The sequence below is a fragment of the Lonchura striata genome, chromosome 5, assembly GCF_046129695.1.
Source record: "Lonchura striata isolate bLonStr1 chromosome 5, bLonStr1.mat, whole genome shotgun sequence".
Taxonomy (NCBI): Eukaryota; Metazoa; Chordata; class Aves; order Passeriformes; family Estrildidae; genus Lonchura; species Lonchura striata.
The window spans coordinates 38,085,066-38,316,972 of record NC_134607.1 but is presented as its reverse complement, the minus strand read 5'-3'; the positions used below and the strand labels follow the sequence as shown (position 1 = coordinate 38,316,972).

General features: G+C 37.2%; 1 protein-coding gene across 1 annotated transcript; it reads right to left on the bottom strand.

Moving 5' to 3' along the window:
- Positions 1–2,411: 2,411 nt before the first annotated feature.
- CNTN1 (contactin 1) lies at positions 2,412–208,851 on the bottom strand. The gene is made up of 25 exons (XM_021545291.3): positions 208,734–208,851; positions 151,355–151,398; positions 80,079–80,222; positions 75,961–76,093; positions 67,760–67,889; positions 64,965–65,137; positions 62,908–63,003; positions 61,859–62,065; positions 60,527–60,623; positions 60,190–60,371; positions 58,896–59,020; positions 56,755–56,872; positions 54,993–55,143; positions 54,393–54,520; positions 52,957–53,132; positions 42,283–42,403; positions 39,010–39,168; positions 35,665–35,814; positions 32,229–32,299; positions 28,716–28,950; positions 24,990–25,093; positions 18,903–19,089; positions 17,360–17,472; positions 16,072–16,228; positions 2,412–4,976 (listed from the first exon to the last, which is right to left on the bottom strand). Exons 4-25 carry the CDS (start codon positions 76,073–76,075, stop codon positions 4,897–4,899), a joined length of 3,075 nt encoding a protein of 1,024 aa, XP_021400966.1. The 5' UTR covers positions 76,076–76,093; positions 80,079–80,222; positions 151,355–151,398; positions 208,734–208,851; the 3' UTR covers positions 2,412–4,896.
- Positions 208,852–231,907: the final 23,056 nt, after the last annotated feature.

Below are 231,907 nucleotides of genomic sequence, written 5' to 3'. Positions count from 1 at the left end.
GAGATTTGACAGATGCTTATTTCTCAAGATCTACCTTCTGGGCAGAGAAAACAATATATGACTTAATGAATATTATTGGCTTATCATAGACTCACAAGACAAATAGTAGCAGTTTAATGTTGAAGCATAAAAGATGGCTCTGCAAAAGCCTCACCAGAGAACCTTTCCCTAAAGCCCTGTGGCATGTCTCCACTCCCTTTTAAATTGCAGATAGAGATAAATTAGTAAGGACTAAGCTTTTGAGGAATCTACAGTAACCCTGAAGATTTTAAACTGAAATAACAAACCCAACATGCAACTGGTAGTGCCAGTCCTGGGACACAGACTCCTCCACTGCTAAGTGGTTGCCAGGGGCTCTGGCATGGCTCAGGGCTGTGCTATCTGAAAATCAGTCCTGGGAGGAGCTCTGGCCATGAGCAGTGTCTCATGAATGGTGTGGGTAGTACAAGATTTGAGCAGCTTGGAAACACCATTTGATTCCACCAGTCCAATTCACCTATCATGTCCCATGAGTGCTACCACACTGCAGGGCAGCCCTTCATAGAGACCTATCTGGATGGGAGGAATTCCCTGAGTTTAGTGCCTCAGGGAATTTGGTATTTTTTTAATGTGTTTCTCCCCGTGAGAATAAGAAATGAATGTCAATATGCAGCTAGCACAGTTCTTGGCATGTGGGTCCAAGTTGCTGTGCACTCCCAAAGGCTTTCACTTCAGGTCTCACTGGATGTTGAAATCCTCCCTGTTCACATAATATGGACCTTTATGCTGGAAGATATTTGCTTCTCTCCTCCCATTGAGAATTCAGTGGTTTGTGCTGGCTGTATATTTTCTGAGGCCAGGGTGCTATTTCCATGTCTGGAGAGAGGCTTTCTGCTCTGAGGACAACAGCTCTTGCCTGTGTGCTCTCCACTGCCCTGGGTCACACCATCTGGGTATTTCTTGAAGGATTTAAGATCAACCCACAGTCAGGCAATAGCTGCTGGTGCCATTCACCCCTACAGTGTGTGCCCACTTGGAACTGCGTGCCACAAAAAAAGATCTAAATTTGGCTGGAGCTGGACCATCTCAGTGCAGTGGAAACACTTCTCTATGTGCTGCTTTCTGCAGGCATCAAATAACTGAAGGACAGAGGTGACACAGGTAAATAGCTGTACAATGACAGCCACGAGGAGGGGATGATGCCCAGTCAGTATCTTTGTATTCTCTGTTTGGATTTGTCTTTTTGCCAGCAGATGATATTACATACTGTCACGTCTGCTGCCTGCTGTGAGAGAAATAAATTACGTCATACCTTTTTGTGAAGCAGACGGTGGCTGTGACAACACAGTAAAAGACCAAAAGCATCAGGTGTTAAAGATACTATTAGATTATTTAAATGTAGACCAGAAGAATCCAATCATCAGGGCCCAGCAGAGGTTTCCTGTTGAAGTCACCACCTAAATCATAAGCTTTTAAAGCATTCTGGAGAATAAAAATTGGCATAACTTCCAGTGTCATTCATGAATCAAGAGAATAAATCAGAGTTAAGGCCAACTAAGATGAAGGAGGTACATTTCAAGTGTCTTTTCATTATGTTCTTTAGACTTGGTTAATTGGCATGAAAGTAAATTTTGAAAACAAGAAGAATTTTTAAATGGCCAAACAAAAGGAATTGGTGGTAGAAAAAATAAAAAAAAAAAAAAGTGGATCATCTCTGGAAGAAATGGAGAAGGGTGCAGAAGGAGTTGGGAAGGCACAGCTGTGACAGCTAACCCCAAAGGGATATCTCAGACCATATGATACCACCCTCAGCATATAGAGCTGGGGGAAGATGAAGGGAGTGGGGAACATTAGAAGTGATGGCATTTGTCTCCCCAGTCACTTACCCATGCTGTATCCCTGTTTTCCTGGAGATGGCTGAACACCTGACTGCCCATGGAAAGTGGTGAATGAATCCTTCGTTTTGCTTTGCATCTGTGCATGGCTTTTGTTTTTCCTACTAAACTGTCTTTATCTCAATCCATGAGCTTTCTCACTTTTACTCTTCTGATTTTCTCTCCCCTCATGATCAGATAGTGAATGAATAGTGACAGCTTTGTGGGGCACAGTTGGTGGCTGGGGTTAAATCATGACATATATCTACTAGAATAGAAAATGTTACCTGAAAAAATACTCTCTTTAGTTATCTCTTGCTTCCAAAAGTGCTGAAAAGCCCTCAGAATGCTCTCTCTTACTGATTTTAGGAAAGTCTTTCTACCTGTATCACCTATAATCAAAGCAAATAATGCAGAAAAGCTCTTAAAATCCAGCAATAGTCACAGGAAGGCAGGGCAGGGATACACAGGACTTCATTCTATCCACATCTTTACTATCACAAATGACCACAATTCTGTTATGAAATTAGAAAGCTCCAATTCAAAAGACAATTATAATACTTTGAGTAACATTAATACATTTATTTAATTGTCATTTACTTTTCATTCATAAAAAGGACAAAGCACAGTCCTGTTCTACTCATTTGAAAAGAAAAGATAAAAAGTAACTAAAAAACCAGTTCAATATTCATCAGTATCAAATAATAGCAATATCAATTTTCCTGAAATATAAGGAAACAACAAATATGTCTATCTATATAAACTTTAATTAAGAACCTTGCATTTTAAAGCAGATGATACATTAGTTAGTTTTTCTTGACAACAATTTGAAGCTAAAGGTCCCAGTCAAATTTACACAATTATGTGAAACAGAAAAGTCTCCAACTATCAGATCAGTGTGTGACACCTACCTCATCCATGTTGCTGATTTAAAAAAAGAGAAGTGGCTTTCCTTCCCAGATAGTTTCCATGCAAAAATGAGAGTTTTGCTTACACCATGTATTAGAAAAGTAAAAGGCAATCATGCATTTGGCAAAAGATGTACTTGTGGTTGTATATTATATAAAAATGAGTCATACTGCAAAAGAACAAAACCAAATGAAGCACAATAAAACACATTTTTTTGTACAGAAGGCTTACAGCATATAAGTCTCTTATGTATGAAGACAGCTCATTGCTCTTTCAAATAATTATACAATTTATGAAACTCAGTTGTGTTTGACACTTTGACATTCCTCTATAGGGGAGTATCACTTTTGCCTATTTAAAAAATTTTAATCTCGTAACAAATAGTTAAAATTAAACTAAAACCATATTATTGATATTTATTAATGAAGACTCTACACTTTTACATGTAAATATATAGTACAAAATTATACAAATAAAAGAAAGGGGTGTAAATTATTAATAGACCTAACCTTGCTTCATGTAAATATTATTATGGAATTCTACAGTATCAGTTCTAAAAAGATAAAATCTATTTCTAAGTAGCTAGCAAGGTTGTGCTAATAAAATATGATTCAAAGCTTATAATTCTTGAAGCATCAGACATTGCACTATTACTTAAGCCAGCTGATTCAACATCACTGTGTTTCTTCATCATTCACACTCAAACTATTCCCAGCATACCATGGAAAATGAAAGGAATGTGCATTTCCTTAACAACTTAAAAAACCCCAAACAAACCAACAAAGAAACCCAGCACTGAAACACTCTAGACACAGTCAGAACAAAAACATTCTCTATCTCTAATAGATTCCCATTTTGAAAAGGCCATAGTAAACATGTAGCTTTGACTAACAGTTGGGATCTGACTTTCACGTACTAACACACAGTTGGATCACCCAGTACTCTGTCAAATAGAGAAATGGTGTCATAACTTTAAAACTCTTATTTACAACACTATGAACATTAGAATAATATCAAGTTCTTGAAAAAGCATATAGTTCGCCCAAATGTACGCCTTCAATACAGGAAGGTAACACCTGGTGTCTGCAGCATAAAAATGTAAATATAATAATTTTTTTACTGTGCTACTCTGCTTTTGCCATTTATTGTATATCTTTTTTTTATATTTTAAATCTTTTCACTTTAAAAAATAACATACGTTTCCTACCATTTCATGGTCCACTTGGCTGATCTTAGCATGGACTTCATCTCCAAACTCGTAAGTGTTATATTGCTACCTTAATAACAACAATAGGAATAAGACTAACTCAAAACCAATACATTACGCTGCTTCCCTGAAAGCTGACATTTGACTCCCAAAACCAGCAACAAGTACCATAACAAAATTTTTAACAGAATTCTTTTAAGAAAAGAGAATAATAATCTTGGGTCAGTGAAACACAGGTAAATTCCTTTAAGCTGAGCATGATATCCATGTCTCAGGTGTTCTGAACATATTTAAAACAAAAAAATCTTTATCACTGACTTTTATATCAATTCCTTCAAATTCTATCCAATAACGTCAAGAAATCTAGCTCTAAATAATTAAATGTTTTTGCTTTGACTGTCTCCCTAAAAACCAGTAATCCCAATAAATGGTGATGGGGCTATTCAAAAATATGCAGTACACAAAACATATAGGATAGTACAGACAGACGTAGTACTCTTACATTTATCACATACAATCAACATTTCAATCTCTATTATTAATTTCACAATTTGTTATTCAAGTTAAAGCACCTACGTATGGTGATTTTACTTTCACTGTACAGCCTATGTTATTGGGTTTTAACACTGTAACTTGCCCCATTGGACCGAATCATGCAACTGTCACAGATCAGCATAAGTGTTTTATAAGGCATATTGGAACAAGTTAAAAATATTTCTTAGCCATTCAAAAGTTGATTTACTTTATGAAGGAGTTCCTGGATGCCTCAGTCCTCTCAAAGTTCATAGGAAATTGGTAGGGTAATTCTTTTTAAAGTGTAATTTATTTGGCTTAGGATGGTGACACAGGAATCAAAAAGAATCGTGGTCCTCATCATCAAAGGGAGTCCTTTGTGTTATGTGGAGGACAAGGTGAATCCAGCTACATTCAGAATCCCGCACAGGCAAGGACACCCAGGGCAGGCACCACCAGGACCAGGAGCAGAGTTGGTACTCCAACAGCGGCACCTGTGCATCAAACAGAAACAACACAGCATTGGTCTTACTCAGTCTTACTTCAGCACTACTTGCAATGGGGGAAAGATCCTGAAGTCCAGAGTATGGAGGCTGGAAGCCAGCTTGTATAGCTCAACATGGCCCCTACCTATATGAATAATCTGAAATGGACAAAGTGACTTGTTACAGTAGGGTGGAGGACTCACTCTTTTGTTCTGCAATAGTTGCATGTTTATGCAGCATGTTTATACAAGAAACAAGGCCATTTAGGACACATCAGTGTATTTGGATTTGGCCAGTCTGACAAGCCAGGAGGTTATTATACCAGGAGGCAATAGGTCAAAATAAATATTTAAGTATGTAAAAACAAAATTAATGGAGTCTTTGAAATGTGACAAAGCAAAGAGACACCTTTGGAAATGTTAATGTTCATATGAACAGCAATAATCTGAGAGATGTCAAAGAGCCTGGTCCGTTTGTTTACCTGCCAGACTACAAAGTCCAGATGGCCAACTTCTAGCAGTGTGGCATTTATGTCTGTTAAAAGTCACAAGGGTATTTCTTAAACAAATATTTTGAGACATAAAATATTAATCTTGCAAACTTTACATGACTCGCCCTGGCAAACAGAAAAAGGAATTGCTATTGTTTTGTGTTGTGATGGTCCAGCTCCCTGTTAAGAAGCAACTATATGAGAAAACAACTCAGCCAAACTGTGCCTGGCTGCCAGTCCTGGAGATGGGCCAATGGAGCCTGAGAACTGGCTATTCTTTTATCCCAGGGAGGGCTTGCCTATATCAGGATGGTAGATGGGCAGTGCAGAACCCAGTTTACTGCTGTTGAACACTTAGCAGAGAATGCTTGCAGCTGGTGCTGACGGTCCTGAGGCACTGCTGGAACAGGCCCACTGGACAGCTCTTCAGAAATTGTTAAATGAAGAAACACCATACTCAGAAGGTAAAGCACAAACTGAGCAGCAGAGATTTCAGCAGGCATAAAACCAAGCTCAGCATGACAAACTGTGAAAGTACAAGGGTATATTTATCTTATTTTTAGTGATTTATGAGGCATATTAAAATTTAAATTTTATTCTTAAATATCAGAGTAGAAGTTCTTAATGAATGAAGCCTTAGGGGGGAAAAAAACCAGGTTTTGTGTTTAAGAATATCCACAGAAAATGTATTCTGCTTTTGTCAGACCAGGATAGTGCAGTTAGAAGACAAATAAATATTTTGAATGCTTCAAATGGAGAAAAATAAGACAAAAAGTTTGCTGAGTAAAGTTGAATGATGTGTAAGTATGAGGAAACATCTGTTTGCATGTTGTTATTCTACAAAGAAAAAGGAGTAATAAATCTTCCTCTGAGATGTGCTTACTGGCTCCAGAATAATTAGCAATTCATCTATAATAGTGGTTCCTTACAAGGTTTAGGCACTGTTGCAGAGCTATATTTACCAGTTTTCTTAAATAAAGAAGTCTTATCCTTGGACAGCACATTAACAGAACATTAGCAGGATAAATGCACATTGAACAGATAATCTTTTTCTTTCTTGTTAGATTACTAACGTACATGTAAGGATCCATACTTTACTGGAAACACTATTTGCCATGGCATGACATCTAGTACACTTCTGCGGCTCATCAATGAAAGTTAAGAAAAGTTTTGCCTAAGAACAGACTACAGGATTTAATTCTGTGCAGTAATGCAATTGTGATTTGTCAGTTTCAGCAACCTCTAAAAGCTAGAGAAATGCCAGATAAAGACTTAATGGATGTGGACAAATAAACACATAGATGTAAATTAAAAGAGAAGGATTATTAAGCTCCCTCTGAAGTCTGGCCAGGTCTGAGCTGGATGTATGTAGTGCCTAATGATTCTTTCTCTCCTCTGTGTTAAAATGTGTGATCTCTCCTTTCAACCAGCATTTTATGGGTCCAGTGTGCAAGCAATTGCAAACTAAAGCCATCAAAATCAGTGTCAAAACCAAATCAGCATTACATGACCCAACTACCATTCTAATGCACCATGTGTGAACTTAATATCAAGAGTCCTCATTTATTTTAAGTAAACAAAACATCTGCCCTTAAATTTGGCTGGTTTTGTTTTGTTTGTTTTTTTTAATGATTTTGGTTTGGGTTTTTTTGGTTTTGTTTTTGGTTTTGTTTTGTTTTGGGTACTTTTGGTTTTTTTGATTGGTCTGGTTTAGTTTTTGGGGTTGTTTTTTGGTGGAGGGTTTTCTTTTTTTTTTTGTTCTTTTTTTTTTTCCCCAACAGTCCCAAGCAAAATAGTAAAATCTTGCACAGGCTTTACTACTGTCTGGTACAGAATTACTGTAGTAGATATTTTTAAGTTTAGGACTAATCTATCTATAGAAATGCATAGCCACAATGTAGCTTAACATCAAATAAATCTCTATGGGATGCATGCAGTTAACCTAACTTTTTTTCTGTCTCCTATTCTCAGGAGCCTTTCTCACACAAGTGGTTGTTCATCTGTCTGAGTAAATGAAAAGAAGAACTGCTGGATGGCTTTACCTTCAGCAAGATCTTTATGTATCACAGGAACTCCTTCTAAAGTCCCAGTAATCCACAGCTTTCTATTAGTATTATAAATTCCCTGTTGCCATTTCAATCACATAACTTTCAGGATGAAACTTTCACACCTCTGAAAGGAGATCCTAAATATTACTGCCATCTTGAACAGTATGCAACAGTCTTCCAAACATACCCAAAAGAAATAAAATCAATGCCTAAATGATTAAACCAGTTCAGATTTTGATGTATTTCTTAAGGCTTTGTGACAATTTGTTACATCATTATTTTCTTTAAATAAAAAACGTTACTTGTATTTATATATGATATTTTTGGCCCTCTTCCCAACATCAGTGTCTTTTCATTGTGGAAAAAAAGGACCTTTTTGATCTCTCCCAGACCACAGCAAGTTGCAACCTCCCTCTGAATGGGGCCCCTCAGAGCCAGCAAACTCTCAATTTTGCTATGCTCAGAGGACTGCAGATAAATGCCAAGGATACAACCTGGGCTGATAATTCCACACTCCTTGAGGCTCAACCCTTTGCCTGTGGAGAAGATGCAAATTCATTCAACATGAGCTCTTCACTGAACTCAAGGGAATTATTCACATACTCCTTTAGGTCTGTGTGCACGTGAGTGTGAATATGCCACAACAAATGTACTGTGAACGTTGCTTGCAGATTTGCAAGTATGTTACATTCATAAGTCAGGCCTATAAGAGAGTTACTGATGTGCATACAGTAAATTCTACAGAATCATTTCTTAAATTGTTAGAGTTAGGCCATTGATTAAGTGCTGTTAAGTTTAAGTGCTGCTAAAACCTCTAGGCCTAAACCATTGGTCAAGCTGAAGACAAAGTTTGGTAAAGGGGGTCCCCTTGAAACATTTTGACACAACTGGACAGTCTCCCTTATTCCTTTTTATCTTTACCCTTCCCCTTCCATATCTTTTTCCATTCCCCGCCTCCATGTAGATAATTTTAGGTTGATTTTAGTTTCAGACTGATTGATTTTAGATTTTATTCTGATTTTTCTCTGTGTGTTTTGTCCACCTAGTAAGTAGAAGAGTGAACCTTGCCAACAGACTTTGTTGTACTTTCATTTTTACATTAAATCTGCTGTTCCTTTGCTGCTGATTCTTCAAACAACCTAGAAACTTATTTGTGACAGTCTGCCTTTGTGACTGTTTTGCAGAACAGATTCCTTTTTTTCTGAAAGAATGACCAAACTCCTACTCATTTTCCTGTAAATAATACTCTCCTTTTGGTCCAGGATCCAAGGACCATTAGGGCTATCTGGTTTTTAACTCTCTTTTTTGCTATAAGAAGGTTAATTGCAAAGCCTTCTCATATTCTGTTTCTCCTTGAGTCTAAGGTTTGTCCATTTCTGTATGAAAAAAATAGGTCATCTGACAAAAATGAAGGGATTTTTGCCTGTTCCAGTCATTAGTTTCTTTATCAACTATTAGGCTTCATTTGTATCTGTTTTCTCAAGTATTTTCATATTTGCTCAGGTAGAACAGAAAAACAGAAATGGGGTGAAATATAATTTCTTTGAACTGCATAAAAGTAAAAGATGGGTTTATTGTTCTTTCAACTGGCTATTGAGAAGAAATTGCTCTTGTCCTAGATGGAAACACTGTCTCCATGGAAGACTGCTGCAAAAGAAATAGGTAGTATCAGCTGACATGATTTAAATTCTGTTATCACTACTCATGGAAAATGGAAAATAACAGAACTAATTATAATATACCTATCTTGCATCACTGGCATCATTATTAAATCACGTGTCCAACTTTCCCTTGTCTAGGAAACCTTTGTTTGTGCACAAGGAAATTTTCCTCTTGCCTGTGCCACAAACCTTTCAAGAAAGGCACTATGGAGTGATTCACAACTCTGTGATTTACTGTTTTTGCAGCAGAGTAGATGCATGGGATGGAAACAAAGCTGTCTGTCCATCTGCCCATGCTTTGTGCTGTGCTGAGGTTTGATGTGCATCTGGGGAACAGCTTCAACAGTTCTAAGAAAAACATATTTGAACTGCTGCTGATGGTCTCTGTGTTTTTTCCACCCCATGATGTTAGTCTCCTACTTGAAAATTCTGTCAAGGAAACATTTTGTTTTGTTCTGGCAATAGCACCTGGAACCTTGGCATTGTCAGCAGCTGGGATTTCTTTTTCATTGACTCTAGCACTGCCACAGACCTGGGCTGCCAACATGAAAAGATGACCTGGACTTCAAGAAAAAACAGAAAATTTTCAGTCATTGGATTATTAATAGCTGTCAATAAACATAGGTTATTTCTCAAATACCTCTTCCCCCTCACATATAGTAATATTCATTACGTATTCTTTTGCATGGAGAGTAAAGTAGAAAAGAGCTGGTAATATTTTTTTATAAAATATACTCTTAAAGTTGTGCACACAACAAATAATAGCATGAGCAGATTCTTCTGTGATCTAGGCAGAGGATCTTTGGCCAGCTGGCATGTCTGAGGATTTGTGAATTTTTCTTACAAATAAATTCAGCCCAACTATATACCAGCTGTGTCACTCTTTTTGACTTGCAAATAGTCCACATTTAAAAAGCCACAGGGTGCAATGGGTAAAAAGCAGAAACTCTTCAGGTGCAAAATGGTGGCACAGCCTCCCTCCCTCTGCTCCCTGAGTACTGCAGCACCACAAGGAATGATCAATGGGAACAAGCAGCACCCAGGGCTGGAGTGCCTGGAAAAATATGCAACCAACGAAAATGATGGACTGAGAAGCAGCAAAGAAAATAAATTTGTCCAACAGGACAGATAAGCTTCAACTTGGCCTTGGTCTTCAGCAAGGCAGAAAAAAAATCTTAAATCAGGCATTAAAGTCACTGCAGAAGGAAAGAAAGGAAACAATTATCAGAGGATAATGTAGACTACGAAAACATAACTATTATGAAATAAAAATATGATATTAATAAAATATGATATGAAATGAAAATATATGATATGATATGATATTAAAATATTTCCACTATCTGTCTAATCTTTGAGTTTGAATAGAATCATAAGAGGAAAAATGAAATTAATGAAAATATGGCTTTTCAAGAAAACACTTGTTCTATCACTGAGTATGTTGTAATGCAAGGAATTGTCACCTTATTCAATCAAATTAAATCTTGGAAGGAGGCAAAACCAATAAATTAGAATTGTGATGAAACAAAATGTGATGATGAAGAAAAATCAAGAAAAAAAACCAGAGAACAAAATATGTTGATTTAAGTATACATATGTTCCAGGTTAGAGGGCATTCTGAGTATTTTCTACTTAATTTTTAGTCATGAGACAACAGTAAATGCATTTTGGAAATTACTTTTCTTTTAGAGGAGAGCTCTTTTGGAAATTTACTTTCAGTTTAGTAGAAGCTTTCAGATACATAAGAAGTTTGAAGGCAAGGAACAAAGAACTTTCATGCCCCAGCTAGGCTGAGTCTGTTTTCTTCAGTATTGCTTAAGATTTTTACCCGTGTTCACCTCCTCTTATTACTACAACAATCTTTGCAACAGATGGGCATTTTCAAATCACAATGAAAAACTTGATTATAACACATGAGAAGTGATTGATCACCTGATTTACTTGATAATAATGTATACAATAAACATTTGTCCCCTTTCAAACAGTAATTGAAAAAATTAAAAGATAAATAATTAAAAAGATTTTGTAAACTAGTACAGGCAAAATGTATGGATTTTCCTTTAAAAGATCTGTACTTCAAAGTAAATACTATTTCAGGATCCTAAAATATGCCTCTGGCAAATAGAATTCATATGTGTATATTGATGTGTGTGTGCACTGAACACAGAGAAACAGTAATTTTGTTCTATTGCTATAAACATATACAATACATAAATTATTCTTTGTCCATGACACTATTAAAACTGAGACATCAACCTGATTTCACATGTGAAGCTGAAGGTGTATGGTATTTCCCTTTCTTCCCCAATATTTATCAAAATAAGAAGAGTAACCCTCCCCTTTTTCCCACCCTGGATGAAATTTTAAAACTTGAAAATTTTAAAACTATTTTTCCATACTCTGGCATAAAGCAACTGCACTGAGTCCAGTGCAGTTACACAAGTGAAGTGAAAAAAGAACCAAGCACCATATGGTTGTAGTTCCTACTGATTGCAAGATTGTTTTGATTACGCTAATATTAGTAATATGACAAAACATTGCAGTCCAAAAATCATGAAAGAGACAAAAAAAATTCTCCGCCTTTACTATATTTCAAAGGAAACAGATAAGCCTATTATTAACTCTTGAAAAAGACTCCATTGGTTAAACAAGTCATTCCAGTCTTCATCTGGTTGTGGTAACTCAAGAATGAATTTTAAATTGTGTAGCTCATTAATTTACTATAATGGGCTTAAAAAACATCTCCAAACTCCTTACTCTACAACAGGCACTGGCCAATAAAATACAAAATATCATGGCTGTATTTTACTGATTATAGCTATATGCTGGAATGCACATATACAAAGAGTTATTTTATTATAAGAAATTTTATTTCAAGAGGTTCACTAAAAAGAAAGGCATGCAAGATAGCTTTAGATAGTGATTGGTAAATTTAATTTGTCTCATTCTCAACTAAAACAGTGTAACCTGTTGGAAGCTGACCAGTTACATGAGAGCAAAGTAGCTGCCGGATATTTGCCTCCCTTTTCGCAGGTGACTGGGTTTTGTGTGGCATAGAAGAGGATGAGGAAAACAAAAAGGAGGTTTTTCCCTTGAACAAGGAATTGAGACAGAAATGAAATAAAATCTAGTTTGTTTTTCATTTGACTTTCAAATGTAACTATCTTAGTTAAAACATGTTATAATTTTAATTCCTATGTTAGGACCTCAGGGCCAGTTAGTGCTCCTGAACCCAAAATATAGGATGAAAGATGTGTCCTGGTGTCCTGTCTGGCCTCCACCTCTGTTCTGGGATGACTTTATGATGCTGAATTGTATTCCTATTCATCTGTTTAGCCCAGAAAGAAGTTTTGTGCCCTTTAAAATAGATATGAGAGAGAAGTGGGGGGAGATGGAAAAGCGGTGGAATTTTTTCACAGCTGTATTCAAAACCAAAGAGACAAGAGCTGCAGCTCTCTCTCAGTGAGCATCGTCTGCAGCACAGACAGGGAGCAAGACAGAGCTCTCCTTTGCTTTTAGTTAGTTTTTAGATAGGTGAGGCAGAGAATTTCCCCAGACTGTGGCTTTTTTTTTTCCTTGGAACTGTGCAAACTTGCTCTGGATCAAAAACCCAGAAAAAACTCTGAAAAAAACTCTTCAAAACAGCAAAAGATTTTAATGTTTAACATTCTTCATTTTTTTTATGCTTATAAATATTTTGCTTGTTAGAGAAACAGTTTTTTCCACTTTTCTTGAAGGAATTTTATCACCTGAACAGGTGGAAGAATGGACCATTGAATTTTGCCCTTTAAGGAATCATCCCTTTGGAAGTTCCCTTCCAAATTTGTCCCAAACCAAGACAACCTGCCTACCTAGAAGGCCTCGGGTCCCCTGTATTTCATATCATTCCTGTCAGAATTGTGTCCCTGGATGTGACATTTGAGATGCCCCAGTTTAGCAGGAACATCCTGGGGCAGGTTTTGTTTAACAATCTGAATTACACCCTACATGAGAACTGTTTGTAACGGGAGCTTAGATACCTAACTCAGCCATATTATATAGATTACTTTGGATTTGATACCCAGTGAACAGCAGGAAAAAAAACTCATCTGGATGACACACTGGTGTTATAGACATCCCTTGTTTAACATCCTGCCATTCCTATGCTTTGCTTTAGCTATTGTTTACATCTCTGTGTAAATATGTAACTTCCATTTTGGTCAGTCAAGCACCAAAACATGCATTCCTATCAAGCTACATCTTCTCTTTGCAATTCTCTGAGAAAAACTGTAATTTAAAAGAAATTTCATTACTCTATCCTTCTTTTGGGATAATTATTCTAAACCCTAATGCATTACTGGAAGATTTCCTTAAGAATAAAAATTAGCAGACATAATTTGCTATGTGTAGGCATTAAAGATATACTTTGTTCTGCTTTTTGAAAAAGCAGCCTAGAAATAACCTGCAATTTTTTCCTGATTGGCTGTATATTATATGTTCCAAAGAGATTACCTTGCCTTTTGTCTCTCAAATTTTCTTTAAGTCCAGGGAATGCTGCCTCTGTCTAGGTCACTAGAGGCACAGTCCCTGTCTGTCTAGCTGGTGTATGGTAGAATTTATGGATGAGAACTTGTCTGCAGCGTGGAAAGCAGTTTAATACAAAACTCTGCAAACCAGCATTTGCAGGGTGCTAACTCTCCCAGTGGTGCTCATTCTGTACAGGCACATTTGGGAGAGGTCATAGTGATCAGCAAGAGTGATCAGCTTGTGCTTGATATTGCATTGACATGATGCTTTTGGACTGGGAAGTAATCTGCGAGCTGTGATTACTTAAAGGCTCTTTGCACCACACCAGTGGCAGGTTGCAATGCATGTTTGATACAAAGATACTTAGGACATGTCCTGAAGACAGCAGTTGCCTCAACTTTTTTGCAGCTTATAAAATACATTAAAAGTGATTGTCCTGGTGTATGATAATACAACAATACATTTCAGATTTTTTTTAAGTGGTTGACTTACTATCCCCAAATAACTCTCACAGAATATGGTACACACAATTAACACATATGCTAAATGGATTAAGAATTCAGTCACCAGCAGATTTCAAACCACAATTATTGAAGAATGGGCACTGAATTTCTAGTGCAATTCCACACTGAACAGCTGTAGACTGAATGCAATCCATATATTTATATCAAAAGCAGCAGAAGTAAGCATCTATGAAACCAAAATGGCAAATAGAGACAACATATTAATATAAAAATTCAGGCAGCATAGGGACTTGAACCATTCAAAACAACTGTGCTTTGTCATAGTCACAGGCAAAATAAAACTTATAGTTAAAAAGAGACCTGATACTGTAGTGATACTCTGAAAATAATGAGATACTGTATCCTGGAAAGCAAGGATTCCAGGAAGGATTTAGAGATGGTGTTGGATAAACAAGATGAACATAATTTCATAGCCCCATGAAAGGTAATAAATGTCTAATGAAAGCCTTTTATGAATAATGCTGGAAGTAGCTAAGTGTAGGGAGGCAAGAATATCTCTGCAGACAGCTGAGTTGAACACAGTGCATATATAGTATCTAGAGTCTTAAAGGAAGTATCAGAAGCTGGAGAGGTGAAGAAAAGAGTTGATGAAATTATTTAAGACCTGATGGCAATGTAACTGAGGAGAAATTCAAGGCACACAGTGTTTTAAACATTTGATTAGTCACTTTGCTAGTATAGATACATTTCCTAATGGAAACAATGTATTAGACACAAAAAGACTCTTTAACAACAGCTACCAAAGGAAACAATGCTCAGACACTAAAGCCAGAAAAACATAGATTAAAAAAAATGCAAATAATATCAACTGTGCAGGTGTTCATTAGAACAAAGTAGACAAAAAATACGAACTTCATACAAACAAAAATGGCAATACTCATGAGCTCAGATGATATAAGCCATATATATTATTAAAAACCTGCAGATGGGACGTCCACTCCTTCAGGCATGGGCAGCTTCCCTCACAGTACAGATAATATGCACAAGCATTGTTCTTTTTAAAAAGCCATAATAATGATTGCATTGCTTCTGTGACAAGAGTATTGTTGACATTTAATCCTTTCTAAAACCCAAGTTAATTTTTAAAATTAAAAAGTCAAGAATACAATGAAAGTGATTGAATTATAACCTTGCAAAGACACTATCCAATTATTTGATGTCTATTCATATGTTCTCTTTCAAACCGAATAGTGCCAAGGAACTACTTAAGATAAAAAACTAACAGGAAGGAGATGCACAGACCATGTCTGGACTTGTAATTAGAGAAAACATTGAGCCCAATTTGAACTATCCTAAGCCATGATCCCTCCTTTATCAATCATCCAGACCACTCTGAATTAGGGTATGTGGAGTTTCTTATTACTTATTTATCACTTTTATGCCACAGATCCCCTTTTCACTGAGTAGTGGAACTTCCCTGGCAAGTGGTCTGGGGATCACTGTGGACCACTCCGTTTCTCTATTATTTTCCTTTTAGTGACAGTTGACAGAGGAATGAGATAGAGGCAAAAGGTGCTAGAAACTATGGGGTTATTGCAAGCTGATACCTAGATCCTGAGGTCTCCACAATGTGGTTATGCTTGTAGGACACTAATCGAAGCAGCAGCCTAACTGGAGACACCAGTAAAAGCACTCTGGTATTTGGAAGATTGGCAGTGCTTCCAGGACTGAGCTACACTGCTACAGAAGTGTCCTGTGTGTACTATGAGCCCTCAAAAATGTTTTAAGATATACTCTTATTCTCAGTGCAGTCACTCCTGAAGGGCTACCTTTCCCATTTTGGACGTGCCCATCTCTCAATAGCATGTAAGAGGAAAACACTCAGTAAAAATTTCCAAGAAGTGTGGTGAAGAAAAAGGGAAGTTATCTGCTCACCTGAAATTTTTATTTGGGCTACTTCTCCATCTCCTCCTTCACTGTGTGCTCGCACTTCAACAACATATTCACCATCGCTGGGGACGGGGACCTCTATCGTGTGCTTTCCAGTGGAAAACAACTTGCCTTCATGCTGTCCATCTGGCCTATAAAGTACCTAGGAAAGTCATGGTAAATATAGTTATCAAAATGTTACATTTCCATGAAGATCTATTTCTGTATGTACAGTGTGTCAATAAAAATGTATTAGGTTTTTATTCATATGAAACATTATATATACAGACATACACACACATACATTACAACTTTTTTCCATATTTACGCAAGGTGAATTTAGACAGGATGTCTTCTCATTTTCTGTTACAAAATTTTGCCACCTTTTGAAAAATAATCTTAGCACTTACATTCAAAATAAATAATTAAGTGATGGAGAATAACAATACAGAATGGCATTGTTATTGAGAATAAAAATCTGAGAGCTCAGCTGGGTTTTCTGACATAAAATTTACAAACATTTTCATAAATACGACAATTATAAATTTTATTATTAACTATCAATGCTAAACTATTGCAAATGGGATAGTACATGTCTTGTGGGACCTTTAGAAAAAAATCCCATTTCTTTCTGAAATAACCTCTGTGAAATACTATTAGCAATTCCCAGGAAGGAATTCACTCCTCATTCAAATTTGCAAATGAAGAATATGATACTAATTTTCTTACTGCCAAGCAAGCAGCAACATTAGACAGGAATTGATAGCTGAAGTTTTCTATATGCCCTATAGTCGGTATATACACTCGCTGTGGTTACAGAGTAACTGCATCTAATGATGGTAGAGGTCCCTTCCCTTCATCTACATTCCCAGACTTGAAAAACTCATGGTTCAGGAACTGTAACCCCCATGGAGATGGGAAAGGAAAACTGGAACAATGTATAGAGATAAAAGAAAAAACTATGAAGTTTTTATAACTTTTCTATGCATTATTTTAAGCCAACAGAGTATAATTGTGATCATGTGGGAAATGAGGTTGTTGCAGTCACTGCTATGAACTTTTTTATATGGTTTACCACCCAAATGAATTTCAGTGCCCAAATATTTTCTCATCATATTGACTAAGCCTACTGGCTTTGCCCTACGCCTGGATGGTTGCAATTGCTGAGCATGATACCATTCTCTTCAACATTCAAGTATGTGTAAGTCTGATTATGTACAAATATTCAACACTGTCTATAAAATGCACTACCCAAACCATACATAAAGATAAAAAATATTTTCAGAGATTATACTTTATATCCTTCGACGGCAGACTCGTTTGACATTGCCTTCACGTGATCCCAGGTAATGATGTACCTTGAACCAGATCTTACAGAACTGATAATTCTTGGGCGTTGGCTTGGAGCTGAAAAGCAACATATGTATAATGTACACATAAATGAGATTTCATTAATGGTCAATGATGCTTTTATTAAGACACGGAAAAATTTAAAGATGTGAATATGGAAATTAGGCTGCCATACATATAAGCAAGAGAGAGTCTCCTTCCTGGAATGAACTGCTACAGCTCCAGCCAGGCAATTTTGGATGGCTTTGTGCAGTGGCTGCATTGTGGGTCTGCCTTTCTGTGTTGCCAGAAGGGAAGTGGCCAACATCACTCTTCACTGTCTTGCTGACCACCAGTGTTTGCTGGCATGCAACTACCTTCAGAACCTCCCAGAAATGTGGTGTAAATCATATTTATTCATTGAGATCAAATATTCAATCAACTATTTACAGCTGTTTCTACATCATTTAACTCAGATCAGCAGAAATAACAGTACCCCACTGCAGAAATTCATTATAACTTACACAGTAAGTTTATGAAATGGACTCTTATTAATGAATCCTGCAGGTGCAAGTTGCAGAATACACTACTTTACTGACAGAAATCCTCAAATTAGCCCAGAATTTCTTAAATACACAAGATGTTTTTCTTACATTGCTCAGTCAATGTTAGTGCTAGGTATCGTCATTGAGTCAGGAGCAATATTCAAAAATCTGTTATGGTATGTTAATTCTAGGGTCAGATTCATATCACCCACTTCTCAAGGCTGCCTGAATGTGCTGCTTTGCTGCTGATGAAAATGGCAGCTGGTCACATTTCAGTCACCATTGACTAAACAAAAAAGCAATGCCTAAGTAATAGCTGGTCTCAGCTGCTCATCATTTAGAATATTATGTCCTGCTTTGGGATTCCCAATGCTTGAAAGACACTAGTAATCTGGAGTGAGTTCAACAGAGCAATACCAACCTGATGGGGATCTGGAACACTTGATTTGTGAAGGGTGAAAGAGCTGCACTTGCTCACCCTGGAGGTGAGACAGTTTTGGAGGGGACCCAAGAATGCCCTGTCCTAGTAGGGGGTTTATCAAAAACGATCCAAGCTCTTGGATGGCATGGCAGGAGGATGAGTAACAAAAACGCACAATATTGATTAAGAGTCTCAGACTAGATGTTCAGAATAAGTCAGGGACTGGAACAGGTTTCTCAGAGAGGTCGTGCAGTCTCTATCCCTTTAGGTTTTCAAGATCCAGCTGGACAAAGCCCTAAGAAACCTGATGTGTGCTTTCAGGTGACCCTCTTTTGAGCCTATCAGCATAGCCTCTTTACTGCCTTTTGTAAGATATCCACATTATACATGGCAACAAAACAGAGGAAGGAGAATTTTAGCAGAAATTTTCAGACTAAGAAGCAATATCACATGAGGAGAGAACATTTGGTATATGAATGAGAAGCCATGTTTGAAAACATGATGGACATGATTATACTTGTCCCAATGTTCCATTTACTTACGTGCTTTCCTTGTAACAACATCAAGGGTGCTGCTGGGAGGTCCATAGCCTGCACTATTGAAGGCAGACACATCCACATGGTAGCGGGTGTTAGGCTTCAGGTTTTCCAGTTTGGTCGAATACTCTTGATTACTCACCTGTACCCGCTGTGCAGCTGCTTCTTTATCATGAGCAGCCCAGTAACGAATCTGTAAGCATGGCAATTGGAGGGTTAAACTTAAGATATTTAATCATAAATAAATGTTAAAAAAAATGGATGTATTTCTATACTGTATATTCAGATACAAGCCAGCTAAAAGAAATCTAATAGCAGTAGCATAGAATTCGTTCTACAGGTTGTAATTTTAACCAAGTTGTGTATAGGCATAAAAAAGCAGAAATAAATGTAGAATGTATTATTAAACTTTTCACACAGTGGTTTTACTTGTTCCCAGCTAAGTCACCAGAAGCCTGTGAGCTGGATAATGCCTTCAAAGAACAAGACTCTTTTCTTCTTGCTCTTTTGTTTTTGCATTCTACTCTGAATTTTAGTATTATTTTCTTACAGTAGTAGAGACTAAACTCTGAGAATGTTTTTGGTGTGTTTTGTTTTGAATGTCTTACAAATTTAGGCCTTTTGTAATTCTATCTATGGAAAGCAAAGTATTCAATCATGTTAGCTGCATGTGTAGGTCTGGATAGGTGTACATAACAATTTTCTAATGTTTTTCAGTTAAACCCAATCAGGTTTCATAGCACAATATGGCATTTGTCAAAGTAGATGAAGAAGTACATGAAAATATTTAAAATATGTGAAAAACATGACTGTAAGCTTGTAACACCTTAAAAACCAAAGCCAATTAAGAGTACACAGAAATTCCATTAGGTTTTTTTTTTTTTTTTCCCGAAGAACTTGTTCCATCCTACTTTTGTTCATTATGCATTACAAAGCACCAGGTGAAAACAGTGTAATTCCTATGGAGTGATGCCATCCCATAGGGTCCTATTCTGCATGGCCTTGTGAGATGCAAATGAGAGTGAAACACTGTCAGGCTCTGGGTTTTGTCTGGTGCATAACCATTTGCATAAAACTAAATTACTGCACAAACCTGAAAGAGCAGAAAGCCATGCTCATTGCATTTTGGTTCTGAATGTTTTCACCCTCAGCTTCTGCCTGATTTCATAATGAATTTTGTGTATGCTACATGAACACATTTTAAATTTTTTAGGAAGAAGTTAATACTGTTTGGTAAATTTGGGCTCAAGGAAAAATCTTACTTTGTAAGACATTATTGGTATCCTATCATCTTGTCTTTTAAATAGTAACTGCTTTAACCTTCTGTTCTTCTGACATTAATTGTCTATGAAGTCAAAGTGTTAATATTACAAGTTCTCTTCTTTACAAGTTGTGGGTTCAACTCTTGTTTGGTAAGGCTTTATTTTCTCCCATTTAAATTTAAATTACAATATTTAATTTAGCAGGGGATTTCTCTTTACTTACTTCAAATGTCTTTGGACATGAGAACAGTATCACTACACAGAGATTACTGTCAACTAAATAATTCTTGGAGCTTGTCTCTTTTCAATGTTTTTTTTTGCCACAGTCCTTCCCACCAGTGTTACAGGTTACTCACACTGATTACTATAAATCTGAAATCTTAGTGGTCTTCATCATGCTTCCTGCTGCAGGGAAAATCACACTGTCCCTGCAGACCAAACTGGATTTGCTTTTTAAGTTCAGCATGCATACCTGATTTCCAACAGGCAAGAAAAGATAATCTTCAGTTCTATAAATATATGTTCTGCATTTTATTCAGAAAGTATCATCCACTAGCATCCTAAACATCAGTTTGCTGTAATTTAGGCAATCACACTCATAAAATTCATACTACAAAGGTGCCTATTTTCCCAAGTAAACAGCCTTTACCCTAAAATGAGGACTCTGCACCCAGTCCATTCTGCAGGCTTCAGCAATAGTGTGGCAATCCACCAGATTAATGGTTTCAAACTGGCATGGATCTGAAACTGTGACAGCCATTTCATCTGAAGGTCTGATAGTGATCTTCAAGTCAGAGTTTCTTTTATATGATTATAGTTAACCTACTGTTGTAGATAAGCAGGTCTTGTTGAATGCAACCAGCTGTACACCATAAGGTGTTAACTGCAAGTGGCTGACTCAGGTGAGAGAAGGCATGTACATCAAGAGCTAGAGAACATCATGTCTATCTCGAAGTTCAAACAAGTTTCTAGCCTAAAGCAAAAGAGTGTCTGTAAAGTTCTAGGTGGCCAAAAGTTTATTAACTGCGATAGGACCAGTAGTAGCTTTGTTGGTTTTAGCTGGCCATTGGAAAATAATTAATTTCTTTTTAGTATGCTCTATTATGTTAATTAACAGCTTTACCTAAAGATCGAAAAGGTACAGGAAGGCTAATGGTGTAATACAGGAGTAACACAGAGCATCAATCAAGACAAGCGAGAACAATGAATAAAAATGCAAATTTCTTCACAGAGAACATATTACATTTCAGACAGAAGTAATACAATTTAAAAATTAAATAAAATGTACATCCCAAATACAATAGTTCTTGGCTGCAATGCTGTGGATTTTACTCCTATACTGCACAAGCTATATGTCATGAACACAGAAAGTTCTTCTCTAATACACAGCCATAATTATATATTTGGAACATTGTAACAACTCCTGAAAAAGAAAAAAAAAATTACTTCCCTGAGAGCTAAGAAAATTACTGTCTTCTTTATACTATTTCTACATTTCTCATTTTGTTTTTAAATAATTTCAAACTTTCTTGAATAATTTGGAAATTTCTTTCTTGCATTTGGAATTAAATGCCACATTGCTTCACATTTCTGCACTCTACTGAGTAGCCTCTCTCTCTCTTTTTTTTAAAGAGCTTATATAGTAGCCCCAGACAGCCTTCTTATTCCTGGTGCTCTGCATTTACCTTGTTAGGGTAATCCATAGGCAATGAATCCCCAGAGGACATAGAAGGGGATTTCAACCAAGCTCTGGAGTTTTTGTAGGAAATCAGCCAATTGTGCAAAGGAATGCCTTAGCCATCATGAATTAGTGCTGACCTGTGTGCTAAAATCAGGGAAAAACCTGTCTTTCATGGTCTTCTCCTCTATTCAAACTTTAATATATTGAAACTCTTTCTATAGGTGTTGTGAAACAAAAGCTTCCATATTCTTGAAAGTTCTACACAAAAATACACTCATATTGAGAAAGAATGCTAATAGCATATTTCAGTCTAGAAGAGACAATGATGGTGAGTAGTAATAAATTTGTTTAATAGAATAAACCTACATCTATTGCATAGAAGCAGCGTGAAATACAGATAGCGTCACTGGTGCTGCATGCACTGCAGAGATGTGGCTGTTAGCAGTCTATTGTAAGAATCATCAATCTTAAATTCTCTGTATGGATGGTGATAGTTTTCATACCTTATCTCTTTAAGTGTGAGCTGAGAATACTCCTCTGTAATGGCAAAATGTATCAGCTCACACTCATCACCATGGGGGCAGTCATCCTGACAGTATGCATTAGTGTCAGGAAAATCTGACTCCTCCTGGTGCGAGAAGCATTGTGTCACAGGTGAAATACCTCAGGTTCTCTGCTCAGGGCACTCCCACCTCTTAAACTCTAGCATTCAAAAGCCAATTCTGCAATTTTCAAGTAATAATACAGACCAAAAGGAAACTGAGAAGGTGCTCTGGTGTATAATGTTTTCTATTAACCTGTGTTACACCTGAGCAGTAATTTAAAGGTAACTATTTATCAGTGCAAATAGCCTTCCAGAGATAGTCACTAGAATTTCATAATGCACTTTGAATACTCCTTCCACCACAACTTTTATTGCAACTTCACAAATGCTATCTGTGGCCTTAACCTTCCAGAACAGCCCTCCCTATTTTTGCCGTCCTATGGCTCCTTCAGGACTCATAGGGGTTCTCTGATCTTCAGGAACACAAGTTTTTCTTTTTATTCTCAGTGAAGAAGCAAGGGGTTTCCTTTTGCTGCCTATCCCTCTACTAGTCTGAGACTGGTGATTGCCCTGTGGAAAAATATCTCAGAATTAACACCTTATTGAGCATTTTGGGACAGTAGTTTGGGACTACCGGTCTGTTTATCATCTAGCCAGATGGAATTTTTTACATAGTCCTGATAATCAGAAGAATGTCTTAGAAAAAGAGAAGTAAAAAAGAAGAAATTTATATTCTAATGTAGCTCCTCACTGTGTATCTACAAGCCAGTCAGTTCATGCTGAATTTCTGAAACTGTATTTCTCCACAAATAGGTGGATAAAATTACACTACAGCTAGCAAAACCAGGCCACACCCCAAACATCCATAGTCTACGTAGCAGATGGTCCATTCCCAGGATATCTCACCTTTCTAACAGTTATTCTCTTTTCAGCCCAAAGATCCCCTAAATTTCTTTCTTTTTTTTTTTTTTTTCCTATTGACTGTTCCATTCATCCTGAGCTTTCCTGCCAAATCCTCTCTCCTTCTTTCTTCCCCTGATGATCCCTGATACAACTCAGATGTCTTTATGTCAAATACGGTATAATTTTAAAAAATGGCCAAACATGGGTTGCCTATAGGCATGTCCTCCTGCCATGTTATTTCCACATTTATCTTTGCCCCTCCTGCTTTACTACCCTATTCCCTACTACAACTCTGAACATCCATCTTCATGATCTATCAGAATTGTAATCTCAGCTTCTATCAGCACTCCTTGTTGCTGTTCTATCCACCAGAGAGAGCAGCTGCCACTCTTGACGAGCTGTCACGCTCCACATTCCCAGAAGTCCCCTGGTGTGTGCCTGCCAAGTGTGTGTCCTGCATGGGAAGACTTCTGAAGTTTCTGGGCAGACTGTCCAGCCTGGGAGTGCAATGCTGCTACAGCACTGTCCACGCTCAGCTCACAGATCTCATCTATGACCATCAATTTGTCCATCCTATTCTAACTTATGAGACACCAAACCAATGGACTGCCTTAGTAAATTAGGAGTTGCCACTGATATTAGTGTCTTAATTTCAAACTCCTGTTTGAAATTAAGTGCCCTCTGTAACTTTAATACTTTATATTGGTACTGTCAACCTTTACACGGGACACTATTCTCATTAGGGTATTACAAAAGTTTTACATAAATCTCATGGAGACAGAAACAGAGATCAGGAAATTTAAAAAACCCAAGTATTACTTATTTATTCATAGATTTAATTTAAAAAACACATTCAATGAGATTACTATTCATTTGTATGTCCTTATTTTGTAACATAGAGGAAATTTTCAAGTAGTTGAAAACTTAAATCCCAAGGTAAGTCACTAACAAAATAAAGACCCAAACCCCTATTTTGGGTTGCAGCCGAAGTAAGCAGACTGTACACTGCCGTTTGCCAGCATATACTGTGCAGGGATGATGTTAAGACTTCCCCTGCTAGAGTACTACATGGCCACTTCTCCTTGCACCCAGCCTGTGGCTGTTGTCACCTCTGCAGAAGGACAATAACAATTTTCACCAGTAATACCATTGAGATGGATGAGATGGAACATGCCTCAAGGCTCTTTTTCATGTAGAGAATAGAATCCATCAAGAAAACATCACTGTGTTGCACAATAGCAGTGTCTCTGTTAGACTGGATTTAACATTTTGTCAAGTAGTCCCACTTACTACAGGGTTTGTGGGTGAAATATAGTAATAACTGCTGGTAAATTAGGTGGGCCAGAGTTAGTTACAATTTTGCATATGTATTGGAATTTTAAAATTTAATTTCAAAATTTAATTTCAATATGTTTTAAGCTATAGATTGGCATTCAATTACATAAAAGACACAATATTCTTTCATGAAATAATGGTGCCTTTTGTTAGTTGAAAAGTGCAAAATACATTTCTTAATCTATTTTAGTAATGAAGTACATAACACCAAAAATAATCTATTTCTCAAGATGCAAAATCTGCACAGAACATGCTAACTAAAGAGAAGTGAACTCTAACAGATGGAAAGCCAGAGTAGGAATTATTGTGGGCTATAACTACTAACAGTAAATTAATAAATGGATTGACATTGTCACTACTAAACTCACCTGATATCCCTCCACAGATTTATCAGAAACATGGTGCCAAGAAACAGACATTTCAGAAGATGACAAAACCTTTACGCTCACATCTGTAGGTATTTCAGTTGGTGCTGGAAGATGAAACATATGTTAAACATTTAGTATGATCCTGTATTATATTTGTTTACAGGGATTCTCTCACTTCAGTATTTTATATTATCTTCAGTATTTTATATCGTTTTCCTGACATCACTGAGCTAAGTATTACTGTTTAATCTGGTTCCCCTTGAGTAAACTTCAAGTCCAGTTATGATCTTAAGGAAAATGACTCTGTAAAAACAAAGCAATGATCCTGTTACTTGGCTCAGACTATATATTTTTACACTTTAACAGATTTAAAGTTGAAATTTATGTAAACTGAAAAAACCTTTGATAAAGCCTTTGAAGCATCCAGTGATCTTTTACTAAATGGGACAGCAGCCCATATATTATATACATGACATTTTTAAAGTTAGTTACACACAAATACTCGTGTATGTCGCTTAGCCCTAATAATACAATTTTTCTGTGAGAGCAGATATTATATACACAGCTGTCCAGTGGCACATACAAACTTAAATATAGGTGTGAAATAATCTAAAGCACCTTTCAGGAAGGCATACATCATAAGCTTGATTTTGTTTGCATTCTTAGTTCTGAACAGCAGACAACATAGAGTACAGACCATCATAATATGCTGACTTTTATCCAGGGCTTAGAATATTACAGTCTACTTTCATTTCACTGCTGCTTGAATTTTAAATGAGGTAAGGAATAAAGAAAGGCATAAACTTAGCAATGTCTGTAAAAGATAAAGTTTTCCAAGTTAACAACAGTTCTCTGTCTTGAACCTTTTGAAACAAGTTGCAACAGACAGGGATGGCAGCCCTAGCTGAGGAAAGCTTTCATATACCTAATCTTCCAACTGGGCATCCAGTCAACTATGCATCAAAACAGCCACTGTTAAGAAAAAAAATCACTAACATCTCTCATGAAAAGTATCCTAGGTAACAAAATAATCTTATATGCAAAGTTACCTTTTGTAATTGTCTTTCAATGGCTGTTAATAATGCAAATGTCTAATTAAAAATTATACATTATTGCAAAATTGTTTTCACAATGACAGGAATTTAGATAAGCAAGAGGCCTGTGCACTCATTACTAGCAATCATTAGTCACTACTAGCAATGGCAGATATGACTAGCAGTTGTCAGACATGGAACTTGGCTTATTCTGTGGGAACACAGAAATTCCCTAGTCACTGAAGGGAATAACAATGCCCACAGTTACAACTAGAGAAACAGATCTATTATAGAATACACAACTTGGTGGAAAAGATGCCACTATATTTATGTATATATGCATATTTATACCTATCTGTATGGAATATTGCATGACCATATTGCTTTAAGATTTCCCTAATACCTTTGAGAAGTTGTGTTGTTTAACAGTAATAACATCACTTGCTGACTCAAAGGTACAGAAGTACAGGTGGAATAGTTGTGAGCATCTAATCTATTCCCAAATCACTACCAGATTCTACTGTATCCATTACAGAACTTCCCAAAAAATGTCATTCTGAAATGTTTCAGCTGGCAGGGCTTTTTCTGATACAATACTCTAACAATACTTCATCTGCTCATGCTTGTTTATGAGCTGTGAATAATTTACATGCCTATTTGTCATTTATGTTCTATAAATATTTTGCAGCCTGTCCTGAGCCAGAAAGATGGCATCAGTTGCTATCCTCCAGCCTGCTAATTCACTATTTCTACCAATAAAAGGAGAAATCATGTGATCATCACAATATATTCTCTTCACTAAAAATCTAGTGGTCATCACACAATTACCTTCTAAGAAAAACTATACAAAGTTCAGGCTGGCAGCCAGTAAGCATACTACAAGGTATGGAAGTGATTTTGTTCATGTTCTGATGCCAGGACACAACTCTCTCCTCAAGTTACTCCTTCAGAGTAACTTCCATTACATCTGGAAAAATTCCTTCTAACCTGCCCTGAAGTTCCTGAATTGGATATAGCAGTAGAAAGGGTCACACCTCTGCTGTAGTAGTGATATAGGATATGGGCATAGGATATGGACATAGGCAGTAGTAACGGTCACAGGAACTGTGAGCCCTACTGGTAAGGTTTGTAGTCTTGTGCTTGAAATCAAAAAAGTATGTTCACTGAGCTTCTATTTCTTTTGCAGTCTGTATCTGGGATAATTTATCCACAAATGTTTTTTATCGGGTATCTGGACTTCACTAAAGTCTGTGTCAGAAATTCAGCAGCCACTCAAGTGACCCCTTTATCTGGAAGCTGGAACTACTGCACATTTGCTTTTCCTCTGTCTTTTTGAGCTACTAGGCTCTACCATGTCCCTGAACTTGGAGACCATACAAACACTTGCCACTCCTGGCATGGTCTGGATAATCTTAACATAAACACGTGGGAGCTTATCAGTCAGTTGTCGATAAAGTCTCTGAGGAAGGATGGATACTAAGTTTAATTTGACTGATACTGCTTTCATTACACCATAACTATTTACTAATGCATTTATACAATTGCACAAAAGCCCCCTCTGTGTTGTTGCAGTGGCTGTTGAAGATGATTTGCTAAGGTGTGCTTTCCTGAGAAAAAAGATTAGTATTCTCCTCATCAGCCAGCTTGGTATTGAGGGCTCTTCAGTCTTTTCTCTGTGTGTGGCCGATTTGTGAGCAAAGTTCCCATTAGTGCTAATGGGAACCATGAACATAAATCTTCCATAAAGTACACAGAGTACAGAACAGAATCGGAAGTGTGAGAATGTGGCCCTGTTATCATATTCCTCCTCCTGGCTCTTTGGTCTACATCTGTTGACTTTGTGGAGATTTTACTCTATGGAAAGAAAAATACTAGCAGTTCTTAGGGTTTCTGGCAGAAATTAATAAACTGCATATTTAAGAAAAGGCTTGAGTGATGATAATGCAATTAAAGAAGTTGTATATATTTCTTGTGATTTAAGGTAAACTTTCTTCCAGTACTTTCTCTCTTCTGCTAAGTTTATGTCATTTAAACTTCAATCCTAAAGATCACAGCATGTGAAACAATTACAGTAAGAATTAAGAAAAAATATTTTAATAGAATGTGAAGGATGTTTCTATTAAATTACTCACTTAATAGCTCTAACATGCAAACCAGAATAAAGAATGCATCAGGGATAATTTAAATGAAACTCTAAACATGCTGGAAATGTAACTAGATACAATTGAACTATCATTCCTTCACAATTTTGGGCTTAATTCTGATACTGATTTACTAAAATACTAGGCTTTAGTGTGGTCTGTAAAGAAGAAAAAAATTAAGCCTATGTCAAATACATGTATTAAGATCACAGAGACATTGCTGAATAAAGATCTAAATGTTTGAGGCAACTGCTGTGTAGGGAAGATTTTTTTTAATATATTTTAAAATCTTTTAACAGGCTGTATGAAGAACCTTGCATTTTGCTGTGTATTGCTTATCACCAGCAAGCACAGCCAAGTGCTCTGCATCACACAGAAGGCAGAAAGTGGAAGTTGTTTGTTCAGAACAAGAGTTTTGTGCAATAAATACACGCCCTTCCTGCTGAAGATGTATCCTGCTATACAAATCAGTGTCAAGGACCAAGTTCTACTGCTGTTGGTAGTGCTGATCTGGACCCACAGTGTAAAACTCATTTGGAACATTTACTCACCATCTTGTGCTGAATAAATGACAGCAGTGAGACTGAATGGCCCATCCCCTTTGTTGTTAAAAGCTTTCACTTTTACTTGATACTGAGTTGAAGGTGGCATTGATTCATCCTTGTGGACATATCGGCCAATCTCAGGATTAGTAACTGTAACTCTTCTCCATTCTTTCTCACCAAATGGCTTGAATGCCACTATATAACCAAAGTTATTGCCATAGTGGTATTCTCTTGACAAAGGCTGTAGAAAAAAAACACATTAATTTTTTTGGTAAACAGCTAGGTCTAGAATGAAATACAAATAATGCAGAAAGCATCGATACGTATATTGTAAAAACACTGAACTCCATTTCATCCTGGTTTCCTTCAAAGGCTTGCTTCCACCCCCTTTAAAATAGGCCCTCTTAGATCTGCAGTATTAGTATATTTGCTAGGAAAACATTTTAAGAACTTTTTCCCTCATTTGAACTCAGTGCAACACACAGCATGTTACCTCCCACAGCAAGAAACCAAGAATAATTGTGTAATAAAATAGCTGTAGTTAGCAAAAAAAGACCTAAGGAATGAGGCACAGCAGATATGTAATACAGACATATTATACCAGTATGTATATGTGTAGATAGATATTCTTGCAAAAGAACCACAGTGAAGAGAAATACTATATGGTTGGCCCAAACTGCATTCATTAACTGAAAGTTTGTCACCTAGGAAGCTGGCAGAGCTGATAACAAAAAATGGACACATTCAAAGAATGACTCATCCTACCAATTTCCACTGATGATGGAAGGGATTAAGATGCTGCTTTAGACTACCTAGCTTCTAACAAGTAAATCTTTTAATGAAATGACTCCCACTTTGAGTACAGGCATTTAAGGTACCTATCCAAAGTATTTCTTAAAACTATAGCTAATCTCCTATACCTAGGAATACTGGAAAATACAAAATTAAGGAAGACAATCTTCCATAATGGACTTTTCTTCTTTTACCAATGCTCTACATTCAGTGATTCCCTTCTCTGTCCGTGGAGCTTTTACCACAACTATTAGATGCTGCACCCAACCAGCCAAAATCACACCATTCATCTGTGCATCACGAAGTTGACCAGAAGCGTCCTTTGAAAATAAGCTTTTTGCATTACCTTTTTCCCTAATGGAAACCTCAGAGAGATGAAATAGCTTATCTTGAGGCAAAGGTCTTGGAGCAGTGACACAGAGAGTAATTATTTTCTTTAGGTGTTTGCCCACTACTACAGCACTTCAACCAACATGTGTGGAGATATTCTGAGCAAGGTTTTCTGAAACTTCTGTGTAGCTGGTCTTCTGAATCTATCACTGTAACTAGCTGCTTAAAATAAACTAGAATTTGATCTCATATGCCAAAGTAAGCAGACTGGATGAGGCCCTAGCCTCAGAATGATTTTCAGCCAGAGCAAACTTTAGAAAGCCAGGAATGGCACATAAAAATTATATTCTGAAAGGTTTTATATGAAATGTGAAAGCAGCTTTCCCTCCAATGGCTGCACATAATAAGTAGGTATAAGTAGCTGAATAGTTTGTAGAATCCACCGAAAACTTTAAAGAAGAAAATTGGAGAGGGAAACACAAATGGGGAAAAATGAGGAAGAATGGGCATGCCACTCCTAGCTCTCCTTCTCAGTCCCTCTTTCAAAACAAGTCTTAGAAGAGCTTTGATTGCATCTCTGGCTGGCTCATTCAACCTGGGCTTATGAATCATAGAATAAGCTGAAAAGGGGTTGGCAGCAACATGTGAACCTGCCATACATTTTGTTCTTCTCTTCTTAATTAAGGACTATTTAGAGTAGCATATGCAAATGTCAGCACATTTGGGGGAATCAATATATATTTTTATCTTAGCCTTACAGATAGATATATTGTTGTCTGTCAGACTCCGTGAACCTACAGTCTCTACTTAAGAACTCTTGCTAGACATAGCATAGAAGATTATTGGGAAATAAATACTTGAAGGCATACTTAATTTATCTTACTAAAGGAGTTACTCAAAACAGCTGTGAAAAGCATAACATTAGGTAAGAGAAATAATGAGAATATAAATCTGCCTTGGTGCATAGGAAATACTAAAGCAGTCTTGTACTTCTGGTCTTGCATTAGTCACTATTCTCCTGATTATATTTTCTTTGTTTAGTTTGGTCACAGCTAAGTCATCACTGTATTGGAAATGCCATGAGTACCAGTCTTTACATACAATGCGAGAAGCATTCAGTAGTTTGTTAGAGCTTTTAGAAGAAAAGCTTGTGAAGTAAAATAATCTAAGTCTTCTGCAGCTGTTCATTCCATGTGTTCTTTTGCTCTTAAAAAATAAACAGACCAGAATTAAGCCAATAAGGACATATTTACTTCCTAACCTATTATTAGGGGAACTAAGATATAGCCTTTCCAATATATTGTAGAAAAACTGTGGACCTGCTTTTTCAGAAACTTATCTTCACTTAACAGTTAAAATCCTTAAGAAAACGGAATAAATATTTTGTACTCAGTTAAGAAACAAAAAAATCTGAAAACCCCAAAACAAAATCCAGACAGGAAAGCACAAATCTGATAACTCAAAGATATGGCTGGCTACTTCTATCATACTTGAGAACATCCACAGATATATGATCAGTCCTAAGTACAAAAAGAAGGAAATATGTATATGGATTAAAATCTGTGTATTCATAAGGAGACTCCCTATACAATAGTAAATGCAATTGGAATTATGACATCTTTTCATTACTTCTCTCAAGAAAAAGCACTCTCCCCAGGGGCAATTCAGCTGCTACATATGAAACAGCTATTTCGCAAAAGACACAAATGGCATAATGTGCCTTATATATCTCATAGCCCTACAACAGTGAACAGAGAGGTCAACAGAAAACAAACTTGGTAATTTTTTCAAGCATAACACAACCATCTTTCTTTGCCACAGGTAATGCTTCTGTAACTCTTTTTCCAGGATACTGATAGGCTCTGACATGAATACAACAATCTTTTTTTTTTTTAATTTCTTCTCGCTAGCTTCCCCAAATACCCTGCAGTAGATTTCAGTTCTCTCTTTCATGCTACTTTTCTCTGTGCAACTTTGTTTATAAATCCTTATTCTCTCCTGTGTTGTGATTTGCTTTCCTCTTACTTTGGTGTATCTTTTCACTTCTTGCTTTACCTATATCCACAGTTTAGACAAGTTTTCAAAACCATTGCTTCAATAGAAGAATGAAGACTGCTTTTAACAATGCATTATCATAGTCAGTATGCGTTTCAATCTCTTTGTTTCAGAATGTTTTAGATGATATTTTAGAAACATCCAACACATAAACCTCTAAGTTACACTCATCCTCATTCCTTTTCAAGTACTTCTTCATGAGAAAAGTCTGAAAAAATATATATTATATACAAATCCTGTTCTCACAAGACCCAGAGACAAACCATTCACAGGTCTCAAGAGGAGCAAGATCAGATACAAAATAGTACAGGTTTCATGTCACCTTGCATGCACAATATTTACCATCCATGTTATTGTCAGCTCTCGATTGCTTCCACCCCCTCCTCCAACATCAGAAGGAGCCACATTAGGAGCTAGAGAAACAGAAGAGACAAGAAAAATTACTACAAAGCATGCAGCAGAAAGCTGCAAGGCCAATGAGTACACGTGGCACGCACAATTAAAGTAATGATGGTGTGCAATCTGCCAAGACTAATGTACAGCTACTGCTTCAGGAAATGTGCCAGCTGTACCCATAGCCAGCAATCATTCTTCCTTCTCCCTGTATTATCTACAAATATTTAATTGAATATTCAGGAATGGAAAATTTCTTCTAAGTCTTAAGAGACATACATTGTGTATTGCTCTTGTGCTTTCTCAGGTGCTGGTATGCCAAGGACTCAAGCACCATGGACTTGGCACGTGTAATTACCTCAACACACTGTGATCAGTTACTCCTGCTTCAATGGATTTACTTGCCATGTGTAAGGTTAAATCTATAGGTCTATCTTTGAAGCCCTGGCAGCCTAATTGTGTTCTAGATTAGTGGCACATGTCTTCTTGATAGTCCTGACCAGGATGGGTAGATGCACCTAAGCAAAACTGGCATAGCATTATCATTTACTAATTGCATTTTACACTGATATTCTCTGTAATTGAAATATGATCTGTTGATCTGTCATTAGTGCACAGCTGGGTGGTAAAGCAGGATACTTTCAAGGACTCCATTATAAATCATTCCTATATTGTCACTTCTCTCAGGCTCTTTGCACTGAGTGCAATGATTCTGTTGTTATCCTCTATGGTGTTTGTGTATTTATCTGCTGTCACTCAATATGGACATACAATGTACCACTGAAAATTTAGGATATGATAGCTTTCCTACAGGGCATTAATTATGCCTCAGATGTGCATGCATGAGCTACATGCTCTACCTAAATTAATGTGATCTTTGTGTAAAAAAATTCTGATAGGATCAGGCATTTTCTCCACTACTCAGTGAAAGCCATAAGTCATAGTGCTCAAGCACAATATAAGTAAGATGTTTGCTGAGGCCTTCTCTGAGGGTCAGCTGAAAAGGAACACAAAGCAGAGCAGAACTAATGTTTTCAGACAGGATAAAAATATGTAAAAAAAAATTTGAAATTGAAATCAGCATTCAGTGCATAGTTTGCATTATTTATTTCTGTCCTTTCTGAAAACAAATTAATGGAGATCAAAACTAAACATACATATGACAATTTGAGAGAAGGCTAGAGTTTGTTACTTGACCTTGTAGTCACACTATCTATTATATATAGCTTTAGAGCTATGTTAGAAGCAGAGGTTTGCTAGAATGTTTAAGTAGTCAAAGAAAATAGATAGACGGGCTGCCAAAGAACTGAAGAAACTTGAACGTTTAAAGTCTAACAAGTCATTATTTTCAAAAGTATCTTCCTCATTCTCTCAACCACTAAACCCAGGCTTCTCTCTTTGTTAAGACCAGGTAACTAACTTAGACAACTATACTTAGACAATTACTCTAATGCACCCAGAAGCTAAAATATATCAAACCAGACCTTGATCTATTGAATTTCAAGAAATCGCTGTGAAATATTATCGATGAAGCAAACTGTTTCATTAAAAATAAAATTAAAAAAAATGCACACAGTCTTAGCATGCTAATAAGTTACTGAAATTAGTTATCTACCTGAAGAGACACTTTAAAATTGAAAAATATGCTGACAACTTCTAAATGTAACAGACATTATTTGTCACTCACATAGTACAACAAAGAGACAGCACTGTTTGTTGCTGTTTAACACAGAAAATGTTAATAACTACAATATGTGAACATATATAGCTTCTATAGTACCCTTGACATTGACAGTGCAACCTAAATCCTACTGTTTCTTATAAAAAATTCCAGCTCCTGGCAGAAAACACACTTGGTTGCAGAAGTTAATCTGTAAACTGTAAATTATTTATACCCTATTTTGCCATGACAAGAAGTTCTGACTGATACCTAAAAGACTATACTACCATTTTGCACAATTTGCCAAAAACTGTTGCACGGTCTGCCAGAGCATGGGGCTGTGCCTGGGGAATCAGACAACAGACTAAATAGACCACTTCTTGCAAAAGAGGCACATCCAACTACAAAACTGGAAAGTATGGCATTTTTGGGGAGGCTACAAAATGCCATGAACGTGGCCCACTGCAAACTGCAGGACACTACCCCTATTCCCCATTCCCTACTATGCCTATTCCATGATTTCTCTCCTTATCTGTGTCTTTTCTAACATTTTTAAAATGTCTATTGCACACCAGATTTCTCCTGTACATTCTTGGTCCTTCAAAGTCATAAAACATATGATGCTAGTAGTCAACTTTTTGGGCTGGGATTATCTTTTACTTTAGTATTAAAGTTCTGTGGCTTTTCCTTCCCTATCCAAAATAATTTAACCTATTTCTTTTCTTTCTCCCCAAGCAACAAAATTTTAATGGACCAAATTTGTCTTTAATGAATGTTTTGAAATTTACAATGCAAATACATTTTAGTTTTAAAATATTATCTAATGAAAATTATGACCTAGCAGGTGTAATTGCAGAAGTTGTTTTCCACAATTCGGTTTTTTATTTTTAGTTTCAAAACTCAAGATATGGGAAACAATTGTAAAGAAATTGTAAAAAAGACTGCAAGTGGATACTACTCAGTGGTATACAGGCTTTGTTGGACACAGTCTTTGTGCAGTGATCCATTACCCCCTAGAACACTGATGTTATCTCCTCTGTACAGTCAAACTAGAATGTATTCTCTGAAACAGTAGCACCTAAGTCCTCATTTTGAAGAATTCATTATAAAAAGAATGTGCCTGAGCCTGAAGAATATCCTTAAATAAGTTCTGAGCTATTAACACTGAGCAACCAGACTGATTAGAGAGTAATTTGTGTTGGAAAATGTCACATATGTGACATGACATAAGAAGACACCAAACCAAACTTGCAGTCACAGAAAACTGGCATTATCCAGTAGAACACATACCCTTGTCATGCATGTTTTAGTTAGAATACAAACCAAATAGTAAATGGCCATTTTCCTTGTTAAATACATGCATGTTTTTTCCAAAGTCCTGAACCACAGTCCCAAACGTGCATGCACTCATACACAGCCTGGCTGACAGATACAGTGGGAGATCTCTGAAAGATGCAGTATGATTCTGTTTCAGCAATGCAGACAGATTTGCCATATTGCTAAGTTTTTTTTTTTCGGTCTACTTTGATGCTATCACATCTTTGTAGTTTGGTACTTGCTTACTACAATCTGTAGTAGTGGGTGCCTGAAAATTTATTCTCTGCATACTGGATCTTATAAATTGCATTTTTTTAAAGTAAAACCTAAAATTACCAAACAGGTGAACAAAAATGCAAAAATTAAGAAACACATTTTAAAAAACCCTGACATGTTCAGTTTACGTACGAGCGCCTTCGGTTCTAATCCTTGGTGATGGCATACTGGGCTCTCCTGTCCCCAGAGTGTTTGTTGCTATTATCCGAAATTCATATTCCATCCATGGAATTAAATCGATCACTGTAGCAGATTCCATATTTCCTTCAATATCTGATGGGTCTAAAAAAAAAAGATTAAATGCTTTAGAAAACAGCATTTTACACTTAGGTCAGCAACAGTTTTGTTGATTGTGACAAAACTTGCACTATTCTGCAACCACACATAGAAAACTAAAGCAAATTTGACACTGTACATTGGGAATATCACGTTTTACAAGGAGTACCCACAGCAGTGACTGGGAATTTGGAAACTATGACACTATATTGAATAAACCCATACTGACATGCAAGTTTTAACTGGGTGTGAACCAGTACATGTAGTTATGATATTTCCTTACTAATTACATATTGTAGCTGAGGAATTTCATTTTACCTACAGACAAATGATAAATTCATAATTCATAAACAGTAAAATAAAAATGCATCACATGGACAGACAAGGGCTAGACATGTAGGGTTCAATCAATTGATGAAGAGTGGTTTATAAAATGTGGTCCTAATTTGGGGCACCTAATTAGTGAGCATGTTATAATTTACTATGTGGTTCCAATCAAGAAATGTAAATATTATTGCAATTCATGCAAAAAGACTTGCAGTTGTCTTAAGGATGAGCTTCTTTATCATAAATAAAATGAGTAACTCATGACTGTCTACAATTCACAGACAATAGGTGTTGCTTCTATAGCTGTCTGCAGCTATGTAAAGACAGAGGATTTTCATTCATATATAAACAAGAGTTGTTTGTCAAATTAGAGTCTTGTGTTCAGAGGAAGATGAGAACTGAGATATTCTGCACTGGAAAGGCAGCTGATTTGGAATTGAAATATAAATGCAATGCCTACAAAAACACAGGCAACAACAGTGTAAGCACTAGCTGGTGACACCACTTCCCTCTTCCTAATGATCATTATATGTCATTCCAAAGTGAGGTCTTGAAGGAGAAAGGAACACACTTTCCATTTTTCTTTCCACCTCACCACCACCCTCCCTCATCCTTACTCAAATTATTTTTCTATCTTGTCAGGAAAGCTAATGCAAACCTCTCATGTCATCCAAGTTTTGGTATAAATTTAACATTCTCTCAATGTCTTTCCTGGGCTATCTGATCTCTTAATTTAATTTTACTGTCCCACAGATTCCCAGAACTATTATGAACACTTGGCACAACGAGAAACTGATCCCCTTAACTGGAAAGAGCAACATAAATGTAAACAACTTATTACATAATCCATTCAGACATATTTCCATTCTGTGAAGTAGAATACACTTTCACAAAACACACTCAGTATTATGAATGATTTGGTTGGGGAAATAATGTTAGTAGTAATAATAACAGTATTTCCAAAAGGCAATGCCAAAGTTTCTTGTTTCACACTTTGAAAATTAGCAGCATTAACTGATGGTGACAGATCAATTTGGACTGTTCATTATGCTTCATTAATCTGAAAGTTAATGCTGAATCAAAATGGGAGCAGCTGAGCAATTAGGTAAAAGCTTGCAGTGATGCCAGTGATGGTTACTAGGATGATTTTACCTATTTTGAGGGAATTATCTATTTAACAAAATTCCTAAGTGTGGTTCAAATGGAAAAGTAATGATTTTGAAAACACCAGAATAATTGCTTTCAACTTTTCAGAAATTAATAATGTATATCTTTTGTGTTAGCATCTTTAAAAAGGAATTCAACAATCTAGATTTCTCCCTATTCCACCCAAGATGTAAATCCCACTTACTATTCTTTAGGGTAAGATTCAAAAGTCTGACTGCATGTCTCAAAGACTATCTCAGTAATTCTGAGAAGCAGAGAACTTCAGAGGTGCAGAGAAGTTCATCCCACCATGCCTATAACACTGCAAGTATGGAATCTTCCCGAGAAGTGAGAAGAGTGGTTTCAAGGCCCTGCTCTCAGTCAGACAGAATGAAACTCTGAAACCAACACTTATGTTAACTCTTACACCTCTATTTCCAGTTCCAGTAATGCACAGCACAAACAAAACAGGATCAATTGCCACCTGAAATTGTTCACATTTCCTTATTTTCTTTAATTGAAAAGTACAGAATGAATAAGAAATAAAATTTACTTATCCAGAGAAAAGCAGAGGCTAGTCTAAAAGGATACTCCCTCCTGCATGTATTTTTACTGAAACAAATAATCAGTTATTTGAACATCTCTAACTTCTACATTAATTTTTTTTTTTAAAGTTCAAAGAAATCTATTCTACAGAAGCCATTAAGCAAGATAAAAGAGATAAGAAGAGGCTGGGGAAAATTCTGGGTTTATTTTCCAAGCTCTTTGACATAAAAAATATCAGTGCTGGCTGATGGAGGCAATCATATTCAAGTGAACTTCATATACCATATAGTCTGAAAGAAAAATATGATCTAAGGCAGAAGGTCTATTATATCTAACTTTTTACTCTAAAAAAGTAATAAATTTTCAGTTCAATATGTCAGTCTGTTTCTTACATGTCTGTAGTTTCAAGTGGAAATTTAAATGGAAGACAATCACAGAAACTATTACTATTCTTAGTATTTAGAAATGCTGAGTATGGAATAACTTAATTCCTCAGGAAAGCACTTAAGTTATAATTTATAAGGTTGGGATAATGAAACATTGATAGGAAAATTCTGTATAGCTTGTGACAATGCTATCCTTCATAAAGCATTCAGATATACTAGTAGCTTAAAAATATTTTAAAATGTATGCTTTTTATGTTAAATCCTGCAAAAAAAAAAATACATTAGTATGTCTTGTGCTCAGGTAGGTTCTTCTATAACTCAAATTTTGTGGCACTATGATGACATCCAGTGGTTAGGAGGATAATTTTAGCTATGTTTTCTCTAGGGGTGCCAGTTTTAATGCAACTGGAATTTAGTCTGCTCCCAGGGAAAAGCAAACAATTTTAACCAGCTTTCTCCATAACAAATACAGAAACAATGACATCCACTTTTCATCTAAATTAACCTATAAATACATTTTTATGACTCCAGTAGTTGATGTTGAATGTTTTAGGCAACAAGGAAAGAGGCAAAAAAGCAGGTATCAACTCTGGCTGGTTCTTTTCTGTATTTCTTGAGATTCAGTTCAGGCTCTCTAAATGCTGGGAACAGAACTGCTGACAGGACAGTAAACCTGCAGCCATCATCAATAGCATCCCTGGTTTCCTTCTACTGTGATGACTTTCTGATTAGTCAAACTTTCTAACAATCATACTTTAAAACTTACTGTCTTTATTTCTTCTGGCATTACTCTTACCTGTTTTGGCATCTTTCCACTCTTCAGATAGAAAGGTTTTTGACTGGATAGTGTATTTGGAAATAGGACTATGATTGTCTGTTCCACGACTCCAGGTAAGTGCTACAGCGGTGTCTCTGATTTCTTCTACTCTTATACCTCCAGGGGGGCCTGGAGGACCTGGGAAAAGAGAAAAAAAAAAAAAAAAAAAAAAAAAAAAAAAAAAAAAAAAGATAGTACAATTAACAAATTAAATAGGCTGAAAATATTAAAGTTCATCAACTTTTAATACTCTATGGAATGATTCAGAGGACAGAGGCTCTTGCATTTTATAAATACAAAAACTTCCATGATTCCTGCCTAATCAATATTGAGATAATTTTAAGTGAAAAGATAATACTTTGAAAATGTTGCTGCTCTTTTTACCAAACAAACTGAACTCAGGAAAAATCCGAAAATCTTCTCCTTCTCAAATTCCACCTAACACTGACCTTATTGGGGGCCCACCTTTAACCTACACTTCTGCTTGTGCTGTATAGGCCCTGGCTGCAAGTTATGTGGAAAACCCTGTGACTTATTTTGGAGAAAAATCATACCGTAAGAGATTTCTATAGATCTCTTCCCATTTTTGTTGGCCTTCATATTACCCCAATGTGGTAAGCCCCTCATCAGGTTCCAAGCTCACAAAATTCTGGTTTTGTTATTGTGCTTCTCTTTTATATGATACACAGTTATCTGATACATATTAACTGTTGTGTAAAAACAGATACATTAGGACTACTGAGATGTATTTTCTGCTTCAACATTCAGAGATAATAAAATGCCAACATGATTCAGATAATTATCCAACAACCTGATTGAACAAGTCCCAGAGAATATTAAAAACCCCAACAATACCATAATATATTTCTCTGTACTATTTACAGAGAAACCACAGAGAATCAAAACAAAACAACATAAAAGAATGGAAGGAGATTTCTACATCAAATCTAAACACACATGCCAAATGCATTTTCAGCTTCTCTTAAGCCCTTTACTTTCTCCATACAGTTGAGCCAAAAGACTCAAATGAAATTAACTGAAACAAAAACATATATTAACATACGTTGTTGTTCCTTGGTTTCAATGAATATAACCTTCAAGCAAGCAATTTCATTCCTTGGATCTCCCTTTCAAGGTAAGGACTAAATACCTCACTGCACATGGAAACAGCTTCTTAGTCTTCACAAGGATGCAGGAAGTAGAAATTGTTAAGAGCTGACTTTTAAGATGAGGGTTGTTGGTTAACTTCCCACCTTGGTAACATGGGTATTTCCTATCCCAGCTCAAAGGAAACACACAGGTAAGGTCTGATGAGAGACCCCTTCTCCTGCAAGACTGTTTACTTCAGAAGCACTCAGGCTGAAAGGTATAGAAAGGTTCATCAGTCCCAACAACTTTCCTTCTTTCTTCAAAAGATACCTCTTACAGCTTCTCACCTCACCATCAGCTTCTGAAAATGGCATGTCTCAGGAAACACCAAGGGCCACAGGAAAAAGAAAAGGCTCCATAGGAAAGCTGATACTGGACCCACAACTAACCCCAAGGTTGGTAGTTGCTTTAGCAATGGGGCACGGTTCCACTGGGTCCAAGTATAGTGGGCAGAGCCAGGTGCTGATATGGTAGTACCAGGGACAGTCAGCTGGGTGCATCCAGGTGACAAACTGCTGCATATATCCAAGCAGTCCATCCAGGAGGCAGCTACCCACAGCAAAGGCCTGAAGCACATCCAGGAGGCATCCCACATTCCAGAGCTGGAAGCCGGCACGTCGGTAATACCGCCCCAGTGGGGCCGACACAGGGCCACTAAGGTCTGTGGGTGCACGCAGGGGCTGCAGTCTTCAGTGGGCTAACATCACTAGCAATTTAAACAAGATCACATAGAACAATCCATATGAACTGTTAAATTGTTGTGTGGACTGACAAAACATCTTTGTGTGCCAGCAGTGACAGTGGCTATCCTTTACCACTCCACTGATGAGATGCTCTGGAACAGAGCTCTTTGTTTTCATACTCTGCTTTTGCCTCTTCCTTACCAAAGCAGTGAAACTACCATCCCACATTTGTTATATTTCATACTCTTGGCCTGGTAAGATGCTGAGTCTCATACTCACAAAAAAGGCAGTCATAAGTAGAACTGTGTTAATTATATTTAAACCTGAATTTTGAGAACAAAATGAGTGCTAATTTCTTCTACAAAATAGTCTCTGAGAAACACTAATTACTGGGTTGGAAGGGGAATCAAAAGTTTGATAAAGCACCTTGTAGTTTAATTTTTAAAAGGAATTGCTTACATAATACTAAGGCATTGAAAAGATCCTTTGCAGATCTATTCTGTAGTTTTATCACTTACCATATTTGCTTTGACATATTATCCAAAATTGATGATATTTCATGGGCTGCTAATACCCAGCTAAAAATTAAATGCAGAAATATTCAGCTGCACAACAACATGAGATAACAGAAGTACATAACCACGACACTAGCTATACTTCAGCTGCTACACACATCTGTGGTGTGACTCAAATCTGGGGCAAAACACAACAGCAAGGCAACTGAATGTTCAAGCTGTATCAGTTCTGAATTGTCAGCAAAACAGAGCATTAGCACCGAAGAACGTGTTATGCCCACAGGCATAAAAGAGAGCAAAATGCCCAAAGGACATTAACTCATGCTATTAGAACTTCACATTGCAACAGATCTTGTAGGATGCATACTGTATGAGCAAGAACAGCATTTTGAGACTGGAGTAACACTTAACAGACACAAATCAGATAAAAACTGAGTGACAAACATAACCTCAGATGTTTTGGTTTCTGTAATTTGACAGAATCCTTTTAATGTAGGCCTAATATTATATACAATAATTTAATCCATACAGCTTTATGAAAAATGAGAAGTGACTTAGAAATGCATGCAGGAGATACATTGAAATGATCCTGGAAATCTATTTTTAAAAATGAACACTAAATTAAACTACCCAAAATTTCTTTCACATAAGGAAAACACCCATAATCAAAAAATCCTTATTTCTTTTCAGGAAAACACATACTCAGTTAGATCTCTAAATGTCTGCAACCAAATCAGTACCCTGAGTAGACTTTTATGACTTTGCTTATTTATGCACTTCTCATTTTAATTTCTGCCATCTGTTGACGAGAAATTACATATCCTAAACAATCACAAACACTCCTATCTTGGTGTCTTGTCTAGGTGAAAACTAGCCACATTTCTGTATTACCTGGAGCAGCTTACCTCTTACCACAAGGTCAGCTGAAGCTGAGGAGTTGTCCACAATTGTCTGAGCAGTGCACATGTACCTCCCTGCATGCCGCAGCTGAACATTTTTAATCAGCAGCTCACCATTGGATTTAATCTGTCACAAAAACAACACTTAGTGAAACGGGTAAACATCCCTGTGCAGCTATGTGATGCTTGTCTACACATCCCTCCCAACTGACTTACAGAGGTTGTTATTTCGAAAAGGAAACTTCTTACTTAGAGGATGGGTCACCCTCAAACCTAGATCTGATTTATAGAACAGCTGATCAAAGTATCCCGTTTCCTGAGGAGCTGCTGCTCTTTACTGGACATGAAACAATTAGACACCTTAGTGAATTGTTATTAACTAGTCAACATTTCCCTCTTTGAGGCCCATGTCTGAAAACTAAATTGAGCCAAGAATTTGTCCATAAACCACAGTTATATGATTTTTCTGCACCATTAGTTGCTTTTTTTAAACACATTGGCAGGATAGCATGTCATGGAGTCCTACTAACAGAACAGGAATGCTGTTTGGCTCTTCCTGTTTAATCCTATGGCAGTACCTGAGCTTTTACCTCAGAAAGGCTACAAGCACAGCCTAAACAAAGGTGCACCGAGACCTGTCCTGTACTCCTCTATCATCCCTTGCTACTGAGGCCCGTGTCAGGCTGGACATGCTCAACTCTCACTGCTCCTTGGCAAACAGCAGGACCCCAGGGAAGCAATTGACCTTTCAACAAGGCTCATACACTCATCATCCCAGACCCTAATCCTTCCTTAACACTCTTTACCAATGTCAGACTACTGGGAAATACACAGCCATGTTTTCAGATGGGTATGTGGGCCACTGGCTCCCTTTGCCTGTACAGAGAGACAAACAGAATATAGTATTTTCATCCTATGACACTTCTGAGCAACCAGATGTGCACCTGTGAAACAACGAGTGGAACAGAGACCACTATGTGCACCACAGCTATTTCTTAATGAAAAACACGTTTTATGTGAAGATTGTAACTTAAGTGTTAAAAAATAACTCACTTGAGATATTTTGCTTATACATCCTGCATTTTATTACAGAAAAAGATTACTAGGCTAAATCAATGTGCTAATCTTAAAGGGATTTCACTAAAAACCCAAATGTTCTCACCAAAAAACATCTGAACTTCCATGGGAGTAAAAGGGCTACAAAAAATTAATACATGGATTTATAGCACACTGTATCAACAGGGGCAACATTCAGATTTCCTAATTCACTGAGAATTGTTCAAAAATATAACTGAAACACACTCTCCCCCCCCCCAAAAAAAAATCAAATATTGAGATAATTCACTGCAATCCATAGACTTTTACATGCAGGAATGCAAGCAATACAGAAGCAAAAATGGTATGTACAAAAAGAAACTGCAAAAATATTTAGGTAAGAACTAGTGCTATCACCATCATAGATGCTGGGTAACAAAAAAGACCTTTGAGACAATCTTGAATACTATGGGCTGCTTCTCTGAATTCAGAAGAAATGAAATAAAGCTAATGCCATCCAGTTTATGTTTCCTGATTGAAAAGGATGAGAGGAGAAAGTAAGGGTAAATATTTTCCAAATGCTCTGAAACTAGAATGAGAGCTTACATAGTCTATATTTAGGGGAGATTAAAATACCCAGATAACACTACCCTTTTCCCTTCCAGACTCCAGTGAGGATTTTGGTTGCCAGCTTCAATTTCTTTTGGCATAAAATTTCAGCACAAACTGAAATCTGTTAGCAACAATTTTTTTAGGTCCAACATAAGAATTCACATATTTAAGAACTTACTGTGGTAAATAATTGGATGAAAGAAGAATCAAGCACACATGAAAGAAAGAGTGCTTGACTCTGGCTAGCAATACTTCAGCTGACTGCCTTACAGGGTTAGCAAGAATGGCAGGTTACACTGTCTTCTCTCTTTTTGAGTGAAAAAATGCTGCTAGCAAGGATCAAACAGATCTGCTGGAGCAGTGAACAATCCAGTATTGCTGATATATTCCAGATAATTTTTCTCTTAGTTATTATTAAACTATTTCCATGTGGATATATATATTTTCACACTTTTCACTCAAGACAAACATGGCTTTTAATTTGATTTTTCAAAATGCATGCATCCTACAGAGATGAGGAGAGTCTGGGATAGTGTCATTCCCGTGCTCATGCCTCCTCAGTTTACTCATGAGAACTCCAAGAAGACTGCTGTCACAGACAACATCCTTTGAAAATCTGCTGGAATTACTGCATAAGTGAACATTGTCTGGCTGAACACCTGACTAATCACATGTGAGCCCTACAGCAGGCTGAGCAATTCTGGCAACAGCTTCCAGGGAGAAAAATCAGTCAGAGTGTCAGTAGCTCTATGGGAACACAGAAAGCAGCTAGTTGCTCCTCTGTCCTCCAAAAAATTACAATAGGAAGCTGTAAAAAAATCACACACTTTGATATTTCAGCTCCTGTTTTTCATTTGGTTGTTGGTTTTTTGGTGTGTGTTTGTTTGCTTGTTTGTTTGTTTTTAAAATTCTGCTCTTATTTGTTTTGGTTTTAATAAAAAAGACAAACAGTTCCCTATTTGACTGCTGTGTATTGGTTCATTAACACTAAATATCATCCTAGAAAGAACCACAGTGCCTGTGATTCTCTGATAATTACTTGCATTTTTATCTGCAAATAAAATTAAGCAAATGCTGAGCAAAGCAATAAGGTTTAGAAGCAGACTAGAATTCTCATAATCATATTATTACTTCAATAGCAAATTGCAAATTCGTACTGGGGCTAGTATTCATTTCTGTGTTAGCACTTTAATTAAAATAATTTATTGTATTTAATAATGATGTGCCCATATACTTGCTCTAACAATAATTTCCTTTATGGGAACTTGGGTCGTACAGCCTAAATGATGAAAAACAGATGGGAAAATGTAACATAATTTTAAGAATAATAAAAAAATCATAGATATGGTGATGTATCTTGTTTCTTCAGAAGCTGTACTGGAGCAAGGCTTTATGCAGTTGATAATGAAGCTTTCCATACCTCAGAAGAAGCCTAAGTTCTTGGTGGTAAAAGAAGAGCTTACCAAGCAAATTAAGAGCACAGGCATCAGCGAATTCTGTCCACAAATTAGATATGAATGTACTGAATGTTTTCATCCAAAAACCTCAGCTTGGCTATGTTTAAAAATGCCTTCCTTAACTCAGAGAAGACTGAATCATAGACTGGAAATAGTGATAGCAATACTCACAGATATTCCAAGGGTATCTGTGGTTCACCACTCAGTATTTACCAAGTTTCAAGTAAATACTTGCATCATATAAGCCCTATATTTATGATTTAATAGTGATGTCAAAAATAGCATTCTATGACCTATTTCTGATAGTCACTGGTTTTTTTGACCATCACCTTTGCCAGGGCACTAAATTGCTGAAAGCCATCAGAATGTGCCCCTGTACAATTAAGTATCATTTATAGAAATCTAGGGTTTTGACTGAAGACAGTGTCTATCTACTTTTGTTGGGCCCTCGGAGACAATAATGGAACTTCTGTTAATATAAAACTTACATGCACTTTGTAATACAAAAGTTAACTTGGCAGAAATAGAAGAACCTGGTAAGCAGAGACAGTATTTTTTTTTAAATTCAGGTCCTAAAATTAGACATCTGAGCTTCAGCATTGTTTAATACACAGTAGATGTAAAATGGTAAGAGAATCAATAAGAAGTAATCCAGAAGAGATAGGATTCTTGGTGATGAGATCAGTTTGTCCAAAGCTAGAAATAACATTAAAAGTCTTTCTCTACTACCTGTATCTAGAATTATTAACTCTAAATGAGCTCGTGTGAATTGGTTTGATCCTGCCAGAATTAGCAGAGTGGTTGCTAAAACCAGAACAGATAATACAACAGCTGTTGAGGTATGCTAATGTAAATTGATTATAGATATTTTCTTGCTATTGACATCAGAGACATAGGGACAGCACCACCAGTGCAACACTACTGTCTTAATCCTATTCACCTGAGACTTTATTTTGTCTTACAAGCCATAGTTACAGACAAATAAAAAACTCAGCAGGATAATGATGACAGTCATTGCCACTAAAGAATCTTTTCCTTCCGTGAGCTACATTTATATGTAAAGAATATACAGGGTTAATTCTATGCTTCAGATGTGGACCAGGAAGTATTTCCAACAAATGTATTATTATTCTTCTCTGTTCAGCATACCACTGAAAATTCCTGAGGACGCTGTGCTTTGTACCAGCATCCCTTTGGTAATGGCCTTGTTATTTCACTTATAACAGCATAAAAAGCCTAGGCACTTGCTCACTTATGCTCATGGCTTACAGCTTTATGGCTGATGACAAAAATTCACAACACACTACAAACTACATTTCTCTGAGTAGTGTTCACACCTGGCTTTCCTAGCTTCTGCTATCTAACTACAGATGGTACATGAATTTTGGTAGCTTGGTAAGCCTTACAAGCACATAAATGGTAGAGTCAACTGCTTTTATGGAGTATATATTGTGGAGAAGTTGGAAGATCTTCTAAACTATTCTTTGTGCTGTAAGTAGAATAAATTTCCTCAAAGGCTTCTGCCAGAGCAAACTGCTTGTTGGTTTCACCCTCAGCATTATATCTCCTGCTTTCCTTCCCCTCCTTGCTCTTAACCACTGACTCCATCCATCACATTCCATGCTCAGTAGGTTTTTATTAGGCCATTGCCTCTAAATATTACTCCAAACCTACCCAAAATTGGGTAGCTTTGGAATAATATTTAGAGTGACTTTCAGGTCACTCATGTCTAAAACAATATCAAGGCACTGAAAGCAGTGTATTGAGACAGTACATTGAGAGAGACCTGGCACTCTCTTCTATAAAAAAACAGTAAGCAGTTGATTTGGTTGGTCATGCTTCATTAACAATCAGATGCCACCTTAGTATGTTCAAACACTGTACTAAATGAGCTCACTACAACTCTGGCTCTGTTCTAGTCCAAAAATAACCACTTCTTCCTAATCAGTGCATAACTGAGCTTCCCTATTTTGATTTCAACAATAAAGTGACTTGTTATTGGGTGAGGGAAAGGCTGTGGATGTTGTCTGCTGGATTTTAGGAAAGCCTTTGACACCATTTTCCACAGCATTATCCTGGAGAAATTAGTATCCTACGACTTGGATGGGTGGACTGTTTGCTAGGAAAAAAACTAGCTGGATGGCCAGGCCCAGAAAGTAGTGGTGAATGAAACTGCATCCAGCTGGCAGCTGGGCATCAGTGGGGTTCTCCAGGGCTCAGTACTGGAGACAGTTCTGTTTAATGTCTTTACTCACAATCTGAATGAGGGGATCAAGTGCATGCTCAGTGAGTTTGCAGATGACATCAAGTTGGGCAGGAGTGTTGATCTGCTGGAGGGCAGGAAGGCTCTACAGGCTGGATCAATAAGCCAAGGGCAGGTCAATGCCTTGTATGAAGTTAGGACCAGGTGCGGGTCCTACACTTTGGTCACAAGAACCCCAGGCATTGCTACAGGATGTGGGAAGAGTGGCAGGAAAGTGGTCTGGTGGAAAAGAACCTGGAGGTGCTGGTTCACAGCAGATGAAGATGAGCCAGTGTGTGCCCAGGTGACCAAGAAGGCCAATGGCATCCTGGCTGGTATCTGAAAAACTGTGGCCAGCAGGACCAGGGCAGTAATTGTCACTCTGGTGACACTCTGGTGAGAAGGCACTTCAAGTACTGTGTTCAGTTTTGGGTTCCTCACAGCAAGAAAGCCACTGAGGTGCTGGAGCAAGTCCAGAGAAGGGCAATGAGGCTGGTGAAGGGGCAGGAGCATATGCATCATGAGGAGCAGCTGAAGGAACTGGGGCTGCTCAGCCTGGAACAGAGGCAGAGGTGGGACCTTATCACTCTTTACAACTACCTAAAGTAGTGAGGTGGGGATTGGTCTCTTCTCCCAAATAACAAGGAAAAAAATTCTCCATTGAAAAGGTTTTAGGTGTTGGAACAGGCTAGGCTGGGAAGTGGTTGAATTATCAACCCTGGAGGTATTTAGATGTGTAGATGTGGCACTTAGAGATATGGTTTAGAGGTGGACTTCACAGTGCTGGGTTAATAGTTAGACTTGATGTTCTTAAAGGTCTTTTTCATCCTAAACTGTTCTATGATTCTATAATTTTACCTAAATATTTTACTTCAATTCTTCAGTTCTTTTGAACTTTTTATTAATTTTCTGGTCTACACCTGGAGCTAATCTAAACACTCTGCAAGGAGGATTACCAGAGAAAGCAATGAAGAAAAATGGAAATTAAAATCCTTGGACATTTTCTGCTGCAGGTAACAGTGGAATCATGGACTCATAGAATAGTTTGGGTTGGAATACAGATTTAATAGCAATTTATGGAAGTAGGAGCATGCAGTAGAAAAACTTTGTCTATCCATGTTAGCCAACAAATGGCAATTTAAAATAATGTACAAAAACCAGGAAGCTGTAAATCTGTACTCCTCTAATATGACTTTTATAATTCAATTTGTTCTTTGTTTATAAAACCATCAGTTTTGAAGAAACAAAGTGCTTTGATAAACACTTTCTCCAATCTATAATTCATCTCACCACTTTCAGAAATCTGAAGTGTGAATTTTGGTATCTGGACTTTTAAAAATAAATAAAGAAACAGGTTCTTCCATTTGTGTTGCACTTAAATGAAAAATACCCGTCTGGCTGTGTATGTCCAGAATATTATAAGTATCATCCTAGAACACTGTAAAGCTTTCTGTACTTCAAAGAGAGATAAAGTCAGAGAAATAATATTTACATAAGAAAAAAGCAAGCTTTTCAGTATTCAGAGCTACACTACTACAGGTTAACCACAAGAGACCTGCAGAGATAGAGAGATGGTTATGCACAGACACCTTGGATTCAGAAGCTTCTTCAAAGCTGAATAGAGCCCAAGCTATGGGTCCTGCAAGATCTATGCTGAATGTGTTTTTCTGCCTTTGTGCAATGTCCCTGCACATATGAACACTAGGGAGAACGCTTCAAACTCAGAATTCACACTTCAGAGTCAATGTGGATTCAGCAGGTTTTGCTTCCTGCTCTGTAGTACTCATGACACTGAGGTGTGTCAGCATCATCTTGAGAAATGCCCCTTCATATGAGCAAATGTGAGGAGGTAGCAAGTCAGTTGTCTCTGTGACAAAATTAATCACCTGGCTTTCCATAACTTACTCTTTCTTTGAATACTTAAAGAAAATAGCTATTAGCAAGCAGGTCAACTTCCTGAACACTTGTACAGCAATTCAATTTAACTTATTAAAGATAAAATGGTGATAAAAATATCAGCGTTTCAGGGTCACTGATTTGAAGATTCCATTTGACTCTTTGGAAGCTAACCAATTCTTTTTTTTTTCTTTCTCCCCACCCTGCCCTTTACATACTGCTGTCATAGGAAATGAAAACAGAACTGAGAAATGTCCTTTTGAGAAATTAATTTTAGAATTAATGTAATGCAAATTAGCTTTGCCTTCAGCAATGATGGAGAGACCAAAGCTTGCATTTATAAGAATTATGCAGGTGTTTGCCTGTATTTAATTAGCATTTCACTATGTCTATATGACAATAATAATAGTATTATTTTGATAACTCAAATAATGTGGATCTATCAAGTTTCAGCAACTTGATCTGCAGTTTCATAAATGAATAGCAATATTATCAGAGGGACAGATGAGGATCCTTCATCAACAGGAAATTATACACACGCTTCATATACCCAGAAATCTTAATATTCACAGTGGAATATATTTTTCTTTTGTGTTTGTGAAGTGCTGGTGAGCATGTTTCAAGCTCAGCAGCTCGGGCTGCTGCTGTCATGTGTCAACCAGCTCACCCTTTACATCCAAGAGAGCCTGAGCAAACCTGCCACCCAGTGACTTCAGCTCAGAATTGCCAGGGAGAGGAATCTGGCAGGAGAAAAGAGAAAATCCCTTTACTTGCCCAGGAAGGAGAAAAACCCTTAATGCAACAATGCAATAACAAATGAATGGATGAGAAATATAAAAACTGCATATTGGTCTTCACTGCATCCTACATAAACCATTGGATTTTCTGAATTTGTTAAACATTTCTGCATTTGTTATTGCTTATGCACTGAACCACCTAATACCCACAAATGAAGACTTCAAATTCAATCCTACTGTCTCCTCTGCCCCAGATAAAGACCAAGGTATCTGTGGAAGAGTAAAAAAGACTATTTGCACTTGCTTTGCATTTGAAAGCCCAGAATTAAGGCTTTAAGGAATGCAAAACAAGAAGATGCCTCTGCTAAAAGAATGTCTATCAGTTTTGACAGATCAAATGCAAAACAAACTAAGAAATATTCTTCAGGAGGAAGGATATCCTTCAGGGTATCCTGAAGTAAATTTATTGATATTTAGATCTAAACTACTTAAAGGTCTAACTGAATTAAGAGTTCTTCATCTTCTTTTGAATCCTGTCAAGTAGCCATCCCTATAGCTATTGAAAAAGGAAACATTCCAGCACAAGATTCAACACACACCTGAAGAGAAGCACCTCTTTCTCTCCCTCTGCAGACCACAGAAAGTTTGCAGAGAGCAAGGTAATCTAGGAAAGTTAGGGCAATTTGGTTTTGGAATTAAGCACTTCAATAAAGGGTCTAAAATACTGCGGAGATAATCTGAAATTGAGATCAGGAGTCCAGGACCACTGGCTCTCTTGAAGATGAAACAGGTAGCTGGGAACTAAATAGTGTCAATCTTCTAAGAGAATTACACATTTTCTGAGGGCCTTATTTTGTCCCATATTTGTCAACTTGAAATGCTTTGCTAGAAAGTGCCCTAAAAGCAGGAGTAAATTTCAGAATTAATTTCCCCTAAAAGAAAAAAAAAAAAAATCCAGTTTACTTCTATTTATTTAGTGGAAAGCCCAAATGTATCAGTGAAATAAAACTTTTTGTTTAACATGTTCAACACACAACCTACAGATGGAGAAAGCTCAGATTCTTTTCTCTTGCACAGCAAACTGTTCTGATAAAGCCATTTTTACTGTCCTTCCACATCAAAGTAACAGATTCATCAACACTTTCAGTCTGCATTTCTGTTCTATGGAACAAATTTCTTTGTGTGACATCTGTCAGGTAGCTAAAGGCAATCAATTAAATAAAATATAACACAGAGTGATTTTATTTGGTCTTTTACAAGAAGTAACTTTACTGGGGCTCTACTCTTTAAGCTCTTATTTTGCCTGACACTCAGACTCATTCCAGTCTTTATCTAAGGACAAACTAATGCAATTTCGAGGCAATTCAAGCTTTTTCAAGGTATTCCTATGTATTAATTATTCTACCAGAGTGTAAATATAGACCTATCAAAATTGTGACTTAATAGCCACCTGCAGGAAATGTTTTGAAAGATGCCAGTGTACTGGAAAATAACTACATACTTATTAGTTCCTGAGGCAACACAAAATATGCTGCAGGCTACTTGCTACCCTGCTACTGAGTGTAGCCATAGCCTTTCAGGAGATTTATTGCAGAAAGGAGTGTACGACTTTGGTTTGAACATTTATCAGCTATCTTCTACTGGCCTGTTGGACAAGGACATGTTCTCTCACTGAAAGAGAGCAGTGTGGCTTCTTAACTATGTCCTACAACTCAGCAAATGAGCAGGCTGAGGCAACTCTTGACTCCTCAAAGGGCTGTTTTGTTCCAAATCAGACTAAAATAGTGACACTTTAAACATTTTTCACATGGAAATAAACAGATACTGAAAGCAAAAAAAGAAATCTCTTGGTCCATGGAAAATCAGATAATATTGCCAGCCTAGGAGAAGTACTCTTCAAGGGGCACTGGTACATCATTTTGAACACAGAGCTAAAACTAAATGTGGTCTCTGGTGTTCTCAGACACTACAATTACCATTAGCAACCTTTTATCTTCACACTTGCCACAAAAAAAAAAAGGTATCTAAATATGAGGATTTTTGTATAATTCAAATTTAAAGAATAAGTATTTACACAAGTAGGCAACCACTTGGAGGTTGCTGAATATTGGGCAAATCAGCATGTGATTAGACATAACAAGAAGGGATTTCTAATAGAGATATTAATTTTAAATAAACCTGATAGAAGACTCTAAAAATATAACCATACATGTTAATACAAAGGAACTATGATTGTTCTATATGCCAAAATGAGTGTCTTTGTATTAACTTGTTTAGCCTTCTCATAAACTGTTCTTCCTCAGTGTTTACAGACTGTTTGACTCCTACCCACCATCTGGCCCAGTTTTGTGCCAAATTCCAGAAATTTTGATGATAAAAACATGGGTAAGTAAAAATGAATGCATATGCAAACTTTTTTGAGGTAATTTGCACCCTGTTTACAATCAGGCTGTCTAGTTACCAGCTATTTTCACTAATAATCAGAGTGGGATTTACCTGAGGTATCAAAATACTTACATCAATTTAGATATCTGTTTTTAGGTATCTGTCTGCAAGTGTCTTTGTGTCTGTAAGGTGTCTGAATTGTAATTCTGTTTTATGTTTTTGGCCTATTGGACCTGAACTGACACAGAAAAGACAACTATTCACAAAAAAGAAAACTTGGCTTTCACATATTAAATAAGGATCTACAGCATCTTACCATAACATTCCGTTCATAATGTTCATGTTCTTTCTCAAAATCTATTACAAAGCCATTTAGAGACCAAATAAATGTCAGGTCTAATGTGGGATCATGAGATGCAATGCATTGCATGGTAGCATTCTCTCCAACGGTGACATCAACGTTCAACGGAGCTAAAGTAATCCTTGTAGCTTCTGTAAAGTTAATGGCAAACATGGAAAATTCCAATAAATTAATATTTATTCAAATATAAATAACTCAGCTCCATAACTGTTTAATCATACATTAAACCACTCCCTCAAAGTCTAATTTACATGTTATTCATACAACTACATTTCAAAGGACCAAACTTCTGTTTAGTTGTTTAAATCTCTGAATCACAATATAACTATTCTTATTCATTGACTATATCTCAAGTAGAAAAAAGACATATGATGAATCTTACGTGACTTGTGTTGCATTTCTTGTTTCAATTATAATATTTCCTATGTTTTAAAACTTGTCCATTTAATGAATTAGAAGTTCTACTTGGTTAGGCTAACTCAGATTTTCATTAGAGCATTGTAAGGATTGTGATCTTAATTTATCTATTGAGAAACAATATAATGCATAACAAATTGTGTAGATTCCCTCTCTTTGTGAAAAAGAAGAGAAAACAATACAAGAAAAGGACGAAAGCACATCAGCATTGAGCTGTCACATCCAGCATGACTTCTGGAACAGAGATTAAAAACTTATTTGACAAATGACTCTTCCACTGTCAGCGGTACTTGATAGACACAGGTCTTACAGAATGCTGTCCTTCCTGTCTGTAGTCTACAGTTATTTAGTTATTACAGTTATTATTTGACATCAGATTTAAAATACACAATTGCAGATATTAGTATTCAATCAGTAAATAAATATACTGATAAGGGAAGGTAATTTAGGAGTGCAATCATATGAATATATGCCTTTATCTCAAAAATTTCATATGCATTTCTGTAACAGCAATGCTCTCTCTAACATGCTTATACCACCACAACACCAAAACAATCACCAAAACAAACAAATAAACACACCAACAAAACAAAACAAACTCCCTACAAAACAAAAAGCCACCACATTAAGGTAGGTCATCAGGAGTTCCATTTTTCTGAGTCATGGCCCCAGAATCACACCTTACCATGAGTACTAGGCTACCAAATAAAGGGAATGCATTAAAATATGTCAATTTAATGTATCTCTTATGGAATAATCAACCCTGAAAACAGAGATGCAGTGTAAGAACTGATGCAAACATACCAAATTTCAACTGAGCAATGTGCTTTAAAAGCATCAATTCAGTGTTAATGAGCAACTAAATTAGAAAGATGTGGAGCAGCTTGAAAAAGTAGTGCAAAGCTGAACAAAAATTAGTCATTTGGAACTAAGGGATTGTGCCCAAAACAAATAAATGCAATTCTGAGGTTTACCTGTCATTTCTAGAACACCAGTGCTATTGGCTTTTCCTCGGTTATTTTCTGCAAAACAGGTATAGCGACCTTCATCCAGCTTTGTGACATTGATAATTTCCAGGCTCCCATCATCCCAGATACGTATGCTATGGAAAGTGCAAAAAATAACTAAGAGAAATTAAGTTCTATATTAGAAAGCACTGCTTCCTGTAGAACTGCAGTAAATAAAAGAACAAACCACAAACATTTGAAAGCTCACATCTAACTACTGGATTTATAAACATGCCTACAGCAAAAAATATTTTAAAAGACTGTGGTATGGTTAGATGTCTCAGATTGCTGGAGCAAGAGAATGTACTTCTTTTCACTTGTTCAAGTATTTTTCTTAGAGTTATATGGTGCAATTCAATTCTTAAACCAGACTGGGTAAAGTTGGATACCCTGATAACTCTTTGAATCCATACTGGCAGCAACATTTTGGCATACTCTTTTCATGAAGTTACACATTCTCCCATCCCTGAAATCTGCAAAATGGAGAATCATCCCATGCAATAGGCAGACAGATACAAAAGGTTACATTTTTAAGGTTCAAAGTGTTTACTGACAGTCAATACTAACCGGCTCCCATTTACAAGCAATTCTGTTCCTTTGCTCCAGGAGAATTTTGGCTTAGGAGCAGCTTTAGGCTTGCATTCAATGATTACACGCCCTCCTTTAGCTGCTAAGATTTTCTTCTTCATAGGGTTCAGTTCAAAAGTAGGAGGTGAAGCTGAAAGCAAAAATTAACACAAATTCTGCTGTTAGTGATTTTACTGCAAAATAGAATTTGTTTCCAACATAAATTAAATTACAGAACTATTGAATTGTTTACAAATGTTCATTATTCAGATGAGTGAGAAAAATATTAATGATACAGAGATGCACTTGAAGTTTGTAGTGATCTACAAAAAACAGGAAAAATCATTATGCAGTTCTGTGCTGTGCTACACTAGTCGTTTCTCTCTATTGATTTCTGAACTTTCATCTGAGTTTAATCTAACAAGATCAAAGTCCACTGAAAGTTCCTCCCTTTCAAAAGGCCTTTTGATCAGTCCTAATAAAATTCAGATTCCTGGAGATAAATTTCTTTAACAAGTTGCTCAATCAATCATAATTCCAGAGAATAGTTAGGTCTACTTTTCAGTGGTTTTAACCCTCTCTACAAATTAAAACTGTGTCCTTCTTATTCTCTATAGTTTTCTGTTTGGCCAGCTGGCTGTAGGTGTATTCTCAGATGTACAAGAGTATTGAGACGTGACAGTCCTAAGCACCACATTTATGTCTCTGAGGTCAGATCTTTGCTTACTAGTTTTTTCTTTATTTTAAACTAAAGAAAAGAAAGAAAGCTTTTAATTATTTTGCATCTTGGCATACCAGAAAGTTAATCATGCCAGCAAGTGTGTGCACAGCCTGAGGAAATAAGGCTATTATTTAATTAGAGAAGTACAGAGCAAAACTCTGACCAATATCCACATATTACCAACACTGACTTTTGAAAATGCACATATAAAAGGTGTTTATTTTGTGTTAACCAAGCTGGTAGTGAGTACATAGTAATGGAAGAACAGTGTAGAATGAAGCATTGTTGTGCATTGGGTTGGGAAAACCAAGAATAATTTAGTTCTTAGGAAAGTCTGAAGGCAAGTGTGAAATGAAAAGAAGAGCAATTACCACAGGGAAATCTAGAAAAATATGTCATACAGCCAGTGTGTCTGCTCTAATGAAATCAGTAAAAACATCAGAAATTGTTTTAAGGCTGAGAACTTTGGATCTGAGAGTCAAACTTTCAACAGGATGCTCCTTGGGAAAACACAATGGATTCATAACTACATCAAATGGCACAGCTATATTGCATACAGACATTGTGACTTCCATGTAAGGGGTTGCAGAAAGCAAAACCAAAGGGAAGAGCAAAGATAAAGAGCTTCAAAGGCCAAGCAAGTGACAATATGGTTTCTTAAAAAGCACTCAAAGAGGAGTGAGTGATCATATGTGAGCAAAAGTTAAAATACTTCTTAACCAGTTTTGCAAGCTTAAATGTTTAGGCTGCAATTCTATGTGTTTCATATAACTTCAGCACTATCAGTTCCTCTGAGGGGGATCAGCAGGAAACAAGCATCATAAATACAAACAGAAAACATGCCCCACAAGTTGGTAAATTTATTCCTCAAGTTGTTGTAAAAAAACCAGCTAGAGAGCTCAAATAAACCCCATCTCACCTAGACTGAGTGAGAGTTCTTAGCTTCATCCTCACAGGAATCTGCTACCAAACAGTACTTGCAAATATAACTGCTATCTTACTCAAGCCTGAAATAGTAAATAGAGAAATAATCCCACTGACCCACAATCTTCAGTTCAGCATTTGCATAAATAATTCCGTGCATGTTTTCTGCTATACACTGGTACATGCCGGCATCGTCAAAGGTCAGACTTTGCATTCTTAGTTCACCTTTCCGGAACTAAAACACAGAATCAATAAAATAACAACAAATTAACATAAATTACATAAACTGAATAATCCACACCCATCCACATTCTTTCTTTTTTTTTTTTTTTTTTTTTAATCTTTTTCAGTAACATAGGGTTCACCCTTTTCTAAAGAAAGAGTCATTGTCATTAAGTATTTAAGTTTCTTGGAAAGTTCTGGTTGAATGTCAGTAGAGGAATTTACTGTCCAGTCCCCTACTATCATGTCAGTGCAAACACTACTGATTCAGAAATAAGAAACAAAAAATTAAATTAATTTTATGCATTGTTATGCCATGCTCAGTGGTCAGTGCTTTCTGTTGTTACATAATTTTACAACAAGAAAAAGTCAAAGCAAGTCCCAGTGAGGTAGGAGTTTTTCAGACGATTACTCTGGGAGATAGTACAAACTATTTTCTATTACTTTTTTTTTTTAATGTAAAAAGGAAAATAACAGCAAATCAAAATAAGGTAGCTAAGGCGGGGTATTTTGTAAATGTAGATGTCAATCAGTTTTTGAAAGATTATGTTAATGTATTCTGTTATCATGTGAAAATCAAGCTGAAAGCTTCAACTCTTGTATCTAAGTACATTGGAGTGCATGGAGCAGTGGAAGATTAAGAGAATAGTACTTAGCTGAAAAGAGAACAGATTAAAGGAAACATATTTTCTGACTACTTTATGTGAAAATGTTTTAATCAGATTTTCTACACGGAATCTTTGTTGTGCTCTAAATTAAAGGCCTAATTACAAGTTATCTGATTTAGAAACAAATTATATTTTCAAGGCAATTAACATATTTCTGCTATCTGCCATTTGGAAATCATCTTATCATCACAGTAACACACAGCATAATCTTCTGGTGTACTACTGGAGAATTGCACACTGTGTTCTGCAATCCAGTATGTGGATTTTGTTCATGAAAGCCAAATTCAGTGGGGACCAGCAAGTAACTCACTTGTTAAATTATTTGTTTGCAATAATTACCAAAGCTAGACAACAGCATTATTTTTCCTGGTTTACGCCACCTCCATATAGCAGATGGTGATATCCCTGTTCTCCCTCCAACACCATACATTTTTTTAAGATACACAGTAAGAAACCAAGCTGTCTCATTGTCTTTTTTGTTTGTTTGCCAAGAGTCACTACAGCTCAACAGATGCAGAGCTTCATTGTGCCCTTGTATTCTCTTGTTTTTTTAAATGGCTTTTCATGTAGTTTAAGCACTAGACTTTGAATACACTGTTGAAATGCCTGAACAGGCTTTTCCCAGAGAAGCTGTGGATGTCCCATGCCTGGAATTGTTCAAGGGCAGACTGGATGGAGTTCTGAGCAACCAGGGCTAGTGAAAGGTGCCCCTGCCCATGACTAGGGGGTTGGAACTAAACAATCTTTAAGGCACCCTCCAACACAAACCATTCTGTGATTCCAGGATATTAGGAGAGAAAATCTACTTTGTTTAAACCAAATATCCAATGTAATAGAATTAAATTATCAAACAGTACTTCTTTAAACTCTTTTAAACATCACCTAAACATTTGCAACACTCTGTGTCTAGAAAAAAAAGGAAAAAATACAGGACATAGAAAGACGACTGATTCTTTAAAGAATAATCTTTATTGCCATAGCTCCACTGACTATTTTGTCTTATATTTTTAAAGATATATTCATGTTTAATGTGGCAAAATGGATTAATTTTAAAGAAAAGCTGACATTTTTTATCCAGAGTGAAGAGCATTTACTCAAACAGACCTGGAGAAAAAGGAGCATCTACCTCCTAAACATATGGTCAAATTTAAGTTCATAATTCAAAGCTGAATACTAAATAGCCTGAAGAAATAAAAGATTGAGATGAAACTTTTAAAAATAGATTTTAATGCCTCATGCAAGTGACATCAGCAAATATTTGGATCGTTATAATTAACTTTCCTTTAACCTTTTAATAATGCATGCTTCAAAAAACTGTTTTCATGAGGTAACCATTCAAGCCTGTGTTACCTACAGCAATACACTCACCGAGGCACCATTCTTCAGCCACCTAATTGTTGGAATAGGCTTGCCCGTAGCTACACAAGGCCAGTACAGGTCACTGCCTATATCTCTTTCTGTGTCATTGATATGTTCTACCCACTCAGGAGCAGCTGCAGAATAAAATACATGATGCATTGTAAATATAGCACATACATATTTAATTAGCATTATATTGTATTAATTCCACTGCTTTTTCCATTATACTTAAACAGGCCACTCAAAGTAAAGATAACTCAGCAATGCACCAGCACAAAAACGTTTTTTGTCTTACAACAGAGATTCATAAAAGCTTCCAACTATTTTTTATGAGAAGAAAACATGGAATTTAAATAATAGTTCCTGAAAGACAGAAGACAAGATATCACCACTTAAATTGATCTGTAGATTATTCTGTGTGGAAATTACTCAGAAGTGAAAATGATCGTTAAATGACATGAAATTGTGCAAAACTATGGATGTACTAAAACTATCTCCAAGAAATTAGCTCTTGGTCTAAACAGTATATGTAAGAAATTAATATTGAAAACAGTCCAGCATATTTGCTTTTGCTAAGCAAACAAACCAATTTATTAGCTTTAGTTATTATAAGCAGTAATAACCTTCCCACACTAATTCTGAGTTTGACATAATGAAGTTCTAGCACCTAACTGAAGATCTTAACTCAGAAAGTCTTCTGTACAGACAGTGAAAGAAACATAAATCTTCTGAGGGTGGTTCAGATGTTACATGTGACATTGTCATGTCATGGTCTTGTGGCATAAATCTCAGACAAGAAACCAAGTTACTTTGGATTATTTCACTATGAGCAGTAAGATACAATTTTTGGTTATCTAATTTAAGCAAATGCATCAATAGAAGTAACAGAGGGTGGAGAAAAAAAGAACTGTGCATAGCTAATAAGACAGAGAGCTAAGACAGAAAATACAAACAATAGGAGGAAACAAAAAATCCTAACAAACCTAATGGTCTCTTTTTCTTAGAAATTCTTTCACTTTGAGTACTATAAATTGATTTAATTTACATTATGCATATATATATAAACACAGAACTGTTAAAGTGTATATACCAGCTATCTAACCAGACAAATTGAGTAGTCTTTTAATTTATACATAAATATCATGTCTGGCATTTAAGGCAAGATTTTGATGCTGTTCTATTAACTTGAACAGCAGTGTGTGAGGATAATGGTACAAAACAACATGACAACTGTGAAAACACAGACACTTCCAACCTAAGTAAAAGCAACACAGATCATCAAGAATAAAATTGTTCTTCCTACCTTGTACATAAACTCTTGCTTGGTGTTTATCTTTTCCTTTATAGTTTTCAGCTTCACACTCATAAAGTCCTTCATCTTCATATTGAATATTGAAGATCTTAAGAACTGCACCAGACATGCTTATCTCAGCAGAGGCTGGCAAGGGTTCAAGGTATTTACTCCATCTGAGTTCAGGAACGGGACTTGAAAAGGTACAGCAAAGTACAAATGAGCATGTTCAAGAACTGGCGGTTAAATTGCAGACTACAAAAAGAGCATTTGATCATGAAATATGTATTTTCATTCCATGAAATATGAAAGCAATTTGTGCTGTACAATAACTTTAAAACACACTTACTTTCCAAGCGCAAAACACTCCAGTGTCACATTTTGTCCCAGGAGAGCATAGGTGTCCTTGAACTTCACCTTGATATCAGCAGGATATACTTTTGCTCCTAATATGAAAAAAAATATTCTAAGAAAATGCATGTCAGAAAGTTATACAGCTATTAAAATTTTCACAGTTGATTAAAACTTTTCTTAAAATTCCAGAAAAAAATATTCTTTACACTAAATAAACAGCCTGTCAATTTGTAAAGTCTGATGAAGCACTGAACTTTTACTAGTAAGGCATAATGGTTTTACTCAGCGACTAGTTATCTTTCTCTGGATGATAAATCCTAAGACTTTTTACAGAATTTGAAGCATGATTACATACTCTGTTTGTGAGTAGACAAAAACCTGAGTCTGTTTTCCACAAGTTTTTTACTGGATAGAATATTTTGAATTATTTTGAATTTAAGCTCAATTTTACCTCAGTAAGGGTATGAAGGAAGCAAGTACATCTACAGTTTAATGAGCTTACAGAGATGTAAATGTAATCAAATCTCTCTGCTAGCAATCCCTGTAGAAAGCCTCTTGCAGTTCTAGATGAAGATGGCAGTGTGAATACTGGAATATTTGGTCAAAGATCGTTAATTTGAAATTATATTAATTAAATCAGTAATATGGAAAATAGTAGAGAGAAAAGGGTCACTGAAAATTTGATGATCAGTTTATGATGATCTAGTGATGGAAAATCTGAAGTGTCAAAAGGGACTTTGGTTCCTATTTGGAAAACATGCAGTTCTCCTGAAGAAATGGTGGCAAATAATCCAATAACACAAAGCCACAGAGGTGTTTTAGGAGATTGACTGTGAGACACAAAGCACTCAGGCCACCACTGGATAGGAAATTTCATCAGGGGAAAAGGATTTTCCTCTTTCATAGGGGATTTTCTGAGGGAAAAAAAGTAAATCCTGAAGCTGTTCATCAACATTTACATGAAGTTTCTACTTTACAATCATATTCCTTTGAACCAATGCCAAGATACTGAAGATTTTAGGATCAGGGGCTTATCACATAAAAGAAATGGGGATTCTAGGGATAAGAACTCTTTTCTCAATTATTTGAAAGGAAATTTGTGAATTAATCAATGGAGATTTCTTTCACAAAGATTTCACGGTGGATGGGAATGATTTGTACCTCTGCATCTGAAACACCAAGTAACATTGAGCAGTAGCCATTATAACTTGCCATATAATTCTCCTTACAGAAATGAAAGTAGTTATGAATTAACAAAATTATAATACAAATATATATAATTAATATAATTAAAATGCTGTGCATAATATTTCCAATAAATACTTACGATCAGATTGCGGAATAAGTGGAATAAATTTACTGAATACACTCTTTGTTATTGAAGGGCTGGACACAAAACATGAATAATTGCCCTTATCTGATGCTTCCACATTTGCAATGTAAAGATTGCCATTTGTCTGTGACACAAATCGTCGTTTGTCCAAAGCAATGAACACTGGGAACTCATTTAGAAGCCAGCGATAACTGAGGTCATCTGAAGGAAAATATTTTAGTCAATATTAAACCCCAACACTATCAGCTATTTAAACCACAGAATACTGTCTGCATACAAATGACTTGAATCTAATTTCTAGGTTACAGATATTTTTTTTTGGAGAGGCAGCTATGTGAGAGAGATTTATACCTGTCTCAGCAGCCACTGGGCACTGCTGCTGTCAGTGCAGGTGACTGGGGACCTGGGTACACTGTGCACACCTTGCCCTGGGTACAACCATCCCAACAGGAACTGAGTGGGATGGGATGAGATGGGATGAGAGAGGCAGCTGGGTCTTGACCTTATGCAACAGAGAAGCTGGGAACTTCTCACCAGTCTTGTGATTTGGACAAAACCTTAGACTTTTAACTAGTAACATGTATCCATTCTTCAGTTCTTTACAATGCTTGAACTGAGCAAGAAAACTAAATCATTATTCCATTTTACAAGGTAAAAGAGATGCTAACAGCCAATTTCGTTCCTCATGATGGAACTCCAGATGCTTGAGATTATGGGTATAATCTCTGCAGGGCTCTTCAGCAGTTAATGATGAGAAAAAGTCCCTTCCAGAGAATAAATAACCTCACCTCTGACCTTCTGGGGCTCTTCTGCTGTTCCATGATTTTAACAGAAGCCCATTTGAGGTGACTTTACTACATAGAATGAACAGTCAACATATGGTCAACAACAAACATTCAAAACAGAAACCTAACCTAAATGGTGATTCTCAAGCTGCACAAAAGTTACTGTTTAAGTGAATATAAAGGAAACTTGCAAAAATAAATATTACTTCATCTTTTACTCTTAAGACACTGAAAATGAAGCACTTTTAGCTGAATTACCTGGGTAGTGGTAAGGGGGTTCACAAAGAAGCACTGCTCCAACACCTTCTCGCACTTTAACCTCATAACGTTCCTCAGGTGGAAAGGGATCCAGATCTAGTTTTTAAAAAGGCAAGGGGAGGAGAATAGTGATTTTAACTAGAGTAACTTTTTACTATAATCATTATTTTCTGTCCTGTAGGAATTAGTATAGAAATACATCAATACATGGCAGCTAGAAACTTGTTGACCCCTAATGCATGTTTTGCTTATTTGTCACTATCAAATGAATTTTTGCTTTGTTATTTTTATCATCATGATTGTAAATGCCAGGGGAAAGAAAAAAGCAATGCAGACTTTATTTCTAAAAGTAGTTTGGTTTAAAATATTTTAATGAGTGTTAAGGCACTGGATCTAAAAAGCATGTACAGTATTCTCAGATGGACTAATTGATGAAGTATATGAGAGAATGTGGGTTTTGTTCCACAGTTTGAGTAAATTCAACAGCAAAACAAAATTAAAGCTGGTCAAGACTTCTGAACTCTTCTAAATGGTTGTTGACATTTTTCAATCAGTTTATGCATAAGCAAAAGAGAAAAAGCTTACACTAAAGAAAAAGCTTACACTATATCAGGCATTTTCTATATTAATTTTAGCAACTCTATTCAGTTCTTTAGAAACAGTGATTGTAGAAATAATTTTTTTTATGGGTGATCACTAAAAAGGAGAAAGAAAGAAATACAACAGTATAATAAAGAATAAAAGCAGGCTTTTTTAAACAGATATTTATCAGTTTCCAGCTATATTTTCACTATTCCTTACTTCTTTATCCTATTTTAGTTTACATATTAAAACACTGTATATTAGGGTTCTGTTCAGCATAATTTTTCAGTATACTATCAACATTCAGCTCATGCAGCCAGTGACCTGGTAGGCAGAAAACATGCCTTATACTGTTTTGGTTCCATTTTTTTTTTTTTTTAATCTATTAGGTTTATTGGTTTATTTTCTTTATCCTATTGAATATCAGAACTGACTGGTTGCTTCATGTATAAATAAATATTTCATAAATGGAATGTCGATGTTTTCTCCATTAAAAGGAAGTAAGAACCTGACCTTCAAATTTTTTTTTTCTAGAAGATACACTGGGTAAATACAGACTGTGTAACGATGATATGATTCATCAGCTCATATAGCGCCTAACTTTCCCTAATATTTGTAGTCCCACAGTCTCACAAATACTATCCGAAAACTGATGTCTGATCGTCTACAGGAAGGAGTGAATTCTACTTACAGAACCTGTTTAAAGACAAGAGGGGCACCAAACCCTTAGTGTCAGGGCACCTAGAGCTTTGTGAAATTAGAATGGATTCCTTTTTTCTAGGATTCCTTTCTTTGCCCTCTGATGATAAAATATATCTGGCAACCTAAGCAAAAAAAAACCCCAAATCCCAAACACTGTCTTAAGTCCATAAAGTTTTACATTAGTTTTCATTTAGTACTCCAATTTTTTCAATTCATTTGGTGATATGCAGGTCCGTACATGTACATGTCTTCACAAGCCTAGCTCACGGCTGTTGACAGAAATTGACATGAAGCTGAGAGAAATTTCCCCCAGAAGGGTTTTTTCACTGTAGCCTAGAGTCGGGGCATACTTTACTAGCAAGTGCTGTGCCTTCCTCCTGCACATCTTGCTTGCACTGCACCTCATTACCATGTGCCCTCACTCGAGTCTTTCTTCTGTGACTATTTCCCCTCAAGTCCTACCATGTTTCTAAAAGAGTCTGGACATTATTATCTCCAGATCTGGCTCCATGAGTCTCTTCAATTAATAATTTAACAATAACTCACCAGGAAGGCTGTTACATCAGCTGAATTAGCATTCAGCATTAGCATTCAGAATATAAAATGCTTACAAACTTATTTTGTGTTGATCTCTGCAGACTACAGCACTTAAGATACTGTTTTTACAGTAGTACAGATACAGCACATGTTAGCAGAATACACCTCAGTGTAAAATATTGAGCATTCACAGCTAACCAAAATTTTTCTATATTCTGACATAACCAACAGCTTACATCCAAAACTCAGAGTGGCTTCACTGCTTCTGACAGTTCCAAAGATATTCGACACTACACAGACATATTTTCCAGCATCCCTTGATTTCTCTGGATTGTTGATAACAAGTCTGCCTCCCACCATACTGTAGCGCTCCTTTGTTAAATCAATATCCCAGTTGTTGAGTTTCCATCTATTAAAAAAGAAAAGCAAGATGTAAGATTGGTCCCAAAAAGCAAACCTGATAAGAAAAATGATGTGAAAAATAACTCATAAATTCTGACAAACTCTGCAGGAAGTCATTAATATACTTCTATACAAGTTTTAAGTTATCCTTCAAAAAGAGGCACAGATTTGAACTCCGGAAGTCTTTTAAACATAACAGTGTCAGTTCTTCCTTCTTAGAGACATGACATAGTTTGTTAAAATATAGTTGCTGGCCAAGCAGTAAGAGATGTTTGAGCTGGCTGTGAATGAGCTAGCCAGTCACCAAACACATGTATTTTAAACATATCTCAAATAAATATCTAAGGCCAGACTGGATAACAATATACTCCCTCTGCACTTTTAAAGTTTGGGGTAATGAGAAATTTTTTTAAACCTGCTGCAGTTAATGAAAACACTTCATAAAACATAACGTGCCAGTAAAGTCAGTGCAAAAATTGTTGCATCCTTCATAAAAGACCTACTTACTATTGCTTTAGTAAATTGCTGGACGCTCTTCCCTTAGTTATGGTTAAACCCCAGAGCCAATTCACTGAATTACCACAATTTTCACTTGAGGGATTAAGACAGAAGCCAGCAGCCCTGTTCTGACCAACTTCTACTTATTTTAAGAAATGTTAAAAAACACAGAGTGGGTATCAGAACTCATGATTAATGTTTGTGTCTATCACTGGGTCCACAAGAGGGAGCCTGTTACCTTAGAAAGGAACTGCCTGGTTCCTTTGCACAAATAGCAGAGATGCAACTTAATTACGTTTAAATATCATAAAATTATTCCTGCATAAATATTTTCTCTTTTTCCTAAGGTAAGGTTAGCCATTAGTATTTGACAATGATAATACACACAACCACCTTTTCAATCACTATTGAAGTACCAAAATATGCAGAGTTCTCATCTGGAAGTAGAACTCGCTATTGTCATAGAATGATAAAAAAAAAAAAAAAAAAAAAAAAAAAAAAAAAAAAAAAGAACTAATGAAATAGAAGAATTTTAAAGATGCAGCAAATACCATTTTGATCTAATGGAGTTCTAGAGATATAACTTCAGTCCTGTGAGACATACTATATGTCAGTGTTAGAAAAAATAAATATATCCTCTGTTCAGAAATATCTAGGTACAAATGTTCTGAGGACAACTCATTCTGCAATGAAAACGGCAGGAAGGACTTATTTACCTCTGAGATAGAAGAATTTTGACTCAACTGGTAGAGGGCTGAGATGAAGATAACATATTGAGGTATACTAAAACTAACATGTCAGGAAATAAGAAAAGTGGACTTATTCTGTACTGCAATTATCATCTCATCACCTATCCGTGCTAATTGTAAGATCTCCCATAGACAGAGAAGTTCTGGAGGTGCAATGCAATTCTTTGACAGTGTTTTTACTAGTTCAGATTTTGCTGAGCCCAAAATAGATAAAGAAGAATGCCAAAATTTATTCAAAACCTGTAATCATCTATAAATGGTGAGTTTACAGTCTTGCAGACAGTGTTGGGGGAGTCTCTGGACCATCTGGAAGGGATGGGGAAGTACAGCAAAGGGTATAAAATCTTAGCATACGTAATCTCTCCACACCTGCCAAGCATGGCAAGAAGAAGTAAGTGCAACAAAATGTCATATTCAAATGGTGGTTCTGTACAGGTAGATAACCTGCAAATTTTTAAAACTGGCAATGATGATGAAGTAAGATGGAGGAATACCATAGTTCACCACAACACTGTAATAGATTTAAAATAATAGCTAGCAGACTTGATTGGTTTTTCCATTCTAGAAACCAGTCTGGGAACACACATACGTGAGTACTGGGGCCAGGTCATAGGGTAATTTACTGAAATTAATCTCTTTTGCTGGCAAGATATTGTGTCTGTCTTTAGTACAATGACAGCAGTTTTCTGCCTGATCAGGTTGTAATTTAGTCGCAGTCTTAATACCGACAATCTTAAGTACATTTCCTTTCACACTATGAGCAGATAATGACTGACAAACTTATATGAATGCACAACAAAACATTGCTTTCTACAATCATATAATTATTGTGAAAGAAGTAATGTGGGACTCTGTATTAAAACTAGCTGAAATGTTTTCTCAGAATGAAGTTCTTCATGTCTTCAGTAGTATAGCTGACACATTCTTGATCACTGCCCTGGTACACAGAGGATGCAAAACCAACACAGGTTGTAGAACATCCAGGTTCAACAATTAGTACTTCTCCTTTCAAAGCAAAATAGAATAAAAAAAGCCATTCTGAATCAAAAAAAACCTGAAGATTCAAATGTCCGCCAACCTCAGCCTAAGTTGGAAAGATAGCCTCTCAAGATTTTTTAAAGGTCATTTTTTTTCTTTTCTAAATTTACATATGGATCAGTATTTCAAAATCTGAAAACACAATATATTGGTTTTAATGCTGATTAGACATTTTGGCAAATTGAATCAAGTTCGGGTCTTACCCAAAAATTGCGTACCTCCACATTTTTCCCCACATTGAAAACCTCGCTCCAACCTTTTAAGACAGTCAATCATTTAATAAAACAATGTGAAATAGCTGCTGCATAAAATATGCAAGATTTGAAAATCAAAATAGATGTTACCTGTAAGTTGGAAAAGGAACTGCTCGAGCTCTGCAGTTCATTGAAACTTGTCCATCTGAAGATTCTTCTGGATAGATAGTATCAATAGGTTGCTCCTCAAAAACAGGTCCATAGCCTTTGTTTCCTTCCTCTGAAAACAGAATAGAGTTTCAAATTAATCACTTTTTAACTAGCAGTCAAACTGAAGACGAATTCACATCACACATTCAAGAATCAAAGTGTGAAGGTAAAATAATGAGTAATCTAAAGTTAAATTCTATGTTCTTCAGCAGAACTGGAACAGTACAGGTAACAGAAGTGCTGTCTGTCATTCACTGACTCCTGCCTTCTGAGAACAAAAGTAACTCACACTTTGTGAGTGTTATTATATAGTATTATTTCTTCTAATACTACCTTGTGCCTTCTCTGATGAAATTAATTATTTGTCACTGTTTAGGCCAGATGTGGAGATAATTAGGAACTGAAGATGTGTCCCTTAGAAATACAGTGAGACCAACATACTTCACAGACACCAACAAATTCTGATTAAAAGGGTCTACATCCAAAACAACTACCCATAATTATTTCTATCTTATAGCCTAATCATCTACAATGATTTTATGTATTTAGAAACCATCTTTACTATATCAGACAAAAAACCCCTTATGTTTGGTATCAAAGCCAAAAACTACATTGTTTCCAGATCACACCTGTCCCTCCTTTGAAACTGAGGTAAGTATTAGTTTCTACACTCCAATACACATTTTTAAAAAGGTCCTACACTGAAAATAATTTCAGTTTGGAAAGTCAAGCATTTAAAAGTAAATAAATGTAAAACAGGTTTGAACACAAATTGTATTTTTTAATCTTCATCCTTCATTTGTGGATGCTGTTTTAAAGTTGGTAGGGTCTGCCCACTTCTACTGCACTCCCTTCTCCTTTATCTCCTCCAAGCACACAAGGTTGCTCTTTGGGGTCTAAGAAGCAAGACTAAGAGTAAAGGTGCAATGTATTGGGAAAATTCTTCTCAGTAAATCCAGGATGTAACAGCATTTTTTTTTTCATGTGAAAATGTCAAATATGCATTCTAGGTACAGAATGACTCTGTGAGGAGGCTGTGGATGCTCCATATAGATAAAATTTTGAGACAACACAGTTGTGTAATTCTTACAGGTCTGTACTGAGACTGAAATAATAGTATGGGCACTTGTAACCAAATTCACAGAACAAAGGAATACATGATTGCTAACAGGTTCACTTGCCATTCAAGTTCAGAACCTTGCTTCAAATCCTAGAGATGCCAGATACTTGTAAAATGACTCCAAGAACCTTGTAATACAAGGGAAACACAACAAAGAAAACAAACATAGCTTTAACTAAGATCTTCAGAGACGGATGGATAATTTTTAATAACTCAAAAGCAATGGTTAAGGATAGAAATGACTTTCAAAAGCAATGGTTAATGATAGAAAAATCCTAACATTTTTCAGTAGTATCTGTGCTGTCTGTGAAAATTTGCTACATCTTGTAATTTAAAAAATCTGAGATTAGTAAATAAACTGGCAATGCAAAAGATGAATGTTCTTAAATCATTTGATGTACTCATACAAAAAGTCCTGTGTTTGGTCCTAAAACATTTTAGACTAAATTAGACAATTTTTAGGAATGGTGTAAAAGAAGAGTCTCTCTATATACCTAAGGAATGTGAACTATACCAGTGTAAAAATACCACATATACATAAAACACTCTTTCTACAGGTATCTTTTTTATTGTTTCTAAATTCCCTAATCAGAGATGAACACTGAATTTCAGCACTAGAAGAAGACTGTTTGCAGATAAAAAAGCAAGTTCCCTTTGAACTTCAAATCTAGGGTTAAAAATTCACCATTTCCCTTGAGGACTGGAGCAGGTACAGAAGACACTTTTACAATGTGAAATACATGGTCAGGCAACTTAATTTTTAAAACTAATTAATGTAATGAGAATTCCTTCAAAGAAGCAAAGAAGAACAGCTAGAAAGGCAGAGCTTTTGAACTACAGTCTGCTTTTGTTCATATTTTAAAGCACAACACATTATAAAAATCTACATATTGCTAGACCAAAAGAAGAACTAATTTCAGACTGAAAAGGCAAGATTCACGTACATGCTCAGAGACTGGAATGACTAAGCCAGAACCCTGATGGCATGTTCTGTGCAGTTCTTAAATAGGAGTACAGAATAACAACAGTCTCCAGCAGCAAATAGCCATATCACATGCAGCTGACTCTTCACTTTAGGACTCAAATGATGTTACAGAAGACTAAGGCATTTCACGACATGCATTTTTAATGCTGCAAGCCTATTAATTATACTGATTGAATGCCTGCTTCTCACACCTATCAAATGTACTTTAGAAAGGCACTTCTGCTGCAATCTATTATGAATCTGGTTTCAGGTGTCTGTCTGCACAGAATAAAATGTGCACACTGAATTTCAGGTATGGCAAACAATAAACCTTTCATTCTCAGCCACAAGACCATGTGTGGACCAGTAATATGAAACAGCACATGGGAGAAAAGAGAAAGGGATTGTGAAAAGATCTGCAAGAAATGTTCCAACTTTAAGTGAAGTACCATGACTGTGTGACAAAGTTTGCAGAGTGACAAAGGGAAGACTAAGAGTACAAGTAAAGCATCAGCTCACTGAAGTTGTGCCTACATGAAAAAGAGAAGTAGAGAAAGAAGAAGAAAATGGATATATTAGGAAAACTGAAGATGTCATGAAGAGCACATTTCCTATTTTTGAGTCCTGCTTTAGACAAGAGGATGGATTATCTGACCTCTCAAACAGTGTTTTGGGTAAATTTCTTGTGATTTTTATTTTAAATTGGAGCAGGAGCTATCACCTGACTATTAGAGGCATTCTTCAGTGAATTCTGAAAACAAGACTCAGGCCTTCCAATATTACTAAAATGTATTAGGAAGTCTGTGCAAAGGCCAAGAAAATCTTTCCTCAATGGATGAGATTACGGATCCTGTACTACAATCTTTCCCTCTGGGAGGTGGTCATATCATTCATTCTCCAAGTGACATTTTCTAATGAGTCGCCTCCTTCTCTTTCTGTTTCCTGTACACCTATCTATTTCCCTGGTGCTTAACATTGCCAAAAGCAGCTGCCTGAGACAGTCGTTGGGTGTGAGCATTGATCTACCTGAAAGTGTTGTATTCAGTTACATATTTTAACATGAGAGAGGGACAAAGATCTGCTGACATGGCGCATGGCTAGATTAACCTTGAGTGCTAAAGGATGCTGCAGTAAGAGCCTTGGAGTCATTCATTATCAGTTTAACTAAGTTCTCAGGCTCTGCATTAGCCTTGCAAGACCAGAAACCATTAGATATTTAGAAGCAGATCCTCTACTGTTTTCAGTATGTCAGAGAAATGAGGACCCACCCATGTCTGAGAAGCTCATGCTCAAAAACAAGATAGTCTGGGAATGAGCTGAAGTATCTCTACCAGGCATGCAGGACCATAAAATGGCACTTCCACATTTCTGAGCACTGTGATCACCAAACATATTATGATTATTTATTTACAAATGTCAGACATTCAGCAGTAGCATGAAATGGCCTTCTAAGATCCAAGCAGGGACAAGACAGACAAAGTAAACAGGCATTAAGCAAATTCATCCACTCCTTTTTTTGGAAGAAAATTATTATCTCTCTTTAGAAAATGTGAATAGTTCTGTATGTTGTGATAAAAAGCTTTAAATAATGTAGATTCTAACTCCCAGTTCAGAAATGCCTTTTTGAAACTACTGTTCTGGAAAATGTCCAAGCATGAATAATTTAAGGTTTGGTGGCTTGATTGGCTTTTTACTTCTCTAAATCATGTGGGAAAAGTTGCACTTGGCATTCCTGGGACGCTTATTTGCTGGAGCAGTAATGTGTTCATGTTGAAAAAATTCACAACATAGCATCACCGTGATGGAGAAGAGTGGGTTACATCATCAGTGTAAGTCATCAAGATGCTAAAGGCAAATAATTTTCCAAGAGCCAGACAGCACTCAAACAGAAATGGTAACCACTCCAGGACTCCCACTTCATATTATATGAAATAATAAGATTATCTTTGGGAAGGCTGCCTCTATTTTTCTGGACCCAAAGGAGCAGGAGAATTAATTCTATTTCCTATGTACCAGTGAGGACATTGAAGAGCCCCATAGTTAATGACATAGTTTCTCCTTTACAATAAGTTTAAAGTATGAAAACCTCCAGCCCCTGACAGAGCAAGTTTCTCCACTGGTATATAGCAGGGTACAGTTTTCTTGTCTTTTTATGCTGCCAAGAGGAATGTCAGCCAATACCAATTATTGTATATTCCACTTGCCTATTCAATATTTAAATTTTTAGGTGATTCTTCCTTAAAAATCTAAGTGTTAGTTCAGAAGTGACTGAGTTGATCCCATGGGAAAGCCAGTGACCAGCAAATTAGGGATGAAGCTAAAGTGTAGTAGTTATTCTGCACAATCTCCCCCCACAAGCCTTCCTGGTACATATGAAATATCAGCGACGCACTCAGAAATTCAGCATGCTGTCTAACAGCACCCCCATGTACTCCTCAAAACAACTGTCTTGCACTGAGAGGCTCTGCATCTTACTGGCTTTCTTGCTTTCCCTGCCTTCTCTGAAGTTTCAGTTCCTAGTGATTTTTGGAAATTTGGTTGCCAAAAAAGCATTAGAGTTTTAACATTTTTACCCCTGGACTATTGCCTCATTTTGCACAATTCAGAATAATTCACTAGAGTGACAAGCTGCCTTCTAAGGCATGATCTGGCCCAAACTCAGATAATGTCTAGCTCTGCACTGTCAAATCCCAACGTAAAAAGTAAAACATTTTATGAGAAACATATTATCAGAGGGACATTTTTCACCACTGATTCCTTCAATAGCCAAATATAATTTACTATTCATTAAGCACAATAAAATACAGGGTCTTTGCAGATTTTCATTAGTCTTTTGGAAGAACAAAACAAGCTGTAGCTGAAGAACAGTCTTAATTATTTTGGTGATAGATTAGTATCCCAACTGAAGACATACTTTAGTTCACTGATTTACATGGGAAGTAGAGGATGACAGAAGAGTTTGAAATTCAGACTCAGCAACAGGACATGAATCTAAAGGGGAGTCAAAGTCAACTTGGAAGCGCATTGGAGAAATGTCAGGGAGAAGTGGAGAAGAGTCAAATATTATCAGTAATAGGCATGAAATAACTTTTTTGGCAGTGAACTGACAATCACATGTTCCCTGAGGAGTGATTTGCTGCTCTCATTTGCCTTGCACTACTTAAAATGAACTCTGAAAAGCAACTCTTGTAACAACTGTCTGTTCTATCAGTAAGTGGAAGACCAAATTATTTATGGCTTTTTCACCAGTTTATATCTGCAAGACTGCATTTCAAGCCCTAATTTACCTGGAAAATAAATACTGCTCCTGTCTCATTGCAGAAGATGATCTCTGTCTATATCTCTGATGCACTAATTCACAAAAATCTTTGCTTCCCTTCAGTTAAGTAAGTGCACATTCACATTCACCACTGATGAGAAATGGCCAGTCAATGCAACAGTTCTCAATTTCTGCCTTTAATTACCATAAAACAGAAGTGGCTAAAAAAATCAAGGTGTTTGCTCCAAAGCAAACACTAAAATTCTAAAAACATGTATTTCACTTTGGGAATTTGCTTTTAGAATTTCCTGCAGTGAGAAAAAGTTACCTTGCCTCTTCACTCTGGAAATTGGTCTGTATTGCTATCTTAACGAGAACTCATGATCTTTCTCAAAAACTGTCCCCAGTTTACACTTCCTCCATTACTGTTGACACTGCCAGCATTCCCCTTGATAACATCCTGTGTGGAAGAACACCTCCTAGAACTTTATCACTCTACTTGTGTTCCTTCTTTCTCTTCAGTAGGTTTCAATTTTTAACCACACTGAGAACAGTTCCAAGCAACCCATTATATTTTATCTTGGTTACTGCAGGTACATATTTTCTGTATACAATGGCATTTTCATTGCCAATAAACACATTCAAGACAATTAAGACTAACTGCCAGCAGCTCTCAAACCCATTTGAAATGAGAAACCCTCCAGCAAGATTCAAACGCTAGGGCTAAGCAAAGACTGCAACACCAGATTTATATAATCTAGATGGATGCCATAAATCCTAGATGATAGAAGTAGATTTTCTCTTCACTCAAAAGGTTATTTAATGATTTATGCAAATTAGAGCAGGTCCAGTAGCAGAGAGTATGTGCACTGCTCAGCCTCGCAGCAGTACACTGGCAGAAACAAACACCCTCTGATAATGTAAAACTAGAAATCTTCCACTTTGGAAGGTGGTGCCATGCCTTTAGAGATGGTCACATATCTTACCTTTGACTTTTGATGCAAAATGCAATCAAGTACTTATTCCATAGCAGGAGGTAAGTTAGGAAATGTGTTTGTATGGTAACAGCACTATGAGAACCTGCCCTGAATTCACAATCCCTCACACCAATGGCTCCTATCTAGTTTGTGGGAATCCAAGAGTGCCAAGAACAACAGTCCAGTGAGAGATCAAACAAGCCTTGTTATGACAGTGTCAGTGTGTACTCATGCTGCACACAGTGTCATGATAGCCCACTCTGTTCTTCCTATGTCACTCAGTTGTTACCCTCACAGCACACCATCTTCCAATGCCATTCTTGGAACTTGCCAGCACCTACATTCTGCTGCCAAGGTTTTTTTTGCCAATGGGCACAATTGTGATGTGCAGAATACACAATAACATTAATGCTTTGATCCTGTCTGTCAAGAAATTACCTGAACATTTGTTCTCCTTGATTGACTCACCTCTTTTACCAGTGTCCAGCACTTGTTTGGCTACTGCAGCTGCTTGTTTTGTTTGATGTCAACAGGTCCATAACAAAATCATGTGTGTAACATTACTGACAACACTTCAAAGTCTTTTTTGAATTATTATTTTTATTCTTTCAGGAAAAGCCCAGTATTGAATTAAGGTGGTGAGTTTAAAGTTTTAATTTTGGTGCTATCAGCAAGCCTCATATCTTAACAAAGGGAAAAACTCTTGAAACACACAGCAAATATATTGAACATATGGATTTTTATTAGGCACCAGTAAATCCTCCATCAAACTCAGACATGGACTAAAGACATGGACTAAAGAACACCATTCAAAACCATAGAATAATATAATGTTCTTGCTAAACCAGAAATAATTCCTGTGAGCTCTGGACTAATTTCTTAAAGGCAATGAGCTTACATCACAGTACAAGTCAGATTTTTTTACTCGGTAATGAGGAATATGGACTCATGGTAGTGAAATTGAGGCAATGCCTGAAATGATATCCCAGATTAAGCAAGTTTGTGGTGCTCAAAGTTGAGAAGGATCTAAAGCCTACCTTGAAAATAACCATAACATTACTACACAATGTAGTGTGTAGTTTGCACTTTTCAAATATTGGTCAATATTTTGTGCATGCTGTGTTTATGCTAACAGAAAAATTCATCCCAGCAACTACAACCCAGAATTCATTTAAATTAGCATGGAAATCTGAAACAAGCTTTACAAATCTCAAAGTTGTTTGGAACAATTGGAATTTTGCCTTTTCACAGACCTCCCTCTATCTCTTAAAATGGAACTAAAATTTCAATTGCGAACATTTCTCTAAATGCAGATGCTAGAAGTATGATTCCATGATGTTTTATTATTTATGGTGCCACCTCTATTCATGAAAAAACCTTGTAATTTTTAATAAAAAACTGAAATCAGATTATGCAGAACTACCCCACTGTCTTAAGAAAAAACTACCACTACAGTGGGCTTCTGAAAAATTATGAATTTTAGATGGTATCAATAATACAGAATTTTGGTTGTCATTATTCTAAACATGTTGATTATCTGTGCACAATAGACAACTGATATAATTTTATAATCTAGAGAAAGATTTCACTCTGTGTATCAAATTAGACACTGCCAAATTTAAAGTCCAGATCTGTCTTTTTTCAAACTTTTTATTATGGCAGCCATTCTAATAAATATGCTTCCTGCCAGTTTCATTGTTCACATGTAGTAATTTGTTGTATCAGCACAAATAAATTAAAGCCATACACACATTCTAAGTATCCTTCAAACACTTAAAACTAGCAATCACTTTAAGGAATTAACACAGGAGATCATCTTACCTGCTGCCAGGGAGTAGACAAAACAAGGTGTAATAAGATGACAGATGAAAAACCAAATGGTTATCTTCTGTTCAGCCATTATCTCAAAAGGAATTGTGCACTGCAATACCATCATTCAGAGAACTAAAAATGCCTGTAACAGAGAAAGAAGAGAGAGTCAATAACTCTGACATAAGGCTTTATCTCATATCACATTTGGCCTGGCAGATGATGTGACTAAATCTTAAATTACTTAAGAGTTAATATAAGAGTGAATCTTTTGAATAATAAATGCATCATCAGAATTTCTGGATCAAATTAATTATATCTATTATTCAGAGAGCACTCTGTTTCAGAGTACTCAGATGTTCTGGTGATAGTATAATATGGTAAATGTTAAAAGCGAATATCCTTTTTTACACTTCTCTTCTGGATTCTATCCTCCATCTCAGTAAATACTACATTTCAATTCATGACTTCAAAGTCTGTAAAAAGAAGACTACTGTGAAACTAAAATACATGCATCTCTTTCAGATCTATTTTGTCTAGTATATAACTATTTTAAACTTTTAATATAGAATTACTGGTCCTTCATAAAGGTGGTTATACTTTTTATGATTTTCCTTAGAAACTCTGTCTGTATATATACTAAAATTAAGCTAAAAAAGCATGCAGCTTCTTTTGAATATTCTAAGATTTTATAAATGATTTTTCAGACGCTTCTGTAAGATTTGTTACTACTTCCAATCAGAATATTTTGCTAGCTTTTTTCTTCCTGCTGGAGACTATTATCTATCTCTTCAGGGAAATGTGTCATCATGTTTGCAGTGTGCAATTCTCTAGGTTTTTTTGATGGATTTCTTCATGAATACATAAATACATCCTTTCCATCCATCACACCTTGTTCTTGCTTCTTGATCGGTTCTGCTCTAGCACTCATTAAGAACGTCACACAAAGCAAGGCTTCCAGCTTATCACTGGCAGAATGCTGCAGGCACATGCTGGTATCATCCAGTCCCCTCAGTATGTTAATTTTATTACTATTTCATTATAAAGTATGCTTATACATACTTAAACACCCTTCAGTAATATGCATCCCAGGACATGGTGCATGCTAAAAAAAGACCTGTAGATGAGGGACATTATTTAGTGGTAGACTTGAGCAGTTCTGGGTTAGAAGCTGGACTCAATGATCTCAAGAGATCTTTTCTAACTGAAATGATTCTATGATTCTAATATTGCACTGTCATTATTTGCAAAGTGTAGTCTCAATGCTTCTGCTTTCCAGCCTCTCATGCCAGGAATTGATGACTCTGACAGTTACATCCACCTTTTACCATGATAGTGTCCTTTCCACATCAAAATTTTTACTAAATTGTTCATTTCCAAAATGCACATATTTTAAATCTTGCTTTGAAACTGTCCCATTTCCCACTTCCAACACCAAGAAAGGGGCAATTTTAAATTATAAAGCACAAATACAAATACACTGGACTCCCTAAGTATGGTCAGGATAAATCCTGCCCTTATTACAAAGAGCCTCTCATCTGAGCTGCTGTAAGTAAGCACTGCCTGCTGCAGTGTATGTTTCTCATGCCTCCCCTTGAGATGGCTAGGAATGTGTCTTGGCCACTGGGGCCTTTTACTTGTCCCCTCTTTCTCAGAATACTGCCAAGATGTTCATTTAAGAACACACCTCAAACAGTGAACTCTCCTTAGAACAGAGTTTCAAGAGTGTTTTGATAAACTCATAATGCAAGAAAATGACAAGAAACATCACAAGAAAATCTTCTGGCTCAGAAATTACATGAACTGTTGCATGTCACATTTTTCCCATTTTCAAAGCAGAATAAATCCTTAATAAAAAGTTAAAAGCTATATCACCCTACAATTATGGCTGTTACATGAAAACTGTGCTCAGCAAAAGACAGACAACAGTTAAACACTGATTCCCGAAAAGTGATATTTAGAAATATTCCCTAGAAAAAGGCTCTTAGATTGCCAACAAACACATATGCTTACTATAGCTGGATCCAGGAAGAAAGATTTACTAAATGCCTTTACCTTCCCACTTCTGTTGGCACTAAAGTTTCTTCAGATTCTGTCACACAAAGGACATCTACAACTATTTCAGGCATCTATCTTGACCAACGTATGAACTACTGTGACTGTATGATTCATCCAGAAGACAGTGGTACGTTTGATCAAGAAATGACTTTGTATACTTTTCCAGCAGCCATGCCCAGACTGTGACATCTTTGTGATATAACACTGCCTTGCCCAAAACATTTGCTTCCAAATGACATGAGTAAATTGCACAGTTATGCTGAAATAATGCATATAATTAAATAGCAAAGAAACAGGAACTCTTTAGGGAACAACGGTAATTACACAGCAACTCATGATGATAATAACTGTGTTCAAGTGTATTGACAGAGGAGACTGTTAAAAGCACTGTGTTCTCTGACATTATAGTCAGGGATGGAAAATCCCTCCTCCCTCTCTTCAACAGAATTTAGGTTCGATTTTGGAAAGATACAATGTCCTCTAGTTCTCCAAAAATCCCTTTTTGCTGGCTCAGAAAAAAAAATACTTTGAACAATAGCTCCAATTGCAGTAAATAAGAATTGTGTCAGTAAATGCTATAAATACTTCATTTTATTCAGAGACAAAAATATCCACCCTGCCAGGATTTAAATCCTTTCCCTACTCTCACTTATTTCGGTTGAGTGGGTTCTGTATATATAGCACAGCCATCCCTCCTGATTCATCTCAGCTTGTGGGTGAGAAGCTGTTTCACATCGCTCTGCTGAATTTTGGCAGAACTGGCTGCTATGAGATGAGACAGCACACAGGTTATTGCTGTGTGTGTCAGGTGGTAGAACTGTGCAATGTTACCACCCAGTTGCCCAAGGAGTTGTTCTGGCGTATCTGAGGTAGCAGCACTTGTGCTGGAGGCAGCACTGTGGGCTGCAGTGCTCAGGCAGCACAATCTACTTTTGCTCTACAGCTCTCAAACCTTTTTACTTTGCAGAGTGAGAGGGATCTTGCTGCCTAATTAAAAATCATTCCTGAACAAATGAACAGCCGAGTCACTTTTCTCGTCTGAAAAAGCAGAGAATGACTACATACCTCGACATACTTCCTTCTTCTTCCAAACAAAGCATCACAACTTTAGCAAACAAATAAGACATTTAAAAAATATGTATTAAAATGAGAAGGCATTTAACTGCAACCATGCCATGTTTAATTACCAACTAATGCTCATTAACACACTTAGGTCCCTTTCAACTCTACCGCTTCCCAAAAGAGCCAGTCACCACTACAGAGCCCTTGCTAGATTAAAAAAAAAAAAAAAAAAAAAAAAAAAAAAGTTCTGGTGAGCTGTCTGGAGTGCAATCCCCAAAGGAGGTGGAAAAAACTGGGGCATTGGCTGCTGAATGAAAAGCATGTTTAATTTTGAACACAGGGACCTGCCAGAGTGCTTCTGGAGGCTTGCAGTGTCTCATGATGCTTCATTAGGATGAGAGGTGTTCCCAGGACACAAGGGTAAAGCTGTCTTTCTATAGTATCTAATTGTAAGGATTCTTTATCTCTCAAAATGCACTTTAGGAAAATGTCTACATTTTCTGCCATATTGTGTGAGGCTTTCTTCATATCTTCAGTGCCCTCTGTCATTTATTAAAGAAAAAAAGACACCTATTTTTGGGCTATGGAAGCAGACAGTGTTTTCCATAACCTCCCTGCTAAATCCAAACATGCATATGACATCATCATTTTGCAAGGACATAAAGCATTTATAAGGTAGACACAAAAAGAAATTACAAACAGCAGGTAACTGAAATCAGTTGAATAAAGATTTTCAAGATCAAAGGCAGTACAGATACATAATCTATCAGATTTGAAATCAAGAAGGGATAGGGGTAGACAAGAGACAGCAGGGCAACATTAGGGGATTATTGTAGGGGTGAAGAAGAGACAAAGAAAATATCTCAACAATACAGAGGGAAGGAATGCAATGTGGGACATGTAGGATCTATGGGAAGATGGAAGCAACAAACCAACCCAAAAGGTCCAGTAGAAAAGATGGAGAGGGAAAGCGAAGTAGATATAGGTAGATAAAAATGTATGAGAATTACCAGTTGCCTCTGTCAGTAAATCTCAACATTTACCATGGAAGTGCTTTCCTGAACCTTGCTTGCCAAGGCTTTCAGTGTGGGAGCAGAGTGATTACTGCATCACCCCCGACATCCACTCCAGGCTCCAGTCAGGAACCCCAGGTGCTGAAGGAGAAGAGAGGGGGCAGAAGAAAGTGTTTAGGAGCTCTGGCATGGTACAGTTAGCTAGAAGAGGTACATCAAGATGCTTGTTATTATCCTCATTTCCTGGTATATTATGATAATTATAGACATTCAAGTTTTAGAATTGGTAGAGATTCTGTCCAGATTAGACTGTAAATAGATACAACAATCTCAAAGAAATATGTGGTTCTCTACTCTTTTTCAAAAAATGAATATATATAATTGCAATAATTCACTCACAAATTAACACAGTGGCAAGTTATAATCAGTCTTTTAGGAGTCACACAATACTTCAGCCTAATCAGTGTTTTGTATTTGTTTTTACTTCAGATTCTTTCAGTGTTTTTTGTAAGCATGTAATTGCTCATCGTCTTTATTTTCTTAACAGTTGGAATTTTCTTCTATGATAAGTAACTCCTCAAAAATCTTATTAGTTTGCTCAGTATGTAGAAACACCACAAAATGTTTAATTTAAAAAATATAATCATATACATTGCAAATTATTTATTGTATCACTTTTTTGTCCTTTTCTGCTATTTTGGCCTTTGCAAATTAATTTTGTGATTAATGAACGAGTTCTGACAAGCTGGGTAAAATGTGCCATCAAAAAGGGCACTGAATCTTGCTCATAAGTCTGGCTTCTCAACCATCACCCACATACAATCCAATTTACTTCTGAAGCCAATACTTTAGCCACTAGCATTTATAGCTTTCTCTATTACTGGAAAAGTGATGACAGTCAAGTTCCTTGCCACTGCACAAATTTGTCTCATTCCAGTGGTCTGGGATTGCTGTAAGCAAAGTTCCAGTGCTCTTACAGCACTGCTGCATCTGCCGAAGATTTTAGGTGTTAGCTGGCTCTCACTTAGAAGTCCAAATGTGACTTTAGTTCCCTTCATAAAGGCTTGTAGACATACTTAATTTCCTTAAGATTTCTATAATTTTAATCCTTCTTTTTGACAGGTTTGTTCAAGTGGAAATGGAATCTCAAATCCACCACTCACAGTACTGCCCACTGGCCCAAACAGTCCATCACCAACAGTCGTGTTTCTAATATTTTCCACTTCATCTTATATAAAGAACACTCTCCCTTTCACATGAATGAAATCCAGCTAAAAAGCACATCAATTTGATAGCATAAGTAAGATACTCTTCTTGAACAGAATTTACAATTTCAAGGACAATATGCAACAACATAACAAAAAAGCACAAAGTTGGAGCAACATGCAGTCTAATTCTTCCCCTCCAATAACTCAATGTTTTTTAACTGCTTAAAGTGACAAGTAACCAAAAATAATAAAAAAAAAAAACAAAACATAGAATCAGTTTATTAATATATTTTAACAGTCTAAATTAGCAAGTGATTCTATCACTACTGGATAACTCAATCAGCTCTGTGGTTTTGCTGAATAAACATTGACTTGGAAATACAAAGAACCAGTATCTTGGAGGTAATCTGGAATCTAATACCATCTGGAATTAAATCTGGACAAATGACAAGGTAGAGAAGAAAGGATTTTTCAACTGCACCAGTAACAAAAGGAAAACAAAGGATATAATGTGAGTCCATTGCTAAATGGAGTGGGAATGCTGGTTACATGAGGAAGCTCAAAAGAGAGCTGATGGACACCCTTATCAATGCTGCTAGGAATTGTCTTTGAAAGGTTGTGGTGATCAGAAGAGGTCCCTGAGGACTGGCAGAAATCAAAGGCCACCCTGGTCTTCAAAAAAGTCAGCCTCACCTCAATCCTCAGAAAGCTATGTAGTGCCTTATGCTAGAGGCCATCTCTATCCACACAGATGATAAGAAAGCAATCAAGAGTAGGCAATGAAGATTCCTTAAAGGAAAATCACGCTTGACCAACCTCATAGACTTCTACAATAAAACAACTACTTGGATGAATGCGAGGTGAGCAGTGGGTATTTTCTGGCTCGACTTCAGCAAGGTTTTCAACACTGTCTTGCACAATATCTTCATAGTAAAACTCCAGAAGTGCAGGCTGGATCAGTGGACAGCGAAGTAGATTGAGAACTGACTGAACAGCAGATCCCACAGTATCATAACAAGTGGCACAGGGTTTAGCTGGAGTCCTGTCACTAGTACTGCACCCAGTATGGTTTAATGTATTAATCAATGACTTGGATGAAGATGCATCCTCAGTAAGCTCACTGACAACACAAACCTGACAGAAGGGCTGATGCCCCAGAGTGCTGTGACAGGTTGGAGACAGACAGAGAAGAATTGTCTGAAATTCAATGAAGACAAATGCAGGTCATGCACTTGAGGAAGAATGCACCAGCACAGGCTGCATCATCCTTCCCATTTTCATTATTTCTCTCTGTTTTGTCTTTTTGTTATTTTGTCCTCATAGTTCACACAACTAATAATATGTCTTATTTTTCTTACTTGCATCCACTGATTCATTATGAATCAACATTAATTTTCTGCCCTATAAGAGCCTCACAGCTCAGCTAATCAAAACCTCTGTAACAAAGGGTCATCTGGTAATACTATTACAAACATATTTTCAGGAACCTTAGGTATCTTCTAATTTTTGATAAGCTCAAAAACTCATCTTTACTATTAATCATTAATATAGTTCAGTTACTTTTCTTTAGGCAGGTGCAAAAACATAGTTTTGAAATACTTTCAGATCATGAAGTCTTCCTTAGTGGTATTTACACACTGTCTTTAATTCTCACATCAGTCACAGAGGGTCAGACAGTCCCTATCCACACTGTTTGCTCTATCAGCAACTGGTTGCTCTTTTTTCTAAGGTAATAAATAAGAAAAAGATCACTTACTACTGTTATAACTCACAGGCATTACTCACTTTTCTGAAAGCTTGCTGTAAGGGCTTTGCTGCTTAAAGACTGCCTGGTAAAATATTTCAGCAATAAACCTCCTTCCAAGTCCCAAGCATCCCGCAGAACAGCGTACTACTCTTTTCCCATACGTACAAGTAGCTTCCAATTGTGTCTTAAAGACCAAGCAGTTTAAATTTGACTCCAAGTTAACCAAACATAGCCAAGTATATAAAATCAGCATGAAAAAACATCAGCCACAAATACAAACAAATATCCACTACTAAAACTGGGTATTCCCTCACGGTAACACAGATTTTTAAGCTACTTTGACCAGTTACATTTAAGGGACAAAACACATTAACTTCTTGAGAAAAATGAAGTATATAATTGATTTTTTTTGAGCTTTAAATTTTATTAAAGTTTATAAAAAAATACTGATCAGAACATCATATTGAAATTAAATCTTAAAGAGATCCATTTCTAAGTAAAAACAATCACTTTGTTTCAGAAAAATGAAACTAAGACTGTTTAAAAATCTTTATCATGCCCTTGGCATTTTCATTTGATTTTTACATTTTCTTGAACTTAGTAATACATTGTTATTCATCAGTAAATGGAGATACTGGAATGAATCATGTATATTCAATAAGTTCACAGCAGATGTATTTATAATAAAAAAAATTAACAGTTTATCCATATAATCTGCAACTCAGGGCACCCTATAACATACTACTTATTATAAAGCCAAAGACAAGCTCAGTGGGAAATTTCATCTTCAAAATGCATGTTTCCTAGCAACTCTCTTGAAATCAGAGTAGCATTTTTTAAATTTACATCAATCACTTGGAACTGTTGAGAATACTTAAAAACATCTCTTTCATCCTATGAATAAACAGTTTGAATCAGACTAGCAGCTGCAAAAAGGAGGAATAGGAAAATCAATTCAATGTTTACTAGAACTTGCTGGTGGATTTTGGAACAATACATTATTTGTGCCTTTTGGTTTTAAGCTTACACATTTCAGAACAGATGTTGTTGAGTGAGACCCATTGGTGGTTTTTATAGGTTTGAGCTGCCATCACCATTTCAAAGATCCTCTGTGTTTTAAAGACTACTTTTCAAGGATACATACTCATGAGGTAGGCTTAGCTGTACTCCGGAGATTTTAGCAGACAAGTAATGGTTTCATTCTATTGGTTTCATGACCTACAACTAAAGCACTGTTTTTGTAGTCTTCAGATTTTTGGGAAGAAAAAAAAAAGAATAAAACTAATTTTTTTTGAAAGCTTAGTTTCTTGCCTCCTAATTGTCAGTTGATATTTTTCATACATGAGTTACCTATCAAAGCCAGGAGAGCCTCAGAAACACACAGCATGTACCGAAATCTCTCTTAACACTTAGTCAACAAGGAGGGACATGAGGACATAGACCAACAGATAAGCCTTTGGAAATCCCAGTGCCAAAACCACATAAGAAATCATACTTTCCCAGTGATACTCAGAATCTTGTGTCAGAGGTCTGAATGGTGGCAACTGGACAAGGGGCCACAGACTACAGGAATCCATGTATCCATATATGCCAGCAGCTATGGAAGCTGATTGGATATGTTGGTGTGGGTGTGAATGCCAATGTGGGATTGCCAGCAGTCATAAAATAGCCAGCAAGTACAGCAAGAGCCTTGGGAGCAGGTACTGGTGCTGCTGTCAGCAGCTGGGGACAACAGGGCATCCAGGGCCACGTCCTGGGCAGGCTGGGTGCCTAAGGCAGCTATGGCAGGGAGGGGTCCGGGTGTGTATGCACGTGTGCTTCCACTAAGGGATCCACCCGGATCAGCCAGACAGCCTGGGGCTCTTGGGGCTGCTTCTGCTGGTGACTCTGTGGCTGTAGGTGGCCAGCCACACACAGCTGTGCATGCACCAGGAGCTGCTGAGCATCACTGCAGGTTCTCACAGGCACGGGGAGCTGCTGCAGGCTCACCTTGCCCAGGCAAACAGATCTGGCAATCCCCCCCAAAAAACAACCAAAAAGTTCACTGAAATGCATCTGATGCTGAATTCCTACAATGATGTGAAAGATAAGCTCCATGAGATTGTGTTTTATATTTGTAATGCAATATCTTTGAAAATGCCAATATTTTACCTTTGAAATACAATAATATATGTATATGAAGTATGAGAATATTATAAAAAGTATGACTAATCAGTTTAATGACTGAATGCAGAGAACTCTTTAAGATCACTTCTAAGCAATAGCAGGTCTATAAATATAACCAAAAGAGAATAGTTTGATTTTATACATGCAAAACATTCTACTTTACTTTTTATACTTGAATATCAAGACAAAAACAAAAACAAGCAAACAAAAAACCCCAAAAAAACAACCAAACAAAAAAAAAAACCACACACAAAACTCCAAACGTAAGCAGGTAATATGAAAGCCAAAAGCCTATCTATTGACATGCATGAAAATATTAAAATATAGAATGAAAATATACAGCAAAATCACAAGAGGCAGTCACCAATTTGCAGGAATGAAGCCTAGAAAACTTCATTTTAGGGATCATGTTCCAAGTTTCATATTTTAGTGTCAAAAGATATATTTCAGTATGTAAATAAATACAGCTTAGGCATGTCAGCCACAAAAAAAGACATTTCTCTTTAGTTAACAAGGTTTCACTAGGAAGTCCACTTCAATCAAGTAATGTCAAATATTAAAAATATTTTAGTTGATAATTATTCTATTGAACATAACATACGAGTGTATTCTTTCACAGATGCTATTTCACTAAGGTGATAAGCCAAGAAATCAAAACAACCTCACTCAAAAGCTGCTGATTTTAAAGTCATGCTGTCACATCTTGCAGCTACTCTATGTTTTGCCATGCAATGGAGTCCCACCGACTCAGTTAAACAACTGCCTACAGGTCCTGCACAGCTAATCTGTATTTACTGCATTTCTGACATGGACCTGACATGGCCTCCAACACGGAGGCTTTCCCTGTTTAGGAGTTTCTCACAAAACAGGTATAATGAAAACGGAAGTAAATTATACCTGAAAAAGATAATTCTTTCAAAAAAGGAATCCTACGAGTTTTGAATAAAAGCTCTGACTTGAAAGTATGGGAAAGTATCTAGCACTGTTAGGGTTCTGTGCTTACTACTCCTGTTTTTTGTCATTGAATAGACTTCAAACGTATCATGTCTGCTTAAAACTTACACATTGAATACACACTGAAATTTTATTCATTTTCCCTATTTTGACCTAAAGTAGGTCATAATCTCTGGCCAAAGAGAAATTCTTCCTAATTCTTGATTTCCAACTTCTGGATAAACAACTATTATTATTATTAGTAGTAGTAGTAGTAGTAGTAGGAGTAGTAGTAGTAGTAGTAGTAGTAGTATTGGTATATTTTAATTTTTCCAATTATTTAGGTTTATTTGGGGGTTTTATATAACCAAAAATGTTCAACAAGCAAGGTTGGTCATTTAAACTGTACTGTTAAGTACTAACACAATAATAATGTTCTGATTTTTCAATGTCTGGTACCACAATTGAAGCGCAAGAAACCCATTACCTAAGAAAAATCATACAATCACCTGCAGACATTGTTTTACCCAGTAAAAGCAAAGTAATCAGCATATATTCTAATATCTCTGGTGATATGCTAGACTACAAATTATGCTTTAATCCATTAACTTTTACAAATACTTTCTATCATGCCTGCCTTTGTCCTTCTTCCTTGACCTTTTCCCCAAAGTGCTCAACTTTTCTTAATTGATTTAATACAAATGGATAGGCATGTAAGGTACTTTTCATGTTCAATTTATTTGTAAAAAAAACTTGATAAAATTACCCCCAGATGTACAGTTGAAATTACAAGAGAACAGACAAAGTGTTACTCACAGTAACCAATACTAGAAATTAAATAGCATCATTACCTTATTTGGAATCTCTGTGCTTGCATAGGGATGGAGAGATGAGAACACAGTTTAGCATGTGTAAAATATTTTAAAAGGCTATGTGAAGGATGATGCTATTTGTAGTGATTCAGAACTGCTGTATATCACATTCTGTGGTCTGCTAATGCATCTGTTGAACGAATCATTATAGCAACATAAATGTAGCAATTTAGAATTTCCATTTCACAAAATATTACAATAAATCACCTTTTAAATGTACAATGTGTGTTTCTGTAACATTCTTTGGGGGTATTTGCCTTCTTTTGGTAAAAAAAATTTACAATTTCCATTACAGTATGAACAGTATGAAAAAAATCTTCTAGTGGAGAAAATGACTATAAAATATTCAATATACACAATTAAACTAAACAGACATTTTGCATCACAGTTTTACAATCGCCTTTTCTTATAAGACAGTAGCTACAGAGTAGCTCTAGGTCACAGCACAGATAGCTTCTGTGCTGGTGGTATAACAAAATCCTTTTATAAGACATTGAAATTTGACAATAAGTCAATATTATCTTAGATATCTCATCTTATATTACTATTTGCTTTGGTAATTTATTTTAATGTTGTAATCTGACTTTCCTGTTATAGCAAACACAGAAATACAAAGGCAATTTTGAGGAGCTAAGATTTCAGTATATGTGATCCAACACATGAACTCAAGTCCAAGTTTTTGCAAATCATTCTTTGGACTCTTCAGCAGAAACATGACAACGACAGGAGCATACAGTCCTTCATCATATGGCATACTGGCACTGAAGGATTTAAGGAGAAGCACAGTGGAGCAAAGGAAATAGTATGATGGTTTAGGACCCCAGGACCAAGGATAGGGTTTCTGTGGGAATAAGGTGATTCAGATTATCATGAAAAGATGAGTTTCGGAAGATATGCAGCAAAATTCACTGCAGGAGGCACAAGATCCCCTAATAGAGCATGTACCAAAGAATTGAGAAATAACGTACATTAATATACCCCTTTCTCGTACATGAGAGTTGAATAAAAGATTTTTCCTGGTTTACATGGGGAAACTCCCCTTTGTCTATGACTACTATAATATGGTCAAGAACAGATTTTTTGATACAGACAAAAAGAAAAATTCTCTTCATCTCTGCTCTCATATTTGACACCTGAGACTCCAGTTGAGGAGATTATTTCAGACACTTTGCTATATTCTTCAGTAAATTGTGTGACTTCAGACTTGTCTCCATGTCTTATCAGAAGAAAAGCAATTGAGAAAAAACAAAGTAAGGATAATTTAATTCCTTTGCTTACCATCATTCTTCCTCTGTCTTGATGTTTGTTTTCCAGTAAACAGTTTGAAGAAAACAGTCACTATTGGACAAGTTTACTATTCACAAAATATTATAGTGCTGTGCCTATAACATATCATGTGTCAGATTTTTTTCATTAAGTGCTCCTGTTAACACCACGATTTTATGCTTTATGGCATATCTAAACAGTATTTCTTCTAAGACATCATTAGTATTTCTTTTTAATGTTTGTAGTTGGCAATTTGAATTTATCTTGCAAAGAGTGTGAACCTACAATGAACACCAAATGCATCTGAATCAAATACAGAGAGAAATGGTCAGATGATGGTTCTAAGTGACCAGTATCAAGAGTTCTTGGACTCCATTATGTTTTAAAATAAATGGTGTGAGAAATGGGTTTGTAAAGGAATCTCAAAACCTGACAGAAAGCTCACACAGTCTTGTACATCTGTATGCAAACACTGAGATAAGGTGTGCTGATTGAGGAAGGCCATGGAATAGAGGTGACATTGTTGAGAGGGAGACTGAACTAGAAACAAGTTTCAACAAGTTTAAAAATATGACCTTACAAAAAAACTAGATATTTTAGAGAATTAGAATGGTGAAAGATGCATTGTAGCAGGACTATGTGGGTAAAAATATAGGTGATTGGTGTTAGAAGTAATAACAGCATTGTGTGGCAAAAGCTAATATGCTGAAAAATATTGTAACCAGGAAATAGGTTGCCTTCTGATGGACTGGCATTCATTTTTACATCTCTTGTGTCTCACTATTCATCGAGACTGATAATGGGATAAAATCTTTTAAAATGCCTCTCAGTCCCCCGTCTCTGTTAAAGCTGGGAAAACCAACAAAAGCGACTCATCCAGTGTCTCATAAATCTTATTGAAACCATCTAGCTAAAGTAAAATGAAAAAACATAATCATAAATTAAAATTAATTCTTAGGAGGGTTATCTGAAAGTGATCATCTGCTGCTGTGAAACAATTTAATGAATTTGACTAAAATCTGTAAATATTTTGAATAACTTTGTATTTAAAGCTGAATATGTACCTTGAAGATGGTTCTAAATGGGTTTTTTTGTGTTTCAATCACCAACTTTTTGTTATTGATTTGCACATTTTATTTTTCATTTCTTATGTGGTGTACAACCCACTTCTCTTCCTAATTCCCAACAGACACAGGTTAGATGTTACAATAACATTTAGGTGGAAGAAGTCTGACAGCCCTTGTTAACAGCTCTTACAGCAGGCATTGTAAAAGTTTCCTTCAATTCAGGAAGAGACTTTGAAGTATGTATCTTTGAGTCTATGTTTCAGGGTCACTTTGACACAGGAAACTTCCTTTCTGATGTCTTCCCTTTCAGAACTGTATTGATGGTTGTGCTGCCAGGCAGGCACACAACTGCAAGATACAAACAGAACTCTGAAGTCTTGGGTCTTTCCCATGTAATAGTGCCAAAGGAAGGACATGGAAAAAGAAATTACAAGAGGAGGTTTTTGACCTGTTCAGCTTGGTAATACTTGTCATTTGGAAATAAATGTTAATTCACCCCTGGTATAACTTCAAATGAAAAAAGTCTGCTTTTCAAAAAAACCCACAATTAACAGTAAGTACAAAGCAGCCACAGTGTTCTTCCATGCTTAGAAAACCAAGGCATTCAGTGCAAAAAGGAATAAATTATGTAGGTTATAAACCAGAATTGGTGCTCTCTGGACAGCAGCAACTCTGACAAACATCTAAGGGATACAGTGGACAAGCAATTTTACTGGGGTTTCCAGGACAATGCTATAGCTAAAAGAATTGTGTGACCCTTAGGGATAAAATTATTATGAAGCACAATTATCATGTGAATTTGCTTGTTAGAAATAAGCAAATTTGCTTGGAACTAGTACAACTCATTTGTGAACACTATCAATAATTGAGATGATGAAAGGTATTTATTTAAAGAGACTGAAAAAAAAAAAGAGTACGGAGAGATGTAAAATATACATATTCCTTATGGCAAGAAAAATTGCTTGTTCATCCTGTTTGGCATACCAAGGAGATGACTGAGGAATATCCCGGTTACAGGACATAAGTATGGCTTGAAAATATAGGAGACAAAAGGGTACCATCTTCTGGAGAAAAACATAATAGAACCAAAAATCTGGAATTTGACACTGGAATTACTTAGATAGGATGCATGGTAAAATTTTAGCAAGGCATACAGCAACATTCCCAGTACTTTAGGTCTTCAGTAATTACTGAACACATTTTGCAAGGTAGAAAGTCCCAGCACTGAGGCAGCTGACCACAGTGTAACCTACCTCAGAACTCTCACAGCCTTTCAAGACCTCGAGCTGCAGACAGAAGGCAGATGATGATGTTCAGGAATGGTGTTTCCATAGAGTAAGATCCTTTCAGACTGACAAGCCTTGTTCCCTGTTACCAACACCATTTAATAGCACCTCCTTTCAGTGTTTTCCACAAAGGACACTCTGATTCCAGAAAATAAAGTGACATGCTCCAGTGAGGTTCAAAGTAGATTCTTTTTTAGTGAGGAGCAAATTTTATTATTCCTAAAAATTAAAAATACTCCAACGACATCTTTTCTGAATACTACAAACAGCTGTGGAAGCTACAAACAAAGCTGCAATCAAGAGATCAAAAATATAGAAAGAAGCGATTGTAAAAGAAAAACTACTTGATAATAGCTACACCAATTACAAAAATAAATGATATTGGGTTAGGAATTATGGTGAAAGATGTTTCACTTACATAGAAATAAATTACCTGCAAGAAAAAAAAAATTATAACCAGTACACTCATAATTTCATCAGCAGCAAGATAATGAAACAGACCTCCATGTATTATGGATAGATCTCACTATTTCTCTCTAAAAAAAAAAGGCTTCAGAGCACATTTTAAATTTATGCAATAGGCTGTATGTCAGAGTATTGAGAAACTTTAAATTTGATACTTCAAATGCTACAGGCAAAGATTTTCAAGACTTCTATATTTATTATTAAAAATATAATTTTCAAATATTTTTGGGTGCTCTCTCCTTTTTTGTTTCCTAAGCATTTAACTCATTTCCACCAATTAATTTAACACTGACACTTCAAATTGCATTACTTAAGATAAGATGTTGCTCACTCTAACATCTACACTGCCACTCTTTCCCCCAACATAATTCACTTCTTATCTCTCATTTTTTGTTTTTCACAGAATCACTAGGTTGAAAGAAGGCTCAAGATCATTGAGTCCAACCCATGCCTTGACACCTCAACTAAACCATAGCATTGAGTGCCACATCCAATCTTTTTTTAAACACATCCAGGGATGGTGACTCCACCAGCTACCTGGGCAGGCTATTCCAGTACTTTATCATTCTTTCTGTAAAAACTTTTTTCTAATATCCAACCTATATTTCCCTTGGCACAGCTTCAGACTGTGTCCTCTTGTTCTGTCAGTTGCTGCCTGGAGAAAGAGACCAACACCTACCTGAATACAGCCACCTTTCAGGGAGTTGTAGAGAGTGACAAGGCCACCCCCGAGTCTCCTTTTCTCCAGGCTAAACACCCCCAGCTCCCTCAGCCATTCCTCACAGGGTTTGTGTTCCAAGCTCCTCACCAGCCTCGTTGCCTCCTCTGGATGCGCTCAAGCCTTTCAATGTCCTTCCTAAAATGAGGGCCCAGAACTGGACACAGCACTCAAGGAGCAGCCTCAGCAGTGCCAGGTACAAGGGAAGGATGACCTCCCTGCTCCTGCTGGCCACACCATTCCTGATCCAGGACAGGATGCCCTTGGCCTTCTTGGCCACCAGGACACACTGCTGGCTCATGTTCAGCCAGCTGTCACCAGCACCCCCAGGTCCCTTTCTGCCTGGGCACTGCCCAGCCACACCGTCCCCAGCCTGTAATGCTGCGGGGGGTTATTGTGGCCAAAACGCAGGACTCGGCACTTGGATTTATTAAAATCCATCCAACCATTCCAGGTCTCTCTGCAGAGCCCTTCTCCCTTCCAATAGATTGACACACAATCCCAGCTTAGTGTCATCTGCAAATTCACTAATGAAAGACTCAATCCCCTCATCCATGTCATCAATAAAGATATTGAGCAGAACTGGCCTCAGCACAGACACCACTGGTGACTGTCCCCAGCTGGGTGCGGCACTGTTCACCACCACTCTCTGGGCCCGGCCATCAGCCAGTTCCTAACCCAGCAAAGGGTGCTCCTGTCCAAGCCATGGGCTGCAGCTTTACCAGGAGTGTGCTGTGTCAAAGGCCTTGCTGAAGTCCAGGTACACAACATCCACAGATTTCCTGCTTCCACCAGGTGTATCACCTGGTCATAACAGGAGACCAGGTTGGTCAAGCATAACCTACTCCTCCCAAACCGATGCTGACTGGGCTTGATACCCTAGCTATCCTGTAAGTGCTGTGTTTGGCAATTTAGTTTTGGCCATTTTTGCTTAATTTCAAGCACATTCAGATAAACACATGTACCTCAATTCCATTTCTTGTCTGCCTCTGTCTAGTGCCAGGAACCAGTGGCATCAAGAACTAGCCTTGATGCCACCAATCCTTACGAACCAAAAGCTTCCTCCTATAGTACTTTACCATTGCTTGTAGGTATTAGCTGAGTCTTTGTAAGTTCTCTATGGCATTCACCCCTTACAATAAGGCATGCTTTCAAATACTTCTATTATACTCATGATTTTTCTATGAAGCCACTCATATATTTGAAAATCTGCCTGAAAGGCATCTGCAGTGCTTTCCGCAATCTTACTGGATATTTCCTATTTTACTGTAATTGAACATCAGAGAAAAATAATTACATGTAACACTAAGATACTGATCATCTCCAAGACCCCCTATGTCTTTTTTAAATCCATTCACTTCATGGAGATGATAAACTAATCCACAAAAATGTCTGAACTGTACAGATATCTACCTCAGGGAGGGGGAGGAACTGAAAACCCCAGGAACTGTTTGTCTGTCTATCTTTCATTCTGTTCTGCATTGCAGCTACTCAGTACTAAGGAAGAAATGGTTCAATCCTTAAACCTGTTTTTAAAAATCACGTGGCATGCTTTTGGTTCTGTGAAATGCAGTTAATGAACTGTGCACAATGACTCTCTGTTAGATCTTGGCCTTCCCTATTATTTAGCCAGCAATTAGTTCAACACACTGCACCACATGCACTGCTAATGTTACCACGTTACCCAGACAGAAAGTATTTTTTCAGAAAGGAGTAAAAGCAAAGAAAAAGGGTATATGAAATTCCATCATTGGAAAAGATGTTTGAAACCCCATCACTACCACCCCTTGGCAAAGACTAAAGAAGACTAGCAAATTAAAAATCACCTATCTCCATAGGGAGCATCCTACCAAAGCTCAGTGTGATGGTACATAAAAGAGCAGAATAAAGGAGGCTTTAAAAGTCACCACAGCATTCTTCAGATTCCTTGGCTGTAATCCACTTATGAATTTTAAAGTTTTTAGTAGTTTTCCCTCTTTTTAATGAAAACTGAAATACAACACAACCATTTATATTTGCAATGTTTCTAGCTTCAATATTTCAATATTACACATGGAGAATTAGGAAAGAAATGATGAATACATTGACTATATTGGCTGCATGAATTAGGCCATTATGGCTTTATATATATAATCTGAATTCTCAGACAAGCCAATCTAAGTGAATCACAGATTTTGAAAGCGTCCTGAGAAGCCACCTGATTCACCACTGTGCTACTATGCCTTCTGGATAAGGTTATACAAAATAAAAATAGAAACAGCACTGTACTAGAAGTATGTTTTAGCTGCGCAATTTTCTGTTTGTGTTTAAATAATTTTCTAGACGTCTTTGTGGGATAAGAAATGTCATTTCAAGAGTTAAAATAGAAAGCAGATTATTTTAAGTACTGTATGTACTCTTTTTTTTTTTTCTAGGAAGAGAATTACAGGCAACAATCTGTCCAAATGTCTCGTAGCAGATAAAGAGTAAGTGATGTATATAACTATTGTGCATCCCTGCCGTGATGCAGCTGCTGCTTTTGTGTCACTAATGGATTCCTCTCTTGGCAGAGAAGGTATCTCCTGTCCTTTTTCAACAGGTGACAAGCAAAAATAAATTGCAAGTCCTTGAGTTGGCCTGTCAGGGAGCCAATTACCATTTCAGCTGACCAGAATCACTCAAAAACAAAAGCAAGGAAGAAGAAACATGACAGAAGATGACAGAAAAATGACAGGAAAAAAACAACAGAACTGGGTAAAAAGGAAAAATGGATTCAATGCTGAAAATATGAGCAGTCTCAAAATAAAATTAGGATATCCTCCTAGTAGTTGTGCTGTTTTCCTTGCTTTCTTTTTCATTTGACGGGAGTAAATGCAAAGACCAGGCCCCTGTGGATCTTTTCTGGTATCTTAACAAAACACACTTTGCTTCTGGCAAGTTTTTACAGTTCATTATTTCAGTGTTTTAGGCTTTAATAGGGTACTGCATCTTATTTAGTATTAAGTACTGGCATGAACTTGAGAAACAGCATGGGTGGGAGAAGAGGAAGAGACAAAGGGAAGGCTTTCTCATCCCTCCAATTGTAATATACGCCACAGCTTGCCCAGAGGAGGGAAGAATACTGGCCTCAGGGACAAGGGTGCAAAGAAAAAAGGGATAAACATGGTGATTTGGCTTAATAATATACTGCCTACTATATCAAACTGGATTAGATACAGTTCATTTCCTGCAAAGGTTTCCCAAGCTTTATTTTACATTGCCTTGTGCCAAACTAGAGAGTTGTTTCCTGTTATCCCATAAACATGGGTTTAGTAGAAGGATATAACTGTAGTACGAAGCTGGGTGCTACATGGTCCTGATGGTGTGTCAGCATGTGACACCTCCTACTCTAAAGCTTAGCTCCTAAATTGTCCCACAGTACCTCAGCTGGTAAACAATTACACCCAGGGTAGATGACAAAGATCTTTCTCAAAGATGCAATTTTACTACATGCAAAACTTAGAGCAAACCAATTTAGACTGTTTAATGAGTGGAACTCCTAATGTAAGACCTACATTTTTCTTCCCTTCAGACTTTCCAGAAAGCATGCCAGTACATAGGGTGTTACTGGTTTCTTAATTCACACTGTAAAGATTTTTGTTTAATTTATATGTAAAAATGAATAATCATATTAATAATGAATAATTGCTAATCACCAATTTGCTTCATGTTTGAATGGGTATAACTTATGAGCCCTTTGGGAAAGGAAATGAGTAGTGCCACTAGAGGCCTGCCTCCACAAGGGTCAGATGATAAAAGCTCAGACAATGTACTCATCAGCTGCTCAGGGTCCTGGTCTTCACCCCCTGGCATCCCACTGAGATTCCTGCCTTTGGAGCCAACAGTAAATAATAGCAGATTTGTGCATTCATACACAGGCAGCTTCTATCAGGAGGGAGTGGCTTTTATTATCCAGATTACACAGAAGCAGCTCCTGGCATGTCTGGTATCCTGCTTTCCACCACAAAGAAACCTACTGGCTTTTTTCAAAATGTTTTATTAGAAAAAAAAATTGCTCCCTATCAGATCTGAAAACACTTTTCAGAAGCTTCCCCTAAAACTTAATTTCAGGTAAAAACACAAGGTTGTATCAATATTCTTATTCTCTAGCACAGAAACAGAGGGCTGGCACTCACTCATTGTCACAAAATGGGGGAAATGACAATGTCCAAAGGTGTGCTTCTGTCTCCCTTTAGAACTGCTGTGAGGGAAATTATTATTAGAATTGATAATAAAGAGATGGTATATTGTTTTTATAACTAGAATCTACGAAGTATTTGGTACAAATTGGAAAGTTGTTCAAATTCACATGTTTTCAGATATGATATGAGATTCTGTTTTATCAATGTATATCAAAGTTACAAAGATTGTATTAATATAAAATAAATTGTATCCTCTCTTGAACTGCAAAACTCATTTGACTGATAATGTTTATGTTTATAAAATGTTGACTGGGGGCTTGAACATCTCGACTGTGTCAAGTTTGCCATTTAGAAGAGTTGGGCAAACTGCTCAAAAAGAAAGAGCTGGTCTGATTCCATGCCATGCTAAAAAAAATGCTTACCACAGATTCTGTGAATGCCCTTGATAGAAGCAACTTCTGCTGTTCTTGAACTGTATCTTTGTATTTTGCACACCTATTTGAATGCACTCCATAGGTCCCTAACCCAGTTAGGAGAATGGGCTGTGAGAAGCCTCCCCGAAGCTGCCACTCATGTATGTGCTGACCCTTTGGTTGGGGGCTTTTGTTGTACTTGGGCTCTTGCCAGAGAAATGGTGCAGACACCTAAACCCAGACCTGACCTTGCCTTGCTGACTTCAGTCCAGACTGGCAATCCAGATTGGCAATCCAGACTCTTGCCCGATTCCCGATTTCCATTACTGAATCTCCTCAGTTATAAATAGTGAGGTGTATGTCTACATACATGTACCTGAGTATGGTTTCAGCCATAAGAAATGGAAGGACCTGCATGTTTGCATGTGTCTGTGTGTATGAAAGGTGAAGGCTGGTGCAGCAGGCTGAGTATGTAAATGGGGACTGTAACAAGGTGATGTGTGTGGGCAGCACAAATGGTACTGGTGTCATTGAGGACACTGGCCCTGCCTTGGCTCGTGCAGTGCCATGCCCTGCCAAGCAACCTGCTCTTCCGGGCCCTGAGAAATTGCATCATCTGCTTCTGAAAGCACACAAAGAGCTGAGCTTGTACACAAGGGGAAAGAGACACAGAATAGGTAACTTTTATAGAAGGTAACAATTTGCATCAGACATTATGAGGTGACAGAAAGATATTTTGAATTTTTTGTATCCAACACTTAAATAGCTTATTACATTTAAGTTAAGATGAAGACAACTGGTTAGCTTTCCTATCATTGAGACACTTCCATACTCTGCACGTCTGCAGGAAATAAAATGAATTTAGGAGTTAAAACTTTCCCATACTCTCTGTAAACATCCAAATGATTATTAATGTTCATTACCAGCCAAACTTCAAGTTCCCTTTGTAGAGCCAGAGAAGAACTTCAGGACGATCACTGAAGCATTATGCATGCTTTTGTAATCTGGTGGCAAGTTTCCTAAGTCATGAAAGCAGCTGGAGAATGCTTACTTCCAAACGTTCCAATGCCAAGTTTGTTTGTCCCAGTTTTAGAATGTTATGGCAAAACAAAGCAAATTTGGACATTTTCTTTCTAGTTTTCTGAAACTTTCATCTTTATTAGCCTGTTTTGAACTACCAATCCTTAATAAGTGAAGATTATTTTTATCACAAAAGTACTTGTTCAAAAGTTAATTTTGCAGAGATCCATTAACTGATGGTGTCTATGCTAGTATGTAAGACATTTGATGACATCTCTGCTGTTGAACTGCTTGTAAAAGTACATATAAAATAAAAATGGAAAACACATATGTACAATAAAAGCTAAATCAAAATAATTGTTTTTTTCTTGTTTAATGCCGATCTTTCTTGTAAAAATTCCATCATTTTATTTGACCTTGAAAGTGTTAAAAGCATTCTGCCTTTACTCTTTGTAACACAGAGAATTATTCTTTTTTTACAAGTTTTAAAAAAGTAAGGGAAACTAATAGTGGTGAGAAAAGTCCTCTTTTAGCTGATCTTCTGCCAACACTTAATTGACATTATTCTGCATACACTGATCTACCAACTAATCTTATGGTTTTCATACATTGAGGAATTAGAATAATACTTGTACTTAATAAATAATTATAAACCATTTAGAAACAGTTGTAGTACTTAGTTAAAAAAAAAAAAAAAAAAGGTATCACAGAGACATTCATTCAGGTGCAGATTCATTCAATAGTCCTGCTCCTTATTGCTCCCAAAGCGTAAGTATTCTATGTGGCTTAGACTGAACAAAAATCTTCACACATGCTGTACTTTACTTTCAAGTGTTATGTCACTTTAAGAATCCTGCTGTAGTTCTTATCTTTCCAGGAATACCTTAAAGCTCAGCAGTCACAGTTCTTTATCTCAGTGTTCTCTGTATTATCATCCTATGTATCACCACCATCATTATGTTCCTTCTTTGACACCAAATCAGGCCTGAAGATGTGGACAACTGATTTCCAAGGAAAGTAACCACATCAACACAAACTTTTAATTAGGGGTAAGGCAGTAAAAAAACCCCAACCTATTTTTGTATAGATAACTGGTACACAGCCTTTTAGTTCCCTCCTGAGCCTCTTTTTCTTGTCATTCAGTCTGTAATGAAGGATTTTCCACACATTCTTCCTTTTAAAATGTCACAGAAAAGCAACTGCTTATTTTCAAAAAGCACAATAAAAAGGTCTGTCTCTACAATTTAAAATAAAATTCTATTATGGGATTAAAATTGAACTCTTATCCACTTCATGATGTGTACAAAGTCATGTAACTCCCAAAGAAAAATTGCCTTAGGACAAATATATCTTTTGTCAGTGCAAGAAAAGACTCACACAAATGCACAAATTCTCTCTCAAAACTATAGTTTTTGCTGCAATAAATTAATATTCCTTTCAGAAGGATCATCTGCATTATAAATGCCAAAACAAACCCAAACTAAAGAAGGAGACACTAGTGATGAAAGCTAGATCCTACAATCTGTTTTGTTCTAGTCTCTGGCAATCAGAAAGAAGAAATATTTCATAGCCTACAAGCTCAGGGTGAAGTAACTGGACTTACTCTGTCACAGCTGCCAAGACCTGACTGGTCTGTGCCCTCCTCAAATACTTAACTTCCAGGAGACAGTTCTCAGTGTTCTGCCAGAAACTGACTGCAGCAATTCAGAGCCAATGAAGGGTCATGTCATGAAAGGACATCTTCTACAGGAAGAAAATCCAGGAGGTTGCCCATCTCCAAGCGGGGACAGAAAATGCCTTGTAACACCTGTTGCAGTATAACCAGCTTCTTGTCACAGTGAAAGCAGTTGCAGTGCCTCTGCAGTTCACTTCTTTGCTGTGAAAGTACATCAGACATGATGGTGATAGTGTTTTTGCTGGATTGTAAGGTTAAGATTTTCAGGTATTTCCAGCAAAGTTCACAATTCCCAGTACACTGAGTTGTTCAGTGATGGCAAAAGTCTGCCCATGCCCATCTTCTGTGGTTTGGTAGGCCTGCAGGCCACCTTAGCAACACTTTCCACGAGCAGATTTTGCTTTTAAATACGCTGCAAGCATTAAGGGAATAATTCTGAAATGTGCTAGACAGTACTAGAAACAGAAGTCCTGAGTAGGTTAAAAACAGTAGAGGAAACACTGATGGCAATTGCACCATAATCCCCTTCTACTGTCTTCTGAAGAAGACAATTGGCAAAGCATCTCATCTGCTGCAGTCAGATAATTGCAATGGAGTTTCCTAGGATGTGACTCTTATCCATTTACATGATATAGACTAAGGTTTTATTGTAAATGGTATCAAATTTAACTATGTATCTAGCTGAAAGTACCTCAAATCCTTAATTGCCTCAGCTTTATTATCCTACAGCTATTCATATTTGGACGTTTATTGCATTTTATTATTATTGGCCCAGTTACACAAAATTGGCACCTTTCAGTGATCCTTACACATAATCATTTAGACTGAATTTGGAGACTGAATCATGGCTAAAAATTGATTTGAATAGAGCTTTGTTCATTTAAGCTGGAGGATGAACAGTTCCAGAAGTGGAGCATGGAGTCCACTTCTTTGATTACTATGATTTTCAGTTACTGTATTGCTGTAATTTCTTAGCAGTATCCAATAGCACCTTCATGTGTTTCTGTAAATAATTTTGGTACAAACAGTAATTTCAGTAGAGTGTAATTGTTGGGAAAATACCTCTTTTATGGAAAGACGTTACCAAACATTTGAGAGAAATGGGATTGAAGACTAGCAATAAGTATTTCAGTAATTAACCATTCTAAAACAGAAATTTCCTTAAGAGTCTGTGTGAAAGAAAAGTAACATACACTATAAGAACAAACTGTAGAGCACAGAACATTATTTAAGTGGCATAGGCTCTCTATTTAACCCCTTTTACTTTCGCTGAAGAAGCTTAAAGGGACAAACTGCAAATCTCGTGGCTTCTCCTAATGCTCTGGAAGGATATGCACTACTACTGAAGACAGCCTGAATTTTTTATAATGCAATATAGAATGCAATTTTCTTGACACTAATTAAGCCACCAGAGAGCTGCTAAAGTCCTTATTTCCACCAAATGGCAAATTCCAGGCATGCTCATAACTGGACATTTCATTCCAGTAAATTTCAGTAGTTGTTAGAGATGTTCACCACCTATCAGAGTTTTTTGCCACTCTAAGGTAATTGTTTGGTTTAATTCTATCCTGTATCTGGCCATAATGTGAGATTTTAATCAATTAATGAAAATACATAGGAAATGATATAAAAATTATACTTGTAAGGAACACATTAAACTCGCCTAAGAGATTAAAGGGTAAGACAATTTTAAAGAGGTTACCTTTGCTGGTAAGACTGGTGTTTTAATTATTCCTTAAAATTAAAATTTACATGCAAATTTTTAAAAAATCTACCAATTTTCATAAAGAATGAATAAACGCTTAATCTCCATCATGTGCTTAGAAACCCAGCATTTTTCTTCTGCTACTCTTCTGTTTGTAGACAACAGCATTATTCTGGTACCAGTGAGACAAAACCCATTTATTGCTAAGAAAGTTAAGCCATCTTGCCTTTGCATTGCAGAGAAGCTGCATCCAGGAAAGGTGCTAAAGTTCAGAAATTTGCTTGAAATGAACAGAAAAATGTGCGACTGAAAAGAAGACTGACAGAAAATTCAACAGTGAATATGCAGAAGATTTTTTTGTCCTTGGTGTGGAGAATGGTTGTATTCTCTCAGATATTACAGTACTAAAGCTTGCAATACACCAACCTGTTCAGATCTGGAATGTTTTATGTAGATGAAAACTTGGTAAGATTTCCTAACAAAACTCACTCTGTTTGTTTTCCCCAATTTAATACATTTTAAGTTACATATCTTTCATATCTAATGAAATAAACTATTTCATGAAATTGAGATAGAAATACAAACTAAACATCATTAAAACAAAGGTGTTTTGGTTCTCTAATCGGTAATGTAGTCATACATCTAATATAATTAGGCAATAAACATAAATTAGTATATTTGAAGACAAACACGTTTTAAAAATTTGTCCCTGATGATTTTTCCCTAGGATTAGTGCTGGAATATCCTTTTCTGCCATGCTGGAATTGGGAATATGAGTGGATTTGAGTGTTGTTAAAAGTAACACTTTTACCGGTAATGACATTTAGGTTATATTTTGCTTCGATTCTTTTTGTCAACAGATCTTTCCAATAAATTATTAGTGCTAAGATTTAGTCTAACAGCACTGACAGATATAATCACACTAAAGGTTTGATAAATAATTAAGGAACTTACCTACATTGCTACAGGGTTCTAATTTGTGAAACTTAGACCTAAAGTTCTCTTAGTCAGGGAACTAACAGGAATAAACAGGGAACGTCTGTTTTGCTTCATTAGAAGATGTACAGGACACTGGTTATCACTATAATTGTTTTATAAAAAATCAGCACATGCCCCAAGATTTTCTACAGAAATTGTAATATCATATAGTTTATAGAACCTATTTGCATGGCATACAGATTCAGTGAAGAAAAGCAGCACTGTGTCAAAATATCTATTCTAGAAAAGCATTCATGGTTTGGAAATTTAATTAAAAACCGCTAATGATTTTAAACATGTTTCTTTAAAAAAAACCACAACAACTAATCAAGTTAATGTTTGGGAAATCACATTTTAATTGGTGATTTTTCAAATGCAGTTCTTTTACAGTTGTATAATCTAGAAGCAAAGGCTAAGTACTCTGAAGCACATCCTGAAGCCCTGTTATTACAAACTTAAGAGCAGAGTCATTCAAGACTGTCTATAGTTGGAAGATAGAGATATCCTGACTGCAAAAACAGCTCAGCCTACCAAAGATCTAAGTGTCTCAGTGGATGCTCGCTTGTCTTCTTTCACTTACCCCTCCTAAAGGTGGCACAGCAGACTATGCACCTAGCTCTTGTACCTCACTTGGATGGATAAAGTGAGGTGCGACAAGCTTGGTCCCTGGCTCCTAACATTTTGACATATTAAAAAATGACTGTATCTGCTATTCCTTTTAGGAGCAAATCTGCAAAGAGACAAAGTGCTTAAAAAGAGACTGGTTTTGAAACCACTTCTGATTTAGTGGCAGGGTCTGCTTTCCAGTTTTATCTTCCCTGATATACAGCATGTCTGTTTCAGGTTTTTTTAATATGCAAAGTCCTACTATAATCCAATACTCCCAGTTCTGCTGATAGTACAAAGACCCAACAACACTAAGTTACTGAAAAAAGAATCTGACTATTAACTGCTCTCATTTACATCTCCAACAGAAAAGAGCAACCTCACAAACTGCTGAAATTATTTTTGAAAATGTATACATTTAAAAACTAGTCACTCCTTCTAATTAATATAATACATCTAGAGGACAGTTGAATGCCAGACAGTTGTCACTGCCGTGAAATTTTCATCTAGTAAGTGTGACAATTAAAATCCTAACTGCATTTGTCTCATGCTAATGCTGAGTATCAAGAGACCAAATTGAGCACAACCTGTGAAAAACCTGAAGAGAAATTTAATATAGGAGTAACAGTTTGCAGCCAGCTGAGATTTACAATTTCTCTTACATAAAGTAGGATACATGGTTTCAGCTTCTATTGCCAACACTACAAATAAACATTAATTCATCCCTAATAGACACTGCAGGAAGTCAGCTATGCAATCTTAATGATTCTAGGCTCTTCTGCTAAAGTATACAGTTCGTAATCTCAAGCAGATTCTACAGTTCTAAAACAATTAGGATATCATGCAGAGCAACAAAAAAGGCAACACCAGCTGGAGGCAGTCATTTAATCTCATTGTCAATGCAGCAGTAAAAGAAATCTTGTTCTACCAAAATAAAAAGCATAAAACAAAGATAAGATGAATTGGCTCAGGATGTAAAGCAATCCCAAACTGCCACCTTCAAATGGCTGAGCATTAAAGATCTTCGGGTAATTTACAAGTCAGCAGATTGGGAGTTGTCTAACTAGATGCCACCACCGGATGTCACTGGTGCTTCCACAACAAGTCACTGAATACATATTTATCAGGCTGCACAGCTTGGAAATGGCAGTACTGGGAGTTCAAAACAGTGTCATGTTAACACTTTTCTTTCAGATGCTTTTCACTTTTACAATTTCTCCAATTAACATCAGAAGCTGAAATTACTAGGTAAGCCTCAAAAATACTTGAAGAAGTGAACAAAGAAAATATAATTTTATAGCTAGCAACCATACTGCTGCAATTATCCTAACCCTAACATCATGTTTTGTTTTCCTTTAAAGTAGGGATAGCAGGCCTTCTGGAATGTAATCTATTGTACTTTATCTTCTGTCTACTCAACACAGAATTAAAAATTCCTTACTGTGTGCTAGCATCTTCATGTTCTCTCACAGCATGAATTTTACTGGCCAGGTAAAATGTGATACACACTTACCACAAATCTAAACAGCAGATTTTTTGCAATAGCGGGATCCCAACAGCTAAAGCTGGAAACCACCAAACTTTATGCATCTACTGTTATCTTTCTTTAAAATTCAACAATGATATTCATTTCATTCATTCATTCATTCATTTCACCTAAAATGATATAGCTATAATGAAACTAGCATTTTTACTCCTCTGATTATCTATTGTAGTCCACTGGCAAATCTAGAAAGAACGAAACAGCCAGCCTAATTATATAGGTGTTGTACTAAAGGCATCCTCCTCTGCTGATTGGCTCTGTGAAGGAAGCAAACCCAGAAACCCACAAAGCAAATGATACTGGAGACCTACACGCAGCCACTATCCACAGCTAACAGGGCAATTCCCTGGAAAATACTGTTTCCTTTAAGAATCTCTTTTTGTAGATTAATAAGCAGAAAAGATGGGGGAAAGTGTAGACATAATGGGTTGGTTTTGACAATGGAAGAAGGGTGCCAGAGGGAGATATTTTGCTGTCCAGCACATCCATAAGGGTGAATAAAGGGAGCACAACACTGAGATGATAAAGACTGGTGAAGATACAACACTCTTTAAGGCAGTAAGATAGCAAGATCTAAGCTATCTGTGAAGAATTACAGGAGATCATGATACGAAGTTACTGAAGGTAAAATGGTAAAATAGCAGATGAAATTAAGTTCTGATATTAGCAAGTGATGAATATTAAAAAAAGTAACAGCACATACAAAAAAACAGGGTCTAAATCAGCCATTGCCCCTCAGTCTCCTCCACATTTTAGCACAAGTCTCCAAAAATATAAATCTAGTTCTCAGCAGCACTACTGGTCCAGTTGTAGCTATGATGAGTTCTAAATAAAGGTAATTGTAGTTTCACAACCAATGGTATCTCATATGGGTGGAAAAAACTAAAAAGCCTTCAGACTTTCCGCCTCTTCTCTGGCTCTTAGCAGTAGCAGCAGCCTTCCAAGCTTGCTACAAACCAAGAACAATAATTTTGAGTTCAGCTTAACTGTCATGCACTTACACCACGTTGAGCAGAAAGGGGGTGTTAAGTATGCTAACTCTAGTGGACAGCTTTAAATGAGCTCTGCAAACACCCCGAGTGAAATTGCTTTGATGGTAAAAGAAGCCTCACATTGTCATATATCCACAGATGTCACATACAGTGTCTCAGGAGAAGCCATAGAGAATAATCATTTAAGAATAGTAATCCACATGGAAAAATGATTCTACTTCATGTATTTTTCATCACTTTCTACTACTGAAGCAATCCCTCATGGAACCAGCTCATGCTGGGGCAGCTAATGCAAGACTTAGTGACTATCTTCACAATGTGCAAACAAAAGTGCTGCTCTGACAAGAACCACCCCAACTCCTGCATCTGCACGGCCACCCAAACATTTGATACCAAATGCCCTTATCTCAGGTGCCTATGTGACTAACACTGAACAACCATTTTGGCAAGAACAAACAATTTTCCTTCTCAAATCAGCAGAGCTAAACCACTATGAGCATTCTTGCTCATCTGCAATGTGAAAAAAATATTTTAAGGAGAACATATATTAGTGCCTTGCTATTCCAAGGGACTCGAGAAAACATGCCATACTACATGCAGTCATTTTCTCCCTACATCTAGTACATGTTCTTTTAATTCTCTATCTTTCAGATGGACAACAGGCTATGATTTAAGTGAAATTCAGCATGCACATACAAGTATTCAGACTACAGTAACACGTTAGCTTCTGCTTTCTCATTTAGAAAACGGTCACTTCAATTTTCATAGGCTTCATGTTCTTTTGGATTTATCTGCTTTCCACCTCCTTCAGCTCATGAAGAAAACAGGCATCTTTCCTTGCAATCATGGCAAGGTCACTTGCTGCAAACTGCAAAGAGAACTGGCTGCAATTACTGAATGTAAGCACAAGCACTCAATCTCCTCACTTGAGAAACTGAGCTGTTGCTATCAATTACATGTATTTAGCTCTTCCCTGGCAAGCATAAATGCTTGCATACAGTAATTACAGCTGCTCTGATGCCCCCAGAAGGAAGTAGGGGAAGTAAAATAAATGATAATAATTTGGTTTTATTGCTTTCCACTTAAGTTTTAAGCTTTAAATTAAATAATGTTACAATTAATAATTAAAAACATATTTTCTTTTTTTAAAAACAGTGTTTTGTGAACTTAGGCCACAAAATACTGTCACTTTGTAAAAGCTTCTCAAAATCTACTGCATTGCTTGTGGGCTCAGAATAAATAACTTGAGGCTCATGGTTAAGCATAGTAATTGGTTTGATAGACCTTATTTCATACATATGTATTATGTCTGAGAAATTTATCACTGTAATTAATGAAAATGCACCATATATGTTTAGTAGTTAAGACAACTGAAATTTACTTACTACAAGGTATTCCTCTGTAATAATTCTTTGTGTACAGACTAAAAAAACACAGCATTTTTACATTTCTTATATATGCTATTTTCTTTTGCAATCATTGATGTCGCATGTGCAGTAAGAGTAAGTTAATTACTAAGAATTGAACACAGTATGTAATGGTATTGGTTTTTGTAGAGGAAAAAAAATGGCAAAGAAATTATTTATGTATAAGAGAAAGCAGAAATATTCTTTTAAAAATTAAATCTTCAATGGAATGGTAACTCAAAACTGCATATAAATTCATTTGTTAAATGTGATATACCAGGGAAGATTAGTTGTGATCATTAAATCATCCCTCCCATTTCTGCTAAAGTTCTTTGAGGGAGCCAACAACATAATCAACTTAACACTCATTAGCAGTGAGAAAACCTCAAAGCTGATTAAGCGTTACGAGGAAAGAAACAAGAAACCTCACCAGAAAATGTCATGATGCCATCCTATAGATGCTGACATCCCCAGCTTAGGTGCTTCAAACAGTTCTGGGATTTTCATTCTCCCCCACTCCAATACACTGTAGGTGGAAGGGTACCAGTGACAGGCCCTGCACTGACCCCAGAGCAGTGAGGAGGAGCCGGCATCAGGGACCTCGTCCCACACTCACACCACCTGCACCTCAGGTGTTCCACTGCTGGCCAGCTCTAGCGGGGTGGCACAGCTGGACCCTGGCCTTGTACCCTCAGCTGCCTGTGGCGCCACACTGAGCTTAGCCACTGCTCCAGTTTATCCATAAAGAGTGATAGGAAAGTATAAAACACGATGTGATCTACAGTTAATGAGGTAAGAAACCTACAGAAAGCGGTGTTATAGTTGAGATGGTAAAATACAACAGTACAGCAGTTCATAAGAAAAACTTAACCATTTAGAACTATTAGGTTTTTAAGGTTTAAAGCCCCAAGAGTAAAAAAACGGGACTCAGAAGATGGCAACTCAGGAACACTGAAGATACTAAATCATTATTTCCCCACATGGCTGATGCCCACTGTGGAACATCAGGACTCATGAAACATCTTTTTGAGAGTGGTGTTTAATAGCTTTTTTAGTTCTATCTGTTGCATACATTAAGTAATAAATTTGAATTCCCAAACTGCTTATATCCCACTTGCAGAGTCTCTTGAGAAACAGATGCATGCAATGAGTCCCAGAGAGTATTAATTGAACAAAAATATGTGCCTAAAATAAAGATGCACAAGTTTTACATCAGTTTCCTCAGAAGAAATTCAATTTGTGTATTGCCCATGCCTTTACAGGAAAAAAAGGATAATCTGGCGATTAATCAAAGCTCACTCCACAGTAGGCACATGTACTCTGGATCTCACTACTGATTATGTAAGAATGTCAAGTTTCTTTGAATTAATTCAAAAGCAATTACACAATCAAGCAATACAGAAATCTCTAAAACAAAATTAAGCCCAAAGATGGCAGCTGTGATTTGGGAATTCCCATAGTAACAAACTTCTGGGGATAGATAAAATATTGTAGGAGTACATTATGAAAACTTTTCCATTTTTTGAATATTATTCCTTCTTTATATGTTATTTCAAAGTCCTGGAGAAACTAGACCAGATAAACTATTTTAGAATCTTACATAATTCCTGTTTCCACACAATTTTGATAATATGCACTCTGTATATAAACCAGTAAATCTTATATACATGTCCCTTTGCACCCAAAACAAATATGCAGTAGTTTTTTTTGTTCCTTTCATTTTTCAATTATAAAATACAAGCTTTGTCAGAGATGGCTTCTTTGACTTTGCTCGTCACATCAAACTGCTGCGTCAGCCAGATAAATGACTTTGCTCAAGTACTACACAGAAGTTATTTTATTATTATTTTATACATATTTATGCTATAAAACCTCTTTATACACAGTAAAACACTCAAATGTCAGTATCAAGGAAAGCCAGGATAACCAGGCCTCTTGGTTTAGGCACAATCACACTGGAATATGTCTCTTCCCTGCAAACTCAAAGAACTACCTAACGCAGACAATTTCATTTCAAGACATGAGTATTTTTGTACTCTCCCCTGTTCACTCTGTACTAAAATGACAAAATAAACTGAACTCAATCCACACTTTTGTATTCACTATAAGCTTAAACTTCCAGCATTGTGACCAAATGCTGGCTGTGCAACAAGGTGGTGGAATCACCATTCCTGCAGGTATTTAAGGAAAGACTGGACGTGGCACTCAGTGCCACGGTCATGTTGACATGGTGGTGTTTGGTCACAGGTTAACTGGATGATCTCAGGTCTCTCCCAGCCTACCTGACTGATTGGGATCTAGCAAAGTGGGAGTGCCTGCACTGTCCTAACAGGAGAGCTCATATGTGATCCAGTGTCAGGTATAACTCGTAGCTCCTGCTTTAGTAAACCTGGGGTCTTAAAAGTAGGTTAAAAATTCAAATATGGTATTTTAAATAAAAATTACTTGCATTTTAACATCATGAATCTACATACCCATTTGCAGTTGAATGGAATTAGTGTGTCAGCATTTTTGAAAGCTAAATCATGTTTACATAAGCATTTGAGAAGCTGACTTTAAAGGCTCAGAAATGTTTCTTACTTCTTGAAGCTGCAAATGATATAAATACCATCTCAGGGGCAGTTCTCCAACCTCTAAAGGTCCAAAGGCGACAAAGCAAATCCACCGGCATTTATCTTTAAAATAGCCATTATTGGAAGGCTTCCATTTGATATATAACACTTCCAATATATCGATTTTATAGTTTTACTGATCTCATACTTTACTGTGTGCTTTTACCAATATCATTAGATTTATGTGTAACAAAAAAAAATGAATGTTTAACTTCTAATTTTAAAAATAGAATAATAGAATAACCTGATTTGAAAGGATCCCCTAAAAATCATCAAATCCAGCTTGTGGTCCAGCAGAGGACCATCCCTAAGAGTCACAAAATGTGCCTGAGCTCATTGTCCAAATACTTCTTGCACACTGTCAAGGATTGGTGCTCGGCTCACTACCCTGGGGAGCCTATTCCAGTGCCCAACTACCCTCTGGGTAAAGAATATTTTTCTAATATTTAACCTAAACCTCCCCTGACACAGCTTCAGTCTATTCCCTTCTAGATCTGCCACTCATCACCACAGACAGAAATCAGTGTCTGCCCCTCCTCTTCCCTTCACAAGGAAGTTGCAGACTGCAATGAGCCAGTTGCTCACCTACCACATGCTGTGTTTATTCAGATGAGTGGTGGACATTTTCTCCAGAAGGATCCTGTGAGAGACATTATTGAAAGCTTTACTGAAATTCAAAAAGATTACATCAACTGTGTTCCCTTGGTCAACTGTGCAGGGACAATTGGACAATTTAAGTTCTGTAGCTTTTTTTTAATTCCATCAAGTTTTCATTTCAAGCATCTGCATAGATAACTCTTATAGCAATTTCTAACCCATCCAGGCTGCAATCTTGGGAAAAATATACTGATACATTTTATAACTTGAGATCAGAGAGGAAAATACCATCATCCAAGCTCCTACCTGCAGACAATCACTTGAGATTCTGCAGTCTGGGGAGGTAGCCCTAGCTGGACTCCAGCCTAGGGAACTGATACAGTCTAAAGTATGGCAGACCTGCAAAAGCCTGAAGCACTCAGAACACACACAGACAGGCCCAGGGTCAGGCATCACTGCACTACCAGTGGTATACTGTGGTATAACCTGTGGTATACTGCTGTGCCTGGTTGTGATGTGTGGTGTAGGAATGGCCTAAATACTTAATGTCTAAGCACTAATATTCATAGAAAACAGATGGGATGGAGGAGATTCCAAATGCCTGAAGCTCTTTTATGTCCTCATCCTGCTCCTGCATAGAGTATCTGGCAGCTGTACTCTAATGTTTTCATTTGTTTTGAATTAAACTTCTCTCTGCTCTTGTCCTTTTCTTTTTTCATACTCTGCTTCTGACTCTCCCTGTGTCTGTTTTAATTATGAATCTGCTTGACTAAGGAGGGCAGCCTGAGCTTGGCTTATTACAATATTCACCTGCAGGTCCAGGGAGATTTTTTTAAGCAGCACTTTTAACACTAGATTAATCTGTTACCTTGTTCTACACTACAGCTTGACATAGAAATCCTCTTAGAGGTCTTTAAAAATTTTTTCAACCATGGTTTAAAATAAAGAGGTTTTTCTTTTAATATGACCTCTGAATGTAGCTGATGAGATTAAAAACACTTCTGCAAACTGCTCCAGTTTGTGTAACAAAATAATTCAACCCCTAATAATTGTGTTCTTACACCTTATGAGAATTGTGTAGCTCTTGGAGCTCCTTTTTTAGAAGTCTAATCAATTTGAGCACATTTCATTAAAATCAGAAAACATTTCATTTAAAAGTAAGACAGAAAATGAAGGCAAAGTCTTTTAAAGACTCAAGTTATGTGTTACACATACATGTAAGAACTTGTGAATACACTTAGGTTGAAGTATAAGAGATTTAGATGATGTAAAATAAAGACTGACACCTATTCTCTGATGATTAATTACCCATTTATTATTTAAATCTGATAAATATATTAGTTTGATTCAATATCATAAATGAGTACTTTATTAATGTTTAATAATACATAAAAGTTACAATGAAAAAGCCCTTCTGACCACTGCAATTTATGGTTGCTAGAACTAATATTAAAATGAAATTCTTTAAAGAGAATTGCATGCCACTGAAGTACTGAAATTAATTTTCACTTTTTTAGTTTTCATTTAATTTTTTTCTCTAAGGTATTATTTTAAACTGAAATCCAGACTAAGATTCATCTGTATATTATTACTTACTTCCTAATGTCCATTACAACTCCCTCTAGTCCAGCTATTTCTTTTTCTGATTAAAAAAATCAAGTTGGACCACCTTCTCCTCCTTAACTTTCTATTCTAAGTAAATGTTAATAACAAGTAACTCAAAGCTGAAAAGGAATTGAATTTATTTTTTATTACCCTTTGACAGGCTTCATCTGCTTGTACCAAATAGGATCTCCACTGCAGCCATGGCACAGTGCATAACTGCTGTGTTTAGCTACACCAGCAGTCTTGATAGCTTACAAAATCTTGATTGCTCATCTCAGTGCCAAAGGACTTGGATGATGAGCAGATTCAGAAACTTGACAGAAACACAGTCAAGAGGTTTCCTGTTGTCTGGTTTCCTGCCCCACACTCATTTATGCCTCTCCAGCTAAGGAGGCCATTACACTGGATTCAACTCTATATAAATTTGGTACTCATTTATATACTGAAAATGCTGAGCAGCAAAATATGGATTTTTATAAGAAAATGGTTAGCCTCACTGAACAAACAGTCCAATCAAAGGATGACTTTGAGATTAATGACTCAACTACAGTAGTGTTTGAATAAGCTGGACACCAGGAAAGAACACCATTGTATTCATGTTGGACAGAAATCTTCAAAAGTTTGAAAAAGGTCCAGCAAATTGAAATGGGGTAAAAAAAAAAAAAAAAAAAAAAAAAAAGCCAGCACTATGCCATTTCAGTACAAACAAGATGACCTAAGTTGCTCAGTTCTGAATGACTGAGACAGGAGCTACTTTAAGAGCTCAGCCTCCAGAGGAATTTTCAGCCAACAGGGGTTTAATTATTTTCTGGCTCAGAGTGCACTTTCTGGTACCATCTGCTCTGGACTCCAGAACTGTGGCAAAGCAAAAATACCACAAAGTGGGCTCCACCAGCAGGGTTTTTTTTGCCTGCTCATCAATAAAAGTGCTTGATGATCTTTCAGAGCCCCAATAACATCAAGTAGGTTCACACATGCCTCTTCATTTGTACACATCTAATGTCACCAGTGAACCTGGATAGAGAAACCTGGACAACTTGTGTCCTATGAGGTAGCTTTATGATTTCTAATCAGATTAAACCTGAAAAATATTCCAGTTGACACTACTGTCTTGAAGACATTTTGTTGTTCTCTATCATGGATAATGCATAACAGCAGATGCTCTCCCAACAACCTTGTATTAGAAGAGCAATGAAAAAAAACTAGACTTGTCCCTGCTTGTGCTTTAGAATGAATGACTTCACAAGGCCTGAGAACTGTAAGAATGAAATGCAAGGGCAAGAAGAGGTGCTACTTTCATAATGATATAATGTTAAGGACTTCAGCAGAATTACTTCTTGTCTGGGAAATAGAAGTGGGAGTGAAAGATTCTTTACAACTTCTCTTAACTCAAATCTTTAAACATATGCTGTCCCTAACAATTCTGTTGTAGCTCCCCTGCACCTATAGAATAGCTGGACCAGAAGGACAATCAGAGAACTTTTAAAAAAGTCTTAATCATAAAACTTGCTGTGCTGCACTAAAACAAATCATCTGAAGGAACACATTGGAACTGTGTGGGTACTGCATCTCAGCACAGCAAAGCCGGAGGGTGGGGATGCTACATCTGAGAGACAAGGCAGAAGCAAAGGCTTGGTTTCATGCCTAAGCACACTTTCTTTCCATGTTTCTGATTTAATCTATAGTGTTAGTAAAAAAAGCACAAGTGAAGCAGCAGAAGTTCCACTCCTGGGCATATGATACAGGGTAACTTAATGTGCACAAACACATCAGAACGGAGAACAGGGATGGCGTCTAGAAACCAGACTTCACATATAACTCTTCAGAAAAGTATTTAATCCTGGGTTTAGATTTACAAAAATTAATTGGCTTTTCATAGAATGAAATATATACCCATATCAAAGGAGGGGGATTCTGGAACAACCTTCCAAAGAAGGAGCCAACAACTGTTCTTAAAAATTTGGAACTTTTTGAAAGAAGTTAAAGAACAGAATGCTTTCCTTATTTTACAATCATGCATTTTAAAATAAAATTATTATTAATAAAGCACTAGCAAAAAACACGTTCAAAAAATTAATTCAGAAGTAAACAGGGAACAATTTGAGTACAGTAATGTTTTATGTCTCTGGACTTTGATTACCATAAGCTCTTAAGTACCTGCAGTTTTCCAGATCACTGTGTCAAGCTCCATCCTCACCTCCTATTCAGTTGAGTACATGGAGTTTTTAATTTTAAGATCAGCTTGCCATGCATCAAAGGTTTGAGAGGCCTAAAGGAATTATTCATGTCATGGTGAAAAGTAATACCACCATCCTTGAAATAATCACAATTAAAGATTAACCATGAGAACCCTGTGCCTTCCTGCAGTAAAAGTGGCAGATGGGGCACAAGAGGACTCGGGCAAACCTGCAAGCTTCACCTCTGGATCCTTTTGTAGAGAACTGTGGTGTGGAGGGATCAGTCCAGGAAGCAAGCAAATGGGTGGAGAAATGTTCTACATCCTGGCTGCACAGCCCACAGCCAGCAATAGGACACACTTCGGGCATGTCAATAAGGGGCAGAAAGCGAGAAATAATATTTCAGAAAAAAATTCCTACAGAATTTAGAATAATTAAGATTAACTGTTGGTTAAAAAAATAGAGTGGTACAAACATCTTTACTTTCAGCTGAATATTTTGGGTTGCTTTCTCAATATAGTTGTGCAATGTAAGTGTAAGGACAGAGTCAATCTGGTGGAACATCTAAGGAACTAACTTATCTTAATTATAGCAAGCATGCAGGACAACAAAACATTAGAAAATTTATCTAGATGATATAATAGGCCATGGCAAAGTAGTTAAGTGATGGGTCATGAGTATGAATTGTTAATTAATTGGTTTACAGCTATTCTTCCATTAGTAGCAAATTTTGGGCTAAGAAAATAATATTTGCAGTTAACAATTTCTTGGATGAGACAAAAAAAAGTTTTTCAGTGGTTTTACTGCTGATCCCTTTAGACAAAATACTTAATTTTAATTTCAACGCCTTCACTTTTTAAAAATTAAATCCAGATACTTTACAATCTAAACATCATTTTAAAATGAAGTGCTGGAGAAGACAATGTTTAAGTATAGTGCATAAATCACATCCTGCACTCTTTCTGGGGAGAGAAAGAAGAGCACTGCTTGCTGAATATGAAATCAGTCCAAGTTCTATTAACTATATATCAAAAGAAATTAAAAAAGCAAAAATTGTGATTCTCATGGTATAAAGCCCTAAATAGGTTCAGGATTAAGTTCTCAGCTGTTACATTGTGCTCATGGGCACTCTATTTCCCCTTCCCCAGGACCCTGTGACTCTGATCAAGATAACTCTGGACCCCTCCGTCCTGCCCCAGCGGGGTTGGCGGAGAGCCAGGGAAGCCCTCCCTGTCCAAAGTCTGTATAGACCCCTGACATTCCCTGTTCATCCTCTTCTGCCCCGCTCTCCACATGTACATCACAGAATAAAGAAAGCTGAACCAATGTATTTCGGGGTAAGAGCCTCTTTTGGAAATCTTTGCCATCTCCTGATATTCCTCCCCTCACAGCCTAGGACCTCTGAGCTAGCCTGATATTCAGGGGGCTGTGCGAAGGGGGGAACGTCACGCAGCCTCATCATAAATAATTTATAAAAATCAGCTGAGTGCATTTTAAGGAGATCTACACTGCAAGAATGCTATATATATATATTAAGAATATTACCCATAGAAATTAGCAGGATAAACCTTAAAGCTACTCTTAAAGTTTGAATTTATTCCAGGTTATCAAAATATGAGTAAAACCAATTGTTATCTAATTTGAGCTGTTTCTGAACTATCAAAGAATAAAACATTCATCCATTTCTATTTTTAGGTTGCTTTTACCTTTTATAATACGTTTGAATCAGTAAGAAATTCTTACTGGAATACAGGGAAGAATTTAGATGAAGCAATTAGCTTCACACTTTGTCACAGAGTTTGCTTTTAAGATATTCACTTTAAAAATGGCTGTGACTCTACACCACACCATTCTCCACCTCAGCTATTGAGAATTTCTGGTTACATTTTCGATGTTAGATCAATCTGAAGATGAATTTTGGTTTTATTAACTCAAAAGTCATAAACAAGCATGAAGATGGTTTGATAATGAAGAAGGCATTGACCTTATCGTCTTTCAGGTCCTCTGTCTATTGCAGACCCTGGTGGCATTCCCAGAGTCTCTCACTTCACTGACAGAGCACACCATGGGCCACAGCTGCCCACCAGCAGGCCTGAGGGCTGCGGCCCTACAGCACATCTGACTTTGCAACCTGCAAAATTGGGTATTTGTCCTGTGGCTGAAAAAAAAATTAAGTGACTGAGTAGAAGTTTTTTTAAATTCAACTACTCAGTATTCGTTAATGAGAGGACAAGAATTGGATCAAGTCAGTGTAATAACCACACCATGAAATTAACCATCACTTTCAAACTTGCAATTCATCTTAGAAATCCCTCACCTCAGTCTGCCACCCCAAAAACATCACTTCTTCCCCTTATTTTACGAAGTCATTACTATAAATTATTATGAATAAATGAAAATTTTGTTTATTGTTCTTTTGGCTTCCATGAACATACATACCAAAGCCTTTGGTTTATATACTCCATCTAGTATGTTCCAGCATAGACACTACTAAAGAAATGTCTCTGAATAATTAGGTACAGTGAGTGGGTTATATGAAACCAGTGCCAGCTGAGCTCCACACGGAAAGAAATACTGACAAAGATGTATAGAAGAGTCACAGAAAGAGTTCTGACATCTTCCAGTGCTGGACAAAGTAACTAAAATCAAGGACACAGCTATCATCTGTACAGTAAAGTCATAAGACTTCCAGTGAAGGCTTCAAAAGCTGCGGTTCTGCATGTAACAAATAGGATTTCTCAAGCATTATAATAAAGTTTCTCAAGCATTTTATTCCAAATAAGTAAGTTTAATAAACGTGGAAATAATTAAGCATTGCTGTTATCACATTAAATTTGATGAACTTGAATAAAACAAGAGCTTAGCATTTTGATTCATCCTTCAACTGCAACCAAGAGCAGAGCCCAGTCCTTGTATTTACTCCCCATGACAAATCCTCCCTCAGGAAGGAGGAAGGATTGCACTGCACAGCTACATGGCACCTACATGACTCAATTCACAGCATCAGACCACTGGGGAGAAATGGGTCTCATTCCACAACTGGCAACTTCTAGTGACTAGTCTCATTTTACCATTTGATCATTTGATTTGAGAATCACTGGTGTCAATCATTTGAAGTGCTTCTTTCATCAGAAGTTGTGGCTGAAATTTCATTTAATACACATGAAAAGTTTTGGATGTGCACAAAAATAAAGCTAAGCACAGAAGGCCACTACAAATGGAAAGTGTAGCATTAGATGTTTCCTTTCACCCCTGAAGAAAATGCCTGGAGTTTTTTTTTCTAAGTCTCATCATAACTTTCACTTCTTAACCTAATTTCACAAACAAATTATTAATGCAAAATAGTAACATTTATATAGGGCTCAGTTATCCATACTTCTTTCAGGCTAAGAAAGAAAACAAACATGGAAAGTATAGAAATGAGCAACACACATTTGCTTCTCTTTTTCTTCTCCTCCAGTCTCTATTAAAAATAACTGACAATATAAGGAATTCTATAATTCATGGTAAGATGCATGCCAGAACTAGGAAAACAAAGTCACCTGCAAAACTTCTGCAGGCACAGCAGAGATACAGTAAAAAGAAAAAACTAGTCACCTTGAAAAGTACTAAGGCACAGCACACATCTGCACTGTGGGGAACAAAGAGGAAGCACGTGATAGCATCCAAAACACATTGTAGTACTTAGGAGAATGAAGTTTCTCTGAGAAAGCACATATTTCTGGTTTTAAAATCTTTTATCTTCATACTTTCCCTGTTTGAGGTAGTTTTGACAAAGTATCCTAAACTCCCATTGGACTGAAAACAAGAACATATTATGAGTGCAAGACAGGCGGCGTGAGAACGCTTTTCTGCGCATTTGAACAGAACAACCAGTTCAATAAGAGATTAAACAAATTCCTGGTGGACAGGTTAATCAGAGACTACTGAACAACCACCAGCTGGCTCTGGATCAGGGATTCACTGAGTAGCTGAAGGCTGGAAGCTGGCAGGTAAAACAAGGGAAGCATTTATTGTTAGTGACTGTTCAAGCTAGGATGCTGGATTATGTCTGGTCCAGTACAGCCCTCCTCACGGTCTTGCATCATGTTCCCCAAAAAATCTGAACTGTATCCACTCTCACCCAAAACATCCTGTGTGACAAGCTAGTCCTGGGTGTCTCAGACAAGTAAAGATGCTCTGTAGGAACAATGGCAGCAAAATAACCAACACTACTAGTTTTCTGAATACTACTAAATGCTTACTTGGATGAAGCCCTTGGCAAAGGTTCTTTACCAGACTCTGGAAAATAATGGTTCTCTTTTTTCTCAGCAAAAGCCCATTTAAAAAAATATTCATGGTCTGGATTGTTACCAGGCTACCAATGGATTTCTGGTTGCTGTAGCCCAGGCAGATCTTTCTAACAGAAAAAACAGATGAGAGGGTCTATATTTTATGCCAGATGTACTCAACTGTTTGGCATCTCCTTCTTTAAAGTGTTACCGCATAAATGACTAGATTCCAGGTGAAAATTAAGGTAGTCTGTTTTATTTTTGAATGTGCCTCAAGTGGAGATTCAAAGGAGATGTTGAGGGGAAGAGGAGAAGAATGTTTCTGTCTTCTTACTATGTGATCCTAGATATAGCTTCACTATAGCTCCTGCAGTATATGTAAGCAGTACTTTAACACCCAAATGTGTCTGTGTCTATTTTGATTTGGACTGGTTTACTTATCTGACTCCATGTGTGAACATGCCTTACATGCCTTTGTTTTATAGAAAATACAATGTCTAGAAGGATTTTTCATTGGTTACTCCGTAAGATTATAGCAAACAAAGCATTAAAAAAAAACAAACAAACAAAAAATCCAAAATGCTAACCTCAAAGTCAAAGACAACCCTGCTCTGTAAATGTACCAATAAGTAACAGAAGGTACACATCCTCTGAAGAAACTATCACCAATACCAGGGATAGTAACCTCCTGATTTTGGCCTGTAGTTTTGGCTCATGGCATAACCCAGAAGGTCCTGAGGAGTTTGGCAGCATCCCAGTGCCTGTGATCAGCTGCATATGGTCAGCTCTACTGCCCAGAACCTCTATAGCACAGCACATGGCAGCTTGTCTCAATTCTGAAGCTGTGTTGTGGGCTGCAGCTGCTTGTGCACTGCCATCAGGATGAGAACTCTTCTTGCCTATTTAGTGAATTAATCAATAAAATACAATTTCATACAGCACATGTGGAACTCTTGGGATGCTAAAAATAGATCAAATGATAAATTTCTCTTTTTGGATTTTTTCATCTTCTTACTACTAAAACCATGAAGAGAAAATGCACAGGAGAGTATCATACATCACTGATGTCAAATTATTAATTAGCAAAGTCTAAGTTTTCCAATGGGAAAGCTGCCTGTAGATTTCAGAGCAGCTGTGCAGGCTAGGAGGACAGAGAGAGAGGAGGGGTAACACACTTTCCCCGTGTGTTGAAGCTGCCTAGTAAGAGGATGAAGAGCTTATGCTTAAGGATCAAAAGGGAGGATGATGTGCCCCAGCACAGTTGCTTGGGCTGCTTTGGGGTCTGTGGTGTTCCCACTGCAAGACCCCTGGAAAAAGGGAGCAAAGTACACAGAACAGAAAGAGGTGTTAGCTCTAGGATGGGGAGTTGAGAGAGGAGGAGAAAGGAAGGAGAGAAACTCAGCAAGAACTGATGTACTGGTTTTTCTCCTGGCATGTTGGCTCTGCTGAACATGTTTCAATGCCCACAGCAGGCTGTCTCAGCAGATTAAAGGGACTCCACACACACGTAGTGTGCTGGGAAGCATCAAGTGCTCCTCTAGTTAGGGTGGTATAAAAGGAAAAAAACCCACCTGCTACCACTGGAACTCGCACACCTTTGGCTTGTATAGCACCTTATTATTTAGCCTGTAAGAAGACTAGTAACTGACAAGTATTTCTCTAACTCTAGCAGCACAAATGTCCCCTTTCCATCCCTAGATATGCATTTCAAACCCCAGGATGCTTCAAATCAGTGAGGGGAAAAAGGAAAAATCAGGCCAGTAGTTCCGAAAAATAAATGGTGGAACACTTCTATTTCCACTGCAATGTTCAGTTCTGGTAAAGACAAAGCATTTGAACCCAGTAAATAGCAAAACTATTATTTTTTTTTCTGCAATAGTAGAACAACTATATAACTATTTTCCAGTAGTTTCCACCATTTCAAGTGGAGTAAAAATCAGTAATGAAAAGAAGTGCAGAACTAATTCTATAAATGCAGCTATGATCAATACAATGCTACATTACCGTCACAAATGTAGTAATGCCAGTTTGGGATTTCTTTCTGTCTTAAGATAAAAAAAGCACTTATTTGTGCAGGTTAACATCCCAAATTTTCTTCCTTTCCATGAAAAAAAAAAAACAACCAAAAACTGTGTAAATCACAAAGTATGATGCTGCAGGCAAGAGATCAGAAGATCAGTGTTGGCAGTAGTAGCCAATGTGAAGATCCTGAGCTACATGTAATTCATAACAAGTTCAGATGCAGCTCCTAGGCTTGGCTTACAGCCTCCATGGACAATGTGGTTGCCTGAAACCTTAGCTGTGGTAAGAAACCAGCACTGTGTTGTGTTGAGGCTGCCACAGTCAGCTGATATTAAGCCCCATGAATCCCAGTGCAGGGAAGCAGAGGAGCTTACATTTTTATGCTATTGCTTCCATTCATATTGAGCTTTGTTTTGAAGTGTCTGATTGCCACAAGTTGTAATAATCAGAAAGGAGATGATTTTGTTGCCTGGACAAATCAAAATTTGTGCAAATGTAATTCTGCATAATGAAATATCTGATCAATACCAATCAATGCTATCAGTAATTCATGTACTCCTCATTTGTGATATTAGATTCATAGAATCATTTAAGTTGGAGAACACCCTACACTAAATCATTATGGGAAGTTGGCAAAACTGTGACTAAACAGCCATCACTGTATTCACAGAAAAAAACTGCTCATTATGAGAGCTTCAAACACTAGGTCAATCTAAATTATCTTCCAATCACTCCAAAAAGACCACCTTGATAAGTGAGGGAATCTGGAGGTCCTGCTTTTCCTTGCATGGCTTCCCCTTTCCTATTCTAAAACCCTCTTCCTTCTGCATCACACTGAAAGACTGCAGAAGCAGCAGTAATGGAACCTTCTACTGATTTCATTCCCATTAAACTACATGTGAATATAGCAGAAAGGACTCAAGTTACTCTAAGATAAAGGTTTTCTAAAAGAAGTAAAAAAAAAAAAAAAAAAAAAAAGTAAAAGCTGAGACTTCTCCCTAAGGATGTCCCTGAAATATTTTCATCAAATAGCACAAGGGAACAGCATGCTCTGCCCCAGGAGGAAGACAAAGACTAGCCAAATTTGTGACCACTCTGCAATCATTCCCTGCAGCTGTGAAATCCCACTCATCCCCAACTAACAGCATTTTCAAAGCAGCCCAGTCTTCCAAACCTGGAAACTTAAATCAAGAGCAAATTTAGGAAGAGTCTGGTTCCAGCCCTACTGTTGGATGCATATTTTGGTCCATAAAACAGTTCCACCTTCCCTGCAGAGCATAAACTAGAATCTGTCACAGGCTGAATACAAGGTCCTGAAATTTCCAAGCACCTTCTGATGATGATGTCTAACATGTAAGCCCATTATTTTGCCTGTCTAATGAGTTAAAAGACTCCATTTTTTTTCAGATGTCGGTGTTTTCTTATGAGAAAATATGGCCTAAACTTTGCCTAAGTGTCTGCTGGGATATCAAAGCAAACTTCATTACCAGACCTATGTAGGTATGTTTAATAACATAGTTTTTCATTTCCATCAATTAATCCAATGAAATTTTATATTTTATTTCTAACACTATTTTCTGGTCAGTAACAAGTATGAAGTCTTGTGACACAAAAATGTCAAACTGGTGGCATTTATCTGATGTCAAGACCAGCAATAACGCTTTTACAGTCTGCTGGGTTTCTCCACACAGAAGCAAACAAACAGCCCAAGGGTAATCTATTTCATCCTGTAACAGGGTGCAGTGGGAATAGCCTCACATCTAATGAATAAGATCCTTGCTCCCATGCCTTTGAAGAAGGACTCAGGATGGGAGATTGGTTACTGAACAGGAACAAACACTGTGGTTAAGTCATATTCCTGCACCCAGAAGAATGGCCTGTGTTTGAACTCCCTATGCTGAAAGGACTGCAAATTTTGCTTCCATTATGTTATGTAGTATACCTGCTTCCAACATCAAACCTTGAGGAACAAATTTTGCTGTCTACAACTACTTTATTTTCTGCTGTACTGTTCCTCCAGTCCTTTGCACTTTGCTGTACCCATAAAAGACCAAGTTTTCAAATACTAAACCCGTTTTTAAAATAAAAAGAACAATGTAGCTCAAGAATCTCAGCTGAAAAATTCTAATTTCACTGACCTACATTAATCAATGAACTTATAGCCTCCAGCCCAACAGGCAGCTGAGTAATTATTTTTATAAAGTAATCTTTATTGTGCCAGATTTTTTTTTAGTAAAAATGCTACCAGTAGAAATCATATTACACAGGCTTCTCTTACCACTTTATCCTAAGAGACTAAAGACCTTATTTTTCAATATACTAAAATATTACTATACTGTGAACAATGTCTTCAGCAAATGAGATAGAAATGTTTTGGTTCTCTTCCTGCTCAGCTAAATCAAATGAGTTTTTGGCGCTACAGGTGAGTAAGTTTAACTCAACTCCGTCAACCATTTAATTTTATCTACAGGAAAATGTTAACAGAAGGAAAATTTGCCTATTCTCATTTACTGCTGAAAAATTAGTACTTAGGGAACAGACTTCTTGAACAAGCAGGTATTATATACAGACGTATTTTTCTGCTGATAAGCACTGGTAAAGTATCCATATGTTATGCACTTTAAATTGTTTTATGCAATTGCTAATTGTTAAGGGTCTGAAGACCTATTTAATCATTCAAAAGCAAGCTCATATTCTCAGTGATTACTTCTCAACCATGGGATAAAATGGAAAAATACATAAATGACTAATAACAGTATACAATGCAGTGAATTACAGGAAAAAAAATTCAATGTGTTATGAATAATTTAGAAGCATGCTTCTGCTTACAAAGATACATGCTGAAACATTTCTTTACAGCTCATCTAGTATTTTGCCACTTTTGGAATAATACCAACTGCATGATAATTTAATATGCATTAATTCCTGCTATTAATTTCTCTTACTAATATGCATTAATTTCTCTTTATAGGAACAAATGAAAACCAATATTAAGCAGAAGAAAAAACTTTCCTTTTACTTATCACAAGGCCATAACTCAGCAGTATACAATGCTACTTTACTGCAACAGGGAGTGAGAATGATCTATGTTCATTAGAGTTCACATGATGCTTAAGCATCAGCTCTTAAAGCTCCTGATTTTTCTACGGGTCACCCCTTCAGTTACTAACTGAACGGATCTGCTCTACAGCTCAGAGCAAGAACAAAATCAATTACATTTGGTAGCATGCATCAATTCTCTGATTGTAAATGTATTTATCAAAAGACAATTTTCCAGAATTAAGTCTAAGTCAGTTAAAATTTGCTTAGATGCAGTCTGAGAAACCCATGCACTATAACTGAATCTTTGGCTTTATAATGAGAAAAACAATATTCCAACACGTTATTAATGGACACTTCATCTACTTTTCTGCTTTTCTTTTTCCTAACAATATCCCTTACTAATAAGATGCTTGCAATATTGTCTGTTCTTGACCCTTTCCTCTGAACAGCACCATGGATTACTTATTGTTATTTTAAATTATGTAATTACCTAGTTATCTGAGGAGATTGTAGACAAAAACAACACCACCACCACCACCAAAAATCTGTTCTTCCTCAAATTACCTACATTAACAGCAAATAGTTGCTGGGCTGCCTTTGCTTTCCTCTCTCTTCATTCAGACAGTTTGCTCTGTAGTGACTAAAATATTTATGTATGCTCCTCTGAAAATCTAACAATCATGGTCCCCAGGCAATTTCAATGGGCCCTGGATACCTCTCTCAAATGTGTTGGAAACCCAGCCATTATTTTTTAGAGAATATTCATATTCCCAATTTTTTACCTTTAATTAATATATTTGTTTCCTCATTAAACAGGTAATTCAGGTACTTCACCTTAAATGGGGAAAAAAGGAGAATGTTGTTGTAAGATCCATGTCACCGTGATTATGGCTGTGATGTTTTTTATTTATGGCAGTCAAAGAACGCAATGTTCATTCACTGATACATCTCAATACAGTAGCAAAGCACTGCAACAGCAGAGCCATATTCAGTAAATCACATCTGTTCCAAATCCAGTATTTGAATGTACAACCCTTAAAAGCACACATGTGAAATTCTCTCTCACAGAAATACATTTCCATTAATTTACTTAGTTTCCATGAAAACTGAAGTTAGGTATTACCTAATTAATGGAATGAAAGGAATTTAGGAAGTTTTTTTTTCTGCTGTTATTCTCATTTTTACATCTGTTTTCACAGTCGAAAGCCTGCTTAATCTTCAAATTACGCATTTCAGGCAATATTTCATGGCAGAAGCAGGGGAAATAGAGTAAATTCTCCATGGCAAATGAAGACTGACGAGCACCTTTGCGAGCAGCCTGCTATCGTACACATCTTCCCTGTAAGCACCATGAGAGCTCCTCCCTGCTGTCCCCGCCGTGTTCCCGGCCCAGCGCTCGCATGCCTAGCGGTGTGCCGGCATTCGGCACGCACCAGAGCCAGGCTTTGCCAGGCGGGATTTTTAACCCTCTCTCTCCCCTCTAGGCGTGTTCTCCTTCCCCAGGCTGACCTCCAGCCGTGGCTGCTCCGGGAGGCGGGCGAGCCCCTCCCAGCCCGGCTGTGACTCAGCAGCCCGCGGGCGCCCCGGGCCGCGCACCGCCCTGCCGCCAGCCGGGCCTGCCCGCGGCACGGCACGGTACGGCACGGCCCGGTACGGCCCGGTACGGCACGGCCCGGTACGGCACGGCGGGAGGGGAAACGGCAACCCCGGGCGTCAGCAGGTGGGCGCATCCCTGCACAAGGAACGCGCTCCCAAACAGCACGGCGGGTTCCAAAGCGCCCGATGATCGCTTGGTTTCACTCGGGCAATACCAACAATGCCTGATCTCTGGTACAGCGTTCCTCCAGCTGATTATTTGGCAATTCACAAACACACATACACTGTTCAGTGAGACAGGGCTCCGTATGTGTTTCTGTGGAAAAGTGGCATAAGGGCTCAGGGATCCAAAACTGGCCCATCAGGTGTTATTTGATGCAAATGTAAAATTACAATGTCGACTCAAGATAAAAAGGCATTTACCCAAGGAAGAGTAGAATCCTGTTGTGAATGCCTGTAATGCTTACTGGCAATACCTCGGTCTTTGAGATCACATAGAAAACAGGTTTCAGGTTTATTAAAAAAGCTGTTTCTCAATACTCCCTGACAATATACCTCTTTGAAATATGAGTACATCTTTAAGTTACTGCAGACAAAAGCTACAGCATTTGTACTTCTTTTTTCAAAATATTAAAATCTACAAGTGCAAAAAATATGATCTAGAATTTTTCAGCACTTACTGTGGTAAATAATTTTAATTTAATAATGAATTTAACTTACCTTCTTTTAAAATGTGATATCTTTACTGTACATCTCTATTAGTTAGACAATTTTCTTGAATATATCTAAAATTGTCAAATTAAAGAAAGGTAGACTGCTTTTAATTTTTTTTTACTTTCCAGCAAGTTCCATAATTAGAAATAGCTGTACTTATATGTAAAATGTCTAAAAGTACATAGTCTTCTGAAGGACAGTAAGGACAGGCTTGTCTATTCACTGAATGAAAGCCCAGATTTTTATCCAAAATATAATGGTATTATCATCTTCATTATTTACAAGACAGACAAGCAATAGATTCTGCATTTTCCAGGCACACATTTTACTGTAGCTTGCAAATATTACAGAAAATGTACAGAAAGAGGAAAAATGGTCAATGAAATTTCATTATCATTATTCAGTTAGGATCTCTAATGAAACAGATCATGTTATTATATTGATCACCTCGGAGACTGTCCTGCCCCTCCCCACAACACAGTCATCTATAGCAGACAAAAATTGATCAGAAATGTACATTCTCAAACTGCAGTATTCAAACACAGTATTTAGTCTCAGCAACATTTAAACAACCATTTCAAAATATTCAGACAAGTAGGATCTCTGCAGTTATATCCATCTGAGAATCCTGACTCTGCATTCCAGCCCAGGTATCCAAGTCAATGTAACCACACTGCATCATCATAATCCTGTCTCAGCATATTCCCTCTACTGCACTCAAATCCACAAATAAAAAATATCCCTTTTTACCTTAGATGGCAAATTCCTTCTTGTCCTTTTGTGCATAGTAACTATTCCAGGTTTGCATATTTGAAAAAATACAAGGATGGTTAAACCAATAAACTTTGCAGATCCTCTCCTGCGGCAGAAAGCAAATTACAGGGGAAAAAAAAAAAAAACACAAAAAAAAAAAAAAAAAAAAAAAAAAACAAAAAAAAAACACTTCAAACTGTGACCTCAGAGCAGAGCACAGCCCTTAGCATCCCTCAGCCAACCTTCAGTAGAAAGCAGGTTTAGACAGCACAAAAACTGGCTCTGTATATGGCTGCAATGCTTTCAAATCAAGCATTCTGTGCTGTAAGCTCGGGGATTTATATCTTCTTAAATAGGCCGTCCCACTCAATGCTGCTTGTGTGCATGAAAATATGAAGCATTTCACTGCAGTCACTTTATGCAAGAAACTACCCAAGTCATCTTTACAATTTCTGTCACTATGCTCTGAGACTAAAGAATGAGGACAGCATGCATAATTCATGCATTAAAATTTTCTGTGCACTTCCTGCAGCAACTGTTACATCCAGTAATGGGGTATTGATCAGCTCATCGCTAAAACAATTGGGGCTGGGCAATTGCTGTGCTGCAACAAACAATATTCTATCCAAAACAGGATGCAGACACAGGCTTCCCCCTGCAGCACTCAGATATAACTCCAACATACATGACATGGCATTAACATATTGCAGAGTGCTTAATCTGGACTTTGCGTTTCTTTGACCTCCAAAAAATGCTGTTATCCGAGCCTTTTATTTGAAGTCTCTATTCTCTGCAGACTCCTTTGACTCTGTGCAGCATGAAAAGCAAGTATGTTTTCCTAACCCAATGTTCAAAGCACAGTGAACTTCTGAAAGTAAAGGGCAGATGTAAAAGTTTTCTACCCCATGACATATTCTTTATCCTATACACACTTGAACCATGTTTCTACCAGAAAACAAGACCGTTCTCCCTTGAATCCTTTTATTAGAGTGCATATATTATATTCTATCTGCATAGACCTACATAGATACATAATTTTTATCTAGCACAAAGCACATAATTTGTATCTGCCAGATCAATTAAAACATATTCCAGAGTTTCTACCTCCCATAGATTTGACCATCTTCCAGCCTTTTCAGCACACTCCTTTCTCCTGCACCCCTGCCATTTAAATAAGCTTCATTAAGAGTATATCAACCCTGTCTTCAGCCTCTGGGCATACCCCATCTCTGACTGCCACCTGCTTCTCCTCCCATACACACAAAAATCAAAAGTGCCACTGTTTCATAAGAAAAAGATGGACAAAAGGAAAACAAAGTCATGACTGAGGTGAAACTCCAAAACAGTATTTAAATAAAATAACGAGGATCTTTGATTACCCTGGTGTTGCCAAACAGCACTGTGTGTGTGAACACTGGTGTGTGAACCACATAGACCTGTAGTTTCATGAAAGCCATGGAATTATTCCTTACCCTTGACAGTTTGGGCCTGCTCCTTAATTACTAAAATACATCATCATCACTAAAATAAAGAACTCTTACTGAGGTTTGTTAAAATATATTCAAGAGGTTATTCAGATAACAATAATAATTTATTCCTGGCAAAACAAAAAATCTTGATGGAACTGAAGCACAGAGACGCATATTGATGAAAACCTGAATCTGGGCTAAAGTATCAATTGTCCTGCAATTGTACACATTCAGAGTCGTCCCAAGTAAGTTAATGGAAAATTGTCTGGAGTGAACAGGATTTGGCATACAGTCTGGAAACTTGAATGAATAGAAGCTTTTTCAGCAGAAATTCGGGAAGAAGTTTTTCATTGTTTGCCTCTCACCAAAGCAATCACCTTTTAGTACATCCAGTGCCAACTGCTTTCCTTTATGCTAAGGCATGCCCTTACATTTCAGTGGGCTAGCAAACATATCTCCCAGAAATTCCCTGTGTCCCTCTGGTACATCCTTTCTCAACAGCTACCAAAGCTATAATATAATAGCAGTTAATCGCTACTTTGGGATACATCAAGATAAGAAGTTTAGTTTGTCAAATTCTTCACCCATTACAATACTGAGTGCTGGATCACAATAATCTCTGACAAGCATTAAGCTTCAAGTTACAAGTCATATCAGAAACTGTGATGTTGTGCACCTGATTCCTTAATTAAACAGATTAGAATGGAAATAAATCTCACAAATATGAGATTCATGTCCCAGGTCATGCAATCCCTATGAGTTCACTCTGGTCTTACTCTATCAATTCTAAGCAAGAAGTTTACTGGGAAAAGAATGCTTGTGTAGGCACTGCAGACTAGTTCATCCTGCACTTACCATTACAGTGGGCATCTCCCATTGATTGCTATGTTGGGAGCGTTCTCCAGACGTCTAAATTTGAACAGATAGCAGCACATGCCCATGCAAGAGTAAGATGCCCATTCTCTGTCAGAAATCTGACAGAACCTGTTCAACTCTTGTGGTCTATTTAAGGGCAAGTTGAATCATTCTTATGTTTGTGGACTTTGTTGTTTAGACTTCTGCCTAATAGCAGAGAGCATGTCAATCACATGTAGCTACTAACATGAAGAGCACTCAATTTACACATTTCATTCTATCACTGTATCTCCCCTTCACATGGTTTAACAAGAGGATTTCCTAGACACAGGGTAGGAGACACAGCACTTTTGGGAACAGGATCACTCTCCCTATTCAAGCTATGTTTGGGATTCCTTAAAGAAAATGAGCAACTGCTTAAATCTGATTTCATATGTAAATGCCACAACACAAGTGCCAAATTGGACAGTTCTGTCCCGAATATGATCACTGAAAGAAAGACACTAACTCTCTGCATTTTATTATGAGATAAAGTTAAATTACTCATTGAAATCAGAAGTTTGAAATGAAAAGTGTCTCCATGTGATTGTATTGGTACTGTAATACATCAGTTAAATATTTGTGCAGAAAAAGACATTATTAGAATGTCTGCAGCATTTGCCTGGTATTTTAGAATTTGTATGTAATATAGTGGGTTCCTCAAAGGAAGACTTAGAAGCTCTGGAGAATAAGAGAATTTCATCTATCAAAGAATTTCCTAAGATGCATGAACAATACAAATAGAAACTAGCACACTTTCTTTGGAAAATAAAGATAAGAAGGGTTTTACAATTTAGAAGGGTAAGAGCTAGAAGCTGGACAAACTAGTGTTTTCTTGAAGGTACTGGCATCCGCAAACATAAATAGGAATGTTTTAGGTATCATTACACTGAAGTACTGCCCAGGTATTTCACTGTGTTAGGCACCCCAAAAATATCTGACAATCCATGCTGACAGAAGCTGTGACAGTATGACAATCCATGCTGATTGCCTTCTCTGTGAATTTAATTGTAATTTTACCATTCCCTGATTTGCTAATGATGAAAAGGAGATAATGAAAATGCCCTGTTCTCCTTGCTTTGCTCTTCCTATTCCACACTTCTCATGTAAACGAGACATTCTCATTTTCACTATGCCTAGATAGGTATCAGAAACCCACAAGAAAAAATACAGAGATTTATCGTTCATCATGAAAACCAGTTCTGGTACAATACACAACCTCCCAAGTCCTCCTGGAAAATTACCCTTTCAAAGTAGAAATTCCAGAATTGGGAACTTTTTCTTCAATCTGCAACAGAGAAAGTACTCATTGCATATATGGTTTAAAGACAGTCTATGCAGTAGACAGTCACATACTCTCAATCACAGGATCCCATTTTTAGTCAAGTATATTCTGAGACCAAAAAACCATTTAATGCTGCCATTTCTTATAAACATCTTACAACTGTTAATTTTATTCATGTAATTAGTTTTTTCACCTCTGTTTTTCATTCGCTATTCTCTCTTACTATGGTCTAACCTCAGCCTTGATGCATAGATCATGCACACGTTTAGGCTGAAAAGATCCTTGAGATTCTCAAGTCCAACCATTAAACTAGCACTTTTGAATCCTGATGTTCTATCTTGATGGCTTTCACCTTTTGCACTAAAAATGTGCAAATGGAACTCTTTACATCTCTATCATTTGCAGTAATCCAGGCCTCAGGAAGTGGGCTCACGTTCATTCTTCCTGACATGCCAATAATTTTTCATGTTTAGGAGTTTTTACTTCTGATGTTTTGGCTGCCTTGGCACAGTCTTATCCTGATATCCCTAACTGCTGCTTTGGATGTCATTCAAAGGAATAACTTCATCATTTCTTCTATGCGTTCTGGAGAATTTTTTCATCTTCTTTCCTTCTAAAATTTTACTGTAGTACAATCTCATCGGTAGACACAGCGTCGACTACTATCTCCTCTTTAGATGCTGTACCTCTACTTCAATACTACCTCATTTTTGTTCAAATTTGTATTTCAGGCAGTATTTCTGATACTGTAAATTCAAGCATCAACTTATGCTCCACATAGACAAATTAGGGTTTTCATTACCCACCCCCACAAATTCATTCTGCCAGATCCTTTCTGAATCACTGTGTACAGTCTGAATCTTATCTCTAACCCAAATCATCCTCAGATCATTAAATTCAGACTTGCAAAATCTTTCTGCATAATATTGCTCATATAAATATGATATGCACTTAATTAATACCCTTGTCCAGATTCTCATAATCTCAGAAAAAAATATTAATCCAAAATCTTGTCCTCTGTCCTGGACAAACACAGCACCCTATCAGAGCGCTGCTGCTCTCAATGTGTGATTTCTCTCCTTGCCTCCACTTCTTTCTTTGGTATGTCAAATAAAAGCAAGTTCACATTGGTTCCATGAACCACTCTCATTATTATTTTCACTTGGCACTGAACAGCCAACTTATAGTTAGTCTGCAAGTTATTTTTCATTATGTCCTTGTTAAATTCTCAGTGAACCACTTCTATACTTCCTCCCATTACATTTCACACTTTGGAAGAACTCTGCAACACCTGCAATTACTGCATAGCCCTCCTTCAAAATCCTTCAAATCCTTGCTTAAATCTTGTTTGCTATAATAATTTCAAATTAAATTGACAGCATGTAGGCTGCTCTGAAAAGCTAAGACCACTATCCTCAATGGTTGATTTTCTTTTACTGTTGTTTCTTTGTAATTCCCCATCTGTCTCTGCCTTCTATATTATACTTCCACTCATAACTACTGTGAGTAATTCTTACTGAGAGAGGGACAGACTTCTTGTTTGTTCAAAGGGATCTCTGTTTGATGACTCTGACTTTTCAGCACTACAGTAATGGAAAGTACTGGAAGCCACAGAGCAATAGAACGTATGGAGTCAGGTGTAGAATTTGAGCTTGCTCCCAATTCCTACTGAGAAGTCATATGAGGCTGAACAAAATCAAGACTGCAGATCAGTCATTTAAGCTGAAAATGTGACCTTGATCTTCTGTGGACCACATTGCTACCAATACCTAAACACATACAACAACAAGACCACTGCTTGTTTTGCTTTACTGTTTGTTAGTGTTCCAAGATGTCAATGCTACTAATTATATGAAAATGCTTTCTTTAAATATTATTCAAAAACAATCATGACATTTAATGCAATTATATAAATTGCATGCCAACATGATTGTCCCTACTACATATAGTATGCTGTATTCTGTAATATAGTACAGAATTAAAATCACACTATTTCTTTATAGTTTAGTCTTCATTTGTTTTATAACTAAGATAGTAACCATAGCTATTAGTACAACAGACTACTATACTTATTAGCCATATTTAAAGTGTAAAAGAGATTCCATATATACTGAGAAAAATGCCACTACAAATATCCTGAGAGCTCCAACAGCCAGTTACAGATATAGAGCTATAGAGAGTACTACTTTCATGTTCTCCTAGGCCTTTGCACTCAAACAGCAACAAAGGCTCTATCCAATACAACACACAAAACTTCCCTCCAAATGGTTTACAACGTTTACAGAGTGATTTACTTCAAATCACTGCCGATTCAAAGCTAACATCAACTGCAGCATGACTTGCTGCAGTGTATGCTTCCACAGAGTGTCTGTAATACTGATGTGAAAATTCTCTTCTTCAGGTCTCTTCACGTGGTTTTTTGGTCACATCCTTGTCCTCAGGCTAGCTAACCAACTTTCAGAGCAACTGAACCTCTTCATACATTTTGAGCTTGGGAAACTGATGGAATCTGTGGTATTTAAATGATTCCAAGATTGAAGAAAGTCTCTGTTTTGCAGCCCTGCTGCCAAAGAAGAAGTCATAAATTGTCTTTTCGAGGTTGTTTATCCTTGCTTATCTCTAACATGTTCTGCTGCCCTGCCACAGGTCTGTCCTGCAGCACAATGTGTGGGGCTCTGCCCTCAGTGGGATGTTACAAACATTATGTACCAAAAACTACGTGTGCTATATTTAAAATAAAGTGCCAATATCTATCAACTACATTGAACAGTGTGTCCCCAGTCTAAACCAATAGAAAAATGCCAACACCACAGTAAAACATGGAAAACACAAAGAAAAAGGACAAGGCACACCCAATTTCCTCCATCTTGCCTCCTTCTTATCTAGAATCCTAAAATTCTACTTTTGCACCCGTGCCACACTAATTATTACTTATATCAAACACTCAGATGTAATTCATCCTGTAAGATTGAAAACTCTTTTCCATGGACAGATAGAGACAGTGTCTCTTGGGACTCTATACAGGAAGGTTTCTGACCCCCTGCCAGGGTCCCGACCTTCCAGGGCAGCCAGAGGGATGCCCTGGATTCCCACAGGAAACAATCTGGTATGTTTTTTTCCTGAATCTTCAATACTGCTGGTTTTGCACTCTACTATGCATGCTTCTTCTATGATGTTCCTGACCTCGGGATTGATTGTTCTAGCAAAAGAACTCCATTCTTTTGCTTTATATGTAATCACAGAAACAACTTACATCATAGGATAAACAAAGCAAGCCGCTGCTTGACCCGGCAGCAATTTGGTGTTGGGCCGCCTGGCATTAAAACCAGACTCCTTTCCACATACTCATCCAAAGACTTACAAAAATTTAGGATACACCACAGGAATCAACTGAATTATGTGTTTTGCTGAAATGTAGAAAAAGCCAAGTATCCATTAATGTGAAAATTCAGGGCCACTGCCTGTGCAGAGCATAGCAACAAGTACAGGGCTGCCAGGTCTTTTTAAGCATGAAGCTCAAGCCAATAAATGTTTCCAGCCGACTGAAATGCTTTAATGACAAGCCTTTTAGCATACAAACAAGAGAAAAACTGCTGCATCCAAATATCTTGCTGGGGTTGGGTGGGAGGGGGCCACTGGGTAAGGGCAGGGGCACAGGCAGCCAGGGCCACAGGCAGCTCTCGCCTTTGAGAGAGAGGCAAGTCCATGGCCCCTGAACAAGCAGTTTGGGGCTGGGCTGACGGCAGCCAGGGCAGCGTGGATCTGGATCACTGGATAAGACCATTGCAACGCGGCAGGCCTGAGGTCCTCCCCAGAGCACAGCACGTGTCAGAAGGGTGAGACTGAAATCATGACAGTGCCCATTGTGCTCACTGTGCCTCTGCTGCTGCAGAGTGCTCTGCTGAACACACCCTGCCAGCTCCAGAAATCCGGGGAACAGCATGCTCCCAATTCAGAGATCTTGCGGCCACAGGAATCTGGTGCCCTGAAAAAGTGTTTCAGATGCCAAACTACTGAAATACCAACTAATATTCTCTCTACAAATTAATACTTATGAAAACGTACATGATAGAAGACATTTTCTCCTGCTCACTTTGGAATATGCACATTTGGATTTTTATCTGTTTTCTACTCAGTCTGCAAACTCAGGGAAAGCATATTACAGCTGCTTTTCAGAGTGGACTGCTGTTCTTGCCGTTCTAATGATGGAGGAAATAAGCATGCCTTTTCTCACAACAAGCCACTAGAAGAAATACATTATTTGCTCACTTAATTTTATTTGGTTCTTTATTAGTTTTGCACATCATACTACACTTCTGAATGAAAAAAATTTGACTGGGATTCCTAATAAGCAGCATAAGACAGCATTTAGGTGCATGAAAATCCAGGAAAACTGAAATGGGAGGCCAGTATTTAATCTTTATCCTCATGTCGAACATACTTCTCAGTCAGTACCACCAAGTGTTTTCAAATGCAGATCAATCTACATCAGTAGCTTGCCAGTAAAGAAGCAAAAAGTCACACAAAATAGGCAGAAAGCCTCCCACTTCTGTGCTACCAACAGCCTGTATTGTCAGTGACAATCATCCTCTGCTATTCACCACCAGCCCTTTCTCCTCTTTGCCAGAGCACGGCTTTTTACTTTCTCATCTATACTTGTTCACAGTTCTCTGAATCAACAGCTCCATCACACAACACACAGCATTAGCTCTGCCTGACCAGAGAGAAAATAAAAATAAAAATTGAGAAAATAATGTCTTTTCAGATTGGGAACTGTGTTTCTCCAAATAAAAACTGAATCAGACATTTAGGTTGTCCTAGGAAGGATCCCTACAATAATATGTATTCCCAAATCAAGAACAATCATGTTTTAATCTTCCACTTTAGAAATGCACTGTGAGAAATTGCTAACTGCAAATGAAGAGATAATATGAAATCAGGAGTTCTAAAAAAGCATCACAGATTGCAGGGGGAAGAGCCTAGCAATTAATAGATGCAGAAAACTGTTATCAGTGAGAACTTAGTGGAAAAATCAATTAAATATGTAAATTTTCACCTTTGGGGGAAAACACAAAATTATGCCAGACCAGGATTATAAAATCTATGAAAAATGGGAATGAGAAGTTCTTTCCTTTAAGCCATATTTTCTAATCTATATCAATGCAACTGGTTTATGTGACTTTTTACTTTCTTCTCCCTGAACTGTAATACTTTTGGGGGTCTTATGTGATTTTTTTAACAAAAAGCAGATTTCACCAGCACATACAGAATAGGCTAGTTCCATGGGGTGATGCTGAAATCTGAATGAAGAGACTAATGTCTGAAACTTTGTCTGAACAGACAAAGGAATACCAGACGTCACTTTATGAGAAGCACAACATATGATACAAACTATAAAATATAAGGGGGCACAACCACTACACAGGGTATGCAAACTCTTTTGCTCATTTTAGAAGAAGCTAAAGCAATGCTATTAAAACCTAATTCCCAATTGGGAATGCCTTCTTTGAGGAAGCATGAGTTCAATTTCTAGTCCCAAAGTGAAATGCTACCATAGGATACACTGTAGAAATATTGGTTTTGAACAAGTAAACAGTAAACATGTAAAAAACAAATAAAGGATACTTCTGAATGGGTGTGGTCTATTGCTGAAAGAATAATACTTTTTGGTCCAGTTACTGTAGATTGTAGTTTACCTGATTTTAGCAGCAAAAATCAAAATGAAAAATGATGACACAGTATCAGAAATACCTCTTTTGCACACATTAAATTGCTCACAATTTTTTTAAATACACACAATATAGTTCCAAGACCAAACATTTTTATGCATATGGCCAATGATGGGATGGTTGAAGGACTGCAACATTCTCCTGCTGTTTGCAGAGAAAAATATCTGCACTGAAGTGTGGATGGTCCAATGAAGATAAATTAAAGAAAATTTCCCAAATAGTCTTTCAATTACTGAGGTCTGCAAAAACTAACAGCAGCTCCTTGACAAAAACAGCAAATGTTTCATAGGAGTTGAATCACTATAAGACTAGACACTGCACCTTATGGGCTGCAGAAGATATGAAAACAGTCAATCTCCTGCCCAGCCCTCCCTCAAAAAAAAAAAAAAAAAAAAAAAAAAAAAATCTAAAACAGTTAAATTACTGCTTTTTTGTAGTTGTCCTTCTTATAATTCTCCATCCAATTAGTGAGATAATTGAAATGTAACTATTTGGGCCTCTGAGTTGACATAAGTTGCCTGTTAGTTCTTTAGTTATTTTTCAATGAGACATTAACAGGCATACAGTCTGTTTTTCTTGAGAGAAAAATGCACAGAATGTTTCAAAGGAAAGGAAACTGCAGTGAACAGCTTAATGGACATGTACTGAAATCTACGTTAAGCATCTATGAAAGAAAGTAGGAATATAAATAAAAAGTACAAATATGCAGGTCTTCTAGCTACCCCACATGAAAACTAACTTCTGAAGAATATCAAAAGGTACTATCATGTTGTGTTAGCTTAATTGAGCGTTTGGGGGCTGTAATTTTTAGGATTTACAGAATATTATGGACTCCATTCTGTATATGAAGCTTTTATTTATAACAGCAGTATATGGGTACTGACAAACAATGAATCTATGGCCAAATCCTGAAATAAATTGCAAATATACCATCTGGCACTTAAGATTTAAATAAATGTCACTGATACAGCCCACCTGTTCTGAGAAGTTTGATTACACTGAAGTTTCACTATACTGAAGTTTCACCCAATTTCTCACAGAATTTATTCATTTTTTCCCAGCATGAGAATGGTCTAAAATAAAACAACTGCAGGCATACAACTTTAAAAGTAAATAACAGAATTTATCCATTAGAGGATTAAATATAAATATAATCATTGACTATAAAGAGCAAATTAAGTTAGTCTTGAGCTTAAATGTGATATTGGCCATATTCCACCTCTTCCCCTTGTTTTCAGTGTACTTTCTGCCAAGAAGCATGTAAAAGATTTTGGTCCTATCAGACTGAGTAATATTCTAAGATAACTTGACAACGAAGGACAGGAATCCTCTAACCAATTCAATTTTGATCTTACCAGTGTATTTCCAGACTACTGATATGTTATCACATCTTAAAAAGCTAGTAACCTTTTGTAAGAGAAGCACTGAATCTGATAGATGTCTCTTATTTCCTAACATAAGACAAAATTGCTGCTCTACTGCAAAAAATATGGAGCACAAATTAGTGACATTTAAGTGACTAAACAAGCTTAAAACTGTGGCCAGGTTTTGAAAAATTGTTTTCTAACCTACAGGCTCCAATTTTGCCATAGAGATACTGGCAGTTTCTATAAATTTCAGGAAGACTGCAGGGTTGTTGTAGTGTGGGAAATGTTTGTTTCATAGTACTTAGTTATGCTTATCACAAAAGTAGTTAGTTGTGTTTATCTGCTATCTCCATAAAAAGCTGAGATATCAATGAACACCATGTTGCTTTAAAAGGAAACATACAAGACTTTAGTATGACATTAATATCAGACAACAAACCCATCAGAGATAAACTGGAGAAAACGTCTCATATCACTCTCTCTGTAGTTCTGCAATGTGTCTGGGAAGTATCTACAGTGTTCATCAAAAAATTCCTCAAAAAACATGTCTAGACATAGGGCAGTACAAGTAGTTGTAACATTGCCCTGTGATAGCCTTTGACCTTCTTACCAAACCAGCTCACTTTTCTGGGTTCTCCTTTAAAGATTCAGACTCCAACCATTTTTAAAAAGGAAAAAAAAAAAAAAACCTAAACCAACAACACAACACACACCAAACAAACAAAAACCCAACTAAAACCTAGTTACATCTCCAGCTTTTGTGGTTCTTGATTTCTCACCTGCTTCTATATCATCCCCAGACTGAGAGCACTGCTGGCATGGGGAGCTGAGGTTTAGGACTTGTGATCATAACTTTGGTACCCATGCATTGGACTTTATCAGAATCTGCTGCTAGGAGAAAGAGCATCAGCTCTCCATCATCCAACTGGATGAAGAAAATATAGGAGTTCTCCTAGCTGCTGACATCCAGAAGTTTCCTTGCAATTATCCTATCTTATTAAAAATAAAAGTTTATTAAAGACTCCTACATAGCACTCCATGCAAGCAAAATGAGATCTGCACTGGACTGCTTCAGCATTCAAAACTGCCACTGACAGCAATGCACACTTGCAGTAAAGACTCTTTTCTGCATGTTTATCACAATGGAAATTCAAGAGTCAATGATGCATAAACCACCAGGAAAGACCAAGTGTGTTAGTGCTACCACTTCTCTTCTAGGTTCACCTCAATGAGCCAAGGAAATGCACACCGAAAAGTAGGATCAGCTTGTCAAAATTATCCAGCCTTGGTTTTGTTACTATGTAAATTCATTTTTATTCACAAATTCTCCTTTTCACTAACACAAAGATCTTGATCCAAGATACATTTGAAGGTTCCTAACTTCTCTGCTGCCTTTCTTCCTAGATTTGGAAAGAAAGATTTTTACCTTTTAAAGGTAAAGTCAGACTGCTTTGACTTTCTTGCTTTCCTCAACAAAGAGAATTTTGAAGATTTTTTTATCTACTCCCATATGATCGAAACAATCCACCTCCAAGTCACAAAGGATTTATTTTTAATAGAAATAATTAATGGTAAGCAAGAAAGTAAATAAACTGCAGTAAGATTGCTAAGGCACATTTATAAACTATTGTAACCAATGCTCTAATTCCTACATGCAGTTAGACTCACAGGGAAATTTACACAGTAATACTACTCATTAATAATTATTGCTATAATTCCCTTATTATGATGATCAAGGAAGCTTTAATTTGGAAGATGTAACAATCATCTGGGCCCCAATCCAGCAAAGCACTTTAAAATGTTAATATCTGTAATAAAAATAACCAACTGGATTAAAACAGGACTGACACACTTAAGATAATCTTGGCTTTGTTAAGCCTATAATGGGAAAATCAAGTAGAAACATTATAAAAGTAGTCCATGAAATCCTGCCAGAACTTTGCCTCAATATTACACCATTATCATACATTCTCCAAGGAGCTGCTTTCCGCTAAGAGCCTACCAAGTAAAATGAAAAACTTTTATAGGAACTAATTTAGAAGAAAAAGATCCATTATGGAGACAAGGACTCTTAAAACAAACATACAGCAAAGAGCCAGATGATCACAGAATCCATATCTGGTACTCAAGGCCAAGATTTAAGTGATTGACCTGAAGCCAAATCCTGAACAAGATTTTCCATATCTGATTTTGAAATGTGTTTTCTTTTTCTTTACTCACATTCTCCAATAAGCAGTTACAAAAACTCCTTCAGAAACAAAGACTTGGGGTGTGTAGCTGGATGTTCAGTTGCAATTTGTGGAAGAAAAGGAAGAAACACTGAAACACATTTTATTTAACATCTTGGTGACATTTGGACTGGATAAGAGCTGATCACAGTAGTTATGGACAAACTGCCAAGCCTCGGCAATCTTTCTGGAGAATAGATCAAGACTAGCCCTGGGGAGAAAGACTTAGGAATGTTTTTGTACAAAAAATTCAATATAACCCAGAGCAATGTGTACCTGCAGCCCAGAAAGTGAAACATATCCTGGGCTGCATCAAAAACAGGCATGATAGCAGCCACGTGCCATGATTCTGCCCCTCTACTCTGCTAAGACCCCACCTGGAACACTGTCCAGCTCTGGGATCCCCAACACAAGAAGGACACGGACCAGTTGGAAGAAGTCCAGAGGAGGGCCACAAAGTTGATTACAGGGCTGGAGCACCTCTCCTTATGACAATAGGCTGTGAGAGTTGGGGCTGTTAAGCCTGGAAAGAAGACTCTGGGGAGACCTTACAGTGCCTTCCAGTATCTAAAGGCACTTTCCAGCAAGCAAGAAGGGGACTTTTCACAAAGGCATGTAGTGACAGAACAAGGGAGAATGGTCTTTAATTGAAGGAGGGTAGGTTTAGATTGGATACTAGGAAGAAGTAATTTACTGTGAGGATGTGAGACACTGACACAGATTGCCCAGAGAAATTGGGCAGAGAAAGCACTTCACCATCCCTGGAAATGTTCTATGTCAGATTGTATAAGGCTCTGAGTAACTTGTTCTAGGGGAAGATATCCCTGCTGGAGAAAGGGGAGTTGGAACAAAATGATCTTTGAAGTCCCCCCCACGAACCATTTTGTGATTCTATGATGGGATCCATCCACTTTTATCTTACCTGATGCAGAATGCCTGACACTAAGGCTGTGAGCTTGTCACAGCATGTCAAGACTCCCAAAAGCTATCTAATCTATCTGCTTAAAAGAAGCAGTGCACCTCTGAGTCCCCTATGGAAATATATTCTCTTTTGACAAAAGACTTTCTTCAGTACACTAACAATTTACAAAATATTCCCAGTCATAGTGTTCAGCCTTAAATTGAGATGAGGCTTTTTGGAAGCACATACCTTCCTTTTTTTTTTCCACCAACCAGGAAAGCAGTAGTGGTCAAGGAAGAGTATCTGAATTTCTGTAATAAAATTTAAGCTGCATTTAGCTGCAGCAGACTAAATTCTGAAGAAACCAATTGTCATGAGTTTTTGATAACATGAGCAATTTGCTGCCTTTTTATTCTACAACATTTGATCATGCTCTCCTTTTTCCTTTTGCTCCTATTTCAGACCTATTATATTATCTAGTTATAGATTTAAACATTTAATTTTATGTATAGAGTCCAGTTAATTTATCAGCAGTATCTGATAGTAAAACCCCTGCCAATGCCTTTTGGCTCTTGTGCTATACTAGACAGATTTCTCCTTCTAAATTAACCTAGCATAATTAGGAATGATACACAATGACAAGTTTCACATAAAATCTCAATTCACATGCTCTGTCCATGTTCCAGACAATTTTATATTGTAACCTACCAAATTTTAAGTGCAGGTTCCATCTCAGTGTCCAGCATTTGGAGACACCCATCTCCCATCTATCCACCTCCCATGTATATAACACACATTTTCAATTAGCCCTCACACCTACCTTTACAGTTAGATTACTGATGTTCCTAAAGTAATGTTGATGGGTTTCAAACATTACATACTTATAACCTTTTTATTTCAAATCATACCACCTCCCTCTGCCTACCTGGAGCATATAAAACAACCAGAACAAAAGGACATCATATTGAGGAGGCAGGAAACTAGGAGAAGATGTAAAGGCCATTTTAAGGTTTACATGTTGCATGATGTTTCAACTCTATTAAATATAGCTCAGTACCAGAAAATTTGATTACATATATCATTAACTGTACTAAAACAAATGATATTTGAGTTGCTGAAAACAGTGCACTGCTAGTGGAACATAAGTGGATTGCCTGACTCATTCAGGTTGAAGGTTAATCCTAGATGTTTCAGAAACCAAATGGAAGCAAAAAACCCACACACAACGAGTGAAGGAGATTTCACTAGTTACATGCACTTCTATACAGCCCCCAGACTTGACATAAATGCTTCATGAAGAAAAACAGGGTGACAGCCGAGGCTATGAAGTTTATCTGCATGCCATGTACTCAGCTATCTGGCAGCAGCAGCAGGTGACCTGTCCCCAGGACAGGTAGAGCCCAGCACCTGATGTAGTTGTTACCCTATGAGTTTACGTAACAGTCCTTCCCACATCTGCACTGATGGCACAAACTTAAACACCTTGAACATGACATGGTATTGCTTAGGCTGGCTCATACAAAACAAACTGTATTCCCTATTTTGTGACTGTGTTGACATTATATGCCATACTCCAGCTGTGTTCTAATTTGAGATGATAACTCCACTTTACCGCCTTTTCTTCTCCCCCTCCTCTCAAGGTGCATCGCTTTCCTAACATATCAAGGCTGGAAAGAAGCCATGTTGTATCTAAGCAGATCCTCTAAATTAGAAGTATGATGGGTAAATACTGCTGGAGTGTGCATATGTCCCAAGATCACGATTTCAGAGCATATCACAGATGGCATAAATGCTGCAGGTATCCAAAGCTTAGCTTAATCTACTCCAACTTTCTAAGAGCAGCAACTAGGAGCCTAAAGAGAAAAGTCCTTGCATTTCCTCAGTTAACACCTTTGTCCTTAACATTTTCTAATCTTATAGCCTTAAAGACAAATCTATTTCTCTTACCCTCGATCAGAACTATCAATAATGTTTGGCAGTTCTTTGGAATTTTCTTAACCTCTTTACAGATAATAAACTGCCATGATAATACCAATACATAATTTTGCAAAATGTTTCCTTTTATTAATTGTAAAACACTCTTGAAATAATTGATTACTATGTTACTTCTTTATTAATATTATTTGAAAAATTAGGTGGTACTTAATATATAGATGGTCAACTTCTGTTGCTCTAATTGTAGTTCTCCAATTACACCCTCACTGGAAGTTTTTCATCTGCAAAATGAACTGTCCTAAACAATTACTTTGCAAAATAGTTCACCCATGCATCAAAGTATTTGTCTAAAATTTATACCTCTTCATATTTTTTAAGGTATCGTCTAACCTTTTCCAGATGCTTCTATGCTGACAGATCATTTACCCTTGGTTTTAATCCTAGGCCCTCTTCTTTGCACTATTCCTTTACAGTTCATTCAAAATATTCCTATTTTTATTAAAACTGATCTCCTCTAGGTACAGTACAAGTTTTTCTGTGTCCCTTGTCTTACCACAACCTCTCTGATGAGCTGTCTGGCACACTGGTGACTCAAGAAGGACAAGGGCAGGTCAGTGGTAGCCACATCTCCCCAATCTGGGAATATAAATCTGACTGTCAATCAGCTGTCAAATTTAACAAACTTTACAGCACTCATTAAGGTTTTTTCTTCACTTAGCCTGGATAAAGTACATTATTTGATTTCCTTTTCTTTGTTCTGGCTTGATGCCAAAGGCCATTCCAGCTTTTATAAAAGCAAAACTTCTGAACTAAGCTTTGCTTTTAGGAATTATTCATAGGATCAAATCCTTTTGTCACAGTACCATAAAAGTAAATATACTGATAGTGAAAATAAGACCATAAATTACTAGCTCTCAAAATAACACCAGTGGTGAAGTATTTGAATTCATTGTGACTCCACAAAGAAGTATATTTTTTTAAAATGTCTTCTGGAGTAACACTTAATGAGGGCTAGCATTAATCTTTTGAAAGACCAGACAAAAGTATTTCTGAAGCTGTACATCAGACAGCTGAGTTGTATCTCAGATTACAGTCAGAGAACAAAAAAAATCATTCACACCTAATAATTCTAAAGATAAAATATGAAGCAAAATAGCTCTAGCTGCATTAAGCATAAATGTCCAAAGACTCAATTTTCCACTTGTTCTCATCTCTGAGGCATCTTGGATCTAAAACTGCATGGTTGGTGAATTCAGTAAAGAAATTAAAACTGAAACATGAATGGTGAAATAAAAAAACATGTAATTTGTTCTGTGGTCAACAGGTTTAATGAAACAAGACTTCCTACAAACTGAAGTCCTTCTCTCATGCTCCTTAAACAAAATTATTTCAGCTTCTCTCCCAGCACATCCTAACATCTCTTCTGGGAAGGAGACACCACCTGCTGTGCCTAGCCCAGAGTATGCACATACTGATTGCTGCCAAGGAAAATATGTAACAGATTTCCACTCAGGAGGGCACCGATTTGGGTTTTTTCTTCTTTACTGAGCCATGGACACCATGAAACTTTAAGAACTTAATTCTCTTCAACACTTGCATAAAACCTCAGTCCTACTAGCAGGAGTTAGTACAACAATTCAAAACTTGATGTAGAGGATTGACAGGCAAAAAGCAGTTGCACAATCCTTGTTTCTTTTGGAAACAGTAAAATGCTACACCAAATTAAAGGTCCATTACATTAGCAGCACTGGCAGCACAAGCTCTATTAAAATTTAATCAGCTTATTAAATTTGAGTTATGTAACAAGACAGTCATAATGTAGTTAAATATGCATTAAAAGTATATCCTAAAATATTTATTTTGAATTTTATATGTACCCTGCACACAATAATTTATATATATGATGTGTCCTTGTGCGAAGTAAGTCTCCAGAAGTATTTTAATTGTTTTCATGCTATTTTTTTCAGCTGTAGGTTCTCCTCAAAATGGAAACCAATCTAAATGGTGAAGAGACACTCTGATCCTTGCGCACCTCCAAGGCTGAAGAGCTAGAGTACAAACTGATAGTGGTTGGTACTACAGCCCCAGGACTGTGCCTAAACCAGTCAGAGCAAGCAGCTGGAGTGGTTCATGATCCAGCTCCAAGAGCTGTTCTGTCAGCTCACTCGTGAGTATTCACAGCTTCTACTTCTTGTTTAAGTTTTATGATGAATATAAAGAAGCATTAGTTTTACTCTGTATTGAAAGTAAATGTCAAACAGGATACATGTCTTGCCCATTCTACTGCTGTCTTCTCCATGCCTTCCCCAAGGAAGGCATGGAATACCACAGAATGACTGGCTTTCACCAGAATCTCAAGTCTCTGAAATTCTGCTCATTAAGATCTAGAGCTGCCTAAATATTTCCTTCCTACAACCTACATGACTGCTCATTCCCGTCTTAATTACATCCTGAGAAACAGCTAGCTCAAGTTTGGTTTGAGCACTATAACACTCCTTGTTTGCTTCAGGTGCTTTCCATTAAGGGAAAGCCTCTGAAAAACCCTCTAACACCTCCTGGTTTCTGCACTTCTCAAGACGAATTCCAGGTTCCACTTCACAGTCCTACTCTGAGGCTGAGCCATGTTGCTGGCAACCAGCATTTCACCTGTAAAAACATCCAGTCTGATTGCACCTGTCAAAATTTCCCAGATGCAGTTTGGCTATTACATGCAAATGCCTCTTATAAAATGACTATAAAAAGCTAAATGAAAGCCTCATGTCAAAACAGAGATTGTGATAAAGATGTTGCTTGCAGAACCAACACCAAATTCACACAGACATATTCCCAGCCTGCACAAACATCACTCACTTTGAAAAGTATTGTTTTTCATTTTCTATAAAACAAGGGGAAGAGAGATCAGAAATACACAGGTTACATCTCCCACCTTAAATATTATCTTCAAGACAATTTCTTAAAGAATTGGTTATCAGGATGCAAGTAACTAACAGCAAATTAATGTAGCTCAGGAATGTACTCTAATAACTCACACATGGTCTACTGAAGCACCTAATTTAATGCTTGAGCTTCCTAAACAACAGGCCTGAAATATCAATACCATAAATTTCACTCTTCACATTCTTGTGTGGAGAAGTCACATAAATGCGACTTCACACAAGAATGTGACCAGTTGGTTCAGTATTGCTCAACTGAATTTCAATGCAAAAACCAATAATGGGAATTTTGTAAAGTAATATTGCAGGCACAAAAAAAGCACACAGACAGACAAAACTGGAACACACCCAAGATCTGCATGCGGCCACAACAGTGAGCAGGGCTCAACAGCCTAAGCAAGAGGGAGACTTCAATCATAAGCCACAGCTTTCACCTGAGTTTGAACTTCAAAATATAAATTAGAGATAACACTGACTTTCCTTATCCACCATGAAATGCAACATAGACCATCTTTGTTCTTGGTTTCTATTGCAGTTTCATTTAAATCCTTTAATAAATCCAATGAATGTTGTGGATATAGAAGAACACTTTAATTAAGAAGAATATTTTCATGCTTAAACTCTGTTGTGAAACAGAAGAAGGAACATTCTCAAGATGCAATCAAGTCTGTGGCCATAAAGCAATATGCTGGCCATTTTTGTTTTTCCCTGTGCAGACCTGATAGAGAGATGGTAACTGATGGGTTTGTCACCCTCAGTGCTCCACACTTGTAATTTTTTATGGAAAAAAAACTACTCACAGATTATTGCATTAGATAATTTTTTGCTATGGTTATAATAAGGCTGGTAGGAATCTGTAAGGGATAGATGTGGTTAAAGAGCCCTTACTTTCAGTCTTCTTTGCCTTCTTTAGGCAAGCCTAAGTGAAGAGAATAATAGCTTGTAGGAGTTTAGTGGCCTAAATTTTTTTTTTTTTCTAATGTCAGACAGTTGAGGACTGGATTTCACTGGAAGCAGTTACTCCAAAAGGACTGAAACAGTGACAGAAAGAAAACTGAGCTAAGAAAAATGGGGTAAAACGGAAAGGAGGAGAAGGAAACAAAACCTCAACAGAAAATTAGAGGTAGGAAGAACCTGGGCCATCTAGATCAGTTTGTATACCTCAGCAGTATACATACATCACCTTGTACAACTTCATGCTTTGAATACCTATTTTAGACAGAGCTCTAAAAACAAACTCAAGTTTCAAAATGAAGTTGTCCCTTGTAAAAAATAAGAAGTCCCTGTAGGCCACCACCCCTCTTGCTTCTGGAGAGAAGATATTAGCAATATTTTTTTGGCAAAGCAGATTTCCTTTGCCACTACTCAGATGAAAAATGTGACTGCCTCTCCAGAAGTGCTCTTCAGTGATGCAAACTCTGGTGATGGCAGACTCAAGTCTGCCAAGAACATCAGCCAATCCACCTAACACCAGTATCACCTCCAGCTGTGGAAGCCACTTTTCTCATCCATTAGTTATTCTATAGCTTATCTCCTGGGAGAACAGCCCACCTGGCTGCTGCCAAAACAGACTCACTGCTTTGCCATCAGCTCCCCACACAGCTCTTCTCATCAGAACAGCACAGAATAGACAGCAGATGGTCTCTCTCCTCACCACATGTGATGCACATCCAAAAACGGAAGTCTTCACACCATTATTTCAACTAATATATTTTCTATGTTACCTCAGCAGTATCACAGTGAGTGATCTAATCCAATTTGCAGAAGCAATTGCTTAAATTTTGATGTTGTTCTGGCATTTTCAATGCTCCGCTTTTCAAGGGAGATGCTGTTAAGTTTTGGAGAAACTCTCAAAGGTTAAAACAGCAGCCTAGATACACTCTGTATTAACCAAATACTTCAAAGAAGATTACTCAGATTCTCTGAAGCTTATTCTGTGACAGCAAAACTCCCATCCTAATGCATCCATGGGAGTGACTAAAACAGGTATCATCCAGGAGAGAACAATTCCATTTAAACCTCTCCTGTTTGTGTGTATGTATTTATGTGTGTATACATATACAAGTGTATGCAGGTGACATTAAAAAGAGATAAGGAACTATTAGCAGCACTGCTGTTTAAATTGCTATGATGCAGAATTAGCAGAACACATGTAATTCAGCAATTTGTTATACCTCATCTGCAAAATCAGGTATGCGCTATTCAGTAATTTATAATTCATGTTTGGATCAGATTGTTGTCCAGCTCTGAGTTACAAAGTACTATGCTTCTGCTATTTTCAATTTTAGAATGGTATTACTTTGAAGAATAAGCATGAAATCTTATCTTTAAAATGGAGAGCTATATCCCAAAAGGCTCTCAAGCAAACTCAGCAAGGACCAGGAAACTAGCTGAAGGTGCACTCATAGTGTGCAGTTTTAGTCATCCTTGAAGTGATAAACAAGAGACTTATACACCAATATATAAATATTCTTAGAATGAATATGCAATTTCTGCTTTTGTATTTAGCATAATTAAGACAGTGCATGATATTACTGAAGTCATTACTGGTATTCTGCACTTAGTCCTTGAATCAACACCTTAAAAGAATACTGAAGACCAAATGAAAAGTTTCTGTTAGTCACAGTTGTCAAACTTGCCTCAAGCACAACCTAAAGAACTTTAACCTATCAGGTTATTCAAAAGAAAGCCAAGATGAAATTGTACATTCCACAGATACCAACAGATTTCATACTATCTGCAATGGTTTTGGGTGGCAATCATACAGCCTATTGTTAAAGAAGTCTGTAATGCAAACATTAATCTGTGATCTCTTGAGTTGCTTTTTAGTGAATAAGCATTTTTAATAATGCAACCATCAAAAAATGGAACATCTTACTGAGACATCTTTTAAAAAAAAACCATGCATTTCAAATTAATGTCCATATCAAGGAAAGGCTGCATGGTCTGCAACTATCCAGTAATTGCTTTTGGATCTTAGAATCTACAAGTAACAATGGCTTTGCATATTTATTGGAAGGTCCAGTAAGCACTGTTTTGTAGACTTAGTCTCTTTACAATTAAAAACACAGACTCTTCTTGAAGCAAAGCAAAAGCTTACATATCAAAGATGTCAGAGTCCTGCAAGGCCATTTGGTACACTATTCTCATCCATATGACTTCATATTTACTTGGGAAAACTGGCAACACATAAAAGTGCATGAATGTCTTGCCCTGATTCAAATAGATTTCACCACACCTGTGATCTAAGTGCCTGACACAGATGCTTCCTTTCTCAAGAAAAGGAGGTGGTGTTTGACCCCAGAATCAATTCCAGAAGCTGGGTAGACAAATCTCTATAATCTTCTTCACATTGGCTCTGCCTAGGGAGTGCAGTGTTGACACATGAACAAAGGAAATGTTTTCAGCATCTGCAAGTATTCTGCTCCTAATCTACAATAAATTATGTTGTTTACGCAAACAGTGCTTCTTCTGAGCAAAATATAGTTTAATTTTCTTTTGCAAATGAAGGGCTTGTGGATTATTTTGGAAACTTGTATACACCATCTCTGTTACTTCAGTTACTGTGTTTCCTCCAGGGCTACTGGCTTCTGTGGTCCACTCTAGCAAAGACTTCTCTGGATGCCCCTAAGTATAAATATCTATGCCCGACACTCAGTATTTGCTGCTGGTTTGATAATGACTGTACTCACTGTTTTGCAAGAGCTACATATGTGCTTCCATACTGTCCTGCCAAAGTCAAAGCATTTTTCTGCCAGTGGCAGTAGCATTTGGGAGGTGCCTTTCAATAACATACTGGTCACATTTTAACCCCAAGTAGGGTGGAAAAATTCTCAGACATGTTAGGAAACTGCAGCAGTAACTATACTGAAGTATGCGTGTAGCAAATACAAACTTTAAAATTAAATGTTGAAGGCACACAGTCCTCTGTTTCACAAGAAAATTAGTCAAAGACAAATACAGTTGATTCAGGCAATCTTAGATGAAAATATTTTATCTTTTCACAGTCCCTACTGTGTCAAACACCTGAGTAAATTATAATCGTAAACAATTTTCTCAACAGAAAAATGGCAAAGATACATTACCTGGCCTGTTGCAATGTATCAGGGTATCAATCAATAACTCAATTTCTGCAAGTTTGCAACAGTTTTTGCAAGATACAGATGTGCACAATGCTGTTAAAAAAAAAAATCTGTTGGCTTTCTTTTAAACATAAAAATCTCAAAAGCACAATTAACCGCACCGTTGGGAAAACTGGTGCATATCCAAAACAGCTCACAGGTAAAGATCTTTTATCAAGAAGACAACGCAAGATATTTACATTTCTGCCAGTCTGCTCCACAAGAGGAGCAGACCACTCCAACAGTACAAGGATAAGAATGTGGAGCAGCAGAAGCTGAGGCAGTTGAGTAATTCATCTCTCTTGAGAGGAATGACTGCACTCTGTACTGGCTGGCACAAACTCTTGAACAACAATCTACTATGTGGAAAACAGATTGGCCTTTATACTTTGCTTAGGCCTTTATCAAGAGCATCTTATAACACTTCAGTAATTTGAAAATAATGCCTCCAATACAAAAGGCAGATGCATAATTATAGAAATTAATGTATAAGCAGAATCTATCCTATGAGGGCTATTCTAGATAAATGTTTATTGGATCTATTTCTGGTCATTTAAAAATATCCAAAAGGAATTCTGCAAGACTGCTGACAAGTACCTAGCCTGAAGTAACAGTTATATGCAGACAGAATTTTTCATGCTTAGAGGTATTCCAGTGAGGCAGACTCCATTGCTGCACAGAAATACAACTATATATCAAAACCACTAGTTTTGAATGTCTGGATATTTAATTAGCTCATAGCATACCTCAAAGATATTTCTAGATGAGATGCTACAGTTTATGCAATAATTAAACCCACCAGCATTACTACTGCTAAATACCTGAAGAGTGATATACTTGCATCTCAACCTTCTCTTCAAATACATGAGAGTCATCGTGCTTGATCTTATCACAGAACCAGGTCTCCAAGTCAGACACCAAGAGAGGCACACAACAGGCACTTTGTGCCACTTTCTTGCAGCCTTGGCCCCAGTGCTGAGTTCTGCCAGAGAGTGCTCCTCTATGGCAGCTAAGCATGGTTCAGCATCTCTCCCAGACCTTAACAAGCAATGACTGGCAGATCCTACAAACACTGGCTAATCCCATAAGGTCAGAGAGTAACAGGGAGGCTGCAGAGTTGCATTCCAGCTGCAATGCCCTACCCCCAGTCTCTGCCATTTTTACATGAAAGACACTGTCTAAAGATGGTGATCAGAGCTACATGCTTAGCATATGACCTGCTCCATCTCTGCATTCTAGGAGCCCAGGAGAGAGTGATGCAGGACACAAGTGGCATACTCCCAGCTGCTTCCTTCCCTGGGGAAAAGTACTGAATTACATTACACCTGACCTGCAGCTCAGTGCAGCTGCACAGATCCATAGCACTACCTGATGAGCTTGCAGGCAGGTGCCCTCTCCCAGGAGAGATTAAGTATTGCTCTCTGCCACTGCAGGAAAGTGCACACTCCTGCACTTACACCTCCCATACCTCTGTAAGGACCTTTGTTCTTCATTTTCCCTTTTTTCCAGGCAAAGAATAAAAGTAATATTCATCTTTACTGATGACATAAATTAGAAACAGTAGGAGATTGTGGCCATTTTGAATGAAGACAAAAAGCATCAGGTTATGTCCAGGCTGCTCCTGGGATCACGTGCTCATTTATACAGAAAAATAAGCAGTTCTTTAATAAGAGAGCAACAGCAAGTGTCATGCTGGTTATGGGCTTATTGGTAAGGAAAGTATAACGTGTACTTGGAAAACTGAGTGTGCGGAACAATGCAACAAGGGTGGATAAACTTTCTCAGACAGAAAAGGAGCATGCGAACAATTTCATAGATCTCATCTCAGACAGGCAACAGGTTTCAGAAATGAAAGATCTGTCTCAAATACTTGTCCCATAGAAAAAATTATGCCCTTGTAAGCACAGAGGGCAGAAGCCCTATGAACATCTACTTGCAGCAGTGTGCATTTGCTGCAAGTTTGAGAAATGCTAATGGTTCCAATAGATCTGGCTGATAAGAAGCTTCATTTTATATATGATTCTACTAGAAGCCTAAGCATAGCTGTGTAAGGACTGAAATACAGTGAGGCATGATATAATACTCATAATCCAAACAGAAAAACATTACCAAACTTCCAGAACTCTGATGAGACAACAAGAATAAAAAATAATTATTAATAAGCTGCACTTACATCTTTGTTAGTGAAGAAACAAGTTTTCTAGAATGTAAAAAAAGCCCCTTCACAGATGAGCTAGCTCTCTCCAGAAATTATATGATAAATCAAGGTCCAAAGACTGAAATAATTCCTAAAATGCATGGCATCTCATTAGCTTTGAACAGTCATATCATACTATACAATACATATACATTAATGAACCAGCATATAATCCACATACTGTCATATACACAAAAAGTCATGTCTTAGTACTTTGGAAATGGATGAAAGATCCAGACAAATATTTGACTCTCTAAGAATGAATTAAACTGTAAAACTGGGGGGTTTGGAGCTATTTGTCAGACAGGTTAGCTAAAAATTTAAGTCTGAGCTACACTGATTTGTTTGTTAAGTGACAACTTAAGCAGCATATGAAACAGAAATGCAAGGAGGAATTTCACAAAAAAACCCAAACCACAATGAATATGAAGAATTACTCTAACTTGATTTTATATTACACAGATCCCTTGGGTCCAGTCCTACAAAAACATTCAACAAAACAGCTCATTAATATATCAGCCAAAGACACTGAGATTGAGCCTCTCAGAAAGTTTACTTTAAAATTGTATACAAGAGCTGAAAAAATAAAAGTCACCAACCTCTAATAAGGTAGACTGTTTCTCTGCAGATCCAGAGCCACTATCTAGAAATGAATAAAAACAGGGTTCAGTTGTTTGCTCAATCCTCAATTTTTCAGTTACAATCTGTCAGAATTTGTTATGCATATTTTCATAACTTTGTCATACAAGACGTTTCTCAGATGTTTCCAGCATTCATAAATATGTGGGTTTCCAGTTAGTCACTTTTTTGTATAAAAACAGGACATACCCATAACATTGTACTAAAATTAAAAGCAGAGTAAACGTGTGTGGTTTTATTTTTCCTGACTACTTCACCACAAGCTATTATAAGCTTCCTTTACAAATTGGCTTGGGTGAAGATATAGCAACTTTTTCAAGTTATTAACACCTGATCAGAAACACTTGATCCTGCAACTCCATCCTGAAATAAATTACACTGAGATGCCTGCTTAGACACATTATCACAAAACTCCTGCTTTCTCTTAACACAATTCTTCCCTCTGTGGCATCTCTTCTGACCCCTTCTTCTATTTGTCTCCATCCATCAAATTTTGGAATGCCCTTCCAGGAAAAAAAAAAAGCACACAACTTTGGGTGTTACTTCTTTGTCCCAACTCTTTTCTGATTCACAGCTGTAGATGCTGTCAAAATACCTCCAAATCTCAATTGCCTCCCTTAGGAGTTTGGGAGTAATATCCACTATGTACCTTGATCATTGGAACAAGGTGGAAACTACATTATAGTGGCACTACTTGCAACTTTCAAATGCTTCAAAGATCTACAGCAACCCCAACCATTGCATAATAAAGAGAACTCACTTCAGAAGCTTGCTACATAAAAGGAAAATATTTCAGCTCACTCCTATCTCTGTATTTCCTTTTGTAACTGTAGTTCATTCATATTACATATATATGATTTTTAGTTTGTATTCATAGGCAAAAGCTCAATGATTTAAATATGTGAGATGTGGAATTATTTTAGATATATGAAGTGTAATTGCTACTTCTACGAGTGCCATAATAATCCAGGCACTCGGGCTCCAAAGCTGTATTTATTACTCAGTAGGTAGCTTAGTAAAGACATGCTTGTTACTCTTGTGCTATTACTGTACTAGCTTTCACTGTGCTAAGAGAAGACTGACTGTACTTTCAGGCTCATCCCTTCCCCCTGTTTATAGGTTTGTTAGTGTACATGTTAAGACACCTGGGCTTCATCCTTCTGCTGCTGACATGGACAGAATATCATGGTATTTCCCATCTATAAAACTTTATTACATCTACCTCCTTGTAAACTACTACTGAGAATATGTGGCTAAAACTAATTTTAATAGTTTTAACTACACTTATGGAGCCACAGATACAAAACGACACACTTTGCCATGCCTAAGATTTATTCTCCATTCACTTCCTTCCCGAGTATGTATTTGCAAGGTCAGAAGTCTTAGTAACTCTAAAGACTGGATTTCAAGAAAAAAACATTTATCTTTCATATGAAGTTCTTGAAATAACAAGTTATTAAGTACACTATCAGAATAATGCAATATATTCTGGCATTCTTTCAGCTCTAAATAGAAAGGTTTACATGCTTGCTTCAAAATTGATTACCTGGGTTGGAAAATAAATTAAAACAGAAAAAAACCAGCATCAAGGTTCTGAAGGGTTTTCTGAAATGGCAAGCACTTTAAGAATGTCAATTGTTTATTAGAGCTCTCTAGTCTAATCACGTGTTTTTCTAAAGCAAAGGCATGAGAACTATTTACTACCGTATTCAATGAAACGCCCTAACTCTACTAAACAATAGTCTTTCTATAACTTTCTCCATATTATCTACCTTTTATTGTACACCAAATTTTGCACTTGTTGTTAAAAGATTAGCATTTATTTATTTATTTCAACTAAAGCTTATGACTGCTGTGCAATGTAAGAAGAAAAAAAAGTTAAAGAAATCAAATGTAGTCCTCACAGCTCAGCAGCTCCCCTGCCCGCATACCAGGGCACATCAAGGAAAGGAGATGCTCCAGCAAAATTCACTCCTGGTAACTAAATAAGCATCTTCCACAGACAACTCAGGGAGCCATAAAACCATATTCCTCTTACATATTTGAGAAACAGCAGTGAACTCAAAGTATTTCTATCTACTGGTACCAGAATCAAGCCACTGAGTTAGCTGGGAAAGCAATCCTATTCATTTTACAAGGATTCACAACACTGCATCAGGTGTCATGAAAACAGGATTTGATCATTTTAGCCCGTAACATAATGAAGAATACTTTTTTTATCAGTTTCACCCCACTTTTTCAATTCACAGGGGGCTGTAAAAGATAATGAAGTTATTTGTGTGAATCTCCATAGATGAAAATTCATAGAAAAAACACACAGAATTTTAGAACATCTTCACTTCTTCGGCCTTAATCACATTATGAAGCAAGAGAGAGATGTGATGGATAAAGTTTACTGCTGAACTCAGCAATACCAAAGCAATCATAAGGAGACCTTGAAAACACCACTTTCAGACTCTGCTAATCAGAAGAACCATCAATTCAGCACCAGGCACTGGCTGTGCAGAGCAATAGTAAGAAAAGGCCATTATAAATTAACCTCCACTCAGAGAAGAGCCCTTTTGTAGTACTTGTCACATATATGAATACATTGTGGATGACACTATAGGAGCAGTATGTCATGCAAAAATCACTCATGGACAAGAAACACAGGGGAAGTAAGAACTTTACCAAGCTCAAAGATAATTACTTAGTTTGTATCAGAAAGATATTTGTATCTCCCTGACCTACTTAGGAATGGCTTCTGGCTAGGAATACAGTATACAGAATCCTGCATTAATAGAAAACATGCATTGTTTTTTGTGCATGTCAGGAGCTTAGATGTTCTAAGTTTCAAAGATACACAAAGCTGTTACCTTCTTAGAGATATTAAGGTTCAATTGAAAAATCAATATATTAGTTTGTCACACAAAAAAAAAATGTTACAAGCCATTAGACAAAACATTTCTAAAGGTATAAATTGCATTAAAATTTTGGTTCTGACTCTGAATAGTAAGGACTTCAGATGTTTCTCTAGTAGCTTTAGACAAACTGCTAGCAATAATTTCCCACCCTTCCATGCCCTCCTTTGCATTTCCACCTAATCACATTAAGTATCTTTTTTCTTCATCCCACACATCCTTCATACAGGAAAAAAAAAACCAAAACAGCTTGAAAACTGTAAAAAAAGATTATGTAGCTCAGCTCTTTCTGGGACTATAGCATAGAAGTCATACCAGTCTTCCTTAAGCTCAGACATTAACTTAACTCACTTCACATGCTGAATTCCAGGCTTAGAGTCAGCTGAAAAACAGGCACATTCACAGGAAGGTATGCACTTCTATAAAAAAAGTCCAATCATCAGAAGCCAAATATTGAGACAGCTCCCTCATAGACTATTAACTGTACTATCAGGAAAAAAAAAAAAAATCACAGAATTATCTACAAACCTAGGAAAAAACCCAAACTGTAGTGCAGCACTGACGCAGGAAAATACAAAAGGCATGAGCCAGAAAACATAAATCACAGTATATAGGAGTGAGTGAGGTAAAATCAGTTTTGACAGCAGTAAACAAAAGAAAAAGTATGCTATGGAACCAGGAATCAATTGAGAAAGCACTATTGCAGCATAAGCCACAGCACATGCCACTGTTGAGATGGCCACAATACAGATTATTACAGCACAATTTCAGAAGGCTTTAAGCATTCACCCCTACAGAGTAACAACAGACCCCATCAGAAGGCTGCAACCATCTACCCTTGTTCTTTACCCCAACTTTTTATACCCCTCATGTTCATGCCTTGCACCTGTGTGCCCTCTGTTCCCATTCCTGATTGGTCAGGACTAACTGGTCAGTGCCCCTGGGCACTCCATGGCCCATTACCTTCAATGCTGCTCACCTGCTTTTCACAGCTGTACCCACTAGGGATGAGGCTCAGCCACAGCCCCACTCCCAGTTACCATAAACTGTGTGCCTACAAAGCGCAAGTAAGCAAACCTTGCTAGAAAACAAGTAAAAATGTCTCAGTGGATTTACGAGAAGGCAGTAAGGGACCCTCACCATTAGCATGCCACTTGTTCTTGCACCAATGTGCTACTGAATCATCGTAACCTCACCCATCTGCCCCTCCAATTGTCCTTGAGAAGTATTGACACCACCAGGCTGCAGACTCAAAGGATACGGAAAGCTTGAATGTACACAATGGAACACATACTAGAAATTCTGTGTATTAACTATCAATAGCTGTAAGGAGCTGGACTGAAATAACAGCTGTATTTTGATGAGAAAGTGAAGACTATAGCTAAACTGTAGCTCCTCAAAACACTCAGCATTCCTCTGTCTCTAACAGAGGCACAGCCCCTTGCAGTCCCAGGCTAAGCACCAGAGCCCTGCCTGCCTTCAGCAGAGCTGTTGCCAAAGGCATCAAAAAAAACCCCACACTTCCAGCTGCCACTATCAAGTTATAATGAGATTAAGCAGTTTTAAAAATTGCTTTGGTTAATCACAGCAACATCTCATAATTTTTTACTGGCTGCAGGCTGTTCCATTAGCTATTGAGGTCTGCAAATGGGCAACTAGGTCTGTAAGCAGTGGAGATCCAAGGTCTCACCCTTCGACAGATGAGCTCATTGCAAACCCAGGCTATAAACAAGTCAACACAACAGTGCAAAAGAGAACAACTCTGCAATGCTTGCTCCCTGTTTATTCTGATTTTAACTTAGGGCCAAAGCTTAAGTCGCTGCTTTCACAAGGAATTAAAATTGAGTATTATAAGTTCATTGATACTGGAGGTGTATCACAAAGCAAAGAGACAGATGCAGCTCCTGCCTGGGAAATTAAAAAGGCTCTTATCCTGAAAAAATTTACATATCAGGAACTTTATTCACATAAGTAATCATGCAGGACCAGGAACATTTAATCTTTCTTCAGAAACTGAGCCTATAGAAACAGCACATGGATGCTGCCTACATGTTCAATAGCAAATCCTTCATTTCATATTATCATTCTACCAGTAATTTAGCTGTAGTGTTGCTAAGAGGATTTCCAACATATTAAAGTATATTGAAATAATATAACTATTTGCATTTGAAGAGTATATTGTCTATTCCAAACAATATGGCAGGAGATCCCCTCCACATATTAAGAAATCTCTAACTAATCACTTTAAGGCAATGATGTTACCAATTTTAGAATATGAAATTCTGTTCAAAACCTCCTTCATAAAACATACTTTATGCAAGACACAAATGGCTTCTGGCAAAGCAAAAAAATCTTCCTGAGGCAAGCTAAGTAAGTATGAATTTATATTGCTATGAAAACAAAGTTAGGTTAAAAAACCAAAAACAAACCAAAAACCAAAGGTACTTGCTTTTTGACAGACACAAAGTAGAAACTTTTTGATTAAACTACCTTTTGTTCTAGAGAATCTTCAAGCTTGTTTTGTTACTATTGTTCCAGAAACCATGTGATAACATAAACTTTAGTTATGTGCGTTACCATCCTACCACATGCTAAAGCACTAGAAAACATTAAAAGTCTCTTTGTAACATACTCTGGATGTGAGATGTAGTATTCCAAATGTCTTAGCTGGTAACAACTTAGAATCACTCTAAACTGCAAGCCTGTTCATTTCGATACTATTTTAATGCCAAAGAAACAGCAGAAAACAAAGAAAATCCTCTATTTTGTAGCTACCCTCACCACCTATATGCCATTTATTGAGATTTGGGCAATCAAATAATTTTTTTCTAAAAATATGGGGATATTTAAAAGAGAGCCAATATGTTGCAGGAATTAGTAAATTTTATTCTATACTCAGCATAAAGAAATTCACTTTGTGCTATTTATTGTTAAGTGGTAAATACCACTTAAGCTCTGACTTTGGTGACATGCATGTACCTTTAAATTGCCAGTTCATTGAAGGGCAAAACTAGATTATTAGTTATTGGATTTCAGTGATCCAGTGAGAATTTTTGAACAGCCACAGATTTTGCTTATACATTATACTTTGAGCATTAGATGCATAAGATTTTATGAGATGTCCCTGTTTCTAGCATGTGCTGATTATGGCTGGGATAGTTAATTTGGTATGGAGATGTGTTTTGGATTTGTGATAAAAACAGTACTGATAACACAGGGATGTTTGAGCTGTTGCTGAGCAGAGTTTACCCCGAGTCAAGACCTTTTCTGCCTCTCACCCCTCCCCACCAGTGAGGAGGCTGGGGGTGCACATGGAGGGGACACAGCCAGGACAGCTGACCCCAGCTGACCACAGGGATATCCCAGACCATGTGGTGTTGTGCTCAGCACACAGAGCTGGGGAAGAAGGAAGAGGGGGATGTTTCGAGTGATGGTGTTTGCCCACTCCTGTCACTGTTACCTGTGATGGAGCTCTGCTTTCCTGGGGATGACTGAACACCTGCCTGCCCATGGGAAGGGGTCAATTAATCCCTTGCATTGCTTTGCTTTCATGCACAGCTTCTGCTTTACCTATTAACTGCTTTGATCTCAGCCAGCTACTTTTCTCACTTTTACTCTTCTGATTCTAAGCCCCACTCTACCAGGCTGCTGGTGCTTAGTGGCCTGTAGGGGTTAAACCACAATATAGATCTTATCTGGGTTTGTTCACAAATGCAAATGACTCAGAATCCCTCCTGTGAACAAGTTTCATTCCCATAGAAGCACTAACAGCCGCACAAGTGAGATCACTCTGTACACTAGGTCATTTTAAGTGTACATCTATAAAGAATTAGGTATTTCAATGAGGCTTTTTCAGCTTAGAGTGGTATATCCAGTGTTTAATACCAAGGATGTTCTTCACCATTGACCAGAGCAGTTACCAGCCCAGTTAAGGCTAGATTTGAAAAGTGCTTTCCTATTTCACACAAAATTTATTAGGAAGTGGAAAAAATCACATGTTTACTGACTCCCTCATTTTCATATATTGTATCACTACTATATTTGCTCTGAAAGATAATGGGACAGTTTGAAGAAATAGCTGCAATAGAAGCATTTACTGAAACCAAAGGTTTGCCAGAGTGAACCAAGCTCAAATGATTTATCAAGGGCCTCCAAATTTAGAGTTTTCAAAGACCTGTAATATATTTCTCCTAGTACACAAAAGGAAAATCATTTTTTATTGTCTAGAATGATGTTAGCAAAGTGCATTCAACCAGCTCGGGCTGAGTTATGCTAACAACCCTCTTCACCTCTGGACATGGAGACCTTCAATCCATCACTGTAATATTTGATAAAAATGTTCCGGAAACTGCCACAAGATTTATATTTAATTACCACTGGAATCAATAGAATGAAATATTGCAGAAAATTACATGTTCTACATCATTTAGATTTTCTGATTCCAAACTTCTGGGCTTCAGAGGTAGCCTGCATTACCTTCTAAACTCTAATTCATCTGGTTTAGAAAGAGTAATTTCTACTCCAAAGAACATAAAACTGTCACCACTCAAAGTGTGTTCCACAGGCCTGGATTTACTGGGAAGAGCAAGGAGCTGCGTCTGCCCTTGTTTCTATCATGCTGAACACCTATTAAATAAATGATCCAATTCTTCATTACAGACTTTTCAGCTGGTGAATGCACGAGCAAGAACTAAAAAGAGATCTGGATTTAGCTTTACTTATGAAAAGAGAAAGGACATTGTATCAGCTCCTTCGGAAGAATAACCAAAAAGTTTTAGTAGGAGTTGGAGGATTGCCTTAAAATTTCTGTCAGGTAGCAGGATACTAAATAACAATTCAAGAACTCCAATTAAAAAACTAAAGTACTAATAATTCTGCAATCCTTAAGGTTTGCAGAATCCTTACTAATATGTTCTCTGGCAAAATCAGATGCAATATTCAAAATACTAATACCACAAGTATCAAGCCTGAGGAATAAACATACTAGTGCTTAAATGGTATGCAATAAAATAACCTAAAACCAGGAAATTAAGTATATGGGCTTTGTTTTGGTTTTTTTTCTTTTTTTTGCACATGAAACTGAACAGAGCTGCTGCAAGCATGATATATTAAAAGCACTACACTTTTATTTGTTAAATACTGTTCATTTTCAGTAAGACAAAGTACCTGTTTACAAGGCACAAGAATATATACTTCTAGCTGTACAAGCAAGCAAAAATCCTCTTTTATATCTGACTTGTGCTTCTATCTTGCTTAACTTGCTTCTATCTTGCTTAATTCACCTATGCATACTAAACCAGAAAATACTTAGCAAGTTTTCCTTGCATTTATTTACTCATAGAGCAATGTAAGTTGCAGCATGAGCAGATAACTGAAGAAGCCTTAAATACATGAATCCTGCAGTTTCTCCTGTCTGCCTTGCCTCAGCAAGAATTCCAGATCCTTCTCTTGCCCTTCAGAATTATCCACTAGCCCATGGCACCTACGACTGATGTTCACACTGTAAATCGCCCTCCAGGTGTCCCCACAACCTGCCATATATCTTGCTTAAGAACTCAACAAGGTGCAGCCAGTTCTGCAAGTGTGTGTTCTTCCAGCTCAACAGGTAACTGAGGTAACACCACTCTTCACTGGGGTCAGTTACAGTTATTTTGGGAAATTGCATTCCTTCTCAAACTTGAACTAGAAATTGCACAACAAATACAAAAGTTACCAGAGAAACACCAGCAAGTGCACAGTACAGTCATCTATGTCTCATTTCCTTAAAAACAGGTTAAACAATATGCAGGCTCTTGTATTTCATTAAATGCTTCTCTGGAAAACTAAATACTGATGAACCCTTAGCATATCATGGGCTTTTCTGCCATTCCATGGGTGTAAACCTCATGTTTTTTATATAAATCAGGGAAAATAAGATTCTCTTGGGCTAACAAGCAAAAATTTTTCCCTGTTTATAACTTTTCTGAAATTAATCAATTAATCAAAATATTACTTTATGTAAAATTACTTCACTGAAAAAATTAACTATATCATCAATTCCTGTCACATGAACTACCATCTCTAAATGTCAGATATTCCTTTTAATGAGATACTGATCACTTGGATTGGATTCAATCTGAATTAAAATTTAAATAATTTCTCTTCTATCATATGCTCCCTGATCAAACTAGCTTCTCATAGAAGCATTTTTTGATGTTAAAAATAAACATAAAACAGAAAATGTTTCCTTTAAGTCTAAAAATGTCATCAGTAGTAAATATATGTTTTCTTTCCTTACTGCCCAATTTCTGAAATGTCAGCTCATATTATATATTGAATGTTTTAATGATTTTATCTTGGTGCCCAGTTAACCAAAGTCTCCTCTGTAAAATCAGTATGAATAATTTCATGGCTTGGCAGAATTGGCATTCTAGACACAGAAAATGCTAATGCTGTTTACCACATCATGCCTAGAAGTTCATCTACTAATTTTTCTATTAAGCCAGCCTGCTGGGCTTAGAAGTTGAAAGTTAGAAACCTAACTATTAGGGATGCAGCCAGATCAGAGCCTCACAGGACTTCCTGAACCCATTAGAGAACGTAATCTCCCTTCTGAACCAATACAGTAAAAACATCCAAGCATGCATCTTAATGTAATGGTATATAGATTTGGAGTTATGATTAGCTTCATAATAAAAATGTAAGATCTTTAATAAGTATCTGTTGAAGAGACTGACCTGTGCCCCAAGACAAACTGGACAGAACTATACAGTTTTACAGCTGACTACCTCAAAGGAAGACAATGTTTGAGTGAGTATAGGTGGAAAGGAAAAGTGGATGGCACATCCACTATCTTTTTCCTGCAGAGCTTTCAACCACAGTTACAATTTCCCCAGACTGGAAGAGAGTGAGAAGGATGACAACACTATTACCTTAAATACAGGACAGTTAATGTGAGAGAATGACTATGCTGAAGTTCTGATCATCTGGTTTCCATTTCTATAATTCATAGAAAACAGATTTCTCCACTGGCAAAGATAAATAAAGCAATGAATTTTAGGATTTTGAATGACATCACTGACAGGGAAGAAAACTAAGATAAGATCTCAGGGATATAAATGGGCCCATGTAATGAAAAATGAGATTAGGATTGTTCGGAAGGTACTACGAGAGCTTTCCTGATTACCATTATGTATATTATGTCAGATCACAGAGTCCAGAGAGACTGGGGCTGTTATCTGTATCATACCACACAGCACAACACAGCTCAGCCTCTGGGATGCTTATGGGGTTTTTTACCTGAACCAGAAGATGCAGATCAGCTGTTTGAAGAGTAAACACAGCTCCAAGAGTCATGCTTCTCCTGTGCTTGTAAATGGGGCCACACTTCGTGGCTGCTGTGCACTCTGCCAGTGCATGATGAGGTGAGATGTTTCCTCCTATCCCCACATGGACTGCTAAAACTCCATTGCTGCAGCTGCCAGTGAGTCATGAAACTTGGATCCAGCACAGCCTGAGCCATTTCAAAGTGCAGCATTCAGACCCCCCAGATTTCATAGTCACAGGAAACAAGTCAGGCAAATGACACATGGGATGGAATGAAGACAGAGTAGTGCAGTAACTTTTTTGTGTGTGTACACATTAAATGTCTGCTATTCTGATTGTAAGTGGATATTTTCATGTTCTTATAAAACATTAAGAAAATTCTTACAAATAATTACAATGAAAGAATATTTGGCTTCTAGTTTGCTTTCATCCCTCACAAGGGAGATATTCTGTGACTGCTTTCAGAGACAAGCTTTCAGAAACAATGAATTATACCAATTAAGCACAATTAATTAGCAGTCTGTTTTTGTCCTCTGTCTCATCTGTTTTGTTGACAGCCATTGACAGCAATTACCTTGCTCACAGTACCATGAGTGCCCACCTGAGGGAAGAAATCCTCTTTGAACTGCAGAGAAATCCCTCATCTTTACCAGGTTAAGAAAATAATATTTACCTTTGCTTTGTCTTCCATCCCGTCTTCTCTTCGTAATGATAAGGGAATTAAAAAATACAAGGGACAAGAAATAAATCACTACTGAGTATTACTTTCTTATAAAAAAAGGACACACATCCCAAAAATACTTCACCCTTATGTCAGAAGAAAGGAGGGGAAACAGACAAGTCAACAGTGGACTTGTCAACATTTAATAGAGGAAAAGACCATTAAGGCAATTCCTTTCATTGCACCAACTCCCTCCTACCTCTTACAAGATCGGATCTTACTGATTCTTCTTGAAAAAGAGAAAACTAAATCCTTTGCCCCTATTCCAGCCTTTACTACAGATATTCTATGGCTCTAACAAGTCCTGAAAAATTTTCTAGTGCTTATATGTCATAAAGAGTAAGAATTAGGAAAAAATAAATGTTGATTTCATTATGTGATGCTATGTTTATTTTACAAGATTCTCTCTTACTTTTATAGTTATTTCTAGAAAGCCTTTGCCAAAAAATAAATCAATTCTTCCAGCTGGGCTTAGATATGACTTTGTAAAATAATAGCCAAATTCTCTTCTGACTGAAATCACTGTTAAAATTTCACTGATCAAACTGGATACAATACTATATAATAAATGCATGATCTTAACTGTGTCCGCATTGCTATAGGTTTCCCTTTGAAATATGAACTTAGAGAAGGTCATTCATGGTTGCATATTACAAAAGTACTTCAAGAACAGATGTGCACTGCTTAGGAAACTCTCAATCTCTCAAGCATGGTGCTTTGAACTTTGCCCTCCTCAACATGGTTCCTTGCAAGCAGGGAGTATATGTTCCTATAAACCAAAGATGATGGATTATATGATGTGCAAAATCAAGATTTGATTTATTGTTTGCTTTTTTCCTTTCAGGAGCACACATACATTAGATGTATATTTATGTATCAAGGCTAAGATTCAAAATCAAAGGTTATATAAAACAAAACAACTTTAAAGGAAGCTACAATATGCCTTTAAACACTACCAAAATACAAAATTATCTCTGTTTACACCCCTATAAAACTTAAATTCTGTTTATGCCAATGCTGAGTTGTGCCTCACAACTGTCTGAACCATACCTGATGGACTTCCATGCCTCCCATAAGCCTTGGCCCAGTCTGACTGGATGGCTTATGAAATCTGGCTATACTGCACCAGTTAGAAGGATAAAAGCCAAAAACAGCATTAGAAAAAAAATATTATAAATGTCCTGTGTTCCAGTGAATAATGGACTCCAAAACATGTTTTTTTTCCCCAAAAAACTAACTGGATTTCTTCAATGTGTTATGAAACATTATTCACATTCGTACTGCTTAACACAATTGATATGCTGGAAGAAATCTTTTACAAGATAGCATTTTTTACTGCAAGTGGGAACTGGTTCTTCCATTCTATTTCAGATCTCTCATTACTAGGCTAGAAATTAATTTATCATGATTTGTTTATATTGTAATTCTCAAAAAAAACCTCACATGATGGGGGGAAAAAAAAGGCACAAATTTTGAATTTTTTTTCCAGCTGGAGAATGAGTTTTTGGATGTAAAAACTTTTTGAGTCAGTAAATGAGAGCTTTTTGAAGGAGATTTATCCTGTATATTATACATGCACGAGGAGGAAAGTGGAAGGGGGTAGAGGAGGATAAGCCAAATATTAAGATAATGAGGACTTTATGTGGATGAGAATTTCTGGAAGATCAAAATGGTTTACAAAATATTAAGGAAGTTCCTGCTACAGGAAAAACACTGCAAAATCTGTACAGATGGTGAACATTCTTTGCTTACTTATTTTTAAGACTAGTTATTTAAGAAATGCTTTTCGTTTTCTTTCCTAGTCTACCTCCCATAATTATATATTTTTGATTTAAAACACCCAAAAAAATCTTGTTTCCATTTGCCTGAGTGGTCCAATCACTTATTCTTTTATTGCTTTTTAAAATTTTATTAAGGAAGCCTTAACAATCAAACTAAGTAGACTGTGTTTTGCTCAAATCTAATTTCAACTGTGCTTTTTCTTTTTCATAGCTTGGAGAATGAGGGAGGGAAATAACTGCCCAAGTCCTATGTCTATCCAGTATGGTTTCAAGAGAATCCTGACCAGAAAATTGTTTGGTAGCCCACAGTGTCCTGTAGCAAGCAAACTACTTTTCTGAAATTCACATAAAGCTGAAAAAGCTATGTCTAGCAGAAAACAAATAGGAGAAAAATCTTGCCACAATTCACACAGACACAGTGACAGATTCATTGCTAAAGGTATGGCATAATCAAACCGGGACAGCTTTTATTAGATGTTTTTTTGTTTTTTTTTTTCCCTAGTTAAATCTATTCAAATAAATAAAGTTTTAGGACAGCTCGGAACCAGCAAAAGATATGGCTAGGGATTAAAATACTACATTCAGTTTAACTGACATATCACAAAATCTGGAGCTCAGTTCTGTATATGCAGGGTCACCCAAGAAAAGTATCAGCATTTCATGAACTCTCACTCTCTTACAGTTAGAATCCTCTTGTCACTGGCCCTGCAACTTCAGCATCCTTAAATTTAATTTTTCAAAACCAAAGATATTTCAACATGATGGCTTTACTTTCAGATAAGGAAATATGCTAAGTAGCCTGTACCTGGGAAGGAAACCGATACTCCAAACTTAGATATTTTAGCTTTGGTTTGATATTAGGTGAGCTCAAGAAGACAAGATATTCCAGGCAGTCAACTGCTTAAAACTGTAAAACAGAGCTGCTTTTGTATAGTTAAACTCAGCTCTTGACTCAAGCCATCACCTTGGGCTTTTTGACCCAGAACTCTACCGAAGTTCTACCACAAATGAGAATTTCTTATGTTTATCATGAGTGATTTCAAATTGATAAAGGAAAATATCTAAAGATTCTTCTAATGTAGCTTTACTCTGAAAAAAAATCTTTTTATTCCTTCATCTCACTGCTTATACCAAGGACTGTCTTGAAAATCTCCCTTGAGATTATAACTGTAGATGGGAGCTGACCTGTACTGTATTTCTGACAGATCCAACCAAATATCTGAAGGCATCCACAAACACTGAGGAATAATATAAAGCTTTGTAGCAGTGTCTTTTTGGATGCTCTAAATGCAGAGTATTTAACCAGTTTAGCTGTCAATTTGAACCTTTATAAAATTGCATATAAAGTCTCCCGTGTTTTATAGGAATTTTTAAAAATTGCTCTTACTTCCCCAATACATGCTAAATTATTTCTCATACCTTTTAATTGCAATTTTTTGGCCATCCAAGAGATGCCTAACAGTCCTAACAGTCTACATTTTAACTCCTCTCACAGTTTAAATATACAGATGTAGAACTGTTTCTGCTTAAAGAATTTTAATTGCAGTTCTCAGAATATGAGTTAAATAAAAAAGAAAACCTACTTTTCCTCAGTGAAAAGAGAATCAGAAGGTAAGGCAGATAAGTCTTAGAAATATTTCAGTATTTATTTCTATTTTTCACCCTGAAAACCTATTGGGAAAACATCTATGTGTTTTTGTTTTACTTCTGCTATTTACTTTGGAAGAAAAATTTTCCACTACAGGCAACAAAAATCTTTTACTGTATCTTCCAACTGAAGGACAGAACACAATTATATTTTTCTCAGTTTCTAACCCTGCACCTTTCCCTAAATACTGTCCAGAAATTATGAGAAGATATTTCTTTCCAGAGTTAAAGCAGAAACAATGCCAATATAAAATCAGCAAAAATTGCCTGTAACTATAACTTCTACTCAACAGATCCTCACTTTCATACCAATTTGTGGTATGTTTGGCTGTGTGTTTTGTGTTGTGCAGGCCTTTGAAATAAACTGGTTGGTGTAGCATCCCTGAATACCAAGTGGAGAAAGCAGATCCTAGGAGGATGCTCATCAGTACTTTTCAACAGCATTTTTATTAAAGGAGCAGTATTGTCTCCGATCACCTTGTAACATCTTTTAATGCAAAGGAAAAAACAAATGTTTACTTGTCACTAGAGACAGAAAATGTATTTTCTACAAAACTGATTGCTCTACATCTTCCTTGACTGCTTCATCAGTTTGCAGACTGCTGAAGAAAAGCTTCCTATTTTTAGGCCACATACTACCTTGCAAAAAACCCCCATGAATGCAGGGAATAAATAGTAACAAGAATACAGTCAGCACAGAACAATATTAATTGCTAAAAGGAACTCTCAATGCTCTAAATAATAATGCACTTTCCATCCCTGAATTCTGACAGACAAGAGTTGACAAATGCTGAAGTTTCATTTTGTATTTTGTTCAACTGCTGCTTTTCCAAACCATCCCCAGTTGAAGAACTCCCAGGACTCTGGCATACATCACAAATATCAGCTTTCAGCAGATGTTGACAGCACAGTATCTCCCTTCATATACAGACTTTTATTCACATAGAAGCTAAATAATTCAATAAAAACTTGACTATGAAGTAAATGAACTAATACAAGTGAACTTCGGACATGGCAGGAACGACTTATAAAGCCCCTGGGCAGTTTCCACATTTCTAAATCCTTTCTAGCATGTGGAGAGGAAGAAGGGTGGATGACACCAGGAGGTGCAGCAGAAGGGGTATAGGACCCTCTGGCCCAGCCTGCAGGTGCCTCCTCAGTGGGAGGATTACCCTGACTTTTGCTGACATGGGCAGCCAGCCAGTTCTGCAACAGAGAGAGACACATACAGGGTGCCAAGTCCCAAATTATGCTAAACATAGACACAGGGATGCTGAGTCACACTTCAGGGATTAAAGTCCTTCTTTCTCCACTCCCTTTTCACAGCAAAGTGGGGTCAATTCTTTGGTTTCTGAACTATTTCTGATTGCTCTTCAGAGCAGCAAATGCTACTCCAGCCCTCCTACAGTTATCCTGTACTTCAGGTACCACAAGCTTTTTTATAGCATGCTATTGACAACATTGTTCAAATTAGCCCTGACAAAATATACATTATACACACCAATAGGCAGAATTGCAGGGCTGGTTCTGGCAGTTGTATGACAGTTCTATTACAACACAACTACACCAGAGCCTGCAGGAATGAAAACACAAACAAGACTTATTTTTCCCCCATTGATATAAAATACTTTAAAATTATATGATGAAAATAATGCTCACCTCCTTGTCACTGCAAATGAATGCATGCATAAAAATGAAATCCACTGGACTTTCTCTGTAAGGCTACATTTTCCATAGAGAAACTTTGGCCTTTACTGGGTGTTTCACTCTGCCTGAGTGCACTGGAGAATGTTTTGGAAGCATGAGCAACCAAAAAAAGGGCACACAAACATATTGTGCATTTCTGTAAACTATCCTCTTCCTTTGAAAGCAACTAGATGTTGGGTCCTTGAATAAGGCTAACACACAAAGATTCAAAACAGGCAAGAAAAAATTGGACTATGCAGACTGCAAATATAAATGACACCATGCTATTTCACAAGACTTTAACATATGAAACAAAAATGAAAAGAAAAATATAAGAAATTAGAAAAAAATTAGTTGAATTATACATAGCAGCTCAAAGAGTTGTATGAATCTTGTGAATGGAGTGCTGACGTGTTTGAATTTCACACAGCATTCACATCGTATTTCCATAGTCTACATAACAAACAGAAGATGGTATTTTTTTATATGAGGCCTTAAAAGAAGTATTTGGTTATTGGCTGCCAGAAGAAAAACAAGTGAAGCATTCCTTAAGTTCTTTGGGAATTCATATCTCACACCTTTTTTTAGTCCTGTTTCAATCTTCCCTATGTGGCTGGAGTATTTGATTGTTTACTGCTCTTAGCAGAGTCTGGAACATGACTTGCAGCCAAACATACTCTTTGACAACACCTGTAAGCATAAAGCTCAATGACTTGGCTTAGAAAAAAAAATATCCTTTTCAGTATTAATATGGTTCAACAGTTCTTCACAATAACCCATCCATTAGAGACCTCAGCAAGGTGCAATTAGTAATTTCTGATGAAGAGGTACCATGACCAGAAATTTTTGTTTTTCCAGATAGCAAGAGCCTTTCATTCAAGAGGCTTTCCCTTTTAAATGAGGGTGCAATAATTTCTTTGGTGACAACTGAGCTGCATGCAACCAGTGCTGGAATTACCAAGCTGTATGTAACAGTGTCAAAATCAGCTGCTGATGGCAAGCCTTGGAGTCTGCTTCCCCCACATCTAGGGCTGGCACTTCTTGCCTGAGAAATGATCTGGGGAAGCCAGCAGGCTTTAAAATACACCGTTCTTAAATGCAAAGCCCCTGGTATCTTAGGAGCACTGTATTTAAAACATAGGAGCAGACATATTATTATAAAATTATGAATTCTTCACACTTTTGTACACAGGGGGCAGATTACTTCCCCAGAGAGCAGAAATAAGGCAAGCAGATACTTCGACTTAAGCACACACAGAGCCTTGCCAAGGAGAGCAGAGCATGCTTGAGTTTTACCCCAGAGCAACACCACACCAGCGGCTTCTACAGCTCCCTGAGGCAGCTTTTTCCAAATAAAAGTGGACTATCTCTGCTAGTGTTGTTTCTCTTACAAGGCAGGGAAGAAGGTAGGGTTTGAAGTTTCCCCAGGCGCTCCAGGCCCCCATTTCCAATGCTGCTATCACAGCTGGGACAGATGTAGCTGGCAGCAATGGCCAAGTGTTTTGCAGCCAGGTGTATTTCCAGTCTCAAACACTTACTCTTACACTTTTGGGGCATCTGTTTGGTTTTGATACCAAACCAAAATCTGTGGCCAAATAAAGGGAAAGAATATTAAACCATGCAGCTGACTCCCAAGAATGAAATAGTAAAGTAGAAGAATTTTCTCTTTGTTCTTTAAGAGACCAATCAAATCCCATCATAAATCTGAATCAGAACTATATCTTTACTAGCAAAGAGAACTGATCAGCCATATAAAAATAGGACAGCAAAACAGTAATTTCTTCTCCATTATGGGAATTGTAGAACCCAAAATAAACATCTTCCTATTCACCAGCTGAATGTAAGAGTTATATTCAAGGCTGACAACTGCCTGCTCTATTTATGTAATTTAGAAGTCTGGAGTATTTATATTATTAAAATCCAGAATGTGGTAGAGATCTGGTTTTGTCTGAATAGGTCCAAGGCACAGACTATACTAAGATGATTTTTTTTTCTGACAAAATGGAAAAACATTACTTTATTGAATTTCTAAATAGCAATTGTTTTATTTAAAATAGCAACTCAGGTAGTATTGGAAGGATCAGTTTTCTACTAAGACAAATCAAATTTAAGAGAATTCTTCCTATGTGAATTGGAACATGCTGCTAATTTCATATTTTATCTGATCTTCCTTGGCTATCTTTTATTCTTATATTCTATATATTCTATTCTTATTCTTTTATTCTATAATGTTTTTGTGTACTTTTTTCCTGTGTGTACAGTATTTATCTTCAAACTAAAATATTCTTAACAAAATAAATGAAACAGCATATTTTAACTGAACTTTTTAAGTGTAGTTTGGCTAAATAAGGATATTAGAAGAGTGACACACTTTTGCAACCTTCACCATCTTTTACTGAGGGTTTTTTATTACAAAAAAAAAAAACAAAACAAACAACCAAACAAACAAACAAACAAAAAAAACCCCAGAATTGTACCATTGCTGTTTTATAGAAAATTTAAGAGGGAAGTCAGTTTATTTGCAATGAAAATTTCAAATACTGTTGTGTCAGGAATTACTTCAGCTTTATTATTTAGTTTACTGAATGATCCTATCAAGTTTCTGTCAATCCCCCCTGTTTCCAAATTTGAACCTGTTTCCAAATTTGAGTGTTAGTAGCAACTTTGGAAGTCAAGAGAGGTGATAAATCGACTTGCTCATCTAATTCACTGTTCAATCTCACTGCAGATAGAGAACTCAACCTTGTTTTCTACAGTTCACAAAAATAAGGCAAACTCTAACTCCAGCACAAAACATCTGTGGGTTTGCTTTCTGTATGCTCAAGAAAATGACTAGAATTTGTGTGAGATTAAATGTCAATTCTTTCATGGTTAATTGACATACATTATCTAACGTTTATTTCTGTAATTCAATTTTGCTGCATGCCCTGCTCATTTTGCATTCTGAAGAAGTGAAGAGCAGTTTTTCAGCTGACCTAATGAAAACACTGCCATGACAAATGAGAAACCAACCTGTGTGCAGTGGAGTCTGGCTGGAGAGAATGCTAATTCTCTGCCTCAATACTGCCTTCAAAGAGATTATTCAAGGCTCCCTCTGACATGGAACACAGTGACCAGCCAGCAAATGCTAGAGATTAAAATAACCTTTATCTGTTTTAACAAAAAGGTGAACTAAAAAAAGCAGTCAGTCTTACCCTTAATGTTTACTATTAGCAGTGAACGAAGTGACTTTATTTAGTGCTTATTCAGTAACTTTCACTGACAGGGTTTTTACTGTAGATTTTTAAAATTATTAAATCAGCATAATTTATCCACATTAAGGAAAAATATGTCAAAAATAAGCAATAAGAACCTGATGTGTTGTTTTTTTTTTTAACTACCTGTTACTGAGATCTAGCAAATGTCTAAGAAAATGTCTGGAAAAGAGATTTAAGCTACAGTCTTGCATACAAAAACTACATGCACTGAAGCTGTGAACTTGCTATCAATCAGGTGGAGGTGTTTATAGTATTTAAGTATCAAACACCCAAAAGCATGAAGACAACTCAAATGAAAAAAACAGGCTCAGTCCCAATCTATCAAAGATGCATGAATGAACCAAAGTCTGCAAATTAATCAAAATACTAAGAGTAACGAAAACCTTAAGATGACAAAATGTACAAGTGGAAAAATCATCTAAGATTTTTAAACTTCTACCTTCAGAAAACCAGAGTGATATATAAGTAAGTAGTTCATACTACCATGAATGCACCTAATCATTAGTACTAATGTTGTTTTTTCCCTCCTGATCAGTATTCTTAATGAATTTTAAACTTACAGTGCACAGCCCTCCTGAGAACTGAATCTTAAAACAGGACACTACTGTAACAATTCTATTAGAAGGCACAAGTTTTTAATATCTAAAATTGCTGAAGTAATTTAAGTATCTGACACAAAAAATCCAGGTTGCCAGCCTCACATAAGACATATTTAAAGGGCAGAACTGAAAATGATATATATTATGTAGATACAGCAGTTCAAATAAGAAAAACACAAATTAAGTCTTACTACCTATAGCAAAGAACTTGGAACACTTGCATAGTTCACATTATTTTTAAATGCATTAAATAAAATCCAGAAAATACACAGTTCTTCTTAAAGTCTCAGAAATAAGGTGTATAATACTGTTTAGGAGTCTGTCAACCCCTCTAATAGCCAGATACAGGTGGTGAACTCCAGAGCTCAGTTGTACTTTGCATCCTCTCCTCAGGGCACATAGCCCTTGGAGCTGCTATAGCTATTAGAAAAATATTGAAACAACTCATCCAGCAACAGCTTTTAGTTGTCCCCCAAAATGCTCCTCTGACAGAGAGAGAACATAATGCTTCACTTGTGATTTCCCAGGATAGATTCCCTAACCTTGAGGCATCCTGCCATGTCACATGGTACAGGTCTGCTCCTGTACATTTCTAGAAGGTGTTTCTCCAAACTATTCTGATGCTCTGTCATTCTACAAATGACAACCATATGTGAATGGACTGTGGTTCAAGTTCAGATTCTGTATTACAAAGTTCAGTTGATAAAGCAAGCCTTTAAAACCTCTGAAGTGGACAACTGTTTCCCGATTCCCAGGAACTACTTTCCAATCCAAGATTATTACTACCTAACTGATGGCAGAGCTCTTCAACAAATCCAACCTCCTTATCTTCAGCCTGATGATCGTAAATGTCAAGGCAGCATTACTCATCATTATTTATCTCTCATTATTTTCTCCCTCAGTGGTATTTGTGCCACTTGATTCCACCAACTTACTGTGCATTAACTTCAAAGGTGGTAATTTTTAATCATCATGTTTAGTTGTATGATTTGTAGTTTCCTATTACATTTTCTTTCATTACAGTTATAAGCAGGAAAAGGTAAAAGCACTGCCCTTCTGCTGTCATTTGTTATCTTCATAACTTTACATCAGTTTTATATTACCTCTGTCTTGCCTAAATGGTCTGAAGAGGTATTGAACAAAGGGCTTTGATATTCACTAAATGCTATTTTTACATTATTCATGAGAAACTGACAAAACATCAATAATCAGTAAACCTTTCTGCATGTGAAAAACAAGACACACTGCACAATAGGTAGGTGAAAACTGTTTTCTGAGTAGAAGATTTACATTTTGCATGCATCAAGATGGATGTTTAACATGTTTCTAGGATGATCTGGAACACCACCCCTGGAGCTGCTGCTGGCCTTCTTCCCCCACCCCTCCCCACCGTGAGCTGCATTTGGATGAAACTCTCTGGCTTGGTCGATTTTACAGTAACATAAAGGGCAGATGCAGTGGACTGGAGAGACCTGTTTTCATCTGAAAGTAAAGTAAGACCTTGAGGAAAATGCCATTTGGCATTGAACGAGATTTCATCACCTGAACAAGATCTTAAAATGTCCTCCAAGTTCATTCACACAACAGACTGGAACATGGGTCATGTAAACAATCCCTTTCCTTCAAGCCATCTACATCTTTCAGAAATTACTAACAAAAGACATCAGTCTACAAAGACCCATCCCACACTGTTTCCTCCTCATACACCTTCTCATTTCTTTAAGATTAGAAGTTGATAATTGCTTCTGTCTTAAGGGATGGTAAAATAGGCAGTGATCTTTCTTACTTACTTATTTTATACGAGGAAACACTACAGCAGCACTGTCATAAGGAGGTCACTTCCCCTCTGACACTTTCAGTGACAGTAAAACTCACCTGTTTTTCTTCTTATTCAAAAAGACCTTGACTCTGCTGTGAACTAGCACCTTCAAACACATAACAGGAGGGTAATGCTGTCGCTGTGCTCCTGAGAAAATATTTTTTTCTGCATAAAGCAGCAAAAAAAATTACTAAGGTGTACAGAAACAGACCAAAAATACTTGGACCTATTTTTAAGAAGCAGAGGTGAGGCAAAAGCAATAGCTTTCCTGTCTAGTGGACATTTGGGTAACTACACATGAGAGAATGGAAATTCACTTGTGCTACCATGTTTCAGCACTGCATATTGCCAGACAAGAAATGCATACACACATCATTGGAGAAGACAGAGCAGAATCTTACATATTCTTTTCAAAGGACTATTTTGGACACAGTAACCTGTCTTCAAAACTGGGAGTCACCCCACAGGCACATTCCCACAATTTAGCTTAGCATGTAAGGAATTCATCTGAGGCAGAAAAACCTCAGCTGAACTGGGCTGAAAGTCAGGTCTTCCAGTTCTTGGTCAGTGCTCCAGAAAAAGACAGCTAACCCATCCTTATTGTAAAAGGTTATTTCTATTAAAAAAAAAAAAAACAAACCAAAAAAACTCAACAGCTGAGACCATACTGGATTCTGCTCTGACATGAAAGCATGAGATATTCTTTCTTTGAACACATACGAGACACTGACCTCTTCAGAGGATTTAGGTAAAGCAGTACTTAAATCAAGATTCATCCCATCTTATTACAGGACTTCGCAGAGAAGTCCAAGTTACAAAAGCCACCATGCAGTGTAGGCTCATTGTGTAATGAGTAGAGAGAGACAGGCACATTCAGGCTGTGATTCATGTGTTGGGTATGTACTGGCTGCAAAGAATAGCAATGTTTGAAGATGGAACAAAATCAGTGTAGGAACCTGGGGAATTATCAGTCAGAGAAGATATCCACTATATTAGAAACCTCCTATTAAAGTGGGGATTGGGATTTGGGCAACAAGCCCATTATTAGGCAGAGCTCTCATTTAGATCTGTTCTTTTGCCAATTTCTTAAAGCAAATCAAAAGTTTAAGAAATAAAGTAACATTGGAATTAACCAGTTTATTACCTAGATTTGCAGAAAAATATGCAGTAAGTACCCTGTGTTTGACTTAATTCATAACAGTGTGTTAAGCCTTTAAAGTTCTGAGGGCAGCTATCAACACTGGAACATCTTATTCTGCCTATGTCGTCTCTTTACTGCTAAATTAATATTTATTATTGCACAAAATAGCTGCAAAATACAACCACTCATTTAAATTGTCTTTAGGAGTTATGAATAATGACAGGCACAAAATGGACTAATAACTTATGGTCGGAAGCCATTAAGGTAAAATGACTGTGTTTCAGAGTATAAATGCACAAAACAGTAAAACTTTAACAACAAATCAGGTAGAAATTCAAATAATAAAATAATTGTTTTCTGGCTACCTGCATCTTCCCTGAACTTGTCAAATTTCTTTAGACAAATCATTACGTATCAGGGTTACAGATTTGCAATGTCAAAATGAGAATTACTCAGGAAAGTATTAAAACCATGCAAGGTTCAGGGCTGACAGTCTGAATACAAAGCAAGGCTCTCCTCTAAGTGCTGCTGCCTAAAAATGCTGAAGATGATGTCTGGTTCATCATCTAAGTTATTCATCTGCACTGCTGAACATCTGGAGGAAGTGCTATTCTTTGAAGGAACCTCCTTCTCACTGCTGACTACAGAGAAAGCACAGAACAGTAGTTGAACTGGACACACACCTTCAGATGACTAAGACTTGCTTAAATGTCTAGATGAGTCACTGGTTGCCACCAGTGTTTAGTGTTCTAAAGCATTTTTCTTTTTAACTGCAACAGTTCAATGACCCAGATCATTGTGAGGGCTTCCAAGTACTAACACCAATATAAGCCAGAGGACAAGAAGATCCAGCTTAAACCAAGGAGGATGCCAGACCTTCTCTATTGGTGGCAGAGAAGAATAAAGAAAATTGTTTTTCACAGTACAAAGAATGCCACTATTTTCTCAGTGTTTTTGGAGCAGAAATTTTTTCTGCCTGCACAAGCAGAGAATTCACTGAGTAGTAGTTTCCTCTTATAAGTAGAAAATTCTGTTTTTTAGTGATTCCTAATAATTAATTTTTCTGATGTTTATTTTAGCTAATTAACTAATATTATGAAATAATATTTGATGCCAAAATTATAGTCAACTAAATCCCATGATTTTACTTGACTGTGATCAGTGATCTATAAATAATTACACTCTTTATCACTATTTCACAGACAAAAGAAAATTATCTCAGCTGTACAGTTCTAGAAAACAACTTTGACAGTTTTAAAAAGCATCAATATCAGATACAGGAATCAGCACTATCAGATATGGGAAGCTAGATCTTGGAGCTTTAAGCAGGTGAATGGACTAAAATGACACTACGGAATGGAAAGGCGTTTAGGTCACTGAAGAAATTGTTTTGGTGAATACACAGCCTAGAGTTACAATCTACCAGTTACTACATGTATAACAAAATTCTGCAAGGTTGTCTTTCTAGTTGCAGAAATAAACGTATGATTTTAAATATTTAACTATAAGCTAAGGAAATTACAAAATCTGATGTGCTTGTGAATAGCAACACAAGTTATAACTAGTGATCAAAACAATAACTGGCACAGGACTAACAGTAGCCCAGCAGATAGGAAAGGTGGCAACCATAAGATTGCTCACAACGTGCCGCTGACCAGGAAGTGGCAACATCCCATATATGTGTTAAACAGCTGGAAGTGCAATTCCTCTTTCTGCTCTGAGACAGGGCTTCTACCAGCATCCCAAGTCATCCCACTTCATAGGGAGTGGAGAAAGGAGAGGTGGCAGGGGAAACTGGCAGCAGGTCAAGCAATGCTATGAAGAAGCTGTACAGTTCAAATTTTTCAAGGCAGTAAAAAACCTACATCTCTATTTTTTGGGAGAAGCAGTTAGCCAGTTGTAAAAGCACAGTACTCAGGACACCAGCTGGTAGGTAGTGCATGACCTGGAAAATAAAAACCAATCCAAACATACATAGAGGAGAAATGTAGCTCAGGTCTAGGCAGCTAGACCCCACAGAGCAGCTCTTCAGCTGGAGGACACAGTATTCAGCTATCAACCTGTCTCAGAGAAAGACATTTTAGTGACAAATCCTAGAACAATTTCCAGCCAAAACTGAATGCATCTGGTCACAGGAAGACAGAGGACTACACACAAAGCAAGGACCTTCTGATTGCACCTAGTAAACTCATAGCAGACCAGAGCACCAACAGTGGAAAGCAGCACAGGGGCCAGCAGGACCACCTGGAAGTACAGACACAGGAAGACAGAACAAGAGTACTCTAAACTCTGCAAACAAGCTCATCTCCAACGATGGCCATTGCCAAAATGAGATGCCAGCTGTAGATGGTAGACACAGCTGACTCCCTCTGGAACAGTTCAGGCAGACTCCATTGTTAGTATTTAAAATTTGGGAAACATAGCTCCATCCAAAATCCGCACACTCCGAGAAGTAAAATGAGGGAACAGATGACGAACACTTTGCTGGATCTGCACAATAAACACTTTGAGAAGCAGGAAAACAGAAAGAATTACAAAACCAGCATTGGAGTCAATGTTGCAGAACAGCTGTCAAGGCAGCTTTGCAGATTTAGCTTGAGATGCTTAGCAAGCCTAATGGCATCAATTACACCTAATTCACATTTTAAAATATTGAGTGCCTACAGAACAAGTACCAGTGGGGGAATGGTAGTCTACATAATACACTGGACAGCAAGACAATTTCTTCAAGGAATTACGCTCTCTTCAAGGAAGATCCCAAAAAAGATATTCTAGTCTCAGTATTTTAACCCTTTAGCAAGCGACAGGATGTTTTCCTCAGCCTGATGAGAAAGCTCAATGAAACAAGCATGTATTTTGCCATCGGCACAAACCTCCAGCTTCTTAGTTACTGTATGTAAATCTGCCATTTTTTATCTCCATTTGATTCAAAAGCTTCCCAGATGAGAGACCAAAGACAACAATTTCCCCTCTTCCCATGAGTGTAGTTTCTACACTCTCAGTACCATTCACACAGAAACACAACTAAAGACCTTAACTTCAGTGACCAAAAAAGTCATGTGTCAGCCCTGCCACATAAACCCCATACCACATTCCATTGTTAGTGTCTGAGTTTACCTGTTCAAATCCATAAAAGGATTTTTTAGCTTTCTGCATCAACAGTTAAAGACTATATTTACCCTATTCCAGAATGCCAAGGGGTAACCAGGAATGCCCAGGCAGAAGACTCATCACATCCACATCTCCTGTCTTAGCAAGCAATCGTACATGCAGGGTTGATCATCCCACAGAGAAGATGTTACCTTTTATTCCCATCAGTGAATTTAACTTTCTCAACTTCATTCTGAAGTTCCCCTTTATGGTTTCTTTAAATTCACAGACTATGCTACTTTTCATGGCACCATGAGTGGGCAAATGTGTACCAAAGAATGTGGTTCTACATAATCTACTTCCTGGGGAGAAAAATCATTGTACCAAGCCCTTGTACCACTAAAAAAATGGTAATTTGTTTGCTTCATTTAGTAATATTTAAATTTCATTCAATTGATAATGTATTTTTAAAAATGACTGATTTTCATAGCAATTGATTAATTACAAGGATGTTTCAATGTGATTGAGTACACAATCTCTGCAGCAACTATCATACTTTAAAAATAGCAATGGGGTATGTTTCCCTAACTGCCAGCTGGAAGTTTAATTAGTTAAATGGTAAGTTTTAGCACTTTCAGAAGAGATAAGATAAATATGAATTATTTTTTCCAGTAATGTGCATACTGTGCATGCCACCCAAAAAGACAGTAAATGCAGTCCAGGAAAGTTTGCATCCTTTTCATATCCCTTACCAATCCCTGAGGCACATACTAAATATAACCAGGGTTAATTATTTTCATTCATTTATTTTTCAATTTATTATGACTTCATACTTGGTGATGACATATTTTAAAATTATACTAGGCTGGTTTTAGACAGCAATTAGTTCTATATAAAACCCAACAGCCTTATTGAACATAAGTAGTGACATTACCCCTTGAGAGCACAAACTGAATTGAAGCTACCTAATAAATTCTTTGAGCAAAGACAACACATACCAGAGAGAACATTATTCTACCATTAATTTTTATTATATGAGCAAAAGTAGATAATAGCAGCTCATGAGCAAAAAGAGCAAAACCAGATGCTCTAATTGTTAGCACAGTGTTTTATCTTCTGTTAGTAAACAGAAATGCTAATAAAGTTTTAAAGTATTTATTATGTACATTTGTACAAAATATTTAATCTGAAGTCAACTGACAGTTATCTTGGTAAAATGGAAGAGTTTTTTTCATTCTACTCAAGAAACTGCTGATGAGGAAAAATGCATTACTCTGTTATAAGAAATTTTTTACAGTACTGCATATCTTTTTTAAACTCCTACTCTTGAACAATTTTAACAGCACACAATATTTACTTTCTTAGCTAAATAAACTCTCAACCATTGCTATTGAATTATTTTATTTCAGATTTCAAGAGAAAAACTCAAAAAAGCACAGTAAGGAAAAAAATACCAGAAAATACTTCCACAAAAATAACATTTTAACTTTTCGCTTTTCATAGCAAAACATTGCTCTATATCAATCAAAATTCAATTGAAATTTCAAAGAACTTTAAATTCTGTGAATTAACTGAGTTTATTTTAAAAGTGGCTCTTCATTGTCCTGAAACTCTGGATCATCAATGTTCTAAGACTAGAATTTACATGCTAATAAAATCACATAAAAACATCCAGATAAAAAGAAGACTGCAAGAGCTCTGAAAAGACTCAGTGTTTCATAGCTATTTCTTCTTAATTTTTTCCTCTAAAATGCCAGTTAATTTGCTGACAAAGTATCTCTAATAAAACAGTATTTTCATGCACACAGTATTTTTTGTAATATATAAGCATGCTTACATTACATTACTGCATTCTCAGTACAATTTCAAAGCACTTCAAAAATAGTTTAAACCTCTCACATAAAAACTTTAGTGCTATGTTAAAAATTACTAGAAGAAATCATAATGTAGGTGATCGCTGACCACCTTATACTTGAAATTAAAAAAAAAAAAAAAAAGAAGAAGAGTACATCCAAAATGGTAACTTCAGTGCAAGTACAGCAACCTTTTACTTTTACAGAAGCAGAAAAGCAGGTAAGAAAATATTTTACCAGGTCACACAGAAAAAATTCCGATCATCTTTCTTAGACAAATCCCATTTTTAAACCTCAATAACCACACAATGTAGAAAGAAAGCCAGCCAACAAAGATTGGTAGAGTGGAAGTACTTCTTACTGTTAACACCATTAGTCATATGTCCTTTTGCATTAACTGAAATCTTCAATCAAAAAAACAGAGAAGGAAAGACAGTGAGAAGAGAGGAACAGCAGTGAAACTGAAGACTGTGGTGGAAGAACATTCCAGACTCCCAACACCCCACTCTTCCAGACTGAGTTGGTGAACAGTCCTGAAATAGCACAGCAAAGTGATTGGAAACACCATGCAAAGCAGGCTAAAAATCAAACATTTAGCACGCTCAGGCTTAAAAATCAAAGCTGCGTTTTCCTGCAGAGCTCTCTGCACAGCAAGCCACAGGCAGCATGAGGTTCACGGGGTGGGAGAGCCTCCCTTCACACTGCGTTCTCTGAACCACTGAAGCACATTCAGGACAAGTTGCACAGCACGGCGGCATGGCCCAATCAACATGGAATAAAGCCATCACTGGCAGCGGCAGCTCATCATTTACAAACATGTGACTAACATAAACATAGGGAGATCTTTGTTCTCATTCTGAAGCAATTATCAAAGAAGACCCAATGTGGAAAACTGACATAAAGGCATGTGCAAGTAGGAAGCTCTTCACGGGATTTAGCTGAACACAGGCTTCAAAGATGAGTTTCTCATTTAGGAACTTAATAAAAAAAATAAAGTTCAAACTGCTTAATTGTTGTGAGTTCACAGAATGATAATGAACTTGCTTTGAAAGGTTTAAACTAGAATTATACATTTACTTGCCTTTATAACAATATCTATTTAGGAAATAGAAAAACTGTGGCTGCACACTTAAACCATTACGAAGTTAAGTATTTCAGAAAGAAAGTTTAAACACTAGCTTTTATTTGGAAAATCAGTTTAAAATGGGAAATTAAAGTATCAGCAAAAGCTAATTTATGACATCACAGTATCAAAACATTAGATCACTCTCCTGTTCATTAATTTGCAATTCTCACCTACAAAGAAGGCATAACCATCTGTAGCTCAGCTCCTTATTTCAGAAGTACTTCAGTGATCTGGTGGAAGCTGTTCTTCACACATCCAGAAGCAGAAGAGAGAATCCCAATGAAGCCCTCCTCCTCCAGTCTTTGGAGTGTGGAACATGACATAGTTACATCACTGCCTACAGAAACAGTTCTGCAATTGACCTGCTAAGATCGTTCTTGTATGTGATGAAAGGTGAGCCCAGGTTTGCCACATCTACTTACTGATCGTGATTAAGTCTTAAGAGTAGATCAAGTAGTAGGATCAGGCTACACAGATTGACATATATTCTGTAATGCTGATCAAATAAGTAAGCTGTCCTAAAAGAGAACCAACATTAATAATAATACAAAAAAATGAGTGGGAAATATAGTCTCTCCTGAGATCTCTTTCTGTCCCTTATGCTCTCAGAAATTTCTAAAAATATTTCTGCCAACATATTGTTTTGTGTCAAATAAAAACTGAAGACATTTGAGTGTATGATCTTTGGTTTTTATGTCCGATTGTTATAAAATTAGTCTCAGATACATTATTCAGAATAGAAAGTTTTAAATATTAAAGATAAAGAGTGTGCATCTAATACCTGTGTTTTACCTGCAGAACATTTCGCATCCTGTTTATGCCCTAGGAATTGAATTTTATTATTTTCAAAAGAATTAACATAATTTTAACTGGGGAAAAACAAAAAAGAGAGCCTACATTAATTTTTTTAATGCTGAAACATATCTGCTATACGAGATCAGTATGCACAAATACCTAGTCTATTTGTGTTTACTTTCAGCACGCCATTATAGAAACATTTTTTCAAATAGCCATATTAATCTGTTCTTCATTTGATGAACATTCAAACTGAATAGTTCCTGAATGTTCAGAGTGTATTAAACATATTTCTTTTTCTAGTTCATTTTCATGGACTTACAATTGTAAATTTCATTGTACTGCAGCAGGCATTTAAAAAAATTAAAGTGCTTGGTTGGTTGGGTTTTTTTAGTGAGATTGGGGGGAAAATGGAGCAATTCTTTTTTGAGTGAAAATCTACTACATTCCACTTCCAGAATTAAAAGCACAACCAAATCCATCTAGAAGTTCCTTCAAGACCACCACAATTATGGAATGGTCTTTCAGATATGTAGAGATGCACTCAAATATCAGCAAAAGTGTGTTTTCAGCTTTCCAGGCATACTTGGTTCAGGCTTCACTTAGCATTGCAGAATTGTCACTCCACAGGACTTTCTGCATACTTTCAGTCTGATGAACTGTCTGAATAAGCTGAATGATTTAAGAAACTGGACTATTCAAGCCCATTTATCACCCCCTATCACCAACCTATTTCCTTCAGAACCCTTCTTCTGGAAAAAGAGTGCTTCCTATTCAGTTTGTTGTCCTGAATCACACTCTGGCATAGTCCCTCTCCCTTTCATCGTGAGTGAGAAGTGAAGAGTATCACCCAGCCCACTTTTATGGCAAACGTGGGCTAAACTTGGGTAGTATGCATGTTGTTATTAGGCATCTCCACACTGGGTAGTTTCAGAGGATTATTTCAAAACAGAATGGCGAAAAAAGGTTTGAATTCCTCTGACCTAGTCTTTCATTTTTTTTTTTAAATACATGGGTCTCAGGCACTTACATTCACTTCATGTTCAGAGAAGTGAATCATTATGGAAATATGTCTACTCTGCCTGAGTGATTAACTCAGACATAAATATCTACCTTTTAGATACCTCAGCTGGGTTACATGAGTACCAGCAAATTATTTAAGGAAGCATTCTGAGGGATCATGAAAACATCCCAGACTTCCCCACACTTCCCAAGGCCTGAGCACAGAACTGCAGAGGAGCAGGGCTACCACAAGCAACAGAAAGACAGCAGCTATGGCTCCATACTGTGGACACTGTCCAGATTTTCTCAGCTTCTACCTAAAAGAAAATTCTTTGCCTTTTAGGCTCAGCTGACACCACTCTTTTGCCTTTAAGAGGAAGATAAAATCATCTAAGGGAACTAATTATGGAAAGGAATCTCTGTATAACTATGGAAGTAATCTTTTCTCGCTTCCCCAGTTAGGCGGGATAAAAATACTTCAGAACATTTCCAAGGAGTTAACATAATTTGTTTCCAACCTGTTTATGGAGTATTATTCTCAAGAGATCAAATTTAATGAACAAGGGTATGTCTAAAAAGAAAGGGAATACACATCTGAAGGTACTTTACTGCAACTCTCATGCAATCAAGCATAAGAAAATATTTAATAGGCATGAAAAGCAGGAGATAAATGAACACTGGAGAAGGCATTTTTATTCAGTCAAGTAAATTCATAACTGCAACATAAGAGTAATTTGATTGGAATTCATGTAGCTTAGTAATTTTTACAGTATAAAGGCTTTTCCTTGCTTATTAGATTACTGAATTAGATGGTTGAACTCTAATGTTATTGCAAGAACTTGGGTGAAATTCATTAATTCACCTAATTCTATTTTGAAAATAGAGCTGCTACAACTCACTGTTAACTGTAACATCATGTCAAGAACAACACAAAATAATATGGGTTAGAGGTTTTGTCTGGGTACTCTGAAAGAAACTACTTTTATTCTGGTATTTGCTGTGTAACACAAATTGTACTATGCTGAGGATGTTGCATACTCTGTCACTGATTGTTTAACTACTGGAAAATTGCCAATATAAAGAAAATTGAGAAGTCGTTTTAATTAAGTGGTTTCCTGACAAATCTTGGATGAAAAGTCTCTCTTCATATAATTTTTGAGCCATACCTCTATCTCATTCTTCATCTCCATACTTCTGTATCTCTGTCTTCTAAAGATCTTAGAGTTTTGCCAATATTTATTACACTTCACAGCAATCTTATACGGAAAGAAACTGATCATAACACTTTATGATAAATAAACAGTGAAAATGTTGCAAAGTAAGAGAACATTAAAATGGATTTGAAAATATTTCACTTAAAAAAATCTAGGCTGTTAGGTATTAGGTTTGCTTTCACATAGTATAGATTAAATTAATTACATAGATTATATTAAATCTTTTATATACAGCTTATGCTTCTGAAAAATTAGGTTTTCCAAAACTGGTTTTCTGTTTGGACTAACATTATCACAAATCCAAGTTTAGTTCTTTTGCCTGTATGTCTCAGATACAAAGCAACATACTATTACTGTAATTTTCTTTGCCAATATGCTCCCATAATATATTATGAAAAGCCATATATGCCAGAGAAAGGGATTCCTGTTGATGTAGTTAACACTTAAGGACACTAAACCACAAATTATACTTTTAGCTTTCTATAACAGCAAAACTGAGCAATGACAGGACCACTAGGACATGCACTTGAAAAATACTCTATGAACAAAATGGCCATAGTAACAATTTAGTATATGCATATATAATCCTACCACCAACCATCAACAGTAATTCTTGCATCAAGGTGTCATAACTTCTGAAAACACTAACACACAGCTTTTATGAAATAGTCCATCTTGGTTAAGGTTAATCTAAGAGTAAATAACTCTTCTCTTAAAAACAATACATTTTACAGCACTTTACTGGTGTTTCTTGCATTTTCAAATTCCAGCTTTACAGCCCTGCTGCATAATTGTCAAATTAAAGGCTCTCTAACAGTAGCTTTCTCTTCCCAGTGCAGGCACTCACAAACTTTTATCAAGTCAATGCTGAACTCCTCTTTATAAAGCAAATAAATTGAGCTTAAGTCAGTCACTGCAAGGTCTTTTTGCTAGACCTAGACCACAAAGTATTTTTGTATGAGCTATATGTCTTCAGATCTTTCACAGTAATGAAAAACTTTCTTTTGCTTTGGAATGTATGTGCAAAAACTAAACAAAGCACTAACATAATTTCTTAATAAAATTAGCATTTATTATTTCATATGATCGATAAATTAATTTGGAGACTCTTCATATGGCTATATAGGCTTTCACACAGCTGTAGAGAGAGCTGGACTCGATGATCCTTCTGATTCCCTTCCAACTCAGAATATTCTGTGATTCTGTGCAGCTAAAAGGTCTCGTTTTTCTAATTCATGATTTCACATGTTCACATGAACATACTCCTGTACATGTACACACGCTCTTCGTGTTTAACTGTGCTGATTCAACTACTTAGTTTCACAATAATTTCAGGATTACTGCTATTAAATTAATAGTAACATTTAAACACACAACATATCATATTTCCTCTCTTAAGGAAATCCTAAGGCTCTTTCATTTAATGGATTTATGGAGTATTAAATGCAATTAATGAAGCTTTATTTAGTTGAAGGAAACTATCACATTTTCACAGGATTAGCAAACTTCAAATTGTATTCAATCAAGAAAAACATTAGTCATACTTATCTACCTGTATCTTATAAGTTTCTAATGTTTTTTCTCATGTGATAGAATTCTTCATCATTCATTTCCAAGAAAGATGAATTACACTTTTGTGGGTGTATTAAGTCATCATAATATTTACTTTATAAATGTTGCTTTATTAGTAAGCACTTAGCTGTATACTTGTATGGAACCAAAATTAAATCATTTTTTCAGCTGTCAATGTGCCACACATTTCTACAGTACCAGATAAATCCATAATCACACTGCTGATTGCCAGCAAAACTACAATGGACAGTTTTATCACTGCTGGAAAACAAATGTCACAGAGTCCTGTGAGAGCCATGCTGTGCCATGACTGCTGCATGAAACACACTAGAAAATCCTATTTCTGGAAGGATTAACCACTACTCCCTTGCCAGTAAAGACTGAAGGCCACATAAAAAAAGAGATAATTGACAATTAAAGTGTTGGGAGATTGTAAGTGGTTCAGTCATTATTGGGTTTGATCCAGTTCTGAAAGAAATAACTGAAAGAGTCCCCCTGATGATGCAGACTGTAAGTAACACTACTAAAATAAATCCTAATCAAGAATAGGCTGAAGTTGTCTTCTATATTTTACACATTTAGAACTACTAAGAAAAGCCAACTGCTGCCACTTATAAGTCTCACTTTTATCACATATCCCTTTGAAATACTTAATTAGGTAATCTAATGTTCCACTTTACTACGACGTTTAGCTCTGCAGCAACATCAATAAATGGTACACAAATTAAATACATAGCAAGGCTATGATTTTTTATGACACCTTTTCCCAACTCAGAAGGCACAATAAACATCAACCAGTTCACAAAATAATCAAATATTAACACTTCACCAATAAAGAGGGTATCTAGTACAATTAGTGATTAAATTAACAGAAACTAATACACTAAGAACATCCATCATTGCTGCCTGTGTTATTTTTTATCCTCCTTGCCTTTCCCACCCTTTTTCATTCTTCATCCACTATCTGTTGTCAGCAAACAGCTTATTTTAAGGACCTTGAAGGATTCTCTATGAGTGCACCTAGTCTTTCATCTGTTTTAAATTATAGTGCTTTCACTTAAAATAACTGTTACATTCTGGAACAATTTCCCCAAGACCAAAAAATACTTTTTTTTCTTTAGTACCAGTTACATTAGGCCTTTCTAGTAGTTTTTGCTCAAACATGTGCTTCAAGGCCATTGCTTTAGAATATAATTTCAACTTTAAAAAGTTAGTGTGACCTACTTTATGATACTTGTATGCTGACACTGCTTCCAAATGAACATCTAATTTGTACAATTAAGGACACAGGTGAACAGTTTAATGGGTTATGGGAATTATTCACCCTGAACTGAACAGGAAAAAAGAATAAATCATTCCAAAGGTACATGAAGGAGAGGTGTCTGTTAGTGGGTGAGGCTTGCATGAACTAACAACAAAGCCTGGAACTTTGTTATCTGAAAATATTCATTTGTAGCTTCCCCATAATTTTTCTTAGGCAAAATTGTGCCAACTTAACAGTACTTGTCTCCTCCTCAATACTAGAGTATGTCACCAAGACCTCTGTGTGGCTCTGTCCCAGTTATTGCAGTTACTATGCTGGAGATTAAGAAAAAACAGAAGTGTTAGCTCATGGCAAAACCAGTGCCAATCTGCTTTGGCTAAAAGACATCCTTTCATAACAAACTAATGTTTTAATTTTATGGTAGCATTTATAAAACTATTTACATGATCTAGGAAAAATTATAACTGCCGCATATGTACACTATCTAGGTGCATTGTTGACATCAGTGCGGTAGCATGGAAGAAATTGTTGGTTAATTGCTCAAGAATTTTTTCAGAAGCACAGGCATATTTTGCAGCTATTGTTGAGCCCCATTCTCCTTGACTGTCTCCTTAGCAATTAACCCAATTAAGTGAATTTAAACTTAGGTCATGTAGGTTTATGACTGCTAACAGTTTCTGACGGTGGAAAATGCACCTGTTGTTATGCACCTATATTGTCCTGAGTTTCCATGGGATTGAGTTTGTACTGAATATTTTCCCCAAAACAGGATGACAACTTCCTAAATCAGAAGGCTCACCACCTGTAGTTCTCTACGAGACATACATAGTAAGCAGAATGAATAACAAACCTTGAAATAAATAACTGAATTACTGAATTAGAGAACTGAGGGAAGTGGGGAGGGGGCAGTGGAGGTGGAGGGAAGAACAAGAAATTGAAGAGGAATTAAACTACTAAGATCAATCCTATTTTATCCACAAACAAATCTTACGACCAGCATGTGTTCAGTGAATTACACTCCACTCGAGCTGGAGACTATTAAGGATGCTTGATGCAGTCTCTCAGACTGTGCTGAAAATAGAGGTTTGGTCCATGCAAATCAGAAGGGGGCCACTCCTTTTTCGTTATGGCTGGGGATGTGCCATGTTGCTCTCATTACAAAGGCAGAGTCAATGCTTTGACAACAAACACACTGAAACTAAATACTGAAAGTGACATGATCCATATAGTTAGATCTACTATGCTCCCCTGTTCATCCTTGGATAGGGTGTCTTAAATCAACTATCACAGCTTCTTTTCATGAAGGACTTCTCTTGAAGTGATTCCTTGTATGTACTGCAGTTCCCCTGGTACTGGAGCTCTACTACTCAGCTCAATTTTTCGACATGATTGTTTGTGTGATATAGATTTGAGTTTGTTGCGTCCTTTGATACCACACTCCATTATTTGCCATGAGCCTCTAAATCACTTCAGCACTGTCACTGACTAATTATGGAGGTGATTAGGTCAGAAGCACAACTCAGAAACTTTCTTTCTCAAAACCAATTCTTTCTCTTGAATCAGAAAACAAGTTCTCCTATTCACAGGAAGGTCTGCCTCGGGAAAATTTAACTTCTAGTGTCATCTGTCAATCCACAGCAAGTCACTACAACTTACTTCACCTTCAGAACAAATTCCCAAAGAAAAATGTGATTAGCAGGTTGTTGGCACAGATGAATCCACACTCACCCAGGCTCAGGCATTTTGTCTGGAAATAGAGAAAATATTTCTCTGTCTCAGCCATTAACTTGAAGCAATCACAGATGGCCCATTATATTACACACACATTTATAAGCCAACAAACCCAAAGAAAAGCCTTCTGTAGAATAATATAAAGCCTAGTTACCAACAGAAGTTTTTCAGACTGAAAGAAGAGAAAATTAAACATACAGTTTTGAGGGATGGGGAAAAAATAGTGACAAAATCAGATTTTAAAGACCTTCATCAATATGTCACTTCTGCTACATTTCTGGCCAATGCATGCAATACTTGGAATTTTTTAAAATGTGGTATGTTCTTCAAGTTAATCTGTATTATACAGCTGTGTCTACTCTAGAAATTACAGATGCTCTGAACCATACTACCTGACATAGAGTTGCACTGCTATATCCACACTACTGCAATCTTATATGACAGAGCCAAACAGACACAAACTCCCTCTCCTGGGAAATGGTTTGGGACTATATTAATTCCCGAACTGTGCTCAGGATTGTTTCTGCATGTCCCAGCAAGAAACTCTTTGAACAAGTTAGCAGGAAAAGCAGCTGAACATAACTCTCTTGACTAACATAGTACAGTACAAGGCAACTGTTCCTAAGATTATTTCCAGCAAGAGGTATGAAGACTGAATATTACTCCTACATATTTACATATTAGGCAGAACCAGTATTCCAAAAACCCTGCAGTTAACAGTTTGTGATTCTAACTGCATTGGTAGCACCTAGAGTCTAAATGTCTAGATATTATTTGTGAAACTTAATTTTTCTTTCATTTAAAACTCATCTTTTTCTTTGGCCTCAGACTTTTGTCTAATCTCATTGATAATATTCAAATGCTCATCTTTTTGTGTTCATTAGAGGAGCTTCACACACAATTTCAGATTTGCAGCAAGTCTAACCACGCAGAATTTAAGACGTTCTTCTTTACCTATAAAGCCCATGAAAATTTTGAACATTATCTCAATGAGGTCTCAGCATACTGATGCTGACTTGTTTGGCATCCACCTTGCCTCAGTAGAGTTACACCTCTTGAAGATGGAGATGCTCTGGCTGACAATGCTGAGACTGCCTTAAAGCTATACAGCATCTGGAAATAATAAGCCTCCAATTTTTATACAACATGCATACACAAATACACACATATGAGTGGCAACATGAATTCTTAGCTCATATGAAAAAGCAGCTAACATTTGAATTACTAACTACAATGTCATTACAAATAATGAATGTTGTCAACTAAGAACTACATATCTATAGTTCATATCCAGATGTATAGAGCTATGTAAAGATATATCTACATATCTGGACCCACACACTGAAGTCATTGTGCTCTGGGTACGCTCCATTTCCATATGTATTATTCTCATGATAAAACAGAGCTTGCTGTCTGGGCCAGACTAACTTATCTGTAAACATTAACTTCCATCCACAGTCATATCGTTACAAAATAATATATTTTTTAATTAAAAAATGTCACTTCAAACACACAGACAGTCCTTTTGGTCTTTCCACTGTAAAACCCAAAAACAGGATGCATATTAGAACCAATAAGTATAACAAGACTTAAGATATATTTTCAGTTACCAGCAAAGCAAAATAAACTAATATCTTGATATGATTCTTTAAGTAACTTCTTTCAAATTTAGCCCAACTTATGTACCAAACCACGAAGACTCACTCAGTGTGCTCTTGTTGGAGAAAGGTGTACAGGCCAGGAGCTGGCATAGCCAATGGAAACACTGCAGTCTTCAGTGTAAATCCAGACAGCACTTAAATGAATAAATACAATTATAAAGCAAAACTTAGATATGACAAATAAGAATAGAGGTGATCTTTTAATGCATTTTTTTCTTTCAGGATAAGAGTACCTTCACAAAGTGAAAATTCTTCAAGTAGAATCAAATAAAAATATAATGTTGAAATCTTGTTCCACACAGAAATTATTATTAAAATTATCTTTAGAAGGTTACATTTAATGTTAGTGACTCCACAAAAATGAAGACATTTAAAAGATCAGTAATTATGCTGCTAGTAGTCATGAAGTTATAGAACATTTTTAAAAAATAAATTTTGTGTAATATTTACTTTTATTAAAGGTAAAACATTTGTCATTAAGTCAAGTTTAACATGACATTAAAAAAAAAAAAAATCTTGCTTGGATAGAAGAATTTGACATTCCAACACTGCATGGTGACTCATCTACCTGACCAGAATACACTGGAATAATTTGCCTCCAGTAATAACAAGCAGCATATTGAGGCAATTATGATCAATTTGACTGTAACTCCTGTCTTACAGGTCCTCTGGAATATTCTTAAGGAATCTTTTTTACCAGAAATGTCACAGGGGAAAAAAGTAGTGATATCCCCTGGATATTAGTATTTGAAACATTGATTAGATTAAATTAAACTACAAAATGCACCTTATGCAACAACAACAAAAAAACAATGCTGCCTGCTAAATTCATGAACAACCAGCAGGACTAACATCAAACCATTTATTTAAATAGATAGCTACTTTTCTGCATTAAAGGTTTAGCCCAAATCAAAGCTATAATGGAGGTGAAAGCACTAATGGTTAGAGGACCAATGTTTCCCCTAAATGATAAGGCAGAGAAGGTTGCAGAACATCTACATGTAGCTGAGACATTAATCCATATAATCATGCAGTTCTCTGTTTCCATGGCAACCATTAGAGAAGAGTTTTCACCCTGAAGGATTTTTCTTTCATGGTACTTCTGGAAAGCTGCCATTGGAACACTGTTGGTTATCTGTTGCTCACAGCACAAGAAATTCAAGGATGTGTACACTCTAACCTTGAGAGGCTGAGCCCACTGAGACCAGAGGGGAAAAGTCAGGCAAATCCACATTTGGAGTATCTGGAGTATCTAACTTTGCACCCCCTTTCACTCAGTTTTCCCCCAAAACCCCTCAACTGCAAATAGGTGCACACAAGTTAAGATTCATTTCACCTGAACAAGATTATCATAATGAAAGGGAAACAAATTTAAAAGAATAGAAGCAATTCCATGTAAGAAACAATTCTCTGCTGTTATGATTGATATGCTATGCTGTTATGATCTTATGATTGCTCACAAACGAGCAGAGTCCAGCCCCTCCTCCAGATTGTGTTGCTCTGGCAGCCTGGCCACCCACCCCATGGGGACTCCTGGCCACCCTGTTCAGGTGCCTCTTCCCCGACAATCCAGCCAGCCAACCTGCATGCAGACGGAACAGCTGGAAGGAGCCAAGGCATAAAACTTACACATCACAACTCAGAAATTAATCAAATAGCATGCTATGATCACGTAGGGTATTAATAAAAAAAAAAAACCAACATAGGGTATTAAAAAACAAACAAACAAACAAAAAAATACAACCATTTTTGTAAGGACATGTTTTATGGCACATTTGAAAGAGTTAAGATTTACACAAATATTAAATAACTGTGCTTTGAAGACAAAAAACTGTCATTTAATGTTAAAGCAGCTTCCCAGGAATATGCCCTATGTTCTACCATAGCAAAATGTAGATCCCACAGGCATCTTCCTTAAGAACAAAGCCCAGGAGTGCCCTCTCCTGAAACACCTCCCAGATTTCATCTCATCTCTTGAAAGCTTTCTCACAGCCTCCCATAGCCTGAATTACCTGTGGGGCAAGAGGTAGGTCCAACCTATTTACTGGTGCCTTACATGAGATCAAAAAAGACAGGCTGAATCTCAGGCTAAAAGTTTCCTGAAGAAAACATGAAACTGATTCATCAAATACTCTACGAGGAAGGCCAGAAAACAGGGCAACATTTTAAAGCCAGTTGTGATAGTTTCTGTGGCAGAACAGCATTTAACAAACTTATTCAGAGTCTGCACACTTCCATTTTATGAGGAAGATCAACAGCTTACATTATGAAACAGAAATCATGTAACTACAAATCATAAATACTCTCAAACTGAAGAGGAAATGAAAATGTCAGTAACATGAGATTTTACCCCATAATCCAATTATTTATTTTCAAAAAAGCAAACAATATTAAGGGATCATTTTGCCCAACTATTCAAAACAGCAGGTCAGCTCAAAGCAAAACATGCTGTCATACTAATATGCTAAGAGTTTTATTAGGAAGCATGTGCATTTTGAACTCTTGCCATTTATGTCTACGAAAAATACCAAATTTCTGTACATTTGTCTACTGTAACCAGTACTATAATACTGCAATATGTGAATTCTAACAACTGAAATAACTTCTACCTTAAAAGAATGCCAAAATAATATTTTCATAACAAACATAAAGTGGTAACTCACATATCCAAAAAATGTAAATAAAGAAAACCAACCACAAGAAAACAAACCCACTATCTTATGGTTCAGAACACAGTAGTTAAGTTAGTTTGCTTTGCTTTGCTTATCTATGCTGGAATACAGGATAAGAAGCATGCAGAAGTCTTTTTAAAAACAAACAAACACCACAACACCATAACGAAAAAAACAGAAACACTATAAAACTCAATGCAACAAAATCAAACAAATCTCCAAAACAAAAACCAAAAAATATCCACACATCTTCCCACAAAAACCAAACACAATTTTTTTTCCCAACTCAAACAAGCTTCCTTTATTGCCTTTTAATTCTAAAATCACTTTGGGTGCTTAGACAGAAAATTAGCTGGTTGAAGTTAGTTTATGTGGTGCGTTGACCCTGTCCCCTCCTCAGCTGGACAGAGGTGAGAAAATAGAATGCAACACACACGGAAAACATCAGGGAGGGATCATTCACCAATCACTATCACAGAAAAACCAGTGATAGCTTAGGGGGCTTCCTCAGCTTAGGGGAATCAGCTTAATTTATTACGAGTCAAACCAGACGTGGATATTGAAGCGTTACTGATGGGTTTGGTCATGTCTAGTGGCAGGTCTATCTTGGAGCCAGTTGGCACTGGCTGTGTTAGACACAGAGGAAGTTTTTGGCAGCTTCTCACAGAAAACACCCCTGTGGCTCCCCACTACTAAAACCTGGCCATGTAAACCCAGTACATATTAGTAAATTCTCTCATTGCTCAATGAAAATGTAATCTGTTGAAAATACATCTCTTTATGTATGACTGCTACCTGCACTAGCAGGTGGAGAACGCCAAGTCAAAATATTTAAAGGTTCTAAATTAAACTACCTGGAATTACTTAAATTTTAGACTCATTAATAATATATATTCACATTTATCTAAAATGAGCAAATGTATGACTACTATCTTTTGTATACCTAAAAATTTAGTATGTGAGAGCATATTTGTAAAATACTCCTCTGATCATCTTTTCCTTACACATTTGTCTTCCTAAATGAAAGAGAAACATCAAACTTTCACTACGACAAAGATGGGAATCACTTATTATTAATTTTTTTTAGTCAACTAGTTTTTATTACTTCTTTTCTAGATAATTTTATAGTACTTCTTGCTATGTTCTACAGGAACTCACAAACACAGTCTGTAAACAGAATTTATTTCTCAGTAGGACAGAAATATATTTCTAGGGAGATGAAACAACAAAACTATAACCTTCCCATTTATTAAAAAAACAAAGGTTGAAAACATTTCCATATCTGCCACACAGATACTTAAAAGGAATGTAAAATTTAGTAAAATATTTTAATAACTCTACAATGAATCCATTTTGACTCAATGGGACATGTTTTGTGCCTCAGGACTTCTAAACTGCTGGTTGTTCAGATGGCTCCCTCATATTTATTTGTATTAACATATAAACAACAAATCCCTGCCAGAGGATCATTTTAGCAGTCTGGGGATGTTTTTTTCTCTTTTGTAAGAGACCACTAAATAAGATCTCTTAAGCTGTAATAAATTGTTAAAAAATTACAGTTTTCTTAAGTGATTGCTAATGTATTTTTCCTAGAATTTACCAAGTCATTAAAAATGTGATCTCTATTAAAAAGAAAATTCTTCACAGAAAAATAAATTGAAATCAATTTCATGTCTGCATAGTGGGAGAAAAGTCAAAGGCAGTCCTCACTTCTATTTGACTACAAATTCAAGTTGAAACATCATCATCTCTTTTCTCATGAAATCCAATAATGCAAATACTTAATCAGTGACCTGTCAAACTCCTCCTCATGACAGTATCAGTATCAAAAAATGATGCCCTGAGGTTTCAATATGCATTGACTTTCCCATGGCTCCACTTGGTGATAAACCCAAAACCAGAAGATAAACCATGAGCTACTTCTTCCATTTTACAGATTTCTTTCACTGCCTCTAGTGATAACTAGAAGACTGCTCTCCAGGGGTTACATGAGTATCTGAATCTGAGAGCGAAAATTAACATAATCCCAAACAGTCAAAGCTGAAGTTTAGTCCCTGTGAAAAGAATATCCTTGCACATACTGTACGGGACAACCATCTGTCTGAATACATTGACAGAGAATATTTTTGTCTGAACAGCTACCAAAATCCCCAAACAGAACTTAAAACTTGCTCAAAATTAAATATAGTAAGCATTCTAAAACTACCACTATGCAAAAACAAACAAAAAAAAAAAAAAAAAAAAAAAAAAACCACCAAACCCATCCCAAAACAAAACAAAAATCCCCTGCAGCATTATTTATTAATTTAAACTGAAATAGATCTTCCTGTCATCAGGCAATGAAATTCAGTATATTTCCTCCTCCTTTGCATCTATGATAATTATGCAAACTTTGTTCTACTTTTTGCTGTGCTTACACCTTTTTGATAGCTTTATGTACTGGGGGAAAAAGGGAAAAAATTGGTCTAAAATACAGGACACCAACAAAACATCATGCTCACAATCCTGCATGCAAACATCTACAAGGGCATTACTTGGTATATCGCTCATATAAGGACCAGAAAGCCGTATCAAATGGGTTCACAGGAGATAAAACACTGTGCCTAGAAAGATAACAAATACAAGCACTGTCTTTAGGGGATTATGTCATGAGACTCTGCATGTCCATGAGCTAAACTGAGCTACAGAGGCAGCTGAAAGGAGATAAATTACACTGGCATATAGTTTAAGGGAACTTGCTATTAAAGGACCATTGAGATTTGCACTGTTCAGGATCAGTGTGTTCTTCCCAAAGTATTCAAATATGTATTCATAACATGTCCATATTTACAGTGGTGGCAAATTCAAATTGTTTAGTTACGTTAACATAATCACTCAGAGCAAAAAAAAACCCACAAATATTATGTCCCTGAGAGAATGCAGCTTTTATTTTATTTTCATTAAATCTAGTTGTCTAATTTACTTGCAGGTGCTTAAAAATTAATGCTAGATTCAGCGATATTAATATGCCATTTAAAAATACGTTTTAGTGATTCTAAAAGAACCTGAACTAGATTTTTTTTACGAATTAATGGGATTCCCATTTCACTGTAAAATTACGAAGTATGGCATGATTCCAGAATTAGAGCTATTAATCACATTAAATTGACAACCCCATATAGTGAAACCATCAAGTGAACACTCTGCAGCCAATATGCTCAAAGGGACATATTTGAAATATTAATGTAATTAAAAATCTAGAAATTAAATTAAAATATTGCACAATGTTTCAGTCTGTATCTTAGGATATATTAAATACTAAGTACTCAGGAACACCAAAAAGCACAGACATAACATACTTCTCTTATATAATGATAAAACTAGCTTGATATCTCCTCTCCATACTCACAAGAAATTCAATTTGAAATTTGAGCTGGAGAATATTAAGGATGCTTGATGCAGTGTCTCAGACTGTGCTGAAAATAAAGATGTGGTCCATGCAGATCAAAAGGGGGCCATTCCTTTTTCCTTATGGCTGGGGATGTTGCTCTCATTACAAATGCAGACTGTATGCTTGGCCAACAAATACACTGAATCTCAATACTGAAAGTGACATGATCAGTACATTTACATAGAACAATCTTAAAATAAAGATGTCTGCTTCTGCAAAAATAGTTCACTGACTTATAATAAATATATTTGTGTTGGAATTTCATTAAAAGGTTAGATAAAATTGTCATGTTATTACACATTTTTTGTTAGTATTTTTATAACAATTGGAAAATGGAACCGAACTTGGTTTCAGTGGAACAAATAACAAAACCTCCACAGAAGTAAATTAGAATACAAAAGGGAAATTAAAAATTCAAACTGATTCCAGTTGAATTCCAAATATAATAAGAAGATTGAAAGAAAATTGAGAAAAGTCTTTCACAGGTCAGAGACATCCTGTTGCAGTTTTTCAATTCAGTAGCAGTTGTACAAGGATTGTGTCTTCATAAAAATCCCATTGCTGGGAATGTCTCTGAATGGACTCAGTAGAAAAGAGCAAACCAGAAAGAGAACTGTATGTGCTGAGAAGGTGTCTACCAAACACTAACAGGCTATGGAGATTTGTTGTCCTGTTGCCTCCTCAAGACATGAAAGAAGTCCCAGAGCCTGTGGCAGGTGTAAGGCCCCCAGGCCGTGGCAGTGCCAGCGAGGGCTCTGCAGCTCAGTCCCCATCCCAGGGGCCCGTGGCGGCTGCGCACCCGCAGAGACACCGGCTCTGGATGTGCTGCCGGGGACTGAGGGACCCTGTGCACGCCTGCCCAGGGCCACTGTCACACCAGCACAGCTCTGAGTGTGCTGCCTGGGACTGAGGGACCCTGTGCACGCCTGCCCAGGGCCACTGTCACACCAGCACAGCTCTGAGTGTGCTGCCTGGGACTGAGGGACCCTGTGCACGCCTGCACAGAGCCACTGTCACACCAGCACAGCTCTGAGTGTGCTGCCGGGGACTGAGGGACCCTGTGCACGCCTGCCCAGGGCCACTGTCACACCAGCACAGCTCCCCTGGCAGCCGACACGGCTGGGCTGCACACGGGTCACCGGGAGGGACGGCCTGTGTGACAGTGTGTGACACAGCGTGTGTGTGACGGGGTGTGTGACAGCCTGTGTGTGTGTAACAGTGTCTGTGTGACAATGTGTGTGTGACTCTGTGTATGTGTGTGAATGCATCTGTGCGTGACAGCATCTGTGTGACAATGTGTGTGTGACAGGGTGCACCTGCAGGGGTGGGAGCAGCAGCACAAGACAAACAAATGTACCATGCACGTATCTGTTTTTAATAATAGCCTTACTCAAACCATAGAAAAAGCCTAATTGATAAAAGTTGTTCCAATATATTTTCACTGGAATTTGTCTCTCTCTGACTCACTCCCTTATAAGGGAAAAGAGAATTTACAAGCACGTTTGTATGGTCTAAATGAGATCTGTACTTAATCCCCTGCATACCCTGACATGCATTGCAACACCTGAAGAACAGAGTATTTTGTCAACATGTAATTCTGTTCTTTATACAACTTGTCTCTGAAAATGTACTCAAATAAATGGGTTTTTTACACTTTCATTAAGAAGAAAAGGTACTACAAACTCCAAGACATGATCAGCTCAGATGTCACATCTGATGCATGAAGAGACTCCACTAGCCCCACAGAAGGACAGATTTCTCTCAATTCTGAAATTCTAGCTTTAAGTATACTGTGATTTGTACCCATACACATTGCCACAATCTCCAATAATTGTTCAAGGCAAAATACACTTTTAAGTATTTCTCAACAGTAATATCCCACAAAACAACTCACTGTTAACCTCACTGTTGCTCCATTAAAAAAAATAAAGTAACACAAAGAAAACAAAATCCAAACAAAAAAAAAATTAAAGAAAAATAAAGTAGAAAATAATCATATTTTCACATGCACAGTATAGAAACCTGATTTTTACACAAAGGGAAAGGAGACATTTTTTGTGTAACTGCAGACTGACTTCTTTCTTCCTTGTACAGCAGTATCTTTTGCCAATCATTTCACACAAGTACCCCTGAAGTTTTTCCCAACCAGCATCTTCAATTTCCAAACATTCTTAGACTGGTTTTCAGAGATACAGGTGAGACTGAACTGCTGGCTCTTAGTGACACAAGTCATTCAGAGAGCAAGTACTTCTTCCTCATGCTGCCCTTTTCCTTTGAGAAAATTTAATAATGGCTGATTTTCTCAGGAAAAGGAAAAGAGAAAGAACTCGTCTTAGAAAGCCTGTATTGCAGCATAAGAGAAGGAGGCAATTTCCTTACTCAAATTCAATGCCAGTTACCAAACTGTGCAAATTACAGCTCTCACTGGGAGCCAGCCAGTGAGAGCCAACTGTCACTAGACCAAAAGAGACACAGTAATATTTTCACACACTTCTGCAGTCAGAATTAACAAAATAAAATAATGTTTAAAAATCTAACCAAAACAGTACTTCCAAATGTCTGTAAAAAGGTAAGAGAGTATTTCTAAAAGTCTGCAACAAATATTTCTGCTTTTATATCTCACTGAGAAAACACAGTCAGCAAATTAATGAGCAGTCCTAATCCAGAATAGGGCAAAATCAGACTATTTGTTTTAAATTGTTGATGCGAATTTAAACTCATGCAAACAACCTCAGACTGAAGAACAGAACAAGCTAGGCAAATTAAGAAATGTGTGTTTTCCCTTGTTAGCTACTGCTTCCTCTGACCCAGCTTCTATCTACTCCCTATCCTGATACATGAATTACAGCTACCAAAGTTTCAGGCCATCAAGAGAACTCCCAGGGAAGATGAAAGAACTATCCAGGATGAAAGCCTGGTTTTCAAGTTTTAATGAGCTTCGAATTTGAAGACAAGCATGAGTACAAACAATGCATCAAATTTATATATCCAGCAACAGAAAATTGTTATTTTTCAGGAAGAGCGAGTTTTAAAATGTCACCCAAATGCACACACTGGCATTTTTTCATATGTTCTAAACAAACTCCCAGGTAAAGATCCCTGAGAGATAATGAATAATGAAGTCACAATCAATATAATTACCCTGTAGATTAAGAGCATAAACCCACAAAAATAAATACATTTTTTTACGTAAGTGCTTAGCAACATCCTGAAGGATTGCTTAGAAGCAGCACAAGTGTCTGTGTTCTGTGAAGTTACTCCCAACACCTAAATATTGATATTCTATACTATGGTAAACATCTTCAACAGAGAGTTCAATCCAATCCCAAACTTGCATCTGGATGATAAAGGTTAACAGACTAATGTTACCAGCTAACAAAAAGTCCTCTCATTTAAATTCACCTATTTTTAACTCTGAATTTTGTATTCTGACAAAACTTTCAGGTGAGAAAGATCAACTGAAAGCAAAAAAATACTGAAAAAGTGTATTTAACAACTGGTTCTCCTAGAACAGGCAAGAATAAGCCCCTGGACTCTGTGGAATGATTGCCCATGTTTAATGAAGCTGAATTGAAATCTCCTTGCTGTTACACCAAAATTTCAAAAATGTAATTTAGTAGCTACACATATAACCATATACCCTTTTTAATTATCTTATTATCTTAGATTACAATCAATCCAAGACAAATGCCAAGTAACTGCCCTTTGGCTGCTTGCACACCCCATTAAATAGCACAGTATCTAGCCAGTACCCACACAATAAATAAGTGCTTTTAGATAAATAAGTGTGTTTTAGAATGGCACTTAGTACTTATAGAAAAGTTTAATACCTTAGTAAACATGACAGTCCTTGAAACATAGGTCAATAATATCCCAAATGTTTGGAGTGCTTTAGTTTAGACAGTCACAAACAATGAAAACTGTTCTACCCAGAAGCCTGCTAACCTTAACAATGGCTGTCTTTTTCCTTCAAGCTGGTCTGGAAAGATTATCTGAAAGCTGATTAGTTGTGTTACATAAAATATGTAGGTGCTTTGGTAGTATTACATATTCACAGAACAGTAAATTCTGTTTTCACTGGTTTATGTGGTATACTAGAATTTTTTTGACAGTGGCCAAAAAACCACATACATTCCTCCCACACTCTCCTTTCTTCTCTTGGCACTTGTACCATACCAGAGGGCTTTATAATTGTTGGGTCTGGGGGGACTGGCTTATTGATGCTTTTTAAAAACAAAAAAACACACAACACACACATGGGAAACCTTAGTGACTCTTTGCAGGCTTTATCTAATCACTGTCAGTTTAAATACTATGTTAGCAACACTGTCAAGGACAAGATCAGCTAAAAATATTTAGTAGGTCACAAAAGCCTTCTACATGAATGTAAATAAGACTGAGGTGATACGTAAGTATATAGTAATGCACTGAAGTATATTTCTCTCAGAGTTGTCCTAGTTAAAAAAAAAAAGAATTAAAAATTAAATCCTATGCAGCTACTCAGTGCTTCCTTCCAGTACATGCATAGGCAAAGTCTGGATTATATGAAGATGCTGTAACTTCAGATGCAAACATCATATTTGACTGCAGTTAAACCTTCCAGGGGAAAAAAAAAAAAAAAAAAAAAAAAAAAAAAAAAAAAAAAGGTGCCTTTTTCTCTTTTGAATGCTTCAAATAAGATCTCATAGAAATGAGACAAAACAGGTTTTATGGTTCAGCCACATTTAAGACTGGGTCAGCTGGTCTGTAGAGAATCCACAGAATGTATTTCTATAAAAGAATGTGAGCGGAAGTGGCAACAGCTGTGCTTTATTACAAACCTGAGGCTGTTTTAGCTACAAAACTTTCTTTATGCCTTTATGTTTCTGTAGCATTCTCTGCCATTCTGAGCAGTAGATTACTTATCTACAAGTAAACTCCCATTTTTACTTGGTTTAATCAAATATGCCTTTTTCTGTGTTTCACCTACACAGTTAAGTGTAAATTAACCCTATTTCTCATATTTACCACTTTTCTTTATGCCCCAAAATCATATTTTGGAATCACCTAGCCTAATAATAAACGAACCCAAAAATTGCTGGTAATAAATATGCAATCATGTCGTTTTCACTCAAACCCCTTTAGTTACCTCAAGTATTCTTAGCTAATGAAACACAGATCATCACATTAAAAACAAAAAGCTACTTAATATTTTAAAACAATTATCCACTCTACTGTCCCAGAGGGAGAATTTATATTGCTCTTGCTCCTGTTTCACAGTCAATACGAAATTTCCGAGAAGAAACAGGGAGAAATACTTCAGTCCAAGAAATTCCTGAAGTAATGACTAATTTTTTGCACATATTGAAAGAAGATCCCCAAAAGAATAAAAAGTATCCTCTAGCAAGTAAATGTATTTGTTCATTTCAGTAATACAATAAAATTAAGTCAAAGTAGTTTTACACTGACATTTTAATAATGGAATTAGTAATTTCTAAACTCAGTTCTTCAAAATCACCCTACTTGAGATTATCCACTTCTCTTCCCTTTTGGTTTTTTTTGTCTTTAATAATATATTAATATTAGAGTATTTAACTTTCTTCTTCAGTTCACTATCTTCAAGTGCATGAGGGGAAAGACCTTGTATACAGAATGTTTGAGTATATGAATATAAATTAATGTAATAGGGACTGGATGAGGTCAATGTGTCAAATAAGACAGTTAAGTATTTTTCCATTAATATTTTTTAAATTATTTTAATTAGATTTTGCCAGTGTGTTCTAGACTCTTATTTTATAAATACCAGATACTTAGAAGGAAATTCATTCTTTATCTAAACACCTATATGCTCACACATATAATCTCTTCATAAAAAGACAAGAATTATAAGGTAAATTGGTTGTTACAGAAATTCCCCCATACATGCATTTTTCAGCTAATGCATTAATAAAGTTTGGAAAACTCTACTTTTGAATGGGGCAGATCAACACCAAGAAATGAAACAGGCAATAAACTATTATGATGAGGCAAAGGAATTAAGATCTTATTCAGTATTCTCTTAAAACACTGACAATAAACCTTTACTCTTACACTGACTAGAAAGAAACCCCAACTAAATAAAGAACCAAAGGAGCCAAAGAATCCACCTAACAAGGCCTAATGCAAAACTGAAACAGAAAATGTTTAAACAATACAGTGTAAATATCACCCCAGATGTTTAGAATGGAAGTCAGCATTGGCACCCTTCCAATAATTATCCTTCAATGGTTTTGTCTGGGTTTTGTATGCTTGTTTTAGAATACTTGCAGAGTACTTATGTCAAGAAAGAAATTAAAGCAATCAAAACAAAAATCATGCATAATTTTTAAGTGCACTAAGTGCTGAACTTTCACCTTTATTTCAAAAACAACCTATTACAGTCAAGTTGTAGACTAATTCTGCCATTGTGATGGCCTGTTTATGCATTTTTCAGGGATATCATGGCTGCACCTAGTCTAAGTGGCAGAACTGAGACTTCTTCAAAACATGTTAAAAATTTTTGAAAAATTTCAGGGTTAGAAAAAGTCAGAAGGACAACATATAATAAAAGTACAGAGCAAAGAGAGTTTAGGAAGTGACAAGAAGGCAAAAAAAGGAGCATTTCAGAATGCCTGGCTTCCCAAGATCTATTTCAACAGCAGCTGGTCTCCCTGGGAGCTTTTTTATAATGAAAATCTGAAGTGGAAACAGTTCAATATTCCAAAGTTCATTTTTATAAAATAAGTAAACTGTAAACTGCTGATGAAAGGGAAGCTGGGCTTCTGGCAATATACAAAAGAGAGATGACCTTAATCTTCAGAAAAAGACATTCAGAAAACAAAAAAAAAAAGTATTATTTCTAGCTGCTCTTTCTCATTTATTTTAATTATTTTCTTTTTGCTTTGCTCAAAAACAATCCTAGTGAAAAAATGCAATGCTTTCTCTAAAATACTACCAGTAACAGCAGAGAGTTCACACTTCTGACAAAGGAAGCCTTATCAACAGGTACGTTATACTTCTAGGCACTTTTACAAGTTTGCTAATAATACATGGTACAGGAAAATAGTCTTGCTCTACAACATAGACACATTTAATCTATTTTTAACTTTAAGATCTTATCAGGACACCTGATTGTCTTTATCAAAACAAAGTCAGCTTTATTCCGAGTTTCAAAGAAAGCATTCTACTTGGAAATACAGATATCTAGAAGGAAGTCTTTATCAAGAAATATCTGAGGTATATGACTGCTTCTCTCTTCTCACAGAAGAAAAAAAAACTTGGCGTATTTATCCTAAGATCTGATGAATCTTAAACATGAAAATCTCAAGAAAAGACACAGTGAAAAACAAAACGATATGTGAAAGGTTAATTTGTGGTATTCATAAAATAACGACAGCTTTCAAAAAGTTTCATATTCATCACTGCATCACATATTAATTGAACTATAAGTAGGCCCTAAAAAAGAAAAAAAACCAGTATTTTTACAGTACACAAAAATTTAAAGTTACATGGATTTCTGTCCTGATGGTGGAAAACACAAAATTTCTCATCTCACAGAAGATGATGTGTTAGAACCAGTCACTCTTCTGCTGTCCCGTCCCTGTGGTTAAGACAAGACACCTAGTTATCTCCCCAATCAGTAAGCACCCATCCTTCCCAGAAAGATTAGCACTGTAACTAGGAACAACATTGATACAACATGAACAGCCTGTTCCACTTAGCCGCATCAGTGTTTGTTTTAAATATTTACATTCAGATTTTGAGTATGAGATTTGTATGAAAAATATCATTTTCATAAAGAACAATTGTATTAATAGACCCGATTCGTTTTTCCTATGAATTTAAAGATGAAGAACTACAACTTGCTAACATAAGTGTTAATTGACAAAGCTACTGAATCCTATTATAATCTCCCTGAAAACAGACCTATAATGAAACACCAAGCCTAACTAATCTACAGCAAATCTAGTAGTGCATTTAAATACAATTACCAATAAAAACTATAAAGGGAATTCAGTCTGTAGCATTATTTTGTTCACACATTGAGTATTTTGTCTTTTGGCACAACTTTCCTTTCCCTTGCAAAAAGTACTGTTCAGACTGTATTTTGACTTTCTCCCACCACTCCCTGAGAATTACAGAATAACCTCATAGGATATTTCATGCTGTAAGAGAAGTCAGAATAAGGGATGTCACAGGATAATTCATATTGTAAGGGATATCAGGAGGTTTACAGCCCAACCTCCTGCTGTAAGCTAAGACATTTGGTCAGGTTACTGGGGGCTTTATTTTTTCAGTCTTGAAAGATTTCAAGGAGAGAAAGTGCACAACTTCTCTAAGTAACCAGTTCCAATGCTTGACTGAACATATAAACATCCCTCTTTGATTTTTACAAACAAATTTAATTTAGCACCTGGTAAGCTGAAGTGCATTACTTATATTTTATGGAAAAGAAAACCAATTTCATGTGACTCTAATGCAGCAGTAAATTCAAGTCCATGTCTAACAACTCGACTACTGGCTTAACTAGGAATGACTAATAGTAACACTTCTGTTCAGCTCTTGATGAACTGGAGAAAATTTAACTGTCTATAGTAAAATAGGATGTTTCCAATAAAGCTATAAAAAGATCACTTATCTGATGACTAATCCTGATCTCTGTCTCCAAGCTAACTCATTTGCATGGGACCAACATATAATCTATCTGCTATGTGTCAATTATAAAAACATTACATAAATAAAAGCATAGGACTTGTCAAATATGTATCTTTCTATATCTTCATTTTAAAACACTCTATCACATTAATTATTCTGTCTGTAGCACTAACCATAGCTCGATCATCCCATATTTCAGACACAAGAGCTACTAAGTTATTGCAAATATGATTTTACCACATCCAAAATACTACCTTATGTAAACAAAACTACTATGGTGCAGTGGAAACTCCACCAGTTTTATCCAGATCTCAATTCAGTGAGATGTTTACATCATCTTTTTGTAAGTATTTGTCTCAAGAGGTTGTAGAAAATCCTTGAGAAAAAATGAAAGAAATTAGTATGAATACAAACAAAACCAAAATAATCTGCTATTTTATTTGCCAGCACAGAGCCCTTCAAAACTTAGCTGAGTTAAGCAAAAACACAGGATGCTACAGTCAGATTTGCTGATTTCTCTGCATAAATAGGATTACTGAGGTTGCTTGGTATTTCTGTAGTTTACTACTACTTGCAACTTTGTCAAAGTGTCCTGTGTGTCCTTGCTTTCTGCCAATGCATATCAAACACACATGAGCCACATAGAAAAATTTAAGATTTCAATTTTTAAAAAGAAACAATGAAGAAAAGCCAAAAAATTTTTCTTCAAAAAATGTTTGTAGTCACAAACTGCAATGGCTTGAAGCCATCAACATAGACAGGCTTTGAGTTAATGCTATACTCTTTCATTTTCTCTGAAAATATAACAAAGACCAACCAACTTTTAAGAAGAAGTACTGTGTTGTTTCAGTGGAAAAGAACAAAAGCCACCTTACAGTCTCTGAAGAATAAAAATTGAGACCAATGTCTGCTAAAAGCACAGAAAAAATGACTGGAGACTGCTGAAAAGAGACTAGACTGGGCTGACATAGCAAATCAGGATGAGGAGGCTCCAAGGAATAAGGGAAAGGTAATGGAAGGAAACCTGACAGGAAAAAAGCAAGGATACAGGACTGGATGAGATATGAAACCAAAATCTGGAATGGTCAAGACCAGAGATACTTAAAACACTGAGACCAGCTACAAGATGACAAAGGTGCTGTCATTAGGATACATATAAATGATGAAGTGAAAAGGACTGTGCTTGCAGAAGTCTAGCAAAAGAGCCCTCATGCACCACAACACAGTGGTGCCTACAGTGCAAAGGACTTCAGTCTTGCACCACTTTCCCACTACCCAAGCAAATACACTACAAGTTACACTATTCTGTTTTATCACTGCTGTAAATAAAAGGGACTGCACTCTTATAATATCACTCATGATGGTAAAAGTTCAGGAGTTTTTTGCAAAGGATTAAACTTTTCTGATTCTTTTTGTAACCACTGTAGGTCCAATACAGTAAAAAAATAAGAAATTTACTTAAAAAATTGAAATTTTTCATCTTTTTCTTGATTTGTTGTTTGTAGGCTTCTTTGTTTTGTGTTTTTTTTAATTCCCTATAATTTAATTTTCTAGGTTTTAAGAACATTTATGGGACATGTATGCATATTTTACTTCACAAACAATACAAAAGAACATTATTATGGTTACTAAATCAAGCACTCAAAAGGTGTAAAATGACAAATTGTTGTCTGTGCAACCATAATTAACTTCCCTTGAGTTTGTTTGGTTTTTTACAATATACTTAAATAGGCATGTGCTTCTTATTCAAAGTTACCTTGCCACTGAAGATGATACAGAACTTAAAGCAGGTAGGATCTCTTGTTTTATCTACTGAAGAACTGAGCTTGCAGAAAGAAAAAGGGACAGGGGCTGTATAATATGCCACAAAGACTTTAATGGCTAACATTCTCTCGATCATAGTTTTACTCGTTTCCCTTACTGTCACCCAGCAAACCATTTAACCTAAAACTTCCATAGTTTGTAATTAACTGTAAATTCCTCTTTTTCCCCATTTACTGTGCAGATACACTCACAGAAGTGGAGCAGTCAGGACTGTTACAAAAAGCAGTAGCAGGTATAACTTCAGGAAACATATTTAAAATAATTATAGAAATTTCAAACTGGACACCAAAAATGAGTGAATACTTTTCACCTAACCCTCTTTGTGCTTTTCTTCACCATCTGTAGAAGTGTCCTCTCACCTTAGGTAGTGTTTGATAAACTACTAGTACTTTGTAGGGCATTCTGATCACATACTGATAAGCCCTTTAGCAAAGATCACACAGATGTTATCAGTTCTGTCTTCAAAGCAGAGCTGAGTAACACTGAATAAATAAATCATGGGCTCACACAATGATCAATGAAAAATACTGAATTCTCTTAAGTGAGCTCCACCTATCCCATGCAGTGAAAGACAGGATTCCAGTGGAAAAAAAAATAGTATGTGATCATGTAATTAAGACTGTATAAGAAGTACATGCTCAAAAGGCACTTTAAAACCTCTTTTCCATAACCTTAATAACAAGGGATTTCTCTACAAAAGGTGTTTAAGACAGACACTCAATTTAAAATTCTATAAATTCAAGTAGGTTCTTGCTTTACCATGAAGTTGTGTTGAGGTTGCATTACTTTTTAGCACCACTTAAAAGTGAAACTGGAAATCTCTTGCTGGTTTAGAACAGCATTGTGGATAGTACAAATATAGACCAGGACAGAAGTGTTTTACCTAGGCTATTTTTACTTTTTGCAAAATTTAGAGATAGTAAAGATCTATTTTTTTATAATGTTAACTATTGCTAAAGACAAAAACTAAGCAACTGATAGCATATAACATACATTTGAATGCAAACGACCAAACAAAAGATTAATACTACCAACAGTTTTCAGAAACATTAAGGTGAGTTCTTATTAAAGAAATTTTGGTGCATCATCATTTATAGAAGAACATGGACCAAAGATCATCCTTTCACAGAGATCTTTACAGTATTTGCACTACAAGGACATTCAGAAGTAACTAATCATAGATTAAAAAAAACTGCGAATTTTTATAACTTCAAGTTATTTCAGAAAGCTTCCCCTGTTTTACGTAATTTCAAGGCCTGTGCTCATGACTTTTAGTGGTTTACAAGTAATACTATATAAAAGAGTGAAACTAAGTAATATATTTGTTAGTAACTTCTTTGATACAGCTACCGCTGCACAGGTGGCTGAATTTTAAAGGCGTATTTTTCCCTAAATTGTGCAGCCTAATAATTACATAATGGCTTATTTTTTAAACGTTAACAAACCCTTTTTAATGTGCTTTAACATAACTGTATTATAATACTGTTATGTAACTATGACTATGCTAGAATGTAACACTCGAAAACATTCCCAGCTCAGAGGTCACACTTTACTTTCATTACTAAATGGAGCATAGTTGATTAATTTCATAGATAATCTCCCGTAGATTTCATAAACAGAATTAAACAGCGCTTCATAGAGCAGCTGCAATTCCGAAAGAGCCGAGGTGCAGCTCGGGCGCGGCACCCCGGGGCAGGCTCAGCCCTTCCAGGTGCCTTTAGCGGAGCCCAGCAATGGCATCTCTGCCCTCGCCAGCAGGTTACTGCAGCCGCTCCGAATTACTGACATTTACGGAAACGCCGCACTGAAAAAAAGGCATTATTAGCATTTTACAAGGAGACAACAAAGTGAAACGCTATCATTTTTACTGCAAGAAGGTGCACTGAAAAGAGGAAAAAAAAAAAAAGCCAAACCAAAAACCAACACCCTTTTCAGGCCGACACCACTAAACACACCCAACACGCAGATAAATCGGCGTACGGCGCAAGGCTGCGGCTGCTCCGGCACACAGACCGTGGTGCTGAAATGATGCGCTGGAAGACCACGGCAGGGACGCGTTTTCACACGCGCTGCCAAAATCCATACGTGTGCCGTAGGAAACGGAGGGGAAACCGCGCACGAGGCTTTCCCTGCGGCAGCATCCCGCTCCCTCGCCAGCCAGCATCCCCCCCCGAGCCCACGACCGGCGGGGACAGCACTCGCCGGGGATTACCCGGGGCGGGCGGCCCGCTTTCGGCAGCCCGGGGTGCCGAGTAATCCCCTGCCCAGCGGGCAGGCGCCCCGGGAGAGGGCGGCTTCCCCGTGCCCGCCCCGCTTCCCGGGCCGGGAAAGGGCCGCCGCCCCCGGCCGCCGCAAAGCAGCGCTCCCACGCGGGGCCGTGGCGGGCTCTGGGCTGCCCCGCCGCCCCGCACCTGCCCCAGCTCCCCGCGTTCCCCGGGCCGCACCGCCGGAGTAGCGACCCCCGCCGCTGAGGGGACCCTCCCGGGCGGTCCCCGTCCCTAGGACCGCGCGGTGCCGGGGGCCGCGCGCCGCTGCGTCCGTGCCGCTCGAACGCGGGACCGCGCTGCGCTGCGGGGGCCGAGCGAGCCCTGCCCTACCTGCCGCACGGCCGGGCTGTCACCCCGCGCCGTCCGCACCTCCGCCGCGCACCGGGCACGTCTGGGCCGGCGCTGCCCGGCCGGCGCGGCTGGCTCGGCTCGGCTCGGCGCGTCCTTGCCCGGCTCGGCAGCGCTGACAGCCGCCCGCGCGCCCCCGCCCCGGCCGCGCGCGGGGCCGCCGGGGCCGAGCGGGGCCGAGCGGGGCGCGGGAGCGGCGGCGGCTGATTGGACGGGGGTGATGTCACTCGTGCGCGCGCGAGCGGGCGGGAGCGCGCGCGAGCGGGGCGGTGAGGCGGAGCGGGCGCGAGCGGGAGCGGGTGCTCGTGAGCCCCGTCCCCGGGGCGCGGGCGGAGAGCGCGGTGGAACCGCGCGGCGACAGCGGCGCGAGGGGTGCCCCGCGGCCGGGGCGCGCCCCGGCCGGCAGCCGGGATGAGAGGGACCCCTGCAGAGCGGGAGGCGCGGAGGTGATCGGGGCCGGGGGCGAAGGGGGCTCGGCATCCCTCCGTCCGCGCCCGTCCCGCGGGCCGTGACACGTGCCTGCAGGTGGAACGGCTGCCCGCGCTGTCCAGGCAGCCTGCGCGGCACCGGCTGCTGCGCTCGCAGAGACACACGGACTCACAGACACCCAGACACAGGCGCCGACTGATGCAGGCACAGCCGCGCGGGCACAGGCGTGCACGCTGCACATGCCCAAAGGGCGGTGAAGCCCGAGTTAAGCTGCTGCCCCTACCCCCGAGCGTGGCTCTCAACCGCCAGCATCCACGGACCCCGTCAAAGAGGCGGGATAGACCGCAAGGGTGCAGCTGGGCAGGAGTCGTGATGCTCGGAGCCCCCGAGGGATGTGCTCGTCAAGGCCAGCTTCAAACTTTCAATCCATACCCCCCTCACAAACTAGGAGAATGATTTTGAAATGACACGATTTGTCTTCAGCCTCAATTTATTTTCTGAACTTTTCATCTTCTATGTAGGAACGTATTTCTTAATTCTTTTTCATTACCACAAAGACTAGCTGTTTATTTTTGAAGCATCTATTTGTCCCTTGAGCCCAAGTCTTATGGTGTTTTCCACATTATAAGTTGCAGAAATCAAAACTCCCAGAGGGAAAAAAAAGGATAAATCTGGGGCTTGCTGCATACCCCCTTGTAGAAAGCAAACAGGTCCAGAAAAGTGGAGACACGATAGTGGATAGAAGATTCATGAGCTGCCAAATTTGTGAAGACTGCTGCAGGAAGGGCTCATGAGGGACAGAAGATGGAACCTAAATATTTTGAGACACGAGTTCACCCTGTATATGAAATGCAATTTTTGATGGCAGCAGGAGCTGCAACCATGACACTTTATATTTACAGAGAGTGACAGATCAGACAGTTACTAGCAGGCACAGCAGAAATAACACATGACTAGGTTGCACTACCTGCATGACAGTAACGACCAGAGAGTGAAAAACTTCAGCAAGTCCAAGACCCTGAGACTCCTTGATTCTTCATGATCAATCCTTATGGAGTAACACCAAAGCAACATGCATTTCCCCCTATTGAAAAATCAGGTTTCTGCAGTTCCTTTATTCCCCCAACACGTGAAGTAAGGAGGGGAGGACTGCTTCACTTACAGCTGTCATCTTGGGTAGTTCTCACATGTCTGAGAGGATTTGAACTCTAAAACGCAAGAGAGCACTGACTTTGCAGCTTTACTGTTTGCTGATTGCACCAAATACGGTTATGTCAATTTCAGTGAGCTCATCCTCTCACAACTGTATGGATCAGAAGCTTGCTCAAGAATAAAAAAGATGGTTCATAAAAACCCCAACCCAATAGATTTTCATTTAATCATTCCAGAATTGGAGGTTTAGATATGGGTCTTTAATTCCTGTGTCTTAATCCAATACTGACAATTGTGTGTATACACAAACATTCAGAAGAGGAGAAGAGCTGGCACTGTTGGTGTGCTCTCTAAGAAACAGGGACAGAGATAATATGCAAGAAAATTGGGTGGTAGGAAAACTGCAGGAAAAAAATGGGAACTAAAGACTGGACAGTGTATTAAGCTAAACAGGATAGATTATGCATATTGGCACAGTATATAGTCATGAAACAGAAGGCATTTGAAGTATTAGTGAGCTTTGAATCTCTGGCACAGACCTCACACAAACGTCAGTTTTTAGACCTTAACTGCTTTCTTGTGGTGAGGACTATAAAATAGTTTCAGCCCTTGCTAGGATTTAGAGCAGCCTTACAACTGCTCTGAATAGCGTTGGTTGTTCATTGCCTCAGGCTGCATTTGCTGCTAGAAGCTGTAAAACACAAAGCTCTAGGACGAGTTGGTGAAGAAGTGCTGTGGCCTGTCCCCTCTGATGTACAGCACGGGCTGCTATATATCTGCCACTGTGCATTTAACACTTGCAGTACTCTCTGAAGGATGATCCTCCCTAATATTCAGTAATTTCAGTTAATGATTTCATTGCCAGAAGTTAAGATGGCTGTCTCACACATTTTGAAGCAGGGTATTTTTTTACTTAAATATACCAGTGGGTGTCTCTGCACTGCACAGAACGTCTCTGTCTCTCCCTTTGCTTGATTCAAATGTCCTTTGCCAGAGTCAGGGAGTCAGTAAAGCAAAACAGGAACAGAAGACATGCTAAAAGCAGAAACAGAGTGCTTTCATCACGCTGTGCATTTATAATCATCAGCTGCTCGTTATTCTGTAACACTTTCCCTACAATCAATGTATATTTTAGTTCATATACATACCTACATCCCTGGGTACTTGATTCCAGTGAGGAATTTGCTCCCTAGAAAGAGTCAAAAGTCATTTGGATCCAAACATAAGGATGAAATAGACATAGCTTCAGCCTGCAGCACTTATGGAGGGACAGCAACCACTGACCTCACTTAATATTTTTACAACACTCCTAGCATCCACCATGGGAGGAAGAGGGAGGGGGAAGGGAAAATGAAACAGGGACAACAGCTTTCTCTTATTGTAATAAAATGGAGACAGAGGCCAGCATAAGCTTTATATACCCCTACCCAGTCCCAGCAATCTTTCAGAGGATTAATGAGATTAGAAGCCTCTATTCTTTTGCTAATGGCTGTTTATTTGAAAAATTACTTTTCTTGTAAACATACAGGAATGGCCATATGTTACTCCATACTCCAGTGCTGCCTTGGGATACTACTAAAAAAAAAAAAAAAGAGAATGAATATCATGTTCCAACTGCAAATTTTACAAAAAACAATTAATTTGCTCTTCAACTCTTTGTCTATGGAGTCTTACCTGGTTGAGGGCAATGTATTAAAATAGATTAAGACTATTCCTTTGAAGAATCTTGCTGTAGCTTATGCTGCTGAAAGAAGGCTAACAATCCACTTTAAAATCCATGGTTATTTGAATTCCACATGTATATTTGAAGAGATAATTTGAACTCTGGCTATACCCAAGCCTGTCATCCATGAAATTGACACATGCAAGTTCCTTTTCATTGCTTCCAAATGTTGCAAAATATTTCCCATGATATTAAATATTTTCACATGAAAGGAAGTTTTAGAGTCAGACTTAACTGAGCTGAACACTATTTTTGTTGAATTCAAAGCTTTTCAGAGTGAATGAAACATATCAGGAAGGTAATTTTAATTATAGAGCTTAAAATAGAACATACGGCAAAGACTTAAGGTTGAAATTAGATTCTGTATCATATGAGTTTATTCTCAATACCTTGAAGTTTAATCATTGAGGCTATTATTTCCTATGCCTGATCTCTTTCATGAATCAAATGTGTCTGGAAAATGATTCAGACATTTTCGAGGATGCTAAAGGATAAAATTCAATACTTGAAATGGGAAACAACTTTTTTAGCCATTCTTGTAATGGGAATACTGTCCCTATATCCCTTCTCAGAAGAGATTAAGAACTTGAGGTCTGGCAAAAAAAAAAAAGTAGCTTAGAGCTCAGACAGGTTTTTCTGTACAAACAAAAACATTAATATCTGACAAAGAACTGGAGCAGGAGAGAAATTAAGAGGATGACATCGTGATAATATATTTACAATCTGTTGATCACTGACTGGTACCATATGCTCTGAATACCGGTCCAACTTTGGTCATTAGGTTGCTGTTGTAAGATGCACTGGAGTTTGTTTAAGAAGCAGTCACCTGTGTCATGGGTTGGGTGAATATAAAATTAGATTTTCCTCTCAGCAGGCAGATCTGTCAATCTACCCACAAATGAAAATATTAGCTTTTGCTTTAAATACTTTTCTTTATGAGCTATTACCAGGATACCACAGCACAGGCAACTCATGCGCAACTTCAGAGAAGCAGAAATTGCTCAGATTCTCTGCAGAGTCAAAAGTACAATCTCTCACCAGTCCAGTCCATATTCCATGGATGCATATAGCAAGATGCATAGACACAGGCTTCTCACTGCAAAGCAAAGGACAAAACCAAACCAAACATTTTTACAAAGTAGATTTTGTGGCCCTGTATCAGCCATTTCTCACACATGATGTTGATTCTATTGATTACTGTTGATGCCCATAGTTGTGCACTTAACCCAGGTGATAGACCATCATCTCATGAGCATAAAATTCTGCACTTTACTGACCGTTTCATATACAGGGGAGATATTTCAGTTTTATATGTGAATATTTGCATAAATATTATGGAAAAAGAGTACTAGTACTTATTGCTGTTACAAGTCTTTAAGAGGTATTGTGTTACCATCATTTTCTCAACCTAATCTTTTTTCTCACCCTAATCTTATGCATTAGAATTTTGCAAGGGCTTTGGTGGTTTTCTTCTAAGAATTCATGTCTCATTCACTATAAAAAGTGAATATATGTAATACAGCATCTCTGTAATACTTCTTTGTGTCTGAAACAATCAACTGATTCAGGAATAATTTGCAGCTAAGTGGTGCTAAGTTAGAATTCCTCTTCTTTTTTCATTGTGACCATGAGTGCATTTCCTGATGTTCTCCAAGGTTCCCATCTTCAAAACCTTTCTTCCAAAAATACAGGTATGACAAGATTTTAGTATCTTCATTTCAGTATATGCATTTAAGATACAAAATGACATAGGGAAATTACTAAATAAATTGCAAATATCTCAGAGGCTAGATGCCCTGTTTTTTTCAGAAATGCTAAACATTTTCCATATTATTTATAGGCAAGGGAGAAGGTAGATAAGATTACCTAAAGTCAGGCCTGAAACTGGCACTTCAAGCTGGTTGAATGGAGAATAAAGAGCACATCTACTGTTGTTGAAAATAAAAATGACTGACGTGGCTTGCACAGTTACACATGGACTGTGAGAGATATGAAGCTTAGTATCTGTCTTGATAACTTCTTTTAAGCACTTTCTGCTATTGAAATCATGCTGCAGTGTAAGGTTTTCAAAAGAAAATACACCTATTTCAAAGAAAGTCACTTCATTCAAAATTCAGTAACAATACAAACATAACATCTTTACTTTGGACTCGATTTTTTGTGTTCTTTCAGCATCATTTAGTGTGGGTTATATATAATGCATATTTCTATGTCACTTTTTATTTGCTTTTTAAAATAAAATATTCATCAGCCATACAAAAATAAAGAAATAATTTACTTCAAAGAAAAGGAATTTCTTTACAGCAGGGTTCAGAATATCTGTAGAGGCTACAGCATGCTCCAGTTTTCTGAACAGTATTAAACAATTCTTTGATGATATTTTAAGAAGCTCTTCTAGAAGGAGAATTTCTGATGGAAAACTTAGTCAAAGGAGGTGCCTGTGTATTATATACTTAGCACTAATACCAGATGCTTTCCCCTAAGGTGTGGCAGATGCCTTGGACTTCTAGTACAATTGTATTTGCACTAGCCTGCTAGTCATTGCTTATTAGCAATGTGGGATTTAACCTCCTTTTCCTAAATCTTATCTGAAATCTGCCTGACAGGACAAGATACAGAAGCCAATACAGCCCTGCCTGATTGTGGGAGGAAACAGGAGAAAGATTAGTGCTAAAAATTGTATGTCCACTGTTATCTCTGCTGTTAGTTACCATCAAGGTTAGTAGCGGGTGGCTTCTTTGTCACTGCCATTGTCTTCAGCTGGGGCATATCGGCATGTCTGTGTCAAGGCTGGAATGCTGCAGTGCTTGGAAAACTATTCTGAGAAGATCTTGCTGTTCAAGTGTCTAAAATAACCAATATATTAGCTCAGCAATAAAGACACAGCCAAGCTTACTGCTTGCTGACACATTTGCCCGTTGATCACCAGTACAGGAGATAAGGTGTATCAAAATGATGTATTGGAACAGCATCAAAATTTATCACCAAAGACTACCACCATCTTCACTTAGTTTTAATTCTTATTAAGCAGAACAGCCCTGCTTAAATATCACATTTTCTCTGTATCTTTGTTTTCTTAATATCCTGTTTTAGGTAGCCTAACCTCATCTTTATTGGCTTCAAAAGTTGTACTACAGCTGTTCTTTCCTTGTGTCCTGATAAGATTAGGCATTGTGTGGATGCCATGGTGAGCCTTTATGTGACAATGTAGATGCTGAAAAGAATGCTTTAGCCCTACAGCTACAACATGAGGGACACAGAAATCTGTCACATGCCTGCTAGTGCTAATGAAAAGGCTACAACCTGAAACAGATACAGATACAGATAGATACAGATACAGATACAGATACAGATACAGATACAGATACAGATACAGATAGATGATATAGAGAGAGATGATATTGAGATAGATAGAGGCATGTATGCGTGTTCCTGTGTACAAATGGATTTAGAACAATTTTCACCTGGAAGAAAATAATAAAAAGGACTATGTCCTAATTTTCATCCAATAAAATCTTTTTTTTTGAACTCCAAAAAAGTCTTTAATCTTCTCAACTAAAAATGACTATAAACTTAATGTAAAGAATTCTCATGGGACTGATGCAAATTGGTTGCTCAGTAGTTGAGATATTCTAATAAAAGACTAATCTTTAAACTCAACCAGAAACTTCCACGTCAAAAGATTATACTTTTTTCACTCATGTTTTTTCAAGCAAGGTATTTTTCTTCTAAAAGGACACAAAAGTAGAGAAATAAGCGGAGAGGTAATAAAAGGCTCCAGTGAAGTTCCTTGGTGGTTTGGTCAGATTTGTGCTTAGCAGATAAAATACTTCAGGGGACAAAAACTCCCCACAATCACAGTTGACAATTAATGCCTCTCTAGTTCCTAACATTTTTGTGACTAATCACAACAAACTGCATCCTTACACTGCAATGCACACAATTCCTCTGTTCAAAGGGTACTTAGGAAAGAAAATTTTTAATTCAGCCTATTATCCATCTGTTTTGGGTTTTTTTCATCCAGTGACATTCTAATGGAACATGTAGAAACTGTTCTGAACAGCAATCGGAACTTGAAGGTCTCTATCCTGGATAAATGCAATAATTTCTTCTTCTTCATGTCTCTCACATTAAATCTTCATTTATTTTCCACAAAGCTTCAGTTGGACACTCTTAATCCTGCTGGGATTTAGGAGCTAAGTGTTACTGGGGTGCAGACTATATTTGAGAAAATACACACTTCCTACAAGAAAACATAATATCCAGGGAATTTAAGTTATTAGAAGCTATAAGTTTGTATGATACAAGTCTTAGAGCTCTGAAATGACAGTTAGGTGGCACTTAGGTCCTTTTGTTAACTTGCCTGTCTGCTGCTCTGCAGATATGTCAAGACCAAGTTGTAACAGACTGGTCTAACCTCATACAGCAGCCTAATCTCTATTGAGGAAAGATAAAAGGCAACTGATGTTAAATACTGGAGTTTTTTAAGGTTTCTCATAATAGATACTGAGAAAACTGGGGAGGATTATTTAGATAAAAATGCCATTGCCTGCCTACAAAAGCAGTCGGAAAAGAATACTGAGAGTAATTAGCAATAACTGATAGGCAAAATGGGAAGGTGTCTGAGAGATGTGACAAGGGCTTGCCATGGAATCATATACTTGCATTGTTGAGCAATAGAGAATACAGCATGGCTTACAGTGGCTGAACAGTTCTTGGCCAGACACAAGAAGTAGGCCACAGTGATTATATGGATGATTGTGATTAGATTTATTGCTAATACAGTATGTAAATATTGCCAGTGCAGCATGTAAATAACAACTCCATCATCTATTACATGGATCATAGTGCACTCAGGTTGTGATCCTTCCTTTTGAGTGAAGCACTTCAGCAAGTTGCTTTCTAGTTGCTTTCCAGTTGCTTTCTAAACTTCCAGCTGTGGCTCAATCCACTTAGGCTCAAATTTGCTCAACAGTTTGTTTCCAAAGGGTTATAATATAAGCTGGTTCAGCTAGAAACATACAGATTCAAAGTCTTTGGCCTTTTAGAATTAACAATTAAAAACCACAAAACATCTATGTAGCTACTTTAGGATTTTATCTCCCTGATTGACTGGGTCTTAGTGCTTTTCATGCATACAACAGGGAATGCTTCCTGTCTTTGGGCTGAACACACCCTACAGGAGTCCCTGCTGGGATGTGTGTAGAGGTAGCAGTCCACATAGAAGCTGCCTGTAACCTTAGGAGACCAGTTTGCCCAACTGGCCCAATCTCCAGCAGCATTTATTTATATATGCAGGCTGATGAGCTCCAAAGCAAATGGCAAACTCTTCATCTCCCCCATCACTGGAGCACATTAATTATGCAAGCACCTAGATGATTCCTCCTGCAATTCCCACCTGGTGTTTTCATTCTTTGGACAAACCACATTGGCCTTCAGAAATGAAGAGGAGTGGGGGGCCAGGAGAACAATGCATTAAAAGACCCATCACACTTACTAAATTCAAACATGGCAGTGACTTAGCCTCACAGGGGACAGGTTACTTCAAAGTAGAGTGGGCAAATGGAGAGTCCATCTGCGGAAAACAAGTGTACTGTGGGAGAGGATCCATGGGTTATCTGAGATTATTCCCAAGCAGAGGCAAACAATGTCATAGTGCTGCAAGAAAAAATCACACATTGTACTGGGACTTAGAAACAGCAACGTACACAATTTGTAAGGCAGTCCTTCCACCCACCACAGGTCTGGCAAGGTTTTATACCAGTACCATGTTTATTTTTGGACATGACAACAAATGGGTGTGAAGCAGTTGGACAGAGCTGGGATGAGTCACTATGTTGTATGAGAAAATCAGACAGAATGGGATTATTTAGCTTAGAGAACAGAGAACTAGCTGGTGACATGACAGCGGTCTGTTACAGAAAAGGTGGAAAAGGTTCAACTGTTGTTCAAGCCCATAGAAGAGAAGAAGTAGTGGCTATAAATTAAAACTAGGAAGCATCAGTTTAAATACTAGTGGTTTGAAGTCTCCAATTTGGGAGCTTTGTAAAGACAAAAATAATCTCACCAAAGATGACCTTGCCTCAGGAGTTTGTTTGTAGCAGGTGATCTCTTTAAAGCTCCTTCAGCCTTGTGATTGATTGTCTTATTGATGTCTAAATCTCAACTAGACTGTTTTTGTGTCTCTAGAGCCACAGACAATAGCAAAACCAATTCCTGGGTATCTTCAGTGCCAATTTGAGTTTATCCACACCATAGCAATATTGTATTCTGAAGCTGTAAAAGTTCATTTTGCCTGTATTACTTTGCATTAACTGAATGATGATGGAAACACCTGCTACTTTCTATAAGAAGATAGTGTAACACAAACAGTGGTTACTTCATTTATTACCTTGTCTGAAACCTGCTCAGGCATACCATAACCTGTCAATTTCAAAAGAGAGAAATCTGCTGGAAATGCCAAGGCAGTGCCTGGATTAATCTCACCTACCTTTCTGTGTCTACTGTATAACTGCCTACAACCACACAAATCATGCTGATCTCTGTTCATGGTGAACAGAGAAACTAGGCAATTTTATGATGTAATTCAATTAACTTATTGTAGATGTCCATATCAGGGTGTGATGAACAGAAATGCTTATTATTCTCCATTGACTAGAGGGAGACTTGACATACAGCTCAGATGGTGAATTCTCCATGGTAAATATCCTCATTCTCTAAGAAAAAAAATGTATCTGGTGTGTCTGTATTCAGAGTCTCCTAGCAGTATTAGATAAATGACTCTAATGACCAGCAGCTGTTTGAAAGAGAAGGGAGACCTCACTCCAGCTGTCAATTAACTCTTACAGTCAGCTACGGGTAAAACTAGGAGGTAGATATTATGAAGTTGAAATGACTGACCCTGTAAGAAGGAAGTATCATGTAAAAGATGCTAAAACCAGCGAATTAATATGTAAAATCAGGGCAAATATCTTTCAGCTTGCGAGCCTGTTGATTCAAACTGCCGTGTACTGATGTTTATTTTGAATTAGAATGATTGTGTAGATTGAAAAGCATAATATTCCTTCACTTGGGCTCTCCAGATGAAGTGTGAAGGTTAGGTTCATGCTATGTCTAGAGTTACATATTCATTATCAGATTATGGTATTTTCATTCATTAAAAATAATCTAAAAGGAAATAGAATGTCACTTCTAGCCTAAGATTTTTTTCTTTTCTTGAAAATGTCTCCCTTTCCTATGTTAGAATTTTCCATACAACACTACTTTTAATTGAGAAAAGAATAGATTGCACGCTTTAGCCTCAGTGTTTGAATATTTAACCCTGCCTTCGTCTACAAAATCAAATTTCTTCCTACAAGATCACATAGTTTTCTTTTGCTCTGGACTCAACAACTGTGTTAAATTAAACAATATAGCATTGAAACTTTACAGATATACAGGTTTTTACCAGAACTTCCCTTGAAGGTCAGGCATCTTGACTGGTTTCATGATTCCTGGTTGTTCCATCTCATCCTTCTTTGTTCTTCTCACCTTCTCCTTCTTCAGCATTTCCCCCCAGTATATTTCTCTCTTTTTATTACAATGTTCTGTTCTGGGATTGCCTGTGACAGCCAGATTCCATGCTAATGGTTGCAGTATATGTACCCACTTAGCAGAAGCATTTAGTTTACCAGGTTCTGTTCTGAATACTACCTTGCACAGTGCTGGAATCATTCTCAGTCAGTTACTTGCAGGAGAAAAACAGAAGAAAACTCTTAGCTCTGGGGCTACTAGAGACAATATTTCCTCAAGTGCATACATTTTTGAGTTTTTATATTGCTTGCGGATCTGGAATACAGAAGACAGTCAAGAAGAACAAAGATCATCCTAGAGAAATTTGCCCTACACACAGACCCCTGAATATATACGCAGCATCAGACTGTATTTCTTTTTGCCATTTTGAAAACATAATCAAGTTTGACAGGAAATAATTATTTTGTATATAACACAGAATAAGTTCAGTTAATGGAATAACTAGGGATCTGTAGATTTCTGAGAGTACAATATATATTACCCAGATGCATTAGAGTTCTAAAATAGCAGGTTGAAGAGCCTTTCTCTGTACAAGAAGGTGTTATGCAGCAGTCCCTGGAGCTTCATTATAAACATATTTTTAGATAGCTACTTGGAACTCATGTTGAGATGTAAAAAGACTATGTGTCTAAAGAGATACTAGTTAATTCCACTCCTTTGGTAACAGCTACATTGCTTTCCTGTTTTTACTATGAAATTTTGACTCCCCAACAAATTTCCATGGATTTTCCAAGGCAAAACCCCATAACCTTTCTAAAGGGGGGGAAAATAAAGATACCTTGTAAAAATATTCAACATTTTTTGAAGTGTGGAGTATTTGTAAATTTGGTGTGCAGCACACTTGCATTTTAACTACTCAGCCAGCACATACCTGTATTTCCTAAATGTCAGCATATTTTTAAAAAGTAATACACTGAATTTGGCTTTGCTAAAATGTATCACAGATAAAGCTGTTGTATTCCCCTAAACTGCTAAGCACTGAAATTCAGACATTGTTAGAGAAATTTATTGACTTTCTTGTCACTGTCTCATGCAAAGATTGAAAAGACCCTTACACACAAAGGCTTCCCACTTTTGATGAGGTTAATGAAACAACCTACATGGTGAAATTTGCTGGATCAAGATCCTAATTTCCAGTTTAGCATTTAAATACAGTAGGAAAAATAATTCATCAATATTTAATGTGCATATTTACTTATTTTCCAGTGACCTCCAAGTAACTGACATGTTCCAGCCTGCAGTCACTGAAATTTTTTTATAAATAAACAATATAGACACAAAAAGCCAAATGCACAGGCAGGTAAATGAGCAGATCCCAGAATGCCACAGGGTTATTGCTCTCTGGAGTTAACACTGAGAACAATATATTCCCTTACTGTGATTTAAATTGTGTCCTCAAAAGAAGCAGGTGCTCCAAGCAAGATACCCAAATAACTGTGAGATATTCCATAGGAATACAAAACAAACAAAAGATAAGAGAACAGACTGAGAGCAAAATCAGAAGGGAGTGCAAAAGTGTCTGCTTATTCCCCTGGTGTTTGGCTTAGGTTGAAGCAAGATGCAGAATGTTCCTGTGTGGGTAAGCAAGGACTGCCTTGGAAGCAAATGCAGATGAACACTTGGGCTGTGGCCAGGCTGCTTGTGATCTGGTCTTAGTCTGCAGTGCCAGTGGTGGAGAGTGCTGAGACTCCATGAAATGGGCCCCAAAGCACCCATGGATCCCGGGTCATGTGTGGTAGGAAATCATATGTTATTTTTCTAATCCATTTCTGTTTTTCAAGCAGAATCTGAAAATCAGCTGAGTCCAGTTAAGTCCAGCTGCATTAAGGACTTTTAGAAATGTGAGGGCACATTTCAGGCATCAGCAGTGATGCTATCATGCTGTTAGGTGATACTTTCCAACAGACCCAGTCATCTCCACAAAATGCTGCAGCCACATGCCGGAAAGGCTCCTTCTGTGTACAAATCTGACATCCGTAAATCATAAAAGATGGAATTGCCAGTAATGATCCCATAGCAAACAAGAATTTTAAAGCATGTATACAGAAAGCAAAAAGTCAAGGCAAGAAAGTTACTGTTAGGTAGCAAAATAAAAAAAAAAGAAATTCCAAACACAAAATCCAAGAAAATAGCAGCCTGTCTTTTTGGAGCTCTATGCTGGTTTTCAGTTCACAGCTGCTGAACACCAGCTGCATGCGCCTTATGTGGCAGTCCACATGCTATTCCTGCAGCTTTCCAAAGGCCCCCCTTGGTGAGCTAAACTTTTAGAGAGATTCTGGGAAGGAATACAGTGTTTTCTACCTGACCAAAAGGAAGGTAAAGTTACTGAAAATTAAGGATTTAATGTATCCCAGATATAAATTACTAGCCAGCAGTGTGCTGACAAGAACAGAGGGGCTGCTCACACCACACCACAGGTTCAACACTCCTGAGGCTGATGAGTTCTCTGCTGCTGTTCTGGTGAAAGTAAGATAAGTAAGTGTAATCTCTACAGCCCTACTGTTCCTATTGCTAAAGACTTTCTACAGGTGTCATTATTGGAGTAACTGTACTATCAGCTTATATTTGCATTAGGAAATTTTGTTCAACTTACCTTTGTTATTGCCAAACTAGGATGTTTTTATAATTTTCCATGCCCAAATACAGTCTATAACAAATCCCTAAAATGCTGATGTTTCTCTTCAGGAAATCCTAGAACTTTATCCTTTGGAAATGGTCTTGTCATTAGATGGGGTGTAGTTTTTGTGCTGTTACTTCTGTAATTTTGGTCAAACTCAGGCAAACGTCTGCCTAAGTGAGTAAAGACTGCTTCTGTTTTACAGGTGAAAGGTGTAATGTGTCAGGGCACAATAAGCACAACTGAGTCAAAATATATTCAGGCAAAAAAGTTAAATGTGCCATGTTGGGTACAGAGACCAGCTGGCCTGACACTGCCTATGGCATCATTATAATCTCTCTCTGTGCAGCAGGGGGGCCTCGTTGCAGCTGCCTGCTGGGAAAGGTCCCTGGCTGTGCTACTTTCCAAATGGTGCCAGTAAACTGTCAGAGAGCTCGTTGGTCCAGATCACAACTGTGCCATCACTTAAGAGTGCAGACAGGTGGGTGTCAGTACCCCAAGACTGTTTAATTTACTAGGACTCAGAGCTCCTATGTGTCCTCCTCACATACAAACATGCTTCATACTCCCTGTTCTGTAACAAGCTTGAGTTGCATGAGGAACAGAGGGAATCTGTGCTTGCTCAGAATTACCTGTAGTAAGCCAAACTTTCCTTAAAACTGTTTTTTTTGCCTAACTTTAGGACACCCTTTTCCTCTCTTTGGCGTTCTGGTATTGTGCTAGAAATAGCCTGACTCAATACCTACTAGGTTTGATGTGCTGACCAAAGTAGTACTGGACCAGACAGGTCAAAGGGGAGCATTAGAGAGCTATCAGTTAGAGCTACTGGAGAAACAAGGAATGTCTGGACAGGGGAAACAGCATCAGGTGGACAAAACTTGGTGGTTGAAGCTCTGTGAGTAACATTTCCTGTTAAATAATGCCAAGCCATTTCCAGGGTATATTCACAGTGCTACTTTGCATACTACTTAGCATATGCTCACTGAGACAACATTTTGGTGGAGAAAATAGTCTATACCTATTTTGTAAAAAAATTACTATAATCCATGCATTAAAAAATCAAATTAAGCTTGAGCAGAAAATGTTTTTTAGCACTTTGTATCTTTTTAATGTTTGTCTTTCCAAGTTCAATAATGTGATTTTAAAACATATTTTCTGACTTAACATTTAAGATAAAAGCATGAATATGTATTCATCTTTTTTCTACAGAGATGCTATGAACATCCTGGTACTATAGCTAAGTCAAAACACCCTAGGAAATGCAATTAGAAATTGAAAATATAGGTAACAATATTTTTGTTTAAATACTTTTAAGTATTTTTACTGGTTTGTTTCAAACAAAATAAGCCATCCTTCAGGCTGAACTCAGGAAGGATGGCACAGGTATAGTTGCAGTGTTCTGCTTGTCCCTGCAAATATTACCAACTTAAAGCTGTAGTAATAAGTTGCTGTAGAGCATCTTGCTTTAATATTGGAAAAATGAGTTTAGAACAAAGTCTGTAGTTAATTACAAACACACTCAATGCTCACATGTACATTACTACTTCTTCAGTAGTAATGAGTGCAGATATTCAATATTTGGTACAAGACATAGTCAAGGAATTTGACCACCGTCTGTCTGATGGTAAAATTAAGAAATCATTTACTCTCTGGGGTGCTTAGAGTTGTATAGAATTGCCTTCAGATAGACTAGTTGAACTCTTGTGTTTTGTACCAGGATCTGTGCAAAATCAAACCTGAGGAATTCAGTGTTGGTTTTATCCACAAAGACCATGGTCCCGCAGCCTTTCCTGCTTTCTCATAGGGAAGCTGTGTCAAACTATTTTGAAACTTCACTGAGCTTTAGACATGGAAATAAAAGTTATGACCTAAGAAAATACAAATGAGATTTGGATTGCTTTAAAATATTACATCAGATGCTCTATAAACTAATGAATATAATCGAGCCTTTGCTTTGCAGTAGCAACATAGAATATAATTGAGATAATAGGTCAGAGAAAGAGACTTAAAAGAAGGCAACCTTTTAATACAGAGCTTACATTAACTTTGATTTATTCATCCCTTATTGGAATTATGAGATTTGGAGGCACAATATGTGCTCATTCTGTCACGATGGCATAACACATCCTTATTGTTTGGGCTCATTTGTAAGTGTGTGTATGAAACAAAAAGCTATCACAAGATTAAAAATGGGGTCAAAACAGGGTGATTACATTTTTTGTCACATCTGGCATTTGGTGATTATTTCAGTGTCTTACAATGCAAGAGACCAATTCCATAAGAAATGGATTATCTATACACATAACATGAGGCAAACCAGACTCTCTCCTCATATTAAAAAATGTTCCCTTATCTCCCAGGAACACACTGTAGATTCTCCAAGATTCCACATACCTGTTGGTGTATTTTTGAATCAGGTGCAGTGATGAAATTGCAGCACCACTGTGAAGACACAGGTTTACATCACCAACAGACATCACCACCCTCTCCTGACCTTTATTTTCCTTGACCCTTTTGGACACGTTGGTCCGTATGTGATTGGAATAGTCAGCGGGTTAATGAGGGTTTGGCTGGCAGTCAAACAGCCTGTGTTCCTGAGGTACATGCAGTGCCAGTACAGGGCTTGGGGAAGCACACTGGATTCAAGTCTGGGAAAAAATGGTCACAGTAAAGATTAAAATTCAAATTAATTTTGACCACATGCTCATGAAGGGAGCAATTAGACAAACTGCATGGTTTTGCAGGACTGTATTTGTGAGAAATGCTCCCAATAAATACCAGAGATTAGCAATACAACTGATAGCCATTCAAACATTTTTTTCAAAATATCTGTCCCACATTAAAACTAGAGCTTTCTTTTTTCTCATGTGTTTGCCTTTTTTTTCCCCAGGAATCATTTTTCAACTCCACAAGGCTCTTATCCAGGTCCTTTTTACCAGCTTTGTATCCCAACTTCTTGTCATCTTATATACAGTCTGAACCCCACACAGCTATTTATGTGCATCAGCAAGGATTTCTGTTCCTCTTAAAATCTGGGCTTTAAACACTTAGGTGTCTATTCTTTTTATCCAAATGAAAGTGGAAAGCCTCCACAGGTGCCAGTGGGAGGTCAGAGTGTTGATATTCACTGTGTGTTCAGGGTTGTGAATGACATGGGGAGAAACTGCATCTTAGATTTCAGGTTGTGTACAAGGACAAGCTGAGTGTGCATGGGAGCACCTTGGAGGCAGTCCAGATTCCAGGTTCTGTCCAGGTTCCAGATAGCTCAGCTAAACATAGAAGGGATAATGAGGTCACAGTGAATTCAAACTTTTATGAAAGGGAGCAGAGATTCTCAGCAGCAGGCCCTTTTTCTCACCTGCTGCACCATTATACAGTACTGCAAAAGCCCATAAAAGGGAATAATTTTAGTCTCTACTTTTCCTTGTTTCTACAGAAGACAACAACAAAGCACTCACTGGAAATGCAGTGGTTCTAAATATTCTCCTTGGTTGCTTCTGAGGTTGTTTAGGAAGTTTATAACTTTCACGTACTCATGAACAACTCTGCAGGTCAGTAAAGAGAACACAAAACTGGTCAGAAATGGTCAGAAATGGTGTCTCTACATAGAGATAAATCCCATGTAATTTGGGAACTGGTGAGTGTTTCTTAATTTTTAATTATAAGGGAAGCCTTCTATTACAATACTATTTTGTCCAGCATTACATATTCCCTTTATCTAGGGAGCTGGCAGGGGGGGAGGACAAAAGCTCTTCAGGCAGTAGAAGCTGAATTTAATGGGATTCACAGAAGAGATTTAAGGAGCTAATCATCCTTATAGTGCTCAAGTTCAATTTTTATCCCCCAAAGCTACTAATTTTTAAGCATGTATTTTTGGCAGTGCTTTGCAGCAAATATCTCCCCTTGGGGCACATAGAAATGTGCAGGCTGTATTACATAAATGAGCTTCTTTGCCATCTCAGTAACCCATAAATGTCAGTGACACATAAAACTAGGTATTCCCTCATCTCAGCAGGCTGACCTAGTCCTAGCCTTACATTTAATAAAGTCAGAGGAGGACACAGTGGCAAGCAGAGATACAGTCCTTAGATGCCAGGATCCAGAGTCAGAACTGACAGTATTGGATGCTCACAAAGTACCATCCAAACATGAGTAAGGCTCCATACCAAGATTAAAAGAAATTGGCACTTCCCCCTCTGTCACCAAAAGTAAAAGCCATGGATGGCTATATGTTTAATATTTCAAACATATATCAATATACATATGTATTCCATTTAGAGGGAAGAGGGTTAGAAAATGCAAACCAAGCAAATTATTTCTTTGCATACAATTATCTTTCCCTCAGTTACCTCTACTGTGAGTTCAGTGTGATTTAAATTAATGGAGTAACAAGAATATTGTCCACAATTTGGAAGGAGATATTTCAGAACTATTCGGGCATCTCTTATGCTTCATAGACACCTTGTTCTCATTTACACAATGCCTGTCAAGGAGCTGCAAAGTGGTTTTAACAGTAAATAGGTAGAAAAGTGAAACAACTGCAAGTTTTGGGGTTTTTATCAGCTCACTTTAGATGAGAGAGATACACAGCCCTGCTTTCCTTGAGTTCCCAAAATGCCTGGCTTCTTTGAACCTATCTTGAACAAGCCTACTATCTCTGTAACACATCCTCCTTAAAACACAAGGGCATTATTTTAGCATACTAAATGCAAGGACAGCTGAACAACTCACCTCACAGCAGTTTCCTTCAAAAGGAATGTGTGTCCTGTGTCTATATGGCAGAAGAGGGTCATTCATTGGTGTCTGGGCTCACAGCCCTGCACTGGGAGACAGCCAAGACTTGTCTGAAGCTGGCAGCCTTGCTGCCAGGGGAGGCAGGCTGGGGAGAGTTTCTCATCATCCGATAATTACTGCAGCACACTGAAAGAAGAGTAGGGCTCAAATTGGCCAGATCTGGAAAGGTTGAGATGCCACCACCATTTTCAGCAAATCTTAAGAAAGCTGAAGGCAGCCCACATGCAGATGTTAGAGTCTTTCCATTGACTCTGTCCCTCCAGGAGTCCCAGAGGCAAAAGTCCCAAATGGTTCCTGGCACAGGAGGAAACAATGAGCTCTGAAAACACTCAAGAGAAAAATATGTCCCTCTGCTGACCTCAAATTCCATTTTAGACAGCTCCATAAAAAAATAACATGGGTTTGACTACTTCAGTTTTCAGAATTAGCACAAAACCTATGCAATGATCCTCCCAAGAGGTATCTCATTCCTCAAACCCTCCTATGAGTCCTTACAGTTTTTCAGTGGCCAAGTGGTTGGCAACAATTTTTCTGTATTGTCAAACAATTCCTGTATTTGCTTGGTTAGAAGCAGCTGAGTCTCGTAGGTTAAGTACTGGGACAAGGCTGTGAAGGTTAGTAAGGACTGTAAAGACAGAGTGAAAAACACTTGCAAGATAATGGTAAGTTATACAAAATTTTTAGTGATTGTGGGAAAGGCCAATAATAAAAAGACATCTAAAAGAAGAAAAAAGTCAGTGAAGATGAGGAGCCAAGGCTATTGGGGTCTTCCACCTGACTAGTGTCTTGAGTATAGCAACTGTGGCCATGTTGAGTAAGGCAGAATGAGCCATAAATCTCCCCAGATGAATAAAGATGGGGAATTAAATGCCAGAGAGAGTACCTGGATCTTTTCAATGTATTTTAAATGTATTTATCATGTAGTCACAACACTGAAAAGTTCACATTTGTACTTAATTTATTGTAACTTTTCTATCTAGGTAGAGAGATCACTGTTAACCTCAAGAAAGGCAGGAGAGTGTCAGTGTATATTGCTCATGCTACCTGAAAATAAAATATATCCTATTTCAGGAAAATCCCTCTTTTTGAAATCCTTAACCTTACACTTGAAGAAAAAGATCTCTAAACTGAGATTGCTAAGATTTTCTGTGGATTTGGATGATAAATTTGTATTTATTCTTGTAGAATTTAGGAAATGGGATGTTCCATAGCACTTTTGTATTATAATATTTTAAAGATTTTCAATTTATTTTATTTTTGCTGCCATGTTAATAAACTGAAAGATATGCACTATCACATACAATAACAGAAACAGTTATTACACTGGTGGCCTACTAAAGGCTTATTTTATCGCATTTTTATAACATTAACATGCTCATTAGAATACATGATCATGTATATCAGATGAATGCCAAAACTTAGTAATCATACAGTCACTAGGAGCTACTCCTGCACTCCCACAAAAGCTGCACTCATTTACTTTAAAACTTGTGGCTGTGAGCCAGTGTACTTGGGCAGCCTAAAATTATCAAACAAGGAGCTGCTTCTTCAGTTGTGAGAATCTCGCTGGCTGCAGACCTTCGGAAACTTCTAATGCCACTAAATCAAAAGCCTGATACAATTCCTGATTCTGTGTGGGAACTTGCTTAGATTTGCTTCATTTGTCTCTTAACCAGAGCCGAGCTTTCAAACCTGCACAATTTCTGTGATATTTGTAAACTGCTGATAATACAGAAATATATTCATCAAACATTATTTTGCATTCTGGTAAAAAAAATAATTACGGTAGACATACTTCTATAATTACAGTAAAAATCTTTGCTTTTCATGGTGCTAAAACTTATTTTTAATGGGATTTACAAACTGAATTAACTTTATATAATTGCCTAGGATTTTGTAGTTCAGCTGTTAAAAATCATTATCCCAGCTGGCCCCAAGCAGTCTTTCCCCATGTCTGACCAACCAGTCCTGAATACAGATACATGTGAAGTGCTGGCTCATGCTCCAGGGGGTGATAGAAATGCATGAAGCTATCAATAGCCAGCTCAGGCTAACGAAAGCACATCTCTGCAGGGCCTGATCAAGCTGATGATTGTTTGTTAATTATATGGGGCAAGTTCAATGGCATTTCCCTGCAATAGATTATGTCTGCTTGACCATGATAGCTCAGTTTATACACCCATTTAATTACATTGCCATTTTCATACTGGCAAAATGCAGAAACTCCTAATAAGTGAATAATTCAGAAATAAATGGGGTTTTACCAGTCTTATCACATAAACTCATAAAAAATTTTCATTGTGTATGTATGCAATGGAAATATCAAGGTCAACTTACCATTTTGGTATCTAATGTCTCCTTTCCAAAAGAGAGTTCTCAGCTTGTTCCATGTAGCTCCCCTTTTCATCCTTACCTCTGCATTTCTACCAAGTCAGTTGCCTGTGACTGCCTCTAAAAGCCCCCCTGCCCACAGAGGGGCTTGCTTTGTGAAACTTCTCCGCACAGAGATTTTATACCATTTATGGAAGAAGAAATATTGTGTCATCCAACTCAATTTCTCTTTGCTTTCAGCACATCAACCGTTATATATTTTCTTGGTATCCCATCCTATGTGAGTTTTTATGCCTGTTTCTGTTCAGACTTGGGTCTCATCTTGTTTCCTTGTCTGAGTCAGAGTAACACTGCACTCATCTGCCTCCTATTTTTTTTCTCTCTCCAAATATAAGTGGTTCTGTCAAATCTCTGTCCATCTCATTGTCTCTTGGAAAGTGGTCTTTGTTACAGTAGAAAGGGAGTCTTTTTGAGGCCCACACATTTTCTGCACTTGGTAATGTACAGCTCATGAAATGGGAAAGGGATTATTTTGGACCAGTAAAAGCGTTTAAGGGCTCCTTTGACACTGCAGAGTCCAGATTTGTTTAGTTTCCAATGTGGAGAAGGAGTGCCAGTCATGGAGTAAAGGATGTCTACTCTGATATGTACACTTAAGGTAGAGCCACAGGAAGCATCTTTGCTCCTGAGACATGGTCTGAAGCCAGCCAGCCCATAAACAATGATAAATGGTTCAGCTGCAGGTCTGTCTTCCCAGAAACCATTTTTTATATAGCTATGAAAACATTCCAGTTAAGCAGTCAGATGTGTTATCATAGCACCAAGCTCTGACCCCTGGGGTTACATAGGATCAGCTCAGAACTGGAGTCTCAGTAATGATTTTTTCCTACTCTTTACAGACCTTTATGCAGCTTCCAAATCTGAATCACAGTAGCTGTATTCAGTGCCTGAAAAAACAGTTCCTATTCATTATCATCCCTCTAGTAGTACTAAGGCTGCCAAATTGCCATCAGTGCTTTTAGTTTGTATGTATCTTCCTGTCCCACTGGCTCAGCTTCTTTTTGTGTTCTGTGTTCTTTCAGGAATGATAATTTAAAAAGATACCATGCATTTGTTTGAAATAATACCTTTTCTCAGCAGCTGAGAAAAGGTATTTTCTCCAGCTGCAGGCTAGGGTTCTGGCTTGCACACCTCCTACAGCCATTCACCGCAGTACAGAACTGTGAAATCACCTCACTGATAGCTGTGAACCCACCACAGGAGAGGGCTGTGGGACCTCACCTCTTTGCCATGTCAATTCAAAACAGAACTGGGCTCCAAGGGCTCCAAACAATCAGGGCTCAGCTTTTCTTTCTGCATCTGTGTAGGCAAAACTAGAAGCTTCATGAAGTATTATTTTGTACATTTTTGGGTTTTGGATGGCATCTAGACATTCACACTTGATAACTAAAATGCTGGGTGACGGATTATTGCCATCAGTATAATCTCAAAAGTTTTTGTATGATACCCATGTGTTTTTGTAGCTATTTTATCTTCTTGGGCATTATGTCAGACTATTTTTCAGGTACATATCATGATTTATGCCCTTTCTCTTAGAGTGAAACTTTTTTTCACTGGAGTAATCATGGTTTCCAATCTACCTTTTATCAATGACACCAACTCATTCACTGGCCTAATGCTGCTTTATCCAAGGAAAATCACTTTGTTGTGGTATTACCTTTCCCCAGAGGAGGCTGAATTGCTTTTATTACTTCCTGCTTGAACAACTGCTAATCTCATTTCTGGAGTTCTTCCAGCAGGAGGACTATACTTCTGACATGATGGATTCAAATCACCCATGCCAGGATTTAACAGACTGAAATATCTCTTCAAGGGCAGAGATTTGATTTCCTATAGAATCTGTGATTTAAGTGGTTTTTTTGCACAGTTCCCCATTTATCCTCCTGTTTTAATGAACTTATCCATATTTTGAGTTTTCTGATTCCAAATTGATAATTAATTGCACCTACAGCAAGACTCTATAAAGATTTACAACCTGTAAGTTCCATTATTTCTGTCCCTATTCAAAATGTGAATTACCCAGAATTTGTTGTTCCTGTTTTCCTGCATTAATTTTCCAGACTGTAACATTTTAGTTTGCTAACCTGAATTGCTAAATCATCTGCTTACTTTTAAATCTAATATTCAGATTCCCAAACTTTATTGATTGTACAGAGTAAGGTCTAGGGCTAAGACCTTATGAGCAGTCACAGGAAAAATCCATATCATACCCAGCCTTCACCAAGGTAATGCTGTGGTTGTATCCTCAAGATACATTGAAGGGACACTCCCATTTCTAAATTAACAAATTGAATTCCATTGAGTTTAGGCAGAAAATCTGCAACAATGAACTTCTATTCAAAAAGCTTTCAGCTTTCACATCGAATGGAATGCCTACAACAGGGCTCCCCTGGGTTTTGGGAAGGAGAATAGATCTGAGGATGGTGACAGAAGAAAGCAGGAGCCTTTCCCTTAACCACCAGTCTACCCCCCACCCCC

What these genes read in the sequence shown, in the direction of transcription:
- CNTN1 (XM_021545291.3), bottom strand. Translation starts at nt 76,075, where the DNA reads ATGATGGTATTGCAGTGCACAATTCCTTTTGAGATAATGGCTGAACAG. An exon ending in GTGGAAAGATGCCAAAACAG is followed by an intron (nt 35,815 to 39,009) that starts GTAAGAGTAATG and finishes TTTTTTTTTTAG; the next exon opens with ACCCATCAGATATTGAAGGA. An exon ending in GATTAGAACCGAAGGCGCTC is followed by an intron (nt 32,300 to 35,664) that starts GTACGTAAACTG and finishes CTGTTTCTCTAG; the next exon opens with CTCCTAATGTGGCTCCTTCT.